This window comes from Vanessa cardui, chromosome 26, assembly GCF_905220365.1.
Source record: "Vanessa cardui chromosome 26, ilVanCard2.1, whole genome shotgun sequence".
Classification (NCBI taxonomy): Eukaryota; Metazoa; Arthropoda; class Insecta; order Lepidoptera; family Nymphalidae; genus Vanessa; species Vanessa cardui.
The window spans coordinates 2,251,192-2,539,549 of NC_061148.1; the positions used below are offsets into that span (position 1 = coordinate 2,251,192).

A 288,358-nucleotide genomic window follows, 5' to 3' on the forward strand; every position below is an offset into this window, starting at 1 on the left:
GGCATGTAACACTATTTCTTATTTTAAATATGATTGAGCTGTCATTATAAAACAATTGGACTATAGCGGGGCATTCTAGCAAAAGATAGAGAGATTGAAGCATCATTGTAAAACGATAATATTATTTTGGCCATCCCGAACTACTGAAATTACACAAGACAACATTACATACATGGTTCTGAGCCCGTGTAAGCAGCTAAACACTTGTGTTATAGAAAATCAGAAGTAACGACTGTGATGATTTTAAATTATGTTATTCTGATTTAGAGATGGTAACACTGTTGCATCGTGGTTGGCTGTTTAAAAAAGCCAACTTTGCTCGGCTGACCAATTGGATGACAATTGGTGTCCAAATGATGACAAATGTGTCCAACGTTGTGAGGTAAAATGTTAAAATAAATGTATTTATATCTAGTCGAACTAAGTTTGGATTTATAAAACGACGATACCACATACACCCAGACCCAAGACGACATAGAAATTAATGAACTTCACTACATCAACTCGGCCGGGAATCGAACCCGGGACCTCGGAGTGGCGTACCCATAAAAACGGCGTACAAATGATTTATCGGTGATTTTTTATACCTATCATCAAGTAGCACTTAACCGATTTTGTTACAACTTCAATATAGGAATAAATTTTTACGATTCTGATATATTACATATTTCCCACGGTAAATTCTTAAACGGTATAACGGACGATGTAAAATCAAAACAAAAACATTAAAAAAGGCATTTTTATTTAAAAGAACTGAAAATAAAATTACAAAAACACATTGCCAACATTTATAAATAATATTTAGTATCCACGTAATCTAATGCTTCAACAATCTTTACAAGAATACATTGTCATGTACATAATCACTTTTTTATAACAAAATGAGAATAAAACGCTACAAATATATCAAAAACTATTAATACGATCATCACCAGTTTTATTTTTAAAATATTTGTAGCAAAGTTTCAAAAATAACATATTCGAACACTCTTTTTAAACTTAAAACACATCGATAAATACAAGAAACAAACGAACAAAATATGGTGGTCACTGGTGTTGCCATGTAATTAAATAGCAATTTTTATATTAAAAAAGCACGAAGCGTGTTTTTATTAAATTTTATTGCACGATTTAACAACAAATATCATTTTGTGCGTAAGCACTTATAACTAAATCAACATTTATCTGTCACAGAATAGCTATTTTATATTTATATAATTTTGCTATATCGCACTTTTAAAGCAAAGTTGTGTTTATTTAAAAGACATAAGTACGGAGTTGTGATGTTTACTAACAGTAAAATAACATTTAAAAATACCAAGTATTTTTTTATATTAATTCATCTTAAATAAATATAATGTATATGGTAACCTTAAATTTCATGTGTATTGTCGTAACTTCGAAGAAATGAGGTAGAGATTTTAATAAATCCTCCATGCTTGTAACTTTGGCGTGTTTATGTTTTTTTTTAATGGTAACGTGAACGTTTGGAAATGGTTTTTAAGGTGGGCTCTAGCGATTCCTAAACTAGTCTAACTTTCGCGCCAATATGTGAGATAAAGCGGGAATAAATTTTTTTTTAGAAATTTTTATAAGGGAAACTACTTTTTATTCTTACAGCTAATATACAATTTCATATAACGTTTACATTTATAAATATATTTGTAAAAAAGCCTTTACAATGTATAAGTATAGTACATGGGTGTTGTACTTCGATATCTTAATAAATTAAATAATTTAAGTATATAGTTTTAATGTTTTGTGCTTAAGCCTGGCGAAGATCACAACATTCTTATGTTCTTGTCCGTGTAAGGTGATGAGATGTAAGCCCTAGAAATAAGAAAACAATAATTAATATTACTATCATTACGTCACTTAAGAAACATCGATTTATTACAACATAAAACACGGCTATAAATGTGCAATTTAAAAAAATTGTTATTCGAAAATAAAATGTGTTGAAATGCGTTTTAGCTACATGGGTAATTAAGGAGAGCATGCTTGCATAACGTTTAATTATAATTTTAATGTCCGATTGCTATATTTAAGAAATAATTTGTTTTGTTTACAGAATAGAAAAAAATCAAATAGGTGCAAAGCAAAACCGTCTTTATTAAAATCAAACATACATTTCAAAGTAGTATATATGTTATATATAGGAATGACTATGTATGATACGATTAGTTAATTATAGGAGCCGGACATTGACTTAACTGACAGTTATGTATGGATTATTGTGTAATTAATTATTTTATTATCTATTGTAAAATGAAGAAATGTCAATTGATTTTTCAATTTTTTTTTCTCTTATTGCATGATTGTGAAAAGGCAAAGACGGTAAATACACAGACAATTCCCATAGACAATTATATCACTTTGTTTTTTTATATAAAGATTATTAAGGCGTACTCTTAGTAGACTAGACATAGATATGCATTATATCAAGCGCTCTAGTAACTTAATTTTTTTCATAATGTCACTTCTTAAATTGTTAATGTCTGCCTAAGTATATTAAATTACATACACATACATTTTCAAGAGTTGTTAATCAATAAAAGAATGATTAACACATAGAGATGATAGGTCGAGCATTTATTTTTCAAGTCATGATAGAATGTCTATGATTAATTAATTACATAGAACGTTAAAATCAATCGCTGAAGAAATTGCTCTATCCATAAAGCAAAATAAAGTCATTAATAAAAGGACTCAATGATATGTCTATCTCATAGAGTCCACAGTTACAACATAAACATGCCACAAAAAAGGCAAACAGATTAAAAAGGCGACTACAGACTTGAGTATATTTAGACCTGAATAGCTTAGATTTTTTTGTATTTTTTTTGTGTTTTTTTTTTCTTGCAGTCTTCTTGCTTAGCTGGTTTATTCGCTTAACACTGGGAGCATGGATCTAGAAGAATAATTATAAATTATTATTAATAATGACATATATAAACAAACTATAATATAATATAGATATATTGCAGCTACAAATTTTAAATTACAAAAAACTATTTGAAGCATCTAAATGTCGAAAAAGCAAATTAAATAAGACAAGCACGTTTTTTGATGTATTGTTTCTAATGACATATCAGCCATCTTGTTTTTTTTTTTATATAGAATTACACATACAACTAAATTCATTTTAAATAAGCTGCTTTTATACTATTATTTGCATGTCAGCTTCAAAATATTAAGAGAATACAATTAAATTGTTTTTGCTATGATTATTATAGAATATTAATCTAGTTAGATTTGTAACACTAGTTTGAGCTGCTTATAAGATTTGGTATATAATTTCTATCGTATGTAAATATAGCGCTTTGTAAAGATATGAACACATACAAAAAAACGGTTCTGTAAATAATAATAACTCTTTTCTCTTATACTCTCACAAACAATATGAAGTTTTGATGAACGCGCTAAAAGTATCATGGTATCCCAGATAATATCCAAATTAGCACAAAGGCCTACCAACAATAATTCAAATATTGACAACAAGTAACTTTAGTTTTAAAATAAATTTACAATATTTCACACCTGACAATAAAACATTGATCTAGACGACACTAGCGCAAAATTAAAACACATACACGAATTTAAACAAACATTAAATTCAACAGTAAAACTAAGTCTTTCAATAATATTTAATGCAATTATTATTCTTTCATTTTCACATAAATTGTGTGATACTATAAATTATATTTTTTTTTTAAATAGTGCATGCGCTAGTCACGTCACTGTAACATATAATAGCATAGAGATGAACGATCATGACAAAACAATTATATCTTTTAATTATTCATATATGAAGTTTTATCTATAAAACATTTAGTTATGACACTGTCACTCTATGTGACATCTGTCAAAATAGATTTGTATTTGATGATTGAATTATATCGAATCTTTTTGAGAATCGAATGAATCATTCATATTATAATTAATTAGATATTTATTCATATTCGTTCACCTCGAGACAACTATAAAAGCGTTTTATTATTATATGAACTAAATGTACCTTCCATTTCCAAAACTATGGGAATGGGACCTTGGCAGCATTGAAAATTAAAATATTCGTAAGCAATATAGCGGAAATGAAGAGGAAATACTGTTTACGAGATACACTTTATGGGAGAGATACGTATTTATAATGACATGTTACTATATCAGAGAACTCTACTGAGATTAATTATAGTATAATATTTCTAAGCTATTATTTAATATGACAGTACTAAACAAACTAAGATAAAAATAGAGAGATGGCAATATGTTTTCTCTCGTTCTCTTCATATATGTCAAAAACATTAAGAAGACATTTAGGCCTGTCAAATTAGATCAAGAGATGCACGGAAGAAATTAAAAAAAAAGTAAGACTGAATCAGTATCAATAAATTTAGGGCATTCGATCCTTCAAACTGATCGTAGAATGTTTGAATGAAAACTAGGAAGTTTCAATGATATATTTTAATCTCTGTATGTCTGATACATTATTATAAAGTTTGAGTTTTTAGTTGTTATGAAAGAATAGGTTCTAGCTATCTATCTATGTATTATTATCTATTCAGTTGAGTTCTCTAATCATTATAGATTCGGATCTCGTAAACTTTAATGTATGTTTTAGCCGCTCATTACAAGCAACTTTTAAACAAAAAGTTGTTTATCATTCGTAAAATAATCAATTACTAGGAAGCATGATTACTACTTAGTTTTTTGTTTTTTTTTTTAATATGTTTACAATGAGAATATTGAACTAACCGTGCTAATTAAGAATTGATATATATAGAGCTATATTGAATTACAATTTTATTTCTAAATAATGTAGGCAAATAATTGTACAACACACATTTTTACAATTGTAGAATTTGAAATAAACAACATATATCTGAAACAATGCTGTTTATAAGATTCTCCATCAGCACGATATCAAACTATTTAAACTAGTTAATACCAGATTTCATTTAATTCATTTTATCAAACAACAGATGATAAAATATATTTTTAATATATTAAAAATCGATTGAGAAAATCGATATTAATCGATTCCAGTGAAATCTGGTTTGTCGCACACTTACCATACATTGGTTACATTCAATATATACAAAGCATGATATATATTATAATATATGTAATGTGTATGGATTCTAGCTAGCTATGTCTTTGGTTACCATTACATGTCGGACTCGTATTCATTGGCAGGCAACCAGATAAAATAAAATGTATACATAAATACATACATTAAATAAATTCAACGAATTTATTAATTTAATCTGTTGAATTGTTATTTTTCATTTTGACAGATCATTTGGCGCCAATATTAGATGTCACTTTTAATGGTTTATCAATCCCTATTTACAGTATATCAATTATATTTAATACTTTCAAAACAACCTATTTGCTTTATTTAAACCATATCTTAATAATAATTACCTGTAATAATAATATTCATAAGAGAACATTAAAACTTTTTAAGTACTACAGTATTAATAATTATTATTTTTGCCTATAATAATAATATCACGTATTAAACTCACAGGCGTGTGTTGTGTTCGACCAATACATCTCATTTACAGCAACCTGGAGCACCGAAATTGTTGCCATAATAAATAAACATACTTACAATTGTACACAGGTATATACATCGTAGGCTGGAGCACACATATTACTTACTATGGACATATCAGAACACTATCACGTGACCAGTAGAGCAGGCACCGACGAATCATAGTACAGCTTTCAGTGTGTTTATACTCACAGCTCTATGTATGTGTGTAGCAGATCACGTGGCTGCACCAATGGCGCCTGTGTGTCACAGGTCGGTGTGTGTGTCACCGACGAATCATAGTACAGCTTTCAGTGTGTTAATACTTACAGCTGTATGTATGTGTGTAGCAGATCACGTGGCGGCACCAATGGCGCCTGTGTATAAACAGGTCGGTGTGTGTGTCACCGACGAATCATAGTACAGCTTTCAGTGTATTTATACTTACAACTGTATGTATGTGTGTAGCAGATCACGTGGCGGCACCAATGACGCCTGTGTATCAGGTGTGTGTGTGTGTGTGTATGTGTGTGTACTCACAGCTCCATGTCGTGCACGGTGGAGCGCGCGCAGGGCTCGGGCACGCGCACGTGGCAGTGTTTGTGCACGCGCATGCGGCAGTCGCGGCACTCGTAGCCTTGCTTGCCGAGGCGCCGCGCCACCGTCTTGTGGCAGACCTCGCATACTGTGCCACTGGGGACAAGCATCGTCAGTAACTGTCAAGTTTGTTAAGCTTGCGTCAGATACGGTAGTTGCAAAGTTCTGGCGCAGGTTTTATTTTTATGATCATCAGGATCATACAGAGGTAACAAGAGTAGGTAATCAAACTGAGCGACTGCCTCCACTAAACCACTTGAGAGTAGAATCTAAATATTCAATACACGCTGCTTGATCCACTATAGTACAGTGCTTAGTAGTAATACTTACTATGTCTCTCGAAATATATCATCTAGAGAAAATTTAAGTTTTATTGTATGAAGCACATCTGTATGTTGCTTTTCACGGTCAAGAGTTTTTATTATTAATTTTAAACGACTAATTATATTGTTATTTTCTTCTCACATATGTCATTAAAATAAAACGACATTTAGTTCTGTTAGAGTTATCAAATATATCTCATCGTAAAAATAGTAATTTGTTTATTTTATTAAAAATAATTATGAAATTACTTAAAGTTTTTATTTTTTTTTAAAGTAAAGACTAAATTATTCCATAATAATAACTTACCCGCTAAGATGTTTAGCGATGAAAGTATGTTCATTATAAATGTGCAGTTTCACGCCCTTCCGCCGCCATCTTGATCTCTGTGCGACTGTCAGCGGTACCAAGTAGTGTTTCTTAATACCGGCCTCTATGGTCTCCAAAACCAGGGTGGAGGCCTCATGGATGAAGGTACGAGCTGATGCTGTACTGAATCCGGAGACTTCGCTAAGGGACGATCTACTGGGTTATTTTTTGTAATGGTCACATATGATATGAATGATTTGATTTGTGAAATAGTTTTGGAAAATATGTAATTGGTAAAAAGTTGGACATTTTGAGTTTGACAGGACAAAACATATGAATTGGCAATGATATATGTTGAAGAATGAAATGTAGAAAAAAGAAAGTTGATCGAAGCGTTAAAAGGGGAGAATAATTCAAGAAAATTCATGCATTTTAAAGAAAATTAATTATAGAGAATGATTATGACAAACCAATGTTACCAGATTGCAGAGTGCGTTTATCCCCAGCGTGAGTGTTGCCAGATGAAAAAAGAGAAAAATTCACATTTAGTGCTTAGTTAAAAATATATATTCGCCGTCTATATATATTATGTATATAAATTATTGTTTTATTTTCTAAATTACGCAGTACAGCCTTTATTTTTGTTATTGAGCTTAGTAACTACATTTCAATCGTAAGTTAATATTGTTTTAATTAATATTCGCTTGTTAGTGCAAAATCATCACAAATTTTGAATTTAGAAATGTCTATGATATTTCATTTACAAATAATCATCAATAATAAGCTGTACATAGTAAAAGCCTTTTAAAAATAAACGATTAATCGAATCGAATATAATTTTTTTTTATTAAATTTTAGAGTAAAATGTTTTTATAGCGATGGCAACATTGATTAAGTAACGTCAAACAGAACTACGTTAGTGCATACCTCCTAGATGTCCTCGACTCGTCTCCGGACTGCGCGGGCGATGCTCCCGCGGAATATACATTCCTATTTGGCAGTGTTAAGGCTTTTTCTGTAAAATTAATTGAACAAATATTTTACAAGACCGATTTCGCAGTAAGAACAAGAATTTTATAAAAGAATGGTCTTCGTAGAGTTTTAGGTAAACTGATGACAACTAATTTGTAAGTTGACCAATTAAAACTCTTACATATTGTTATTCTGTTAATGAAATTGCATGAAATTTACAAGTTTGGAGTTTCGAACTGACAATTTAAGAGAGTTGAAAGCCCGGTTAGCTGTTATATCTTTCCAATCTGGGGGAATGCAGTCCTGTTGGAATAGTATAATACCATATAATAATGCTCTGGCTATACTATTATATGTGCAGTACCAAGACTTATACATCATTATAATTTACCATGACTGTTTCTCTCAGCGCTGATGCTGCGTATCCGTTGACTTTCCGTCTCCGCGTCTTGTTCTAGGGACTGGCCACGAGTTCGCGACCGACCCAATCTGGAATTATATTTTCATTAACTACGTTACAACAACAATCTGTAAAGTTCCCACCGCTGGGCTAAGGGCTCCTCTCCCTTTGAGAAGAGGGTCTGGAACATATTACACCATGCGGTTCCAATGCGGGTTGGTGGTATACAAATGTGGCATAATTATTATGAAATTAGACAGACGCAGGTTTCCTCACGACATTGTCCTTCATTGATCACCACCCCCTCTCTAATGCTTTCTCTTTCTCACTCACACATATAAATATCCTCCATTTAATAATAAAAATTCCATCTTCCATTATTAAAAATTAAATTGACCTATTTTTAAAAGAATAACAGTTCTTACCTCCTTTTAATGGTTCCAAAGAAGTCGCGTTTCCTCTTTTGCCTCGGCACGGGTTCTGGGGTTGCTTCCTGGTTCACGAAATCTCCTTGCTGCTAGCAAATAAGCACAATAATTATAAATGCTGTAATATTAAACAAAAGAGTTCGTATGTCATCGACAACACAAAATTTATAAGTCTAAGTAACTCATTATTAAAAAAAATTACCATTGACTTATATAAATATACTTATATAAATATACAATGTCACAGATTAAAAATATACGTACGCTAATAATAACAGAATAATACGAGTATAGTTATTCTAACTAAAAGAGGACAAAAGGTAAATAAACAACATGGAGTTTAATTGACACGATATCTTAAATAATCTATTATAATCATTATTGTTTTGCGTATGGATTGCATTTTAAATGTCGAAGAAACTGTTATAGAAATTAACTAAAGTAAAATTAAAGTGGAGACAAGAAGTTAAGTAGAATAGTGTTGTAATATTAATAAAGATATATTAATAAAGAACCGTTAATAGTACAATATAGTTTAGCAATTTGGAAATTGAATTAAAAACGCAAATCGAAGTTTTGTTTATCTTGATTCTTTGCATGTGTATAAGGTTGGTATATGATATGTCTTATATAACAAGACTTGGACGCTGTTTATCCAATTACCAGCATTTGTGATATTTCTTAAATTTTCTGGAGAAGTTTTTCATGAAATTCACCTTATTATAACTCGCTACTAGATGGCGCTATATTGACTTCTATAATATGTAAATTATCGCTGTTATATCTTATATATAACATCTATACTAATATTATAGATGCGGAAGTAACTGTGTCTATCTGGCTGTCTGTTCTTTTATGGCAAAAACGAGAGCAAAGCTGCGGGCGACAAAAGGTATGTCTGATACGATATCACCTTTTAGAATGGAACGCCTTATCACGACATCTGACGTCTGTCAGTACCGTCAACAAGAGTGCCGTTTTTATGTAACTTTTCCATATATTAATTTAATATAAATTTTGATTGAAATTACTACTAGGAATAATGTTAATGTGATGATCAGAAAATTGTATGAAAGAGAAAGAGATATGTGCTATACGTATTTTTATTTATATTTTTCAACCTATGTCATGTTTTCTGAGTTGAAAATCATATATATTATAATTGTTTGTTATCGAATGCAATGAATCCAAATTATGTATTTAATGCAACTAATATTTTATTATTAATTTTTGAAATAAAGCTCAAGGCTTAATAGGTAAGGCTGAAAAAAACAAGGTTTCATGCAACATTTAAAAAAGAAAAAAAATCACACTTTTACCATCTCTGTGTCTCCATTAGCTTTGGCGCCATTTTCCTTTATCCTCACACTTTTGGCGGGAGATTGATTAGGAGTGGGGTTTTTCTCTTTAGGTTTATCTATGGTCTCAAGGTTGTTATCCATAGCTTCTCTTTCAACCTCGATGAATTTGCCGGAGTCCGTTAATTCCACCTTTTTAGGGAGTTTTTTTTTGTTAGTATGACAACACTTCACACGGGGATGACAGGAATTTGAGATTTTTAAACAAAAAAAAAAATAAAAAGATTTTCAGAACTATTAATTTTGTTATTTGATTATAATTATTAAATTAATTAATTTAATTGCGAAATATAAACCTAATTTAATATACTTAATTTCTATATTAAAAATCTCAAATTTCTATAAAAAAAAATTAATAAAGAGAAACAAACATCATGCTCAAAGAGGTTATTAGTTATTATTTCGTTCAAGACTTTAAGGGCAATAATTACATGAAGATATTCAGGCAAATGTCGTATCAATTATTGTTTAAATGCAAGGGAATCTCACCTTTATCGACTTCATCGGCTCCTGCGATGTTTCAATTCCACACAGGCATGCGAAAACAAAATCAATCATATGTTAATTAATATCTAAATAAATCACAAACAAATTTATTGCACACTAGCTTAAATAATCATTCAATTGACTAAACTTCCTAGGAGAGCCTAAAGCAGTGTATAATATGAACTGTAAATGTTTTTGTGAATGATATTCAGGAATTTCTTTGAATTATTCCGTTTAGTGAAACGACTATTATACGACACAACTTAGATGTAGCATCGGCAAATTCAATAAAACCGTTTTGTGCCGATTTATACAACCAATAGATATAGCTCCCTATCGCGCCATTCGACGCTATTCGTCGCTATAGATTCTCGCGTCAATTCAACCCGAGACAGCAAATCGACGTGTCACATTGACGAATATATTAGGTTATATGATATGATATTACAAGTTATTACGTTTGTGTAAAGATCATATTCACACAAGAAAGTAATATTGATAATTTGGGAAAGCGTACTTAATTCGGATGTGATCGGTCTTACGAATTTTGCCGATGGTACATATAAATTGTGTCGTACTATAGACTGTTGTTAGCTAATTAAACTAGTTGATTGTGACAAATACATTATTATTACTTAAAATATGAAATAGAGCAAATAAATTATTTTTTATTAAATGATTCAGCAGATCATCATCGTGTCTGAAATGAAATGTTTGATATGATATAAAGGTTCTTATAATCGTAAAAGCTTACTAGCGACCCAGAGCTGTGATGGCCCAGTGGTTAGAAACCGTACATCTTAACCGATGATTGCGGGTTCAAACCCGTGCAAGGAAATCATCGTAAGGAAACCTGCATGTGTCTAATTTCATCGAACTTCTGCTACATGTGCATTCCACCAAACCGCATTGGAACAGCGTGGTGGAATATGTTCCAAACCCTCTCCTTAATGGAAGAGGAGGCCTTTTTTCAGCAGTGGAAAATGTACAGGCTGTTAATTTACTTTACTACTAGTGACCCACCTGCTTCGCACGGGTGTAATGCTGTTACTAAATATACTACAGAATGTCTTATAACGTTCACTGATTAGACGATACAAAACGCTACGTAGTATCTCTCAAAAACATGTATGTATTTATTTATAACATCAGTTTAGAAACCTCTTAAATAATCAGCATTTCTAAGAATTATACATAAAAAAACTCCCTGAATCAATCTATCTATTAAAAAACCGCATATCTATAAATCTAAGATCTAAGCATACACAGGGACAGTGGTAAGCGACTTTGTTTTTATCCTTAATGATAATGATACAAATTGTTCGAAATGTTAGAGATACATAATACTTGGAATGACAATGTTGATGATTGACAGCTAGTCTGCTAGTAAATTCCTGATATTTTCCCGAAAGGAAACCCTTATGAATACTCAGATGGAAATCCTACAGGTGTCTCAAGTGAGAACTAGATAATAATTTATCTGAGATGTTTAATTTCCCTAATATATTGCAATTGGTAATACTTATACTGGATTATCTCTGCTAAAAGAAGAAATAAATGGAATTCTCTGGTATGAAACCCTGAGGGGCAGTAAGGATGTTCACAAATTAAAATGTTTTAATTTCACTAAATTCGTTGGTTACAATTTATTTTTGCGGAATAAATAAAGCTATATTATTATTATAATATTGATAAATCATGAAAGATAAATAAATAAGTATTTAATTTAAAAAATATCTTAGGTTTTCAAGTGAGCTGTATCGCATTTGAGAGTTTAGAAATAATTCTTTGTTGAGCTGTTTGAGTAAGGATTTAAATGTTACATACTTCTGATAAATTAACATCAGCTAATAATATAGCTAATTATATCAGCTTCTCGTCTTATTAAAGCTTTTGATTGTAATATATATTTTATGATTTTGCATAATATTGCTATATATTTTGACTATTTTTGGACGAATAGCGGAAAGAAAAACCTATTCTAATATATTTATTAGCTACCGATATATCGATTTTAATGCTAGTCTCATAGTTTTTGTTGTCCTTGCAACTTTAACAATGTCTAAGGTTCTTGTTTGAGAGCTCCCATACAATACATACCCGTTGAACGGAGTGTATGATGAGAGTGGATTTGTTGGCTGCACTGGTCGGACTCAGCTCCAGTTCCCGGAGAGCTGACTCCGTGAGCTGGCTGGCATCGTGTCCTGGACAGATAACGAGCATTTCCACATTGTCCAAATTAGTCGAGATGGCCCAGTGGTTAGAACGCGTGCATCTTAACCGATGATTGCATCAAACCCAGGCAAGCGCCGCTGATTCATGTGCTTAATTTGTCTTTATAATTCATCTCGTGCTCAGCGGTGAAGGAAAACATCGTGATCAAACCTGCATGTGACAAATTTCATAGAAATTCTGCCACATGTGTATTCCACCAACCCGCATTGGAACAGCGTGGTGGAATATGTTCCAAACCTTCTCCTCAAAGGGAGAGGAGGCCTTTAGCCCAGCAGTGGGAATTTACAGGCTGTTGTTGTTGTTGTTGTATTTCAAATTAAGACATGATAACCCAGTCTTCAGTTGGCTTATTGAAATAACTCCCCTCCATATTGTAGCAGCAAATGTTATACCCAAACAGTAAGAAGTCACCTTGGTCCATATAAATAAAAAATTAAGACATACTTAATTCAGGTAGGCTTTTACAAGGACTTTTGAATCATCATTTAACCACCGGTTCGGAAAGTAGGTTTTACGGAGAAGAACCGTCAAGAAACTCAGTAGTTTCTCTTTTTCAACATATAAAATACAGTCATGTTAGTTAATTACAATTATATATGTATGTAATTTATCCTGTCTGGAAGTCAACAAGTTCATACTTGTTAATTAATATTCCACGCTTTTTATCGTCTGCATAATCTTGTACTGAATAATTTGCCGTCTATACCAATGTATTTTTTACAAATGATTTAAATTTATGGAACGCCAAAGTTAAAAATGTCAGTCTACTGAGACTTGACATAGTATTTAAGACGCTATGTTAATAACATAGTGTCATAATGTTCGCTTTGATCGCGATACATGTAGCATTTAAAATGACATCTATTGTAATTATTCCAAAAATAATAATAATCTATCGGTTTCCTCAACAGTCTCTCACCGTTCTGCTGGAAGGTGGTCTTGGTGGTCGTGGTCAGCCTGCCCTGCGGAGTGACGGTGCGTAGACTCTCCTTGATCTTGAAGGGTTTCGACCCTATGTCTGGGATGTCTGCGCCCTCGATGAACAGGAACTGAGAAGGAATTGTCACGTTATTTCATTTTCTAGAAACTGTACCACCCTTTTAGGCTGAAACCTTTGCATTTATTTATGTATTTAAATGATTTTATCGACCACCATTAAGTAAAGGAAACAAAAGAAGGTCTCAATGCCTGTAGACATTCTCTGCTAGTCAACCTTTAGGTCAAACAGAAAGCCCAGAAAGTCATTAATAATAATTGATGTAAATAATTGACGTAATATACGTAACAATATACATACTTATATATTATAAAACAATAAAAAGAAAACATTTATATACACACATAAAGAAAATATGTATTTCTTGATGTGACTATTGGTTTTTAGCTATATAGGAATATATGCTGACGAACTCACCTCCACAGTGAGGCTCCCGCTGACGTCGTGCTCCTCCATGGGCCTGGTCTGCAGCCCGATCTGTTGCCTCTGAGAGGGCGCGGCCAGCAGCTCGTCTATTCCCACCAGACCCAGACCGAGGAACCTGGGGAAAAGTATATTGTTTCATGAATATCATATCTACGAAATTTACCATAAAATTTTATGATTTTCTTGAAATGTCGATTTCAGAATATTGAATAAAAACTAAGAGACTAAAGAAAAATTGGTTGCCTGTAAAGTCGGTATACGGGCGAAAGTTTTACGTGATAACGACTTTGAGTGGTAAAATAATTTTAATGTGAATATTCATTCGTATAGTAGGAAGGAGGATGAAATAATAGTAACAATTTAAAACATTTATTTATATAGAATCTCGCACTGAATTTCATATTAACAAAATTTTATTTTTACCTTTACACATACATACGTATTTATATACAAATATACATACAATAACTTGCAATACATTTGCGTACAATGAAACATTTACTACAATGTCTGTCTCTCTCGCTCTTAGGCGGGCTAACCATGCGCGAGTGGAAGGCACGCGTGCCTCTCACTCGCTCTCATTGTGAACGCATAACGTAACGGAAGTGTCACCCGGCAAACTAATTTATAAGACGTTGTCACGTCAAAATTCCGTACTTTTGAAGACCGAGATCAGTTCTTATAGGATTTGACGTCTCAAGGGAAGTTGAGTTTAAAGACATACAGTATCTTTAACTGAACTCGTCTCTCTGGAGAGAGATTACTGTAGTCCTGATCGTTCAAGAGGACAATTTTATGAACTTTTTTATTTATTATTTATTTATAAGGACAACTTACAAAACATACACCATTTGTAGGTTTTAAAACAAAGGTAATTACATTTTTAGCTAAGTGTAGTTTCAATTAAAAGTCTCACGGCATGGAAAAGGACAGTTTTTTTTATTAACCTAACAATAAATAACTGCCGATATCGCGTTTGCATATTTATTTATTTTCTTACGTTATAGTGACACCATTGTATATATGGGGGTAAACGCAAAGCAGAAGATTCCCGATGGAAACTGATTACAACCGCCCATGGACATCTGGCTTTTACCTAACTACTCACTAACATAACATAGTTAATTATATGTTATATGTATACCTGTGTTGTGAAGTCGTGTTTCCGGGAGAGGGAGGACTACTGCGGTCGTATACTTCGAAGAGCAATTCCGCTGTTTGAGGAGAGAGATCACTGGAAACCAAATATAAGTGTTTATATAACAAAATATTTCAGTTAATAAAGAATTCGCCTAAATATGACGACTGTGTTACATATTCTAGTGTAAAAGAACCGTGAACCAATTTGAGTTGGACAAAGTAAGTTGGCCAAAGCGTTTCGAGATTGGCCAAACATTGGTTACTTGTGAAACAATATTGGCTATTGGAAAAACTAATACACACATCAAATGTAATTGTTATTTCAATAAAAAATCTTATTATTATTTATTTGATGCCTATAATAAATCAGTATTGCTTGATAGGTGAGTTAACATTCTCATTTCATAAGAGTTTTTTTTTATGGTATAGGTTGGCGGACGAGCATATGGGCCACCTGTTGGAAAGTGGTCACCATAACCCATAGACAATGACGCTGTAAGAAATATTAACTATTCCTTACATCGTCAATGTGCCACCAACCTTGGGAACTAAGATGTTAAGTCCCTTGCGCCTGTAGTTACACTGGCTCACTCACCCTTCAAACCGGAACACAACAATACTGAGTACTGTTATTTGGCGGTAGAATAACTGATGAGTGGGTGGTACCTACCCAGACGGGCTTGCACAAAGCCCTACCACCAAGTGAAGAAGTTGGACCATCTAAGCTCAATTATAGAAGAAAAAGCGTGGATACCACTTATAAGTACTCGGGAATAGGATTTAAAAGGTTTCACTGCTATACAAAATTCGGTTCTTAAAGAGTTAATTTGGATCTTCTTCTACAACGCTGCTCAAATGTGGCTTTTCACGATGTTTGCTCTCACAATCCAAGACTTAAAGCAGATTGGTGCTTGGTCGTATATGAAGTATCTTTTGGTTTATATTCACGTGTTCTCTGAGTACTCACAATAGGAAATGTTCCTCCCACTGCGGACTAGTGGTGTCCTTCTTGAACGCGGTCTGATTCCTTTGCGGAGGCTCGTCCATCTCGACCACGCAGTAGGGGGCAATACACCCAGTCTTACCTTTAAGATAAATAATTTACTGTTACACAAGCTATCTGTCAAAGTCACACGAGTATAATAAGGGTCTATGTATAAAATTTCGATTCAATGGCAAACCAAAATAAAAAATCTTGATTTTTACCAGATGGGAAATTTCTCCTTTACTTTAGTGTGCATGATTGTACATTAAAATACGTTTCGTGGTTTAAAAGATCTAAGCTATTACTAGAATAACTATACAATTGTTAGGATAAATTTCTTATAGAATCGCACTTTTAATGGCCAAATTTAATCCTGGCGATTGAAAGGTTAGAGAAAAGGCTTATAAGGTCGAAGAAACGTTACTAAGTGCACTATACTTTGATCTTTAAGGTTATGTTATACTCACCACCAATATCCTTGGCCCCCACCACTTTCACTAGCAGCCGCTTGTCTCCGAGCAGTTGGATACATCCAGCTGTGGAGTTCGGTGTTGAAGTGTACATCTGACGGTCTTGATGGAGCTGGAAATCAATGCATAGGCTTTTGAGTTTAACATTACTTTTTAATATGCTTTATTTAAAAGAAATAATGAGAAAGAATGTTGCTATATGTAACAATTTTAACCTCTTTGACACTAACAGATTTTGAAGTATTGGTAAAAACTTTTAATTTTATATTCATATTTACGGAATAATTTCTATACCAAATTATGAATGATGAAAGAGTTGAATATATTTATTGTAAGTATTGGCCTGCCTAATGGCAACACAGGGAAATTTACATCAGTGGGCAAATTCTTGGGCACCATATTTTCTTATGTCAAACGCCAAAATTAATAGTAAAAATTGTAATCGATATAACGGCAAAAACTTTAAAATTAATAGTACACATTTTAATCGATATTTACATTACGATCAGTCTTCTCTGCTTCCATACAGATGGAAAGACAGATATATTACTACAAAATGCCTTAAGGTAATTTGAATTTCAGGAACGAAAAGATCGCCTCCTGTCTATTTCTTATTCATATAAAATATTTAATTAATTTGACAAAAAAAGACCCACTGATTTTCTTTCGCCGTTTCAGGTCAGGGTGTTTATTTTTCCGAACCGGTGGTAGTGTTTAATGTGACCATCAATAAGTAAGTGTAATGCTTCTATATTGAATAAAGGATTTTGAGTTTGAGTTTGAAGTTTGAAGTCCCATTTGGGCCGTACCATGGAGTCGTAGTGTAGCGGCAGGCGCGGCGCGGCGTCGGGCAGGTGTCGGCGCAGGCGTGGGCAAGTGGGGTAACCCGAGAAGTTGAAGAATAGGTGCGTGTTACGCAGCGCACTGACGACAATGTCGCTGCAACACAATAAGCCCTCATTGGAAACTACACAGCGGATATAGTAAAACTTGTAAATATCACAGCTGATTAAAATGTTGAACAACATTTGACGACCTCCGTGGTCGAGTGGTGTGTACACCGGTTTTCATGGGTACGCCACTCTGAGGTCCCGGGTTCGATACCCAGCCGAGTCGATGTAGATTACCATTAGTTTTGTATGTTGTCTTGGGTCTGGGTGTTTGTGGTATCGTCGTTACTTCTGATTTCCATAACACAAGTGCTTCAGCTTCTTACATTGGGATCAGAGTAATGTATGTGATGTTGTCTCATATTTATTATTTATTATTATTATCAATGCGACTAACGCAACAGTCGCAGACTTGCGCTCGGCAGCCAATGGGCGAGTGTGACGTCATGTCTGCAGTGATGGGGGCCCGGGTATATAACCCGACAGGCCCCACTTGCTCTCTTCTCCTACATTTTCAACGCATAAAATTGTAAATGGTAATACGTGGTCTTGCTCATAAATTAAAATATATTAACCAGTCTATGGACTTTTATTACGTCCCAACAATCACAGCTGATTAAAATGTTGAACAACATCACACCCAAGTCAAGACTCAAGATAACATAGAAAACTAATGAACGTTTTCTACATCGACCGGGAATCGAACCTCGGAGTGGCGTACCCATGATGACACTACTCGGCCACGCAGCTGAGTTCGTATAGCACACAAGGTTACGTTCAGAGATTATGGAACAATTTATTTATTACACCAACAAAGTATTCACTAAATTCAAGTATAAAAACATACAGACTAAATGCAAATAATGCCTTAATTATCGGTAATACTTATATTTACACCTAACAAAATATTAAAAAATATAATATTACGTGCGAACGACAGCTAAACTATAAAATAACCGCAAACTGGAAAAAGCATCGATTCACATACTCGTGTTTCAAATATGACTTAATTATTTTTTTTAAAACTTCCAAATGTTGCCATTATAAACATCAATATCTAATTTTTTTACAATACGTATAGTATATATTTATATTTTATTAGTATATATTTTTTTGACTCTGACAACATTAAGTCTTAAACACATATAGTACGACACAACTTAGATGTAGCATCGACAAAATTCGTAGTATCACATCCGAATTAAGTGCGCTCTCCCAAATTGACAACATTTATTTGTTATATGAATATGATCTTTACACAAACGTAATAACTTGTAATATCATATGACCTAATATATTCGACAATTTGACACGTCACTGACGCGAGAATCTATAGCGACGAATAGCTTCGAATGGCGCGATAGGGAGCTATTTCTATTGGTTGTGTAAATCGGCAGTAATCGATTTTATTGAATTTGCCAATGCTACATCTAAGTTGTGTCGTACTATATGTGTTTAAGACTTAATGCTGTCAGAGTCAAAAAAATAATAGTCCATAAACAATTACAGATGATTCCATATCGACTGGTCAGTCTTATTTAATTTACGATAAGAAGAATATCAAAAAACATTATGTATACAGAAAACACATAAGTTTAATGTACTATTGTATTCTTAGTAAAATTTTTTTTGTAAGCGATGTGTATTTCTAGTAGCTTTTGATTAGCATATAAATGTGCAAACTTTTATATATAATATATACAAATATATAGAGATAGTTACAGATAATTAATTTATCTGTTATGATTCTGTTTTACGAAGAGCATTTAAGTCGACAAACCAAGTTCTCTTTATACCCCAGGTGCATAAAATGCAATTCAGTGATTCATCATTTTATTTAAAAAATATATATATATTTCAAATCTGGAGGGAATTGGCAATCTATGTTTGATACAGGAACATTTTTAACTCACCAACATGTATAAATAGTTAAAGAACATATCAATACTCAGACCCCTATTTCCCAAGTGCCTAGGGCCCCGCGATAGATAGGGGCCTCATATAAAATAAATAAATGTAATATAAATATGTGGTTGTTAATAAAAGTAAATCTATAACCTTATTTAACTTCTTTATTTATCTATTCTAACAAAATAGTGCTCTGTCAGTCATAGGGGCCCCATTATCCTAATATGCACAGGGCCCGAGATAGATTAAAGAAGGACCTGTCAACAACAATATCATGTATATTCACAGTAACATTGATCACTTTGATAAAATCAGTGATAATCATTGTATATGCACTAGAAGTAAGGATAAGCTTATAACGCCAAGTTTCCGACTCCGCAAAGTCAATAAATCTTTCTTGGGGCAAGGTATCCATTTCTATAATAAAATTCCACAGACATTTTTAACTTTGCCGTCTCGTAAATTCAAATCGTTTATAAAAAATACATTGATGAAAAAGGCGTATTATTCGATACAAGATTTTGTAGATGATAAAAAAGCGTGGAATTAATACCTGTTGACTTTTGATTGAAAAAATGGAGTATTAGTAGCGTTGGGTATTTACCTAATTAGCTGTTGTAAGTCGCTCTCAGCGGCGTTCGGCCTCAGAGGGCCCACCGGCGCGAGGGCTACTTTGACGTCTGGCCATCCGTCACATTTCAATTCACCAGTCAGCTTGTCCGTGATACATATGACGTGGAGACGAGCTCGGAATCTGAAAATCAATTCAAAAAGCATAACTTATTGAATAGGCTATTTGACTGGTTTTTAAAATCCATTTTTTATTATTTAGTAGAGGTTAAGGAACCCAGTATAAGTTGTTTTTTTAAATTCTAGTACATATTTGCCGAAAAATATCATATTTAGATAACGCGCGAAAACGCTACTTGGTAAAATATGACGCTGCAATGGGGTCGGTGACGTCAATTTGCTGTATTTTAATCTGTGGTACATATAGTGGAAAAGCAAGTTTTACAATGAAGTCATTCATCATAAGCCCGGCCAATCGGGAGCGTTTTGTGTCACGTGACAAACGTTTGAAAAAATGCATTTTTATTTATTGATTTTTGAATAAATTAAGAATTACTTTCAAGTTTCGTTAGGAAATAACCATTTTTAAACTCATAATATACACTGATTACAATAATTCACAATTTATTTTTCGCATTGTCAAATAGCCTATTATTGCAATTTCTATACCCAGAAATGCACATAACAGAGCCCCAAGGGACCATTCATTCGAGTGGTGGGTTGATTGAGATGAGTATACAATTTTTCATTATAAATAAATTAAAAATAATCTTGATCGCATCGTTAACAAGATCAATTACTATCTGTCCTCAGCTAATAAACCTAAGGTTAATTTTATGTCACCTTATCATTTTAAAGGCTTATGTAATGCTTTAGTTTACAAGGTCAGAGAGTCACTTAAATCACAGGCCTCATCGATATCACAAGAAAGATTTGATAGTGATACGACCAGTCTAAAAGACTCTATTTACTCAAAATCTACGAACAATAAGCTATCAAGTATAACTTTATAAATTATTTGTAAGTATTTGCAACAGGTACCATCCACTTGTCAGACTTTCTACTCCCAATATTTAGTATTGTTGTGGTCCGGTTTGAGCCAATATATCTATAGGCTTATAAGACGTAACATCTTGGTTCCCAATGTTGGTGCCAATCTGGCCAGTGGTTTGACCGCATTTATAAATAGGTAATGTTTAAATAAAAAGCTATTAAATTAACATACTTATTAACATTAACCCTGTAGTGTGAAACTTCAACTTTTTCGCCTCGCTGACTGAAAGCCTTCAGTTGGAAGGCGGGCATCGCTTCGCAGTCCGATGTTATAGTCTGGAATGGAAATATAAATAATTTTTATACTTTGCGTAAATTTCATCATTATAAAGATAAGTCATTATTGAATGAACGGAAAGTTTTTTATGCATCTTATTGAACCGCTCAGAAAAATGGCTAGGCTATTGATTGAATGGCTAATTACGTGCTTTAAAATATAACAAATGCTATAGAGAAAATAAACATCATAATCTTTTCGTTTAGACTAATACGGAATAAAAACAAATGAGCCCTTGGTGGTAGGGCTTTGTGCAAGCCCGCCTGGGTAGGTACCACCCACTCATCAGATATTCTACCGCTAAACAACAATACGCACTATTGTTGTGTTCCGGTTTGAAGGGTAAATGAGCCAGTGTAACTACAGGCACAAGGGACATAGCATCTTAGTTCCCAAGGTTGGTGGCGCATTGACGATGTAAGGAATAGTTAATATTTCTTACAGCGTCTTTGTCTATGGGTTATGATGACCTCTTACCATCAAATGGATTATATGCTCGTCCGCCAACCTATTCCATAAAATAAAAATAAAATAAATGAATAAATGAGTATGATTTTCTTCCAAGAAAAGTCTTAAACTGATACTTATATTAGAAATAGACCATTTAACTTTGTTGTTTTCCTACAAATAAATCACCGAAACTTGTGTTTCAATTTTTTTTCACTGAAAGACAACTATATTAATTCTGATTTCTATAATATATTTAAATAATATATAATCTCGAGGGAAACCGGGACAAGTCTCTAGTATTATAAATATCTCCACTCGTAAAGCATTTGATAACACACAATTGATTTAATTCAATGACATTAGTTGATATAATTCAATTCGGTAAGTCGTATAATTTATTAAAATGCTGGCAACATTGAATTATAATGTCAGTCCATTCAATCTGTCACAATTGGACCTTCCGCTCTCGACGCAACTCGTAATTTATGAGTAGACACGGAACTATGTATGTCTCAAGCGTATTAAAATGTTTAAACAAATATACAATACAGGAGCTAAGATGGCCCAGTGGTTAGAACGCGTGCATCTTAACCGATGATTGCGATTTCAAACCCAGGCTAGCACCACTTTATATATGTGCTTAATTTGTGTTTTCAATCTCAAGCCCGGCGGTGAAAGAAAACATCGTGAGGAAACCTGCATGTGTCTTATTTCATAGAAATTCTTCCACATGTGCATTCCATCAGCCAGCATTGGAACAGCGTGGTGGAATATATTACAAATATTCACCTCAAAGGGAGAGAAGGCCTTAGCCTTAGCAGTGGGAAATTTACAGGCTGGTACTGTTACTGTACAGGAGATGATGACTCCTGGGTTATTTCCTGCCAAGCTCTTCTGAATATTTGTTGATATTTAATCGAACATATCTCCTAGATCACTCTACTGCGAGCCATGTACAAGATCAAAATTAAAATAATATAATAACTAGCTAGGGAAGATGTACATTGTACAGTCGGGGTAAGAAAAGGTTCGTCACCTTAAGATCTATTTTCGTGTGCTCAGTATGAGCGATAATCTGCTTTACCGATCGAGAATGACATATTGCGTCGCAATTATTCGATATTTAGTTTCAAAAAGTACTAAGAGTTTAAGACTTGATAAAGGAATTAATTTGAAAACTGACGCAGGTTTTCTTACTGTACAAGGGCTGATTTAACGCTGAATAGCGATTCCAGGAAACCGTAGGACTCGATGTAACACACTTTCACAGGTTGGAAGAATACACTTCTGTAGATAAAATTAAATTGGAGTGTGTTGTTTGCTATTTACTAAATGCATATGTATATATACACGGTACATATACCAATATTGTAGTTTATACACAAATTTGTACACCGGTATTCCCGGGATGTTGTCTAGGGTCTGGGTGTTTGTGGTACCGTCGTTACTTCTGATTTTCCATAATACAAGTGTTACTACTTACATTGAGATTGAATAATGTACGTGATGTCTTCCAATATATATTTCCAACATATGGAAATATATATATATATACACACATGTAAATAATGATCACACTCACCACGTCATCTTTGGTGTCGCACTCACAGAATATGTTTGATAAGCTCGGTGGATGGCTCTCCAGCGCTCGCACGATTTCAACCCCGACGCCTTGCTGAAAATAAAATGTATGTTATATTAATAATTATATTCAATTGTTACAATAATTACAAATATTTATTTGTTTCTTTTTTAATGTTAGCAAAACAAACTGTTGACATACTGTTAAGTTATCTTAATCTAGGGTTCTCAGGTAGTAATCTTAGGTAGGCATATATACTCCACACCACCATAAGTGGAAGTGTAGTCCTAACGCGAAGAAAACCAGTACGGTCAGTAAGAATGTATTTGAATAATAATACTTTTAAAATTGTACAGGTTGTATCAATTCACAACCGTTTCATCTGCGATTTCTTTTTATGATACTAAGAATTACATATACTATAATAGGTTACCTAGAGCTAAAAAATGAAGGCTAGGAAGCCTTAAGTGGATTCTAATTCGTATTATGAAGCCCAATTTGGAGCTAATCCTCTAGTAACTTCAAAAACCAGATGATTCTTACAAAGCTTTTTATGGTGTGGGTGTGTTTTTACTGTTTGTATTAAATTATTAATTTAATTTTTTTTATAGGTGGCAACATTTCTCTTTACGAATATTACTTTAATAAATAAAGTTAACAATAATTCCTACTCAATCAACTCGTATTTTTATTTGCCCTAAAAAAATGCTGCTACCATTCTTGCCACCATTCCACGCGGTATAGATTTATACAGTTACTAGTTTTAATTGATATTTGTATATATTTAAACATTTAATGTTATTTATTCTTATATATAAAAAATAATGTGCAAAGTTACCTACCTAATTTCACTAAACTCAATAAATTAAGGGAATGCATTAAGAATCATATATATATGTATGTTTACTGTGTTAAAAGTTAAATTTCCAAACAACATATAAGTAGGGAAAGCTTCGCACGGGTGCAAAGCTGATACTAAATATACTACAGACTTTTTCTTTTTTCTTTACTATATTGTCCATGTATTATTAAAAAAAAAACTTCTTTTCGAATCATTATATTTATTAAAAAAAACCGCATCAAAATCCGTAGCTTAATTTTAAAGATCTAAACATATATAAGGACCTAGGGAAAAGGTTTGGAACTTATTCCACCACGCTGTTATAATGCTGGTTGGTGGAATACACATGTGGCAGGATTTCTATGAAATTAGACACATGCCGGTTCACGATGTTTGCCTTCACCACCGAGCACGAAATTAAGCACATGAATATTCAGTGGTGCTTGCCAGGATTTGAAACCGCAATCATCGATTAAGATGCACGCGTTCTAGCCACTGGGCCATCTCAGTTCATATTTATAATAGACTTAAAATAAAAGAAAATACTTTTTTTTCTTGTTTTGTCTGAGGTCATAGGGGTGAAGCCAATACTTTATCTTCGCCGACCGACTCTATTAAATTACGAAAGCAATATTCACTTTGAATCATAACACACATCAATTGTGATTGCTTTTATCTGAATTAATATTTAAACATATTTTTCTTTGTACGTACTAACTATAATATGATAAAAATAAAATTTGAAATAAAAAAATGCATATTGTTAGTTATACATCAAATTGTCTCTAAAGGTCGAAATAAAAAAAACAGCTGTGATTGCAAGTGAAGTAACGCTTCGGGCAGCGGGATAGTTCGAAGCACGGCTTCTGTTAACAGTCCTCAGAGGACTTTAAGCCACAAGTGTCACACGGACTCATGTTACTATCTGGCGTCTCAAAACTGAACATGTTTAAATTAATAAGGCAGCTTGTTTTTAGCTTAAAGAAGAAGTTACTGTACGCATTATTATTATTATGGCGTTTCCATTTTATCTTTATTAATATTATAAATGCGAAAGTAACTCTGTCTGTATGTCTGTCTGAAACGCTTTTACAGGCAATCCATTGAACCGAAATTGATGTAATTAAGTAAAAAAAGTTATACCATTAGAAAGGATACTTTATACATAATGCCTTAAATTAGTACTATAGAATTAATATTTTTTGTCTTTAATTAAAATATAATAATTGTGTACTAACTCAGAAAAAGATAAAAATGTAATTCAGAGATCGAATTACGTTTAATAATCTGTGTATTATAGATAATATTTACAGTATCTGTGGTCAATAATAATCTGTCAAGCAAAGCCAGACAGTGTTGGCGCCAAATGAGACACGAGCAGAGACGGCAATAGACAAAAGACGATAGTCTTTGTATGTGTTCGAATATATTATGTATGTGTGTGTGTATTGTCTGGTCTTGAATTCATATGTAATTAAAGGGGCGTGTTCTCATAATTCTTAATTGAATAAAATACTTAATATTCATTAAATTTGTACTAAAAGATTATATTTTCTTTGCCTTATATAATGTAAGCGTGAATTATTTGTCATTTTTTATCGTAAACGCGAATGTATGTTTGTGTACGTACTTATATCATATCTGTATATTTGTGTTTGACATAGCAGTCTGTAATCTACGTTTTATTTATTTATTTCTCATGATAATATAAAACTTCGAATAAAATTGTCAATTTCTGTTAGAAACAAAACCTAACTTAAGACAATTTAATTTTTTATACATTTAATAATTGTTTAAAAATACATAAAACATAGTATACTGAACCAATACAACCAAAACATAGAGAATCAAATAATATCTATGTTCATAAGTGCCTACTCCAATATTGATTGATTTTATTATGATAACGAAATAGTAAATCACTAGATTTAAGAGAAAAAATGTAAACAGCAAAGAATTATGGCCGATTTCAATTTCAGGAGGCGTAAAGATAAATAAACAACTTTGACCTTGAATTGACGCGATACCATTGGTCGAGAGCCGTTATAATTTATTTTATGGTATTCACTATGGATTCATAAAAAATGATGCTTTGAATATCAACGATATTGATATCGGAACTTTGGAATTTAAATTAAATCGGTTATAAGTAATAAAGCGGAATATTTTATATAAGCTTACCGACTGTTTGTCTCTATGTATGCTTAGATCGGTAAAATAACGAAACTGATTTTGATGCGGTTTTTTTTATAGATACTGATTCGAGAGGAAGCTTTGTACACGACAGTATAGTATAGAAAATTTTGATTGACGTAATCACATTAGATAATATGTGATTACGTCAATCAAAAATATCTGTAGTACATACATTTCATCAATTATGCGACCGCGCGAAGCCGGGGCTAGTCGCTAGTATATAAACTAAAACAAAAACTATTCATAGTGTATTTATTTTTTTATTAACTATATGTTAAACTAAGGTTTGTATATTGGTTTAATTCATACATCCATTCTCTTTATATCTATCACGATTTTACCAGACTCGATCGATATATCACACAGTCATAAAATATAATACCCCATCGATTCCGAAGAGATTTAATGTTACTACAGTTTAAGTTTGACAGTTATAGTAAATTACTGTGCACTCGATTATCAGAAACGACTTCGTCTGTGTAATCAACAATAGTAAAGTAAGTAAAGTAACAGCCTGTAAATTTCCCTCTGCTGTTTTAAGGCCTCCTCTCCTATTAAAGAGAGGGTTTGGAACATACTCCACCTCGCTGTTCCAATGTCGGTTGCAACAATTTCGATGAAATTAGACACATGCAGGTTTCCTCACAATGTTTTACTTCACCGCCCTGCACGAGATTAATTATAAACACAAATTAAGCACATATATATAGTGGTGCTTGCCTGGGTTTGAACCCGAAATCATCGGTTAAGATGCACGTTTTATAACTGGACTAAGGCAATTCCTCGTCTACTTATGATATGAACGCAATAAATAAAATGCACGTATTCTGCCCATTGTTACCAGCAATTTTAAATCTGAAACAAATTCAAGCTTCGCACGGGTGCAATACTGATACTAAATCATCATCATCATCATTTCAACCGTGAGACGTCCACTGCTGGACATAGGCCTCCCCCAAAGATCGCCACAACGACTGATCTTGTGCTAAATATTATAATATTGTCTGATACTAAATATTATACATAATTTGTTATTTGACGTCATCACATTAGACACTTATAAAATTATCAGTGTTTCTTTACTATAATGTCTCAATTTACTCTATTTAAATAAAAAACGCATCATAAGATATTAGCCCAGCAGTGGGATACAGACAGGACACTTTACTATAACAGTAAAAAGTGATCTTCAAAGTGAAGTGAAGCCAAGCGCAACAGCTAGTGAATAATAACAAAAAGTATTATCACATTTGTAAAATGTATATATTCGTCTTGCCAATAACCCCTAAGAGTTGGCAGTGGCTTAAAAACTACAACTTTGGCAGGATGCCATGGTGTCCCATTGTCAGGGGAATGTTGGATCAATAATGCTCCGAGAATTGGAAATGTCTGACACTTCTCAAGGTTTTTACGGACAAATAATAAAAACAAATATATACGTATGTGATTTTGAATGTTGTAAAAAAACTACTGAGTTACTTGTCTTACTTAGGTAAAGTAAAGTAACAGCCTGTACATTTCCCACTGCTGAGATAAGGCCTCCTCTTCCATTTATTTTTTTATTTATTTATTTATTAAACCAAAAGAACAATACATTAATAATACACAAAACGGTACAACAAAAACCACAGTCGGTTTTCCTGCGCACCGCGCATTAAGGAGAGGTTTTACATTTTCACCACGCTGTTCCAATGCGGGTTGGTGGAATGCACATGTGGCATAATTTCGATGAAATTAGACACATGCAGGTTTCCTCACGATGTTTTCTTTCACCGCCGAGGATGAGATGAATTGTAAACACACATTAAGCACATATATAAAATGGTGCTAGCCTACTTGAATAAAGTATATTTTGATTCCTGCAGGCAGGAGTTGCGAGTAGCCGGAGAAAGACCACAGAAGCGTGCATTTTGAGAGGATTTGGAAACACGGGATGATAATGATGAATGAATGGTGATGACATTTTGATTTTGACTATTCCAATTGAGGGAATATAGATGAACAAAACTTAGATTGAGGTATTTAATGCGATGTGTTATTTACTTAACAATCTAATCATCAATTTTTTATATTTGCATTTTTTAAATGTTTAAAAAGAGTAACTACTGAGTTTCTTGCAGGTTCTTCTCGGTAGAATCTACTTTTCGAAACGGTGGTAGCTTCACTTAATTGTTAAATGACGATTCAAAAGAACTTGTAAAAGCCTACTTGAAGTTTATTTTGATTTTGATCATTACATAGTATAAAACAAAGTCGCTTATTGCTGGTTGCCCTATGTATGCTTAGATCTTTCAAATTACACAACGGAATTTAATGCGTTTTTTTAAATAGTTTTGAGTAAATTGAGAGGAAGGTTTTTGTATATAATACTTGGACATAATAGTATAGAAACACTGATAATTTTAAATGTCTCTAGTGTGATGTCGTAAAAAAATATGTGTAGTATATTTAGTACCAGTATTGCACCCGTGCAAAGCCAGGGCGGGTTGCTAGTACTTTATAATAAGCTCCATGTACCTGATTTGAATAGCAACTATTCCAAAAAAATATAATTCATATGCTTAAGAGTGTGCGCATGCGCGATTTGTATCATCATAATTCTAGTCAATAGGAACAAAACATCTTGATCGTTTCATCTTTTTTTCAGATCACCTTTATCTATATTAATATTATAAATGTGAAAGTAACTGTCTGTCTGTCTGACGCTCTTTCACGACCAAATAAATGAACCGAATTTGATGAATCTTCGTGTGAAGCGTGAATAGACGAGATGGCCCAGTGGTTAGAACGCGTGCGGCTTAACCGATGTTTGCGGCTTCAAATCCAGGCAAGCACCACTGATTCATGTGCTTAATTTGTCTTTATAATTCATCTCGTGCTCAGCGGTGAAAGAAAACATCGTGAGGAAACCTGCATGAGCAAATTTCGTAGAAATTCTGCCACATGTGTATTCCACCAACCCGCATTGGAACAGCGTGGTGGAATATGTTCCAAACCTTCTCCTCAAAGGGAGAGGAGGCCTATAGCTCAGCAGTGGGAATTTACAGGCTGTTGTTTTGTTTCGTGTGAAGCAAAATTAAACTTCAAGGAAGAACATATACACATAAAACGACAACCGACCCCTACAACGCGAACGAATCCACAGGCGACAGCTAGTTATATTTTGACGTAAAAGTAAAGTTGCAACAGGATAGCCTCCTTGCATAACGGTATCCGCCATAAGTCGTAACCCACATATGTGTATTGCAATATCTCAGCTCTATCTTGTGTTACCGACGCGCGTGTCTCGTGACTTAGAATTTCTTTCCGGGTTAAGCAATATATTAATGACCATTTAATAATATTGTGCTTGTATTACTAATGAAGTGAAATAAACTTTATTGTATTAACTAACATGACTTTGTATTTTTTAAATGTTGAAAAATAGTAACTATTGAGTTTCTTGCCGGTTCTTCTCGGTAGAATCTACTTTCCGAATAGGTGGTAGCTTCACTTAATTGTAAAATGACGATTCAAAAGTGCTTGTAAAAGCCTACTTGAATAAACTTTATTTTGATTTTGTACGCGACTAATAAAAATAGATAAAGCATAGAATTATGCGCTGAAAAATAAATAAATAAAAACAAAATTAGAAAAAGAGAATCCAAAAAAAAACAAATTTTCATTTCGAGTGTTGTACAATGGGGGAACTTATGGCTAATTAGCCATCTCTTCCAGATAACCCAATATTATACATGCAAAGCAATTGATAATGGTTGAAATATTGACAGTTTCCGAACGCTGCTTCGTTCGCATGTGAAGCAAGGAGGTTACATGTTTGGTAGAAAATAGAAAATTAGCTAGCCCAAATTATAACCTCTATTCAAAGTGTCATCCAAATCCGTTTCATACTTTGCGAGAAAGGGTAACAGATATCATCCATCCTCCTCACATTTGAAGGATTTAAACTCTTATAATTGTTCATACACAAGCAAACTTCTCTTGATAACCAAGGCACTGATGACCAAACTTAAACTCAAATTTCTTTATTCAAATGTAAACCTATGTGAACCTGGCACCCAACTTTAGAAAATCAAATTTTTGTTAATGCATTCTTGAAGTGTTTGGTATGTAGTTGATTGTAGTGAGAAAATGTTTGTTTGTAGTTTGAGCAAAAAACCAATTTGGGTCACCCAAGAATGGCCATCCCCCGGATTTCGAAAAAATCAATTTTAACGGTTGATTTGTATAGGAAATCGTTAGTAGTTGATTGTAGTGAACGAATTTTCGTTTGTAGTTATTTGTTGAATTTTTTATTTTTTATTTATAATTTTTTTTTTTTTATTTATAATTTTTTTTTTCTTTATAGTTAATCGTTATTGAACCTTTTGCCTAAATTGTGCTTTGTTCGAAGTAAAAGAATTTTCGATTGTGGTAAAACAGCAGTTGATAAGGAGCAATCAACTTGAGTCAAACTCGCTTCGAAGTGATGAAGATTGAATTACTCCGGTTGTGAATACTAGACGACTACTACAAACGTCGAAAATGACTCAAAGATGCTTGTTGTAGTTTGTAGTAAAGGAATTGTTGATTGTAGTAGAACGGAAGTTCATAAATAGCGACCAATTTGAGTCTAACTCGCTTTGGAGTGATTCTGAGTGAATTACTCCAATTGTGAAGATTAGACGACTACTACAAACGTCAAAAACGACTCAAAGATACTCGTTGAGGTTTGTATTAAAGGAATTGTTGATTGTAGTAGAACGGAAGTTCATAAATAGCGACCAATTTGAGTCTAACTCGCTTTGGAGTGATTCCGAGTGAATTTCTCCGATTGTGAAGATTAGACGACTACTACAAACGTCAAAAATGACTCAAAGATACTCGTTGAGGTTTGTAGTAAAGGAATTGTTGACTGTAGTAGAACGGAAGTTCATAAAAAGCGACCAATTTGAGTCTAACTCGCTTTGGAGTGATTCCGAGTGAATTACTCCGATTGTGAAGATTAGACGACTACTACAAACGTCAAAAAAGACTCAAAGAGACTCGTTGAGGTTTGTAGTAAAGGAATTATTGATTGTAATAGAACGGAAGTTCATAAAAACCGACCAATTTGAGTCTATCTCGCTTTGGAGTGATTCCGAGTGAATTACTCCGATTATGAAGATTAGACGACTACTACAAACGTCAAAAACGACTCAAAGATACTCGTTGAGGTTTGTAGTAAAGGAATTGTTGATTGTAGTAGAACGGAAGTTCATAAATAGCGACCAATCTGAGTCTAACTCGCTTTGGAGTGATTCTGAGTGAATTACTCCAATTGTGAAGATTAGACGACTACTACAAACGTCAAAAACGACTCAAAGATACTCGTTGAGGTTTGTATTAAAGGAATTGTTGATTGTAGTAGAACGGAAGTTCATAAATAGCGACCAATTTGAGTCTAACTCGCTTTGGAGTGATTCTGAGAGAATTACTCAAAGATGCTTGTTCAGGTTTGTAGTGGAGAAATTTTCGATTGTAGTGGAACGGAAGTTGATGAGAAGCGATCAACTTGAGTCAAACTCGCTTTGGAGTGATTCCGAGTGAATTTCTCCGATTGTGAAGATGAGACGACTACTACAAACGTTGAAATAGATTCGAAAAGGCTCGTAGACATTTGTAGTGCAGGAATTTTTAATTGTAGTAGAACAAAAGTTAATTTAGAAGCTATCAAGATGACAGGGAACTGATTTTGGAGTGATTTCGACCGAATTGCTCCGGTTGTGAAAATTGGACGACTACTATAAATGTCAAAAATGACTCGAATATGCTCGTAGAGGTTGGTAGTGGAAGAATTTTTGGTTGTAGTAGAACGGAAGTTGATGAGAAGCGATCACCTTGAGTCACACTCGCTTTGGAGTGATTGTGACTGAATTACTCCGGTTGTAAAGATTAGACGACTACTGCAAACGTCAAAAATCACTTAGCGATGCTTGTAGAGGTTTGTAGTGGACGTATTTTCAATTGTAGTAGAACAGAAATTAACTAAGGAGCTATCAAGATGACAGAAAACTGCTTTTGGAGTGATTTCGACTGAATTACTTCAGTTGTGAAGTTTAGACGAGTTCGACTTGAGTTGATCGCTTCTCATCAACTTCCCTTCTACTACAATTGACAATTCGTCCACTACCAATCGCTACGAGCATCTTCAAGTCATTTTTGACGTTTGTAGTAATCGTCCACTTTTCACAACCGGAGCAATCCGGTCGAAATCACTCCAAAATCAGTTTCCTATCATCTTGATAGCTTCTAAGTTAACTTTTGTTCCACTACAATTGAAAATTCCTCCACTACAAATGTTTACAAGCCTTTTCAAGTCCATTTTAACGTTTGTAGTAGTCGTCTAATTTTTAGAACCAGAGTAATTCAGTCCCAAACGCTTCAAACCGAGTTTGCATCAAGTTGATCGCTTCTCGTCAACTTCCCTTCTCCTGCAATTAAAAATTCCTCCACTACAAACCTCAACGAGCATATTCGAGTCTATTTTGACGTTTGTAGTAGTCGTCTAATCTTTATAACCGGAATAATTCAGTGGCAATTACTCCAAACGGAGTTTTCTCTGAACTTGATGCCTTCTACTCAGGTTTTCCTCCACTACAATCGAAAAATCCTCCACTACAAACCTCTGCCAGTATCGTCGCGTGATTTTAGACGTTCGTAGTAGTCATCTAGTCTTCACAACCGGAGTACTTCACTTGGAATCACTCCAGAGCGAGTGTGTCTCAAAGTGATCACTTCTCATCAACTTCCATTCAACTACAATTGAAAATGTCTCCACTACAAACCTCAACGAGCATATTCGAGTCATTTTTGACATTTATAGTAATCGTCCAATTTTCACAACCGGAGCAATTCGGTCGAAATCACTCCAAAATCAGTTCCCTGTCATCTTGATAGCTTCTAAATTAACTTTTGTTCTACTACAATTAAAAATTCCTGCACTACAAATTTCTACGAGCCTTTTCGAATCTATTTCAACGTTTGTAGTAGTCGTCTAATCTTCACAATCGGAGTAATTCACTCGGAATCACTCCAAAGCGAGTTAGACTCAAATTGGTCGGTTTTTATGAATTTCCGTTCTACTACAATCAACAATTCCTTTACTACAAACCTCAACGAGTATCTTTGAGTCGTTTTTGACGTTTGTAGTAGTCGTCTAATCTTCACAATCGGAGTAATTCACTCGGAATCACTCCAAAGCGAGATAGACTCAAATTGGTCGGTTTTTATGAACTTCCGTTCTACTACAATCAACAATTCCTTTACTACAAACCTCAACGAGTATCTTTGAGTCGTTTTTGACGTTTGTAGTAGTCGTCTAATCTTCACAATCGGAGTAATTCACTCGGAATCACTCCAAAGCGAGTTAGACTCAAATTGGTCGCTTTTTATGAACTTCCTTTCTACTACAATCAACAATTCCTTCACTACAAACCTCAACGAGTATCTTTGAGTCGTTTTTGACGTTTGTAGTAGTCGTCTAATCTTCACAATCGGAGTAATTCACTCGGAATCACTCCAAAGCGAGATAGACTCAAATTGGTCGGTTTATATGAACTTCCGTTCTACTACAATCAACAATTCCTTTACTACAAACCTCAACGAGTATCTTTGAGTCGTTTTTGACGTTTGTAGTAGTCGTCTAATCTTCACAATCGGAGTAATTCACTCGGAATCACTCCAAAGCGAGTTAGACTCAAATTGGTCGCTTTTTATGAACTTCCGTTCTACTACAATCAACAATTCCTTTACTACAAACTACAACAAGCATCTTTGAGTCATTTTCGACGTTTGTAGTAGTCGTCTAGTATTCACAACCGGAGTAATTCAATCTTCATCACTTCGAAGCGAGTTCGACTCAAGTTGATTGCTCCTTATCAACTGCTGTTTTACCACAATCGAAAATTCTTTTACTTCGAACAAAGCACAATTTAGGCAAAAGGTTCAATAACGATTAACTTTAAAGAAAAAAAAATTATAAATAAAAAAAAAAATTATAAATAAAAAATTCAACAAATAACTACAAATGAAAATTCGTTCACTACAATCAACTACTAACGATTTCCTATACAAATCAACCGTTAAAATTGATTTTTTCGAAATCCGGGGGATGGCCATTCTTGGGTGACCCAAATTGGTTTTTTGCTCAAACTACAAACAAACATTTTCTCACTACAATCAACTACATAGCAAACACTTCAAGAATGCATTAACAAAAATTTGATTTTCTAAAGTTGGGTGCCAGGTTCACATAGGTCAAATGTAAAAGCATTACATACTTAACTATGGTAACATTAAACGCTACCGGTTCGGAAAAAGAAACACCCTGACCTGAGAAGAACCGGCGAAAGAAACAGCGTTTTTTTTTTGTCAAATTAATTAAATACATATTGAATATGAATGAATGAACGTGACTCTTAACCAAATAATTAAGTATTTAGCTAGCAACTAATTCCGCTATTATGGTCTAATTGAAGTTTGAGGCAACATACAGATTACCATCTAAAACGTGCAGGTTTCCTAACGATGATGAACATAATCTTCGGTTAAGACATTATACTTTCTACAGCAATACTTATATTGTTGTTTTCCTTATTGACATTGTTATCTATATTATTATTATAAATATGAAAGTAAGTCTGTCTGTCTGACGTTCTTTTACGACCAAACCAATGAATCGAATTTGATGATATTTGGTATGAATCTTTTTTTTGCTACTTTTTTTGCCTAACACGTGACAAGCAACACCCTAAAACGCGTGCGAACGCGGGCGACAACTAGCACAAAATTAAAAAAAAAAAGATAGTACATAACAAATATATAATATTACAATTATAATTTGAATTTGGAATACTTTTTTACAGAAAGGATTATGTCCACAACTTGCAGCTGGTTATGCTTAAAGTGGGGATGAATACTTTAATTCAAGTAGGCTACCACCGGTTCGGAAAGTAGATTCTACCGAGAAGAAGCGGCAAGAAACTCAGTAGTTACTCTTTTTCAACATTTTTACGACCTCCATGGTCGAGTGGTGTGTACACCGGCTTTCATGGGTACGCCACTCTGAGGTCCCGGGTTCGATTCCCGGGCGATCCAATGTAGATTATCATTAGTTTTCTATGTTGTCTTGGGTCTGGGTGTTTGTGGTATCGTCGTTACTTCTGATTTTCCATAACACAAGTGCTTTAGCTACTTACATTGGGATCAGAGTAATTAATGTATGTAATAAATAAATAAATATGTATATATAATATATAATATAATATAATATAATAAATAAATAAATATAATAAATATGAGACAACATCACATATGATGTGATGTTGTCTCATATTTATTATATTTATATTTATTTATTTATCATTTAAAAAATACAAAGTCATGTTAGTTAAATACAATTATATAAATTAATATATATTGCTTTGTATAATATATATTGCTTTGTATAAACACCATTGCCTAGAGGCAATGGTGTTCAAGGACTCTCGAGTAGGGGAGAAGTGTCATGAAAGAGCCAGGTTTGGCAACCACATGCATTATTTTGATGGTTTATTAACGTAAGAATATCTAATCCAGTAAAATCCATCAGCCCATTTCCGTCCACTGCCGGACATAGACCTCTCCAATTCTAACCACTGAGATCATTCTTGGGCTATACGCATCCAGCTTCTGCCAGCCGTCTTGCGTAAGTCGTCACTCCACTGCGCCCGAGTGTTTCCGTAGTTTAGCCAGGGCCGTATTTAGGGGAGGGCAACAGGGACAACTGCCCTGGGGCCTCCGCATTAGTGGGGGCCACATTTTTCAGCAAGTTAACAAATACCGAGATATAGTCAAATTATAATAATGTTATTATTTAATATTTTAAAAGTTACCGATATAAGTTAATAAATCAAAGCTTACTGATTGAAATAAAAAAAGTAATCAATTCATGATAATATAATTATTAGGTTGTTCACGCTTCTTCGTCTAGGGCCCCACAGCTTTGTGGCCCGGGGGCCTCCAGACCTTTAAATCCGGCTCTGAGTGTAGCGGTTATCACGTGTGCTTCACTGAAGAATATAAGTACGTAATATACCTACGTAGTCGATCCAGGTAAAGTCGAGAACATTCTCTGACGTCACATTTATTTTTAGACTCTAATATTCTGACTGATTTATTTTTAAAACTCTATCGTTAATGAGTTTTCGTATAATACAGTCTTAATAACTGTAGACTACAGTTTGTGTAGTCGCTTGTTTATTTTTGTATTTTTGGTGTTTTTTGGGTTCAATACTTCTAAAGAATAAAATAAAATAAACCCTCATAATATAACTTTGTTATCCGTCTGTCTGTCTGTCCATCTGTCTTTTTCTCAGGATCGCGTAGAGGTATGAAGATGAAATTAATATCAACGCTAAGGTCTACAGATCCTTGGCGATGTCAAAATATTCAAACGACGTAATCTAAGATATGGCCGTTAATGCCGCATTTTCCATAAATTCTCAAAGGGAGCAAATCTTGGGGTACTTCGCGTTGACTTAAGATCACGAGCTGAGATGGCCCAGGGGTCAGAACGCGTGCATCTTAATTGATGATTTCGGGTGCAAACCCAGACTAGCACCACTATATATATGTGCTTAATTTGTGTTTATAATTCATCTCCTGCTCGGAGGTGAAGGAAAACAAACTCAAACTCAAACTCAAATATCTTTATTCAATATAGAAGCATTACACTTTCTTATTGATGGTCAATTGAAACACTACCACCGGTTCGGAAAGAAAATACCCTGACCTGAGAAGAACCGGCGAAAGAAACTCAGCGGGTTTTTTTTTTTGTTTGTCTTATGTATTATATAAATAAACAATTTAATATGAGATGAAATAGCCAGGAGGCGATCGTATCATTCCCAAGGTGTGCTATCGATCATAAACTCATTAATTGTATAATAACCTTTTGCACACAAGCGTTCCTTAATAATTTTTTAAATTTGGCAACAGAGGCATTTTGAACGCTTTCTGGGATCCTGTTGTAAAACCGTATACATTGCCCCACAAAGGAGTTACTGACTCTATGTAGTCGAGTAACAGGAGTAACAAGTTTGTGTTTGTTCCTTGTACCAATGTTATGAGTATCACATTTTCTCATGAAATCATTAATATTTTTTCGTACATACATAACATTAGAGAATATATATTGAGAAGCAACAGTCAATATCTTGAATTCTTTAAATTTATTCCTTAACGATTCTTTAGCTCCTAGGTTGTAGATTGCGCGAATAGCCCTCTTCTGTAGCACAAATATGGTATGGATAGCGGCTGCATTGCCCCACAGCACAATACCGTATGACATTATACTATGAAAGTAGCTGAAATATACTAAGCGAGCCGTATCAACATCGGTACATAATCTAATTTTTTTGACCGCGAATGCCGCAGAACTCAGTCTACTCGCCAATCCGTCAATATGGGGGCCCCATTGCAACTTGGCATCAACAGTAAGGCCAAGAAACTCAGCAGAATCAATTGGATCCATCGTGAGGAAACCTGCATGTGTCTAATTTCATTTGAAATTCTGCCACATGTGCATTCCACCGACCCGCATTGGAACAGCGTGATGGAATATGTTGCAAACCCTCTCCTTAATGGAAGAGGAGGCCTTAGCCCAGCAGTGGGTAATTTACGGGCTGTCATTTTTTTTAGGATAATTAAATTTGACTATAAACAGTATCCTGTAACACAAGTATAGGAAGTAATCCAAAAACCGTATATTTGTTATCACATCAGTATCTGTTTCTGTCTATCTGTCTGGTGATACGGAACCCTCAGTCAGATACAGACAGACTCGCCCGCGCTCGACTTTTTTGAATGACGTGTTTTTTTTTAATTTAATTTTTTTATGTTGTCATTAGTCATTTTTTATATTCAAGAAAGTACTAATGTTGTTTTTTATTTATTCATTTAATCCTAGCAATTTATTTACAAATCGAATATGATACACATACAGATTTAATTTGATTCTGTTCGAAATATAATAAAAATACTAACAATAAAACCTACTTTGTTGACAATGGCTGTTTTAAATATTATTATTGCGTGTTTTTTAAGTTTGACAATTAATAAGTGTAATATTTTAAGGATTTTATATTCGAAATTTGAATTTAAATCATATATATTTTGAATATGAATGAACGCAATTGCAGCACCGATCTTAGTATAGTACGACACAACTTAGATGTAGCATCGGCAAAGTCAATAAAACCGATTACTGCCGATTTACATAACCAATAGAAATAGCTCCCTATCGCGCCATTCGACGATATTCGTCGCTATAGATTCTCGCGTCAGTGTCGTGTCAAATTGACGAATATATTAGGTCATATGATATTTCAAGTTGAGTATGATATTACGTTTGTGTAAAGATCATATTCACACCTATAATAAAATTGGAATGTCTGTTTGTAATATTAAAATAGCCCATTTTTACTCCATCCGTATGTATTTAGACACGGTAGATACACCAAAATATCATTTTTTTACAATTTTTATCTGTCTGTCTGTTTGTTCCGGCTAATCTCTGGAACTGCTGAACCGATTTTGACGGGTCTTTCACAGGCAGATAACTGATATAATAGGGAGTAACTTAGGCTACAATAATATTTTTTTTTATATACAAAGGCGTACAGGGTCGCGGACACAGCTAGTAAGAAATAAATATTGATAATTTGGGATAGCGTTCTTAATTCGGGTGTGATCGATTACGAATTTTCTTTCTACATCTAAGTTGTGTAGTACTGTATCGGCGACGAAGGAATTCTTGCGCATTGCGACTCATTGCACATACAAAACAGCCTGCCGCAATAACCGAAGTGTTAACTTAACCAACAGTATTCAGGTTAAGTAAATTCGTAAAGTTATAAAACTATAAATCGAATTTCAAAGTTTCTATTTGTTTAGTGCATTTTATCTGTATCACTATAATAGGCTATTTGACTGGTTTTTAAAATCTGTTTTATATTATTTAGTAGAGGTTAAGGAACCCAGCAAAAGTTTATTTTTTTATTTCCAGTACATACTTGCCGAAAAATATCACATTAAAAATTCCATATTTAAATAACGCGCGAAAACGCTACTTGGACAATAATGCGCTGCAAGGGGATCGGTGACGTCACTTTGCTGTATTTTAATCTGTGGTACATCTATATGTACCACATATAGAAAAGGAAGGTTTAAAAGAAAGTGACTTCATTATAAAAGCCCGGTCAATCAGGAGCGTTTTGTGTCACGTGACAAACGTTTGAAAAAATGCATTTTTATTTATTGATTTTTGAATAAATTACGTATTATTTTCAACTTTCGTTAGTAAATAACCATTTTTAAACTACATATACATCATATACAGTGATTACAATAATTCACAATTTATTTTTCGAATTGTCAATTAGCCTATTATAACATAAAGTAAACTATTGATACAATTACTAAATGTTGATTTACAACGACAATATAATTTGAATAGGACTTGGCTTCTATGAGATCTTAAAACTTTTTACGATGGAAAGACTGCATCGAGAGGCTTGGCATTTTTTACCATTTAATGTTTTTGATGGGATAAGTAGATTTACGATTACTTTTATACAACTTCAACCCAAGCCTAAGCCTAGTTTTACCTCTATACAGACAATAATTGACAAACTTTAAGCCACATTTAATACCCTTAATTAAATAAAATAAATAATAAAAGCTAACCTATGCTCTTTTCCAGGACTCAAACTATTTTCATGCATTACATAAATTTCATCTAAATGAGTTTAGTGTGATGTTAGTAAGGATTGAATACACAAACATGCTTTAACAGGCTTTAACTCAATGGGAGCCTAAATACCGATACATTTAAAATGAAGAATTTCTATTCAAACTTTCTTTCATCCCATTCAAAACTGTCTTGGCAGATTTGTTTAAAAAAAACCCCTTATGTGGAACCTAGGTTCCATTAGGAATTCCTATAATGTTATATAAGACCTATATGTTTAAACTGTACGTTGTATTATCAGCTTAGATTATTTATACATTAAAAAAGAACTAAAACAAACGTGCCAGCATTATTATCTAGGTTTGCGTGCCTGCTTGACTCTCGACATACTTCGTACTAATTTACTAGTCGCATTCTCAATTTAAAGCAAGCAATAATTTATCTAGACATATATATATATATTTTATGGTATAGGCCTGATGGTAAGTGGTCACCATCACCCATAGACAATGACGCTGTAAGAAATATTAACTATTCCTTACATCGTCAATGTGCCACCAACCTTGGGAACTAAGATGTTATGTCCCTTGTGCCTGTAGTTACACTCGCTCACTCACCAAGCCGGGGAGGGTCACTAGTTATGAATATAACAGGAACTATTGACTTTTCTTTATTATATATAGGTATATGAATTTAAGAAAAACATGTGTCCAGAAATGATTATTTTAATAATTTAAAACTGTTTGATTATTAAATTAATAATTTATTTTGAAATGTTAAATTAGTCTGAAATATTCTAGCGTTGGTAAACAGCTGTTATGTTGAGTGAATAAGTCTACCCACTTATTTTTGTTATAAAAGAAGAAAAACTCGTAATATGTCCGGATTATTATTAGGACACACACAAAAACTAACAAAAGGGATATATTGTCAAAATTTTTACGATACATAAATTGGTTCAAGGGTAAAAGTTAACCCTAGGTAGCTATTTTCCCAGAGACTTAAGAAAAAAATAAGTGCTATATGAGACATGCCTCCCCTTTCAAACAACAAACAATCCTGTCCCTTAAATCTTACACGGTTGAAATAATCTTACAAAAATTACAGTATATAAGTATCTTTATTTATAGCAGGAGAGGTAACTGTATCTAAGTATCTTTACCAGTAGCAGACGATTTCTGATATCTATCAAGACGGACGTATTCTATGAATGCGTCGTGAAATTGAGGGTTACTTAAACTGACAGTAATGTGTTTATCTATCTTTGCTAATAAATATCCGAGAAACAATGTTAAGAGCCGGTGCCGCTGCGGAAAAAGTTGAAACAAAAAAAAGAACTAAATATTCGTGTATTATATCAAATTACATTTTTGTTCCATTTTCTGTCGAAACGCTTGGCCCTTGGAGTAGTGGTGCAAAAAGCTTCATCAAAAGTATAACACCTCGCCTCATTGCCTTCGCTGGTGACAGGAGGGCTGGTTCGTTTTTTGCCCAGAGGATCGGAATTGCGATTCAACGGGGAAATGCTGCTAGCATTCTTGCCACCATTCCACGCGGTCAAGATTTATACAATTACTAGTTTTAGTTCATATTTGTATATATTTAAGCATTTAATGTTTTTAATAATGCGATTTTGACTCGAAGACAAAATTAATCGTTAAGGATAAAGACGTACCTAATTATAAACAGAATTTGTACGCCCTTGCAACAGCGATTACTCGAGCAGTTTTCTTTCAAACGAACGCACGATGAATTTTAAGTGCACATGTTTAGTCAACTCTTCACTGGCCGGAATCATTATTAATTGTCAGACGAATTGTCATTTTTGTAATATTAATAATAAAACTATCTTCCCCTTAGCTTATGGAGAAATATACACGCTTGTCACGTTTCGATAAGCAACTGATATTTCAGTCGAAACAAGAGTTTTCTCGCAAACTTCTAGAGTATTTTCAATAAACTTAAAGAGAAGGGTAGATGCTAAACTTAGTTCGACTTGGTTTTATACTGTGTAAAGAAGCTACTTCACTTGGTGGTAGGGCTTTGTGCGAGCCCGTCTGGGTAGGTACCACCCACGCATCAGTTATTCTACCGCCAAATAACAGTAGTCAGTATTGTTGTGTTCCGGTTTGAAGGGTGAGTGAGCCAGTGTAACTACAGGCACAATGGACATAACATCTTAGTTCCCAAGGTTAGTGGCGCAGTGACGATGTAAGGAATAGTTAATATTTCTCACAGCGTCATTGTCTATGGGTGATGGTGACCACTTACCATCAGGTGGCCTATATGCTCGTCCGCCAACCTATACCATAAAAAAAAAAAACATGGAGAACATCAAGGACTAGGTTATAGGAACCTATTAATTCATGAAATCAATACTTGCGAGTGTGTAATTGAAAAAAATCCCACTGAGTTTCGCCGGTTCCTTTTCAGGTTCGAAGTGTTCATTTCCGAACTGGAGGTAGATTTTTGACTAACAATAAGCAAGTGTAATAATTCCATATTGAATAAAGATTTTTTTTTTCACTTTGACTATGAGTTAGATACCGTATTGAAGACCCGGCTTCAGATAAACAGGAACATCAAATAATTAACACTATTGAATATGGTTTACAATATTTATTTTTACAGTTTTCTTTGCAATCATCCATTATCTTCCGTATTTATACCCCGATTAACAATTCCCATGTCAAATTCAATAATATTCTATTTCTACTTTTATTTATAAAAATGTCAAACCAAAAAGTATTCATTACATTTATATAATTAATATAAGTTCAACAGCTAGAAGTTATACAGCCTTTAATGATTATTTATAAATATACCTGTTGACAGGATATATTAATTTAAATAATTGTATTTAACTAATATGACTTTGTGTTTTTAAATGTTAAAAAAGAGTAACTACTGATTTTCTTGCCGGTTCTTCTCGGTAGAATCTACTTTCCGAACCGGTGGTAGCTTCACTTAATTGTAAAATGACGATTCAAACGTGCTTGTAAAAGCCTACTTGAATAAAGTTTATTTTGATTTGATTTGATTTGATTATATTTAAAATACTTTATAGGCTTACAGTAAGCAAATTCAAATGAATTTCAATCAATACTTTAAATCCACGTGTGTGAAACCAGGCGTACAATATTTACTCGTTAACATATTCAGTTAAGACGTTTTTACTTCAATGATCAATTATCTCGGATTCTGGGCCACACGTCACGATGACGTCACTCATGACGCAACGAACTAAAATAATCGAGTTTATTAGAGCCGGTGCATAAATACCGAGGCCTATCAGACGTGCGAGGCCGATTTTGACATTAAGGCGGACCACATACGATGCGATTGTTTTTTTAAAAAAACTAGTTATATCCAGTTATATCTGGTACATTATTTTTTTACATTATTTTTTATGATATGGGTTGGCGAACGAGCATATAGACAACCTGATGGTAAGTGGTCACCATTACCCGTAGACAATGAAGCTGTAAGAAATATTAACTATTCCTTACATCGCCAATGTGCCATCAACCTTAGGAACTAAGATGTTATGTCCCTTGTGCCTGTAGTTACACTGGCTCACTCACCCTTCAAATCGGACATAATAATACTAAGTACTGTTATTTGGCGGTAGAATAACTGATGAGTGAGTGGTACCTACCCAGACGGGCTTGCACAAAGCCCTACCACCGAGGATATAATAGGATATTGGCGTATTTTATAAAAGGGTGAGTGAACTAAAGTAATACAGAGGCAAGTCTAAGGACAACCAATGTTATAAAAATATATCTACATATATTTACTGTTATTGTAATGATATATTCCGCGCTCTTCAAATATTTCTCAGAGTATAATAGTACTTTATATTTATTTTATATAATATAGGAATTTGCTGCAAAATGAGTAGACATTATCCATACGATCTGTTTAACGACTTCATTGATATGATAATCGCCGTTTTTTCACAAATCCATAATGAGATTATTTTGGCTGGATTTTTAAAACCCACCCAGACTGAGTTGTTTAAGATATCGCTGTTTTCACAACCCAAATATTAATTATTCGTAAACAATTTTTAGTTATAGAAAAACATACCTAAAATATACAATAAAGTTTACGAATAATAATAAAAGTTTAGAAATAATTTATATGAAATGGCTGTATAAAAAACGTTACCGTAACGAAAGCTATAAATACAGATGATGATAAAAAAAATGATAATTTATATTGTTTATTATCGTAATAATTAATAACATTAAACGCTTAAATATATATAAATATGAATTAAGAATGGTAACTGTATAAATCTTGACCGTGTGGAATGGTGGCAAGAATGCTAGCAGCATTTCCCCGTTGAATCGCAATTCCGATCCTCTGTGCAAAAAATGAACCAGCCTTCATGTCACCAGCGGAGGCAATGAGGCGAGGTGTCATACTTTTGATGAAGATTTGTGCCCCACTACTCCAAGGGCCAAGTGTTTCGTGAGCAAAATTTGTGAAATTTATGATGTAGTTTTACAAAAGACTACACTTTGAACGTTACCTCTGTTAATATTCAAACGTTAATTAAAATCTGTTTGTATAACGTAAAATGGCGTGAATGTTTAAATTAGCATAATTGTTATTGTGCTCAGTAGACTGTATGTGAAGGGACCTCTCAATCTTGACTCCTTCGTTAGAATACAGTAAAGTAAAGTAAAGTAACGGCCTGTAAATTTCCCACTACTGGGATACGGCCTCCTCTTCTATTAAGGAGAAGATTTGGAACATATTCTACAACGCTGTTCCAATGCGGGTTGGTGGAATGCACATGTGGCAGAGTTTCGATGAAATTAGACACATCTTTTCCTCACGATGTTTTCCTTCGTCGCTGAGCACGAGATGAATTATAAACACAAATTGAAGGTTAAGATGCACGCGTTCTAACCACTGGGCCATCTCAGCTTTTTTAGTAGTTTTCTTCTGTCTGTCTGTCTTAGAAATCTGTCTTTTATTATTAATATTTCTTGGAATCTAGATAAATTAACAATCTGATAAATGGTAGTCTTAACGAACCGTGTTTGCTTAATATTTGCTGCAAAGTATAGTCTGCTACATTATTTGTAATTGGCAGTATTCTTCTCCTTGTCGACACCTAGATGCGATCCCATAAGACTGCTAAGGTTGGACTACATACGAGACCAATATGCATTTTAGCAATTTGCAATTTAGAACTTTAATTTGCCTAGAGAAAGAGTTTAATACTAATCCCTTCATGATGTTGAAAGGCCAGTAAAGCGTAGTCATCCCATCAAAACATTGTAAAACCCAGTAGAGCTAACATAAGTTTAATAATCGTGAAAAATATTCATGTTGACTTAATATAATAAAGTTATACACCTGTGGAAAGAACTAACTTTGATTCACGATGTATGTAACCGCCATTTCTTTGCAACGCAAGAGCTTCTTGCGTTATAAATTCTTAATATTGGAATAAATAATATCTATTTTTTTTCTCGTTATCTATTATTTTCTTTCTATTTAGGTATTTTCCAACGAAACTTATACAAAACAATGTGATTATAAATAAATAAAATAATAAAACAAATAAAGAATAATTCTCACCTCTATCTGTCAAATTATGTTTTTTTAAATTTAGCATTACACTAAAGCTCATCAAAAAACAGCTTAGCTGTAATGAATTGAAAAATCTCAAATTTCGAATTCGGTTAGTTCGTACAAAACTAGAGTAAATTATTAAGAAAAATTTCACGCAAATTGCATTTAACGTCATACATGAGATCATCCTTAACAACAACAGACGGAAATACTCGAGTATATTAGTACCGGTACATAAATATCGCAGTCTATCACCGTAGACAAGCGAGGTCGATGCTGTTAAGGCTACCTGCATAATTAGCGTTTATTGAACGCAACAAAATTTAAAAAAAAATGTCAAAGGTTGCCTTATAATGCCTAGCTTACCTGCACGCCTTTATTTTTGGTCATCCAATCAGTTTTGTATTAGGTTTCGTTTATGTACTAGATTAGATATGAGGCTTTTGATCCACCTAATATGAATATTGAAACAAGTATACATATTTGAATTAGGAGATCTTTCAGTCAAAGATCTATAGATCTGTGACTGAATATACATATATAATAAAATTGGAGTATCTATTTTTAATATTAAAATATGTATAACAAAATATTAAAATTAAAATTTTTGTTCCGGCTAATCTCTAGAACGGCTAGACCTATTTTGACGGGATTTTTCTGGCAGATAACCGATATAATAAGAAGTAACTTAGGCTACTCTACACATATACATATTTTTTGTTTTGTTGAATTCAAACGCGTGCAAAGTTGCGGGCACAGCTCGTATATAAATACAAAAGAACGTATTTCACTTGCATGCCCGACATCCAATGTTACATAAAGAAAAACTTTGGATATCAACTAATAAATCCTTAAGTAAACTGCGCTGAAGATATACGAACTTTCTAGAAATTATCTAAGTCAATACCTGTTCAAGGTAATTAGTTCTTAATTCAATTAAATAGTTTTCTTACTGTTGACCTGTTAAGGCTTCTGCTATGACATTATAATAGCTGCGTTGGATAATGGATAGATTCGAAGAAGCCGAGGTTTTAATTTAAAACCTTAGTCTAACTTCTAAACACACCAGGAGCAATTTAAATTTTTTTTTAAGGTGTGTCTCTAATATTTTTACATCACAGCCTAAGTGTTCTTTTTTAAGGAAAACTGTAGGGAATGAATACAAATTTACTGCTATTGCAAAATAGGGAGAAGTGATGGAAGCTTAGAATAAATACATCAATATTGACTTGTTCTACATAAAAGTTAGTACAGATATGGTACGACGATATAGATTTGATTATAAGATTGACTTGACGGTTGGGTAAGATTGATCAAATTGACGGTCACTCTTATGATCAACGTAGTATATTTTTAAATAATATTAAATGTTCAAACTTACTGAGAAATTTGGCTCCGACCCATCTTTTAGTTTGAAACCAGAGCCTCGAGATCTACAGCTTTAAAGCCTCGCTCAGCCTGAGTCTATGACCTAAGTGATAACTATGTATACTAAAATTACTGTCGAAGGGAGTTTAGTTTTCTTATATGTTCGTCATTCTCTCGATGTTTTTGTTTCTGTGTACCTGAATAAAGTATAATTTGATTTTTTTTTGTTTTATTTAAAGACAAACTTTATATATACATACTAGAGCATTCGGCCTTAAAATAAAGTACTCTACATAGGTATAGTAGTTTACTTATAATTCTATGTATAGTAAACTAGCTACTTGTCCTGGCTTCGCACGAATATAATAAGGGTCTTTAAATTGTTAATATCGTAGTATGTATTGGTTTAACTCTATTGGTTTGCGGTGCGCACGCAAATCTATATAGATGTCAAAGTAATTCTGTCTGTCTGTCTGCCCCTCTTTCACTACCAAACCATTAAACCGAATTTGATGAAATTTGCATTGAACCAAACTTAAACTCCAAGAAAGGACCTAGACTACTTTTTGTCAAAAACATGACAACCAACACCTAAAACGCAAGCGAAGCCGCGGGCTACAACTAGCCAATTATGAATCGGGATGGCAAAAATCATGATTATTTTTACGACATCTCTAACAATCAGCGTTATGTTTCAGACAATTTACACAAAATCATATTGAATAATACTCCTTATCCTTTCTCATGAATCAAATAAAAATATACTTTATTCAAGTAGGCTTTTACAAGCACTTTTGAATCGTCATTTAATAACTATATTAAGTGAAGCTACCACCGATTGGGAAAGTAAATTCTATCGAGAAGAAGAATATCTTTTTTTTAGTAATAAGTTGGCGGACGAGCATTTGGGCCACCTGATGGTAAGTGGTCACCATCACCCATAGACAATGACGCTGTAAGAAATATTAACTATCGGGATAAAAGATGTTATGTCCCTTGTGCCTGTAGTTACACTGGCTCACTCACCCTTCAAACTGGAACAATACTGTGTACTGTTGTTTTGCGGTAGAATATCTGATGAGAGGGTGGTATCTACCCAGGCGGGCTTGCACAAAGTTCTACCACCAAGAAAAATCTCCGTCTATTAGTGAAGACAGTATTAAAATCACTTTGATAACTTTTGAGTAAACCACGTCCAGACAAACGTAGACTTTGTTTTACGAAGCGATTTTTCAAACGCTCCGTATGAGGTAGCCCTAAATACCTGCGGTGGTCCAACCATTAAGATTTTAATTTCACGCCCAGCCTTTTTCGTTTTATAAACGTGACTTCGACGATGTGTTGCTCAATCAATTAAATGAATGTCAACACAATATATGTACTTGCGAAATATATATAACTAAAGAGTTTTATTACGAGCTCAGATGGTCCAGTGGTTAGAACGCGTGCATTTTAACCATAGATTTCGGGTTCAAACCCAGGCAAGCACCACTATATATATGTGAATGCGGTGAAAGAAAACATCGTGAGGAAACCTCTATGTGTCTAATTTCATCGAAATTCTGCCAAATGTGCATTCCACATGCCAAATACCACACATACCACATGTGCATTTCAGGTGAAATATGTTCCAAAGCCTCTCCTAGGAAGCCTTAGCTCAGCAGTGGGAAATTTACAGTCTGTTACTTTACTTATAGAAAGCCATAGCCCGGTAATAGGAAATTTACAGGCTGTTACTTTACTTATAGAAAGCCATAGCCCGGTAATAGGAAATTTACAGGCTGTTACTTTACTTATAGAAAGCCATAGCCCGGTGATAGGAAATTTACAGGCTGTTACTTTACTTATAGAAAGCCATAGCCCGGTAATAGGAAATTTACAGGCTGTTACTTTACTTATAGAAAGCCATAGCCCGGTAATAGGAAATTTACAGGCTGTTACTTATTTTAAAGAGTTTATTAACAGTGCTATTATGTATAAATCGTTTTATAGTGTTAATGTATGTTAACTTGGTGTTAGGGCATTGTGTAAGCCCGTCAGGTCAGGTGCTACACAATCAATATTCTAGCTGCAGCACTTAGTATTGCTGTGTGCTTGTGTTCCAATTTAAAGTGTGATTGAGCTAGGGAAGCTTTTAGAGGGAGGTGACTTAGTTATATAGATGGCGATTTGTTTTCTCACGAGTCCCTTCAAATTATCGGTCCGAAGACTCTTGTACTTCAGTTTTAATTTTATAAAAAACTCTAGGATATCCGATCACATTTAAATCTAATAACGTTGATTTAATACCTGAACGAGCTGAGATGGCCCAGTGGTTAGAACGCGTGCATCTTAACCGATGACTGCGGGTTTAAATCCAGGCAAGCACTTATCTAACACTAAAATTCATCTCGTGCTCGGCGGTGAAGGAAAACATCGTGAGGAAACCTGCATGTGTCTAATTTCATCGAAATTCTGCCACATGTGCATTCCAACAACCCGCAATGGAACAGCTTGGTGGAATATGTTCCAAGCCCTCCTAATGGAAGAGGAGGCCTTATCCCAGCAGTGGGAAATTTACTGGCTGTTACTTTACTTTTTTTAACTTTAATACCTAAACGTATTCAAATCCCATCATAAGGTTATTGGTTATTGATGATGGATCTCTAAAATTAAGCTGGAGGTTGGAAGTGTGTAAACAGTGTCTCGGATAGCACGATCTGATGTACTGGTGCATGAGCGCCTATCCAGTCGTGTCAGATTTGTCTTACTATTGCTACTGTTACTAATAAGTACATTAAAAATGCCCCGCCTACGTCTGATGCGATGATGGAAATCGTTTAAGATTACGTCATTATTTTTACATTTCAATGACACTGAGCTTAAGTTATTAGTATTTTACTCCTAGTATATAATATCCCAGGACATATATATGCTATAAATTAACAAATTATTAACATCACACAAAATTTGTCTTAATGCTAGACCAAGACGTAAGTACATAAGTGTCACAAACTTACAAATGTTGATACATTTTGAAAATACGCTGTGCAAATAAGACGACGTTATTTAAGATAAATAATTAATAAATATTAAATTTTCCTTTTTTATAAACACAGACCACAAGTTAAATTAATATGGCACCATTGAGGACCCTATTAATTAATAAACAATTTCCAACCGACAACATCACGTAATCAAAAAGGGTAACAATTTATGACGTCATAGATTATACCATAGCTAATAGTCAAAGGTCGTAAGTATCCATTACCCAATTAATAAAAATCATAGCAATTAATTGGTTGATTCAATTGAATTACATCAGTCACCCGCGAAGAGGTCATAATGAAATCATTGTATAATTTCGAAGATTCAATACTTGACTGAGAGCTAGAGATCTGATTGCAGGATAAGCCACACGATAAACTGTGTAATCAGACCACACATTTTACAAGAATAATACATACATGTCTGTTTTATACACACGATTGTGTTATCTAATTGCCCAAAATTGTATTATAAAATAGCAGTTTAGTTTAGGGAAATGTCAGCATTATCCTCTTTAAAGAATCGGATTGACTTTCTGAACAAAGATGTTCTAAATAGAGAGAAAATATATCTTCTAAGTAGCTGTATCATTCAAAACTGTCAAAACAGACTAGTTGGAAAAGATATACATTGATAAAAAACAGTCGGGATAAGAAAAGATTCATCACTTTAAGATCTATTTTCGTGTGCTCAGCATGAGCGATAATCTGCTTTACCGATCGTGAATGACATTTTTCGTCGCAATGATTCGATGTTTAGATTCAAAAGGTACTAAGTAAGACATCGAGTCTTAAATTCAAATTCTTAAAGGAATGAATTTGAAAACTGAAGGTTTTCTTACTCTAACTGTACCTACTACTTGATAGTGACGTAGATACAGTCAACACAAAAAATATAAATATTCGTATTTTATTTACAAAAAAAAAACAAATTAACTGTCTCTATATCATTCGATTTTTAAAAAGAAATATGAGTAATATTTTATTAAGAGCAGAGAACATCTGACATAATAACTCTGTTAATAATATTTCATTTTTGAAATTCAAGTGTTTAAGATCTAAATGATTATGCCATTCGTTTCTTGGCTGCTCAGACTGTAGATGTTTTTCTTTATAGACCGACATTGAACGACGGGGAAAATAATAAAACACAGATAGCTGCCAATTTATCGTGTGTCTATCTATCAATCCGTGGACGAAGTGAGCGCGAAAATCAGTAGACCAATCACTTAGAACAAATAAAACTGACCGATCGGAACTCGATCATAAAACGTCACAAAGTGATATACGACATTGACTCTTATAATTATTATTTTTAAAGGTCATTATAAAAAGCGTAAACATTTCATAATTCCAGAAGAATTGTTCGAAATGTTTTGTCTTTTTCTTTCAAATGTTAAACCAATTGCATCGAAAAGAGAGAAGTTACTGTTTAACTAAAAATTCGCTACATAACTTTTTCTACATTCAAACTAAGTAAGGCTATATTATATGTATATGTTTGGCAAAGACTGCTTTTTAAACGTACCTTCTAATCTTACTTCATAATGATTGGTTAAGTTTGAGCTTTAAGCTGTGGTTACTTAACGTAATATTATGATTGGTTATATTCTAAAAAGTTCCAATATTTTAAAAGTCTATTAATGTCGTGGAATAGAACGTAACACGTTTGACATATTTTTTAATTAAAAAAAAAATATTTTTTTTTAATTTCGCGTAAATGGTCAGGCAAACGTACCTTGAAAATAAACCTAAAAATATATCTTGATAGTAATTGTTTTTCCCCTTTTAGCTTAGTGATAACATTTTGTGTGACTCATTTAATTCTAATTACACTCGAAATATTTAAATACTATTAATATACATTATGACTCTGAGCATCATCTACATTGAAATTAATCTCTATGTCTAAGTTCACAAGGTTGAAAATTGACTGCGGATCGATATGATTTGAAGAGGGTTACGTGATTGGCATTTTGTAATGTTGCCAGCATTGATTATTGTCGCGATTGCTATACTAAATCGATTTGTTTATTTACTGTGTGAGATAAATTGTTTTTTAATTTCCTTAATACAATAGACTACATGAAATAAAAAAAATCCAGTTATTTTAAAATTATATTGAGTCTTATAAACACGTCGTAACATTGTATGCAATTTCAATTTCCAATCATTAAATTACAAATCTATGATTGACTTATTAAATATCTGTCCATTTAACTTTTCTGTTACTTACATGATTTTTTTTTTTGTATACCCAACTGTCAAATATTAACCGCAAATAAAAGTATAGCATACAGGTTACAGAAGAATAGAAATATAACCGTTTATTTTGTTACGTTTACTATTATTTGTAAGTTTTTTGTTTAATATCATATCAAAAGTGTATTGTTTAAAGTTAGGATCAAATTAAAAAAAAAATAGTGCATACAAATAGCAAAATAAAAAAACATTCTAATTAATATTATAGATGGGAAAGTAAGTATATTTAATACTTTCACGTCCTAAAGATCTTGAAGTTTTGCTATGTACAGGCTACGTTATTTTATATTCAACAATCCTCCCTAAACCTACACTACTAATAAAACTTTTAGTTCATTTTGCTGTCAAGAGATGGCGTTAATAGTTCCTTAAATCGCGATATATTTTTTTAAGTATTTTCATTCGTAATAAAAGCGATATATGATATCAATAATAATTATAAAAAATCAAAATATTATAAATGCAAATAAAAAGTTGGAGATTATACTTTGATTATTTTTACCAATTAGCGGCTTCTTGTAAGTTAATGTACCGTACCACTGAATTGACCGGACTATAGACAGATTACTAATTCCTTAATGATTACTTTTTTAATTTTAATATTACAACTTATATGGCAAACGTTGATAAACATACAGCCGTGATGACCCGTGTCGATTTATTAATAAAAATCTATTATATTCAAATACTATGACAGAACCTTGGACGTTACACTGGGCGTGTAACATATATATAACAATGCGTGTTTACTACAATCTGAAGGTTTTTAATCATGGCAAGACCTTTTGAACCAGTAATTATAGTAAGTAATATTCATTTAGTTACTCGTTATCTACGTCTAATATTGTAAATGTGAAAGTAACTCTGTTGCACTTTTACGGTAAAATCAGTGAATTGAATTTGATGGATTTTGGTATGTATGCTTTAACCCTAAGGAAGAAAATAAGGCTTTTTACACCTGAAACCTATGAACGCCCCAACACATTGACGAAGCTGATAAACTAATTGATTAATATTATACCTATATTTAATTGAAACTTTAATTTATATACTTATATGTATAATTATATATAACCTCCTAGTCATCGCATCGCACGTTTTGGGGATTGGTTGTCATGTGTCAGGCAAAAAAGTAGCCTTTGTCCTGTCTTGGAGTTCAAGTTTGCTTCATAGCAAATTTCATCTAATTCTTTTCATTTGTTTGGTCGTGAAAGTGCGACAGATTCTCAACTTCACATTCCGTCGCTGCTCCTGCAAAAGTCACTGTGTTTTTTTCATATTTTTCGATTGCCGTATATATTATGGTATGGGTTGGCGGACGAGCATATAGGCCACCTGATGGTAAGTGGTCACTACACCCATAGACAATGACGCTGTAAAAAATATATACTATTCCTTACATCGTCAATGCGCCACTAACCTTGGCAACTAAGATGCTATGTCCCTTATGCCTGTAGTTACACTGGCTCACTCACCCTTCAAACCGGAACATAGCAATACTGAGTACTGTTGTTTGGCGGTAGAATAACTGATGAGTGAGTGGTACCTACCCAGACGGGCTTGCACAAAGCCCTACCACCAAGTAGGTATATGGAAATTTCGATGTATGAATATCGCATAGCTCAATTTGTAAACTTTTAACCTATAGAAGGAATGACAAAACTGTTTTCACAGTCCGAGAGTATTGAAATAACGATTAAAACGGTGTAGCAGTCGAAAAATGTTAAGGAAACACTTAGTGACTTTAGCAGGAGCAACGACGATTTATAATATTAGCATAGAAGTAAATATTCTAATGGTAATCAAACACGCACATGACACGTAGCCATAAGATGGTTCGACCGCTTGAAACATAATTATATTTCGATAATTTTAAAAACCAATCTTGGATTAGTATACATCTCTCCACCAATATTGCGTGGCAATCGGTGCAGAAACGGCGGAGAACGAGCCAGGACAGACAGACGGACATACATGACGAAACTATAAGGGTTCCTAGTAGACTACGGAACGCTAAAAAGAATTAACAAATCTTATATTTACGTAGTTCATACGACTTTCTAATTAATTGTGCACTACTTACAGTTTTTGATTAATATGTATTTACTTATAATACAACACTATTACACTTAACAATTTATTGACGACGACGATTTATTTCCATGTTAATTTTACTTTTAAAATTCCGATAACAGTTCCGACGTTCAAATATAATTTCCATAGTGTTGTCGCTACGGATTTTGAAGTGGGCAACATTATAAAAAAAAGAAAACATTGGCGGGAAAACTTGCGCTCGGCAGAATATGCTGGAACCGAGAACAATGTGATAACTTTTTGATAATTTTCATTACTGTATCTCTTTATATATTCTTTGCATAATTTGAATAAAGAAGAACATTATTAATTAATATCAAGAGTTATCTTTCAAACAATTAATTAACAAAAATAACTTTAGCAAATAATAGTGAATGTCATAGATTAACCAAGCTCTCGACCAATGGTAACGCGTCAATTTGCTGTCAAATTGTTTATTTGGCTTTTCTCCTGTTATGGTCGGAATAGAGTGTATAATTAGTTCGCGTGTAACCGTTCAATTAGCTTAGACTTTTTACAAGGCGGCGCCGATCAATCATAATCGTGAATGCCATTCATCAAATGCATCTTCCATTCAAAGAATCACTCTCTACAGATAATAAAAATATTTGTATGAGAATATAATTATTTGATTACAATTTATAAATTAAAATATCAGTGTTGCCTAATTAAGTCGAGATGGTCCAGTGGTTAGAACGCCTACATCTTATTGATGATTGCTCCACTGAATTTTCATGTGCTTAATTTGTGTGTGTTATTCATCTCGAGCTCGTCAGTGAAGGAAAACATCGTGAGGAAACCTGCATGTATCTAATTTCAAAGAAATTCTGTCACATGTGTATTCCACCAAACCGCATTGGAACAGCGCGGTGGAGTATGTTCTAAACCTCCTCAAATAGAGAGGAAGCTTTAACCATATACTACATAGATTGATAGAAGATAAGTAAGGTATATAGTAGATACAAGGTAAGTAAGGCTTTCCTTTATATTATAAAGGCACGTGCCAGATTATCATCCACCACGTGCAGGTTTCCTCACGATGTTTTCCTTCATCGCCATGCACGTGATGAATTATAAATATAAATTAAACACTTGGATTCAGAGCACCGGGTTTGTTATCAGAAATGTCACTTAAGATTAAGATTCGCGTCTTATAAGTATTGGGCGGATACGTCGTGACAACAAATTTCATGGAATAACTACATATAATGTTTTATCTTAGGTATATATAATGTTATTTTCACTTGGTGGTAGGTTGGGCTTTGTGCAAACCCGCCTGGGTAGGTACCACCCACTCATCAGATAATCTACCGCTGAACAACAGTACTCATTATTGTTGTGTTCCGGTTTGAAGGGTGAGTGAGCCAGTGTAACTACAGGCACAAGGGACGTAGCATCTTAGTTCCCAAGGTTGGTGGCACATTGACGATGTAAGGAATAGTTAATATTTCTTACAGCGTCATTGTCTACGGGTGATGGTGACCACTTACCATCAGGTGGCCCATATACTCGTCCGCCCAACTATTCCATAAAAAAAAACCTTCGAATGGAATAGGCTGCAGATCTATGCCTCATTTTATGGCATCAATAAAAAAAACAGGCAATACATGAATTTCATATACGTGTATATACAACAACAACAGCCTATAAATTCCCACTTCTGGGCTAAGGCCTCCTGTCCCTTCGGAGGAGAAGGTTTGGAGCTTTGGAGAAGGCTTGGAACATACTCCACCACGCTGCTCCAATGCGGCTTGCTGCATTCACATAAGACTGAATTTCGTTGAAACTAGACACATGCAGGTTTCCTCACGATGTTTTCCTTCACCGCACGCACGAGATGAATTATAAACACAAATAAAGCACATGAATATGTGGTGTTTGCCTGGGTTTGAACCCGCAATCATCCGTTAAGGTGCATGCGTTCTAACCACTGTGCCATCTCGGCTAACGTGTATATACACAATAACAAAATAAATAGTCTCGCTAGAGTATACGAGGTTACCTTACGTCGTATTCATAGAAAAGATTTTATCTTCAAAGACTGCAACGGAGCGTGACTGATAAGGTTTACGATCGTTTACAGCAAGCTACATTTGTATTGTAGGACACAACTTAGTTGAAGCATCGGCAAATTCAATAATTTTTACAACCAATAGAAATAGCTCTACCTATCGCGCCATTCGTCGCTACTCGTCGCTATAGATTCTCGTGTCAGTCCGACCCGAGAACGCAAGTGCATGTAAATCGACGTGTCAAATTGACGAATATATTACGACCATATGATATTATAAGCTATTACGTTTGTGTAAAGATCATATTCACATAAGAAATAAATATTGGTAATTTGGGAGAGCGTACTTACTTCGGATGTGATCGCTTTTACGAATTTTGCCGACGCTACATCTAAGTTGTGTCGTACTATAATAGTCGTGGCTTTACTTCTGTTAAACACATTGAACTCAGTTCTCATTGGATAGGGAATAATAAAACATATGATTATGTTTCCCTGGTACTTTGGGCAGTGATTCATGGAATTACTTTACATGGGTGACTATCAGTTATTTGTTATTTCTACGTTTTATGAGTGCCTGGTACTTTGATATCCTATATGGATGTGTAACTCCAAAAAAATATTGGTTATATGAATTAGTTGAGCTTAATTGGGTAAGTAGACTGGCATATAATGAATGGATTACCTAAAGGTAAGTGGTAACCACAGACGCTGTCAGAATTACAACCATCCCTTACATTGTTTATTCACCACCAAGTTAAGGTATAAGGTACAATATCCATTTTCTGTAATTACAGTAGCTCAAAGGGAAAGATTGCAACAACGACAGCCTGTAAATTCCCACTGCTGGGCTAAAGGCCTCCTCTCCCTTTGAGGAGAAGGTTTGGAACATATTCCACCACGCTGTTCCAATGCGGGTTGGTGGAATACACACGTGGCAGAAATTCTATGAAATTTGTCACATGCAGGTTTCCTCACGATGTTTTTCTTCGCCGCTGAGCACGAGATGAATTATAAAGACAAATTAAGCACATGAATCAGCGGTGCTTGCCTGGGTTTGAACCCGCAATCATCGGTTAAGATGCACGCGTTCTAACCACTGGGCCATTTCGACTCTTAAGATTTAGAGGAAAGATTAAATCATACTTAAATCAAATAGATTTATTTTTTGTTATAGGCAGACCGGCACGTGAGCCACCAGATAAATAAGAGACGCTGTAAGAAATACTAATCACTGTAACATCACAACAATGCGCCACCAACCTTGGTAGCTTAGATGCTATGTATTGTTGTTACGCGGTAAAATACATATATGAGATGGTTGGTACCTACACAGATGGGTTTGTACAAAGATCTACCAGCACTCAGGCACTTCTGAATTACGATTTTACAAGATTAATTAAATTTATCAGTTCGGATCTGCCGAGAAAGAATCTCACAAAATCAAAGAATACAACTCCAATCTGTTACACTATTATTTGGCAGGGCTTTGTGCAAGCCTGGGTACATATCTTTCGTCAGTTTTTCACACACAGACTTGTATTCTGTTATGCTAGTCGTTTTAGTCCCTGGCAGGTTTGAGCCCTGGGTAACATAGGCTAGGGGTATTTTTAATTAATCCCTAAAAGGAGTTTTTGTGTTGTGTGGTTATGTGGGTTGGAAATTTATGATATAGCTCAGGTAAAGCCAAATATACTTGCAAATTGTAAGCTGAAATATGATCTTGAAGGCGGAATTATTGAGATAAATATCTATCAATTCGTTTAATCTTTCTGTCAAAGATAAGTTCTAGAAATATCTAATATTTTCAATACCATATCGATTGCGTAATGAATTCTATATTTATAAATATTAAACTGCCGAAAGATTAGGTTAGGACCATGATTTTAGGGTCAAAACTGGGAACCTAAAAATCCTGTTGTTTCCCAGACAATAACAGGATTTGCCTTTATTGTATGTTTATAATTCATCTCGTGGAAAACATCTTAAGGGAAACGACATGAGATTCCAATAAACTTCTGCCATGTATCTTTCCACCAGCCCGTAGTGGAACATCGAAGTGAACTAATCTAAGAGGTGAACATTCTCGTCAAAAGATGAGGATTAAGCCCAGCAGTATGACATTAACAGGATGTTACTCAATGAGAAGTTATTTTAAGTGTTCTAAATGAAAGAAACTGGTTCTTGGCTTAAAAATTTAATTTAATTTATAATCTCAACCGTACCGATCTACCTCATTCGTGTCTTCTCCATCCTAAGTGACATCGGCGAAATAATCTGTGCCCTATCAGCACAACTAGTAACAGCCTGGTAAATTTCCCACTGCTGAGATAAGGCCTCCTCTCCCATGAAGGAGAGGTTTTGTAACATATTCCACCACGCTGATCCAATGCGGGTTGGTGGAATGCACAAGTGGCTGAATTTCGAAGAAATTAGACACATGCAGGTTTCCTCAAGATGTTTTTCTTTACCGCCGAGCATGAGATGAATTATAAACACAAATTAAGCACATATACACAGTGGTGCTTGCCTGGGTTTGAACCCGCAATCATCGATTAAATTCCACGCGTTCTAACCACTGGGCCATCTCAGCTCAGCACAATTAACAACCATCAAACTAATAAATGAATTGAATTGAAGAAACAGCTAACCCAATATACATTAAACTTATTCCAGAAGATCGGCGTTTCGGAGAAAGTTTTGTTATATAAATAAGTGAGTGTATTTAATGTACTTGTTTGTATAATATCTATATACGTGCAGTGAAATCGTTTTAGTCCTTTTTTTCAATTGAGTTGAAGTTAATACGCCGAAGAATGCCAGAATGGCATGTTTTTATATATAGTGACAGAAATAACTTAAATTAAAATGGTTACAATTTGACAAATGCACACGTTTATATTTAATATGAAACATTAATAGATTACGTACATTTTTTGTGGCATTTATTTGTGCCAAAAAGGCACAGATTATTTAGCCATACGTTCATACTACCAATGACAACACACTTCACGTCAAAGTGAAATATCGGTGACACTTCATTTGACGTTTGTTTTTTTTAACGTAACAATGACAAGGTATTATCTTACTGAGCCTCATCTTTCCTATTTTTCGAATCGATGTATTTTATATTATAGTGATTAATAGAGGCTGAATTTTAACCAATGAGCGACGACCTTATTATATTAATACATTACACGTGTATACAACATAGGGTTTAAGTATGTTTACCTTTAAACGTATTTGTCGTATGCATATTTAAGTATGTGTTATTTCCTTTTAACTTAACAGCTTTTAAAGTGTTTAAGTAATTAGTTGAAGTTATTTCAATAGCACAATGAACATTAAGGTACCTCCACACGTGTATTTATTAGACATACAGCAACTTTCCTAATTTTTTTTTTATAGTTCATATTAACTATAAAAAGCAAAGAAGCAAAGTGATAAGACTGGATGAGACCTCTCTTCATTTTTGTTTATAATTCATCGCGAGCTCGATAGTGAAGGAAGACCTCGTGAACCTGTAGGTATTGTAGGATAATCAAGTACATATGTATTCACGAATCCGCACGGGGAGAAGGAGCTTCAACCCACCAATGGGACACACACGTGATAACTTAGTGATATGAGCAATGTTTTAGTAAACAGATATGTTATTAACGCGCAAAAAGTGAAGACTAGAAAACGTCCTAATTGGGACGTTTGCCTTTAGTCGTTTTACGTAGTAATACGTTATAATACATCATAATTACGTAGTAATTTTAATTATTGTTTTTATAAGGCTATCCTTTTTACTTTTAACGAAATGTAAAAATAAACTAAAATAAACGGTCGCCGGCACGGCACACTTTTTTCTGTTGTTTAGTATGGATATAACATATCTGTTTATTAGAATATCAGTGGATATGAGTAAACTGAAACGTATTTACTGACTTTTGTTTACAAACACTCACGTTCTTATGTTCGATATTTAAAACGATTAGACTTCAATAAAAAATATCGCAATAGCGTAGATAATAAATACTATTGTAGTTTTTTTTAATATCTAAACAGAATGTAAATAGTCATATATCATAGGTCCATATACATTGATGCCTTAAGAAATATTAACCTATCCTTAAATTGCCAAAGTGCCACAAACCTTGGCAACTAAGATATAAGACCATTGTGCCCGCACCACTCAAAAATGGGTCTGGCTCAAAAATGGTTTGACGATTGATTGAAAACAGTTGGTGTTTTTATTTTGTAACTTAATTATTTTTTGATTAAACTTAATAACTTATTTCAAAATCGATCTCTAAAAAAATGTTAAATTATTAAAGTATATAATTTTTGTATTATTAATAAATTGAAAGTCCTGAAGGAGCAACATAAATTTAATTAACAAGCTTGCCAAAAAGTTCAGCAACCCTGCCCTAAATGATAATACTGAAAACAGCTGATGAGAAAGATGCCAAAATAGATCAAATGCTGTCCAAGCTTTTAAAATTCGAATGTCAAACACGTTGATCGGCGTGATTGGCTGATAGAACTAAATCATTATGCCGACATAAAAAAAAAATTGGACCAAGGAGGTTTTTATGTCCTAAATCTTAACACAATAAAGATTGGACCATGTGTTTATATCCGCTGTGTATTATTACGTCCTCTATGTACCAATCGTTCTTGAACTAGTTTTTTTACTCCATTAATTCAGATGTCTTACCGATCATCTCATAAAACTAAACTAGAGCTTTATTGCAATTAATTAAAGTTAAAAATCGTTTGACAGATCAAAGTGAACCAAAGTAATAAACCAACGGGAAACTATAAACTTGCTTATTTCAAAGCCAAAACAACGCTTGAATATATATGTATTTTTAAAAAGTATATAGGTCAAAGAGACTCACCTCCTCGACGGACTTTTTGGAGAAATCGTTCATGGACACAATCCATTGCTGCACAAGTTCATTCACAATAACAAGATCATTATATAACCACGTCAATAATTCGTTAACCCACTGAACGCTCGCAGCATCCGGACCGGTGCAGGTGGGCACGATTACGCTTTGGTGCTTCTTCAACGTCAGCTGTTCGGGTCCGGGTGACATGCGCCCCGGCCTCCTCTTGTTGGTTGGCGGCGTCGCGGGCACGAAACCCGTCGGTTTCGAGGGTTTGAAGGCGCCGCTTTTGAACTTGGCGCTGGTCGCCAGCACGCTGTCCGCGCTTGTGATTATTTCGTTCGCTGTCTTCTTCGTATCTTCGCTCGCCTTCGGTTTCTCCGTCTTTTCCTCTACGCTCTTCGCGCTGAACCTGCCGTAGGCCCATTTCGCGATCCCGAGGATGACGATGGAGAACAGGATCCATATGAATATAAGCATCACTAGGTTGTCCATCGCTGTGTCCATATAGTCGAAACTACATATGAGGTCATCAACCGCTTCGGCTAGGTCAGCCATAGTTTTCCATGGTGTTGTCCACCATGCGGCGTGAGCTCCCGCCGCCTCACCCTTCTCTACTGACGATGAGCCCGACATTTTTTCACTATTTCTGAACGTACTATTTTTGGACGCAGCTCTCTCTCTTTTTCCCGCGCTATCCCTTTCTTACGAGCGCGTTCAAAATTGCATATCGTATCACTAGTACGCTAATCACAATATTTACAATAATTCAATTATAGGCAGCGGATTTAGTTTTAATGAACACATCTCTAAGGTACGGATTTAATTTTATTGTATTGTTATCGATCGTTCGTATAATCTTGGTTCCAAGTCTTTGTCGTGTTTTGGTCTTGATTTCTCAGAGCATCTGGTTATCGAATCTCTGAAACAAAACAAAAAATAATTAGACTATTTAAATATTGCATTTCTATAATACATTTTTTTTATTATTATCTATGAAATGCTGCTACCATTCTTGAAATTTCTCGCGGTCAAGATTTATACAGTAACTATTTTTAGTTCATTTTTGTATATTAAGGTCTTCGTGTTAATGTAATAATTATCTAACAAATATTTACATAAATTATTGCATCTATATTTATTCAATAGATATTTTTTTTGTAAATATGCGACATTTATCCCTTTATTGAATCAAAATCAAAATAAACTTTATTCAAGTAGGCTTTACAAGCACTTTTGAATCGTCATTTTACAATTAAGTGAAGCTACCACCGGTTCGGAAAGTAGATTCTACCGAGAAGAAACGGCAAGAAACTCAGTAGTTACTCTATTATATATACGGCTATTATATATACGTTAAAATCTATATAAATTATTTAATAATTATATGAGTTACAGCACGTTAATATACCACCGCTGGGTAAACCTTATCCCTTTTCAAGAACGCACACTATATATCATAGGTATATATGAATATAATAGGTAGTATATATCATATTACAAAACCGATGTCGCTTCCCGCCGTCTGATTAATTGATTGTGATTTGATTATTGATCTTTTAAATTAAACTCATTATATAATACAGATATACTTTACAATAATTCCGAAAACGATTATTTAAAATAACGGAGAAAAATGGCGCGAAAATTTGACATATCTCCGATGTTTGACAGACTGTTGTAAAATAATTTTAGAGGTTATGGCGGTGAAATTTAAATTAATAAAACATTCGAAATACGATATTAGTCGTTAATTTAATAAACATTAACACCAAGACAACATCGGCGAGAGGATGTCACGTAGTCACGATTGTCATCATAAATATTTAATACCGCCTACTTCGTGTGCCTTAGAAATTAAAAAAAAATTGTTCAGTTCGAAGATTTTACTTTAGGTAACTTATGATTTTTTTGTTAGGAGGTACAAGATCGATCCAGCCGTTTAAGATATTATCCAGAACAGACAGACAAAATAAAAAAAAAAGGTTTTTTACAAATACATATAGCAAATTTAGCTATTACAAACAGACACCTCTTGTATTATATTAATAAATTTAATATTCATCAGTTATAAAGAAATGTATACAAATACACCAACCCGCATTGGAACAGCGTGGTGGAATATGTTCCAAACCTTCTCCTCAAATGGAGAGGAGGCCTTTAGCCCAGCTGTGGGAATCTACAGGCTGTTGTTGTTGTATACTAATAATACTCTACGGAAACCTATTTATAACGATATTGGAATTGGAGACTTCCTCTAACATAAAACAATTGTATATTAAGGTTCTATGAAAAATAATGCCACAGAGTATATACTAGCGGTTTATGTATTTTTAATTTCTCGGTAACGTGATAATCGATTTAGATTATTTAGAGAGCGTCACTATACTAATATTATAAGATAAAATTTATTTGTTTTTTTTTTAGGAAAGCACCACTGAATGCTCACCACTTAATTTGTGTATGTGTGTAAGGTGAAGGAAAACATCGTGAGGAAACCTGCATGTGCCTAATTTCATAGAAATTCTGACACATGTGTATTCCAACCGGCATTGGTAACAGCGTGGTGGTTCCAAACCTCCTCAAAGGGAGAGGAGTCCTCAGCCCAGCAGTGGGTTTACAGACTGTGTTGTTGTTGTTGTTTGTTATTTGTTCGTGAATATTCTCCGAAACTAACGATCTAAATATATTAAAATATTCACTGGTAGATGCTGCATTATTCTTAAATGCTATAGGATACAAATTACCAATTAATTATACGAGTATACTAGCGATGTACTACCCGGGTATGCAAGGGTCCAATGCTAATACTAAATAAACTACAGAATTTGTTTATTTACGACATCACATTAGAAACTTCAAAAATTTTCAGTGTCTCTTTCCTATATTGTCCATGTATTATATACAAAAATCTTCATGTCGAATCACTCTATGTATTAAAAACCGCATCAAAATCCGTTGCATAATTTTCAAGATCAAAGCATGCATATGTTCTGACAGCGGTAAGCGTCTTTGTTTTATACTATGTAATGATAATGATGACAGCTACATGAAGTCAGATAGGGTCGTTTGAAATATGTTCAGTTGGTTATTCCATAACAAGAAATCGAATCTCACCGCAGAACACGAGTGTAAAATATCATAATCTAAAATTTGTCATAGACTATAAAATTTATAATATACATATATATATTAGATGCAGACTCACATTTTTAAATTTGGGCCGATGATTATTATTTAAACATTGACAAATATCCAGTGTTGAATCGTTTTTATAAAACAAAAGAAAATAATCTATTTTAATTGATACTTTTTTTTGTAATAAATTTATTGAAGTTGCATTTTTGACAAATTTTGAAAAAAGCTAAAAACGTGATAACTCGAAAATGCTTAATCCCCATGCATATGGGGGTTAAAATGATTTCAAATAGTCACCCCTATCACCTCCTAATGGAATACGTCGAATTATCAATAACCCTGTTTAAACAAGAACGTCAAAGTTTGTTTTATTTTGGTTTAGTTTTTTATCATATTAGAATTTAAATTAACTTCTCAGAATTCGAATATGGAACTATAAAAAATATGTTACATACCTCCCACTAAAGAAGATTGTTATATACAGCGAAAACTATTAAAAATATATAACGAAAAACATCAAACTTTCTTTTATTTTAGTTCTATTCAAATTGAAATTTAAATGAATATCTTAGAATTCGAATATGGAACGACGAAAACAAAAGACGGCAATTAAAACTGAAAGGAACGCGATTTTTATTTGATGGCAATAACAGAGCACGTTGCCGCTTCGCGTTCGAGGTGTGTGAAATAACGACTTAGCGCTAAAAGTAACGAGCGATACATACTATTAACGATAAAAAAATAACGCTATATAACGTCTACTAATTATTCTGTACTTATAAAAAGTAACTCCCGATTTTATATACAACTACCCTACGGTTTTTTAGACGGTTTTCCTCAATAAACAGAACGATTCAAGAGAAAAGTTTATATGTATGCAGAGAAAAGCAAAAGATATCAATTCTTCTATAATATAATTCTTCTATTTCTATAAATAATATTTTTCAATTTATAAAATTTATATCTTAAGACTTGTATTGTAGCCATCGTAGGGCCAGGTGGTGCAGTGCACAAGGCCCCGGAGTTCAGGGGGCCCTCTAAACTAAACCTTAGCTTCTGTAGCTAGAAAATCAAGACTCTGCGCAGAAGATTTCTTATTTGGTATCTATAATTTTAAAGGGTAATAATTAGTTAAAATGGATGGAAAAGAGGGGGTGAGGGCCGATTAGTTTTCTATACACGGGGGCCCTTCTTCACCTAGCTACGCCACTGACTCTAACGATGACAAATTGATAGTTATACTATTCGTTGTTTTAACAGAAGGATAACACTTTCTTTAAGTTGAATTTTTGTTTCAATTAATTTCAATATTCAATTGAAAACATTTTAAATTTGGAAAAGAAAGAATTGGTAAAATATTTGTTTTCATCTCCTTCAAAGATGCCTCAGGGCCTCCAAGCTTTTAAGGCCTGTACAATGTACAGTCAGAGTAAGAAAACCTTCGTCAGTTTTGAAATTCATTCCTTTATCAAGTCTTAAGCTCTTAGTACCTTTTGAATCTAAACATCAAATCATTGCGACGCAATATATCATTCTCGATCGGTAAAGCAGATTATCGCTCGTACTGAGCACACGAAAATAAATCTTAAGGTGACGAACCTTTTCTTATCCCGACTGTACATCTATAGCTCGAAGTACACTACTATTCGCGGTTTCGTGAACACGTTCACGAAACTGCGAACAGAGTGCGACAGTGATATGTAGTATCTCTTTCACGGCAACTGAGCCACTGATAGATGTGTTTTGTGCGTGGAGTACTTTATAATCTGTTAACATTTTTTATATAAAAAAAGAAAAAAACTTTTTCGAGAATAATCTAACAATACAAAAAAAAGACTTTAATATTGTAATAATATATGTTGGCATATAAGAACGCAAGCTACGTTATATAGTAGTTGACAAATATGTATTCTTAGTTTAAATATAATTTGAACTGACATGACTGTAAGCTTGTACAAATTTTATTCTTACAATATACGTCGTTGCATTTATTATATAATCGTTTTTTTATTTATTTCCACCGAAAAATCAACAATATATTGAGCCAAATTAGCCAAACTTACTATGTTTTTTTTTTTTAATTTGTATGTGATATAAGATGTAGGTTAATACTGACTTAATTGAAATTGGTCTGTGGTCGATATTTATAATCTGTCGTAATGGAATTAATTGACCTTTAAGTGACGTCACTCGGTACAGTGAACTGTCTAGCTTTTGATTTAGATTGTAGTTTGGCTTTTGTGACCTAATTTTTTATATACTTATATTTATTATAGTACTATGTTACCTCACTCCCTTTCTAAGGTTTAAGTAGACGCCTGTATATTGCTAAAATAAAGACTTTTTAGTGAAGATTTTTTACCCCAAAGAACTGATTATACTCATATATACATATATTAACGAAGGATTGCATTAAACAAGTAACAAGCAACAAACAACAACAAATAACAGTACTCAGTATTGTTGTGTACCGGTTTGAAGGGTGAGTGAGCCAGTGTAATTACAGACACAAGGGACATAACATCTTAGTTCCCAAGGTTGGTGGCACATTGACGATGTAAGGAATAGTTAATATTTCTTACAGCGTCATTGTCTATTGGTGATGGTGACCACTTACCATCAGGTGGCCCATATGCTCGTCCGCCAACCTATTCCATAAAAACAAAAAAAAAAAACAAAAACAAGCATTATTTTTTTATGTATGAAGAAATACGTCGTAAGGAAAACTACAAGTGTGGAATTAAATCAACGATTCAAACTAAAATATTAATTAAACAGCAGTTATTATAATGATATCTTGTCTGTTTTGTCAATGACGCTATGAAGTCATTAGTTCAAGGTCGTCAAATGAGGTCATTCGACAAACAGCCGTTACCAGACTTTGAATGTGTAAAGAGGTTCTATTATGACTCAATAGTTACGATTACGAATTGCTAATTAATAGCAATGATATAATATCATTACATATTATCATCATAATTACATTTTTTTTATTCTGTCTGTTGCTATTCATGGTCAAACCACTGAACCGAATTTGATGGGATTTGATTTGAAGTAAGCTTGAACTAAGGAAGTTTTTTCCTCATACCTCACGTTCAACGACTAACACGCCACGAAGATGCGAGACAACTATGTCTCAGTAAATATTTTTTATTTACTGAGATATAGTTATATTAGTATATAAGAGTAAATATAGTTATATACTATATAAAAGTCTAGATGGCCCAGTGGTTAGAACGCGTGCATCTTAACCGATGATTGCGGGTTCAAACCCAGGCAAGCACCGCTGATTCATGTGCTTAATTTGTCTTTATAATTCATCTCGTGCTCAGCGGTGAAGGAAAACATCGTAAGGAAACCTGCATGTGACAAATTTCATAGAAATTCTGCCACATGTGAATTCCACCAACCCGCATTGGAACAGCGTGGTGGAATATGTTCCAAACCTTCTCCTCAAAGGGAGAGGAGGTCTTTGGCCCAGCAGTGGGAATTTACAGGCTGTTGTTGAGATATAGTTGTATGTTTTCTCTCTATGTTATTAAACCATTCCGATTATAGTAAATCTTCAGTGGTTTGTTAGGCTTACGCCTGCAAAGATTCCTGTCCCAAATAAATATAATAATTCATCTTGTTTGTCTAAGAGGTTTATTTATAACCTAATTCAATCTAGAAAGGAAGAAAAACAAAGCCTTAGATTTATGTACTCCATACATATTGTTATTGACATCTGTACTGTCAGTTCTTTAAAACTACGCAAAGGATTTTGATGCGGTTTTTTTTTAATAAATAGATTCGAGAGGAAGCTTGTTGTATATAATACATGGACAATATAGTAAAGAAACACTGATAACTTAAGAAGTTTCTAATGTGATGTCGTAAATAAACAAATTATGTAGTATGTATATTTAGTAGTATTGTACTCGTGTGACGCCAAGCGGGTCGCTAGTAATTAATATATGTTTACTTAAAATACTATTCCACTTAACTACTTATAGAAAAATAAAATATAAAATTCCAGTTACGTATTACTACGCACAATATTTGTCTAAAGGCGATAGTTAAAACATATCAGGTGAGCCTTTTACGATTCTATCATACATTAAAAACAATAAGGGTTTGTTGACATTGACGACGTCTAAGAACGATTTATTTAACATATTTTAAGGCAGAATAGTAAGGGTCGGAGCTAGGGAAAATTAAAAAAAATATTTATCGATTAATCATTCTTTGTTCTATCTCATAAGCGAATACTTGCTGGCCTATGTATTATTCAAAAGATATAAAATACTGTAGAATGTATTTAAACCGATTTGAGGTTTCGTAAAAAAGAAACCGTTTAAGATTTTGGCGGACGAGCATATAGGCCACCTGATGGTAAGTGGTCACCATCACCCATAGACAATGACGATGTAAGGAATATTAACTATTCCTTACATCGTCAATGCGCCACCAACCTTGGGAACTAAGATGCTATGTCCCTTTGTCTATAATGATAACTTTGTCCATGTCTGTCTTTCAAGAACCTTATTCTCAAGAACACGTAGAAATATAAGTTGAAACTAATACAAAATATTGCGGTGTACAGTTCTTTGGCGCTGTGAATGCATCAAACCTATCTATATAATCAAGCCTTTGGCCGATTATCAAACAAACATTCGTGAAGCGAATTAATACCTGTAAAGACGCTGACGAAAATCATGAAATTTGGTAAAAATCTTGTAGCCCAAAAAATCCGATAGATGGAAATTTGTTGTTACATCAGTATATCTATCAATATTGTATGGTGGTAAGGTTATGGTACCCTTATTGCGTGAGGCCGGTTCGCACATGCCAGATTGTATAACAACGAATGTCCCAGATAACAGGACATTTTCAAATGGAAATGTTAAAAAAGCAAGAAAGTACAAAAAAAATTACGTCCTTTTCGCAATAAAATTTAAGGTCATGTACCTTAAATGCCTTTTAGGTTTCTTAAACTGGATTTGTAATGTGTCAAATTCTTGTAGCTCTGGTGATTTAAAAAAAAGTCCGTTACTAAAACAATTCTTGGAAGAATAAATTTGGTAATTTGTCTTTAAATACTTAAAATATTAGTCTTTATAAGTTAAATTATGTTCCCAGTCAAATCAAATCCAATTAAAATATACTTTATGGTAAGTCAGCAATGCCCATAGACACAGGCGCTCTAAGAAATATTAACCATTCCTTACATCACCCATGCGACATTTTGGAACTAGGATGTCATGTCCCTTGTGACCGAAGTTACACTAATGAAGTGGAAAAGTGGTTTTCTTCTATAAATCTTAAATCTTAACATTCGCACAGTTCTGCACAACGCAGTCCAATATACCAATAATAACAAACGAATCAAAAATATTCGCTCATCGATTAAAAGACAATGTCATTGTCTATGCCGGAACCATTAATAACAATAATAATTACGTAATCTATGAATGATAAATCATTTACATTCACTGCATTTTTCTGTTAGTAACAACTTTTTTTTGACATTTTGCATAGATCAAAATAATAATTATTGTTACTTGTCAGTTAGGTTTTCAAATATTATGACAGGTTATGTTCTGATTTAATTTCGTTGTAAACTGACGAACCTTTTTATATTTTTTTATATATTATATATTGTTACAATTTAATAAATTACTATCAAGTTTTCTTCCTATTTTTCTGCACATCTACGATTGGAGCTCTTCAAATTAAGACTTCAACTATTAACATTTGATTGTAAAAAATGAAACCTTTTTAAATTCCTAGATTAAATTGTAACGATTTAATAAACTACTATCAAGAATCCTTCTTATTTTTCTGCACATCTACGGATAGATTTCTTCAAAATAAGACTACAAAGTATCGTCCTAAAATCATTGGGACAAAAATCGGCTTACTACGGCTCTTAACATTAATTGATTGTAATAAATATTTTTTAAGCTTTTCTTTCCACTCATATATTAGTTTTTTCATGTTTGTCCTTAAATCTTGAATAATGAAATTTGTATATATAACTTTATTATGTGCAGCAAAGACGGATATATAGTGTGTAAAAATCATTGTAAAATAAGATAATGTGCGAAGTTGTCTATTTCGAACGACTAGACAGTTTCGCGAGCGTGTCAGCCTGTGCGCGCGCATCAAAATAAGCAAATTCTCTCATCATTTTTTTATAACCTAACCTAACCTCAAAAATATATTGTACTCACCAACATTTTGTGTAATAGTAGTAATAAATGTTATGTAATGATTATTTATTGATTAAATAAAGTTAGGACAGGCAAATAGGCTACTTGATTAATTGGGTAAATAAGGTAGGTCAACACCGTCAATCCTTACAACAATGCGCACAACGCACAACCTTCGGGCTTAAGATGTAGTTACACTGACCCAAGCAGTCTTCAAACTAGAATACAACATAATTATTACTGCTTGTCTATGGAATATGATGAGTGAGGTATCCACAGCCAGACACAAAACCCAACCACCAAGAAATCTTCAATTTTAAATTAAGTTAGTTTGAATTCTCGCTTAAAATACACATTCTCGTGTTGAAGAAACAATGGAAGATGTCACGGCCACACTCAGGTTTCTTTTGTTTACATTTCTGATGAAGTAACATCACATCTTGTGAATACAATCCGCACGTATTTACGACCTTTAGTACAAAGTACATGTTGTAGAAAAGGAGGCTGACTTATAAAGAACCTCCTTGCAAAACTAACTTGTACTGGCAAGACATAAATTTAATCTATGTTAAATTTTAAAAATAGAATTTGTAACTTATGATTTGCAAATTAAATCAGAAATGAAATTATATCAAACGATGCAGCGCGGTTCGGAGAAAGTTTTTAAATTTAGAAAAGGTTTGAAATGAAATAAGTATTTAATATTGTAATATTTAACTAAGTTGTATTTCGCAGTTTCACTCAATTTAAATTCAGACTATATTTAGAATAGTAAAAATAAATGTATATTTAATGATAGAAGTATACTTTGTACTAGCAAAATAGGTGCTAACAATTCGTGACTTTAATGCATTTATGTGATTTTTATTCCAATCAAAAAGAAGTCCAGTAATAACGTATCTTAAAAAAAGGTTGTACCAAGGTTACATTTAGAACTAATACCTCCTTGGTATATTAGCCTAATTAATAGGCTTATACAGGAGATAGAGAGGTGACATTACACATCCCTTCTCTCGGAAATCTCTTAGCAGCAAGCGTGATCTGTCTCCAGTCGTGTAGGTTATCTTCCTATAAGAATATGAGACTGCAAAACGAGAGTATGTATGTGTGTGTAAAAGATTTTTCCAAGTTGGGTAAATTTCGTATTCTTTGAATTTAGCCGTCGTCAAAATTCGGTCAAGATTAAAAAAACACAAAGAGCGACCATGATATTTATTTCATAAGTTAATTAATATGTTAAGATATGAATAATAATTATTTAAATATTTTAAGATGGAAGTCATTGATTAATTTGGCCCAAAATGCCAAAAAAATAAAGTCTGTATTGTAAATAATACGATATGATCAGCAGTCTAATATTTACAGATTTCACCTCGAATCTCACTCATCAAGTTTTGCAAGCTGACTTACGGTGATATGCATCATTTTTATAAGTGTATCCAATGATATTCTAATAAACAGATATGTTATATCCATACTAAACAACAGAAAAAAGTGTGCCGCGCCGGGGACCGTTTATTTTAGTTTATTTTAACATTTCGTTAAAAGTAAAAAGGATAGCTTAATAAAATCAATAAGTAAAAGGGATAACTAGATGTTTTAATTACGCAAAACGTATTACTACGTAATTATGGTGTATTATAACGTATTACTACATAAAAAAACTTAAGGCAAACGTCCCAATTAGGACGTTTTCTAGTCTTCACTTTTAGCGCGTTAATAACATATCTGTTTACTACAACATCATTGAGTGTATCCTTTATATCTTCTACATTAATTTCGTGTATGTCTACGATAGACCTGATCGGAACTAATCCACAATTGTATATCGTTAAAGAAAAATGGTTTTTTTTTTATATATCCGCAAATTTCGAATAATCGAGATTTTTCTAAATTAAATGCATAAAATTTAAAGACGTGACACATCAACGGTTGGCCATGTTTGACGTTTACGGATGCGTTCAGAAAGTATGTTACAAATAATAATTTTGTGCAAGGCACTCGAGGGATAGATTGGATGGAAACTTATCCACAATAAATTATAGATCAAAGTTTATGAAAAAATTATATGTCATATAAAAAGTAAAGGTTATTTTAATGTAGTTTTTTGAGTTTGAATTAATTTATTCGAGCAAAGCCACGTTTTATCGAGTATTATAAATAATTGAAGTCAATATCATTTTAACATATCGCGCTAGTTTTCTTCAGTGATTTTCGAAGTATTTCTAACAGAATAGTCTCACAGGTCCTAAAAATACCATATATCTGAAAAATTTTTATGTATATTTTATTTTAAAATAGCATCTAAAAAGTTCTTAAGCCACTTAAAAATACAATTTGCCTACACAATTTTATTTTTATTGAACCATTACAACATTAATCCCTTTTAACAACCATTATCTTTAATATAAAAATAAACTACAGGGATTTGTACGCTATTTATATAATCATAGTTTCCCAAACGTGACCAAAATATAAACAATTTATGCCACATAAGAAATTGCTTGATACGACTTCAGAATGACGCTGTAAGGTCAATTCTGACACCATTCAGCTATTCAAGAAAGATGATTTTGCGTGCATAATTTATACACGTATCTTTCATGCCTGTATTTGTTAGTGAGCTATACATTCAGAGCCACTATTTAGCCTTCAACTACTTCAAGATGAGCAGAGATGGCCCAGTGGTCAGAAAGCGTGCATCTTAACCGATGATCGCGGTTTCAAACCCAGGCAGGCACCTCTGTTCATGTGCTCAATTTGTGTTTATAATTCATCACGTGTTTGGTGAAGGAAAACATCGTGAGGAAACCTGCATGTGTCTAATTTCAATTTTTTCTCCGAAACTTCTCCTTAAAAGGGGAAGAGGCCTTAACCTAGCAGTGGGAAATTTACAGACAGATGTTGTACTGCAAAATAAGGTCAACGCCGTCTGTCTGACATGTGCTGAATTTTGGACACATGTAAATTTTTTTGGGCAATTTTCCTCTCCTAGCATGTTATGAATTAAAAACATATTAAGCACATGAATCTTATATGGCATAGCATGTAATACTGGCACGTAACACTATTTCTTATTTTAAATATGATTGAGCTGTCATTATAAAACAATTGGTCGATAGCGGGGCATTCTAACAAAAGATAAGAGACATTGAAGCATCATTGTAAAACAATAATATTATTTTGGCCACCCCAAACTACTGAAATTACACAATAAAAAAATATTGGACAACATCACATACATTACTTTGATCCCATAGTAAGTAACTAAAGCATATCACATACACCCAGACCCAAGACAACATAGAAACTAATGTATTTTATACATCGACTTGGCCGGGAATCGAACCCGGATCCGAAATGAAAACCGGTGGACGCACTACTCGAACATGGAGGTCGTCATAACATATCATCGTCATAATCTAATATGTATATTTTTTTAATGTAACAAATTAAATTTACATACGAATTGTGATAGCAGCATCAAGGTTGTATACGATGGGAGCGCTCTTATCACAAGGATGTGGTCTGCAAAATCCAATAGCACATACTTGCAATTTAGTTTATTATTAAATAATATCATCTGTACAGTTCGCATATTCATATATACAAACAATTAACACATATGAATTATAATGTATTGTTTTTAAAAGTTGTATCTCCTCGCTCTTTTCGAGGGTTCCCATCGCAAAAGCAATTGAGGTATTCCAAGGCAAAACTTGAAGTACACTTGATTATTGAAACAATCTTCCTATAGTCCATTCCAATCCCAAGAGGCCAGAGCTTAAATAAACATTTGACATTTGCAACGATATCATTGGTCGACAGCTTGAATAATAAATAATCTATGATAATCATTATGGTTTTGGTTTTTAAGGATGACTGTACTTTTATTGGCACTTTGAACGGAACAGTGATTAAAAGTATTGTGATGATTTTTTTCTTTTGCTTATAAATATTATTTCCTGCACTTCCTAATGTTGGATTAGATAGTTCATTTAACAATAAGCACGACAGCTACAATGTTTACGTATGAAAGGAGACGGGCGAACGTCCATACAAAATTGGGCCTGACGTTACAGCAACAATTACTACACTATTTCATTTTGATATTACTGCCATTTAAAATAAAAGAAACTTTTTACAACTGCTACACGGGAGGAAAAAGATATACCTAGGTGTTATTATTTGCTTCATAATAAGTTATTCTTACAAACTCTCAGTGCTCTCACGTTGTATTTAACCCTCAAACCCTACACTGCCTGGCGTATACAGTATTCCTACACAGGGGTGACAAGGCACCCCAAAATAAAATAGTTAGTAAAGTATAGAAATAAAAACAGTTATAGAAAATTATACTTTTATTTATATTAATTGGCATTATGAGATCACGAATCAGCCTTACAATTTTACATTACACATCAATTTGAGCACTTTTGGCATACTTTAACTTGGTGTTCCAAGCAAATTGGAATTTTGCACTTGGTGCACCTGGTCTTGCTCTTCCGATCCCTGTTTCTCGGACAGAAACCACAACGCCCCTGTGTGTGACGTTCAGAGCCAGAAGAATCGACAGACATGGGTTGCTTGAGAATCGCCGCGATACTCTCCTTTATATCCCTCTTCAAAGTTGGTGTTTGTAGGCGCATTTTCAAATGTTCATCTATAAGATTCATTCCCAATTCTTTTAGAAAACTCCGACGAAGCTTTATGTCAGGCTTATTATTTGCTTTTGAGCATTTGTAGAGAACTCAAGAGTTAATACCAGCTCCATTCAATAACCCATAGAAAATGCACATTGGCCAACGTTTGGTTCTTCTTTGGACAGAGTATTTTTTAGCCATTGCATCAAACACATCCACCCCTCCCTTTGTTTTATTATAAAAATGAATAATTTCTGGAAGCTCAACTTCATTGTTGTTATTTGGAGAATCGTGGAGAGTTGACAACATGATGATGACTTTTTTCTTTGTCGATTTCGGTGGGCAATAGGACAACAGAGTTAGAGGTCCATCATACGCAAACATAGCAGTATTTCTATCTCTGTTTGTTAACTCCAAAAAGGACTCTGGTATTTCTCCTTTATTTTTTCGCGTCGTTCCGACAATGGTCAATTCCAACCAGATTTTTTGCTAAGGGTATGCTGGTGAACCAGTTGTCCATGGTTATGTTGCGACGGGATCCATACAATGGCTTGGAGAGTTCCATGAAGTAGTACTCAGGCACTGACATATTTTGAGGGGAGGGTGTTTGACCCACGTAAACAATGGCATTCAACATATAAGCTGTCTTGGAATCGCAAATCATCATAATTTTTATCCCGTACTTATCGGGCTTTGAGGGTATATACATTTTAAAGACACAGCGCCCTCTAAAAGCCAATAATTGTTCGTCGATAGTACAACAATCAGTTGGTGTGTAGTATTTGTCACACATTTTTACAATATGATCAAACACCTCACGAATCGGAGCTAAGCGATCGGTAGCTCGACGTTCTTCGCGTGTATCTCTGTCATCAAATCTTAGGCAATTTGTCAAGAATTCGAATCGACAACGGGACATTGTGGCTCCAAAAAGCATCACGCCAGTAAATTTGTCAAACAACTCTTTGGTATTTATGTCATTCATTTTAAATACTCCTGCGAGATAGTAAAGCCCAATTAATGCCTTTAACTCTACCAATGATACTGGTTTTACAAATGATGGTAAACTGGACGAGGCGATATTCTCTTCACCATCTTCTTCCTCTTGAAAGCCTTTATATTTCTTACGTTGTTTTTCAATTTCTTTTTTTGTATGATATGCAATTTTATTTAGTATTTCGTCATTTAGAAAGCCCAACCTTCTATTGGCTTTGTAATACTTTTCGCTTCACCTTTGTTTCCAGATAAATGCATAATAATGTTGCGCTGCTGAGTTCTACGCCTCACTGGCTTTTCTCCACTCCACTTGTGTCTATTATTTTTTCCCTTCCCGTAAAGAACTCTTGGAACATTCAATACCTTTAGTTTTCCTTGTCTTCTTAAATCCTGTGATAGCTCTTGCAAAGTCATATCATCATCGCTACTAAAGGCATCCTCTTCATTATTAGTTTGATCAATTACATTCATATGACGAAAATCTTCTAAAACACCATCAGGTTCATCATCAGAATCTTCGGTAACTGAACTCACTTGATTCCTGATTTATTATGAGACGTATTTCTTCATCATTCAGTCCACCTTCCACAGCCATGTGCAAACCATAACGTATAAATACTAAAAACATTAAAAAATATACTGTTGTGCAATATATATTTTTGAATTTTAAAAGAAAAATTGAATTGTATAGGTTATGTTTTATTTTACAACATAACCTCTATAATCAAATGTTTGAACCGCAATCTATAAGTTTATAATAAAATAGTTCAACTATAGAAGTAAGCTTAAAAAAATAGTTTTATAAAATTTTAAAAAACTTACGTTGTTCCTACACTGGGGTGCTACAGCACCCAACGACCAATCCGTGGCGCATAACCTCAAAGTAAAATACGCGGAAAGTCAAACACGTGCATTATCAATCACCGAAATAAATAAGAAAAATAAACCTTGTGGGGTGCTCCAGCACCCCGAGTAGGGTTTGAGGGTTAAAGACTACTACTGACTAGATTTTATGAGATTGTATTTTAGGACATTAATACATTGCGGTTTCTAAGATTATTGTAGAAGACTAGCTGTTTCCCGCGGTTTCACCCGCTTAAGTAAGTCGAGTAGGCAAAATAAATTTTTATAAATAAAAAAAAACCGCCTTCAAAAATGAACTAAAAAGAAAAAAATAATCAGTTACATCCATATCCAATTTACGATTTTTTAATCACCTCTCAAAGTCAGTGCCAACATTGCTATATATGCATATAGGTACATAATACATACATACAAAAACTAAATCTAAATCTATTTATTGTATAGATGACACCATTAGACAAACCTTACTATCGATACAAATTAAATGATTTCAATATAGGAATTTATTTACTTTGTTGGCACCGCCTTCAAAAGGTGATTAAAAAATCGTAAATTGGATATGGATGTAACTGATTATTTTTTTCTTTTTAGTTCATTTTTGAAGGCGGTTTTTTTTTTATTTATAAAAATTTATTTACTGCTTTTCAGTGTTGTTTTGTTATTTATAATTACAATTGGTAGTGTTTGTCATTCACTTTAATGCCGTTAATCATTGAGGAGTTCTCCTGGTAGTCCACCATCAGCTAGACTTCATCATAGGCATGTTTAATAACATCAATTGCTTGACGACTATCTTAAAGAAATAGAACTAAGCCCGTAAAATAGTTACTTACTAATAGGTTCTGATTACTAGTTGTGGTCTTCATCATCAGTTCCACTTCATCAAATGTCACTTTTCGTGAGCATATGACCAAGGCACTTTGAATAAAACCGAAATCACTATAGGTGTGCCTATAAAATTTGAGGAGTTCCCTCGATTTCTCTAGGATCCCATCATCAGATCCTGATCTCCTGACAATGGGACCACCTGTAAAACATGCCCTTTCAAACAAAAAAAGAATTGTCAAAATCGGCCCAGCCATCTTCGAGTAATTCGGTAACATACATAAAAAATAAAAAAATAAAAAAAAAAAAAGGCCCCGACGAATTGAGAACCTCCTCCTTTTTTTGAAGTCGGTTAAAAACTAAGTCCGTTAAGAAAAGCGTGGGTTGTTCGTTAAAGTAATAACCGTCAGAATCCTGTATACGTAGCCAAAGTCGCAAAATAATACTAATTGAATAATAAAGCACACGAAGACACAACAAAACGAAATATCCACTATCGTAAGTTCAAGCCAAACGAAGCTAATGATTTTTTAGTTTGACGTTTGCTGTGACATGAGTTCTACTTTGTTGCCAGTACAAGAAAAAAAATCAACCTGTTGATTAATTTATTTTTACAACGTTTTTATAAACTTTATCTATTATATGATTCATTATTTAAAACGTTTTTTTTAAAACACAATCTAAAGAAAAAAACACTGATTAACTTTCATTGCTTAGATTTTCTATTTGATATCATTTTTTTATTTATATCATTATTTTATTTGGCAACATTGTTAAAAATGAAAGTAAAGCTAGGAAGTAACGAAAGTCAATAATATTATGATTATATATTTTATTTAATATCCCATGGTAAAATGGCTTAATATTTCATGATTAAAAATTAAAAATCTTGAAAAAATTATTGATAAATATTTTATTTGTGTAACGATAGGCCCAGATTCGCCTGTCTCCTTTATAATAAATAAAAATTTTAACAAAAAGAAAAACCGACTTCAAACAAAACACTATTTTAAAAGAAAAATGTCCAATCAAAATCGGTACACCCAGTTAAAAGTAATGGAGGTAACAAACATAAAAAAAAAAACAGACAAATTGATAACCTCCTCTTTTTTGAAGTCGCTTGATAAAAGTATCCAAAAATTCGATTCGATGTTTGACACATACGGGTGCGTTCAGAAAGTTGAAAATAACCTATAAAAAATAGATGCGTTTTAAAACGTTTATAAAAATACATGAAAATATTCCTTGTATGTTTAGTATTATTTAATTTTAGTGCTTAATAATATTTAACAGTACCTACTATTAAAATTATTCACCCATACGGAGTTGGAAAGCTATATTAAATTACTATAAAAATATTTAAATAAGTATAACAGTTCATATATATTTTTAATTATAAAAAAATTATAAAATTAATCGCTATGATTCACATCACACAAAATACCAATGACCTTGTTTCGGCAGTTATCGTTTGAAATATAAACAGCTCTTATTTACAAAGCCATAAAGACTAAATTGCAGTAACATATGAACTTTAAACTTGTTGATTTATAATTTCATAATTAATGTTTATGAACCTTGATTTTTGTACTAAACAATATGTATCTCAGACATACACGTGTTAATGATTACTTAACAGTACCTTAATAGTAAGGATAGGGTTTATTTCAAGGCCACAACAAACAAACAACAAAAAGCATTGTTGTTTGGCGGTATTGTTGTGTTGCAATTTGAAGTTTAAAGGATCTAGTGAAACTACAAGCTTAAAGTACATATCTTAGTGCCCAAGGATGGTGACGCATTGGCGATGTAAAGAATGGTTTATATAATTACGACACTATTTTTGGTGGTTAGAACGCGAGCATCTTAACCGATGATTGCGGGTTCAAGACCAGGCAAGCACCACTATATATATATGTGCTTAATTGTGTTTATAATTCATCTCATGCTCAACGGTGAAGGAAAATATTGTGAGAAAACCTGCATGTGTCTAATTTCATCGAAATCCTGCCACATGTGCATTCCACGAACCCGCATTGGAACACCGTGGTAGAATATATTCCAAACCTTTTCTTTAGTGGGAGAGGAGGCCTTAGCCCAACAGTGGGAAATTTACAGGCTGTTACTGTTTTAAGTAGTAATCACTTGTCATTAGACAGCTCATTTGCCAAATGCTTTATATAAACAAATTCGTCGATAACGCGAAAGCAATAGCAATATCGAGCGCTCTCGTCGCCGTCCTAAGCCGATGACCGATACAGAAGGCTCGTAAGATGTTTGTAATCTGAGTCCTTAAGTGGAGTCCCGACATCTGGCTTGATTCTCAAAGTTCCCCCCTTTGAACTGATGACGCTGTCAAGGCCTATAGTCCGAGAATTATTATCATCATATATGTATTCTAATGAAAGTAAGTAAACCAATTCTTTTGCCTTATTTACAGCTAATTTTCACCCGCAGAGTTGATGGCGTTTTATGGGTTGTTCGTCAGGTATTAGGTTGGATTAGGTTAGAAAAAAAGTATCATAACCTCCCTTGAAATTTAAGCTTGCTACGTATTGAATTATATCAAATTCGGTTTAGTGTTTTGGCCTTGAACTACAGACATACGAAGTTACTTTAGGATGTATAACATTAATAAATATTTTTATTTATTAATTGTCGTTTACGGTATATTCGCTTTCTAGTTTCACTATATTTTTTAAGTGCTTCATCTGCCTTTTGTTTTGTAATCTGAATGTGTATGTACGATTATATAGGAAATAGTATTATACGTTAACAATATTTTATTTTAGTTAGAGTGCAATCCAGTCAATTATCATTACATAGTATAAAACAAAGTCGCTGGCCCTATGTAATGCTTATGCTCTAAATCTTTAAAATTACTCAACGAATTTTGAAGATTTTTTTAACGGATATATTGATTCAAGAGGAAAGTTTATATGTATAATACATGAACAATATAGTAGGGAATGATTGAAAACTGTAAACATTGTAATTCTTCAGTATTTTTAGTATCAGCATTTCAACTGTGGAAAGCCGGGACGAGTCACTAGTAAAGGATAATAAATAGAAGAAATTCGAGCACAGATCACACAGCACAGCACGCACTCAGCACAGTTCGAGCCAGTGTATTACATATATATTTATATTATAAATACTAAAAATTAAATTTATGGATGGTTTTTTTTTTAATTTTTTTGAATATATGTAAAAGATACTTGGAACAGATAGATTATCGTCTAGATTCTAGACTCTTCTAGATTCTAGAACAACATAGGTTACTTATATCCCTAACCCTTATCCCTAAAAACCCGTTTCATGCGGTCGAAGCGACGGACGGTAAGTACTAAACATTCAAATACCACTAATGAAAAACGATTAAGCATTTTTCGTCATTACGACTGATTATGAGTAAGGGAAATTTAATTAGCGATACTCCTGACTCCGACGTTTAATTACTGTTAATTTATACGGAATTTTGTGAATTTAATTTCAAAATTCTATATTATAAATAAGTGAAGTTTGTTTGTTGAATACATTTTTTTAATGGTATATATTGACGGACGAGCATATAGGCCACCTTATGGTAAGTGGTCACCATCACCCATAGACAATGAAGCAATAAGAAATAATAACTATTCCTTACATCGTCAATGCGCCACCAACCTTGGGAACTAAGATGCTATGTCCCTTGTGCCTGTAGTTACACTGGCTCACTCAGCCTTCAAACCGGAACACAACAATACTGAGTACTGTTATTTGGCGGTAGAATAACTGACGATGATTGCGGGTTCAAACCCAGGCAAGCACCGCTGATTCATGTGCTTAATTTGTCTTTATAATTCATCTCGTGAGGAAACCTGCATGTGACAAATTTCATAGAAATTCTGCCATTCCACCAACCCGCATTGGAAAAGCGTGGTGGAATATGTTCCAAACCTTCTCCTCAAAGTGAGAGGAGGTCTTCAGCCCAGCAGTTGGAATTTACAGGCTGTTGTTGTTGTATTATATAGGCAAGTGAGCCTTTGAGGTTTTGTTAGTCTTTATGTAGCATATCTGTATTTAAAAAAGTCACTAAGCGCCGTTTAAACTACGTAAGGGATTTTAAAGCAAATTTCAGAAGTAAGCTGATTGATTCTAGAAAAAAAGTTTGTCTATACATACATGTTATAGTAAAAATATGAAAAGAATTTTAACTTCAACTGATAATCCTGGCATTGATTCTGTTACTCACAATTTGAAAATTACATAACATAATCAAAGACAGTTTATACCTTTAAGCGAACACTAGTATAAAAAAATATACAGACTGTAATAACTTACCGGTTTAAAGAAACTTTTTTTAAAAAGCAACCGATGTGAAATAATTTTAAAACGAAATAAAAATCACATCCTCAAACACTCAACAACCAATCGAGACAAAACATTCGGAAAGACTGAACAAAATTCTTTCATATAACCTTTATGAATGATTAGTAGAATTCTGACTCAACACATCCAATGAGTAGGCTGGAGTAGATAAACATATCTGAGATACTCATATATAGTACGACACAACTTAGATGTAGCATCGGCAAATTCAATAAAACCGATTACTGAGGCCATGGCCATTCTATATATACTATTCGTCGCTATAGATTCTGGGGTCAGTTCAACCTGAGAAAGCAAGTGCATATAAATCAACGTGTCAAATTGACGAATATATTAAGTCATATGATATTACAAGTTATTACGTTTGTGTAAATATCATATACTTGAATTGAATATTGATATTAGGTTGGGGAAAAAGTCTTTTCGCATATAGTATGTATGAACTTGTAATAAAATCTCTTTGACTATACCATTTGTATCTAGCTGGTTTTGGTATCATTGAAAAGTTTTAATTTTAAAGAAGGCACTTCCAAATTCAAATTAGGAATTTTTGTGATTTTCATTTGTTTTTGTTGTTGTTAAAATGAGTGAACCTAAAGAAGATATTCGATACATTTTAAAATTTTACTATAAAAAAGGTAAAAATGCAACTCAAGCCGCGAAAAAAATTTGTGATGTTTATGGACCTAATGCAGTATCTGTGAGAGTAGCGCAAGTTTGGTTTAAGCGTTTTCAAGCCGGAAATTTTGATATCAAAGAAGCATCTCGCTCTGGTCGCCCTGTTACGGACAAAATTGACGCCATTTTTGAAAAAGGGGAGCAAGATCGGCATATTAGTAGTTACGATGTAGCTGAAGAACTGGCAATTGACCACAAAACGGTTTTGACTCATTTGAATAAAGCTGGGTACACAAAAAAGCTCGATATATGGGTGCCTCATGAACTCACTGAAAGAAACCTAATGAACCGTGTACTCATTTGTGATTCTTTATTACGACGTAATGAAACCGAACCATTTTTGATGAAGCTGATAACTGGTGATGAAAAGTGGATCACATACGACAAGAACGTGCGAAAAAGATCGTGGTCAAAGGCCGGTCAAGCTTCACAGACTGTGGCAAAACCCGTATTAACTCGCAACAAGGTAATGCTGTGTGTATGGTGGGATTGGAAGGGCATCATTCATTATGAGCTGTTACCGCCCGGCAGGACCATCGATTCAGAACTGTATTGCGAACAATTGATGAGATTGAAGCAAGAAATTGAGAGAAAGCGGCCAGAATTGATCAACAGAAGGGGTGTGGTTTTTCGCCATGACAACGCTAGACCTCACACATCTTTAGCCACTCAACAAAAATTACGAGAGTTTGGCTGGGAGGTATTAATGCATCCGCCGTATAGTCCTGACCTTGCACCTTCAGATTTTCATCTGTTTCGGTCTCTGCAGAATTCCTTAGGCAGTGTCAGGTTAACATCACGAGAGGACTGCCAAAACAACTTGTCGCAGTTTTTCGATCAGAAGCCCCAAAATTTTTACAGCAATGGGATCATGTCACTACCAACAAGATGGCAAAAAGTTATGGAACAAATTGGCACCTACATACTTTAGTTAAATGTAAATAAACTATAAAAAAAAACTTTTTGAATTTTCATATAAAATACGAAGAAACTTTTTCCCCAACCTATTAATTTGGAATAGCGTACTTAATTCGGGTGTGATCGGTTTTACAAATTTTACCGATGCTACATCTAAGTTGTGTCGTACTATACATGCGATATTATACACTACGAATAATTCTTGATTAATCCTACTAATATCATTAAGAAAGTTTGTGAAGTTGGATGTATGTATGTTTGTTACTCTTTCACGAAAACACTACTGAACGGGTTTGTATGAAATTTTACAGTAACTTAGTATATACATCAGAATAACATATAGAGTACAATTTATAATGATTGTATTTAATTTGTTCATAATATAACGATACATATAAAGTATCCGAATCCGGGGCTGGTCGCTAGTATATAATAAGTTAAAACAGTAACCGTCTAACAACTTGTATCTGCTTTTATTTCACTTCTAAAGTTCCAATAACAACTTTGCCGACAAAGCGCCATTTTCATGAATCCGTAATGAAGACCATATGTTGATCTCGACCAATTGTGTCACGTTAATTCAAGGTCAAATATGTTTATTTATTTTTGCTACTTCTGCCGTTGGAATGAACTTTATGTATTGGATTTGATTTTTTGAATGTTTGCTGTTAGGTTTCGCCCTATTAAGCCTAAACCAGATATCCTTGAGTCTTGACTAGACTGAAAATACAAAGTTAAATTCAGTTAATTTGGTCAACATTACAACATACAACATCAATAGCCTGTAATTTTTCCGGTACTGCACTAAGGCCTCCTCTCCCCTTGGGGAAAAGGTTTGAAGCATATTACCACCACGCTGTGACACATGCAAATTTCCTTACGATGTTTTCCTTCACCGCCGATTACGATATAAATTATAAACACAAATAGAGCACATGATAATTCAGTGGTGCTTGTCTGGGTTTGAACTCACAATCACTGTGTAGTTACACTGTGTTACTCATCCTTCAAAAGGGAACACAACAATAGTATAATAAATATAAGACATAAATATATGAGACAACATCACATACATTACACTGATCCCAATGCAAGTAGCTAAAGCTTGTGTTATGGAAAATCAGAAGTAACGACGGTACCACTAACACCCAGACCCAAGACAACATAGAAAATTAATGATAATCTACATCGACTCAGCCGGAAATCGAACCCAGGACGTCGGAGTGGCATACCCATGAAAACCGGTGTATTCACCACTCGACCACGGAAATTGCTTGGCGGTGTATGGTCAAGGCAGACTTGCACAAAATCCCAACTCCGATGGCATTTCTTAAAAATGCTTCAACATAGAACCATATCTAAATAAACCACTAATAAGTACATCGTATATCTCGTTATATCTACAAATACTTTACAAACACGTGAATCACTAGCAATAATTTTATATACATCGCTAATTTGTCCGTCCTTGCGTATCATGAATGAGATACAATGTAACCTACATTATTAAGTTTGTTTTATCAATTTAATCGAATGTTTCTCACGCTATTATCGATAGTTTCGTCGATGTTTACATACGTCACTAGTGATTTATAATCTGTTGAGATACAATATATAAGGAAACAAAACGCGGCTTTAATCATTTCCTCTTCCTGTCGATTGATTATCAACATTTAGCCTAAAGAGTCAGGAAATATTAAATTTGGAACATAGATACGTATAGTTTATTTTATAAGGTAAGCATCCCTAAGAAGTTTTAATAAAATGGGGAATGTTGCCTTTTAAAGCTCGTTTTAATATAATAGTACACTTAGTATTTTTTTTAATAGGCCATTTGACTGGTTTTTAAAATCCATTTTATATTATTTAATAGAAGTTAAGGAACCCAGTAAAAGTTGATATTTTTTTTCTAGGAGGTACATATAAACCGAAAAATATCATATTAAAAATTCCAAATTTAAATAGCGCGCAAAAACGCTACTTGTACAACATGGCGCTGCAATGGGGTTGATGACGTCACTTTCTTGTATTTTAATCTGTGATACATATAGTAGAAAAGCAAGGTTAATAAGAAAGTGACTTCATCATAAGTCCGGCCAATCAGGAGCGTTTTGTGTCACGTGACAAACGTTTGAAAAAAATGCATTTTTATTTATGAATTTTTGAATAAATTAAGTATTATTTTCAACTTTCGTTTTAATGGAGTAGTGGTGCAAAAAGCTTAATCAAAAGTATAACGCCTCGCCTCATTGCCTCCACTGGTGACAGGAGGGCTGGTTCGTTTTTTGCCCAGAGGATCGGAATTGCGATTCAACGGGGAAATGCTGCTAGCATTCTTGCCACCATTCCACGCGGTCAAGATTTCATATTTGTATATATATTTAAGCATTTAATACTTTCGTTAGTAAATAACCATTTTTAAACTCATAATATACACTGATTACAATAATTCACAATTTATTTTTCGCATTGTTAAATAGCCTATTATGTATAAAGCACGTTGGCTAGACCACAAGCCCACCAGTCCAAACGTGTTTGAAGTAGGAACTACAAATTTACCTGCCCCGCAGCTATTTTTATTTATAGAGGTTGAGCGTGTGTCAAAAATGCTACTTAAGTATTATGTAACTTAAAAATAATGTTCTATCAAATTAAAAAAAAAGTATGACAGAGACACTTTTAAACACAAGTGCTTCAGCTATTCAACATTGGGATCAGAGTAATGTATGTCATGTTGTACAATATTCATTTATTTAAAGATTTCGTCTCATAATTCACAGATCATAAAAAAATATATAAACTGTTATTAAAACTTTTTTTAAAATAACATTGAAGTACTAAACTTATTTTACATAAATAATCGATTATAATCAGAAAATATACCTGTTTTTGTTAATGATAATTGATGGTGGTTATCATGTGTAACCGTAGCTTAACATTATGAAATTATAATTTAATCTATATAATAATAACTAAAACTGACTGACATTCTCCTGCCAGCACATATATGCCAATTAAACAAACGATATATAGATAATAATGCCAGTTACAACAAAGCAAATACTATCAAAATCAAAATAAACTTTATACAAGTAGGCTATTACAAGCACTTTTGAATCAACAATCAACAATTAAGTGAAGCTACCACCGGTTCGGAAAGTAGATTCTACCGCGAAGAACCGACAAGAAACTCAGTAGTTACTCTTTTTCAACATTTTAAAAATACAAAGTCATGTTAGTTAATACACTTATTTAAATTAATATATCCAGCTTGGAAGTCAATAGGTATAAAACTTCGCGTTTGTTGTATGAACATGTAATATTTATTCAAAAACGATGTGGTATTTTTTGTATTGTGATTCATACGAAATATTATAGGTTACGGATCAAAAGAATGATAAGAGCTCTCAAGATAACACCATTGAAATGCATCGAAAATGTGTAGGCACGTAATACGTACATAATCTATACGCTTCGTGGTAAATAAAATTATTTTTTAGCATGGCAACATTCATTTTTTGTATTCAAAATTTATGTAAGGTCATGTTACGTCATCAATTCGATTTTTGGTTACATATACATATCGTTTTTTTTTATTCTGGTAATATTATTTTAATAGCCTCGTTTATTGGTAAACTGTTCTGATAGTAAGTAATTTGTGAATATAAATATTATATTATTATTTTTTTTATAAATTGAATGATTTCAATAATGTTACTTTAACAATATGTATAAGTCGCTATGTGTATTTTTCATATATTTTGTTTGCTGTGCCGTTTTAATCATTACTTAAATATATGAAAATTTCGATGTATGAATATCGCATAGTTAAATTTGTGAACTTTTAAACTATAGAAGTAATAACAAAACTGTTTTTACAGTTCGTGCGTATTGAAATAACGATTAAAACGGTGTAACAATCAAAAAATATTAAAAAAAAACACATTTAACACACACACAACCGACTTTTGTAGGAGGAACGACGATATGTAGTATTCATGATTCTTATAATTATTTTTATGGTCAGAATGTTAAAGCTATATAAAGATGATTTTTTTAATCTGTAGATTAAGCAAGTGCATGCTAACAGACATTTATACATACATACATATTCAGGTAAATACGCAAGGCATAATAAATACGATTGTTTTCTATGCTGTCACCAACGAAAATAGCACAAGCATTAAAAAAAAAAAGGAAATCTATGGAGTTATAAAATGGCGGGACGTACATAAAAGTAACGACCACTATTCTAGAACATAAATCATAATGGCCAGTAGTAAAATGTATGCGTAAATTATGATGTCGAGGAATATTATGCATTCGAAGTCGTTTTTATTCCTTTTTCAAAATTTCGTATAACTAAAGAGGTTTCATATTATTCTACCAAATAAAATATTATTTACTTTGTCTTGGTGTGCGTGATAGCTACGTCTGACACTAAACGTCATTCTACTTTACTAGTGTGCCAACTTAGGCGCCTATTGTATTCACTGCACACACACATAATTATTCAAAGATTCTCTATTCAAAAAGCCTCTTATTAATCTCAGTAATCGGCGTATTGCAAATAATAAAAGATTCAAATAAATATTCCGCTGATAAGTCAATATAAAGTAAGGTTCTTGTTTCCACTAAATTAACATAGATATGTTTATGATTTAAATAAAACAAACATTTATATTATGATCGTCATGAGCTCAGTATTAAGTTCAACAAGCGGGTACAAGCAGTGATCTGACGACCTCCCCTATTTTTTTTTTAATTGGGGCGCCTCACCGATGGCCCATGACTTAACCATCGTCGACGCGCGACGCTCGTCAATTTGTTTTGATATCGATCTTAGCCACAGTACCTTAGCATACATAATTAAGTTGAGTTATATTAAGTGGAAAAAAGTAATTGTACAGCATCTATTTCTTTATAACATTTTTTTTTTAATCTTCTTTGGCGAGGATCATAAAAACTGACGAAATAATAAATTTGTTATTTATAACCTTGATGATAACAATTCTCTAGTGATTAATTACTCTTTTTTACATAATGTTTGTGGCCCTATATGCATGGTGGCCTCGCACTTCGCTCGTCAGATTTGATTTACCAACCGATTTAATGCTACAATCAGTAAAAACTATATAATTATTTTTTTTTTTTTTCGATACACTCATAGTAACCAAAAGCATACTTACTACACTATTACTAACTACACATAGGAACCAATAATTTAAAATAGAACTTTTATAAATTTCTAAGCAACAAATTATGCTAATTTTATACATATAATTAATAAGCGTGTACTTAAATTAATTAGTAGTCGGTATAATTATATTATTCGGAACCCTGGCGATATAATACTGTACTGAGCCAAACCCGCGCTTACGTAATTCTGACATCATACTTTGGACAAAATGGCGTCACCACAAAAAAACACAAATGCCGCGAAAGGTTGATAGCCTAACTTTAAATTCGTGAGATACATAAAAAAACATTTTTTCTCCATGCTAACTTTTTTTTCTTATAAAGCTTATTAAACCTTAAAGATTAACATTAAAGATTTTACAAAAGTTTTTTTTTTTTATGTAATGTAAATTGTTTTCTCAGTAGCAAATTAACTTAAAAAATATAACATGTATGTGTCACTAGCATTGACATAAATTTTTAAGATTTTTTTTTTAATTTTAACATAATCATGTCGAAAAAGACACTCGATTTTCAAGCAAATTTTGATATGACATATTTAATGTTTTAACATAAAATAACATTCTATCCTGTTCCGCCAAAGTTCAAGGATGACGTCAACATTTCGTTAATTAATATATCTCTTTCTTTGTTTCACTTTTGGCCGACGAATTTTGTCCTTGACTTTGCATACATCAATTTTATAATTCTATTAACTGTCAATGTCATTAAAACAACTTGAATATTCTTTATGATATAAATAAATAAGCAAATTAATCATTACGCGATTATATTAATTATAAAAAGCATCGTGTGATTATTTATTCATTTACAGACAGTATTTATGTAATAAATTTTATTTTAAATAACTGACATAAACTCTTTAATTAAAATGGCGGAAAAAATGACTACGTACTGAGTTTTTTTGTTAGTTTTATTCAATACTTTGTAACTATGTAGAAGATCTTTACCCAACCCATTTGAAAAATGACTACTTTTATTTTATCAACGATTAAATACTACACGAATGTAGTTGATTAAAAAAACAAATACGTAGTTAATATTCGTTTGTTTTCATGCAGAAAGACAATGATTAATTTAATTGCACTTCATTATCATATGTCTGCAACGTAATTAGCAAAAAACATTAAGTACCAAGTTTCCTGTCGGTTCTCTTCGATGGAATCTACGAAACGAGCCGATGGTCTTTGAATAAAACATCTTTACTATCAATTAAATAATGTAAATAGTTGTGTTCATTGTTAATTTTTAGATGTGTTCATTTTACATATTAATGTATTTCTTTTTAATGATATTCACGATGAATTAATTTTGTCTTGTACGGTTTTCATAATAAAATAATAATAGATCCTTCTTGATTTTTAAACTTTTATTAAGCGAGTAATAAACCTTTTTTTCATCTCGCTGCAATAACGCATTACGCGCTTCCCCCCCACATCATGGAAGGTGGGGGGAGACTCTCCGGTTCCCTGGATGGTTCCCGAGTGCGCCCAGGTCCACCGGGATTATCTACTAAAAAACCAGCGGTACCCTCTCCGTCTTTCGGTGGGCGCCACAGGATCGCTTACGCATGCTACCGTAACCCCCTGACGGTCGGCCCGCCTATGCCTAAAACACTTAGGGGGGACTCTCGGGGTACTAAGACGCCCCCTTGTCCCTGCGGCGCCTATTGAGGTGGGGGGATAAGGTGTGCGTATCGAAAGCGAGCAATAGACCTGAATCAAAGTAGTACTAAAAATAATAATATAATAACTAGCTTTCGTCTAATTGGTCGTAGGTTTGAGGTAGTAATCTATGCCCTACCTTTGGGATAGCTTTAGTAGATTAGCTGAAAGCATAACAGACAGAGTTACTTTCGCATTATAATATTACTAGAGAAATATAAATATTGAACGTGAGAAGGTCACAAAGTGCTAAAAAAAGCAATTATTACAAGGATAATGTATATATGTAAATCTGTTTTAATCTAGCGAGTCTTCATCACTGACCTAGACAATTTGAATATTGTTTGAATGTACAAAAGAACTTTATGAGTTTCAGAGAAAAACTACTGACTCAGCCAATATAGGTATGTTTTATTATTTTAGGTTAGGTTAGTATGAATCTATAATCTTCCAATAACAATGGAGATATCCCCTACTTGAGTGGGAAGCACGAAGTCGGCACACTCACATTCAGGCTGATGCAGGAGTTTACCGAATATTATTGCGTCGGTTGGTAGCTGCAACGAGGTATAGGAAGGAACGTCCTTTTGCTACGAGTATGGAGCGCCATACCCAGATGAATTGTGCCACATGATGATACTTGACGCTTTTCCAGGAGGCAATAATCGACAGGAATCCCTCAGATACAATGATGCTGAAGCTGATTGTAGATGGTATCTTTATGCGAAAGTGACATCGCAGAAGGAAGGAGGTCTCCGCTGACTCTAACCATAGGCATATAACTGCTGGAACAGGAGGATTCTTTATACAACGAAAATCCCAGTAACTTGGAGGTCTGCATATGTTGGGCGACTATTGTAGCATCATAGCGTTCCCATGATGCTCACGAAAAAACGGATTGAATAAAGTAAAGTAAATTAACAGCCTGTAAATTTCCCACTGCTGGGATAAGTCCTCCTCTTCCATTAAGGAGAGGGTTTGGAACCTATTCCACCACGCTGTTCCAATGCACATGTGGCAGAATTTCGATGAAATAATTCGACACATGCAGGTTTCCTCACGATGTTTTTCATCACCGAGCACGAGATGAATTATAACAATAAAAAATATAAGCACATATATATATAGTGGTGCTTGCCTGAATTTGAACCCGCAATCATTGGTTAAGATGCAGGCGTTCTAACCACTAGGCCATCTCAGCTCTTGAATACCGCTAGTTTTATTACTGGGTATTCCGGCGAGTGCGACATACCTTCTTCATTACATATGAGGAGTCGGTTTTGTAAGACATGGAGATTTTTTTTTTAGTTTTCGTTCTCAATTTGTCTCTTACAATAAGAGTAATGAATGTTATTACATTATACAAAAAAGGACAATGCATTATTTAAAATTATACAAAAATAAACAATAATTAAAAATCAGTACGAAGGTTCGACAGTATTCATGAAAATGTTGCCAGAACTAAATACTAAAGTAATACGAGCTGAATAACTCAATTCAACAGGATACTTATTTAATAATTCACCTTAATTTTAAATTAAACCCGCTTTGTTTGGTATCAATAAAAAAAATCTTAATCAACATGGTTTGTTTCCTCACGCGGGCTTTTCGCAAGCTCGTCTGGCTAAGTGGCACCCACTCGTTAGCTATTTTTAGCCATCGCTGAAACCGCCAAACGATGAAATACATACTATTGATATGTTTCAGTTTCGAAGGTTAAGTGATTCTTAATAATTATATACACAAGGGTCTTTTTATATTATTTTATATTATAACCCCTTATGACCTTATTCAACTTAAGTGTTTTTATTCAACGTCAGATATGATTTTGTATCAACTTTTCTTCAGTGGCTTTCTTGGTTTGTTTTTATATATATGATTTGATGACTTACCATCGTGACCTCATACGTACAGACAGTGGTGGATTTACCAATAGGCTAAGTAGGCTGGATCTAGGGCGACAGATTTAGAGGGGCGGCAAATTTAGCCCAAATATGTTATTATCTTACAGAAATTAAAAAATGATATGTATATACATCCGTTCGTAATCCGTATACTCGTCACCACATAGCGGGTTGGAAAAATAATTTAGTAACCGACAGAAATATCACCTAGTTAAATATGAATAAAATTACAATATAATAACTTGAAAAAATCGATGTAATGAGGACGATAGAAAACAAATCACAAATGTTGCAAAAAAAAGTAGGGGCAGCAAAAATTTAATAGCCTACTAGCCTACTAGCGGCAGATTTGTAAATCCGCTACTACGTACAGAATGAGGATAATAAAGTTTTTTTGGTTTATGCCAAACATATGCAGAAACAAGAATCTTGGACAATGTAGTTTCATCTCATCAAGTTTTTGTCTCAATCACTTGCATAGTGGGCAATTTATATATGATTCAAACATATATTTTCTTGGAACGAAGTTTTTTTACGCGTCTTACGAGAGGGAAAGATGCTCTTCCTCTTTCTAGCACTATCGGTTAATACATAATATAAAGCGACTTAAAATAAAGCAACTTCACTCCTAACAGAAGTGTTGGACTTCTGTTAGGAGTGAAGTTAAGTTAGTTGAACCTTTAGTTTTTTATTTTTTATTTATCAAGTATATGTACTAGTATTTATTATATAGAATAATTTAGTTAATTAACTTACGAGGAATGCAAATATAACTCATTCTCAACATGTATTACTAGCAAGTTTTTTTTAAATATATCTGATAAATGTCATTTTAAATACCGTGCACGATCCAAGGAAGAAATACTTAGGCCTAATTTGCAAAATAAAAAGTATAAATAAATGTATATGGCAACAATGCGTCGTGAGAAACGCGAAGACATGTTAATACGATGTTGCCAATCCCACCGATCTTACAAAAGACGTCCATTACTTCCGCTATAATTTAGCTGTGACATAGTTGACAGCCGCTGTCACCGCACCCAGTTCTAACGATGACGTAACGATGAGATATTAAATAATTAAATCCATAATGGAATCAGTCTTTGAATATAATCCAATAAAACGAATAAATCTTGAAGCTAATTTCCAAAACGTTTCTGAAAACATATAACAATCATATTCCCTGATAATAAAGTTCTTTGATTTTCGCCCAGAGTCGGGTTTAACGAAAAATACTGTTTACATTCTCGCATTGTCTTATAATTATTCTATGTATTTATTTATATTCCCAATGTTATAGTAATTCTATTGAATTGCATAAAATACCACTGTTGTACCACACGAAATTAACAGTTATGCGTTTAATAATTGGGTTTTATTTTGATTATAGAATCATTGCAAATAGATCCTTTTGAAAATCAGACAGAACAAAATTAGAGAGAGAACGCTTGGACTGTCTCTGTCTAATTTGATTTTTTTTTTAAATATATTATATTGAGTACAAGCGCTTTCTTTCTTTCACTCTTTGACTCTTTTGCCATCTAAATGTCATATATTTTGAGGGACACTTTTTATACACTAAGTTCTCATTACCAACTCCATAGTTATCAATGGAAATAAATTCTCACAGAAAATTTTAATTTCATTGTTTGTTAGTTAATAGCGATGATATCATGACCTCAATGATTCAATGGTTATCGTATACGGTCTCCTAATTAGCATGTTCGATTATCGTATGTAACACATAAATAAAATTAGAAAACAATGATTTATTATAACAAAAATTAACCGGCTTCAAAATTAGAAACAATTAGAACTAAACATAGATAAATAAATCTCTATCAATCTATAAATCTACTAGAAGGATTTTAATGAATCATCAATACGACTTAGTTTTGGCGAAATTCGAGAACAAATATGAAAACACACATACACTTATGGAATTAAGCACACATGCTTGGATAACTAAATGGATGATCATACTCAAATATAATTAAATTCTAACAATATTACATACATACTTGTCGCACTGATACCAGTGGCGTTGCTAGGTGAGGAAGGACCCCGGTGCATTGAAAAAGAATCGGGCCCTCGCCCCCTCTTTCCCATCCCTCTTTAACTTATAATTACCCTTTAAAATTATAGATAAAAAATCTTAGAAATTCAAATCCTTGTGCGCAGGATCGTGTTTTCTAGCTTCAGTAGCTTAAGGTTTAGTTTAGAGGGCCCCCTGAACTCCGGGGCCCTGAAGCACTGCACCACCTACCCTACGATAGCTACGCCACTAAATGTTACATACATACATGATGCACTGATAACGTCCCTTTTTTAAAAAATCGATTATTAGTCGAGTATTTTTGCACTGTGGCACAAAAGCTAACTGACATTTTTACTCTGTTAAAATCCGATTTAGCAGACTAATTGGAACTCCCTTAATTGTTATAGGTAGTTTTACTTCACACAATTTGAGGCAATCGAGTTTTATCTTTAATTATTCGTATACAATCCATTGTAGTATTGATTCGTTTTGTTATTGTAATTTTGTTACGATTAAATCAAGAACGAAAATATCTGAGTAAGCTATTGTGATGAACTTAAACTATTGTAAACAGTAGTATACATAACTAATATATAGGTATATAATACTAATATATAGGTATAGTTAAGCTAAAGTTTTTACAGCATTCTATTTTCGAATAATATATTTCGCCGAGATTTTTAACTTTGCCGTTACATAAATTCAAATCATTTGTAAAATGTACTTAGGTAAAGGAGGCATATTATTCAATACAAGATTATATAGATGATAAAAAAGCGTGAAGCTATTTCTAGGTGACTCTCAAGCAGAATTTATTACATACATATATACTCGTACAATTGTATTTAAATAACATGACAATATTTTTCAATGTTGAAAAAGAGTAACTACTGAGTTTCTTGCCGGTTCTTTTCGGTAGAATCTACTTTCCGAACCGGTGATAGCTTCACTAAATATAGTTAGTAAAATGACGATTCAAAAGTGCTTGTAAAAACCTACTTGAATAAAGTATATTTTGATTTAAATTTGAAGGTTATAAGGCTACAGTTCTCAAGGCCGTTGGTTAACGCTATCAGTCCCAACTAATCATGAGTGAGAGGTTATAGAGTGCACATAAATGTGGGCCCACACTTGTGCACTCAGTAACTCGGACGCAATTAGCAAAACTTCGCTGAGACTGGCCGTTGTAAGCGAAATCGGTCAGAAGGTTATCAATTTTTTTTTATAAACATAACTGTCATATTGAATTTGATGACTTAATCAACTTAATCAGCCAGCCAGTATTGTTATTTTAACTACAATCTATGTAAAACGTTCTCTTAACTTTTTTTTTTATATTTGAACTCTATAATTTAGAGCCACTGCTAAAATATTAAATTTCACAAAAAAAAATTATACGCATAGATTTTTAAATTAGATATTTTAAAAATCGAACGCATTCTAATTTGGACGTTCCAAATTAGTTTATAATAAACAAAACAATCGACGGTTACTTTTTGAATCGGATCCAGTCAAAACAGCAAACCAATCAATGACTCACCATTTACAAGATGACTCAACTGTTTATATATTTACATTACTTACATTCCTAAAAATGTCATAAGTATTGCCATTATTAAATAATCTTTCCTTTTTTAAAAATGGAAGCTACGTTTCATTGTTAGTTATCTTCGTGGGAAAGCGTTTAATGTGTAAGTAGGTCAAGTTGTCATATCTTACACTTACACTTGCCCGGGACCTTTGTATTGGATCGATTAGAAATGTTCTTAAGCGTTCAATTCTATATTTAAAAATTTAAAATTCAAGAGAAGGCCTTTTTAGATATTTTTAAAAATCGAATAAGAATACATGATAGCGTTCTAAATAAATTAAATATAAAATCATTCGAATCTTTTTATTATTTATTTTTTTTACGAAAAAAAATATATAATATGGCTTATTATTAAAATAAAACAATAGTTTCATACTTTATCAGTTTCATAATAATGTTAGAGGTTTTCCGTGAATAAAATGCGGTTTACATTTTACGATATGATAAATTTGAAACAGATTAAAAATGTGTATGTGCATATATTTATAAGTCTTCGGTACCATCAATACACACCATATTTTTCGGCCAAATAGCAACACTGAGTATAAAACGAAAGGTCAGTGAACCAGTGTAATTAAAGGTACAAGACATAACATCTTAATTTCCAAGGTTAGTAATACTTTGACTATATAAAGGATACTTACGTTTTTTTACAATGTCAATATCTATTGATAATAGTGACCATTTATCATTAGAACCATTTACAAGTCTGAATACCTAAAATAAATAAAAAAAGCTCGAAGACGTTCTACTCAAACTGGTATTATAATCATAATAAATAAAAGAAGTCACTTGTATAGTATAACATGTTCACACGCAAAGTACTCTTTAAAAGTGAAGGGTTGTTTTTAAAGGCATACCCATTGACCTCATACATATGTATACACGAGGTCGAATTTCATCAGAAGCAATTACATTTTTTGTTTAATGATTTTTAATCGTTGTGTCAATGTTGTGTGTGAATAGGGCTATCACTTGAATATGTTATTAAATAATTTGTTAATTGTACTTTAATAATAATTAGCGTATAACCATGAAATGAAAAAATATATATGGATAAGCTTCAGAGTAATATTTCGGTATGTTAATAAAGATATGATTTTTTTTATGTTATAGGTTGGCGGACGAGCATATGTGCCACCTGATGGTAAGTGGTCACCATTATCCATAGATAATGATGCTATAAGAAATATTAAGTGTTCCTTAAATCATCAATACGCCACCAACCTTGGGAACTATGATGTTATGTCCCTTGGGCCTGTAGTTACACTGGCTCACTCACCCTTCAAACCGGAACACAACAATACTGAGTACTGTTATTTGGCGGTAGAATAACTGATGAGTGGGTGGTACCTACCCAGAGGGGCTTGCATAAGCCCTACCACCAATCATGAACATGAATCCATAAGAAACAAATAAAGATCTTGACTAAGACTAGACAACTACTTCCTTAAGCCCGTAAAACGGATGTCTGGATCCCGCACAAAAGCATAGCAGATAAGTTACTGAATAAATCAAAAACAATATTTAATCAAAAGTATTTCGTCCATTGTATCAAATGAACTAATATAATTTGTTATTACTAATTATTCGATATAGATGTATATTAAAGCTTCAATGTAGGAATGACAATTTATAACATTAATAAATTTTGCAATAATAGTATTGAGGCCTTCCAAATATCTGAAAATTTATTTTACTTTACTGATTTCGTAAAACTTTATCAATCTCTTTAATCAATATTCTTGCACAAACACATACATCTTCGTCTTAAATAATATCACCTCATACTTCGGACCACTTGAGATACATTTAAAATTAATTTAATATTATTAATTAATAAAAATTAACTGACAGCCCTATAAATACTCAGTAAGAATCCTGTTTTACCCGTTTCGGTGACATACGAGCTCTCTTGTAACTGGAATATGGAAACAAAATGTTTTCATACTATTATATATAGGTTACATATATTTTACATTTATTGGATTTTTTCAATCTCGTTTTTTCGTGACTTTTATTCATACTCACAAAAAAAACATCTGTGCCCTCCGTTAAAAAAAAACTCCACATGTCATGTTTTACCGCTACAATTTAAACAAGTATGCAATCTTTTTTATCAGCTTTAAATTCTTATAAATTTGGCATGTAACATCGATACAAATTTATTTTTAGATTATCGACCTTTTGTTTAAGAGAATATTTTTATTCTTTTTATGGCATTTGATACTGCGGTTTAAGCCCACAAAACTAACGCGAGAAGAGAAACTTCCTCGAAAGGCGTTAGTTTCATTAATCGTATCGAAATCGAACTTGATAACAGACATTTTTAACTTTGCCGTTTCGTAAATTCAAATCGTTTATAAATAAATACACTGGTAAATAAGGCGTATTACTCGATACGAGATTTTGTAGATGATAAAAAAGCGTGGAATTAATACCTGTTGACTTCCACGCTGGATATTTTCATTTAAATAATTGTATTAACTAAAATGACTTTGTATGTTTTAAATGTTGAAAAAGAGTAACTACTGAGTTTCTTGCTGGTTCTTCTCGGTAGAATCTACTTTCCGAACCGGTGGTAGCTTCACTTAATTGTAAATTGATGATTCAAAAGTGCTTGTAAAAGCCCGCTTGAATAAAGTTTATTTTTAATTTGGTTTTTGTTAACTTCAACATAATGTTTAAAGAGGAAAGGTATCTAATTAGAAGATATTTTACGACTCATACGCGTTTATTAGTATTAGTATTTAATGTTTGTATAATAAATAATATACCCTTTACCGCAATCGATATAATGGTCGTTTGTCATCCGCCATATTGGATATCTAATGACCCCCGTTACCATTTTAGCTATCAATGTATTTTCTCTGAAGAAATATTAATATAATTTCTAATATTTATTAAATATTAAACGTACTAACTATTCATTTAAATTTTATTTAATTGCCTGTTTTATCTTTGTTTGCACCTCTGCATACACACACGTTTGTATATTTCATACATATGTCATTTTCAGTTGATTCTAATAATCGTTATAATATTTTTTTTATTCGTTCCCTTTTTCTAAAAAAATATTATACAGTAAAAATATAAAAAGTAAGCGGTAAAAATAATGGCCGTTTCACTTAGCCTAATTCCTTATCGGTATAGGTAGCAGTTATTAACAAAAATAGATAAACTCCCTTTAGTGCTCTCTTTAGAAAATAATAACTCATATTATCATTTTTATGAACCTCTAGGTGAGATCACAAATCTGCGTTATTTCGGAGTTCCTAGATGAGACAAAAATTAGACATGTCAAGCCGTCGCTAATTAATTTGAAAATAATAATTTAAAAAGTACAATAAACAAATACATAAAGTATGTATTTGTATATTTCAATAGAGTGGAAATCAGTACTACTTCTATTATCTATTTTGTTAATTATAAAACTTATCTTTTAGTGTCCCCCTAAATTGCGCCTTGACGCTTTAGAGAGGAAAAACCGAAATACAAAAAAAAAAATGTTGCGACCATAGGTAATTAGAAATACTTGTCTCATTTATTAATTATGTAAAGAAAGTCAAATCTTAAAAAATTACACATTTAATTTATTATTATTATTTACTATTATTATATCATTATTATTTATTTATATCAAATCATATATTATATTAGGAATAAAAAAAGTATTTTGTTTTTCTATACACGTAATAACGTGCTTGGAAAATAGCTGTATCATTCACAATTACAAATTGAAATACATTAAAATGTAAATAAAGCGTTTTAACATCACAATTCACAATCATGCGTAAAGGAATCTTGGTAGAATTCACTTGAATTTAATTTTCACGTCCGATTATCGACATAAATTTTACGAGTAACATGATAATGCATTTACATATATTGATTGAAAAAACACATCGTAAAATTTATCAGGGAAATTGGAAAAACATTTGTGTTATGAATATTAATTTACATATTTGTTTACGGGGACGTTACTATGGGTTACTTTTTATAACATTCAATGTGTATTGTATACAAATTTAAAGGTTTGTACTCATTTATAAACTTCATTAATACGTATACATTTATTTATAAAATCTTACCTCACTTAACGTCCAAAACACGAATCACTAACAATTAATCGTAACACCAATGTCAATAAACGAAAACCTTTTCGTTAAATCAAAACAAATTTAAACCATAGATATTATACTAGATCGCGTATTTTATGTTAAGACTTTGTACTATTAGTCATGTTTTCGAAAAAAAAAAAACACCACAATAACACAACGTCAAATTTATGACAGGATCGATAAAAGCCGCGCGAAAACGTCCTCTCCCTACGCCACTTGTGCCGCACTGACATAAGTACATAACTTAAGTTCAAAATGGCGCGGTTGTTGAGTTTGCGCAATGTAAAGACTGCTTCACAGCTGTGAATATTAAAAACTTAATTTATTTGATTATGTGAATATTTAAAAGATGCGATATGCTCCGAGCAGTATGATGTTTTACTAATTTCACGGTCTCGTTAAATTAAACCGTTATTGCGTTTCATAAGCACGTTCAAAATTATTATTTTTGATTTTCAGGTCAGTGACCTATTTGAACTCAGAGTATGTTTTATTTATTAATATTATATTTAAAAAAAACAATACAAAATAAATATTGGATTACAATAAATCTATAAATTTCAAATTAATTACTAATATAGTTATACTAGACAAAATTTTTTTTTTCTTGTACAAAAATTATTCAAGATCAAAAGATTATCTACAATTATTATCTCTATTATCTTTAAACCACATTTATTATCTGATTAGACCAATGTTGTAACTTTCGCAGTAGATATTATCACTTCAAATAAAAGTAACAGCTTGTAAATTTCCCACAGCTGGGCTGAGGAGACCTCTTAGAGGTCTCTAAGGAGAAGGCTCCTTAAAGAGCATCTAGCTAAGTTCTAGTAACACAAGATGAATTATAAATACACATTAAGCGCATAGAAATTCAGTAGTGCTTGCCTGGGTTTTAATTCACAATAATCAAATGCACGCATTCTAGCTACTGGGTCATCTTGGCTATTTTGAATACATTAAATGTTTATTATATATAAATAAAAATTGATATTTTAGTAAATAAATAAAAATAAATCTAAACTCTAATGTGAGGAAAATGGTGTAGTTGAAAGACTGACAGTAGTTAATATGTAGAGTTTGTGCCTAATTATTTAAGGGTATATAATTTCATGGTAACGACCACTGCTAAAAAAGAAATACTTGCCGTTAATGTTTCGAAAGTCGTTCCGTTCAGGCGTATAATAAGCTTAATGTGTTCAGCAAGGCAATTCGGTACTTCACGTTGGCCCATCGCCTAAAAACTGTATAAGACGTAACTTTGGCGCCAAATGGAGTACTGCTCACGTCAGGGCGGAAGCTGCCCAGTAGTGAGAGCAGACCTTCCAATTAAACGTATTCGATTATCGACGAGTTATTGCGGCTCATTTTATCAACGATCAAGCAGTTCCAACCTGTTTGATCCTTTGCCTTTGCATAGATATGATGGATCACTCTGCATCTTCTACCGCTTTGTTCATGAGGTAGAAGATGTTATTTTCAAGCGAATTGTTTGGATTAATCCCGGCTGAACTTCACTTCAGGAAATCGCGTGATAATTCAAAGATTTATCTGTACCTATAACCGACAATCCACAATAGCAAATTGACTAAGAAATTTTATGGCATTTTCTGCCTCGCAAACCCATTGTCTAGAATAAGCTTTTGCCAGTGGTTATCACGAACTGATGCGACTTGAGAACCTTCAAGAAAAGAGCGTACACATTTCTTAAAAGCCTGCAATGCACCTGCAAGCCCCAGGGTATTACCCCTGGGGCTTGCAGGTAGATATCTACACTTCATCAATAGTTGTTAATCAAATATATTACGTGATATGCTGTAATTTTAGCAATAATGAATACACTTCTGGATAGTTAATTTTAACCCCTTTAATAAGTTCCTAAAATATCCTAATATGATCGAGTTAACTGATTACAGTGGGTTAAAAGCCAAGACTAGCACTACTGAATTTCAATTAGCTTAATTTATGCCTTCAATTACGCTTAGCGATTAAAAAATTCCAAAAATCTCGACGATACTAAACTAATTTCTGAGGAATTCCGAAAGAGACGTGGCAACACCCGTATTGTAAATAAGACCACTGTGCCTACTTGATTACTTAATTGACTATCAAAAGTGTAATTAAAAGTTTTATAATTTAACATCGCGTCAAATTATAAACTTTGTACATTATACCTAATCCAGTGAAAACATAACGAGGAAACTAGTAAGAGGTCGCAAACGGGCTTCCAATGACATCAGTGGTAACAACCCGAAACATGTTATATTACATGTTGATCCTTAATCTGTTTATAGTACCATCTAGAGATGCCCCGCCCAAAAATACCGAATATTAGTAACCTTTAAATATTATATACAATAATAAAACTAACAAATCATTACTTCACAAATAATTCTCGTTGGTATTAACAGTCAATTTCTCACATAATAGTCTATTAGAATGTATTTTTTTATGAATTTTCTAAAGCTTTTTTTTTATTTCATTTCCATACCACAGGAGCCTGTTTGTACTTTTGCCTTTATTTATATAGTGAATAAAAAAAAATACAAATGTCAACGTCATTGGCAGATGGTAACGGATGACATTGACAGTTACAATAACAAAAGTGCTTTTGGCGGTTATTTATTGTAGCATGTTGTAAATAGTTTGTGTATTTTACTAATAAATAATCATTTACAATGGCCGAAAAGTTAGAAGACCTCAATTTACCACTAACAGTTGTTACCAGAATCGTAAAAGAGGCCTTACCGGATGGAGTTTCTATATCCAAAGAAGCTCGTACTGGTCTCGCGAAGGCGGCATCAGTTTTTGTCTTATATGTAACCTCAGCAGCTACGAATATCGTTAAAAACAATAAACGCAAGGCATTAACTGGTCAAGATGTTTTAGAAGCCATGTCAGATATAGAATTCGATAGGTTTGTGGATTCTCTACGGGAAGCTTTAGAACTATACAAACAGGCAGTGTCCGCAAAGAAATTGGCTTCCGGAAAGAAGAAAGATGAAGGTGAAGACGTGGAAATGGTTGAAGATGAATAATGTGATACAAACATTGTATTTAAGTTCTTATTTTAATTGATTTATGGTGATAATGAGTTTTGTATTTAAGTTAATAAATAATGTTTTTTGAAGATTTGTTTCCTTTTAAATAATAAATGTTCTTATTTTAATAATTTATTATATTATATGTTTGTGAATAGTGGCAGACAAGGGTAAATGATATTCACTGATTTTCAAAGTAACAAACATTTATGTGATTTAAACAGATCTCACACAGTCTTATCAATCAATAATCTTTTTTTAAATCATTCAAAATGATCGATTTTTATTATCACTTTTGTTTTATACTTTATTGTACTTGTGTTTTAGAGTAGTATTGTATATCTTGCATATTAATCATTTAACTTGCTAGATATAAGGCTGCAGATCCAGGAGGTGAGTAGAATTTCTTCTAATTGCATTTTCACATTGGCAATTTATATATCGACAAAGGTAAAACTTCTCACACTGTTCATCATAGTCCAAATGTCCAATTGTACGCAATCAGAGAGAAATCATATATGGTCACAGGAAAAGATTTATGACCACATTTTATTATAGGAATGATTCCATTTATCTTCACAAGGATTAAGGAAGATTTTGATATATTATAACAAAAAGATGTTATGGGCTCTTACGAGATTTGAATCCAAGCCCACCGGTTATTAACAAGTAATAACATGTGAAAGTTTTTACATTTGTAACTTAATCACTTAAGAGGACTAGAATTTAATAAGAAGCTACATAACAACTCTGACTAATTAATAAATATTTTATTAACATCTGATAAAACATACATATTAACACCACCGCAGCCAGAGGAAGCTATACATTTATTATTGTTTTGTTAAACTAACCAAAACTATATAGCCTCCCCACCCCAATTTTTTGGCTTTTCCTCGATATCCTACTAACAGTGAAAGATGCGTGGAAAATGCAAAGACCATGATTGTAGATCATGTAAAATGCATACAAAAAAGTATTCCACAAAATTTACACATCTCAAAAATATGGTAATTTAACCCTTTACTCAAGATGGGTATTCCATGAGGCTTTTTGGTCGACAATTTAAATTAAAGCTTTTCTAGATTTTCACGTAATATCCAAAATTGGTCTTTCTCAGTTAATTTACATTTCGAAACAGTTTTTTCCGGCGTAATGACTGGATTAATGGGGTACATAACTTACCAATTCAAATTTATCTCTTGTGTTATTAACCCCGCTTCCATAATAACTGCTGAATAGCATTATAATAGACATAATTAAATTAAAAACAGTAATTTTCATAATTTACTTTATTCAGGAATAAAATTTGTTCAGAAACAATCTTGAATGTTAACATTGAAACTCGACATTCCTCTCGTTGTCTATGTCTAGCTACATATTTACAATCCAAGGATCTGAAACTACCCTCATTAACGAAAATATATACTTACGATTCTAATAATTTCGCAAAATCTTATAATCTAATTTATATTTTTTTGATTACGAACAATTTTTAAACTTTCTTTTATTACTCGATTATAGAAGAATTATTGAGAAAATTGGATACTAATATCTATAGATTGTCTCACAATTTAACATTCTAGTTTATAAAAATTCTACAAATAATTAATGAAAACTAACCTCAGCACACTAGCGTGAAGCCTTCGCAAGAAAAAAAGTAATATCAGAAGCATTATATGCTCACGATTGAAACATTAAATGACGTTTACCAGACTTTGTTTTAATATAAACCTTATTTTCCGCTTAATATCGAATATATTATTTTCCACAAATAGAATTAATTTTAAAATTTAGATTTTTTTCAATTGGTAATACATAACTAACCTACAAGTATTAAACTTCCCCGCACTTTTATATTTTGGTGTTGCATTGATTTTTCTTATGTCTAATATTCGAAAAACGTACTTATAATATATATCTATATATATTTATAATCTATATAAACTCAAGAATTATAGTCTTACTTGGTAAAATTCTAAAAATATTTTATCACTGAATTCAAAACAGCCTTTCTCAGTCCGTTTGCCTGTTTTCATTTTGGCAATTTAAGAGTGACTTGTGAAAAGCGATTCTAGAAAATAATATGCTGCTAGATAAATTGTGTCTAACGGATCTAAATAATTAATCTATTGGTTCTGTTTACAAATAAGTTAATAAGCAGGTGAAGCGTACGCTAACTGAATTAATTTAATGAAACTAAAATACAATTCTATTCATAGATGGTCAAAACTATATTCAGAGTTTTTCACAGATATATAATCATACGATAATATTCTATGTAAGGCAAAAGCTCATTTTTTATGTGAACATTTTTTTCTCTATGTACTAATCACAATAAATACACAACACACTGAAAACGTGTAAGAGATCCATCCAATGAGAAACCTATTTTTTTCATGTTTTGTTTTTCTTTATTTTGTATGAGACAACTCTAAACAAAATTAAGAACTCAACAATTAACGACTATCGTTTATACTTTTCTAGTTATTGTACATAAAATGATAAAAGCATTTTTTGGCCCTTATCATCAATAATAAGTGTCACACTACACACATTTCTTCATGTTAAAAACAAAAAACAATTATTTTTTATTTTTATATCTTGTGTCTATGCTATTTGAGCGTAAAATATTCAGCCAATGAACCGCAGATAGTAGAGAAGACACGGTGTACATGTGGCTTATATTTTAAAAGCGTAGTTTACATACGTTAAAATTTACATAAAACACACCAAACGAAAGAAACCAAGGAAACGAAAATAAAAAAATAAAAAAACAAAAGTTTAAAATAAAAGTTTATTTCGGAGTATAAATAAACTGGATTATTCAAGTGTTACAGTCAATAAATAAACGGCGGTGCAAAAAAAATCCATTATTACCATTGTTAGTTGGATATATAGATCCTTGAACATTTAAAGAAATTAGACGGTGGTTTTCTCTTACAGGGATTTCATAAAATAATGCATAAAAATAACTGGATTTGAAATTATGAGAGAACAGACCACCTCTACATATAATGCCATCGTTGTTTATTTAAATCTGTATAATAATATACACAAAAAAATATAGTCATGGGCTGTATAATTGTATCTTTTAACATCTCGATATTACATCAAAAGATACCTCATAAAGCATAAGGTAAATTAATAATCTCATTAATTAAAATACATTGATAAATAAATTTGTTTGTATTTCAAAACCTTACCATGAATAATACGAAACTAGAATAAAAATAAACAATGACAGACAATAAATAAACAGTCCATTTTCACTCAGAAATGAGGTTACCTTTAAAAAAAAATTAAATACATTAAAATTACAATAACTACACTATTGATATTATACAATTGACTAAAAACTAATTGGAATATTTGTAAATATTTACAAAAAAAAAAATACATACGTGATTTATTTAAAAAAAATCTATGTTATAATCTACATTTTATATATAAAGAAAATTGTCTTTTTTATATTTTGTAAAAGGTAACACCGAACCTCAAATCACTTAATTTGGTTTCTTACACAAAGCAAGCATATTCATAACGTTCTAAAATATATTATTGCTATAGAAATCAAACTGTTCATCCTATTATTTATATATGTTCAAAGAGTCGGTCTAACTTTCTATTAGTAATGTATTCACGCTAATTAATGTGTATTGTAATTGAAATAAAAAACCGTTACATTTAAAATCGTTAGAGTTTCTTTTAATTTTATATTAAGTTTGTTTTGTGCAAATGTAAAAGAAACTGCAGCGGCTATGAAGATTTTAATATAACATTTTTAAATAAATGTAATTTACATACTATATTAAAAAATAATTTATTTTTTTTAATTTTTTCTGTTATAGGTACAACCTATTCAGCCTTTCTTAAATAGTATAAAAAATATATTGCCAGTAAATTAGAGATGTTATAATATATTTGTAGATTTTTTAAATCTAACGGTTTAATCTTCCAATACGTATAGCGTTAGTTACTCTACATTGTCTATGGAACTCTACTCTATAAAATCATTCGCTGTATAATTATTGCTTTGACATCAATTGATTTAATTATTGGCAGTGCTAAGGGTCTTTATAATACTAGGTTGCCTCGCGGAATTTCTTTGATTATAAATAATCTAAGATTAAATGAGGTCACTATATTTTGTATTTTAAATTAGTCAGCTAATAAAATTAAGATCATCGCTAAGATAATAATGCGTAAACATTGTAATTAGTGTTTAGTTATTTTCATTTCTTTATTAAATCATATTAGGTACTATATTCGATAAAATCTTTCATTATATTACGAATGGTAGAGCTACGAGGTTTAATTCAAAGCGTCCCATTAAAATCAATTCGTAATTTTTGAAGTAAAAACTTTTTGGTTAGCGAGAACCTATAGTATAATTTAATATACTCTATACCAACTGAACTCAATAGCGGACGCGTTATACTATTATTTCATAAGCATAAGAAACATATAATATATGTATATCAACGGCTGTGTACGCTTATATATGACGCTGAGTCGTTGATATTTCATTGTATATTATGCTGTTATACAATAAAGTACTTCTTTAATGGAGACCTGTTAGGTGTTATCCATTTTCAAAAAAAAATCCACAACCGATTTTCATACATCACTTTCTCAACGAAATCATATTAATAGCAAACGAAATACAACCTAATTGTATAGGAATTACAGTTGCAAATCTATTGTCAAATCACTGTTGTTATGATCCATTCCTAACCACTATGAACCGTGATTGCGACTATGTGGTTCATGAGACATTAGCGATTCTAATATGAGGTACTACAAACCACAAAATATATTTATAATTATCAGCAAATACTAGCGTGTTACAAATAATTTTCACTTTGTATAAAAAAATACGTTCGACATATACAATGAACTGGATCATGGTGTAATAAGACAAAATCGATGAACCAATTACAAATGAAATTATCGTAAAATGTTTAATATTTTATTACTTTCGTTAGTGTTGTATATAAGCTATTAATGCGTGTTAATACGACGCTTCGTGTCCGGCCAGTATGTACAAATCGTTGCCGTCTTCGCCCGATAGTGTGTTGTTTTGAAGCAAATGCGATTCCAGTACCACCACTCTGAAAAACATAGTGTATTTTTGTCATGTTTTTATCGACCAGTTATAAAAATCGATGTCTTAGTGTCTCACTCTGTGTTGTTATACAATAGGCTATTTGACTGGTTTTTAAAATCAATTTTATATTATTTAGTAGAGGTTAAGGAATCCAGTAAAAGTTGATTTTTTTATTTCTAGTACATATTTGCCGAAAAATATCATATTAAAAATTCCATATTAAAATAACGCGCGAAAACGCTACTTGGACAATATGGCGCTGCAATGGGGTCGGTGACGTCACTTTGCTGTATTTTAATCTGTGGTACATATAGTAGAAAAGCAAGGTTTACAAGAAAGTGAATTCATCATATGCCCGGCCAATCGGGAGCGTTTTGTGTCACGTGACAAACGTTTGGAAAAATGCATTTTTATTTATTGATTTATGAATAAATTAAGTATTATTTTCAAGTTTCGTTGCACTGATTACAATAATTCACAATTTATTTTTCGTATTGTCAAATAGCCTATTATATTCAAAAATACATGAATTGATATTTTATGAATGCAATAAAATATCAAATTATGAAATGCAAACAATATTTACTGATCTGTTATTATTTTGTTTTTGATGTGTATGGTAAACATTGAAACAAAAAAATAAAACTCTTGATTAACCATATCAGATCAGATCGGAGAGTTAACTTAACAGTTGATATTTTTATTAATTTATTTAAGCAATGTATTCCTTGACTATAAGTAAACCAAATATGGGCAAAAACTGAAAAAAAAAATGGTCGTTTGATATAACACTGTCAATGCACCGTGAACTTTTAAGATTCCATATCTAATCATCCTGTTATATGTTATATAATACATCATCATTTTATGTAACACAAAAGTAGTAATTATTGTTTGATGGTGGAATTCCTAATTAAAACACTGGTACATATTTTCTTAAAACAATAATTGCTAACGTTAAACATTTAAAAAATAAAACCTTAAGAAAAACAAATATGCTAAAACTTTACTGTTTTAATATCGGATCATAGTGTAACAATGAGTGTAATTTCAAAATGAATAATTTTCACTTACTTATCATTTCCAAGCAGCCTGTATGCGCGTGAATGATCGGTGATTTCTTGCGTTATATCCGCATTCCTCAACGACCGGCCCTGGACGCCGTGACGATGAAATGCTAATACTGAATCGGCTAAACACACTAAACAACAAAACAAAACCATTTTAAAACTTGATTTATAATAAATGCATTCAAAACAAAACCTGAATTTTACTTATGGGCAATGATGTTTTAGTGAACAGATATGTTATTAACGCGCAAAAAGTGAAGACTAGAAAACGTCCTAATTGGGACGTTTGCCTTTAGTTGTTTTACGTAGTAATACGTTACAATACATCATAATTACGAAGTAATACGTTTTGCGAAATTAAATCATCTAGTTATAACTTTCACTTATTGTTTGTATCAAGCTATCCTTTTTACTTTTAACGAAATGTAAATATAAACTAAAATAAACGGTCCCCGGCGCGGCACACTTTTTTCTGTTGTTTAGTATGGATATAACATATCTGTTTATTAGAATATCATTGCTTATGGGTCTATCCTAATTAATATTATAAATTCTAGTATATTCAATGGCAGGCGAAGTAAGGATAAACAAAGCATAGAATTAACATATGTTCCTTGTATAGCTCTATCATATAACGTACTAAACTACTAAATAGTTTTTGATAATTGTATCCTTAATTTAAAACATAAATCTCTTCCATTAAATTACTTATATTATCTTTAAATTTACTTCAAAAATACCGACCACAGCAAATTGAGAACGTCATTATTACGAATCTACGCTGAGCTGATGTGAACCAAAGATCATTTAGATCATGATATTTTTTTTATCGAATCTGAAAATGGGCCAGCTGATTTTAATTGGTCATCACCGCCCATATACGTAGGCTCTGTTAGAACTATTAACCATCCTATACATCGCCAATGCACCACCAACCTTGGGAACTAAGATGTTATATCTTTTGTGCCAGTAGTTACACTGGCTCATCTTTCAAACCGAAAAACAAAAATACCAAGAAGAATATCTGATGAGTGAGACCTATACAGATGGATTTGCACAAAGCCTAAACACCAAATGATGCTGTACTAAATTTTCGCGATTACACATTGAAATAAAACTAGTTATAACGGATTTGAATCGCGTATATTAATTATTTTTAACATCCCGACGTTTCGAGCACTTTACAGCGTTCGTGGTCACGGGTAGACGTTTACAATTCAAATCCGTTATAGCTAGGTTTTATTTTGATGCTGTACTGTTCATTGATACATGAATAGAAGTCGCTTTAAGGAATCCACTATTATTTTAAGTTATAGAACGATGATTTAAATGGCGTTATAAGCTATGACACTCACATATACTATCAATATGGAAGTCGAACTGTATCCGCGACGGGAGTTTATTGCGGCGTCTCTCGTCGTGCCGCCTTTCGAACGTTGGAAGCACTGGGATGATATCTACTACGTTTTCATGACACACTAGCACCTGCGATACATATTATTAATAACTTTATTTAATATAGGCGAGGGAAACAAACTTATATGGACTAAACGATGTAATAAAATTATAATAACTAATAGAATTAAGAATATTTTTAAAACATTGGTATTGTATAGTTACATTGAAAAAAAAAAAAGATTTGTTAGAATTCTCATTTATACTTAATAAAACAGATAATTATACTTTATAAAACAGACAATTTTTTTTATTGTATATTTCCTTAATATTTTCGTTGTATTTACGGTTTATCTGTATTCGATTACGTTCTTTATTGAATTAATAATATTTAAAGCAAACAAAATCATCAGTTTTTGTTTAGTAAACTGGCTCTTTCATGCCACTTCGCCCCTATATGTTTCAACTGTTGTATAATAAATAAATAAATAAATATGAGACAACATCACATACATTACTCTGATCCCAATGTAAGTAGCTGAAGCACTTGTGTTATGGACAATCAGAAGTAACGACGGTACCACAAACACCCAGAATCAAGACAACATAGAAAACTAATGGTAATCTACATCGACTCGGCCAGGAATCGAACCCGGGACCTCAGAGTGGCGTACCCATGAAAACCAGTGTACACACCACTCGACTATGGAGGTCGTCAAGAATAGAACGTCACTAATAGAATTAAAAATATTTTTAAAACATTATTTACATTGGTAGTTTTAAAAAAAGATTTGTCAGAATTCTCATTTATCTTCTTTTTTTAACAGTTTAATTATTATTCCTTTGCATTATTCCTATAATTATACTTTATAAAACAGTCAATTTTTATTGTATATTTCCTTAATATTTTCGTAGTATTTACGGTTTATCCGTTTTATTATTTGTATATGTAAATCATAATGTTTTATTTAGTAAACTGGCTCTTTCATGCCACTTCTCCCCTATATGTTTTAACTGTTGTATACACCCACACGCACACACACACAAACATATACACACAGAAACACACACACGCATGCACAAACACACATACAAATACCCATACACTTGTGAATATTCTCTTGTCCCAAACGTCAACAACTTTCTTTAGACCTATTTTCTTTTTGTTATCCACTTTGTTAAATATATTATATTAAACACTTTATATTGTAATATTTGTGGCCATAGTCTTCATGTAATTTAAAAAAAACTGTACAAATATAATCTGTATACGCTGTTGATTACAATAAATAAATAAAAATAAAATGAATATAATTTTTTTACTTATAATTTATGATGAATACATTACTCACAGCGTCTTTATTCAACTGATGAACCGCCCGCAATGTGTGAAGTCTTTCCGGTCGCGGGATCACAGTGTTCGATCCACCCGGACAGAGTTCCAATTCATCCGAATGGAACCACGTCGCTCCTGAAAATATATTTGTGGCTCATACTGTGGATCATGGTGTAAAATAAAAAGTTTTATAGTACTTTTTATTTTACACTATGATTTTTTTATAATATTGTATTGATGTATAATACATACAAAAGTGAGTTTAATTTTTTGTCCGGCTTTTACTCCTTAATTACTCAAACATCGCGTATTATTGTATATAGTGTATAATTAACATATGCCCCATTAAACAAAAGCAAGTCTGTGGCACAGTAAGTATCATATGTATGTATATACATAATTGAAAGCGTCTCAAAATAATGCTATTTATTAATCACTATAATTTATAGTGGTCTTAAATAAAGTCTCTAGACAACACTGAATATGTATGACTTTCTAAATACGACAAATACCCAGTGGCGGATTTACCAATAGACTAAGTAGGCCGGAGCCTAGGGCGGCAAATTTAGTCCAAATTTGTCTTACAGAAATGAAAAAAAATTATAATTATATGTATACACATTGCGTATGCAATCCTTATACTCGTCACTACATAGCGGGTTGGAAAAATAATCTAATAATGACAGAAATATCACCCAGTTTATATACACTAATAACGGGAAAATGCCGATGTAATGAGGACGATAGAACACAAATCATAAATGTTGCAAAAAAAAAGTAGGGGCGTCAAAAATTTAATAGCGGCAAATTTGTAAATCCGCCACAGCAAATACCTCATTATTATTTAAAACGTTTAACCTATAAGCAGTAATGTGGAAAAACTTCTAAGGCTATATTTTTTAATCTTTTAATATTTGTCCCAATACCCAATATGTTACGGAGTCTTACCTGAATTAATATTGATTAGATTAAGTCGGAGCGGTTTCCGGGTGACGCCGACGCAGAGAAGTGGATACTCCAGCTCAGGCGTGATGATGAGCTCGAAGGCCAAGAGCGGTGATGGTACCACACATTCGATGTTCTGTTGGACATGTTGTATGTATGTTATAGGAATATATGAAATATATTTAATTATAACTAATTTATATAACAGTACGAATGATTTGATGTTCAATCAATTATAGTATTATTTTGGTGTGGTAACATTTTATAAAAAAAAAATCTAATTATCTATAACTTTTCATTTTATTGTTTATACCTAGTAGTTCTTACTGATTTTGGCTTTTTTATGTTATAGGTTGGCGGACGAGCGTATGGGCCACCTGATGGTAAGTGGTCACCATCACCCCTAGACAATGACGCTGTAAGAAATATTAAGGAATAGCCTTACATCGTCAATGCGCCACCTACCTTGGGATCTAAGATGTCATGTCCCTTGTGCCTGTAGTTACACTGGCTCACTCACCCTTCAAACCGGAACACAACAATACTGCGTACTGTTGTTTGTCGATAGAATAACTTATGAGTTGGTGGTACCTACCCAGACAGACTTGCACAAAGCCCTATCACCAACTACTTTGGCTTGATACCAAAGTCGACTTGAAATTATTCTTTATAATAACTATAAGGATTGAAGCTATACACTGACCTTGAGCAACATAAACTTTCTGAGTGGATCGTACCACTGCATGAGGAAGAGTCCGGCGGGAGTCGCGCCGCAGAGGTACTTGTAGCCGTTGTAGGGATTGCGGGCGACCGCACATCTCATACAACCTGACATTACCAACCTTGTTAGATTATAATATATAATATATTTATCATATATATTCTATTCAACCTTGGATTGGAGTATATGATAGAGGTTTTCTTAAATAGGCCGAGAGGTGTTGTAAAGTAAAGTAACAGCCTGTAAATTTCCCATTGCTGAGATAAGGCCTCCTCTTCCGTTAAGGAGAGGGCTTGGAACATATTCCACCACGCTGTTCCAATGCGGATTGTTGGAATGCACATGTGGCAGAATTTCGATGAAATTAGACACATGCAGGTTTCCTCACGATGTTTTCCTTCACCGTCGAGCACGAGATGAATTATATACACAAATTAAGCACATATATATAGTGGTGCTGGTCTGGGTTTGAACCCGGAATCATCGGTTAAGATACACGCGTTCTAACCCATCTCAGCTTTGTGTTGTGGCAGTAGATCTACAAGGTAAAGCAAGTAACAGACTAAATATTTCAATGCAGCGACGAAGCCACGTCTCCTTTTTAAGTTTCTCCTCAAAAATAATTTCGTAGCATACATTCAATGAATCCAGAATCACAAAATTCCATATTTAAAAACAATAGGTAAATAAAATATACAATAAACCACATACCTCTAGTGTCAGGTACCCGTGTGGTAGGCGCGAACCGTCGCGGCAGTAATCTCGGCGGTAGGACACGCAGCGACCGCGCTCCACCACCCCTCCCCCCTCTACCGCTACCCGACAGTACGAGTAACTCATGGCGGTAGAGTGATGGAGTTTTACCTGTTCGAGAAGTTATTTCTCTTTTATACAAGTATGATGATGATTAAAGAATCTTTAATTTTTACAACCTTTACATTTCTTTTCTCATAGAATTAGAAAACATTGTATAATAATAATATTTTTTTAATTAATTTATAATCGTTAAAAAAGGGAAGATAGTAAGGGTATAATGTTCCTAGAGGTTTATAGATTTGTATTCAGTCATTTGTCATATTAAATAGACATCATCAATAAATAAAAAAGTACTAAGTGAAAGTATTTTTTATGTCCCAGATAAAGATTCCGGCTAAATAAAGAAAATTTAAACAAGTAATTATATAAAAAGTTTTAAATTAATTAATACCATATAAGATTCAGAACATTTACGAAATGATATAGTGTGTATTTATTGTGAAAAAAATTGGCTCATAGTGGTTTGATGATCCACTCCGGCTCATGTCGAATTCAGTCCATAATGAGAAAAACTGCTTACCTTCGTTTCTCTCTGGTAATTAAATGGCGTAAAATATCTATTTAAAAATTTTAAATCTAATATTCTTAGAAACAACAACCGTTGGGCTAAAGGCCTCCTCTCCCTTTTGAGGAGAAGGTTTAGAACATATTCCACCACGCTGTTCCAATGCGGATTGGTGGAATACACATGTGGCAGAATTTCTATGAAATTTGTCACATGCCGGTTTCCTCACGATGTTTTCCTTCACCGCTGAGCACGAGATGATTTATAAAGACAAATTAAGCACATGAAACAGCGGTGCTTGCCTGGGATTGAACCCGCAATCATCGGTTAAGATGCACGCGTTCCAACCACATAGAAAAGGCTATATTAAATATGTTCGTTACTTACCAGAGAGCGACATTAAGACATCCTTTATGACATGCATCCATATAGTCCGTCTCGGACACAGCTGGTCCATGGCCGTTTCGTGAAGCTCGTTCAAGTTTAAAGTGTAGATACCCTCTTCTGCCCCTGAATGTCACAGAATATTTGAGAATGGCTTCAAACCTCACCAAATTAATGTGTAATTTTGGTTTAGGTTCTATTGTTGTTACTTAACCATATTACGAACAAATTTTTAACTAATAGTCAAAATTATCAAATTTAATAATTTTTACTAACAATTACTTAATGTCTGACAAGTCTGAATCTAACTATCAAAATTTTCTAGCGTTTACTATATATAAAAACATCTATTTAAAATAAGTAAAATCTTCTGCTACGCCTGACATATGATGTGACAATGGTTACAGCACATTTATAATTTGCTGTACAAGAATAATTAAACATACCTATGAGAATATGCTGATCTCTGGTGTCTGGATGTATCCAGGACGCCGTGCAGTTTATCCTCAAAGGACACCCGTTGAACACCTAAATATAAAGTACTTATAAAACTACACACAACATGTATATTAAATTAAACAAATGAATATCGACAAGGTTGAAGATAAGTATAACCATCATATATACTTTTCAACATTAGTATAGCCCCTAGGGGCCATCATAGGCTAGGGTTTCACGCCTACCTTGGAGAAGCAGGCGCCCATATGCACCTTAGGCGTGGGCGGCAGGCCGTTGGGCGCTGGGCGGGGCGGCGTGCGCGTGCGTCGCCCACGAGCGCGCCGCGGGGGCACCGGCGGGGTGCGCGCTGCACACACACACACGTTACTCACGAGCGCGCTTTGTATGAGCCAATCGGCCTTACAAGGGCCATAGGGTCGTCATTGAGAGATGAATGAAAAATCGATAATTCTAGCAATACTATCTAACGATGACGACCACTTATAATTAGATGCTCAATTTTCTCATTCAAATAATTATTTTGTAAATTAAATACTTTTTAAATTATTATTCAGTGCTCATTTTCCATTATCAGTTATAGTTATTCTATTTCACGAATTCCGTTTGACTATGAATGTTGTAAGGTCTGTACGTGCACACTGTTTTAGTGTGCGTAACCTCGGGAGCGCTCAGTTACGATCGCGACGCGGTCAGAGTCACTAGTGTTTTGTGTCCGCGCTAAAAAAAAATCAAAGAGTAACGTCAGCATGGCAAGTAAACGCAGAAAAGTTGTCCACAGTGAGGTAACATTTTTTTTAACTATTGTTACTATTTTTTGTGTGCTATTAAGAGTTTATCTATCTAATATTATAAAATTTGTATTACTAAAATAGGTATTTCGATTTGGTTTTGTTCTAGGGTCGAAGCATGATAGCTAGCGTTTATCATTTCCTGCGAGAAGAGTATGAATTCACAAAATCAGTTGCGGAACCTAACTGTGATTTGTCTCATTTAGGAGATATTACAAGGCGTACAGCTGAGGCTACAGGTGTTTCTATGAAAACTGTTCAACGGATATTAAAAGAAGAGAAGGAATTGCCATCCTGCTCATCAAATTTCACTTCTCCTATGAAGAAAAGAAGAAAGCGGGATAGTAAGATAGAAATAGATAATTTTACAGCCGATGTTGTTCGCAGTACTATACAAAATTTCCATGTCATCCATAATGAAATTCCAACGTTGGCTAAGTTAAAAACTGTATTAAATGAAAAAATTGGTTTTGATGGTTGTATCGAAACTGTTCGTCAATTGTTATTGAAGTTAGGTTACAAGTGGCGTAAAACAGAGAATAACCGTAAAATTTTGACGGAGCGTCACGATAAACAAATGTGGCGTTTAAAATTTTTGAAGAAGATCTCAGAATATCGCAGTCAAGGTCGCGCAATTGTGTACACCGATGAAAGTTATGTCCTTTCGACACACGTGCGAAACAACACCTGGGCACAAAAGAAAGAGAGTACAGCATTCTTAAAAAAAATTAGCACAGGCACTCGCTTTATATTAGTGCATGCGGATTTATAAAGCCAACTCAACAACTGGCGATTACCATTCTAATATGAGCTACGATAATTATGTTAAATGGCTAAACGAAAAACTTTTACCCAATTTATCCCCACGCTCTGTCATTGTCTTAGACAATGCTTCATATGACAACACACGGACGGAAAAACTACCGACGTCGGCTACAAAGAAAGCAAACATGCAGCAATGGCTTAGGGATAAGGGTATAGCATTAGAGCAATCTCTCCTTAAATTGAAATTGTACGATATTATAAAAAAACACAAAGATGAACACATAACGTATAAAATTGATGATTTTATTAAGAGCAAGGGTTTTGATGTCATACGTCTTCCCCCCTATCACCCAGAATTAAATGCTATTGAAAATATTTGGGGTATTGTAAAAAATTATATCGCATCAAAGAATATCGAACACAACATGACGAACATGGAAAGACTGATCTTTGAAAGCTTGAATAGAGTAACCAGTGAAACATGGCAAAAAACCTGTGCTCATGTTGAAAAAATTGAAAAAGAATACTTAAAATACGTCGACCTGGATTTTGAGTTCATAATTAACTTAGGGAACGATTCTGACGAAAGCGAATCGGAAATTGAATTTGATAGTGATTAAGTGCTGATTTTTTTTTGTTTCTTCTCTGTAATAAATAAAAATATTATTTACTTTCAACTGTTGTTCTTTTTCTCTGCAACTTATCATTCTAATAGCTAAATATTATTTACTTAAATTGTCTATATAATTTATTAAATAAATACATAATGCGTGTCAGATTTCTTTCCTAACGCTACCTACGTTTACACACACTAGCGCGCCTATCACTACACGTCACTACTACAACCAGAGCCAAACGGACTTCGTGAAATAGAATATCTATAACATAATCACTGCATAATTTTTCACTGGTAAATCAGATCACTTACCATCGCCCTCAACCTTCGCTTTATCCCTCTGACTGTCGGACAGGCTCCTCTGCCTCTGGTTGGTCTTCAGTTCTTCGTCCAAGAGCTCCTTCTGGCCGTAACTGCCGTTCTCCTCTACCATTTTGAATATCTCGTCGACAGACGACGTCTTCCTCTTACTGGTGCTTTCCACTTCGCACTGGCAGAACTGACTCAGATCGATACCAGCCGTGACCGAATCGGAGTTATGTCTGTTGTGTCTCTTCCTGTGCTCGTAGCTCTTATCCTCCATGTTCATACTCATATCTATCTTCCGACACAGGTCGTCATCAGACGTCCCGCCGTTCTCGACGCGATCTGTATCCGCTATCCGTAATCGATTCGCAATTTGCAAAGCGCGAAAATTCGACAGAGATATCTTTTGCTTCTTACACGTATCACAGTAAACTATACCCGAGTCCGGATTCTGGTTCGAACAGTGGCGATAGTAGCTCAGTATGTCGCCGTTCGAATTGCAAGCGTCGCACGAGCATTTCGACGCGACCGATATCTGCAAATCGCTCAGCGTGTTGTTACCTTTCGCTTCTGGTTTGGGACACAAACCGCATTCGCAGTTTGCGTTTCTTATTTGAGACGAGTCATTAGTGACGTCATTTTCCTGCTGATCTACATAGAGAATATCGGTTTCGATCTTTCTAGAGAGAGGATCGTCTATTGAAATCGAAGACGCTCCGATGGGAGATTGGAAATTCGAGGCGATACTTTGGTAAACGTTCGTCGTGGAATTGTTTAAGAAGTTCTGCTTTAGCTGTATGCATTGGGAGAGGTGTTGGTCGTGGATTGAGAGACCAGAGCTGGTGGCTTGGGACATGGCCGCCGTGTCTGCCGTCAGGGGCAGTGTTGCCCTGCGAAATAAAACTATTTATTTAACATTCCCTTGGTTATTCTTCAGTCGAAAGCGGGGTGTGATGCAGTTACGTGGAAGCTTGGGTTGGGTGCTGTTAGACACAAATCGGTATATTTAACGAGCATCGTTTTATCTGTTAGTTTTATTAGTTTAAATAACAAGTGGTGCTTGTGGGACAATTTGATAAAGAACGTGGAATCTGAAATGTGACCAACATTTATTTATTTCATCGTTTTATATTAATGGAATTTTAAATCTACATGTTTTTTTTTTTTTGCTAACCGTACTACAAAATGTGTAATTCAACTAAAGTATTACCAAAACGTCTAATGCAAACACATGCGACGCTGTTGATGTTAATTAAAAGAAGCTGAAAACGCTAAAATAGGAACTTGTACTTTCTAGTTGATTCAAAATCAGTTTAGAAGCTTCTAGTAAAATAAATTCCAGAATAATAAACTCATCATCATCATCAATAAAATAAATAATATACAATATCAACCAATCATCACGTCTGGATAAATAGTATCACACACTTCAATTTGGACAAAATTTATATATACAATCTTAGAACCAATAATAGATTACCAAAAAAAGTCTTATTCGCAGATTTCCTATCTGTAACTAAATTTTGACAAATTGCATATAACAACCATTGTTCAACAAACCAAGTTTAATTGACGCATATTTACAAATGCCCATCATAGGAGCATTCCTTAATAAGAAATGAAATCTCCCTAACCAAATTTCAGGAACGTCAGTCAATCTTAAGGACAGGCCCTCTGTGCAGAATATATTGGAGTGCACATGTGCAGATGCGCCCCCATAATTCGGCGAAATGGCAAACCGAAATCGAGGATAGATCAGACGTCAGATAAACGTTTTAACCCAGTGTAGTATTTGCGTTTAAAATTAATGTTTCTGAATGACCGTAAAGAAGCCTACTCCGTTAGGATAACCTAACGGAGTTGGCTTTAACCTTTCCAACCGATCTTAAAGCCTCGTTCATTCGCGGTCGAGCACATGATAAATTGTAACTTAAGCACATCTGTGTTCTAACAAGTTTCGATTACTATTTCTATCCACTGTTAACTTGTCCTTGAGATCAGTTACTATTTCCAAAGTTTGGTTACAAAGGAAGACTTCATTTATCACTCAGATACGTCTTAAGTGTCGTTGTTAATTAAACACAAACGAAAAATTATTTATCAGTCACTGATTAGTGATTAAAAATTATTTCGTTTAATAAAACACATCAATCGAAAACCCAAGAAAAACCAATAAGTCATATATACCACAACTAGCGACATCTAACGAAATCGTTAGGAAACTTTCAATAATCTTATTTACATAGTTGTAAGTTTATTATTCTGTACGTAACTACGATAAAAGTGAACACATAGAACGGAGATCATGCAAGTGTCGTTTACCTGAGCATTAACTCTTCATCAATATATTGCAAGAGGCTCCTAAAACAAGAGAAATGACGTATAGACATAGGCGACCCCTTGAACCTTAATATTTATAACATAAGGTCTTTATTTGAATAAACAATTTCATTCAATATATCGTAATCATAACGGTTATTTGAAGCTTAATAAATTCTCCAAGCGCGTTTTTTTTAAGTTATTTTGTTACTAAAACAGTACGAAAAGTTATGTTACAATTTGGTTAAAAAGAAATTTGAAGTAAGAATTAATATCAGACAGAAACATTCTAGAAGATCTTTAGAATGAGCGCTTTACTTTACAGAAATTAAAAAATTAAAATTTTTAATCAAATAATTTTTAAAATAGAAATATTTCTGACACATTTAAGTGTTGATATTTCTGTTAAAAATATTTAATCTGTCATTTTTTAATTTATCATAAATGTACTACCATAAACAAATATAATTTATTTAGTGTATATTTTATTAATAGATTTTATTTAGCATTAAAGTAGAAACTATAAACATTCCTAATATCTAAAAGGGAATAGACCGGACACTATAAAATAAAAACATATAAATATACTACACAAAATCCAGTATTTATATTACTGATAAGAAAGTCATATAATAATCTTTGGTGTGCTTTCTAAAACGTTCATACGCAACGCGATTTGTATGTATTGGTCGCTGACGGCTCAGATACTGTGTATTTGTTCGAGTGTGATATTAAAGCCAATAGAAAACAGTTAATTTCACATAAAAAATATACATGCAAAAAACGACAAACGACAATTCCAAAACGTGGTATATCTTTCTACACATCTGTGCATTTTTGAACATCCCTATAACAACGCATCGCCATTCAGCCTATAGCAAAGCACTTGAAATAACTGTAAATGACATATATATAATACACAAAACAAACATAGATATAAGAAGAAATAGAGAGAACAATTAAAAAAAAATAACAATAAATATATTTTTGTTAGTTATCAAATAGAGTCATTTGCAGCTATTTAAACAAATTGCTATGAAATTTTCAAATTAAAAAAAAAAGACACTAACCGCGAATCGCCACACGCATTCAATTGTTTCCAACAAACCTTTCCATTTAAAATAAAAAAACCTGTTAGATTCAACCGCAGACCCGAAGAGTTAACGCAAGAGAAAATAATTAGAATAAAAAAAAAAAAGAATTTTGAAAATCGAACCTATACCTCAAACTCATTCTCATAATATCATCACCAGTGACGACCCGACACCACTTGCTATAACATAAACAATAATACATAAACGTATGGAAAAAAGAGATTTCGTCTCAAAGCAGCGAGAGGTATATATTGTCTATGGTCACTCACTTCTCGCTGGAGGGCATGCTGTCTGTGGAGGGGTCTTGGGTCAGAGGGTTGTGCTTTGGACAGCTCATGAGAGACGCGACACTCCAGTCCTCGCTCGTTTGTCTGTGGTATACTGAAATATGGAAATAAAAACACTATAATAATAGGCTATTTGACTGGTTTTTAAAATCCATTTTATAGTGTTGTCTTAAATTTTATATTATTTAGTAGAAGTTAAGGAACCCAGTAAAAGGTGTGTTTTTCATTTCTAGTACACATTTGCCGAAAAATATCATATTAAAAATTCGATATTTAAATAGCACGCAAAAACGCTACTTGGACAATATGGCGCTGCAATGGGGTCTGTGATGTCACTTTCCTGTATTTTAACCTGTGTTACATAGTATAAAAGCAAAGTTTACAAGAAAGTGACTTCATCATAAGCCCGGCCAATCAGGAGCGTTTTGTGTCACGTGTCAAACGTTTGAAAAAATGCATTTTTATTTATGGATTTTTGAATAAATTAAGTATTATTTTCAACTTTCGTTAGTAAATAACCATTTTTAAAGTCCTAATATTCACTGATTACAATAATTCACAATTTATTTTTCGCATTGTCAAATAGCCTATTACATAGTATTCGCTGGGTGCGCGATGACAGCGCCAACTAGCGGTTGCAAATACGGTGGCCTCCGTAATGTCAAATGCCCGGCTGTCATTACGACGAGTTATTTACAAACAATTTTAATTAAATATTGTAATATACATTTATTCCAATAAATATTCTTAATCTATATAAGGTAAGTCTGTTTTATTTTTCGTCTAAAATGGCACAATCAATAGATTTCGCTAGCTAAAAAGTGACAGTGTCCGCCACAGAAAGTTCCTTTTTTGGCCATGACGCGCGCTGCTATCGTTTCGCAGTATAAGGTGGGGGAACCATTCCCCACCTTATACTTCGCACCAAGCGAATAAACAAAGTAGCTTACCGCTGTCTGTCCCTATGTACGCTTAGATCTTTAAAATTACACAACAGATTTTAATGCGATTTTTTTAAATAAATAGATTGATTCAAGAGGAACATTTATATGTAAAATACATAGTGGCACATTGACGATTTAAGGAATAGTTAATATTTCTTACAGCATCATTGTCTATGGGCGATGGTGACCACTTACCATCAGGTGGCCCATATGCTCGTCCGCTAAACTATACCATAAAAAAAATCTAAACTTCGTGGTCTGAAGCCAGATTATTTAGGCATTTAAACAAAGTGAGAATAAATACATGATATTTAAGGATATATAAAATTCAAAACCATAGACAATAAAACTCACAGTTCCGTTTAACAGTGTCTCCATCACACCTATTGACTTCAGCGCTAAAATTGATCACTTTGGGCATAGACAAACTCAAATCGTCATCAGCGTCTAGGTCTATGATCGGGGAATCGTCGTACACGCCCGAACGCCTGTTTGCCTCTCTCTCCTCTTCTGATGATAGTCTGTAATTAGACGAATGCGTTGTATATTTGAGGCTATTAGTTTACAATCAGACCAAAGTATTATGATAATATAGTATTATTATCAATTTTGAAAAAATCTAAAAACCTAATAACTCAAAAATGGTTGATTTTTGGATCATACATATGGGGGTTTAAACTTTTGCAAATAGTCACGCCTATCACCTCCTAACGGATATACGTCGAGTTACCAATAACCCTGTATATAGATATAGAGAGTATTATTATAATATGTATTACACAGTTTATATATTTTATGGTATGAAGTATTAGTAACGAGATATAAGAACATGGTCTATATAATATTATAAATGTGAAAGTCTGTCTGTCTGTCGCTCATTCACGATCAAACTGCTGAACCGATTTTGATGAAATTTGGTAGGAAGCAAACTTGAACTCCAATGAAGAACATAGGCTACTTTTTTGCCTAACACATGACAACCAAACCCTCAAAACGCGATCGAAACCGCTGACCACAACTAGTATAAAATATATGAAATCTTCTCATTGTACTGAAATCTAAATTTATAAATAGACTATAAAAGATAACCAACTATCAAAACTATTCATAAATCCTACTTTGATAATGTATATTATGGTTTTATATGAAAATGTTATAGATGTAGCTGTGAGTATATATGTATATGTATATGTTGATTGTCACCTCACCTGAGCGGATGATCGAGGGGCGAAGGCCGAGCCTCCATCAGCGACCGTGGACGACCTCGAGTCTGACGCGATGCGATTCGTTGAGGTACGTTTGATAGAGCCTGGAATATATAAATGTTTATTAGTTATCAGAAAATTAGTTACCAGTGGTTAGAACGCGTGCATCTTAACCGATGATTGCGGGTTCAAACCCAGGCAAGCACCGCTATATATATGTGCTTAATTTGTGTTTATAATTCATCTCGTGCTCGGCGGTGAAGGAAAACATCGTGAGGAAACCTGCATGTGTCTAATGTCATAGAAATTCTGCAACATGTGCATTCCACCAACCCGCATTGGAACAGCGTGGTGGAATATGTTCCAAAACCCTCTCCTTAATGGAAGAGGAGGCCTTATCTCAACAGTGGGAAATTTACAGGCTGTTACTTTACTTTATCAGAAAACCAGAACTAGTCAGATTTGTTATATATGAAAACTCACGGAGTCGGTCATTCAGAATACAGATTTTAAAATAACATTTTTACTACAAGTATTTAATACGGGATATTTACTATAATTTTTATTTAGTGGAGCTCGATATTTCGACTTTATCTATATATGTTATACATCACGATCAGTATAAAAGTAAATGATTTTGACATATTTCATGATAGTCAGTCTCTATTCAATCAAAAAGTAAAGAATTTCGTTGGTGCTCAATTTTAATTTTAATGTTTGTTTTGGTTTCCTATTATATAATTTTATAATATTTAATTTATATTTTCAATAATATGCTATATCTAAATACTTATAGTAAATCAGTATATCAGTAGTTTTAATATGTGTTTTTATACATACATGTATAAAAATACATATTAAAACTATTATCAGTAAGATTAAGACTGTTGTATATGCGTAAATTTTAATGTATGATATTTTGCATGTTCCATAATGTATATTTAGAAACTCAATTGATAATATGATAGTATATAATACTTACTCCATCATCATCCAACTCTTGGCTGTTACAGTGACTGGGTGGGTTCGAATATTTCTGCAGTAGATCTATCGCTAGGCGTTTGCTCATGTCTTGTTGGAAAAATGCGTGCTGTCGACAAAAGTTACTTTTACAATTTTCATATATGTATAATAAAATTTATACTATTTTAGCACATGAAAAATAAAAAAGGTCTTAATACAACTCCTTGTGGCACTCCATAATCATATTACATAAAAATAAAGATTCACTAATTATTTCACCAACTTGATAAATTACCAATACAATCAAATATACACAATATTTGCGACATCTCTACATATAACAAAATTGTGTTTGTAATATTAAAAAAAGCGTTTTTTACTAAATCCATATGTATGTATACATATAAACATAATATTTAGTTATGTACCATACATATAACTAAATATTATATTCTAAATTTTTGTCTGTCTGTCTGTTTGTTCCTTGCTTATCTTCGGAACGGCTGGACTGATTTTGACGGAACTTTCAGAGGCAGGTAGGTGAATTAATAAGGAGTAACTTATGCTACAAAAATAACCTTTTTGTTAAATTCCAACGAATAAGACGATGCGAGTACAGCTATTGACTAAAATCAATTATTAAAGAATCTGATAAGTATTATCCGAAGCTTTAGAGAAATCTAAATATATATTTTAAATAGAGTACCTGTAATAACTTCTCAGCGGTTGGTCGTTTCTTGGGATTCTTTGTTAACGCTAGTTTCAGGAATGCGTGAAAGAGTTGGGACCATCGTTCCCTCTCTTTCAGCTGCGGCGGTTTGAATCCCGACTTTGACATTAGGAATAGTACTCGCATCGGATGTAGCTCAAACATTGGTGGCTGTAGCTCCGCTAGTTCTGAAAACGTGATTTTAGAGTACAGATATACTATTACAGATTAGTTCTTTTTTGACGTGACAACGTCTCATAAATTGGTTTGCCGGGTGACACCTCAAGAAACTGCGTTACGCTCCGCTCACGTTATGCGCTCACAACGAGAGCGAGTGAGAGGCACGCGTGCCTTCCACTCGCGCATGGTTAGCCCGCCTAAGAGCGAGAGAGACAGACATAAAAAGTCGTTGTTTTTGAATTTAATTAAATAAATGGTTTAAATTGTTACTATTATTTCATCCTCCTTCCTACTATACGAATGAATATTCACATTAAAATTATTTTACCACTCAAAGTCGTTGTCACGTAAAACTTTCGCCCGTATACCGACTTTACAGGCAACAGGTAATTTTTTAAGTACAAGTGGGATCATTGGTGAGTCAACATCGAATATGTATAGGGAAATCTCTGGACTGACTACAAAGTATCTTGACGATTCTTCTCGGTAGAATCTACTCTCCAAACCGGTGGTAATTTCACTTAATAAAGTTGTTAAAAGAAATCAAAAGTGCTTGTTAAAGCCTACTTTAATATTTTGTTTATGTTTTTTTTAAACAATACAAATATTTTTGTTATTATTGTTTGTGAAAGCTACACCATTCCTAAGTTCTTTACTAATCCGTGTATAAAGTTTCTAGTTTTATATATAAAATTGAAAATCGTTATATCTATTTGATATATAAAAGCATTTCGATGCTATTACCATGAATTATGGTAAAATATACGTATTTGACATGAAGACTATTTATAGAATTTCCAATTTGACTCGACATTACATGACTCTGTGCCACATCAACTTCCATACCATGACAATTGGTATACATATAAAATAATTGCATCTCAATTGTCATGTACATGTAAATCTCTTCTAGGGATAAGTATACCTTTTAAACTTATTTTTTCTGTGTACACATTTTCACCTTCTATGTATCTGGCAAGTTTAATAAATGGTTAAATAAATACCAGATTTAGCTAGGATTATAATATAAGTTGAAATTTTATTTACCGATCGCAGTGATGCCACACGCCCAAATATCACAAAGTTGATTGTAACCGCCCTTCCTTTCTACAGCCGCTACCTGAAAATATAAACAATTTATTGACCTGACTTTGCCTGTTATAGTTTAACTTATTATGAACATAATTTATTTATTTATTTGTAACATAATCGAAAGTAACCAAAGTTAGATGTTTAATTACAGCTTTGTCAATGGTGACCATTTAACATCAAGAGACCGATCGGTGAGTTTACCGATTAAATATATGTAATTACTTATAAAACACTGTCTTCATCATCATAAACTCAGTCGAAAGACCATTTAAACCAGTAGTCCCCAAACTTATTTTTCTCGTGGACCACTTTCAAAATTTTATTAGTTTCGGTGGACACTCTGCTCGGACACAGTTCTATCCCTATATTCCGATAGGTAAAATAAAAACGGAAAATGGTTCCTTTTTTTAAGACTTTACTTATTAAAAGAATAGAATTACAAGAAAAATATAATAAGGTAATATAACTATGCTTACATTTTTGCTCTTTACTATCAAAGGCAAATAAATTTTCGTGGACCCCCATTAACATCTTATGGACCCCCATTTTTTATTCACACCCAAGTAGACCCCCATCATGTCTCCCGTCGACCCCTGGGGGTCCAACTGGACCACTTTGGTAATCACTGATTAAAACAAACCGTTGCAACGCAACTTGTGCTGTTGAATTTTCGACGTCTAACTGATTATGATGGATTTAATTATGACCCTTTGTGAGGCTTTATAATAGAAGATACACAACTTTACTATGCAAATTGGTTAAATTCTTCCAAAGAATATTTTAGAAATGATTTTTAGTATTGAGTTGAGAAATGAACTGTATACTACTGGTTGATAGATCTTGTACAATATACACAAGACCGATTGGCTTGTAAATTACCATAGATCCTTACACATAGACGCAATTAACAATGATTCTTAAGAAAAGTTCAACTTCAAAGGGAGGTACAGTACGACACAAATTAGATGTAGCATCGGAAAATGCAATGGAATGAAAATAAAACCGATTACTGCCGATTTACACAACCAATAGAAATAGCTCCCTATCGCGCCATTCGACGCTATTCGTCGCTATAGATTCACACGTCAGACAAAGCAAGAGCATGTACATCGACGCGTCAAATTGACGAATATATTAAGTCATATGATATTACAAGTTATTACGTTTGTGCAAAGATCATATTCGCGTGAGAAATAAATATTGATAATTTGGGATAGCGTACTTAATTCGGATGTAATCGGTTTTACGAATTTTGCCGATGCGACATCTAAGTTGTGTCGTACTATAACTGTCTATCGAATTTGACAGGTCCTCCTCGGACATATATAAAGTCTGAAATAAGTTTATCAGAGACAAAAACACCTATAGATATTTACCTCTGGTGCCATCCAATAGGGTGTACCAATAAAACTTTTCCTTTTATTAATAGTAGCCGTAATCTGTGCTGACACCCCGAAATCCGCCAATTTAACGTCCCCGCATTCCGTTAATAGGATGTTTGCGCCTTTTATATCTCTGAAATAAATCACACGTACATTTCAAAAAGACACCCTTACAACAATAACAACAACAACATCAGCCTGTAATTTTCCCACAGCTGGTGGCCTCTTCTCTCTCTTTTTAGGAGAAGGTTTGGAACATATTCCTCCACACTGTTGTGGGACACCCTTATATTTACATATAATCACATTAAGTACTCAAGTGGTCGAAGGGCTTTGTACAAATCATATATATCTGGGAACAAGTCTCGATGTAACATCCTTCTTTCGAGCAGACTGTTTGATGACATAACATTGACAAGATACCGTTTATGGGATACAAGAATAGGCTATTTGACTGGTTTTTAAAATCCATTTTATCTTATTTAGTAGAAGTTAAGGAACCCAGTAAAAGTTGTGTTTTTTATTTCTAGTACATATTTGCCGAAAAATATCATATTAAAAATTCCATATTTAAATAGCGCGCAAAAACGATACTTGGACAATATGGTGCTGCAATGGGGTCGGTGATGTCGCTTTCCTGTATTTTAATCTGTGGTACATATAGTAGAAAAGCAAAGTTTACAAGAAAGTGACCTCATCATAACCCCGGCCAATCAGGTGCGTTTTGTGTCACGTGACAAACGTTTGAAAATTTGCATTTTTATTTATGGATTTTTGAATAAATTAAGTATTATTTTCAAGTTTCGTTAGTAAATAACCATTTTTAAACTCATAATATACACTGATTACAATAATTCACAATTTATTTTTCGCATTGTCAAATAGTCTATTGTTAGTAAGGAACCCAATAAAAGTATGTTGCAGCAACAACAAAACTCTTCCACTCATCTATTCTGTCAATACTCTGTATTTCCCTTCATTACTTTGAATAGTGAGACACTGTTCCATTTTCAAATTTATATACAAAAAGTTAAATTAGTTGTAGAGATTAGTGTCATATGATTTTCTACCGCCAAAATGTTACATAAAACGTTAAACCTATACTATGAAAAAAAAGAAACAAAACAGATTATAAATTCTAATGATTGGTTGAACATTATAAATAAATATAAATATGAGACAACATCACATACACTACTCCGATCCCAATGTAAGTAGCTAAAGCACTTATGGAAAATCAAAGGTAACAACGGTACCACAAACACCCAGAGCCAAAACAACATAGAAAACAAATGATAATCTACATTGACTCGGCCGGGAATCGAACCCGGGACCTCGGATAGGCGTACCCATGAAAACCGGTGTACACACCTCTCGACCACGGAGGTCGTCATTGACAGAATATAGAAGAGATTGGTAGTTATTTCTGACAAGATCATTGTCCAAAGCTCATTGGACAATTATTAAGAACCATAATAAATTGCTGCTGTCAACAACCGTCAGCTCTTATTGCCTGCATTCGACAAATTACTTGTAAACAATTGACCGTAACTTAGTAACACACAGTATACATATAAGTCAATGTATCTATACCAAGAAATTACCTGTGCATCTTCCCCATACTGTGCAGATATGACAGGCCCATCAGAGTCTCTTTACACATGTACGCTATCTGTAACTCGGTAAGTGGACCCGTCACGTGGTAAATGTCCTTAAAAGAAAGGAAAAAATCATTAAAAATTAAGGGGATATAGTAAATGTCCTGCCTGAGGTAGAGGTCTCTTGATAAGAAGAATTGGTATATAAAACTTTAATTCAACTGAACTTAAGCACAGCAAATCAATTCCCTACAATCTCGATATTCGTTTACATGATAAGACTTCCAAACTTCCTTTAAAATGGCAATTTAGATAAAAAAAAACTCACGTCGAATGATAAAAAAGCTGTATATGTATTTGTAGATTTCTGGGCAGGTAGATATTAATTTAATTATAGTTTACTCTGTAATTAGTCGAAAAGAATAACTATTAGGATTCTCATCGGTTATTTTTGGAAGAATCTACTTTCCGAATCGGTGATGGCTTTACATATAATTTTACACTGAATCATGATGATTTAAAAGTTTTTAAGAGTCTACTTGAGTAAAGAAGAGTTTTAATATTGATATTTGACATATCCACCATACTTGAAGTTTGGGATGATAACAAAACACCATGTACGAGATTAATTATCACGTGACGCGATGCTTATCAAAATCAAAATATACTTCATTCAAATTAGCTCTTACAAGCATTTTTGAAGTTTTGAATCGTCATTTAACAACTATATTAAGTTTCGGAACCGGTTCGGAAAGTAGATTCTACCGAGAAGAATCTTCATGAAACTCAGTAGTTACTCTTTTCTAACATTTCAAAATAGAGTCATGTTTAGAAATAGAAATCCTCAGTTAGGATTCTAGCTTTCTACCACTACTGACTGTTATACGTTTGACAAATATTGCCACGGTGTTACCTGCAAGCTTCCTCCCCCACAGTACTCCATGGATATCCATAATTTATCCCTCCTAAGGTAAGAGCCATAATACGCGACGATGTTCGGGTGACGACAGTCCTTCATCATCAGGATCTCCTGCTGGATGATGGCGAAGTCGTCACCCGGTTCCAGTTTGATCACCTTGATGGCAGCCAGCTCACCATTGCCGTTAAGACGTTTCGCCTGAAAAATAAAAATTAATATATTAATTGCCGACACAGATTATTAGCAACGCGTTGTTTTTTAACATATATAGAACTATATATACTAAAAATCGCACTTAAAGTTCGTCACTCAACTATATCTTCAAAAGACTACAAAATTTTACTCAAACGTCGGGACTATAGGCTCCCTTTGCCCCAAATTAAAACATCTTTTGCTAGACGCTTCAGTCCTTTCATTGAGTCGTGTACAGTGTGGGTACCACCGGACATTTCATTGTATAATGTTGTTTTTTGTTCATAAACATTTTTTCATTTTTTATTTTCATTAACGGATAAGCCCTCTTCTAGAGATCCCTATCTGAAACCGCGTTCTGTAAGACACTGGGGAAGTTTTGCTAAGGCTCCTATTAATACGAGTACTAAGCCCCTTCAATGTATACGATGGTAAAAACCAAACCTTATGTATAAATTTTTGGCTTTTATGCGGTTAAAACTTAATCCTGGACTCAGAGACCCAGAGTTCCAAACAAATGAAGCAGCTTTGCAAGTGATAATTTTTTGCTCATTCTAAACACCCTATTAATACATAATACTAGCGACTCGCCTCAGCTTCGCACGGGTGCAATTCTGATTAAATATACGACTACAGATTTTTTCTTGTTTCCTTACTATATTGTGCATGTATTATATACAAAAACCTTCCTTTCGAACCACTCTATCTATTTTAAAAAATGAATCAAAATCCGTTGCGTAATTTTAAAGATTTAAGCATACATAAGTACAGACAGAGGTAACCGAATTTGTTTTATAATATGTAATTAGTAAAAGCATTAGAACTAGCACGCACTGGTAACTTTTGTCACGGTGACTGTTTCGTCACTCTTTTCGAGTCCATGAATATGTGTGGAGGTGCGCGCACTTTACGACGTGGCATTTGTGTCTGCATCAATACATATTCACGGATTTGACAAGAGTGACGAAAAAGTCACCGTGACAAAAGTTACCAGTGCGCGCTAGTGCTTAGTGTTTTGACCGTAAACCGACGATGCTGTCACTAAACTATCCGTCAAAACAACAAATAACAAGTCGTTATCTACATCATCAGATAATCTAACGCGATCCACTAATCTGCCCTTGAAGATGACAGAGGTCAGAAAGCAATCGTTTCAACGAGGAAAACGAGAAGATCGACGCAATTACAAACGCATTAACTGGATTAGCGAGACGAGATCATAACATCGGATCGGGAAATTGTACATTTACAACGAAACACGGAGAAAACCACGACAGATGAAATACAATCTTTTAGTGTATTCCGCCCGCATGAGAGCAGCGGGGTCGGGGGACGGGGGAGGGGTGTGTTAGGTCCTTTACCGCCCTGTATTACCTACGGCTACTTCAATAGTGTATACTTTTATGTAATGTGACATTATATTTGACGACCTCCGTGGTCGAGTGGTGTGTACACCGGTTTTCATGGGTACGCCACTCAGAGGTTCCGGGTTCAATTCCCGGCCGAGACAATGTAGATTATCATTAGTTTTCAATATTGTCTTGGATCTGGGTGTTTGTGGTACCGTCTTTACTTTTGATTTTCCATAACACAAGTGCTTTAGCTACTTACATTGGGATCAGAGTAATGTATGTGATGTTGTCTCATATTTATTTATTTATAACATTTATTATTATTATATTAAAATCTATAATTAAGTCTATACTAATAATATACACAAATGCAAAAGTAACTCTGATTAATTATCTATCTAAGTGTTGTTCTTTCTCGGTAAAACCACTGAACCATTGGTACATTGTGGTATAAAGGGAACTTGAATTCCATAGAACATAGAACTTTCTTATAGTTAACACATAAACCGACTTTTAAAACGAAAGCGAAGTCACATCTAGTAAAATATGAAATATGGAAGATGATTTAAGGCTTTATGTTAAACAATATGAGCGATCATATGCGTACCAGAATCGTAAGTACTGGTGGTTTTTTGGACCCAAAACCATAAGTCCTATCTCTCTGGGGTAACTAAACATTCTAGAGAATAACTTATACCTTGTCGAGCCGGATTTACAGTAGAATCAGTTATCAATAAAAATAAATTGGTGGCTTTAGCGGTTTGTAACAAATAAAAAATAACATAAAATAACGGTTTATAATATCAAATATATTTTAACTATCAAATTAATTAGCGACATAGGTCTTTGACCTTATATCTAAGAGACCAGTATTACGAATAAATTAATTATTGATTGAGATTATTATATATAGAACCATATTTTAATGAGCTAAAATAGCTTCCATATTTAAATAAATATTTAAAGGATACTTTCGTTTTATAGATATTCTATTATTTTTTTACCTTGTACTGTGAACAAATCAAATCATGTTCAAGTGGGCATAGATTAGAATTGTTTTAAACTTACAGTTACCAACCACTAGCCAGTAACCATTCGACCAAGGGGAACCAGTAAGAAAACCAGTAACAACTCTTTTAGTTCGAGCAGCAATATTTTAGATACAAATTATGCTAATTATTATAAAGACAAACAGTTATCATTAATAAATTATTGAAACTACTACTTGGTGGTAGGGCTTTGTGCAAGCCCGCCTGGGTAGGTACGACACATCAGTTATTCTACCGTCAAATAACAGTACTCAGTATTGTTGTGTTCCGGTTTGAAGGGTGAGTGAGCCAGTGTAGCTACAGGCACAAGCGACATACATCTTAGTTCCCAAGGTTGGTGGCACATTGACGATGTAAGGAATAGTTAATATTTCTTATAAAAAAAAGAAACGTTTGCTACTCCACGTGGTATCACAAAAGCACAAACAGAATCCGTCGACGCAACGTAGACTAAATTATAAATTAACTAATAGTATAATAAGTAATTAACCACGTATTCGCCGGCTTAGAATTACATTGTGACGAAAATTCTAGAACCACTACCATATACCATAGACATAGACAGACCATGACATTATGTTGTTACTACGAGTAATTATCGAAGCACGGATACACACTTGCAACTTCTATACTCCAGTCTGTTACTGAGAATCTTCAATCAGCCGAGAATTCGAACCCACAGCTTTTCATCTTATGTTTAATCACTAGGCCATCAAAACAATTATACCCCATGGATATTGCACAATGCAAGAACCATTAAGTGTCGAAGATCAGGAATACTCTTATAAGTACTTGAGTTCGTATCTCATTTATGTAAAATTTAAAAAGGACTAAGAAACCCCATATTAATACATACATATTTTATTATTATAATCAATGTAGCTTACTTCTTTATATTACAGTATCAAAAGTAACATCTATATCGAGTTATAATAGATAAAATCAATCAGAAAACAATTGTCATAGCGAGCGTGTTCAACGACCATTAAAATCTTACCACCAGTAACAGTTGCCACAAAATTAACTTCCTCAATATATTACGTCATACGGAAATCAAATATATAAAACAAAAGTGTACACGTACTCGAATTTAAATGAAAAACGATCGCATGCAGGCGACCTAACCTTTTTATTTTATATAAAAAAAAAAATTACAGGTCCACGCGACGTTATGCAACTGCATTCAAATATAAATCTTATGTAAATAGACGGAGAGGTGAAATCAGCTTGCATGTACATAGCGTGGTCGAACACGTTAAGATCAAATTAAAACTTTAATTGGTTACTCAGCGTGTTAGTTTAAAAGGTTGTGAAGTAGAGAAATTAAACAAAGGAACAGAAGTCATGCCTAATGCGACCAGACGTTCCGTTTCCATTGGGACAGTCCCGTAAATATGACGAAACACGGCTCCTCCCTAACGCAGTTTTAATTGTTTTACAGTCATTTTCGATGACAAAAAATACCAATGGAATGCAATGCCAATTTATAGTGGGGATGACTTCTAACGCCTTAAAAACTTAAAACAACGAAGTTAATAAAAGTAAAGTAACAGCCTGTAAATATCCCACTGCTGGGATAAGGCCTTCTCTTCCATAAAGGACCTCTCCTTTATGGAAGAGAAGCTCTAGACCCTCGTCTAGAACATTCCACCAACCACGCTGTTCAAATGCGGGTTGGTGGAATGCACATGTGGCAGAATTTCGAATTTCGTTGAAATTATACACATGCAGGTTTCTTGACGATGTTTTCCTTCACAGCCGAGCACGAGATGAATTATAAATACAAATTAAGCACATATATATATATATATATATATATATATATTGGTGCTTGCCTGGGTTTGGTTTTTTTGATCCTCGGTTAAGATGCACGCGTTCTAACCACTGGACCCGCACACAAATCTATCACCAGGCTTAGGTTAATTTTGATATGACATATCATGATAAAACATCTTGAAATGACAAGAATGTCTAGCAAAAAAACGACAAACTAACCTGACCTACTATTTTCTAGAAATTGAGACACATAAAGAAAATGACTGTTGAATGGTTAACCCATCATTCGATCCAGTTCGGGGTAAAACAACTTGTAAACAACAAGCTAATTAATTCAATCAATTTATTAATTAAAACATTTTAAAAAATATCTTTATTAAACATCATGCAAATTCAAAAAACAATCATGGATATATTTTTCAAAACCATTAATTAGTTACATCTATAAATATCCGGTTCTGATGATAAAAAAATAATGGTCAAGTTAGTCATACTAAGTAATTACTAAGAGAATTAATTATGATAATTACTTTTCTGAGCTGACATTAAGTAAGAAAAGAAATCCTTGTACATACATAGTTGAGAAAACGAGAGTATTTTGTTTTTTTTAATGCAACATGCAACTAACCACAACATTGTATATATGTCAAAAAAGTCAATTACAATTATTTAAAGGAAGGCATTTACCATTAAGTCGATTTCAAATAATGTTTATCATATACATACAGTATGTCAATGATCGTGAAATAAAAGAAAACACTACTTATATTACACGATATTTTGAAGTTCGTGTATAATATAATAGTTGCCGCTCTCGGTTTAGTGTGTTGTTGTGGTCAAGTATTAAGTTTAAAAAGTAGCCTACGTCTTTCCTTGTAATTCAAGCTTATTGCAATTTCGATTACACACAGACTTACTTGCGCATCTATAATATTACTATTTATAAATATACATATCATAAATTATTCTGGTTCGGATATTATCTTGTAATTACTGATCATTACACAGGGTTTCTTAATTTAGAGTTTAGTTATTAAGAGATTTAAATGAAAACGAGATTTACGTGGACTTCTATACTTATATTGGATTCGTAGATTGAAAATCGATTTTAAATAATTGGGTACAATAAAAACATAAAGTAATGAAAATTATGAATAGTTTTCCTATCTTTGAATTCTATGTAATTTTCCCGTTATTATTTAACAAAACATCGAGCTATAAATTAAGCAACGACTTTTAATTTTAACGACAAAACGTTTCGTAAAATCTTAAACGCGTACCATTTCTTACAACGATTCACCGAGTCTCATACGTAATAACAAAATATATTTATATAAATAGCTCAATTACATCTGTCCGTACATGTGCAGGGCTTATTGTCTCAAACCCTCGTCGAGGCCGGAAGAATTCAAGTGGTGAATCAGCTATTGAAACTTAGGGTTACCCGTTTCGATAATATTTACACATTGTATAAACACGATAGCTTTTCTAATGGCAATGAATGTTTCATTGAATAACATTAAAAACATTTTGAATAATATTTTAAGTAACATCATAGTTATGACGTCATTATGAGATCAAAATGACGGTGCATTTCGATGTATGTTCTATTCAGATCTAAAAGTTAATTAATCATATCGAGATTATCATTGTTATCCTTCATCATACTTATAGAGTAATACATAGATTTACACATGCATATGTCAATAATCGCCCTCACTTCAAACGAAAATTAAAGAATTTTATTTGCGCTCAATTCTAATTATAGTTTATCTTATTGATTTTATTATCATTCATTTATGTAAAGTTAAAAAATGCATGACACTTTTCATTTTTTTAATTATTATATATTTCCAATAATTACTTTGTGTAATATTGTGCATGGTGAAACTACCAGTAGTAGAACTTTCGCCTTGATAATAATGAAATGCAATTTTTTTACTGTTGTTTGTCTTAATGAAAATAAAATAAAAAGGAGAACGAAAACAAACCAAAGATTAGATTGACAAAGTAAATTTTCAAATAGGAGAACTTTCAACAAACAGTTCGACACTATTCAACTTCTATACTACAACTACTACTATATACTATATGCTTTAATTTTTCTACTAAGGTTTCGATAACATTATCACCGGCATACAAAATACCATTTTTTCACAAATGTCACAGACTATTCAAGATATTCATCACATTTTCTTAACTGCTCCCGAGATTGGGACAGCTTACACATTTATTCAAAGCAACCAATTCTAAATATTATTTTAGTCTGTGGTAAACAAAGAGTTATTACGCATTCCATCGCTATGACATTTAAAAAAAACTTATTTTATAGCAAATCATGGCATCCCTACCCGAGGTCAATGAACTTTTGATTTTATTGGCGGTTTTAACACATGGAACGTTGTTTAAATATTTTAATCCGTTGTTCGACACCTTGTTCGAATTTTAAATATATTTAGTGTTTTTTTTTATAGAGGTCAGCCTGTTTGTAATTCACCTCGTGTACCGCGGTGATGTTTATCATCGCGAGGAAACCAAGTGTCAATCTTGTATGGTAAGTTATATTCTGTGAGAACCTCACTGCAGAAATCGAGCGTGATATCTAGATAGTTAAATTTATAGGATACACGTACCAAAATGGCATGACAAGAAACAACGTCAAGTAATACTGCAATAAGTAATCAATGACTATACTCTTTTTTTATGGTATAGGTTGGCGGAGGAGCATATGGGCCACCTGATGGTAAGTGGTCACCATCACCCATAGTTAATGACGCTGTAAGAATTATTAACTATTCTTTACATCGTCAATGTGCTATCAACCTTGGGAAATAAGATGTTATGTCCCTTGTGCCTGTAGTTACACTGGCTCGCTCACCCTTCAAACCGGAACACAATAATACTGGGTACTGTTATTTGGCGGTAGAATAACTGATGAGCCCTACCACCAAGTAACATTATTTCTAAGCCCAGCCCCTTTTGCTAACACCAAAGTAAAGAGCGACTCATATTTGCGATTGTTCACGAGAACCCGCCAATATTTGCCTATGCGTTACGTGGGCGACGTTACCGGTTAAGGCATTGTCAATGGCACGCAGGTTCGATGTCCAGGCAAGGTCAACTTACAAAACGTGAAAGTGAACGTTGCTCTTGTGATGGGTGTGTTCAGACTCTTTCGGATCGTGTCGCGATTAATCGGACTCATACATCTTTAGATACTATATTTTATGATATCATACCAGTGAAATATTAGGGGTGCTATATTTGTCTTAATATGTCTTGATCTTATCAAGTATATTATATACTACTCATTGAGTTATACATAAAGGTATATTTTTAAGGTTAGTATTTAATATTACCATTTCGATACTATAATTAATAGATGTTAAATAAAAACTATAATTGCTGTCTAAGGTACTTCAAATTGAATATCCATAATAATTTCCGAAATTAATCATTTATTTCAAATATGTGTAATGGATTTAATAGTTAATTTCATTCGTCATTTAATAGAATTCTTTTTAAAATAACAATTATTTTAAATTACACAAAAAACACATTAGTCTTACAAAACGAAACGTAAAAGTTTTCAAGTTATACACAAAATTAAAACGTCATACAATAACGGCAGAGGAAATACGACACAATCCGAATAAGTGTGGTTCGTACCTTTGATGTTCGTTGTTTGAACACGACAATAGCCGTCCGCCCAACGCCGCCCACTGTATTCTAGTAAACTGTTTGGCAAAACTTAATCAAATCCTTCAAACATTATCATATATTAGCATAGAGTACTTAAGACGTTTAGACATAAGTATATCATATACGTATAAACGTATCTCACACGGGTGACACGGGACTATTATATTATTTATTTATTTATTTATTTTGGAAACATACAGTAACTATTGAATACATAAAAATTTTAACACAAAAACTATTACTTAAACCTAAATTGTTTCCTATGTTAAATAATTCATACAATTTTTACAGTTACAGTATAGATGCAAATAATTATTATTAAAATTTAATTAAAATTTTAAATTTAACAATCTTCAAAGCTAATTTAAATTAAATTAAATCGAACTTTAAAAATAGATAGACATATTATATTGACATTGACTAATTAAAAATTAAGTAAGGCAGTAAATAATATAGTAAATTAAAAATAATAAATTCACACAATAATTCACATTAATAGATAATATTTAAAACAATACACTAAGAGATATAAGATTATGCTGATAGGTATCCTTTTTTTTTCGATGGAAAAACGCTTTACGCTCTTCCCCCACGTGATGGAGTGGGGGAGTGTGTGGGACTCCCCGGTTCCCTGGACGCCGAGTGCGCCTAAGTCCACCGGGTTTACCCACTAAAAAACCAGCGGTACCCTCTCCGTCTTTCGGCGGACGCCACGGGATCGCTTCCGCATGCTACCGTAACGCCCTGATGCTGATCAAATCAAATCAAATCAAAATAAACTTTATTCAAGTGGGCTTTTACAAGCACTTTTGAATCGTCATTTAACAATTAAGTGAAGCTACCACCGTTTCGGAAAGTAGATTCAACCGAGAAGAACCGGCAAGAACTGTCCTACATCAAATATAATAATTGTAATCCTAAAAGAGTTATTCGTATCGAATAGTCGATGTCGCTTATCACTTCCCGATATTTCAATATCGTTTTCTAAGGTGAGTTTCGAGTATATTATTGATTTGACGACCTCCATGGTCGAGTGGTGTGTACACCGGTTTTCATGGGTACGCCACTCTGAGGTCCCGGGTTCGATTCCCGGCCGAGTCGATGTAAATTACATTAGTTTTCTTCGTTGTCTTGGGTCTGGGTGTTTGTGGTACCGTCGTTACTTCTGATTTCCATAACACAAGTGCTTTAGCTACTTCAGTCAATTCAGAGTAATGTATGTGATGTTGTCTCATATTTATTATTATTGAATACCTCTATTATATTTCTTTACACGATTAAAGAAATAACCATACTATCTATATTTATTAAAAACTAGCTGTCGCCCGAGGCTTCGCTTGCGTTTCAGTGGGTTGTCATGTGTTAGGCAAAAAACGTAGCCAAGGCTAAAGGCCGGCAAAGCACCTGCAAGCCCGCTGGTGTTGCAGATGTCCATGGGCGGTGGTAGTCGCTTTCCATCAGGTGAGCCTCTTGCTCGTTTGCCACCCATGTCATAAAAAAGGCCAATGTTCTTCGTTGAAGTTCAAGTTTGCTTCACACCAAATTTCATCAAATTCGATTCATTAGTTTCTTTCACATTTATAATATTAATATAGATTAATATAGATAACATAGTTAACAAATTTAAAGATATTTGGCACAGAACGGGTGTTTTTTTTATAGCATAACTTTTAGTTAGGCAAACGGACCAGCATATGGAACGTATAAAATTTAACAATTTTTTACATCACCAATGCGCCACCAACCTTCAGAACCGATACGTCCCTTTTGCTTGTACTTACACTGGCTTATTCACCTGTCAAACTATACTAAGCAATACCAAGCAGCTTAGTGATAGTATGAAGAAGCTATGAGTGGAAGGAACGTAACCAGACAGTCTTGCACAAAGTCCTACCACGTAAAAATCACCACCTAATAGTAAGTAAGACACACTTTATACATATACTAGTAGTCGCTCGTGGTTTCCCTCGTGTTTCCCTGGTGTCAGGCAAAAAAGTATCCTATCTCCTTTCTTGGAGTTCAAGTTTGCTTCACACCAAATTTCATCAAATTCGGTTCAGCAGTTTGTGAAAGAGCGACAAACAGACAGACAGTTACAATATACACATCACACCGCCCTATCACCATGTAGAACCACTAAATTAAATTCCTACTATTCATTTCACGAGGGAACCCTAATGTATATGCTGTTTTGTTTCTTTACCACACATGCATAACAGACGCATGACTTTTTCATCTCGTTTTTGTTATCTTACAGTTATTATATCATGTTTAATTTATAACAAGTGTTTTGAGTAAGCCGTAACCGCCACTTTTTGGTTTGGATATTTAGGATCTAGCAAGGATACATAAACACAAACAGAATAATGTATTCGTACATTTTAAGTATTATTTTCAATATTCAATAAAACAATTTTCATAAATTTCGCAAAGAAACAACAAAAAATGTTACAAAATTATATTATTATAACCGAAACTATATCATATCGGTAACAAAAAAAGAACATTCGGAATCTTTACCCAAAAACAGCAGAGTACTTAGAATTACTTTTTTAAGGATAATTATTTTTTTCTATGATTATACCTAATAACAAATAATAGACTACAAAGGAAGTCAAACCTTGTCATTTTCTGTTTAACCATTTCTAAACAATATATCAATCATAACTGAAAAAATCAAACAATCGGATACCTACACTTAAATAATCTCGTATCAATAACCGTATCTGAAAACGACAAAACATTATTCACATATCCGAACATGCAGTCCAGATCCAAAACGACACATGTACAACATCCCTGACAACAATACCCTATTCTCTGATATCCTGTTATAAAGCTAGCGAATAATTTCGAAATTACGACACCGTATACGCGGATATAGGTAAGTCGCACGTCACAATACCGCCAGCGAGCTGTGAGCCTATTTCGTTCTAGACTCTTGTGTTCTCATTATGTCTAGCACTCATTACTTTAAAACTGATGCTGGATACAGAAAGCCATGTCTAGTTGTATATGTAGGTTTAAAAAAAACACGTATATTTTTTTTATACTGCGCAAAAATCATGCTTATATTTAACTATATAATATATATTAAATTCATCAACGAAATCAGACAGGGTGTCAATTCTACTAATATAAAACTGTTCTGATACGTTTCTTCCTTGGTAGTAGGGTTGTGTGCAAGCCCGCCTGGGTAGGTACCACCCACTCATCAGATATTCTACCGCTAAACAACAGTACGCAGTATTGTTGTGTTCCGGTTTGAAGGGTGAGTGAGCCAGTGTAACTAGAGGCACCAGGGACATAGCATCGTAGTTTCCAATGTTGGTGGCGCATTGAGGATGTAAGGAATAGTTAATATTTCTTACAGCGTTATTGTCTATGGGTGATGGTGACCACTTACCATCAGGTGGGCCATATGCTCGTACGCCAACCTATTCCATGAAAAAAAATCCATTAAACTTTTATTGTTTATAAAAATTATCAACAATTTAATCTTAACAGAAAACTAATTAAAAGGGTTAAGCATGACAAAGTCTTCCGGCCGCGTCTGACTGTCTGTTTGTACGCTATAAACTCCAAAACTACTAAACGGAATTTTAGGCTGTATAGACGCAGAGATTCATGAGAAAAGTTTTGGTATATAATTTATTTGGTTTTTATGTAAATAAGTTGAATCGAACGCACTGCTTATAGTAACGTGAAGTGAGATAAGATTTTAAAAACTGCAGGATTTGACGCTTGACTTAAAGGATGGCATGGATGATTTCCTACTTGCCGAGGTTTTCAACTCATTTAATTCTATAATTATATAAGTCTTAAAATCGCTGATCGATAATTTCAAGTGACGATGCCAAGTGTTTTTGTACTCGATTGTATAACTTGTAAAACCTGCTCTCTGAGAACGGCGAACACCCAGATGGACGACAAATATATCCATATATATATACGATATCAGGAATAATCCGATTCGATTTAACCGGTTTTGATGACGTCGATGAACAAAATACTCTTTCATTTATATATGTATACAGACTTTTTAAATATATATTTATATACATTTCATACTCAAAAACAATCAAAAAAGCGTCTATTTTTTTCATAAATAACTAACACTGCATATATATATATTTCGTCGATTACGAATAATTATTAACTCAGATGATTTTGTTGTATCTGTGAGGTGTGAACGCCGTGACATAAAGGGTCACGTGATCGGAATCGTTTGAAGGGACAACTGTCACATTCTATTAATTGTTTTCGAGAGCGACGAGTCGGAAGCTAAATTTTATTAAAGAGAGAGATACAGTTCGGGCCTTACAAACGGGACCGTTGGTTCACGCAACTGTGATAATTACTGCTAAAGTAATTTTGTTTTTTAAGGTATAGGTTGGCGGACGAGCATATGGGCCATCTGATGGTAAGTGGTCACCATCACCCATAGACAATGACGCTGTAGGAAATATTAACTATTCTTTACATCGTCAATGTGCCACCAACCTTGGGAACTAAGATGTTATGTCCCTTGTGTTTGTAGTTATACTGGCTCACTCACCCTTCAAACCGGAACACAACAATACTGAGTACTGCTATTTGGCGATATACCAACTTTATAATTTGATACTGCATATAACACAGGACATGTCATAATAGTCATACTGCATCGTTGTACTTATTTCCTAAGACCTACGCCCCGAAGCCTGTAACAGAATATCCTACTGATGACGAGCCTGCCACTGATATATCGCAGCCGCCGTTATTTATATGTTTTTAATTACCCAACAATTACCTAATAGCTGACCCAACAGTTATTTAGACACATACACGACTTACTTACGAGTCGTGACTGATAAAATTTATTTAAATTTTAAATTTGTTTTTTTTTTCGAACGCAGGTAAGTATTGGGCAAAGAAAACGTATTATCACGACAAATGGTTACTGAATACAATTATAATTTTATTAAAAAAAGAAGTAATCACTACATATTATATAATAAAGACCACGGCCGCGTCTTTCTGCCTGTGTGTTTGCCATAAACTCCAAAACCACTAAACAGATTTTCATGCGGTTTTCATTAATAAATAGAAGGATTCATAAAGGTTTAGTTATATAATTTATGGTTTTTTCGTAAATAAGTTGAAATAGAACGAAAAATTTTTAACATGTCGGAAGTATGTAAAAACAGTCTATTGTTTGTCTTGAAAAGTCTTCATATTTTGGTTTTCCATGGTTACTGGCCTCATCTAATAAAGATATATAAATATAAGGAACATGATATATAAATGACTTCATTTGACTGGTAAGCATCGGCATATCATCATCATATCATATGCATAAATAAGTCAGTCAGTTTACCCCAGTCACTGCTATGATTAATGGATCACCCACCATCCAATGCGAATACTGATGATTAAATGTGATTGATTGATACGAAACTGAATAATTCAAAGTACCCATGAGAACTTTATGCAAACCCGAGTTGGTAATATTCAATAAGACCAAACAGCAAATATAAGTGTCGTTGTGTTGCGTTTTAGAAGCACTCCTTGCTCCTAAAACCAAAGGGACATAAGAACTAAGTTCCCAAAATAGGCTATTTGACTGGTTTTTAAAATCCATTTTATATTATTTAGTAGAGGTTAAGGAACCCAGTAAAAGTTGATTTTTTTATTTCTAGTACATATTTGCCGAAAAATATCATATTAAATATTCCATATTTAAATAAGGCGCGAAAACGCTACTTGGACAATATGGCGCTGGAATGGGGTCGGTGACGTCACTTTGCTGTATTTTAATCTGTGGCATATATAGTAGAAAAGCTAGGTTTACAAGAAAGTGACTTCATCATAAGCCCAGCCAATCAGGAGCGTTTTGTGTCACGTGACAAACGTTTGAAAAAATGCATTTTTATTTATTGATATTTAAATAAATTGAGTATTATTTTCAAGTTTCGTTAGTGAATAACCATTTTTAAACTCATAATATACACTGATTACAATAATTCACAATTTATTTTTCGCATTGTCAAATAGCCTATTGGTGTGACATCACTACATAGTATAAAACAAAGTCTCTTTCTCTGTCCCTAAATCCCTATGTATGCTTAAATCTTTAAAACTACGCAACGGATTTTGACGCGGTTTTTTTTAATAGATAGACTGATTCTAGAGGAAGGTTTTTGTATATATAATACGTCAACAATTTAGAAAAGAAACACTGCTAATTTTAGAAGTTTGTAATGTGACGTCGTACAAAAACAAATTCTGTAGTATATTAAGAATCACTATTGCACCCGTGCAAAGCTGGGGCGGGTCGCTAGTTGATTTATGTGGCATTATTTACCTACGTGCAGTGGTGAATACAATTAGGTGGCCACTTCTAACGTAACATGTGTTTTTTCAACCGACTTCAAAATATCATCATCAGGGTTATCAATTCGTCTATATATTTTTTTATGTTTGTAACCTCAAAACTTTTCACCGGGTGAAACGATTTTGAACCAAGCTAGCCAAGAGCTGACAACGGCTCCAGATATAATAATAACAATAACTACGTTATTTAATCGTAAATCGACTTTTAAGTAGTCTAATGTTTTTCATTTCATATTTCTTAGGAGGACTATAAAAAATATTTTGACTACGCAATTATTTATGCAATTGGGTACTTTCGGTGTTTTTTTTTTATAGTATAGGTTGGCGGACGAGCATATGGGCTACCTGATGGTAAGTGGTCACCATCACCCATAGACAATGACGCTGTAAGAAATATTAACTATTTCTTACATCGTCAATGTGCCGCCAACCTTGGGAACTAAGATGTTATGTCCCTTGTGCCTGTAGTTACACTGGCTCACTCACCCTTCAGACCGGAACACAACAATAGTGATTACTGTTATTTGGCGGTAGAATAACTGATGAGTGGGTGGTACCTACTCAGACTTACAGGACAGACAGGGCTTGCACAAAGCCCTACCACCAAGTAAAACATAAACTTAAAGATTTATCAACTTTCATAATTTATGTTTGAAATTATATATAAATATAATTAAAAATTCCGATTTTGAGTCATAAAAACACACTATTACTTTATTATACTACATTAAAAAGTCGTAATTTTTAATCTACATGTCACGTGATCTACAACACGAGCCGCCATAGTGTGACGTCAGAGCGGCAAATACGGTCAGTTCAGTGTTAAAGTATTAACAGCTAAACTATATCTATCAACTTTAAGGATTTACTTTAACATTAAATTAAAAAAAAAATCAAAGTAAATTTTATTTGTACGTGTTTATTTATTAAAATGGAAACCAGATTTGTAAAAGCAGAATGCCGGTCGTATTTATGAATATCGACTGTTATTTATACAGGTGTGACGTCACCAAAATAACTGACAGCGTTTTTTGCGGGAATAAAAAGGTTTCAATTTTAATTTCATATTCGGGCAAGAAAAGGTGTTTATTTTGCTAAAATATATTTTATATTTTTTTGTGGCCTTTTATGAAAATATACAACATTTTGAAGTACTATTTTAAACACCGTAGAATACTCCCTTAGTATTTAGTGCATATTAATTTTAAAATATTGTTTTGTTTGAAGTCGGTTTTTCTTTTTGTTCAATTTTTTTTATAATTCAGGATCTTTTAACAGTTCTCCAAAAGTTAGATATTTGGGAGTACTTTAAATTCAACATTACTTTTATTGTTTCAGCCAAGCCTTATGACTTAACGAGTGCGAATGTATGTGTGAATGTATCGTTTAATAATTACTCTTGCTTTACGGTTGTCAATAAGATTAATATACAATGATCAAAAAATCAACTTCATCATGTAGTTTCCATGCCAACAACAACAATAACAACAGCCTGTAAATTTCCCACAGCTGGGCAAAGGAATCTTCTCCCATTTTGGGGAGAAGGTTTGGAACGTATTCCACCACGCTGTTCCAATGCGGGTTGGTGGAATACAAATGTGGCAGAATTTCTATGAAATTAAACACATGCAGGTTTCCCCACGATGTTTTCCTTCACCGCCGAGCAAGAGATGAATTATAAACAATTAAGAATATTCAGTGGTGTTTGCCTGGGTTTGAACCTACAGTCATCGATTAAGATGCACGTGATCTAACCACTGGGCCATCTCGGCTCGTTTTCGATGTCAAGAAGCGTGTATTTAAAAAAAAATACCTTTTTTTTAAAACGCGCCTTGAAACGAATAACTTCAAAAGCCATAAAATCTTATATATTTATAAGGAAAACTCAAAAAAACCGACGCTTAAATCCAAATATTGTTTCTGAACTCAAATTTCAGGAACATAATTTCCAGAGTGTTCTGTAAATTTAGCTTTAACGGCTTAACTAACGAACTCCTTATACCGTTCAAAATACAGTTAGCCTGTCGAATAGGCTTTTTGTCAACATTTTTAAAATCTGCTTCATTTCTTCAATTATTAAACCCACAGAAAATAAACTTTAGAAATGCTTTAGATATATTATTTAAAAAATACTGTTTGTCACCTGCGATTTGGCTCGAATTTAGGAGTTAGGGGGAAAAACCAACAGACAGACAGAGTTACTTTTACATACGTAATATTAGTATAGATACCAATTACCAAATCAAAGATGCCAATAAGTTCACCCAAAAATATATGCATTTTATTGATAGCAGAAAAGTATAGAAGTCACAAATGCCGTTTAATTCTGTCTGAATAGATAGTCTTTTCAAATTGTCGGTGTTATACGAGGCGATAATGGGATTCCAAGACCTTCGTTATAGAAAAACCTCCTTGAAATGTACAGGAATGTTATAAAGCTGACAGGTTTTCCATTAAATTAGCAATCAAAATCAAAATAAACTTTATTCAAGTTGGCTTTTACAAACACTTTTGAATCGTCATTTTACAATTAAGTGAAGCTACCATCGGTTCGGAAAGTACCGAGTAATATAGTAATACCGAGAAGAACCGGCAAGAAATTCAGTAATTACTCTTTTTTAACATTTAAAAAATACAAAATCATGTTAGTTAAATACAATTACTTAAATTACTATATCCTGCTTGGAAGTATTAACTCCACGCTTTTTATCATCTATAAAATCTTGTATCGAATAATATGCTTTTTCTACCAATGTATTTTTTACAAACGATTTGAATTTACTAAACGGCATACTTAAAAATGTCTGCGGAATTTTATTATAGAAACGGATACCTTGCCCCAAGAAGGATTTATTGACTTTGCGGGGTCGGAAACTTGGCGATTTTATAATAACTCCCAAGACGGGCTACGACCAAGCCCACCAAGAAAATACAATAGTTTTTAATAATATATAAGATGTATCAATAACCAAGAAATACAAAATATTGTGTGTATAATTTATATATAATAAATTATAAAATTAAAAAATAGTTACGATGAACAAACACTTTCACTTTTCAACACAAAATTGGACAGGGAAAACACTAAAACATGTTTGATTTTCTGTTTTGTAATCTATATTCTAAACCAATATTATATTATAACATCGAAAGTAACTCGGTCAGTCTGTCCGTGTGTCGATCTGTGTGTTGATCTTTACCGTCAAACTACTAAACCGAATTTGATGGAATTTGTTTTTGTTTTTATGGAATAGGTTGGCGGACGAGCATATGGGCCACCTGATGGTAAGTGGTCACCATCACCCATAGACAATGACGCTGTAAAAAAAATATTAACTATTCCTTACATCGTCAATGTGCCGCCAACCTTAGGAACTAAGATATTGTGTCCCTTGTGCCTGTAGTTACACTGGCTCACTCACCCTTCAAACCGGAACACAACAATACTGAGTACTGTTATTTGCCGGCAGAATAACTGGTGAGTGGGTGGTACCTACCCAGACGGACTTGCACAGAGCCCTACCACCAAGAAACCAATTTTTTGTCAAGCGATCTAGAACTCCAATGTGGACCAAACCTTAAAACGCAAGAAAACCGTGGGCTATAACTAGATTGTTTATACACAAGTCGTAAATTATAATCTAGGCCTATCATATTAACAGATTTGGAGAAAATAATTTAATTGTATAATGCTCGCGTGTCAGGCGTTATCAAAACGAAAAAAATACATACACACACACATAAGTACATACTTCATAAACAAGATTAGGTTAACATAAAAAATGTAAATAGAAAACATTTTTATGTATTTACCTCCAATGTCTGAAACGTTAATCAAAGTCGAATGAACGATTTTTTTTTTTCTTCCACCTGAATGGTCATTGGCCGGCGGCAGACGATGACGCTATAGAGGACCAATGAGCGTACAGTATTCAGACAGACTGGGATAAATTTCAAATTCAGAAAGCGGTTTATGTAAATCCCGCTTCGCTAGACGTTAATTAGAATATAACCATTTTTTTTTTAACTTAAATGAACGTAAATTAATAATCATTCGTATGATATCATTATTTTATTTAAATCTAAGAAAAGGCCTTTAAAAAATCTTAAAAACTATTAGACCAATGTCCAATATACCTAATTTAGCAGTAAGTACTAGATTTATACTAGAATCAGTAACTGTTTGACTGTGTCATATTTTCACGCTGTATCGATTAAAATGAAATAAGCTACAGTGATAGTATGTTTGCGACATAAGATGAGCGAAGAATACAGGTGACTTTTTTAATACTTAAACCGCTTAAATCAGCGAGAAGCTTAAATCGCCCTACACATATTGTCCCGTGGAACAATATACTTAGGTAACCTAGGTTACTTTTATTTTTAATTCAAACCTCGAGGTGGTAAAATGGGGGTGACAATGTGCTATAGGTAAAAATTTATAAATTTCGCGCGGAAAAAGCCGCAGTTTCATCTACTTATACAAAAACCTGCTCTTCGCAGTTTCACTCGCTATAAATTTAGACCATTGAATGTTACACGCGTGAATATTAATGTTTTTTTGTTTTAAAAAATAATGTGTTCGGTATACAGACGGCCAAATTATGTATTACGGCATAATTATCACCCGATGATAAGTTGTCATTTCTGTCTTTAGACATTGGCGAAATAAACATTAACAATTTCTTACGTAATCAATGTCTAACGTAGGGAGCTGAGATGTGTATGTGTTTCTATAGCAATAATACTATTCGACGATAGAATATATGAGAGGTGGTAGTACCCACTCATATGGGTTTGAACAAAGCCCTACCACCAAGTAAAACATAGCAAAGTTGTGTCATAAATATATGCCATAAAGACCAATATATCTTCATAACTTGGACCAGTACTTGTTGTATTAAAAGATGTTTGATGCATAAAAGATGAGGATGCGGCGTGCGCGAAGCCATTATATTATGTGCGTTGGGCTGACTGGGGCTGGCGGGAGATACTTATATTACTATGCAATAAACTGCCCATTAATCGCCGATCATTCATCTATATTTATTGAATAGAGTATAGTTAAAAAATGGTTATTGGAGGCTAACGTAACTATTAATGCTGTATATACCTATTAAGTGTTTGAAGTTGTATCTGTCATTTTTCTGTATTCTTGTTTTAAGTGTTATACTTCAAATACTGTGGTGTATCGATTAAATAAATAAATAAATATTTAAATTATAAATGTGAAAGCAATTCTATCTGTCTGTCGCTCTTTCACTACCTAAACCAATGAACCGAATTTGACGAAATTTGCTATGAAGCAAACTTGAATTTCAAGGAAGGACAATGGCTACTTTTTTTGCCTAAACATGACAACAAGCCCTTAAAACGCGAGCAGAGCCGCGGACCACAACTAGTTCATAAAAAAGTACCTTGAAAAAAAAAAAAACTTATTGCTGATGTGTTGTCTACAAAGACTGTTGTAGATATTTCTGACCAACAAATGTAGGTTTCCTCACGATGAACTCATCGATGCGTGCGCGTATGAACTTACAACCTTCGACTAAGATTAATTACCGACGCTATCAACGGAAACTAGTCAATATGGACTAGATATCAGTACTCGAGTATGTGCGAAATCACAGGCGTACTTTATATTACAACATTCTCCTAATCACATTGGATACTAACACCGCCAGAGAGACCGTGCTATCTCTAAGGCACTCGTATCAACATTGCCAGCTTCCAGGTCTACAGAATTATAATTCAGCCACTAGAATCATAGAATCGGCAGGATCGCCTGTGAAGGGTGGATGAGGGAAACAGAGGGCCGAGAAGCGTGGCGCTCTTTGGAGGAGGCCTAAGTTCAGCAGTGGACTGCAAAAGGCTGATGATACACTAGACCAACTCAAACTGGTATAGTTCTATATCTATACATGTAATAAAATTGAAGTCTGTTTGTAAGATTAAAATAAAATACTTTTTAGCAAAAAAAAATTTTTTTTACAATCTTTGTCTGCCTGTTTGTTTCGCCTAATCTTTGTAACGGCTGCACCGATTTTGACGGGAATTTCACTGATAGATAGCTTATGAAATAAGGAAAAACTTACGCTACAACAATAACTTTATTGTTAAATTCAAACGCGTACAGTTACGGGCACAGCTAGAGTGATATCATAAAAGTGAACGTGTGCGAAGTTATGATAATGACTTAAAATCAGACGAGTAATTACAACGCTTCGAGAATCCAGCACGCTACCTCAGACGGTCGTCGAACCTGCACTTGTCTCGACGTGTTACATACTCGTTTCGACGTTGACTGATCCTCAGATGAAAGTTAATTGTTAATCGTATTTATTAATTAATGTAATTGATTTTGTTTGAGTTTTCTAAGATGTTATTTATGCTCTTGTGTTTGATTTAGTATTAAACACATACTTTTTTAATTATATAAATGACTAGTTGCGTCCCGCGGCTTCGCTCGTATTAGTGAGTTGATTATCATGTGTTTAGCAAAAAAGTAGCCTATCTCCTTCTTTGAAGTTCAAGGTTTCTTCATACCAAATTTCGTCAAATTCGGTTCATTGGTTTGCATTGAAAGATAGATAGACAGACAGAGTTACTTTCACATTTATAATATTGCTATTAATTAACTTTTTTAAATAAAATTATAATTGTATTCATCAACCGTTTGTCGTAATAATACGTTTCCTTTACCTAATTCTTAACTACGTTCTAAAAAAAAACAATATTAAATTTAAATAAATAAACATTTTATCAGTCACGACTCGTAAGTTAGTCATGTATGTGTCTAAATAACTGTTGGGTCAGCCATTAGGTAATTGTTGGGTGATTAAAACAAATACATATAAATAAATAAGAAAAAAATGCTTTGCCATACTTATCGAGTCTTACTTTTGCTGAAATTGGCTCTATCATTTCATTTAGAACTTAATTTAATGAATGATAGCATCTCAAATGTTTTTTTTTTTTAATTTTTTGCTTTTTAAACTGCGTACGACCATTCGTCAGGGTTTGTCAAACCATCAAACATTCATATCTTGCTAATCAGATACGCCACGATTAAAATAATTTGTAATTGTGTTTATGACACATAGAGGTCAAATATGACTAAAATTAGAGATATGAAAATCTTTTTTCTTCTGCTTCTCTTGCAATGTACCATTTGTAACGAAATAAACATTGAAAAAGAAGACTAGAAGAGAAATCAGACTATTTTCAGCGACTTGATACTTATTGAAGGTTTAAACCCAACTTCATCATGTAGTTTTTATATCACCCTGCTCGCTCTTATCATAAAAATTCACTCTCACTTGCCATAACGCGCCCGATTCCTACTTTACCAATTAAATCTTTACAAGGAGACACATTTTATTAAATATAAAACATTTATTATGATCATATAAATAATATTGCATCAATTGACCTAATGAACAGGGTCTAAGTTTTTAGGCACCACTCCCTGCCAATAAATAATACTTAGCTTAAGACTTACTTTTGTACTCTATGGTACACTAACCAGGCAAGTCTTTGAGGTAGATTCGCTCGCATTTTGGTGGTTAGTACCCAATTTTCAAGCTTGGAATTCAAGCTTAATTCATACAATAAATAATCATGAAACTCAGTTCAGTAATTTGAATGTGGAATAAGAGTGACGAATATTTTTTTTTCCAGTTCTTCTCGGTAGAATTTACATTCTGAACCGGTGGTAGCTTCTTTTAGAATAGAGAAATGATTCAAAAGCGCTTATAAAAGCCTAGTTGAAAAAGTATATTTTTATTTGATTTGCTTTGACCATAACAGTGCAACAGGCATAAACGCAGAGCTATTATCGCATTTATAATATTAGTATGTATATTTAATAACTTATTTTAGTACAAAACTCATGTAAAACAAACACAATTCCATCGCAGTTAAAAATAACGACAAAGAATAGTCGATAGTTAATTATTTGCTTACAAAAGGAAATAATCCACTTATTAACACTCTAGTGGATATAATCCAATGTCAATAGCCGTCTGAGTGCAGCGGTTGCATTGTCGAGCCTCGGCGAAGGTCAAGGTTCGCGGCCGTGACGGGATTCCGAAACGCTAGTAATGCTGACTGCCTTTATATGTATTTTTTATTATTCAGTTGACTAAACAATGTTTCATACATTAAATATAAATATGAGACAACATCACATACATTACTCTGGTCCCAATATAAGTAGCTGAAACACTTGTGTTATGTAAAATCAGAAGCAACGATACCACAAACACCCAGACCCAAGACAACTTAGAAAACTAATGGTAATCTACATCGACTCGGCCGGGAATCGAACCCGGAACCTCAGAGTGGCGTACCCATGAAAACCGGTGTACACACCACTCGACCATGGAGGTCGTCGTCGTCGTACATTGGTTAGTTGGACATTTCAACTTCAAGGGAGAAAAGTTGTAAGGATACCTTTTATATGAATTTTATGCTTAAGATGTTAGTTAGTCACTGTTAGTAGTAGAATATACATCGGGAACCATTCAAAATGAGTTACTCGTACTTGTTAGATTACTAGAGTAAGTATATTTTGATTTTACTTGATTTGTAGTAACAGACTGTAAATATCCCACTGCTGGGCTAAGGCCTAATCTCCTTTTGAGGAGAAGGTTAGGAGCATATTCCACCGCGCTGCTCCAGTGCAGATTGGTAGATTCACACGTGGCCGATTTTCTTTAAAATAAGGCACATACAGATTTCCCCACGATATTTTCCTTCACTGCTGAGCTTGAAACGAATTAGAAATACAAATTAGGCACATGAAAATTCAATGGTACTTGTCTGGGTGCCCTGCGCTCTAACCACTGGGCTATATCGGCTTATTTGATTTGATTTAGGAGTATTTCAATTTATTTACCAGTTCTGTTACCTGAACTTGGCTGACATGCTACCGTGTCTAGATGATATTGTACCAATACTGTTAATTTTTTAAATAGGTCAGACACAATCATACAAACAATTCACTAGTCAGTTGCTCTTTCTGCAACCGCGATATTATCAAAACAAAACTGCGCAGGAGTTTTTACCATACATGTGTGTGCACACAGGTGTATGGTACCCTTACTCTCATTAACGTATCGTAATCTGACACGAACGGATAGAGTTCGGGTGCACAATTACGTGTTACGCAAGGCAATGGAGTCTAAATACTGTCAATTTCTAAACTACTAACTGCGACTCAAAATGAAATGAAAATAAACACAATTTAGATTAAAATATGGGCTTATGGGCCATTTCGGTTACCTTATTAATATAAGGATCATTGTGGATTCGAAAAAATATCGCCTTGTAAAACAGCTGTTAACCAAAATTCACAACGAAAATTATGTGGATATAAGTAGTTAGATTTATATACTGAGCCGAGATGGCCCAGAGGTTAGAACGCGTGCATCGATGATTGCGAGAAATTTACCAGGCCGTCACTTTACTTACTTTACTTTTACGTTAGGATTATGTTATAATCGTAAATCGAATTTTAAGTAGTCTAACATTTTTCATTTCACTTTACTGGGACTCTAAAAAATATGTTGAATATGCAATTTTTTTACTACTTTTTAGTGCAAATTTATTTGTTGTGAAATAGTGTTTTGTTTGAAGTCGGTTTTTCTTTTTGTTAAAATTAATACAATTTGCTAAAAGTTCAAGTATTTTGTGCGTTACTAACAGTTGATGACTGTATTTTTTTAAATGTTGAAAAAGAGTAACTACTGAGTTTCTTCCCGGTTCTTCTCGGTAGAATCTACATTCCGAACCGATGGTAGCTTCACTTAATTGTTATATGACGATTCAAAAGTGCTTGAAAAAGCCCACTTGAATAAAGTATATTTTGATTTTGATTAATATATCTTTATTTATAATATATTATATATTATAAATAAAGATATATTAACTATTCTACTTTACAATGTGTGAATTCCATAATAGCTTTTTGTTTTTGTTTCTCGTTCGGAAAAACGCATTACGCGCTTCCCCCACGTGATGGAAAGTGAGGGGGGGGGGGGGTGTACTTCCCGGAACCCTGGATGCCGAGTGCGCCCAAGGTTTACCCACTAAAAAAACGGTACCATCTCCGTCTTTCGGAGGAAGCCACGGGATCGCTTAAGTATGCTACCGTGACGTATTCCATAATAGCTGCACCGACGTTCGAAACGCCAAGTTTTCGCAAATCATAATGAATATCACAGATTATTCAAGCTATCGACCAATCATATCACGTCAATTTGCTTTCAAATGTTATTTATTAGACTTTTCTTCGCTTATGATTGGCTATTGATGTTTATAACTTAAAGCGCATAAGCAATCCATCCGAACATGAGCACTAAAACAAAAATTACGTCTGAAACAAAACGGCACGGTTGACCTGGTTACGCTGAATCTAGATCATAGTATTTCGAAGCCAAAAAACGAACGTAAATGCTAAAATCTTATATAAGTACTGAATGTATTGTATCTAATTATCAAACAGAACGAGGAATACTTCGAATGGAAATGATAACGACCTCCCAAGTAATTCATACATATAATAAAATTTGAGGGTCTGTTTGTAACATTAAAATACTTAATACATGTGAATACACGGTACATATACCAGAACTGCATTTTTTACAATTTTTGGCTGTCTGTTTGTTCCGGCTAATCTCTGGAACGGTTGGACCGATTTTAACGAGACATTCACTGGAAGATAGCTGATGTAATAAGGAGTAACATAGGCTTTTATTTTATAATTGTATATGCGAGTCACGCTGCAATTTCCAAATACTATCCAGTAACGCGCGCGGCCCTCGCGCATGTCATCACTCCATTTATGTCAGATGCCTTCCACCAACGACTTTATATCACAAAAACTGCTTAATACAAAATTAATAAGTTATTATCGCTCGTAGTAACGGACCACAGCTAGTATAATATTATAAATATCAATCTACAAAAAACACAATATGTTTTAACGATTCTGTATTTTTCAAACTAATTGACATATCAGTATTGATAGGATTTAGATGGTGTTATGACTTCTCGAAACTCGTCATATATTCTACCGCCAAACAGAAATACTAAGTATTATAATTATGCTCTGGTCTGATGGGTGACACATCTAAGTTCGAAGAAAGATGCTGATGTTAATATGTTTAAAGATAACATTTTTATTGGGGCGGTTGTGACCGCAAATCATCAGTGGACGCTTTCGTCTACCTATTTAGAGTATATCTGCAGAATTTATACATTAAAATATCCATTATTCGTAGCTTTCTGATCGGTTGACAATTCTTCTAGACGTTTGCAAGACGAAATGTTTCTCTTATGTGCGCAGTTAACTCTTCTCGGTAGAATCTACTTTCCATAGCGGTGGTAGCTTCTAAATATTTTTTTAAATAAAACTATTTATAACGGATGAATCGCGTATATTAATTATTTTTAAACATCCCGACGTTTCGAGCACTTTGCAGTGTTCGTGGTCACGGGCAGACTAAGATGACATTTGTCTATTTGAAGAACAAAGGAAATATTATTAACAACTACCGCCAACGATTTCTCAATTGATATCTTGAGTAACGTTCCGGTTGCACGCCGTAAAGCCGTAAAGCCGTATCAAGCCACCCACAGTTGAGCGACAACCTGCATTTCTACCATATGTGAAGGGAGTTACAGACAGGATTGGCAACATCTTGAAGCGAGCTTCAATTAAAACCGTTTACAAGCCTCATAAGAAAGTGAGCCAGTTCTTGAGACCTATCAAGAGTAATATTCCTTTACAAACTGCAGGAGTATATAAACTCGAATGTGAGTGTGGTTTATCTTACATAGGCCAAACAAAGAGAAGTATCGGTACCAGGGTCAAGGAACATATAGGAGATGTCAAAAATAGGCGTTCTTCTAAGTCTGCAGTCTGTGAACATGCTCTGGATAAACCTAACCATTTTATCCGATTTGATAAACCACAGATCCTCGCTAGAGAACACAAATTCATTCCTAGAATGATACGCGAGGCTATTGAAATTCAAAAACATCCGAACTTCAATAGAGAAGATGGTTGGAGACTTTCTAACACCTGGGATCCACTTATTAAAAATTTAAAATCCCAAATCCAACAGACTGCAAGACCTAAAGATACAGTTAGTGCCTTCTGCGTGCAACCGGAACGTTACTCAAGATATCAATTGAGAAATCGTTGGCGGTAGTTGTTAATAATATTTCCTTTGTTCTTCAAATAGACAAATGTCATCTTAGTCTGCCCGTGACCACGAACACTGCAAAGTGCTCGAAACGTCGGGATGTTTAAAAATAATTAATATACGCGATTCATCCGTTATAAATAGTTTTATTTAAATGTGTAATCATCGCGAAAATTTAAGACAACATTAGGTGGTAGCTTCACTTAATTGTTAAATAAAATTCAAAAGTGCTTGTAAAAGTCCACTTGAATAAAGTTTATTTTGATTTTGAACATAACATCCGTTCGTAAGTATATCAAATCAAATTGCTTTATTCAACATTTTTATATTCAAGAAAATACTGGCGAGCTGGCGAAAGAAACTCAGCGGGTATTTTGTGTAAATTTTTAACAGTACATATATTTGATATCCAAGCGGTTTTTAAGTTCCCAAGGTACACTAACATGAACTAACTAATTATACAATTACCTCTTGCACACAAGCGAATAAATATCATGCCATTTCTAACAAACTCGCTGGTCTATGGTATTTACATTGAGATGAACGCAACGATGATTCAAACGTGACGCATTGGTCCGTTGTCTCGGTTCTGACCACAAACAATGATGAAAATCATACCATTTTAAAGTTAAACCCACACCATACACTCGTGACCATGACACGTGGGTCCGTTCATTATTTTTATTACGATACTTAAAATGTTAATCAAACGAGTTATTGCTGACACTATACAAATGAAGTTAGACTGGACTAATACCGGTGAGGTTGAAAATTTCACATTTCACCTTTACCATCGTAATTGATGGCCAAACATCATATTCCCGAACAAGGTATCCCATAATGGTATCAAGTTTTAAGCTGGTATGCATTCTTATCACAAGTGCCTCGAACAAGTGTCTGAGGTCTGAGGTCATTAAAGAAATTAACAAGGCATGATACAAGTGATAGGTCACTCATGGAAAATCATGAAAAACTGTCGGAAACAATTGAGACAGATTATCACCCTGCAATGCAAAATGCAATACCAGAATAAAAACATTATTATTAATCTTTCATGAAATGGAGATGGAGAGCTGAGAAGGCCCAGTGGTTAAAAGGCGTGAATCTTAACCTATGATTACGGGTTCAATCCCAGGCAAGCACCGCTGAATATTCATGTGCTTAATTTGTGTCTATTATTCATCTTGTGCTCGGCGATGAAACAAAACATCGTGAGGAAACCTGCATGTGTCTAATTTCATCGAAATTCTGCCACATGTGCATTCTACCAACCCGCATTAGAATAGAAGAGGAGGCCTTAGCCTAGCAGTGGCTAATTTCCAGGCTGTCACTTTACCTTACCTAATCTTTCACGGTTAAAACGAATAATGCTCATCATTTACGACTTTCGTCCATCTTGAAAACAAATGATAAGATTCTCCTTAAGCCACTTATCTGCCTTGTAATCCTATAGGCGAGTGATTATGTTCTCATCTATACTAATATGATATAGTGGGAACATTGTTTGTTTGTATGTAGGATATAATGTCCAGAACTATCGAAAATTTATAAAAAAAAAACTCTGGCTGAAGGCTACATTATTCTAGAGGGTGGGTTTTTTTTTATCCTCCTACCTTTATCACAATATTATTTGGGGTCGGCGCAGCATGTCTTCTTTCCTACTTCTCTGACAGACGTCATCTCACAAGTAACATTCTTTCTAACCATATCCTCTATAAACATAATTATGTATAATAAACAGCACTCGAAAAATTATACGAAAGTGCTACAAAGTAAAAACTATCACTTGTTTGAAAAAGAACGAGATCCAGCGGAAAAGCCACCGTTTCTTTTCAATTGAGAGTATTTTCTTATTAGTATCAATAAGATCGTATAATGCTTGTTCATTGAAAAAAGTGTCAATGATTTTCTTACTTAAATTTATAATTATTATATCTTTACTAATATTATAAAGGCTTAAGTAACTCTGTATATTTGTTAAACGCGATTAAAGCCAATACATTGAACAGAATTCGTTGAAATTTTGACAACTACACAACTAACAACCGTCCCCTTAATCACGATAGATAGTACACTCGATAACTAGTGTTTAATAAAGATATTTAAAATTTGGGTTTGGAACATATTCCACCACGCTGTTCCAAAGCGGTTTGATGGAATACACATGTGGCAGAATTTCTATGAAATTTAACTCATGTAGGTTTCCTCGTCGTGATTAACACGATAGATAGCATACTCGATAACTAGTCTTTAATACACAAATTTACAATTTGACATATATTATAAATAGCGTTTTTTTTTTAATTTTATCACAGCTGACAGCTTTTTTTTTTATTATTATTCTTTATTGCACAGATCAATCTTGTACAAAGGGCGGACTTAACGCTATTACAGCATTTTCTGCCAGCTTTCTAAATAACAAGACTGTAGGCGATCAGATTTGCGAGGTATTTGTGACGTCGTTAACGTGTATAAACTAAAATTATGTAACGTTTTGCATATATAGTATCTGTATAATATACCAATCGAAGGAGGAATAAAGATGAACAAAACTTAAACTCAGGTCTTCCATGCAATTTGATAATTGCGAAGCTATATTGAGAACTACTAATACTTAGTTGTTGAAAACTACATCTTTATTAATAAACAACAGACTATCCTAATAAGATATTTCCTTATATGAAAGTAAAGTAACAGCCTGTAAATTTCCGACTACTGGGATAAGGCCTCCTCCTCCATCAAGGAGAGGGTTTGGAACACCACACTGTTCCATTGCGGTTTGATGGAATACACATGTGACATAATTTCTATGAAATTTAACACATGTAGGTTTCCTCAGGAGGTTTTCCTTCGCCGCCGAGCACGAGATGAATTATGAACACAAATTAAGCACATATATATAGTGGTTCTTGCCTGGGTTTGAACTCGCAATCATCGATTGAGATGCACGCGTTCTAATCACCGGGCCATCTCAGCTCGTTTTTCACTTACATACAATTTAATTTAATTTCCAAAGTTCCGATGCCAATTTTATCGACGTTCAAAACACTTTTCTTTCGCAAATCCATAGTGAATATCATACGCATGTATTCGATGTCAAAACTTTTATCCTCTTATGGTTGGGATAGAAAATAATTATTTATATCTTTTTATATATTGTTTTCATTTTCTTAAGTATAATAATTTTGTTTCTTAATAATTTTGTAAGATCATGTACAATGCTCTTCAAAACAGATACTTGGTCTATTTCAACCGAGGCGCACAAAGGGCGTAATAACTAAGTAACATTTGTTAGATATACTTATTTATATAGTTTAATTAATTATAATTATATATTTAATAAACTCATATATACTTTTTTATTGTATCCGATTTAATATAAGTGTAATCGATTTCAGAAAGTTTTGTCATTGTATGGCTTTAAAAATAATACAAGATGCTTTCCCGCGCAAAATGGCGAAAAAAAAAAAACAGTCGCTCATCTTATGTGAATAAGAGATTTTTTTCGATTTAGTTTTAATTTAACTTCAGGACTATATAATATTTATAAAATAAATAATAAAAAAACAATAGCATAAAGTTTACCTATATAACGTTCTCCTCTGAATTGCCGAATAAACATCTTTTTGCGACATTGAGATTGTTAGTTCATTTTTTTAAACAGTTCTGATTACTGGTCTACGAGACACGCCTTTCATCATTTAAGAAATTAAAATTTTTACATAACAACGCGCACACAAGTTATATTATTTGAAACAATTACATAAGATTGCAATATCGTGATTTAGTCGTATAAATAAAAATCCTTGACTTTGTAATTAAATCGCATGTTATAATGAACATAGGTGTTGGTGACGCTTTTCAATATAATCTATGGGAAGTCAGTTGAGCGAACGGTAATTATCTGATGGTAAATTGTCATCATTGACCATAGACAATAGTAGAGTAAGAAACTAATATATTCCGAAGGTTGGAGATACATTGGCGATGTCGGGATTGGTTGAATTTCTGACAGTACCAATATCTATGGCCAGAGGTGACTTACTATCAGGTCACTCAATTACCAGTGAGCCCAACTATGCCATAGACATAATAGAGAAGAATAAAATATCCAATGGCTTTATGCGTTGCTCGTAAAGTCGTTGGTATTGCGGCGGGTGTCTCTCTGGTGATATGCCGTCTACTATCGTATCGAATCTTCGTCCCGTCAGAATACGCGTCTTAAATACTAACGCATTCACTGTAATATCTACGAAACACAATTGGTCCATGAGATACAGGAGCCTGGTCTGAGCGGTCAGGAGAAAATTATACATTAAAAAAATACTTTGAAGTTTTTAAATCGATATTGTGTCATATGCAGAAATAGGTTATGTATCTTTCTGTTATGATTATTACCAGAAATTATTATAACGTAAAGTTTTTTCTCAACCGACAATCATGAAATTTGACATACACACATTCATCGAGCTGGAAGCTCAATTGATGGAAAGTGACTACGACCGCTCTAGGGCATCTGCAACACCGGGGGGCTTGCAGGTGCTTTGCCGGCCTTTGAGGAATATGTACGCTCGTTTCTCGAAGATTTCCAAATCATATCGATTCGAAAAAACCGCTGACGAAATCTTGTACTAGACAGAAAAAATCGCGCTTTTGTCGATTTTCGAACATAAAGGTGGTACGAATGAAACTTTGAATTCTGACGCGATATCCTAAGACGAAGTTAAGCAACCGCTGAATATTAACTTGGTGGTAGGGCTTTCTGTGAGCCCACCTGGGTAGGTACCACCCACTCATCAGATAGTCTACCGCTAAACTACAATACGCTGTATCCAATTCCGGTTTGAAGTGTGAGTGAGCCAGTGTAACTACAGGCACATGGGATTTGACGCATTGACGATGCAAGGAATAGTTAATATTTCTATGGACGATGGTGAGCACTTACCATCAGGTGGCCCATGTGCTCATCCGCCAACCTACTCCATTAAAAAACTGTGAAAAACACAGTAGAAGATGCAGAGTGATCCAAGATCGTTACACAAAGCCAAGCAAGTCGGAAATGATCGATATTACGAGCTGCTGTGCTTTGAATACGGTCAAACGGAATAAGCTGGTACTTTGCAGCTCCGCCCCATAGATAAGCAGTACTACATGTGAAGCCAAACTTGCGTGTAATATTGTAGTTTTAGATGATGGGCTTTCTTCTTTCTTTCCCGAGCAAGACCTTAAGATGCTTATTTGACTTTATCTTCCAAATGACCGCGGAACTGAACGAGATTTGATAAATCGACGCCGAGTTTCGACACTAGCTGTGTCAGATTGCTGCCGCATACGACAAATGGTGACTTTCTAGCGTTTAGCGAGCAAAGTTGTGTCTTTGTGATGGTCAAATTTGTTTAACAAAAAATTGGTTTCTGACACAAGTTTATTCCGGTTTTCATTAAATGCTTCCGATAAAAATTAGCGCGGCTGCTGTTTATGGTTTCTACGGTACTGTCATGTAAATAAGAATAATGCTGATTTACAACCAGTCGTGGGTGTGCAAAAGAAACAGTGCAAGTGATAGTATGCAGCCTTGTAGAACACCAGAATTGACGAATTTAAAGAGTGCACTCTCTATAACAACCTTGTTTCTCCTATCTGTCAAAAAGCCGGTGATCCAGTTGCATAATTTCCCGGTAAGCCCATAGGATGGAAGCTTCACAAGAAGCACATTTTACATTACACAAAATATATTATATATATGGTATATCAGTAATTTCAACACAATATATTACAAAGAGTCCAATAAATTACAGTTGGTTATTATTAATTGAATGTAAGAAATATGTATGAATTTATTGTTACATTCACGAAACAATATAGAAACAGCTGTTATATTAAACACAGCTGAGTCATCGACTTATGTATATTTAAAACTTTAAATAGAATGTGGTTATATTAAACAAAATTACATTTAATAGTGACTATTCCGTTAGTAATATAATTGCATAATTAAGTAACTTACATATATTGCATTAAAATAGTTACTGAATGCAATAATTTTCATAAGCATTCTTATTAGCATTTTAAAACAATGGCCTAGTTTTGTTAGACTGTAAATACTATAGAGTATAGTTATATACTTAGGTACTGTAGAAAATATTATAGAGTATACATTTAATTATGTAATTTTTCATATCATTTGTAGAACTGTGGCTTAGATGTTATTTATGTTTTTTTGTGTATACTGTATATCATGATATCAACATTGTAGTTACTATTTTAGCAAAATACAACAATTAAATAATTAGATAAATTGATCAGTTTTGTTTTATCCAGTGTTTAAGGTACAAGTGAGTATCCTCTGCTACTTATTAGAGGCACAAGGGACCGATCATCTAAGTTGCCCAGGTTCGTGAAGCATTGGTGATATAATTAATTTATGTTATAGTTTCTTATCATATGGTATAGAAAAAAAACTTACTAAGACATACATGGGGTTAAATTCTGTCCTATATGTTTAAAACTTATAACTAATATTTATTGAAATAGTGTACATTGGAAGGATACATATCATTTAAAGAGCAAGTACTTACTCGAACCCATCAATGTATGGGTTGTAACATGAGTTTCTATTACGGATATGACAGAAAATGGTACCGTAAATTTAAATATGATGTATTTTTAAACAAATTTTGAATTATTGATGCTATCATAGAATCAGTAGGTGTTATGGTAGAAGTCATTGTGTATCTATTTGAGATCATTCATATAGATCAATACATCTGAGACACCACAGCATATGGCTAGGAAAATATAATAACTGTATATTACACCTTTTTCTAACTCTGTAACTACTACCAATGTAATGTAACAAAAAGAAAGATAAAAGTCATTTAACAGACATTTTAAATCAACAAACTTCATTTAGAAATAGTTAACTTTTAAATAATCCCACCCCAGTAAAATAGTGTAAATAAAGTATATTGTTACTGTAAAATTTACTTCACAGATTAATTGATCTAAATTAAACAATAAATAACACTAATTGTATTTATTTAATTAATTAATTGTAACACTAGCAGACAGTTTGGCAATCACCCTTGATAATACAATGCTTGGATTATTCATAAATATTATTGAAATATATACATCAAGAAAAATCCCAGAAAAAACCAATTAGTATGCAATAAAACTGCATTTTGTAATGATGATAGGTGTTGTATATACATTTCACTGTTTAAGATTGTATTTTTAATCTGTGTTATGTGGAGTACATGAGTATAACTAACATGTATACATATTTTTTCCAATTCAAATTTAGAATTGATGCAAATGATCAAAAATTAAAACCTAATTGAATCAATTGTTTAAACCAAAAAAAAAACATTTATTCAGAGTTACTTATATAGTGATATGTTTAGCTTGCATTTCAATTGCTTATTATGTAATTCCTGTCCTAATTTCATATCAGTGTGTTGTATGAAATATGATATCTTTGCACAATTTCCTATTCAATCTACACTTGCTATTAGTACAAATGTATATTTAAATTATTTTACATTTCAAATTTTTTGACTTAGTTTTTTTAATGTATAATAATTATAAGTAGTAGTACAATAAAAATAATCGCATTTTTTTAATAGTTGGGCGTGTTTACTTGATTATAATTGATGTATAAAAAATTAATGAGATACAGAGATAGTAAAAGAAAGATGTTTTCCTGTCAAAGAATAAATTTTGTATCTTATCATCAGCACTCCTTCAAGGACAATAACGGGTAATTAACGATGCAATACGTATTCGAGAAAAAAAAAACAAAATCGAGACAAAGCAATATCGAATTATTAATGTTAAATGGGTGTGTACTTATTCATTTTAATTAACTCATTTTACATTCAAGGCCGCGGCAATCGCGTGCTGTTTATTAAAAATATGCCCACTATAAAATACTTCATGCCAATTTCATACAAAATTCAATGCAGCGACAAATGACATCGAGCACCAAATATCGTATGCGAATAACGATCCACAAACCGTTACGAATCGCTCATAAGCACGGTGAATCATTCGCGAACCGAAATAATTGGTTACAAACAACCTGATGATGAGAAAAAATAGAGTTTAGAAAGGTCCCCTACCTTGTACACATCTCCGTAAGTGCCCGAACCGATCCTCTGTATGAGCTCGTACTCATCTTGAGGATTCCTACGCGATATATCCGAGCTTAAAACACCACCACTATGCGCCATAATCACTAGCGTACACTAATCTAACATTTATTTACACTTTCATCTCATTATTCACATAATTGTAACACAAAAACGTCGACAAATTAATTATTTTTTACACACAAACTAGACATCTCCGTCTGACGTCTGACACCACAGAATAAATAATGTCAAATCTCCTCACATTTACGATCTATGATAAAGTTGCCAGTACCAATATTCTGAAAAAGTAAGTTATTTTTTTTACATTCGATATTGAATAAATTAGTTAGTATACTTGATTTTTTAGTGAAGATTACGATTTAATCTAAAATGGAATTAAATATTAACACTTTAACGTTTGTAGCTTATATTTAGTTTTATATACTGCGAACATACAAAATGATTACTAAGGTAAAAAAAAATAGGGTTATTAAAAGATTATTTTCATATCATATAAGTGATCCTTTAATATTTAAATAACGTTGTAATTTCATTGATCAAAAAGAAACAATATATGCATAAGTATTCTTTCTTTACTGTCACATGGACGTTTCAATGCCAATGAATTATTATTAATATTATATATTAGAGTTGTACAAGTATCGATAGTATCTATCGAACATTTTTTTATAAGATACAATACTTTATTTGACTGCAATCGCAGTCGATAGTTTGTACTACGGATATTTATCCAAAATCCATCGATTTGAATTTTTTTTATCGAAGTTAAATTTATTTTTTAATATGAGTTTCGTCATAAAACTTTGGGTGGACGCAATTCCATTGAGTTCCTAACATCTACATATTACATAGGCAACTATTCGACCTATTAAACTATTATCTTCCCATGACGACCTCGCATTGGATAAAATTTTTTACTCATTATTTCAACATCCAATTGCAATCTGTCGCTGTACAGCCTTTCTCAAAGTAAAAATGCTCGGTTTAGTCGCTTTTCACATCTAATCAGACCCGCCTGTCTTCAGTTCTTCGGTGGACCTAGCTGAAGGGTACTGTTGTTTCAATTATTTCATTCTACAATGTATATCATCCAAGCCTAGCTTATTTGAATATTTCGTTATATTGCTTAATTTACAGGTTTCATTTGCGAAGTGTAAAATATATTAAGTACATATTGGACTAAAGTTTAATGTTTTTTTCATTCATTCATTCATTTTGATAGGGATTAATATATTGTTACAATTAATTTAAATTCTCAAAAAAAACGTCGATTAAGCAGCTTTAACATACATATGTAAGTAGATATTTTACTGAAATACGAGTATAATTATCGAGCAACAGATTATTGTAACAATCGATTATAAAAAAGTCTTAGAGACACATACGTAGAATATGGATGCGGCAAACGAATTAAGTTTAAGTTGAAGTACGAAGTGCAATACTAAAGTAACTCTGAATCTGTATATACGTCAGGCTTGTCTTAAGCAGAGGGTGTAAAGAAACCCGGGTGCCTCCCCGATATTCATCATGTCTGAGTCATCGGTAAGACGAAAAAAACCTTTCTTGGAACACTTGTTGTCCTTAAGATGGGGCTGATTGACATTAGAAAGATTAGCAATAGTAGTAATTTATTTGAAAATTTGTAAGTTACCTGCTCAGGTTGCATTTAATTTATACGCATTTTATCTGTAGGATGATACTTGTATGACCTCCCAACTACGGCCACCTTTTATTTAGGTAATTAACATAATTTTAGAGTTTTATTTACGATTTGATCAAGGAATCATGTAGGCGTTTGAAAGCCAGGATCAGACAAGCGGACTGCGCCTTCCGTGCGTCCTTCTTTATGTGACTCTTCTGGCACAGAGGACATAACATCTCAGTTTCCAGACCAATTATATATTTTGTTTAAATCTGATGACTGTTAAACCAACATTGAATTAATTAGAGAGTCGAGATAGCCCAGTGGTTAGAACACGCGCATCTTAACCGATGATTGCGGGTTCAAACCCAGGCAAGCGCCGCTGTGTCATGTGCTTAATTTGTCTTTATAATTCATCTCGTGCTCAGCGGTGAAGGAAAACATCGTGAGGAAACCTGCATGTGACAAATTTAATAGAAATTCTGCCACATGTGTATACAACCATGCGGGTTGCATTGGAACAGCGTGGTGGAATATGTTCCAAACCTTCTCCTCAAAGGGAGAGGAGGCCTTTAGCCCAGCAGTGGGAATTTACAGGCTGTTGTTGAATTAATTGAAACACCACATTCGTCCAATCAATTTTTATACTTGTAGAAAATCAATCACATAACGGGTATTTTAATAAAACAATAAACAAATGTTAAAATGGTATATTTATTACAATCCAATATCTCGGCCGGCATTTGTGTAACATGTTACAAAATTTGTTTAACGCCGACACTACAATAATAACTTCTATCACTTTATTATAAAATTATATAATCTTTTGGTTCAATCCATTTAAGTGCACTTTTACATACATTACGACGTACTGACGTAATACTTATCTCAAGCGAATGGAAATTTTTAATTTCCCACCAAATATTCACTTCGCGTCTATAATGACTTGCCTTATTATGCTGTTTATATAAACAAGCTGTGATAATTAAGATGACACCCTTTTCGATACAAACGATTCGACCTGATGATCTATTTCATTTGGACAGTTAATAACAATCTAATATTTTTGTAATCGTTGTGTTTTTCTATTGAACATTTCGGAACAATATTAAGTACTGACTTTTCTTTAATGATTTTATGAAAATGGTGATATAATGAAGTGTATTTTATATTATAATAAAAATAAACATTTTACTCATTTAAAAGAAAACTGTTAAAGAAAGCAAAGTAAAAGTGTCCATATAAACGTTTATGTAAAAGAAAATAGTAACGAAAATAAAAATACTGTGCGCAAAGATTTACTTTGCGAACATTAAGTTTTAGCAAACTTTCAAATATATTTCATTGCTATTATGAACTGTCAAACGTTATGTAATCAAACTTGAACAGTCTTGTTACTTAGAGATAGTGCGACCGTGTGACTTGTCGAATACAATGTTTGAGTATCGAATAACGTATCGTATTTATGTGTTTTTAATTTAAAGAAAATGTCTTACCTATGTGTCTGAATCAACACATGATTAGACGAAATTACAATTTGATATAAGTTCACTCATAACAAATTTATTTTAAGTTTTTGATACAATCAAAGTGAAAGAATTACCACAGCTTGCTTTTTAAATCTATATACGAGTATAATTCACATTTTTTGATAATATTTTGTTTAAACTCGTATGTGTTTAATTATACAAATGTTCCAACAATACAGGGCAATACAACAGAATTATTGCATGATAAATTTTACATATATTTATGCAGTTGTAACAATTTATAAAGCATTTTTCTCATATAAATGAATCAATTTATCAATATTATTGTTATTGCTTTATAGTCTTTGTAACGGTATATAAATATTGTGACATATCATCCGCTGTGTTGCCATTATAAAATTTTAAATATATATAATATATACGACATATTTTTTTATATATGAACACACTTTTATCCCATACAAGTCGAAGACACGAAATTACATTGAAAAAGAAATTTAGCAAATGATTTTTTTAAACACCAATGATATGCCTTCAGCTATCGACAGTGGCGTATTTTTTTTTTGAGATTTTCCATAAATAATAATAATTCTTCCACCGTTTTTTTTTTGTACTAAACACTAAATTTATATACATCGAAACAATCAAAATCAATTGTTATTTGGTAAAAGCGCTTAAAACAATGGAGGAAAACTAAATTGAGAAAGTACAGTCGAAGAAATAATTGTGTTACAAGATACATAAAGGCGTGCGTTTTTATACAAATTTACTCAACATTTTTAAGCATGCTTTGGCACTTTCACCATACACAAAATTATATAATTTGGATAATTAAATGGAAGTATAATATGTAAAAATGTCATCGTTTATGATAATTTACAAATTTAACCTATTAAACTACGTTCAAACAAATATACACACACAAAACTATTTTTTTTTTTAAATGATAGAGATCTATAAAAAACCATCTTGATGCCTTCTGATCAAAAATATAGGATTATAAGATTAAATTACGACAAATCTTAAATTCTAATTGTTCATTAGACTCAAACTAACGAATTAGAATTTAATAAATCATAAAAACCCAACTGATTCAGAAAGTCGTTGCCGGATTGAAATATAAATTAATTTCAGCTAAGGGAGTAAGTGCTCAACCACACATCAAAATTACCTATTAATTAATTATTAATTACCTATTCAAAATACATAATAACCAACATCAAAGAATTACTCTAATGGTAATAATAGGGAAAAAAGAGTGACTTAAAAATTAGTAGTAACATTAAATAAAAGAATTAAAAATTAAAAAAAAAAAAAACAGATTACCATTAATTCATTTCGAACTAGATTGGAGCAGCTAACTAGGGAAATATAACTTACTCTTTTGAATAAATAATCTTTTTTTTTACTAAACTATGCGTGAGCAAGCGTCGATAACTTTTATTATTTTTAATTAATTTCTGCTTCACTATCTGTCTCGTTATTTGGAATTTTTCGAGGTTGAATAGTTGAACGCCATATTGGAATTTTCGAAACTAGATAATATATTTAGTTGCCAGACGGCGTAACAGACTATAAAGGATAATGAAATTGTCTATAGTTGATAACGGATGGCGTTACATTTAATGTTTTTTTTTTTTTTTGGAAAATTAAATCGGACTTACTTGTGTAGGAACGACTTTATTTCACCTACGATTAGCGCGGGTTCTCGTGGTGCGAACGGGGGGCTTTTTCGCTTTACTCGTATTCTTCTTCCCTTTAAGGTTATTATTTCCTTTGGCATTAGAAGTTTTGGATCGATTGCTCTCGATCGAGTTGACCCTTCGGTCGGATTCGAATGAAAAAGCCGGTATGACGCTCTTCACTTCGGAGGGAGAGAGGCTTATTTCCAGGCGTCTCCTCCTCGAACGAGTCATTCTCACGTTCTGCGTGTCTTGTAGTTCTAATTGCAATGGCGCTACGGTTCTCTTTGCCTTGGCAACTTTGCGCGTCTCTGTCTTCGTTTCCGCACTTGCCTTCCTCGACTGCCGGCCGTTTTGTCCCTTTTCCCTGAGGACCGGTTTCTCGATTTCCTCGTACTTACGCTTACGAGTCGCTCTAGTTACGATAGTTTTATCGTTTTCGATCGACTCTTTGGTTGTCCTAGATTTCTTCTCGTCTGCTTCTGGAATCTTCTTTGGCCGCCCTCGTCCTCGTTTCTCGGGCGTTTTATTTTTCAAATCCCTTGTATCTCCGTTGACGTTTCGTTTATTGGCGGAGCGAGTGTCTACTTTTCTGCGTTTGCGCGGCACCGGCGATTGTGACTCTTTCTTCTTGCGACTCGTCTTCGGGAAGGCGACCTCTGTGTCCTCTAAGCCTTGACTGCTCTCTATGTAAATATATTCGTCTAGCTTAGACCTAGATTTCCCGTATGTCTTTTCTACCGGTTTGACGGGCGGTATGTCTTCGTTGATGTCGAAGGTCGGTTCGTCGGTCTCATTGACGGGCGTGTCTTGTGTGTTCGCCTTTATGAGTTCCACGTCGTTCTCTATGGAGTTCTTGTTCATTCTGTTCTTGAGGTTGTTTATGGTCTCCAAGAGCGACGTCTCCTTGGACTCCTCGCTGTCTATAGTTGCTTCCGTCTGCCTGGAAGTGCCGGGCTCAGACGTGCTGGATTTCCTTAGCTTATTTTTACTGCGACGCTTGTAGAGATCAGCTTTGGTCATATCCTGTAACATTTTATAAATTAATTAGTTTTATTTTGTACTTCAGATGGAAAAGCAGAATCACTCTTGTCATCATCTGACTATTCATCTGTTACAGCGAATTATTTCAAATCCATTAAAAGTATTTTGGACATTGTATTAAATTTGTCGAGATTTTTATGCTATTTTTGTTTAATATACTTTATTCAAGTAGGCTTTTGCAAGCATTTTAGAATCGTCATTTAACAAACTATATTAAGTGAAGCTACTACTGATGAACCAACAATAAACTCAATAATTACTCTTTATCAACATTAAAACTTACTTAACATGCTTAACATTAAACAAAATGAAACAATTGTAACTTATCGTACCTGTAGTTTGAAGTTGTTTCCATCTTGGACATTAACTCCCAACTCTTGTAGAAGCTCGTTGACGGTCAGCCTGTCGGAGGGCTCCACTGCGAGCAAACCCGACACGAGACGCTTGCTGTCTTCCGATATGTTATCCCACGCTGGACCTGTGACGTATATAAATATATATAATTATAAATAAATATAATGAACTATTATGTACAGTCGGGGTGAGAATTTACCGATCGAGAATGACATATTGCGTCGCAATGATTTGATGTTTAGGTTCAAAAGGCACTAAGAGTTTAAGAAATGACAAATAAATGAATTTGAAAGCTGACGAAAGTTTTCTTACTCTGTACTTTAAAGACCAACTAACCAAAAATAAGTTAAAGACTTAATAGTCAAAAAGTTTATAACATATTTTTTGTTTAAATGTAATAATTATGTAATAATAATATGGTTTGGTCCTTCGAGCCGGATTTAGCCAGAATAAAAACAATTGATTAAGTAAATGTTGTAGAGTATATGTCTCACCTTCCATGGTAAAGCTACCGCTTCTGATCCTATCCATGAAAGCCGTGACCGGTTCCTTCTTCGAGATAGGTTGGAACGGAGCCTTGCCGCACAGCAGGCAGTACTGAAAGGAATATGACATTTATGAAACTCTCCGCTGCCTTAACAAGTCAGTCTTAAATTGGTGGTCGTGCTCATTCCAGCACATTAGGGGTTGTCCATTAATCACGTGATCTTTTTTTAGCATTTTTTAACCCCCCCTCCCCCATTGGTGATACGTAGTGAGGTTTAAGACGACCCACCCTCCCCCTTCTCAACATCACGTGTATTTTTAGTACCTGCAACGAATCTTAAAATTTTCTGAATATTATCTTAATTTAAATACAGGTATAAACTATAATCTTATTTTATTCTGAAATTAAGGACCGTATTTGTTTAAAAATCGCGCATTAGACGAAAAAATAAATACACGAGATATTTTACTACACCCCCCCCTCCCCCTTGTGTTATTTTCGTTATTTTTATCAACCCCCCCCCCCCTTTCAAGCCTCACGTGATTAATGGACAACCCCTTACAAGCGAATTACTTAAGTATCATACAGCGCAAATATGGTACCTTTAAGAGTAATCTTTTCACCTATTTAGTAAGGACTTTTTTAAAAGTATTTTTATGAAAGTTACATATGGACATCAGGCAATGATGGGTACTCACGAATATGACTCCGAGACTCCAGAGGTCGCAGCCGGCGCCGTAACCCGCCGCGCCACCACGCGCGCACGAAACCACCTCGGGCGCTGCGTAGGGCAGGCTGCGGGACACAAACATCAACACCATGAGATTCCATAAGCCAGTCCCGGTGGATTGGATTCTAAGCCCAGATCGAGCCAATCGCCTAAACTATCAGTGATCCCATCGGATTAGCTGTCTTATTGATTGATATGAGTAAAGGAAGTTGTGCTTGTGTTGTTTACACACCCTCACAACTGTGTCGCCTAAGTCTTCCGCGAGACTGGCAACGATGATTGCACACAGTGAGGAGAGCATTGTCCTATGTCATTGTCGCTATGAATTTGACTTCAAGCCCTTTTCGTATATTAATTTAAATAATTGTATTTAACTAACATGACTTTGTATTTTTAAATGTTAAAAAAAAGTAACTACTGAATTTCTTGTCGGTTCTTCTCGGTAGAATCTACTTTCCGAACCGGCGGTAGCTTCAGTTAATTGTAAAATGACGATTCAAAATTGCTCGTAAAAGCCTACTTGAATAAAGTTTATTTTGATTTGATTTGATTTCTATAAGACTAAACTACATAATAAGTAGTTTAAAATATATGACAACATTACTTAATATTTTTAAATACAATAAAACTAATATTTAATCTAATACATGTATAAATAACTCTAAAAACAACAGTATCTTTGCATATCTTTGTATAGAATAGGAAGGCGATGGGTAAGAATGCCGCCGCTGACTCGCTCTGCAGAAGACGACCGGGGAGAAGGAAAAGGCGCTACGCGCACCTTCTCCCTCCGCCTCAATAGGCGCCGTATTCGGCGTTCAGGGCTCCGGGGAGTCCCACACCCCCCCCCCCACTTTCCATCACGTGGGGGAAGCGCGTAATGCGTTTTTCCAGCGAGAAAAAAAAAGGAACGCGATGGGAATGTTGGCATGTAATAGTAATGTTACCTGAAGCATGGCGTCATCATGCGCTGTCGCTCGTCGCAGTCGGGCAGGCGACGGGCAAAGCCAAAGTCGACCACTTTCACTTTCGCCTCGCTTAAGCGCGTACTGCTCAGGAGAATATTCTGGAAAAAATAATAACAATCTTTAACGCAAATGTTTTTATTTTTTTTTTATAGTATATGTTGGCGGACGAGCATATGAGCCACCTGATGGTAAGTCACCATCGCCCATAGACAATGACGCTGTAAGAAATATTAACTATCCCTTACATCGTCAATGTGCCACCAACCTTGGGAACTAAGATGTTATGTCCCTTGTGCCTGTAGTTACACTGGCTCACTCACCCTTCAAACCGGAACACAACAATACTGAGTACTGCTATTTGGCGGTAGAATAACTGATGAGTGGTACCTACCCAGACGGGCTTGCACAAAGCCCTGCCACCAAGTTTATGTCATTCAATTGTTTTTTTTTGTTGTCGATACAGTTGAGTTGAGATTATTTATTATTGAGGTAGACTTCAATAATAAATAGTTCAGGAAACAATCTATACTAATATTAAAAATTTGAACGTCTGTCTGTCTGTTCGCTAGTCAAATTCCTGATCCGAATTTAATAAAATATGGTATGAAGCAATGTTAAATACAAGGAATATGTACATTTTTTTACGTCTAACATTTGACAACCACTAAAAAACGAGCGAAGTCACAGGCGAAAAGTAGCTCGTTATAATCTTTGTCATTCAAATCCGATTTAGAATCAAAACACCTCTGATTTACAAAAAAAAATATCCAAAATTTTTCTCGTTCAATTTTTTTAAAATATCGGTGGAGGTGAACCACCAAATAGGCCTGTTAATGGTAAGTGGTTACCACCGTCCATAGACAATAGCACTGTAAGAGATTAACCACTGCTTACATCACCACTGCGACAGCAACTTTGGGAACTAAGACGTTACATCTCAGTGCCTGTAGCTTACATACAGGTGTATAGTACGACACAAGTTAGATGTCGCATCGGCAAAATTCGTAAAACCGATCACATCCGAATTGAGTACGCTATCCCAAATTATCAATATTTATTTCTCACGCGAATGATCTTTGCATAAACGTAATAACTTGTAATATCATATGACCTAATACATATATTCGTCAATTTGACGCGTCGATTTACATGCACTTGCTTTCTCTGACGCGAGAATCTATAGCGACGAATAGCGTCGAATGGCGCGATAGGGAGCTATTTCTATTGGTTGTGTAAATCGGCAGTAATCGGTTTTATTTTCATTCCATTGCATTTTCCGATGCTACATCTAATTTGTGTCATACTATACTGTTCTTTGGCGGTGGAGTATCTGATGAGTGCTATAAGTAAGTGGGGCACACCCCCGTGCCTGTAGCTCCAGGAATATCTGTCAGTGAGTATTGTGTGTGTGTGTGTCTGTCTGTGTGTGTCTGTGTGTGTGTGTGTGTGTCTGTCTGTGTGTGTCTGTCTGTGTGTGTGTGTGTGTGTGTCTGTCTGTGTGTGTCTGTGTGTGTGTGTGTGTGTGTCTGTCTGTGTGTGTGTCTGTGTATGTCTGTGTGTGTCTGTGTATGTCTGTGTGTGTCTGTCTGTCTGTGTGTGTCTGTGTGTCTTTGTGTGTCTGTCTGTGTGTCTGTCTGTCTGTGTCTGTGTGTGTCTGTCTGTGTGTGCGAGTGTGGTGGTCACCTCACCTCGGGCTTGAGGTCGCGGTGCGCCACGTGTCGCGCGTGCATGTGTCGCACTGCCAGCGCGAGCTGTACGAGCACGCGCCTCGCCGCTCGCTCGCCGGCGCCCAGCTGCGACGACAGCTCGCCGCCCGCCGCCAGCTCGGTCACTATGTACGTGAACGCCTAAACACACACACACACATAACGATTAGCTCAACATTGCCTGTTATATAGCGTATAGGTTATATAGGGTGGAATCGAAATATATTCGAATGTCAAAATTGAGCTGCGATGTGACATGATCACAAATGTGTCATGTTAATTGGAAACATTAAATGGGAATGAAAGTAAATAATAACGGACAATCGATCAAAATCAATATATAGTTTATCATTCAATAACTCATTCAACAACTGTATTAAGAAAAGCGGTTCGAAATGTAGATTCCACTGTCCAAAACCAGCAAGAAAATTAACTCTTTTTCAATTTAAACAATGTCATATAAGTTAATAAAAAATGTATCTAAAACTGATACTAAGTCTGTTCAATGGAAAACAATTTAAGAATTTCAGACGATACCTAATGATAATTATCGATCTGATTCTAACAAAACTATTCTTACCGAATCGTGAAAAACTTCATGTAAGGTTATAATGTACGGGCATCCTTGGCACGCTTTGAGCAATTCGATTTCTTGTTTGACGTCTTTTCGCTGCGATGATATTATCTGTGGAATAAACTCATTCATCATCAATTGGAACTCGATATTCGATAAAAATGGCCTTCTGAACAACGACAATAGAACGGCACGAATGTAAAGTGAAAACCCAATTATTTTTATTTATCTATTACAAGTCAGACAAACTTCAGTATTTACCTTCACAGCGTATTCTTTGCCCGTTTGCCTGTGTATACACTTTCTACACACGGCGTACGATCCATCCCCAAGGAGGGGCGTACTTAGGTCCACAGCGTACTTTTGGAAAAAGGGCGAATCCTGTAAAAATTAAAAGGTATTGTAATTCATGTTCTGTAATGTTTATTTAATTGGATTAAATTTTAAGTTATTTTATTTTAATAACGAACTGATTCTTTCAAGAATCGAGCTGGCCCAGTGGTAAGAACGCGTGCATCTTAACCGATGATTGCGGGTTCAAACCCAGGCAAGTACCGCTGATTCATGTGCTTAATTTGTCTTTACAATTCATCTCTTGCTCAGCGGTGAAGGAAAACATCGTGAGGAAACTTGCATGTGACAAATTTCATAAAAATACTGTCACATGTGTATTCACCCAACCCGCATTGGAACGGCGTGGTGGAATATGTTTGTCTTCTCCTCAAAGGGAGAGGAGACCTTTAGCCCAGCAGTGGGATACAGGCTGTTGTTGTTGTTGAACTGATTCTTAGAATGCTTCCTTAAGTCGGTCTAACCACATTTTTAAATAAAACACATAAAACTCATCTAAGAATTGGGCCACTCCCAAAATATTGTCGCTTTAAAGTTTTAAACCTATTAGTTAATACTTGCTATACTTAAACATGAGTTTTGACTGTTTTCAAAAATAATGTCAATAAAAGACACATGGCCATCGGAGACCATAAGGCTTACACCAATTTAACTACCATTTAACTGTACGAGGAGTACCTCAGGGTGTAATTATTTTCTAAAACTTATCCTAAGTCATATCATACAATACATTATGCACACAATGATACAAACCTTTGCTACCCATCCTTTCAGTTTGTCGTGTTTCTGTCCGGTAGCTTGCATCCATATCTGGTCGGATATTACATTCTCAGAGAAGAGTATACTTGGAGCTACGTACGAATAACCTGGAAGGAAGGAATTATTTTTAGATTTATTTATAATATTAGAGAAAATTTATATTGTGTATTTATTTATGTGTGTGTGTGTGTGTGTGTGTGTGTGTGTATGTTTAGATGTATTCCCAAGTATTTTAACCCAAAAAAACAGCGGTAGAGTTTGATGATTTGTTGTGTCAAAAATTAGGACAGTATTGAGTAGTTTAATTTTCTATGAATTCAAGAAATCATCAATCTGATAAATCTTCAACTATATAATTTCTAAGTGTGGGATATACTTCATATTCAAAAGGAAAGCCTGATTCCATTATTGAAAACATAAAACTCTGCGATTTGATCAGCAGTGTAAACATTTTACGGAAAAATGACAGCGATATTATTTAATCATATCCAAGAAATATAATTCACAAGACTGAGGTTATAGGCAGACCGTATAAGTTTAGAGCTTGTGTACCATACAATGGGTACTAATAATAAAGCTTAAAATTGCTAAAGTGAGTTGTTATACATATTTTGCATGATAGTTTTTTAATTTTTTTATTAAATTAATGGTATTTTAGACGCTTACCAAGGAAGAGCTTGTCATGATGTTTGGGCGCTTGAGCGGGTGAGTCAGTGGGGGGCATTCGGGTAAACTCGTCGGCGAAGTTGCAAGTATCCGCGGCGTGTGACAGCTGAGGTACGAAGGGCGCTGGGATTTCGCGACGGGCCACTGCCTCCCAGTCTAAATTCTGAAGTTTAACACATTCAATATTAACGAACATGTTTTGCTTTTCTAATGGGCCGAGATGGTTAGGTGTGCATCTTAACCGATTATTGCGGCTTCAAACCCAGGTGATCGCCACTGAATTTTCATGTGCTTAATTTGTGTTTATAATTATACTTCCATCTCTGAGGAAACCTGCATGTGTCCAATTTCAATGAAATTCCACAAATCCAATATCACATGTGTATCCAACACGCATTGGAGCAGCGTGGTGAAATATGCTCGAAATCTCCTCAAAGGGAGAAGAGGCCTTAGCCCAGAAGTGGGAAATTTACAGGCTGTTAATGTGTTACACAAACATGTTTTGTTTTTCTAATAAAAAAAACGTAAGCTGAATCTTTAAAGTTAATAAGTGACATTGTTCTTTTCCTTAAGTCAAGTAAATAAGACGTTAACAGTTTTGTATATATTTTTGTAGGACATTAGGAATACGTAAAACGTATAGAATGTATAATTACGTGCGTCATTATTGGATATGTGTTAATTATGCACGAGTCGTCAAAATAACTGACCTCGGAACACAAATCTAACCTGGAAAAACGAGTGTCTTTTCAACTCTTCCGCGTCACCCTCTCCGCCGCCGAGACGACGCCGAGGATCTTTCACTAGAAGTCTGAAATATTTATAAACGTTCATATCATTATTGATAAAACTAAAAACTTATAATTAAACTAGCAATGCCTGTTTTGAAGGATTTGCAGGCAATTTGCCGATTTTATTCTTGATTTCTATGTTAAGTATTGCTAAAAGATGTGTTTTTTTTTGTAACTTCAAGTTTTTTTTAATAGATGGAGAGGTTCGAGAAGAATGTTTGTATATATTGAATACATGGACAAATTAGTAAAGAACTGATAATTTTAAAAGTTTCTACTGTGATGTTATATCATTGCACCCATGGGTGCATTATTTACCTACTTATTAATAAAATAATCATTTAAATACTCAAAAACCATTTTAAAGAGCTAATTTGTCATGAAGTAACGATCGCAATGGTCATACTATATAAAAACCATGAAATAGTTAAAATTAGTATAGTGTACAAAATTTCAGGACTTACTTCTTAATAAAATCCTGCACTTCCGGACTGACGTCGTTCGGTACGGGATAGCTGCATCTAACGATGCGCTTGGTTATCTCCTGCTGGGTATTCTTCTCACCCTCGACGGTGAACGGTGACGCGCCGGTCAGGAGTTCGTAGGTGAGGACGCCAACCGACCACCAGTCTACCGCCTGTGGATAAGATGAAAGGATAATTAAGACAAATGTCTTTTAAAAAAATATTTAATTATATTTCAATGATATTCTAAATGGTTTTATACAGTACTAGCCACCAGCCTGAGGATTATCGGGTGTTAGTCATGTCCTTTTTTTTCCATATCCTTAACTACATGTATGCAAAATTTTCATCATAATCGGTTGAGTGAATTACTCAACCGATTATGTAGAAGTGAAAGATGATAAAAATGACATACTTGGAATATTAGATTATAACACGATTGTTTATCTAAAGTCAACTCTTTCTTTATTAAATATATTAATTTCATTATATTGCACCATATTTATTTATAGTGGTATCGTGTATTACTATTCTAAATATATATATCTCTAAGAAGGAGTAATATACTTAAAGTCTTTATAGTATAAATGTGGAGACGGGTATATTGGTGGCTTGATGTTATATGGTCACCCCTGACATTGGAGTAGTAGGAAAACGAACTACTTCTTCCAATGTGCCACCTCTAAACCTAAATAAGTCCTCACTCTTCAAACCAGAATGCATGTACTTGCAAGTTACCCAGACGAGCTTTGCCATATTTAATTTCTTAATTCCCTTCACTATTTGGTTCTATTTATAAAAAACTAATTAGGCGTATGATGTATCCATATGTAAATAAGTGAGAGACTTCCTTATCCGAAAATACCCGATGATCGCCGAGCGCTTGTCATCTGAACATATTTACGGTTTCCGTGTTGCATAAACCTTGAAGACTATTATCATTACATTGGAATTAAAAACTTTAAAATTACCTTCATTAATTTGTAAGTACAGTATATTAATTTTACTAAAAGCGAGGCTTGTGTAAGCTGAGATGGCCCAGTGGTTAGAACCCGTGCATCTTAACCGATGATTGCGGGTTCAAACCCAGGCAAGCACCGCTGATTCATGTGCTTATTTTGTTTTTATAATTCATCTCGTGCTCAGCGGTGAAGGAAAACATCGTGAGGAAACCTGCATGTGACAAATTTCATAGAAATTCTGCCACATGTGCATTCCACCAACCCGCATTGGAACAGCGTGGTGGAATATGTTCCAAACCTTCTCCTCAAAGGGAGAAGAGGCCTTTAGCCCAGCAGTGGGAATTTACAGGCTGTTGTTGTTGTTGTTGAGGCTTGTGTAAATTTTAGTTATACCATCAAATAATTCCCAGTGACTGTCTTTCAATGACAAACTCTCGGTAGTCGTTCCATGAATATGAACACGTGACAAAATATTTGTTTTGTTTTTTTTTTGCGTCAGAACTGTTTCACTCGAATTTAACTCGAAGTCGAGATGGAGTCATGTCGTAATTTCACTCGAAAAACTTTTACGTGGAAAGTGGTTCGATACATTTTGTTAGCGGAAAAGTATCAAGATCGATGTATAATCCATTCGAATGGCACGAGGAGTAAGGATAAATAAACAAGATTGACCGTGAATTGACATGCAATCATTGGTATAAATAATCACGATAATAAATTAAGATTTGGGTTCTTTAATTACAATTAATAAGTAGTTTAGTGACAGCTGTTCGTGATGCATATCAAAAAGAGAGAGATAGAGATAAATATCTAGTGTTCTGTCATCAGCCAGACATATTCCTGTCCCTTTCAAATGATTCATTAGATAAAAATATATTTTAAAACCGATGAAGAACAAATCCCCCATACCGGTCGACCTTTAATATAATATATTCTCAATACTTATGAAACAATAATGTGACTAATACAAAAATCACGAGTTCATGAGCTTACCTGTAATTTTACGTATTTTACGACCGACTCGTCTGGCTGACTGAATCGATTTTACGTACCACAATGGTCTAAGGGTAAGGTTAAATAGAGGCTATAGCCTCTATAGTCAAACTGAATGTACTTAAGTATCGTTTTAAAATAATACATGTTTTATGACGGAGTTTAGGAACTCATGCCGTTGTTCCTGTGCCCTTTCTCCCGTCGTATGTTAGAGAGAGACAAAATATTATATTTGTTTGGGCACACACTGTATATCTCCTGCGCAGTTGACTAGGCGTTGCGATCGAAACTAGGTCAGGAGGACATCATTACTATTATATTTAGATTTTCATACTTGATTATGTTTGTAATATAATTAATTATACCAAACTTCCATCCGATTTCGAATGAGTAAATATCATTTTAAGTTACCTACCGTTCAAAAAAAAATTAACCTGCGTTCCAAATTTAAACTTTCAAACGATTTTATAAGCATAAATTAATTTACTACACAAGTATTTTTTTAAGAAAGCAACAATCATTTGTTAAGAATTTACATTTACTCAATAGAAAAATTTGAAAACCTATCGAAGCTGAAAACTTTTATGAAACATTTTTGCAATGAGGTAAAAACGTGTTGAATCTTTAACATATAATATTAAACGTATGTACATACTGTGTATACAGTTGTACATATAATAATTGTATTATACATTATTCATCAATCAACACCGACATTTGATAAAAAATAATAAAAGAAAACACAATCTTAAACTAAAGACAATAAGATTTATATTCCTTTATGATAACAGTCAGGAATCGAACCTTGAACGTGTGATAGGCACGAGGTCGCGGCCGCTGTAGCGGAAGGTTGGACTTGCGTGAAAAAAAAACAATACACTTAATTTTCAACTCTATATCCGAAACGGTAAAGTTTATAATCATTTGATTTCATATTCTTTGCAATTGCCAAGCGATAATGCTCTTTAATGTAAGGGAAGAATGTGCGAATACGGTACGAATTATCAAGTGGGTCAAACGAATAGTAAAATTTTGGCATCTTTTTTGCATAGTAACAAGCTAGCATTGCAGATACTCCAAATACGATTAGGTAGCGGTCAGACGTGACACTAATATTTCTCAACTATGTATTTAAACATTAAATATTTGTCAATGCAGCTAAATATATTATATACAGAATTTAATATTAGTCCAAATAAATGAGGTTAATATTTAAGTACGAACTACTTTAAGACCCTTTGTATTTTCATGTTAAAAATATTAGAAATAAAACCCTAGATTTGCTAAGTTTATCTTTACAAAAACTTGTGTTTTACAATAAGCTCAAACGGTTTAGTGTAGTATTCTGCGATGTAACAGTTATAAATACGCATTGCTGCATTATACGTTGGATGGTGTTGTTAAATTGTAAGATTGCATTTATCTACATTACAAAGTTGATAAGTCAGATATAGGTAAGCACAGGAACTACACTAGAGAATAGGATTTTTATTGGCATGTTGCAAATGATATGACATCACGTTGCGATCTTATGGAGAATGAGCATGTAGCAGAGAATGTAGCATACTGGTTGTCGCCTAGGACTTCACTCGGGTTTTAGAGATAATAGTTGTAGCCTATAAATTTCCCACACCTGGGCTAAGGCCTTCTCTGCTTTTGAGGAAAAGTTAGGAGCATATTCCGCTAGGATGCTCCAGTTCGTATTGTTGAACTCACAATTTCGTTGAAATTAGATTTCTCATTTATATCATCAAATCAATACAAAATAAACTTTATTCAAGTAGGCTTTTACAATCACTTTTGAATCGTCATTTTACAATGAAATCGAAACATCGATTAATTCATTATTTTTTTTTTGCATAAACAAATAAAGATTGATGGTTCTGAAGGCGCAATTAATTCGGATGTGATCGGTTTTACGAATTTTGCCGATGCTGCATCTATGTTGAGTCGTACTATATCTTTCTATTTTATTAATATCGCTTATCTAACGCTTCGCTTTCCTACCGTATCCTGTAAACGTGCCGTATATATTTTTAGCACTCGCCATGAATAAGCGAAATATAGTCTACATACTAATGTTAAATTATCTTCTTATTGTATCGCCGTCATACAATTACTATTTACCACAATCATACATACATATTCTGGGAAAATTTCAGTGTATTCTTTCGAGTAAACATTTCTCTTTACATAATTTCAGATGCATGTATAAATATTTCTAGTGGGAAAATTAATTATTCATTCAATCAGACTAACACTACTTAAGTTATCATTATTATATACATTTAATTTTATAATATAAAATAATTATTTGATATAATGATTAATTAATGATGTTATCAATAAATAAATTTAGATACATAATAATATGTCGAGACATTCAAATCCATATAAGTATGTATAGTATTTAAACACTAGCTAAAACTGTGGCTTATATTTGTAAAACTTATTTAAGCACACAAATCGTCATCACCATTTAACCCCAGACAGAGCTACCTTCGCAATACCTTATAAAATTAAGAATATCGAAGGATATATAAAAATATATAAAAGCATATTTGTAAATTTCCATGTACAAATTTACAATCACGATTATGTTCCATTTAATTTCCATGTCATAGCTAAAACTAGCTAGAGCAAAAAAAAAACACTTTTACTTCATATTTTACAGCAAACTTCGAGGTTGTATCTGATAGTTTAGCGTCAATTTTAGCTTAATAGATAGATAGCAGTTTCAAATTTTCAAGGGAAGGTTACTCGGTATAGATAAAATAATGTTTATAGTCAAGATAATGCATCAAATAATGTGAATACATCATTGCGATGATTCTGCTGTAATAACCTTGAAAAACTGTTTCTAATTGCATCTCATAGTCAAAATTAAAAAAAATTAAAAATAGTACTCAAGTGGGCTTTTATAAGCACTTTTGAATCGTCATTTAACAATTAAGTGAAGCTACCACCGACTCGAAAAGTAGATACTATCGAGAAGAACCGTCAAGAAACTCAGTAGTTACTCTTTGGAAATGTAAGAGTAAGGGGCTTTTGAAGGCTTTAAAATCAATCAAATTCCACCAATTCTCGAGCCTAGACCAAATGTTTAAAAAAAAAAAAAAATCTGCCTTCTGTATGAATATTGATAACCCGCACTATTAATGGTCTCGCAAATATTTTTCAGGCGCAGCACAATTAATTTTAGTTGGGAGTTGAAAAAATAGAGGAAATAACTATCAAAAGAAATTAAAATACCTATCCTGTTGATTTGTAATACGATATAGGTTACAAGTAATGTTGTTACAAGCAAACTCGTCAGGTGTTAGTGTTTGCCATTTATTACAAATAAGAACCTTATTTTGAACACATACATAAATTATATTTGAATGCATCGTTTTGTATAACTTATATATATATAAATACTAGTAGTCGCCCGCGACTACTCTCGCGTTTAAGGGCGTTGGTTGTCATATGTTATGCAAAAAAAGCCTTATTAGCTTAAGTCCTTTCTTGCAGTTCAAGTTTGCTTCATACCAAATATCATCTAATTCGGTTCAGTGGTTTTGGTCTTAAAAGATCGGACAGACAGACGAAGTTACTTTGAAATTTATAATATTAACATAGATTTATAAATAAGGTTTTATTTAAGGTGTCATTTAGAAAAAACTTAATTAATTACATAAAAAATCACATCAGTAGATGCAATGCGTTTCAGAGAAACTTTCAGTAAATAAAATTGATGAGTAGTATCGCGTCGCAGTTTCACCGGCAATATATTAAGACTATTCACGTGAACAATTTGAATTTCATGTTATTATATTACACATGTATATTATGTACTTAGGAATGTCTATGTGTGCGTGTGCTTGTTGCCATGCCGTGCTGAAATGTTAAGAAACGTGACCTCGACGTGAAATCACCAATGTCAAATATATTCCTTACGTAAGCCGTATTTCTGTTTACATTTTTCCCTTTTTCGCCTACCTCAAATGACTAATTAGGTACAATTTATGAATACTTAGCATAATATACGTTTAAATCTATACTAATATTATAATTACGAAAGCAACTTTATCTTTTTTAAATTAATCTTCCATTGCACATATTGAATTTGTAGTTCGAATCATTAATCGTCTCATAAGTCTCTCGAACTTAAGACTATATTTCTGTCCGTCTAAATCTAGTTTTAACTTTTATTTCAACTAATTGTGAAACAGATCACAACCGAAGCAATCTAAGCATTAAAAAAAAAAAACAAATTCGATTTACAAATTCGCGCCAGACCTTGGTCATTGTTAGGGTTGGCAACACTTTCGGTAAAGTTGAAAGGTTCTTGATTCTATGGTTTTCTTACGAACGGTTTTACGTGTAATTTATATATAAATTATTTTTATGTTGAGAGATCAAAGCATCAAACAGTTCATATAAGGGAAGGAAATGTGCCAAATAGAAAGACCTCCTTGGTACTCCTTTTTTTCCTGAATGTTGGTTACGTTCGAAGTTTCAGTTGTCACTATCCTATTAAAGACATTCAATCAAAAACCTATGATAATATTCAGATATGTATGTCACGTAGCTTATAAGATCCAGGTCATTCAAACTATTTGTCCTACTTTGATAATAATACTTTTGGCAACCCTAAAGTGAGTAAACATAAAATTTGTCGCACATCATTTTTAGTTAAAGTAGGTCAAGGAACGGTAAAGAGAGCATTAAGCGTAAAAGCCTACATCGTTACAGCGAGAACGTTACTCAGATAGAACCATGTCGATCTCGCTTTTCGATAATTTGGCAATAAGCTACTGACCAAATGGTTTAATGCGGCAGAGTTGTAACCTCATTGACGAAATTGGTCACAAATGTCATGATGTCTAATTGTACAGTAAATACAACCGCTTATCAACCCACAAATTTTACTATGATAAAATACGTGTTTGGTCCAACTCCAAATGCTACCGACTTTACATATTTATTATTTACATTTAAATACATTACGGTAAAATACTATACTTGAATAACGCACAAACTATATCCTAAAATACTGTAGTATTTCAATTGATTCTTTCCGATTAGATTTAAATATTTATTTTGATTAACATGGTATTTATTTTGACTAGAAATTGAGCTTATAATTAAAATCTGACAGCCAGACATTCGTTTGACTAGACACGAACGAGAAAGGAGTGTTGATTAATAAATATCTATATTACAATATAAAAAAAGTGTTTTTTTTTTTACTATAACTAAAATCTTAATCACTACATAGTATAAAACAAAGTCGCTTTCTCTGTTCTTATATCCATATGTATGCATAAATCTTTAAAACTACGCAACGGATTTGATGTTGTTTTTTTTTTTTAATAGATAGAGTGATTCGAGAAGGTTTTTATAATACATGGACAATTTAGTAAAGAAGAATTGATAATTTTAGAAGTTTCTACTGTGATGTTATATCATTGCTTCGGGTCGCTTGTTATTATAAAAAAAAGTAAATGTTTTTTATATTATAACTAAAATTCTAATATCAAATAATAAACTGTATTAGTGTAAAATAAATTATTTTGAAGTTTGAGTCATTTAAATAATAAGGGCGTAACACAAATAACTGCTCCTATCCCCAAGCCCGCTGTCTCTTCATCTTTATAGAGCTGAAACGTGGACGCGTCACGTGTACGGGCCGTCTCTGGGAGCGGTCACGTGACGCGTGACAAACATCGGGACTCGTTCGCAATGCTTTACAGGCTTTTCGTCACGGTCAGTTGAGTTGAGCGATTGAAATATATATTTAGAAAAACACTCGATAGCTCAATAAATCGGTTGAAGATGATGATGTCCTTCTGACTGATTTCACTCTTTACGTTATAAAGTGCGCAATTGTATGCGAAAACAGAAGTGCACTCTTTAATACCAATAGTTAACAACAACAACAGGCTGTATATTTCCCAATGCTGGGTTAAAGCCTGCTCTCATTTTTAGAAGGTTTCGAACATATTCCACGACGCTGATCCACTGCGGATGGAATACATATGTGGCAGAATTTCTACGAAATTAGGCATATGCAGGTTTCATCACGATGTTTTCCTTCACCGCCGAGCATGAGATGAATTATAAACATAAATTAAGCACATGAGTACCTATTCAGTAGTGATTGGGTTTGAACCCGCAATCATCGGTTAGGGTGCACACGTTCTAACCACAGGGCCATATCGGCTCACAATAGTTTACGCACTTGACCAATGGCTGTACTTACTTTTCGATACATGGAAACGAAAACTCTTTCTTTCGGACTTTCCTAAAAACTCAATAAGCTAGCCAGTAGACTGAAGTAAGTTTCCTCGTTAATTTTCATTTAGATAATAAAAAAAAACAATATCAAAACAATTATATATAATTACAGACACGAGGTGCATATCATATTAGTTCCCATGGTTGATTTCGCAGTTAAGGTATAAGAAATAATATAACTTACAAAGACATTGTCGATGGGGGGTGTTACCTACCTTCCTTTCTAATTCACTCTTCTGATCTATACATTATATTATAAAGGTGAAAGTAAATCTGACTGTCTGTCTCTTTCAGTACGAAATCAATGAACCGAATTTGATAAAATTGTATTATAAATAAATTTATAACATTATTTATTATAAATTTGATTTTAAGATAATTTGAACTCAAAAGACATACCGCTCATCCAGAACGACATCGTCACAATTGCAAAAATCTCTAAAATGACTTTTTCATTCTAAACGATCTCATTTCGTACATTTTTTCAATAGTTTTTGATTGACATCTATATAACAATATTTCTGACAATATTACACTAGAAAGTATGTACGAAATGAGATCGTTTGGAATGAAAAAGTCATTTTAGAGATTTTTATAATTGTGACGATGTCGTTCTGGATGAGTGATACGACAACCAACCCCTAAAAAGCAAGCGTAGCCGTGGACGACAACTAGTTACTAACAAAACAAAGCGTTTGAGACGTTTTTCATCGGATTCTCTTATTAAGAAAGTAATGCTATATTAGATTTTTACGCAGAGACGAAAGGTAGTCCATAAAATTGGCGACATAGGTATCAAATCGTGACCTAGGCGTATATTGATTGGCATTCTATGAAATGACTTTTATTTATTACGCAATTAAAACATAATGTAAGCGATCGAATTACTTACACACGTGCTAGTTAATTACACAGCAATGAGCTAAATATATGATACTACTAGATGATGATACCGGCCGCAGGATATAAAGTCAGATTGCTACAGGCAGAAGTTTTATACAAACCGTAAGGATTACAGAGAATCTCTTGCTTTTTCTAGCATATATAATAATTTTAGTATAAAAGTAATTTATATGTATAAATGGGAATGTATTTTTCAGTCTCTTTACTACGATGGATAATTTTCTTTCGTACAAAATTGCAAACTGAAAGTTAATGAACTACTAGAATGGGCTATTTTTTACTCAAGCGATAATTATTATTATATATAAAAATGTAATTAAAATAGTAACCAACATTCTTAGTTAGTTAGCCCCTCCTCCCTATCAAATAACCATTAAACAAGGAAAATATCGTTTTAAATATATCAAAACATCTGCATATAGACATATAAACATTGCTAGTTTTATATGATAGGATATACAGACAAGAATCGATCGATTACACGTAACACGACGCCGATAGAAAACAAGAAGTCGATTCAGCTTGCGCCAGTTTAATTGCATTGTTTTCCGGCTTCTGTCCTTGGCTACGCATCTAGAAACTATGTGTATTAATAAGTCATATATTTGAGAACATTTTAAATTAGTTTGTATCTATCACCGTACCGTTAGGCTATAACGTAGCTAGATTGAGAACCGTTTCATACTGCTTACAATTAAAAGCATTATTTCTCGGTAAGGTTAAGTTTGGGCAAATGGGCTTACTGATGATAATATTTTGACTTCCTTACATCGCCAATGCGCCACTAACCTAGAGAACAAAGATTTAATCCTCCCTGAACATTCTAGTTATACTAGCACACTCGCCCTTCAAACCAGAACACTACAATACTAAATACATATTTCTGCTTAGCGGAACATCTTAAAAATGGGTAACTACAGATTGTTTTGCCGGTTCTTCCTCACTCAATATAGTTGTTAAAACGACGATTCAAAAGTGCTTGTAAAAGCCTTCGTGAATATAATATATTTTGATTTCATTTGAATGAGTGATACACTATAAAGATCATCAAAATTTTTATAAATAAAAAAAAACCGCCTTCAAAAATGAACTAAAAAGAAAAAAATAATCAGTTACATCCATATCCAATTTACGATTTATTAATCACCTCTCAAAGTCGGTGCCAACATTGCTAATATAGGTACATAATACATACATACAAAAACTAAATCTATTTATTGGCACCGACTTCAAAAGGTGATTAATAAATCGTAAATTGGATATGGATGTAACTGATTATTTTTTTCTTTTTAGTTCATTTTTGAAGGCGGTTTTTTTTTATTTATAAAAATTTATTTAATGCTTTTCAGTGTTGTTTTGTTATTTATAATTACAATTGGTAGTGTTTGTCATTCATTTATTATACTCAGTACATTTCGGCTTTCGACTCTGAACATAACTCAACGCCGTTTCAATACGATGTGGACTGCAACTCAAATTAAACGTTACCTAAGTTACAATAGCCTAATGTAAACTGCTCATCGCCAATTAGACAATACCATTTTTCCCGATGCAATGCCGTTAAACATTGAGGAATTCTCCTGGTAATCCACCATCAGCTAGACTTCATCATAGGCATGTTTACTAACATCAATTGCTTGACGACTATCTTAAAGAAATAGAACTAAACCCGTAAAATAGTTACTTAGGTACTAATAGGTTCTAATTACCAGTTGTGGTCTTCATCATCAGTTCCACTTCATCAAATGTCACTTTTCGTGAGCATATGACCAAGGCACTTTGAATAAAACCGAAATCACTATAGGTGTGCCTATAAAATTTGAGGAGTTCCCTCGATTTCTCCAGGATCCCATCATCAGATCCTGATCTCCTGACAATGGGACCACCTGTAAAACATGCCCTTTCAAACAAAAAAAGAATTGTCAAAATCGGCCCAGCCATCTTCGAGTAATTCGGTAACATACATAAAAAAAAAAAAAAAAAAAAAAAAAAAAAAGGCCCCGACGAATTGAGAACCTCCTCCTTTTTTTGAAGTCGGTTAATAAAACCTACAACAAAGTTACTTCTCCCTTAAATTGCAAACTGTTTAAATTATATTTCGAAGATAATTTGTAGATACCGAAATATTTGCTATCCCTTTTTATTTTCATACAATAGAAAGAGAGACCGACGTTTTTATTCATGCATAATTAGCTAAAATATTTTGTAGGACACACATAATTATTTCGTTAGCGAGCTGGTATTTAAGCCGGTTACATTGTGAAAGATTGTGAAAGTCACAGTATAGGTCCCGACCCTTGGAGCCATTAACGTATCCAATCACTCACAAGTACAAAGTTTAACATTTAGGAGACAATATGCTAATACACACAAGTACGGCTTCGTCGATTCGGATTAGCTCGCAGTGCCAATAAAAACCTCGCGGTTTTATGTCGAAATACTTATATTATACGAGTACGACACAACTTATATGTAGCATCGGCAAATTCAATAAAAACCGATTACTGCCGATTTATACAATAAACAGAAACAGCTCCATATCGCGCCATTCGACGCTATTCGTCGCTATAGATTCTCGCGTCAGTTCAACCAGAGAAAGCAAGTGCATGTAAATAGCTGTCGAATTGACGAATATATTAGGTCATATGATATTACAAGTTATTACGTTTGTGTAAAGATCATATTCGCATGAGAAATAAATTTTGCTAATTTGGGACAGCGTACTTAATGCGGATGTGATCGGTTTTATGAATTTTGCCGATGCTACATCTAAATAGTGTCGTACTATACAATTGTATACGTAGACACGATTTAAGTATTCCCGTGGTAAAGATCTTGGTAAGATAAGACTGATACAAATTTCACACGAAGCGTATTTGGACAGAGACCTTAGTCGCAATCATTTCAAAATATATTTGATGTATAGTCACGGCGTTGTACGAGAATCATATTGTATGATTATTAATAGCATCAAATTAGTAGAGATTAATTCCTTAATTAATCGTGATGTGACCTTGAATTAAAAACATACCGGCTCATCAAAAAAAAAACTTATTAACTTACTAACTATACCACACTCAAGTTCATTGAATCAAGTTTCGTTCTTTATATTTTCAATTACTTTTTTTAATTGTACTATAACTTACATATTTTAATGTATATAAGTGGACTAGATCTGAATTACTCAATAGATTAAAACATATGGTAAAATAACAGGTTAGTAATTAAAAAGCGATAAAAAATCTATTATCGAATAGTATATTATGTAAACAGAAAAAAAACTAACGATCTCCAAGAATAGATACAACGCTTATTTAACATTGCGGTGACGTCACACATTGAACCATTTTAATTTTTATTTAATTATTATAAATTGTTGATCAGATAGTATCAGGTAGGCGAGATGGCCCAGTTGTTAGAACGGGGGCATCTGAACCAATTATTGCGGATTCAAACCAAGGCAAACACCACTGAATATTCATGTGCCTAATCTGTGTTTATAATTCATCTTCTGCTCGTCGGTGAAGAAAAACATCGTGAGGAAACCTACATCTGACAAATTTCATAGAATTTCAGCCACATGTGCATTCCTCCAACCCGCATTGGAACAGCGTCGAATATGTTCCAAACCTACTCCTCAAAGGGAGAGGAGGCCTTAGCCCAGCAGTGAGAAATTTACAGACTGTTATTGTTGTTATTATTTTTGATCAGGTAGTAAATATATCTATATAAGTAAAAGTATTCTTTCCCATCTGATACAAGGCGCCTAATTTAAAAGTCCGCGCAGAAGTTATAACACATTAGTTATCACCTACGATTTCACTATTGTTTTAGGGTTTGGCCGTCGTAAAGCAGTCCATGTTCTTGGACATAGCTTGCTTCATAGCTAACAAATTCGCTTATTATGTACCGTTTAACAGCGACAGACAGACAGTTACATTCGCATTTATAACATATATATATATGACAACAACATCACATACATTACTCTGATCCCAATGTAAGTAGCTGATGCACTTGTGTTATGGAAATCAGAAATAACGACGGTACCACAAACACCCAGACCCAAGACAACATAGAAAACTATGGTAATCTACATCGACTCGGCCGGGAATCGAACCCAGGACCTCAGAGTGGCGTACCCATGAAAACCGGTGTACACACCACTCGACCATGGAGGTCGTCGTCTCTTATATATATATGCTATGTGTTATTACAATGGGACGGCAATCTGGCTTGACTGGGGAGAGATTATCTTCAAAAACAACAGCTTTACGACGCTTTCCGTGGCGCGCGAAGTGTAACGCCGCTTTCTAACTCCGAGCTTACCGTCAAATTATTCGACAAAAAACACCAATAATTTTGACTATTTCTACTGATTTTTAACAGCCTAGCTAAGCTTCCCATTCAAAAATCAATGCTTATATGCTTTACAGGAGCACTTTTCAATCGTCATTTTAAAAACTATATATTAAGTAAAACTACCACCCGTTCCAAATACAGATTCTACCGAGAAGAATCAGCAATAAACTCAGTTGACGCATCAGCGATGCAAATTAGACTTTCTTTTATATATATATATATATGTATTTTGTTATTCCCTTTTCGAATTTTAAAAACCGACTAAGATATTATTAATTATTTACAATTGCAAACACCCGACGAAGTTAAGTGGTCACTAATGACTATAGACATTGAAAGATTAATCATACCTCTTTTCATTCAACCAATGTCAAGGAGCACCCTAATCTTTACCTATATTGCCTTTAAAATACAGAATATTTTCTTGTTCGTAGGTCTTTTAAACCGACTCTCAGAGCCATGTATAAGATAAAAAGAAAATGAAATGATGATATAAAAAACCTTTCTCAAATCAGGCTCTTCTAGAAGTGCACTTTCTATTCTTCTATTATTATAATTATATAATTTAATAATTATATTAATAATTCTATTCTCAACAGCTAATCAGAAACAGACGAAACATTTCTAGATTATCAGCATCACAAACTGATTTAAACCCAAGACGAAAATATAGGTATCTTTATTATAGTCCTTTAACTATCAATGTCTGCTACTTAAAATGATACTCTTCCCAATAATTATGAATTCAATCAAACAAACTCGTGACTGTTTCGCATTAACCCCACAATCAAGTATCGATAACTCGTTTATCGACATCGCGAGTACGTTGTGCAACTATCGACAAGCACAATGGAGTGAATTCGACCGTTATGCAAGTCGATTGCAATACATCGAATGATTGAGTGTAAATTGTTATTTAGAGTGCAACTAAAGCGTTTTGATATTTGCATTTTATTTTAAATACGAAAAAAAATATGTATCTCTTTGTTAGGTCATGTCTAATGGTACACGAATAGCTGTCACGGGCTTGAAGAGATCCATTAAGATGTTGCATTATGTTATATTAAAATTCATATATATTTAATTATTCTTTAAAATGTTAATACTAAACGATAGCGAACAAGATTAATAAAAATAAAACATGTAATAATAATTTCGGTGGAATAGAAATTTAATTGCAATCAGATTTGATACAATCTATTTTCTTAATATGGCTTCTTTACTACAGCCGATATTTATTCGTTTAACAAAAAACCTATACATAGCATTATATAAAGCTAGTAGAGTTTGTCTTTATGGAAGAGGAGCAAATGCAGGTAAAGCCATGCAAAGCAGCTAGTTACATAAATGTTGCTGGGTAACATTTGCCTTAGCCCGTGTGTCACTCATAACTGGACCTTGGCAGTTAGCCTCGCGAATTCTTCGCGTTGGAAATGGCGGGTCATTATCTAACATTCCGCAATCCCAAAGTACTTAATGGTCCTCATCTTAATCTTTGTAGTGAAGTTGACCTCTGTCATATTTTAAATACAACCATGCCATTACAATATTGCAGTTTTATGTCGTCATGATTAACGAAAGCTGACCATTAAAATACAAAATAGTTTTACCCGCATAATGTATACCCACAAAATGTCATACAAATTTTAATGACATACACTAAGAAAAACGTGTACAAATATTGAAAAGCTAGTTAGCTTTGAAATTGAATCACTTGATTTAATATTCAATTCAAATTTTAAAATCGAATTGGGATAAAGTCCTGTAATGGTGTGTATACAGTTTTACATTATAAATAAATAAATAAATTACATTAAGTTCATTTATTTTAATTACGAAATGAGTTAAAATACCGACACCAAAATAATTTCATAACTTAGTAACACTCAGTAATACTCAAATTGCTGACAAAACTTTCCTCTTGACGATTCGGTACAACATTATCGTAACGGAATAAAAATTTGACAGCTCCTTCGATATGGCATTCCATTTTCAAATCGACCAATCGAATTCCCGAAATGAAGGCAACCGCTAAAATGACATAACACGCAAATCCCGAACCAAGTTCAGGGCTGACCGACCGGTTAGATGTTGCTACTTACTCGCCCTACTGACCCCGTTGCGCGGCCTCGCGTTGGCACGTTTTAGCGCTACGGATATTACAATTTAAATACGACCTTAAAATCCTTGTATTACGATTCAATTTACATTACTGTAAGATAATACGTTAACAGATATCATTATCGACTCTATTTGTTCGTGATAAGATTCAATTTAGACTGTACCGTAGCAACAATAGCTAACAGTTGGTGAAATTATTGCGGTGTAACGTTGTAATGAGTGTTACTTTTGCTTTTTAAGCGAACTGTAATCAAATTTCTAATAAATAATTTAGACAGTTAAATTAATTTTGAGATGAAAAAAAAAATAATTACATTTATCTCTTGTTAATTTTCATTATTAAGGAAAATTTTACTTGTTTTTTTTGTTTCTCAATAACCTTCCCTAAAGTATACAATAACGCGCGATCAACATAGTTACTGGTCAATGAAACCTTGAGTTACGAACCACAGCGTATTAAGGCATCTTTACACTTGTGTTTTGTATGTATACCTATTTATGTTACCATAAATACATACAGAAAACTCCTTAAAATTTAAATACACTTAAAATAAAATTTCACATTTAATAGCAAAATAAATAAGTTTAGACTTAAGACTATTTTTTTTATGTTAAAGGTTGGCGGACAAGCACATGGGCCATATGATGGCAGTTAGTCATCATCACCCATAGACAATACTTTCAAACCTGAACACACTAATAATTAATACTAGTAAACGTTTTGCGACTTTACATCACAAATCCAGACGTAACCGGTTTAATCTAGATTAGATCACTGCGTTGATATCGAAGAAATATTTAGAAGCAGAAATAATTAAACATCACGAATGAAACAATTGTCGATGGCGATTTTAATACCTTGTTATATAAACTATTCGAAGCTCAGTGATATTGTTAGTTTGAAAAATTAATAGACCGTATCGAATCGTAAATAAGGTTCATTTTTGCTTGATATTTAAAATGGATTATATGGTATCAGTAACGTGACCAAGCGTCACGTTTTTTGAGCGGGACTTGTCCCAATATTTGTGATAAAAGTTAAAAAAAAAACCTTTCATTTAAAGTAAAACACTTTTGCCTAAAAACACATTGCTGATAGCAGTGAGGTTGGTTCATTTATTTACCCAGAAGATCGGAATTGCGATTCAATGGGGATATGCTGTAGCATTCTTCCTACCATTCCACGCGGTCATGATTTGTACAGTAACTATATTTATATATAGTTAAGGCATTAATATGAATAAGTCTCCTTTAAATGAAGCTAAGTCGAATATTTAAAAAATGGGACTCTGAATTTTGAACAATACATGAGGTTTTTATTCAATAAAGAAAAGCACACATCAGGTAAAAGACATTTTACTAACAAAGCTATACTATACATTATTATTATTGATCATTTAGATATCTATATTATATTTCGTATTGAAACTCACCATTCATTGCCTTATCTCATTCAATTCGGGTCAGCGCTTTCACTATTGTAACTTGTAGTTAATTTTTGCTTTACATTAATTAATGGTATCGGCTATAATAAAACTTTCGATAGTAAAGGTGTAATACGGCTTCTACGCCTTAAAGATGACATCGGATAAAACCTCTCCGAGAAACGATAACTCGAGTGAATATTCATCTATACTGACTCGAATGATCTCTTGGTGGTAGGGCTTTGTGCAAGCCCGTCTGTGTAGGTACCACCCACTCATCAGTTATTCTACCACCAAATAACAGTACTCAGTATTGTTGTGTTCCGGTTTGAAGGGTGAGTGAGCCAGTATAACTAACAGGCACAAGGGACATGACATCTTAGTTCCCAAAATTGATAGCACATTGACGATGTAAGGAATTGTAATATTTCTTACAGCGTCTTTGCCTATGGGTGATGGTGACCACTTACCATCAGGTGGCCCATATGCTCGTCCGCCAAACTATATCATAAAAAAAAAATTATTGTATCGGTTCATCAGATTCAATTGTTACTTTTGATTAATTTCGTATAGTGTCGTGTCGCTTTAAGTGAAAGCAATATTAACGAAAGAGTATCCCGTCTGATTATATCTTTAGACTTCAAATATAATGACCATTTCTTCCATCACAAATAAATATATATTGTTACCCTAAGTGGCACTTATCGCTATCGCTTTCACTTCGCTTAATCGATCGTGTGTAGTCGATCCTTATCGGATATCGTAAAATCGAAATAGTAATTCTTAGTCCCCGTGGCAATCAAACCGTGTAAAGGTCTTGTCACGAATACAGCATTAACGTTATTATATTGCATTTACCATAAAAACTTCGACAAAGTCCATCGTCCTTGCTTTAACATAATGAACTCTTTATTTAATGACTGTTTAATAATACATAATTAAGTTACAAACTAATCATATGAACATAACAATATGAAAAAAACTGCTTAGTGTATTAGTCAAGACTCAAGATTGATTCAGAAATGTTATTCGGAAAGCAATATTTATAGAAATTGACAATTACCATCAAATAGATTGTTTAGAGAACTTCAGGAATTAGTGAATATGCTGGTTTAATAACACAGACAAGGGATATACTAAGAGATGACAGATTTTATTGACAATACAACCTGAAGCTATATAACTCACAGCTCTGATGGCATTGTATATAACCAAAAGAGACCCAATGAACGATCAGATGTTATAGAACTATGAAAATTTTAAAATTCGAACGTTTCCCGACGACAAATATAACCGTCGATATATAATACAAGTAAAAAGTACGTAGCTATAAGATATAATGAAAACAGGCGAGCTGAAAGAACGCGTATCTATTTATAAATGATGAAATTGTCAGAGCGGTCCACCGTCGCAGTGACATTGTTAACTTGTTATTTTAGATATTCCACAGATATCCGATGATTATTTTTAATATAGGGGGCCTCGAATGAGGGGGAGGGAATGTTACTTTCACGTTTTATATTATTAGATGAAATGAAAATTTACCATGAGATTCTTACACTGTTCCACTGTTGGGTAAAGGCCCTTGAGGAGGATTAGATTATATTAAAAAATAAATAAATATCAGACAACATCACATACATTACTCTGATCCCAATGTAAGTAGCTAAATCACTTGAGTTATGGAAAATCAAAAGTAACGACGGTACCACAATCACCCAGACACGAGATAACATAGAAAACTAATGGTAATCTACATCTACTCGTCCGGGAATCGAACCCGGGACCTCGGAGTGGCGTACCCATGAAAACCGGTGTACACACCACTCAACCACGGAGGTCGTCGATATTGATGGTAACCATTTCCCTGACGATGATTTCCTTCAGCGCTGAGCACGAAAAGAGTATAAAACCAAGTCACTTCCCGCCTAGACACTTTGATCATTCAAACTACGCGACGCATTTTAATGCGTTTTTCATCAAAAAACAGAGAGATTCAAGAGGAAGGTTAATGTGTATAATGCATACATATTATAGTTGTACTAGCGACTCGCCCCGGCTTCGCGCGCGTGCAACACTACCAGTATACTAAATATACTACAGAATTTGATTATTTTCGACATCACATTACAAACTTCTCAAAGTATCAGGGTTTCTTTACCATGTTGTCCATGTAGGTATTATATACTAAAACCTTCATCTCCAATCACTCTATCTATCAAAAAAAAAACGCATCAAAATCCGAATTTTAATTTAAAGATTTAAGCATACAGAGAAAGCTACATTGTTTTATACGATGTAGTGATAACTAGCCGTTTTATGCTGAGAGAGGATAGCTAACTAGTATTTTATAATCTGCGTGCAATTGTATTAGTTTTACATGCAAAGTACCAGGCACTCATGATTAATATGAAGATGTTATAATCTCAAAATATATAATCTATTTCTGTTGACATGCCGTCGTTTTCGCATACGAACTAATGTAGGCAATGTGACGCTGATCTCAATATTATTTTTCGTAGAGCGTAATAAACAACATACGCAGCGACGCAAAGTGTTGATTCTATTATGTATGTATTACTTATGTGTGTATGTATTGAACAGCTGATTCGTCGCCGTTGGCCTTAGTGTGTCTTAAGTAGTCTGTTTTTTTTTTTTCGATTATTAGATTAATCTATTTTTGTTAAATCGGTCATTTATATTTCGATCGTTGGTTAGGAGGTATAAAAAAAATTATATATTGTATAATATGTGTTAGATCCTGAGATAAGTTCAAACATACATACATACTTTTAACATTTATCAGTAAGGTATCTGTTACATAAAATCTTTTTAGAAATACATTATATAAACCTCACTGTACTTCACCATAACTAAAGCTACCCAGGAATCAATTTCCATCCGAATCTGTGAATTGGTTTTGGTATTATTGTGTAACAAACATTCGAAGACATTTATCATTTATAATATTAGTAAGAAATAACATTAAAATCCTATTCCAACTTGCTTTATGAACTCTTAACAAAACACTTAAAAACAAAACAAATTAAAATGTAATTCAAATAATTATCACTTTCCAAAACTTTTGAATCACAATTTAACAAGATAAATTTAAAGTACACGTAGAAAATACATATATACATAAATAATGTATATATACACAGATATTTATCTAAGGACTTTTTTTAAATTAATTGTTGTAACATCAAAATTAATTTCAAACGAAACGAAAAATAAACCGTGCCTTCCTTTCACTTTTACTTTTATTTTTAAATCTTTAGACTTTCGCGTTTTTTTTAATTAAACCTGTACTAAACATGGCAAGCGAAACGGATAGAAAATCATATTATATGAAACACTTTACATGAATTATATATAATGTATTGTAGAACGGTACAATTCCCAGAAGTCATAAGCGCCACTCGTTCAATCGTTAAAGTAAAAAGTAAATATATTTTACCTATAATTGATATATATTTGTTTATTGATTGTCAAACGATTTTTTAATATACAATACTTTAGACATGAATACCGGGACATAAATTTCAGCTGAATTATACTTAAAAATATATATTAATGTAAACAACGATACTTGCTGGCAAAATTGATTGTAAATGCATACAATATGAATAAAGTATGATTTGTATTAATTGTTAATTAGACTCATTTATAACAAATTACGGTTTATGAGTATAGTATTCGATTTCGTATAAAAATAAAACGAATAAAATTAACAAAAAAAGAAAAAAGAACTAAATAAAAATCGCAACCGACAAAAATGTGAAAATTCAACCTCTCACATTTCCTCGATCGTGATTTTTTACAATCTCGGGCTAGTTGCGCCGGCGCAGCACGTTTCACTTTTGCGGGCACTTTCACTACTAACGGTTCAAGCGAATAAAGCCTTTGCTCAATGCGGATTGGCTTCGAATTCGCTACAAACGTGCTCGTTAGTAACAAACGAATTTTAATAAAATTTATACGTGTATTGTATGGCATTCTATTATTTGATGAAAACGAATTACTATTTAATCAAATATATAATTAGCAATTTATTTTAATATGTATTCTTTTCTATTGAGAGAAAAAAAAAACAATAATATTGAAATATACATCTGCATATATCAATCAAGATATTTACGAAAATGTTGTAATGAGAAAAATGTTAAATTTTAATATGGTTGCATAAACCAGGAAAACTAAATTGTGCATGCATAAGAGAGGACATGAGCAAGAGGGATAGCTGAGGATATGAAGAGAGACGGAGATACTTCACCGATCAAAATAATAATATTCAAAAACAGCCAGATAATAAAACAAACATTAAAAATTCTTCTGATCAGCGATCGTAACTAGTTTCATTTCTATAGATGATAACGAAATTGTTAATGATAATTTCGAAGCAAAACAAACAAGCAACAAATGTTTATTATTGTGTACGTTGCTAAGTACGGAAAACTTGCTCTGACCTTACATCGAGCTATATGTAACGTTACTGTATCTTCTATTACAACATTTCAAAGCCACACCATTCAAAATACGACCTTATAAACAACACATAAGGTGTTAAATCGAATGTGACGACATAAATTCCGAAGTTTGCCGAAGTCCGTCGACGTCAGCCGATCCGGTGCGAGCTGCGCGTGAGTTTGAAAGGTGGTACCGTAATCTTGTGTCATCCGTTACGCCGGTGAAACTTATTACGTTGAGAACCGCTACGTTACGAATCGGATGGGGGCTGGGAATTTCGAACCGATTTAAAACGAATCCGTTTCATTTTGTAACATGCGATGTTTTTGTATAATATTATCTTAGTTATTCATCATGGCCCGTAACCTATTTATTTTTAATTGTATTAGGTATGTGTAGTATTTTATTCTATAATTATGTACTACTCTTGACGACCTCCATAGTCGAGTGGTGTGTACACCGGTTTTCATGGGTATGCCACTCCGAGGTCCTGGGTTCGATTGCCGGCTGAGTCGATGTAGATTATCATTAGTTTCTATGTTGTCTTGGGTCTGGGTGTTTGTGGTACCGTCGTTACTTCTGATTGTCGATTACACAAGTGCTTCAGCTACTTACATTGGGATCAGAGTAATGTATGTGATGTTGTCTTATATTTATTATTTATTTATTAACTCTGTCTGTTTGTCGCTCTTTAACGACCAAACCGTTGAACCTAACTTGATGAAAATTGGTATGAAGCAAGCTTGAACTCCAAGAAATGACATCTTGCCTGACACATGACAACCAACACCCTAAACCTCGATCAATGTCGCGGGCGGCTACTATATGTATATATTAGGTTGGGGAAAAAGTCTTTTCGCATATAGTATGTATGAACTTGTAATAAAATCTCTTTGGCTATACCATTTGTATCTGGCTGGTTTTGGTATCATTAAAAAGTTTTAATTTTAAAGAAGGCACTTCCAAATTCAGATTAGGAATTTGTGTGATTTTCATTTGTTTTTGTTGTTGTTAAAATGAGTGAATCTAAAGAAGAAATTCGATACATTTTAAAATTTTACTATAAAAAAGTTAAAAATGCAACTCAAGCCGCGAAAAAAAATTGTGATGTTTATGGACCTAATGCAGTATCTGTGAGAGTAGCGCAAGTTTGGTTTAAGCGTTTTCAAGCCGGAAATTTTGATATCAAAGATGCATTTCGCTCTGGTCGCCCTGTTACGGACAAAATTGATGCCATTTTTGAAAAAGTGGAGCAAGATCGGCATATTAGTAGTTACGATGTAGCTGAAGAACTGGCAATTGACCACAAAACGGTTTTGACTCATTTGAATAAAGCTGGGTACACAAAAAAGCTCGATATATGGGTGCCTCATGAACTCACTGAAAGAAACCTAATGAACCGTGTACTCATTTGTGATTCTTTATTACGACGTAATGAAACCGAACCATTTTTGAAGAAGCTGATAACTGGTGATGAAAAGTGGATCACATACGACAAGAACGTGCGAAAAAGATCGTGGTCAAAGGCCGGTCAAGCTTCACAGACTGTGGCAAAACCCGGATTAACTCGCAACAAGGTAATGCGGTGTGTGTGGTGGGATTGGAAGGGCATCATTCATTATGAGCTGTTACCGCCCGACAGGACCATCGATACAGAACTGTATTGCGAACAATTGATGAGATTGAAGCAAGAAATTGAGAGAAAGCGGCCAGAATTGATCAACAGAATGGGTGTGGTTTTTCACCATGACAACGCTACACACACATCTTTAGCCACTCAACAAAAATTACGAGAGTTTGGCTGGGAGGTATTAATGCATCCGCCGTATAGTCCTGACCTTGCACCTTCAGATTTTCATCTGTTACTGTCTCTGCAGAATTCCTTAGGCAGTGTCAGGTTAACATCACGAGAGGACTGCCAAAACCACTTGTCGCAGTTTTTCGATCAGAAGCCCCAAAATTTTTACAGCAATGGGATCATGTCACAACCAACAAGATGGCAAAAAGTTATGGAACAAAATGGCACCTACATACTTTAGTCAAATGTAAATAAATTATAAAAAAAACTTTTTGAATTTTCATATAAAATACGAAGAAACTTTTTCCCCAACCTATTATCATATTTTAAAGACACTGATGCACTTTAAATCCGAGATATACTATTATAATAATCTAAAATATATCCCACAACAGCTCTGAATAGAATGCAGGAACAGAGCCGTAAATTCAAATGTTGTTTTTTTTTTTTTGATAAAATATACAAAACACGATTTTTCTTCTGACGTTTTGGCATTGAGCCAATATTATTCCATTGCTTTTAAAATCATCGCAGATTCAAGTATATTATAACATAATCCCCTTTATAATAACAATTTCTTTTTTCAAATTTGACGTTTTTATACATGAAGGTTCCACTTGCAAATTTAATTACTGGTCATTATAAAAAAAAAAAACATCGAACATTTAATAGCTAAATGTTCGATCTTGAATGGAGATTGTATTTAATACCGAGTAAAAGCAACACGCGATTCGTTTCGACTTGACATTCACCATTTCGAAGTTACGATAACGACACAACCTATGACTAAAGAAAGTCGTAGTTGAAAACTACAAAAACATCAATAGCAATCTTTACATGCCACCTTTTTTTCTCGCTGGAAAAACGCATTACGCGCTTCCCTCACGTGATGGAAAGTGGGGGGGTGTGTGAGTTTACCCACTAAAAAACCAGCGGTACCCTCTCCGTCTTTCGGAGGACGCCACGGGATCGCTTACGCACGCTAACGTGATTATACATGCCACCTAGTGATGTTAGGAATTAGCATTACATAGTATAAATCAAAGTCGCTTACCGATGTCTTTTTTTTATGACAAAGGTGGCAAACGAGCAGGAGGCTCACCTGATGGAAAGTGACTACCACCGCCCATGGACATCTGCAACATCAGGGGGCTTGCTGGTGCGTTGCTATTTAAGAAAGGAGTACGCTCTTTTCTTGAAGGTACCCATGTCATATCGGTAAGGTCTGTCCCTATGCTTAGATATTTAAAATTACACAACGGATACTGATGTGTTTTAATATATGAATAGTATAGTAAATAAACAAGAAAAATCTGTAGTATACATAGTATCAGTAATGCACTCGTGAGAAGCCGGGGCGGGTTGCTAATCAGCATTGAATGGAACAGCGTGGTGGAATATGTACCCTCTCCTTAATGGGAGAGGAGGCCTTAGCTCAACAGTGGGAAATTTACAGGCTGTTACTTTACTTACTTTACTACCTTCGTTCAACCTACATGTCTTCAGACCTCGGTATTGAAAATATTATTTATATTACAATTGACTAAGTCAAGTCACGAAGTTCTTTCTGACATTTCAAAGAGGTTGTGTGTAAAAAGTTTGTTCTAAAGTATTTAAATTTCACCTGAAAATATTCACAAATGTTTATCCATATGGTGTTTTGTTTTCAAAGTTTGTTATCTCGTATGTTTAATATAGCGATGAAATTAAAATCAACTTGAAACTGCTTAAAGTTTAGCGTTCATAGTGAAAGTTGCGATCAGGCTGGCAATTGTTTTAAAAATAAAACCTGTAACACTTCTATGTTAAGGATACATTATTTCTACTAATACTATAACTAATGTTATATATGTGAAAGTAACTCTGTCGGTCTGTCGCTCTTTCACTACCAAACCGCTGAACCGAATTTGATGAAATTTGTTATGAAGCAAACTCTTCTCGAACTTCACTTGGTGGTAGGGCTTTGTGCAAGCCCGTCTGGGTAGATACCACCCACTCATCAGTTATTCTACCGCCAAATAACAGTACTCAGTATTGTTGTGTTCCGGTTTGAAGGGTGAGTGATCCAGTATAACTACATGCACAAGGGACATAACATACTAAGATGTGTGTCTTAAGGTTGGTGGCACATTGAAGAGATGTAAAGAATAGTTAATATTTCTTACAGCGTCATTGTCTATGGGTGATGGTGACCATTTACCATCAGGTGGCCCATATGCTCGTTCGCCAAGCTATACCATAAAATAAAATAAATAACTTGAACTCCAAAATAGAACAAAGGCTATTTTTTCTGCCTGGCACATGACAATCCTAAAAGTGAGCGAAGCCGCAGGCGACTACAAGTTCCCTATAAATAGTTTTAATTCTATTAGTTGTTTGTATATAATTGTCCTCAACTTCAAGAGTAAATGTTGACACACAGTTATCAGTTTAAGGTCGAGTGTTCACTGTGAGATTTTAATTTCCGAATAGATAATATACAATGTATTTAGCTATTAACTAATTTTCATCCTCTTGTGTGAGTAGGTACCAATTCATCATTATCTATTCTACCGTTAAACAGCAAAACTTGTGCGTTGTGTGTTGTATATTCATTTGAAGAAAGATTGAGCCAGTGTGACTACATATATTTCTTGTGCCTGATAAGAAATATAATTGAATTCCCAACTTTGGTGGTGTATTGGTTCACGGAACGGTTAAGGTACTAATTTATTTGTGCAGTGGTGACCATCAGGTGGTTCATTTACTCGTTCGCCTAACTTATAAATAAAAGTAAAATAGTGACTAATAAAATATAACAACGAAATTTCGAACTGTAAGTGTATTATATCGATAATTCCGAGGAAATCGGTCCTTACCGGGAAACGGATCTCGGCAAGTTACTCTGTCTCGCTCTAATCAATGTGTATTCAGACGATACCGAGAGAGATGGTAAATGTGCCGTGTAACGGTTATCGGTCTATTTATAATTGGACAGATGTGAAACAAGTTATCATCTGGATTGCGAATGTCTAGTTTGATTGAACTGAAGCAACGATTGAAAAATAAATCATGAGATTGTTGACCTGTGAACTGATAACACCTTCTTGATAGAAGGGATCGTGTACTATAATAATTCATATATAACAAATAAGTTATTAAAAAAGTTTCACTTTTTTTAAAATATTTTATTAATTTAAATTTGGAACGGAAGGAATCATAAATGTTAATGAACATGAAATTTTTGTTTTGTTGTTATATTTATAGGAATGTTTATTACCTAATAAACAAAATCTTGTTTTTGGCGGAAATCTAAAACGCTAAGATGAAATCAATGCGAAACATAATTAAATAGAGTTATGTAAAGAGAAAACAAATCAGGTTTAAGATACATAGTCAATCTTAACAAGGAATCAATGAAAGTAACATTACAACAACTAATCAGCGAAATGAAACGATTTACTGTATCCGGCTGTATAAAAATTATCTTCGGTACAATAGCTTGGCAACCATAAAAAAATAAAATGTCAGTGAAAGTACCTATCAAACTGAAATTCAAAATTGGAACACGCCGACCTCATTCCTCGCGCGACTTCGCAAGACAGCGCACGGATGATATGAAAATAAACGTTTAAAAATAGAACGTAATATTTGTTAATAATATCCATTCACAGATAACTAGGCGATGTTTTAAGCAATTGTCAAAGGAGGTTTTCATATAAGCGCGTTACGCTCTGTTAAATAAATTATTTTGTTGGCTTTCACTTGTTGAATGGAATTCGTCGAACGTTGAGAGAATATAGTATTCGATCCGTTTCAAAACTTCGATACAATTAGAACAATCACGCGTATTATTTATACATTAAAGACCTAATTTTACGGAGAGACCGATAGTCAATGGTCTATATTATGAACGATCAAAGCTCCTCTAAATGTCCTTTATTACATATATTAATATGTAATAATCAAATCACTACATATGTATATTTAAGAGGCAAAATTCCGACGCCTTTCTACCTGGTCGAGATAATACAATCATGAACGAATATAACAATAAAAAGCATTGTTTCATCTACAAAACGTTTAAAATTTTGAATGAATGATTTCAAAGACAACGGATGTTCACTCGAATGAGGACCAACGTAATAAAACTATTATATAGAAAAGATGCTCCGACACTTAGAAACAAACTATGACTTACTTTATGTAATTTATATTCACATCGATAATTTCTACAAGGAACGCTATTTTTTTCTGGATCAAAGAGTTCTATATAATTCTTAAGTTAAATAATTATCATAACTTATTTTTTTTTAAATATTATCAGGCAAGATTACTTTGCAAAACATCACCGTAGGTCAAGACCAGTGAACAGAACACGACAATCAGATCCTTCATTCGAGTGGTGTGTTGAGAATTTGCTCAACAGTGGGACAAATACACGTTGCTTTTTAAAATACGTATAATAAATATTTCAAATGTTTTAAGCACTTGATCTTCATCATTTTGACAGAGTTCCTTGTTATAACAACGGAACCATAATAAAAAACCGTATCGCATCCAAGTAAAAGTATTGGCAAATAGGTACTTTCACTTTTAGGAATTCGATGCTAATCTTGTTTTACTGGCTGCATACTATATCACTGTACAGGGCCGGTTTAGGGTACGGTAAAAGGGATTGGAGCTCCCGAGTCCTTTATGAAACCTATTTTCTTGGATTTGTACTGTTATCATCTAGCTAAAGACATACATGCATTACAGTGTATGTGATCTGAAAATTTTAAATCTAAATCTTACTAAACATGAATTCAAGTCTAAGCTAATCCAATTACTTACATATTACTCGCAAATCTAGACTCGATCTAAGCCGACTGGACATTGTCGATCACAACACAGTAGACTCTTAATTTATGTTTCATCCCTCAATCCAATCTTACGACATTTATTTTTGAGTAACTCGTTTTAAATACGAATTGAAAATGTCACATAATTAAATATCCCTTAGGGAACTCACGAAAATGCACCGCCATACATAGTATCTAAGATGGTATCCCTTAGCCCGTATAGCTACAGTCGTACATTACAGTTAATACCTCATACTCAGCACATAAGCGAACTAATAAAATACATTAATAAACTTGCGACCTTATTTACAAATACACAAGTGTTTTGTTTAGCATTATCTCTTTCTCTCATAATAAATTTTACATTTGAAAGAAGATGACAACATCATTAACAATTGTAACTTTTTGAGAGACGATATAAAAATATCCGTATTTATTATTGCATAACTTTACTTTATATGATGAAAGCAATTATTCATGTATGTACGAGTATACGGCTATGTTTCATACATATATTGTATCGATATAATACGTATAAGTGGTTTAGATGTTTGCACAATATTTTCATATTACAATAACATGAATAATTATATATTATTTTATCTGTGCAGTAGAATGAAATGGCAAATCGTCACGAAAGGAAAAAAGTCTTATATCCAGGCGCACTTTCCTTTTCTTCCTCTAGCTCTCTCTCTTTCTATACGGTTTTATTTATCATTCGTTATTGTATTGTTTTGTATCGTATTGTTTTACTGACATTAAATTTTTACAACAATTGAATTTCTTGTCATTTCTCAAACGTCTTTTATGTATTCATATAGCGAATACATCTTCGTTCCAATCAGACATACGACACATTTTTTTAAAGAAAATTTAACTAATTACATAATATTTTAAATGAGAAAGTGAGTCCGTTTGTAACGCTTTCACATACCAATCATCATGAAACACAGAAAATTAGAAACGAACATATGGTACAGTACCATAGTATCACAATATGAAATTAGGCGACTACAAAATACCTGACCATACTCGATGACGAAACAATATATATGGAGTTACTAAATAAATCTCTTTAGGTATAAAAACACCCTTAACGTAGTTACAGACTTAGACTTAGTTTTATGACCAAGCAAGCGCGATTAATACTCTGATTGTATTTTACTCGGGTATCAAAAACTTTGAATTTTGTTATATACCTTTAATAAAAATGGCGCTACAGGTCTCCTTTATGGTATTTCGTCGAAAGCAATGACTCACACCATAATCAACTTTGGTACGGTTTATATTCTAAACGAGGTCATGATATCAATGCTTACAAACATGTATAAGGTATTCATAAGTACCTACATCCTGTTTAACCATAGACAAATTATTTGTTTACATATATATCGCTTCTGTTGAGAGTATTGTCTATTATATTTTTAAGGTATAACACTTATTAGATACTTACATTAAATTTAAATCTTTGTTAAGACATTTCATAGTATTATGAAAGTAATAAAATCGCATATTATCGGATAATATTGACACAGAATGTAATTTCGGTTGGAAATTCGTAAGTAGGCAGAGTCGAGATCGCCGTGACCCACATTCTAGCCGCCATTTTGAATATTGAGTGCGCTCGCGCACCGGCGGGCCATTTCACATGATACCGCTTATCTTGAGTTTTTATATTCGTGGGTATGTGATTGTTATTTAAATTTAATAATCACTGTATACAACATGGCAAGATTTAAACATTCGTGGGTTAATTAAGAACAAACGAAATCAAATGTACGTAATATTTCAATATTTTTGTCTTTGATAGTGAATATTTACATTTGGACAATAATTTCAGTTTAAACTGCCAGCACATATAAGCGTGAAGTTTATTCTCTCGACTACAAGTAAATTGTTTAAGTTGTGCGATAAATTAGTGTTTATGTCACAGATTTACACTACCTACTGAGTTTCTTAGTGGTTACTATTGATAAATCAGAATAAAGATTACAGAATCTGCATTCCTGACTATCGCTTATGTAATGTTGTTTAGGAGACGTCTTAAGATTTTTAGTCGATATACAAAGTTGCCTTTAAAAGCTAATTGGTTAAACAAACAAAACTAGATAAAAATACTATTTTATTTGTCTGTCTATATGTTTGTCTAATCAGTTCTAGGGTTGAAATAAATAAGATTCAATCAACCTCCTCCTACTAGATCACTTATATGTAAAAAAATGAACAATTATAAACTATGAATAAGAAAAATTATTCTAAAAAGAAAATATAATAAATTGAAAAAAAAATACTATAGAATATTCATGATATTTAATTAGCGTTCAAATTAATAACAATTTCACTGACAGTTAAATGGAACTGTTTATAACAATAACGACATTCTTTATCCTGAGAACTAATTAAATATTTGTATTTAATCATTCTTATGTATGAATATTTTTTTATAGCCGTCCCGTTCGCACACGAGCGTTCTAATTATAGCGTCTCTCTCTATTTTCAGCTCAGAAGGTGACATTAATGATACACGTGATAAGACTGAACGTTTTCTATATAATCATATATATAATATATATAATTGACATTCTTTACGGCTTGTTTACTAATGTTATATACACTCAACGCGGCTGTTAAGTGTGAGTTAAAGAGGAATTCTGTTTCTCCATTACAAGTGACCCGCCCCGACATTGCACGGGTACAATACTGATACTAATTATACTACAGAGTTTGTTTATTTACGACATCACATTAAAAAATTCTAAAATTATCAGTGTTTCTTTATTTATTTATTTATTTATTTAAAATACTTTATTGCACAACACATTACACGACAATGGGTAATAGAGAGACAAAAAAACAACAAATGGTGCGCAAAGGCGGTCTTATCGCTTATAGCGATCTCTCACAGACAACCTTTGGTGACAGGAACTTAAGACGAGAGAACAGGTAAGTGCAAATAGAATTAATAGTTAAGAGATAATAACTATAATTTAAGTAGACTAATATTGCAGTATAATAATAAACTACACACAACTACATCCAAATAATACACATATAATAATATAATATACATATAATATATATCAATATATATACATAATTATAAACTACATATTATTTCATACTTACATACATTCTTGGGATATGGACAGATAATAGTTTTTCAAGCGATGTTTAAAGATGGACAAGGATTTCGATTGCCGAATATCGTTGGGTAGTGCATTCCAAAGTTTGACGGTTTTCACAGTAAAAGAGCTACTGTAAGTTTGTGTCCGGCTGCAGGGCGTTACAAGCTTATTATCGTTACTAGAACGAAGGTTGAGTATACTGTCAATTCTTTACTATATTGTCCATATATTATATACAAAAACCTTCCTCTCGAATCACTCTATCTATTAAAAAAAGAGCATCAAAATCCGTTGCGTAATTTTAAAGATCCAAGCATACATAGGGACATACAGCGCTGAGCGACTTTGTTTTATACCATGTAATGATAATGACGTTTGTGTGTTATTTTCACACAGACTCATTGATCGATTTTAATAATTCTCTTTCTGTTGAAGAGTCGAGATGGCCCAGTGGTTAGAACGCGTGCATCTATCATAACCGATGATTGCGGGTTCAAGCCCAGGTAAGCACCGCTGATTCATGTGCTTAATTTGTCTTTATAGTTCATCTCGTGCTCAGCGGTGAAGGAAAACATCGTGAGGAAACCTGCATGTGACAAATTTCATAGAAATTCTGCCACATGTGAATTCCACCAACCCGCATTGGAACAGCGTGGTGGAATTTGTAGCAATCCTTCTCCTCGAAGGGAGAGGAGGCCTTTAGCCCAGCAGTGGGAATTTACAGGCTGTTGTTGTTGTAAAGGTTTACGATATATTCAGTGTACCTCGAGGAAACATCAGAGTGAATATTCTATTTGTTCATCGTATGCCAAATATCTAGCATTATCACTCACTAATGAATTCACTTCTCACTTTTCATTTTATATTTAGACATGTCACTTTGAGTGAAAGTAAAATGAACAATGAAGAAACCAACTGAGTCTAGATTAATATAGATACTAATTTAAAGAAAGAGAATAATTTCATTTTAAGTCAGGAGAAGACGCGAATCTTAATAGAAAATTATATATTTAAACACAAACTGCTGAATTTTCATGCAAAGTAAAACGTCGTGAGGATACTTGAGTGTAGAGGATGGGCCAATTCCCAAACATCCCTCTAAAGGTAAAACATTTACGCACTACCGTTACTGATTTCTCTATAAGTCGCACATTAATATCTTATTAAGCCAACACTTGACACTTAAATAGTTGTCAATTTCTACACTTGCAACTGTTTGCAATTCTTCTGAAAGTCTCTACCAATTATACAAAACTGCATGAACTTATATCGACAGCTTGATTATAGTTAATTATGGCCTTATAGCATATTGCGTGAACGCAGCTTTAGTTAGCTCGGAGCATATTGATAAATAGATTCATATTTTACTTAAAACTCTATATTATATAACAAAGCCCCCCGGCCGCGTTTGTCTGTCTGAATATTTCGCGATAAACTCCAAAACTATTGAACGGATTCATAAGGAAGGTTTAGCTATAGAATTTATTATACATTGTGTAAATAAGTTGAAATAGAACGAAAATTAGTTAGACGTGTCGGAAAAAAGCAACACAAAAAAAAATAATTAAAACAACACCCGTGGAAAGCCAGTTCGGGCCGCTAGTTATTTTATATTTAATTTTTATTTCTAGTTGAGCTATTTTTATCATGATTTTATAAAATTATTATAATAGGACATGATTGATTTATAAAACATTATAATTAAACAATTAATAATTACGAGTTATTAGTTGAACAGTGTTATCTTTTTATTTTCAATGTCACATCAATGATGACAAAAAGAAATATATAATTGCTTAATTAAACATTCGCTAAACTAAGTTTATACTTTATTTTAATAAATGGTACTACTGCTACTACAAAAATATAGGGAGGCCGTATTAGGTATGTGTTGTACTAATGTGTTCTGATGTTTAAACTATTTTTCTTTAATATAATTGTTATAATGAGTTTGATCTTGCGCGTGAACCCCTCTCGAATAATTACCCCCACGGGCTACAACGAAGCACTTAAACTGTATGCTTTATATCTTATATGAGCAGTTGACTAGTGTTGACTAGTGTCTGAAAACAGCACCTGACCGTACCTGTAATTACTGGCTAACTAATTCACCCATCGACTGTAACAGAAGAGCTTGTACGAAACCTGCCTCCGCCTAAAGTAAGCCTGCATTATTAATACAATTAAATTCTTAATACTCAACCTGTAATTCTTTTCACTTAAAATATTCTAACAATGATTAATACAAGTCTTCGTAATTCATTGAAATTTGAACCTTATTCCATTGAAATAAAGAGATAACGTTTTTTAACAAAATGCAACGAGAAAATAATTGATATTAAACTTTACTCACTTAAATACAGAGTCTAAAATCAATTGTATTTTTATCTCGTATACCGATTTAGTCAAGCGATATTGAACTCTTTGTAATTATCTTAAAGTATAAACGTTTGTGTTTTTTAATACCATAGGTTATAGGAGACGGACGGTCATCGACGTTTTGTTTATGACATTCCTTCTGCATTTGTCATGTAAATAACTTTGTAAATACGAATTCATGATCATGTATGATCTATATTTGTCTTTGATTCAGTGTAACTCTTGTTCTTCACTATATATGTCGAAGTATAATTGGGAATTATTAATTTTTATCGTACATACTGGCGACGTGAGTATGACGTAGAACACATGACAGCGAAAAAATATATATTTGAATGAATATTGAAGGAAGGATATTATGAATGTGAACGACTGGACTTTTATTTTGAATATCATGTCTGATAACGAGCTTATGCCTAACTCCTCGTTATATATATTTAGTAACATAACCTGTCAATATATACTCTCAGGAATCAAGCCTTAAACTTATGGACTAAGGCTTTCTCCTGGGATGACGTTAAGCTTCCACTGTTTCAAAGGATTGGTGAATATATTTGTAACATAATTTGATTCGAAACGTACTTCCTTACCGTTTATTAAAATGTAATGTTATACGACATCTCATATATCTTAATGTTAATGTTACTCCTAAAATAAATTAATTCAATGAAATGTTTTAATCTAGAGAAATATAAATATTAATGTTAATTTTTGTTGAGATGGTTAATGCTTTAATATTTATTTTCTAATTATTAATTAATAATATTTCTTGATTATTTAATAGTTTAGTCGAATTGTTATATGTATTTGTTTTCACTTAAAAATATTTTATAAAATATGTGTATTGTAATGTTATAAAGTGCATGCCAAGACTACCTGTAATTAGTAGAGCATTTTCCTTGATTTAAGTTGTTATATTGTATGTATTCAATGTGTTATTGTATCTACTGTTGGTTGTCCTAAGTAAATAAATAAATATCTTAACAGGAGATAGGGGAATAGAAATAAACATAAATTAAGCATCTGAAAACGTATAAGTGCTTGCTAGAATCTGGCGATATTTAAATAAAACCTTTTTATGATATTCAGCCTCTTTGATCATTGCATTAAGATCAAGGCATTGCTTCTAAATCATTTAAGCATTTCTCATACTTTCTCAAATCAAGAAGAAAATAATTCAAGAACAAAAGTAGAACTATTATCACTGCAAATTATAGTTGTATAACTCGACTAAATACGAGAGCAATGAACAACCCGTTAAAGTTGAGATGACCTATTAGACAACACGTGTATATGACACGGTATCGTTCGTACAAATTCCCCGTATTGCATCGTGCTTACTTTCATTCACGGGCTCTCGGTGCAGGTATATGATCGCTTCGTTTTATTTTAATAATAATATAATAATTAAGAACACAAAACATATAATTTCACCTATCGTTATAATCAGAGCATTAAATCTATTTTTTATGCTTGGACCTAGAACAGAAATACTTGATACGTTTTTCAATACAAACATACTAATTACAATTTACTTTATTCATGTCTCACGAAGTCAAAGCTACGACCAGTTCTGAATGTAGAATCTACTAGTAGTATTTATAAAAATTATAATAATAAATAAGATTAAAAATATCCCGATTACACTTATTTATTCATTAACATACATTATACAGCAAATAGACCAACACGAGGTCAAAGGTCGCGTGTATGTATGTTGCTGTGTCACGCTATATATAGAGAACCGTTTAAACGAATTTCTAAAAGTCGAAACAAAAATACACAAAACAATAACTTAATAGTTGTGAACTATACAGTGACGTAATTCTTAACCCGCCGCTACCAGCCTACCATCATATGATGGTACCACATGCACACAATCTATCCTACCATCAAACAACGATATGACACACAAGTGAACACAATCTGTATAATAGCCGTCACAAACATTATCTAATCTACATATATTTTAATAATAATATAATAAACAGATTTGTTTATTTGTATACGTTGTTGATCGATAGACTCTGAAATTACTGATCCGATTTTGATAATGCTTTCGCCATTGGAAATCTGATATTTTCATCCTCTAGTGTTACAATAACTGAAATAAAATTGTAGAAAAACACATCTGTTATCAAGAAAGTTATATTATAAACCAATATCCGATGGCTAATTCCAGGTCTGAATATGTGGTGAGTGGTACTCGCAGGCATTACTGAGTTACAGTAGGTTGGAGTGGTCGAATGTAATTATGAACCATAACAACTGAAATCCAATAGAAAGCACTGCAGAAATTAATTCCTGTTTTCCTATGTCTTGCCTATTTCAGTTACCTTTAGCGGTGACCACTAACCATTGGATGGTCAATCGAAGAAATACATTCTTGAATTATTTTACAAGATTAATTGCATTTAACGCTACCAACAGTTCGAAATGTAAATAAGTCTTCTGAGAAGATAGTTGAAGACAATGATTCTATTAAGAAGAATCGGCAAAAGACTAAATAGTTTATCTTGTAAATACTCCTTTGACGACCTAGTACGTCTATTGGCTACAAAGCCGAAACTCCGAGAGAGGTAGTGGATTCAAACCCGCTGAGTCAAAAACTGGAAGTGTGCGATTATTTAATTCTTATATACCCTTTTCAACCGACTTCAAAAAGGAGGAGGTTGTAAACTCGTCTGTATTTTTTTTATATATATACTGTAGGGTTTTCTTGGCTGACACTGGCTCCAAATATAACAATAACTATAACTAAGTTATATAATCGAAAATCAACATTTAAGTATTCTAATATTTTTCATTTCATTTTACTTAGGAGTACTCTAAAAAACATGTTAAATACGCAATTATTATTACTTTTTAGTGCATACTATTTTTGTTAAATTTATTATTTATCGATATTCAATTAAATTTGTAGAATCGTGAAATCAGCTGTATATCTCTTATTTATTCCTGTATTTGATTCAGATAGAAAACAAAAGTAACTCTGTCGAGGCAACTTTTTTAAACCCCACATCTTAACATCATATAAAGCACAAAGCCTGAGCAAAATAGACACTAACTAGTAATAAATAAATTAGCCATTAATAATGTTTCTAATGAATAGTCCTTATAAACACGTCACAACCTAACATAAACATGTACATATCATTAAAATGTGATAGAGGCATATCTTATACACACGATTACTGGTTTTATAAAGGATTACAGAGGTCAGATGGGCAACTTGTAATCTGTCAAATCTCATTAAAGTGATTCGATAAGATAGCGTGTAATATTAATCTAATTTGGTCTTTGAGTACATAGTAATACAATTTATTTTTCAATAAATAAATATATGGAAGCCACGTACCGTGATTTGCAAAGAATCCAGTTAAAATTTCGTACTCGTTCTAGTTTCTTATTCAAAGATATATCCGTCTCTTTCTTATTTACAATACATCATATCTGATATCTCTCTCGCGGACCGTGACCTACATGCCCGGCGTTCGCTAATTTGGGTATAATACTACTAAAGTAAAATGTCGCGTTATGCGTTAAATATATTGTGATGATGGCGTATTTCGTATTGTCGGGTTATCATTTAAGTGTGTCGGGTAGTTGAGATAAATTACAGATTAAATGAATGTATTACGAAAACGTATAATTCTAAATATTTATATTTAAAGTCAAATTAGTCATTGTTTAAAGTATATTAGAGGAGATGTAGCCCATGGGTTAGAACGCGTGCATCTTAATCGATGATTGCAGGTTCAAAACTCAGAACAACTAGCTGAAATATCACACTATGCGTATAGCACACAAACCTTCACCAAAGACTCTATAAAATGTTATTAAAAAAAATAACTTAATGAACCTGATTGGTCAAAAATACGCAAAGTTGATGTAATGATTAATACTTTAATATTTCTCTCTTATACAGGCTGATAAAAACCTAACGTATGCCCGTGCCCGGGATTGGAACTATCTCCATACGAAGTTTCATCAAAATCGGTTCAGTGGGTATCTTCACCCACGTAGAAGGTAACACTTTTCGAATTTATAATATTACTAATGTTTCCTTACAATGTCCAAATACTAACAAACCATGAAGTTATTTCTCTCACACACATACACGTACACACACACACACAACCTCAAATTCAGAAATAGGAAGTATTTATGATGAGGTTGTAACATCTATTAAATTAAATTAAATATCCTTCATTCCAGACAATTTCAAACCCAGAAGATACACAAACGTACATTGAAATTTAAAAATGTGGGTAAACTTATATACCAATCACCAAACAAACTTACCAAATTAACTTGACACTTCAGGTTCCAAGTTAAAATTCAGTTAGTTTAGTTACATTATAAACAAAGTGGAACATTTAAAAATACCTGCCCGTGTTTACGTGAACCAGTTCACGGTAATTAATGACGATAATAGTCGCATGTGGCGCCTTATCGACAATGTTTGTACAAATAATATTGTTATAATAAAATTAACTATTTCACATCAACAAATAAATATGAGACAACATCACATACATTACTGTGATCGCAATGTAAGTAGCTGAAGCACTTGTGAAGAGAAGTAACGACGGTACCACAAACACCCAGACCCAAGACAACATAGAAAACTAATGGTAATCTACATCGACTCGGCCGGCAATCGAACCCGGAACATCAGAGTGGCGTACCCATAAAAACCGGTGTACAAACCACTCGACCATGGAGGTCGTCAAATAAGTACTACGCTAAGGAAATACCTCCAATAATATATCTACGAAAGCAATAGCAAGTAGAAATCCACAACCAACGAACATCTTCCTCTAAATGAGGGAGTTTTGCGAACACACTACTCCTTGAAATACAGGCAAGTCGCCTCACGATGTTCTCCTACACGAGCACGAGACGAATCAGTACAGTATGTTGGCACGGGTTTGACCTTTATTTAAGAACCCACGCAACCTGACACCGGTGCCGTATTTGCTCTTTCACGTATAAATAACTAGTATTTGCCTGCGACTTCGCTGACATTTTAAGGGTTCGTCGTAAGGTATACAAACAACAACAGCCTGTAGAATCCCACTGCTGGGCTAAAGGCCTCCTCTCCCTTTGAGGAGAAGGTTAGGAACATATTCCACCACGCTGTTCCAATGCGGGTTGGTGGAATGCACATGTGGCAGAATTTCTATGAAATTTGTTACATGCAGGTTTCCTCACGATGTTTTCCTTCACCGCTGAGCACGAGATGAATAATTAAAGACAAATTAAGCACATGAATCAGCGGTGCTTGCCTGGGTTTAAACCCGCAATCATCGGTTAAGATGCACGCGTTCTAACCACTGGGCCATCTCGACTCGTAAAAAAAAAAAACAGTATTTGTCCTCTCTTGGAGTTCATTCATTATCTTGCTTGCATCAAATCCGCTTCAATGGCTTAGCCGTGAAACAGAAACAAACCAACAGACAAGAGTTACTTTCCCATTCATAATATCAGTATAGACGGTTTACCAATCAAAATCGAAATAAACTTTATTTAAGTAGGCTTATACGAGCACAAGTTACCACCAGTTCGGAAAGTAGATTCTACCGAGAAGAACCAGAAACTCAGAAGGTAGAAATAAATATGAAAATCAGTTCAATCATTAGAATAAAATCACACAACATGGCCTTGAAAATGAACTGTGCGTTCATTCGTGCGTATTTCCTCATCTAAACATAACTACCCTCAAAATACGAGATCGAACAATCTTCTGTATTGTTACAATCACAGCGACACGTAACCATTGCTGTGCAATCGAGTGATAAGTTTACAACTTTCTCGTTACATTCATTGCGTTCTACAGCTGAGCGTGAAAAACTGTTTGTTCAACCGACTCCGGGGATAAGTGATCTGTGTACAGCGGCGCGCATGCGCATCTCATATAAACATAACTGTTTTAAATGTGCTAATAATTATGCTTATAGATTATGTTCTAATCGTATCATTCTCAGTTCAAATTATCATTTGAAAATCTTATGACCAAAGTATAGCATATTTCTTCTACCTTGCAAAAGGAGTAGTCCTTCTTTACTAGAACATAATTTTCAAATAATTATTTTCTCGAGTTAATGTACAAAAGCAATTGATATTATCAAGTTAAGTTTAGAAATCAATTAAGACCAGACAAATGAGAAGTATATAACTTATGAAAAGCGATAGTGTCAGTACTCGAACTTGTGAATTTCAACCGATGATTACGATTGCACATCCTGACAGCAGAATGTTCCACTAAATTGTCATATTAGAATTTTTATTTATAATTCATGCAATTTTTTGCAATGAAGAAAAACATCTTGTCAAAACGAGCATGTATCGATTCCAATAAAATCTGCCTCACCATAATACTCGCATATAACTAACTAATTCGCATTGGAACAGCGTTTTTTTATTATGGTATAGGTTGGCGGACGAACATATAGGCCACCTGATGGTAAGTGGTCACCATCACCCATAGACAATGACGCTGTAAGAAATATTAACTATTCCTTACATCGTCAATGTGCCACCAACCTTGGGAACTAAGATGTTATGTCCCTTGTGCCTGTAGTTACATTTAGTTAGTTACATATACACACTATTAATCCACTAAATTTCTTCAATTTAAGTATATCTTTTATCTACACTGTCAAAACCACGGTTATACTTAATGGCAATTTGTCAGATTATGTAGGTCAAGTGCTTATCAAAACACTTCCAATAATTATCTAATATTTGTAACTAAACAGGGCAAGCTAATATTTTTATTATCATCGGCACACTTCTATTATGCAGACGAAAAAAGATCGATCGACTAATGATGACACGTGCGAGGGAACTGATCGGGAATATATGTATACATATATCAGCAAATTCGTATTTATTAAAACGACAACTTCTGTGTTGGTATGGTGCGTACAACGGTTTTCATGTTTACGCCACCTCGTGTTTGATTCCCGGCCGAATCGATGTAGAAAAAGTTCAATATATACAAAAAAAACAAAAACATGGACAAATTCGTCCTCTTCTTATCTTAAAAAGTATAAAGTAATACACGTATCCTGCACTGTTCGCTTAACGACCGACTGACTACCGGAATTTTTGTTAAGCTCATTTATCGATTGAGCACGTATGCTCCTTAAGTTTAAGCTGGAAATCGGAAAGGCTGGATCTAAAGCATTCCCAAAATGGGTTAACTCTTCCACATAGTTTACATAAATAGGATAACAGGTATGTTTTTTAATTATGTATTTTATATTATGAAAAATTTGTTCCTGCTTATTATAAATATAGACGAAGGGCAAACTAACGAACGAAATAAATATCACATAATTACAAAGCCTAAAAACTTTCTCGTCTAATTTGGGCAATTACAGTCTTTTCACTTAACAAACTCTTCCAAACTCAATATAGATAAAAAATAAGTGGATATGATTGTACAAGTATCTTAAACATAAATTTACCAATAATAAAACGTTACTCACGATATCATGACCCTGGCTACCGCTGCGGACGACTTCGGGCGCCATGTACTCGATGGTACCACAGAAGCTGTAAGCTCTGCTTTCACCGCCGCAGAACTCCTTCGAGAGGCCGAAATCCGTCAGCACTATGTGCCCTTCAGCATCCAGCAATATGTTCTCGAGCTTGATGTCACGATAAATTATGCCGAGCTGGGGAAAGGGAAATTTATCGATGTCGATATATTCTTTTAACAATATATACATCTAAATGCTCTCATAATCTCTCATCACAGATTCTATCGCCACACAGCAACACTAAGTTCAGTTGCGGTTTGAAGGGTGAGCCAGTGTGTAAGTGCACAAGGGACATAACATCTTAGCACCCAAGTTTGACGATGCATAGGCGATATAAGGAATGGTTAATATTTCTTACAGCTCTAATGTCTACTCAATTTGCCTGTTCGCCTACTTATCGTAAAAATAAGCTAGGTTTTTATGTAAACCTTAATATATTAGATACAATTTATTATAACACATTCAAAATACAAAATGTGAAACAACTTTGCCATATATTATTATTCGAATGCACTATTTGGATTGAATTCTTCTCTTACACCTTTTGTATTAACAGTTTTATCGTAATACCAAAACGAATAACAATATCTAAGATGTATTATTCCTGCAGTAACACTTACATTATTTGTTACAATTATATATATAACAATCAACATGACACGTTTTGATATTAATAAACATACACCTAAAAATAGAAGAATGAGGTCCATATTTCAGTCATCGGATTGAAGCTCAAAGGCTACGACGAGAGACGGATGAACTGTCATAGATGAAATGAAAGGATAAATGTATGTTTCTGTAAATCACCTTGTGTAACTGCTCGAGAGCCAGTATGATCTCTGCGATGTATATACGAACTTCGTTTTCGTGGAAATGCTCCCGTTGGTAGAGATGCGTGAACAATTCCCCTCCGGCGACGTAATCTGTTGACAAATGTTTCGATTAATACATTTATAGAAAAACTATGTAAACTATTATTATTATTATTGTAATTAATTATTTTAACTTATGTTAAAAGTGAAATGAGTGTAAATAAATATGTTACTGCTCCTTAGCGAATGACAAAACTTTGCTTCACTTTTGTTTGAAAGTAAATTTAAGATCGACAATATTCTTAGGTGAACAGATCTTCTTCAATCATAGAAATTCTTTTCAACTGTTTGTCGATCATCAACTATAAAACTTCTACTTAGAAATAAATGAGAAGAGTATTTAAACCTATTTATCAGAATCACTGTTTGAATCACCGATGACTTTCAGAGGCGGAAGTCTTTAATATCAGACCTACCGTAATAATTATTTATTTTTTATATGCATTGTTTATTGGAATCACCGATACGATGACGTCACACCATAAAATATTCGTGAGTCTTTCGTCACAAATTTTCGGCTGGATTTATTTTAATATTTCTGTACTAATACGTAATATATATAATCTTATACCAGAAGATGCACAGCGTTTCGGAGGTTTTAATACATCATATTATTACATAAGCTATCCTTCGCAGATTTACACTTGATAATTTATACTTTTGACGTGGCAAGCGTGAATTGCATATCATTGTTAAATATATAAATAAATACGAGTATACAAACATCCACGAAAGTCACTCACCATCACCAAGAAAATTTAAAATTTCGACAACTTAAAATACATATCTTAAATAAATATTATGAATGTGAAAGTTACTCTGTCTGTTTGTCGCTCTTACGACCAAACCGCTGAACCAAATTTGATGAAACTTGAACTCCAAGAAAGGACATAGCTTAACACATGACAACCAACGCCTTAAAACGCGAGCGAAGCCGTGGGCGACTACTAGTTTCAGATATTTATAGATAGCAACTTAGAATAATAGTTATTTGTATGTATTGTTCTAAGCCTCTCGTCTGCATTCTTTATCGAAAATATCAAGTAATTATTTTGAAAGGGTAAATCCCTTCTAAAATGAAAGCCCCAAGTACGAACGTACGTAAATCACGATCAACATTTTTTTTTAATTGCTTACACGCTGTTTTAAAAGAAAGGGATGGGAATGTGAACGGTTAGCAAAAACATATCCTGTCATTTGTATAGAAACTTTTTTATTAAAATGAAACGATTCTATTTGTATGATAGATCAGTGATAGTAAGTGATATATTACTTGCATATCATTTATAATGCTTCTTAAATTCGTATATTCATTGATGATACTAATCGATACATGCTGGTTCAAATGCGAGCAAGCACCTTTGAAGTTCCACATGCTTAATTTGTTTATAATTTATCATCGAACGCGAAAACATCGCGAGAATACCTGTAGTATAATTTCCATCAAAAATCTACCACATGTCCATATATCCACCGATACGCTTTTAGCAACGCGGTGGAATTAACTCTAAAATCTTTTCCACAAAATGAGGCGAGACTTTAGCCTTGCAGTGGGACTTTTACGAAATAAACGAACTCCTTGTTACGTTTATAACTTTAGACGAAATATAACCAAAAACTATATTTATAAGATTATTATACAAAAAATATAACTTAATAAATTGTGTGGAAAAAGCTTTTTTAATTAATAGTTATTGTATTGCTGACGGTACATCACTTGATCGATTTCAAAGTACTCACAGTTGAGCATACTTGAACCATTCTCATGAGACGTTTATAATACTGTATCAAACTTTGGTGTTATTATATCTAAACTAGTTCCGAAACTGTGAAGGTGCCAGATAACGTGTAAGAAATTTAAATACTAAAAGTACTGTTGAAAAAAAAAATATATTTTGTAGCAAAATTTAGCAAATGTTATGTTTTGAGGAATTTGTTACAAGAAGAAAGAAGGGGAAATTCGTATAAACGATCCGGAGTCTGGAAGATGGTTATACTAACGAAGTGCGTCGGAAAACTCGTAAAATTCCTGCTCTTACGCCTAAACTATTTATGATTGTGCCGAATTTGCTGTCCCAATATGTTATGGGACTAAAGGTATAGAAAGAGTTCCTCTGTTTGCATACACACTGCTGTGATAATATATCCTGCGTAGTTGGCCGAAATCAGTCAGGATGACATCATCAGCTGTATTTACGAAACCTTTAGCAAGGAACCAGTTAAGATCCATTCAGTCTTATGTAATTAATGAACAAATAACAAGTCTGGTTTTCTAAATAGACCCAAGCAAACCTCCCACTTCGTGCTCACTGAAGGTAATTGAGATTTTAATCAGATCATGAATTAGCTAGGAGATGCTGAACTAGTGTTGACCTAGATACAGCGACATCATAAAGAGTATAAAAAATGCTATGTATACGTTGTACGTTTTAAAGAGACTTTATATTCAGAGTGTCTCCGCCATAATATTCAACATTTCCGTCGTCCTCAAAACTCTTATATTTACGCTTTGACGTACATTGAATGATAGAAGATCGTTTCTTTAAGCGTACTCTATTTATTTACACGATGTATATTACTTGGGAGATAAAACTTAGAGCAAGATCGTTCTACTGCCAAACTTAGGATTGTTGACTCCGTGAAGGGTAAATGAACCAGTGTACTAACCAACTATAAGCTCAAGACAGTACATTTTAGGTTGCAAGGTTAGTGGTACAATTCTTACTGTATATATCAATGGCCGGAGTTGGAAAAATACATGAATACCTTTGGTGATCTTATGACGTATTCTTTATAGACAAAAACAAATCTCATGATTTAAATTAAAGCTTATTATTATGATCTTACAAATATTCAATGCCTATGTTTTCGTTAGTCAATCGAGAATGTTCTGACGGACTTAAATGAACTTTGGTATAGAAGCAAATTTAGTCTTGGACCGGGTGGTACGTCGTACGGTTATTATAAATTTACATAATTTATAATTAAAAATATTATGTAATGTTATATTTAAATTAACGCCTAGCATAGCGGGTCACAAAGATAATTGGTAATAAAATGCAAATTAATAATTGCATTAAACAGTTACCTTGTCACTTTAGTTAGGAAATAAGTTTTAAATTAATTCGTAAAGATAAAAAGCTTATGTAGATATATTGAATATACAAGTCCATGCTATTTGAAAATTAATAGGACACGCCGAATACGACTACGTAGAAAATTATTTTCTCATTATTTATTAATGAAGATAACTCTGAATTACTACGTATGTTGTGAATTATAAAGATTGTATAAAAAAAAATTGTATGTAGTTTGCATACTGCATACAAGCTGCTTATAAAGTTATGACTTACTAGTAATTTAGTCCAGACAACCATTCGGCTGGGATATAATTCTCTACTTTTAATTAGATTATCAATCAATCATATACAGAGATAAAGCTCTTTTACGAATTTAAATATGTCGTAGAAATTCTGATATAATATTTAAATGTGATGATGATAATGTCCTATCGGCTTCAGCGGTTTTTCTCAGGGGAGACCAGCCAAGACGGCAATATTTCAAGAGTACGAGAAAGAGAAAGAGTTCAGGCTCAGGTCCAACGACTTTACGTAAGTTTTGAGATAGCGGAGTGTGCAAACTTCAATACTCCGAGCTTTTTACTATTTTTTCATCAATCCGACCTGGGGGTTTGTAACCTTAAGATTTGAATCGACCTTACAGTAAATAGCCACTAGACCATCCACACCATCGAGGCGGTCTTTACTTAAATATATAGATATACAGGACATATGAGATTAAACAACGTATTAATAAATTACACTGAAAAGAGTTAGTGAAAGCTGAGCGTTACTTTCGAGTAAGCAACACACAGACGTGGGAGGGATGTGTCCCTGACCTACAAGCAAATTAATAATTTATAGAGCATTCATCCAGACCAGCGGTTCCGAAAATCGTACACAAAATATACTATAACACGTATAAATAACACTGAAATTTAATATATAAATAAAAACATACATATAATAAAATTGGAGTGCCTGTTTGTAATTTTAAAATAGCCCTTTTTTACTCAATGCATATGTATTTATACACGGTACATATACCAGACAATTTTTTTTACAATTTTTGTCTGTTTGTTCCGGCTAATCTCTGGAACGGCTGGACCGATTTTAACAGTGCTTTCACTGGCAGATAACTTAGGGAGATAACAATAGGGAGTAACTTAGGCTACAATATTCTTTTTTTGTTAAATTCAAACGCGTACAAGGTGGCGGGCCAAGCTAGTAAGAAATAACGTAAATCTATTATGTTGGAACAAATTGAAGAAGACAAAAAATCAAATTCATTCTGCCAAGTCTGAAACAAATGTTCATTATTTTTGGTATATTTGAAAAAGTCATTCGAGGCACTAGCGGCGTGGCGTGCATCATACAAGTGCTACTTTAAAATTTAACTCTCCTTTTTCGAAGTTATAATGGGCTACATTTTGAATCACCAAGTTTTGAGGACTCCGGATTTAGATTCTGTATTTTTAGAAGGATTATCTGTTTATTTGTATTTATAAAATTATGTCTGGGCGAAGGAACGAAAGCCAGTATCATTTTTTATTATTACCTGAGTAACGACCACAATCAATATAGTCTCATATCATGATAAAATTTATATCATCAGGTTCCTGCGCTAGTCAAATGAATTGGAGTGAATGAATTTCAACGAGACTATCTTTCGTTTAAGTACGGATCTTTCGGTAAATCGGTAGGCAAACTATCAATGGGCTATCTGATGTGAAGGAGTCACATCGCCAATAACCACTGGAACTGCAAAAAATATTAACCATCCCAGACATAACCTTTAACATTAAGAACTAAGATTTTATGTTCCATGTGCCCATGTGATGAATGGGAGGTGCCTACCCAGACTGGCACAAACCCTACCACCGTGTAAACGCTTATTTATATATACATATTTATGTCCATAAAATAACAAAGAATAACTTAATGCATTTCATGTATCGATATGTCTAAACAAACCCAAAAAAATCTGGAGCAACATCTACGGAACCGTCCACTACACTGTATTAATCCTTGAGCGCAAGCGGGAGCGCTAGCATTGTTTTATATAGATGTAATATCTAATAGAGTGCAGCATAATACCGCTAATATATCCGCACCATTATGATATTGTTCTATCGTTGGCTAACCGCTCCTGAAGTAGCGTGGACGTGGGATGAGAAACGAGCGATTACCTATAGCTAATTCGTACAAAACGTGACACATATTAAAATACAAATTAAATAAAAGATTCAGTAAAGGCGGGAACAATACGACTATAGAGATACGTTTGTTAGTAAAGAAACTAGCAGACAAGGGAAACGAATCTTCATTACATAGTATAAAACATAATCGCCGCTGTCTGTCCCTATGTATATGCTTAGATCTTTAAAAATACGCCACGAATGCGATTTTTTTAAATAGATTATTCAAGAGAAAGTTTTACATATATAATATATGCAGAGAAAAGAAAATTTAAAGAATAAAATATGATGTCGTGTAAAAAAAGGCTGTAAACGTTGTATTGAAAACGTTCTGTAGTATATTAAGTATTGACAGCATTGCACCCGTACAAAACCGGGGCGGTTCACTAGTAATTCAAAAACAATAACGCAGTAAGACGTATTTACCAACTAATTATACCATGTTGGTGACAATGCGCCAACAATCTTGGAAATTATGGATATCATTCAAGATTATCAATTTTATATCCTTTGAAAACGAAACACGACATAATTAAGTAGTACTGTTTAGCAGAAGAATACTTCATCGTTTTTTAACATTGTTTTGTGATATTAATTTTAACAACATTATCAATGATTTCATCAAAATCTTTCTTTTAGCAAGGCTCTTGCAGCCGATAGCGCTGTAAGCTCATCCGATCTGAGTTCATATTCGTTTCATAACCCGCTATAACCCTATGAATTGTTACATATATTCTCACAATGAACGCACGTGCAACATCTAACAATAGGTTCGCAACTGGCTGCAGAAATAAGCTGGTGGCGAGAGGTTTTTTTTACTTTTCGTTTAGACCAACTAGATTTAGCCTTTGTCTTGATGATTGAATGTTCTTATGCTTGAACATAATGTTATATTGATTTATACATATTTACATATGTTATCTGAAATGGATATCTGATGTATAAACAGCTGGTGGTATGAATTGTTTAAACAAATGAATATATTTTAGAGACAACTCAACTCTACGTGATACTTTTGGAGATATCAGATTGAAAGTATGACTGACTTTTGACTTGCAATTATTTAGGTTAACCTCATGCTTAGTAACTGAGGGAAAACATTATGAAGAATACCATCAACACACTAAAGCTTCTCATAGGAAAATTCAAATCAAATCTAATCAAAATAAACTTTATTCAAGTACGCTTTTACAAGCACTTTTAAATCGTCATTTTACAATTAAGTGAAGCTACCACCGGTTCGGAAAGTAGATTCTACCGAGAAGAACCGGCAAGAAACTTAGTAGTTACTCTTTTTAACATTTAAAAAATACAAAGTCATATTAATTAAATAAAATTCTTTAAATTAATATATCTTGCTTGGAAATCAACAGGTATTAACTCCACGCTTTTTTATCATCTATAAAACTCAGTACCCAAACTCCCCGAAAGACAGCCTAACAGTAAAATATTTACAGTGCGTTGCTGAATATACTTTTTAATTATTATATACTTATGCAGTGTCGACCCAATTTATTCAACACGTGGATTTTATACATATAATACATATAACAGGATGTAATCGGAGCATCGACGAGTTTCACACGCGCAAAACGTTATCAAAGTAAGGCTTTAATTATAAACAATAGATATTAAATTCACTTTATACATGAAACGGAACATTCCTTTGAAATATCCTTAAAAGCATGTTTTATTTTTTTACAATATTTTATTCAGGCTTTAGACAATCTTTTTAATGGGTAAATTTTGTTATTGATTTTTAATTAACTTCTCGATAAGAGATTTTATATATTGATGTTTCAGGATATATGACGAAAAAACCAGACAGACAAGAACATATTCTACTTGGCTATATATTAATTTGTTTGACACTTATATACATCCTTTAATTATTACCAAAAACCCCTAAAAATTCAATCCAAATCAAAGCCAAATTTAAGTTCACAACTACAAGACGTATAAAAGATTGATAATTCAAAAACTCCACACACAAACATTACAATGAAACATTAAAAGCGCAAATCTTTCATTGCAATAGTCTTCTTAATGGTCCATAAATCATTAAAGTCTAACGAACATAAGTTCACTAGCAAACAATAGCAGAGCCGCGTGAAAGAAAAAGTGGCCGGCGTCCGGTAGGTCAAGGCGTCTGGTTTCGGTTACGTAACATCTGAATCGCGATGAAACACTGGATATAGATGTCTTAAATAGGTTTACATTAATACTATGATTTTCTTATTATATATAAACTATTTCCCCATAAAAAATATATTTCAAGAATTTGAAATTCAAGCTATGTTAGTTTAAATTTACAGATACTAGTAACATTTCAAATGACTGAACAGATTTTGATTGGCTTGCATATATATGAAAAATGCAACTAATATATACTATAACTCATGCAAATAACAATTGTCATTGAAAACTGTCGAGTCAACAAATATCTTAAGTAGAAGTACTGAATGTTTTTTTTTTCTCAGAAATCTTAAAAACATCTTTAATTATGACAAAGAACATTTATTTCATATCGCGTCTAACTTTGCAATGACCAAATACTTCTAGACTAATAAATATTTCAAAGAATAACCAACGGTAATAGATCAAAATAAATTTCGCAGATTATATAAAGTGGATTTACTGAGGACATCAAATGATAAATGAAATCTACAATCTATGACAGAAATAACAACGAAAAGTATATATCATACAATATTACTCATTGAACTAAATTATACTTTATTCCTTTGTAATTACAATTAAAACTATTGTCTATTACAGATCTTAAAGTTTTAATGAGTTTGTATAAAATATTGTAAACATAATGAATGAAAAAACTGTCATCACAAATTTTCCCTAGACGATTAGATGATTTGAATTAAAAATGTAAGTACTTTTGAATAATACAGTTTATACAGTTACCCTAATAAGAGTATATACCGTTATATATAAGGGATTATTGTGAGTGAAACGTTTTAAAAAGAGTCATATTTCTTTAATTACCTCGGAAATAAAAATCAACACGTCTTACATCAGGTAACGTTCTATGTCTAGTATCAACTAGTAAGGATGTGTAAAAAAAAGTAAAAAAGTAGCACCCTGTAAATTTTCCCACTGCTGGGCTAATGGCCTCCTTTCCCGTTGAGGAAAGGACTTGGAACATATTCCACCACGCTGTTTCAATGCGGGTTGGTAGAACGCACATGTGGCAGAATTTCAATGAAATTCGACACATGCAGGTTTCCTCACGATGTTTTCCTTCACCGCCGAGCACAAGATGAATTATAAACACAAATTAAGCACATATATATATATATATATATATATATATATATATATATATATATATATATATATATAGAGTGCTTGTCTGGGTTTGAACCCGGAATCATCGGTTAAGATGCAAGCGTTCTAAACTCTGGGCCATCTCTGCTCAATGTGTACATGCAAATATTAAACAAAAATATAACCTAACTATCTTAGTATACCACATATATGTATAGGGAAAGGTGTAATAGTTCAGTGTAATTTTCTCCTCTGTCTGTCAACGGATTAATCATATCTTTATATCTTAAAGAATGGATGGATTTGTATATAATATTGTAAATTAAAATAAATAATAATGAAAAAAAAAAACAACACAAACTTTCCCAAGATGATAATTAAAATAAAAAATGAACTTTGGAATGATACATTTCAAGAGAAGTTTTCACAGAAACACCCTTATAATAGTATATTATATCGTTTTATATATTTAAAACCGACAACCTCCGTGGTCGAGTAATGTGTACACCGGTTTTCATGGGTACTACTCCGAGGTCCCGGATTCGATTCCCGGCCGAGTCGATGTAGAAAATTCAATAATTTTCTATGTTATCTTGGGTCTGAGTGTTTGTGGTAGCGTCGTTACTTCTGATTTTCCTTAACACAAGTGCTTTAGCTACTTACATTGGGATCAAAGTAATGTATGTGATGTTGTCAAATAAAAAAATAAAATAGTACAGCATCATTTTCTCCTCTATCTGTCAACGGTTTATTTATATCTTGTTTGGAAGTTATTGAAGTGCTCTCCGCTTGTTGTAATTAACGTGACGTAAAAATTTCAAAATTTAATTTTTATTCAAGGGCGCGTGTATCGTGATTCGTGTATAATTATTAATGTTTAAATATATTTTTAATAGACGCGTACTATTTCGAAGATCTTGACCCACACTGTATTATTTGATTTATATTGAAATAAACAGAAGAATATTACAATAATATAAATCATTTAAGATTTAGCGTTTATTGCTACAATAGTAATAAATAATGGATATTACTATCCCTAGCTCATCTAGAAGCTACGAATCTCATGTTATTTTGAACAAATTAAGATCTCATTTATTTAAAGAATATTCTTGATATTTACTTAAAGTTTTAAAGCATGAGTATGAAATAATTCGTAAAAAAAATTAAATGTACATATGTGTGTGTAGGTTTATGTTTAGTATATGACTTAACGGTTTAAGAGAACAAATTTTAACAAGAACTCAGTAAACAGTCTGTTGCCAATATAAAACAAATATAAATGAAAATTTCTTTGTAAGAAGTTATTACATAATTAATGTCAATAGCGCAATGGTTACTAGCCGCATATAAAATGAGTATATAAGTCGAACGCTCGATTCGACCGACAGCCTTTTAATTGAGAGGGGAGAATATTAATATACATTCCTTAAAACGGGGAAACCGATATATATATTTTATTTTATGTGACTTTTATTACAGGATTAGTGAGTTCATAGACAATAGCGAGGATGCTTTTGGATATACGATCGCCTCTTTAACATACTGTTAATTCTAATAAATTACAAAATCAGATAAAGCTCATCATTACGGTTTCTTTTTAACTTTAATCACAACTAAGATGTAGCATCGGCAAATTCAATAATACAGACTACTGCCGATTTACACAACCAATAGAAGTAGCTCCCAAGCGAACCATTCGAGGCTATTCGTTGCTATAGATTCTCGCGTCAGTTCATCTTGAGAAAGCTAGTGCATGTAAATCGACGTGTCAACATTTGTTTAGATCATATTCACATAAGAAATAAATATTGATAATTTGGGATAGCGTACTTAATTCGGATGAGATCGGTTTTACAAATTTTGCCGATGCTACATCTAACTTGTGTCGTACTATAGTAGCTTATCTACCATCGATAATTACGTGTTATGATTTTATCTTGATAATTCTGTGTGTCTTGCTTTTACATATCGGGAAAGCAAAGCGGATGCAACCCTAAACGTATAATTAATGAGGCTTTAGTCAAGCTGTTGGACATTTAGGGATCTTACTATAAACATTGCCAATGCTAGTGATTCATACTTTGCCTGTCCCTTAGTATTTGATAATCGAGGCCCTTATTTGTGAACAATACTCTAACGATCACGATCACATCCGGGTCGAAAGGTCAACTGTCGAAAATCGCAAATAACACGTGTCATGTGGCATTAAATTCGGTTTTTAACTAATCTTCCTTATATATTTCTGATATCTAGTGAAGTCTAAATCTTGCCTGGAACCATGACCGACGCGGAATAGATATGACTCAACACGCAGAGGTCAAATTAATTATTTTAATATTGTCTAGCCGGTTATGTCTTAGGATCAGCAAAAAAAATCATACGTTCACAAATTAACTCAAAATAGCTTATATGGTTCCTTTTTTAAAGAAGATTTGATGAATTGGGCGTTAAAGACAAGTTAACTTTTAAAAGATGTTAAATTTTCCATTCATGTAAACATATATTACAATCTCGAGAGATAGATTATAATCTAAAGATATTTGCAATTACGGAGACATATTTATATATATCTAGAACCGATACCTACCTAATTAAGGGTCTAATTTTAAATTCTGAAAGATATTCGTTCAAATGAATTTCTAATGAAACAGAATGTAACGCAATGCAATGCGTTTGATATTAAAGAGTTGAAACGTAAGACGACGAAATCCTTTGTCCTCGTGGGACCGAAGTATCTTTCCCGTCTGTAATTACACAGACTAGGCAACAATGCAAGGATACGTTGTTATATACCAACATATATATCTATATAAATGTAGAGCTGTTTCGTATCTTTTCTGAATATAACACTTTAAATATATATATACGTTTTTTTTTTAAATATTTCTACACATACACATACCTAGGTACACATATAGATGCTTTAATAGATTAACGGTAGGTATATTAGTCACTGAACTATATAAATAGAGTTGCGGGCTTGATCACGACCTTAGACAAAAAGCGATCCTATTTGCAATCAAAAGTTGTAGGTAAATAGGAGTTTTTACTTGGAGGTAGGACTTTGTGCAAACCCGCCTGGATAGGTACCACCCACTCATCAGATATTCTACCGCCAAACAACAGTACTTAGTATTGTTATGTTCCGGTTTGAAGGGTGAGTGAGCCTGTGTAACTACAGGCACAAGGGACATAGCATCTTAGTTGTCAAGGTTGGTGGCGCATTGACGATTGGAATAGTTAATATTTCTTACAGCGTCATTGTCTATGGGTGATGGTGACCACTTACCATCAGGTCGCCCATATGCTAGTCCGCCAAACTATTCCATTAAAAAAAATTGTGCAGAATATATTTTCTACCACCAAAAAGCAGTACTCAGTATTGTTGTGTAACTACATACACAAGGGACATAACATCTTAGTGGTACACCAACCTTGGCAATTAAGATGTTGGCGATGTTGACCAAGTGTCAACATGACGCCAACCTATATTATAATAAAAAATAAATGTACATTCGGAATCAAAATCGAGATAAGTCATGACAATTCGTTTAGATTCAGCAGAACGCAGTGTGCCAAGGTCGATCAAAGTGGGCCAGTGTTTTGCCACAGATTGGTCAATCGCAAACGCTACGTTTTATACTAAAACACCGGTTTGCAACATTTCGGAGTTCCGTTCTTGAATCGAGGAAACTCGAATTTTATTTTTAATACAATTAACACAAAAAAAAAACAATTCACGTACATATTACTATTAAAAGATTTCAATTCTTATATTTTACAGTCGACGAAAGCAAAATATAACTCATATAAGCAGATTTTTACAATAGGTACACGAATGTTACGAACGTCATTTACAAGGAAACTTTTTTTTATTGTTGTAAACCTATCTCCACACATATGTATGTCCGTACTTTGGTGCATCTTTAAATTGTATTTTTTGTGTGCTTATATATTTATATCCCACGAACAGCATCACAATGTAAGATAAATTAATATTAAAATAACAAGCTCAATTCGGAGATTTATCTGAGAAGATCCGGCAGTAATCTCAGGGGTTACTATTTTCACTAATGTAAGCACAACAAATAAATTAATTAAGTCTATTTAGACCAATGGTTACCGAGACAAATATTCTATCGAGAAATAATTTCACAAAAAAATACTAAACAATTAGAAGCAATTAAATTTCAGTCTTGAATGGAAACCGACGAATCTAAACTCGAGGCTTTTATATTTACCAAATAATTTTTATTAAATGAGTATTCATATCAATACGTCAAGTTATAAATTACTCAACTATTAGAATTAAACAAATGAGATATAAAGACAATTACGAAATGATAACAAAAGTAATCCATATTATGACGGAAAACGTTGAAAATGTCATTATTCTAAGTCCGCTATCATCAAAGATCGATAAAGAGCTGAAGACTGTTACGAAGATAACGAAAGTAGCTTTACGACACTCGTTGTGTCACACGGCAAGACTGATGCACTGATATTTTGGTTCGCACAATACTTGGCGAGCAAAACTTCTATATAATTTGCTCATGTTACAAATATCCTAGGTATATCTAGTACTAGTTCCCTTTTTTTTGCACAACACATCGACGCGGTAACAAATTTATTAAATCAAATGAATATTAATTTCAGTCAATCCATGGCAATGTTTATATTTAATAATTTGCTATTCAACTAAATATCAATAAGATACCTACCTAACCTACCTACGATACCCAAAAACTCGGAGAGATGAGTTAAAATTGACGGTGACGATAAGTTATTGTTTTACATCCGAACTATATAATATATTAGGAACTTCATCATCAATCATCATCAACAGCCTATTTTTGTCCACTGTTGGACATAGGCCTCTCCCAGTGCACGCCACTGTGGTCTTTCTCCGGCTACTCGCATCCAGCTCCTGCCTGCCGCCTTGCGTATATCGTCACTCCACCGTGCCTGAGGACGTCCTACACTACGTTTGCCGAGACGCGGTCTCCACTCTAGAACACGTTTTCCCCAACGGTTGTCGGTTCTACGACAAATATGACCAGCCCACTGCCACTTCAGCTTACTAATCCGGTGGGCTATGTCGATGACTTTGGTTCTTTGACGGATAACCTCATTTCTGATGCGATCCCTCAAAGAAACGCCGAGCATAGCCCTTTCCATAGCACGCTGAGCGACTTTAAGTTGGTGGACCAGCCTTGTCGTGAGTGTCCACGTTTCGGCTCCGTATGTCATGACGGGTAGGACGCACTGATTGAAGACTTTCGTCTTAAGGCACTGTGGGATCGACGATGTTAGGATTCGACGTAACTTCCCAAACGCTGCCCAACCCAGCTGAATTCTTCTATTCACCTCGTCCTCAAGGTTGTTTCTACCTAATCGCAGAGTCTGCCCGAGGTAGACATATTTTTGAACAACTTCGAGAACGGTACCGTGTATCGTAGTCGGTTCCGGTAGAACATGTTCATTGAACATGACCTTGGTTTTATCCAAGTTCATCCGTAGGCCGATACGCATAGAAGAATCAGCCAGCTCGTTCAGCATTTGTTGTAGGTCCTGCAGCGTTTCTGCCACGATGACGATGTCGTCTGCGAATCTCAAGTGAGAGATGTATTCGCCATTGATGTTAATGCCACGTCCTTTCCAGTTCAGCGTCTTGAACATATCCTCCATTGCATTAGTGAACAATTTGGGGGAAATAACGTCCCCTTGTCTCACTCCTCGATGCAATGGTATGGGATTTGTTTGCTGATTCTGTACTCGGACGGACATGGTGGCAGCTTCGTAGAGACATCTCATCACTTGGATGTATCGCCAATCAACTTGGCAACGCTGCAGGGACTCCAGAACAGCCCAGATTTCAACCGAGTCAAAGGCCTTCTCATAGTCCACGAATGCAAGACACAGGGGCCGATTATACTCATGGGACTTCTCTATAATCTGCCGCACTGTATGGATGTGGTCTATGGTGCCGTATCCGGTCCGAAACCCGGCCTGCTCCGGGGGTTGGAATTCGTCGAATCTTCTTGCAAGACGGTTCGTGATCACTCTTGAAAACAGCTTATAGACATGGCTCAGTAGGGATATGGGACGATAGTTCTTCAGCAGGGTTTTGTCTCCCTTTTTGAAGAACAGGACGACCACACTCCTACTCCACGCCTCCGGAGTTCTCCCTTCGAAGAGGACAGAGTTAAAAAGCGTCTGAAGTTCCCTAAGTACCGGTTTACCTCCCGCTTTTAATAGCTCTGTGGTAACGCCGTCCTCTCCAGGGGCTTTTCCATTTTTAAGCTGTCCAAGAGCAGTCTCGATTTCGCCAATACTGACTTCAGGCAGGTCTTCGGAGAAATGGCGTGTTAATGTAGCTCTAGGATCCTCATTTTCGGGATCAGGTCGAGATGCATGCGATGCGTATAACCGGCCGTAGAAGTCCTCTACTTCCGAAAGTACTGCCGGCTTAGAAGAAACGACTTCTCCATTTGCTGTGGTCAACTTCGTCAGGTGGCTCCTTCCAAGAGATTGTACGAACACCTTAGACCCCCGATTCTGCTCAATAGCTCTTTTTATTGCAAGAGTATTGGAGCACCGGAGGTCGTGTCGTACGCGCCTGCTGATCTCTTGGTTTAATTGCCGTTTCTCTGACGAAGTGACAGGTGGGTTTTCACGTCGTTTCTTCATGAGCCCCAAAGTCTCTTCCGAAAGGTTCGACTTCCTGCCCTTACGCTGCATGCCACAATATCTCGTGCCTTCTTCCCTGAGAATTCGAACTACATTTTCGAGGTTCTGGTTTACGTCCGTTGTGGTTTCCACGGCAGCGAATCGGTTCTCCAGGATTGACTGGAATGTTTCAGATCCCGCAATGGTTTGGAGCAGCTTTGGTCGGAGCGTGGACTTCATCAGACGGGCGCGCTCGGCCTTAAAATTGATATTCAGAGAGCCTCGGAGGAGTCGGTGATCACTACCGGTATTGAACCTGTTAATCACTGAGACGTCTCTGAATATATGCCTCTTGTCCGTCATTATGAAGTCGATCTCGTTTTTCGTCATAGTGTCGGGGCTTTGCCACGTCCACTTCCTTTGCGGCTGCTTCTTGAAGAAGGAGTTCATCAAGAAGAGCCCCTCCCGTTCGAGGAAGTTGACAAGCATTTGCCCCCTATGATTCCTGCTTCCAAGTCCATGGGGTCCTACTACCGATTCGCTGCAGTTCTGTACTCCCACTTTAGCGTTGAAGTCCCCCATGACAACGTTGTAGTGGGTTTTCGTGGTGAAGTGGAGGGCCCTCGATATGTCATCGAATAATTCTTCCACTTCATCGTCCGAGTGTGTCGAGGTCGGTGCGTACGCTTGCACCACCTTGAGGCTGTACCTCTCGGTGAGCTTTATAATGAGGTACGCTACCCTGTTCGACACACTGGAGATTTCCACCACGTTGTCAACTAGGGACTTATTTACCAGAAACCCAACGCCACCTTGGGATTGTTGGTCACCCTCTCGGAAGTACATTAGGTGGCCTGATTCGAGGGTTACGGTGTCCTCTCCCTCTCTACGGACTTCACATAGCCCTAATATGTGCCACCTAATTTTCCCAAGTTCTACCTCAAGTTGCGCTAGATGCGAGTCAAGCCGTAGCGTGCGTCCGTTGTACGTCGCAAGGGTCAGTCGGTTGTGGTGGCCTCCCGTAGCCCGGTGATTCTTAGCACCCCCCGTCCCGCCGTTACCATCGTCGCCACCATGACGAGGAATAGCGGGGCTGCCGGGAACTGGGGGCCGTGGCTTGCGTGTGTGCTGTATGTGGAGGTTGTGCCCATAATCGCCACGCTGGGCAGGCGGGTTGGCGATCGCAGGGCGTAGCTTCTCGCACCGGTGACGCTGCTGCCCGTCACCGGCCTGTGGTATTTAGCTACGCCTATTATGTTGATGGTTATACCGCCATCAGTCGGTCGCCAGAGCCTCGTTTGCTGGTCGGCAGGATGCACCACGGGCAGGTGAGGTTGGCTTGGGGCACTAAGGTGTAGTTTGCGCCCCCTTACATCCATTAGGAACTTAGTTATAGTATAATAAAAATTCTTATAATAAGTTAGATATTTAATTCCATGGGCATCAGATGGATTTGACGTTTTAGATCTTCAATTTACTGAAAAATGTATGCGTTTAAACAACGAGCTAGAACTATCGAACAAAGCTATAATACATTTAAACAACAAAGCCAATCGACAAATTGATCAACAAAAATTAATGTAAAACAATGATTACTCACCCAGAATGAGATGTAACTTGGCATCGGTTTGAAAGGCGTAGTGAAGTGTCACGAGGAACGGACACACCCTCACAGCTTCTAGGACCTGGCGATGAAAATAACCGATTTGTACTTTAGAGGTTGAAAAACAATGCGACACAATAAAACAAGAGAAAATAAAGGAATGATAAGTATTCTTCATTTAATTATTTTAATGATTTTGTGGTTCAATTTTGATAAAAAATGTGTCATTAAATTCGGAATTGGAGTTGTAGATTGAAGAGATATTAGATGTCCCATAGTTCCTGTCTTAAGATATTGTAAGATCCATCATTTTGTCTTAATTTGATAGGGTGCTGGCTGTAGATGATCATTTTAAATTTAACAACACAAGGCCTAATAAGATTGTTAAATTGAATGTAAATCTATCTACATTAGTACAAGTGTCATTCATTTTCATGTCAAACAAAATAAATACTTTATATACAGAAAAAAAAACATGGCATATTATATAATTTTATAAAAAAAATGAAGAAAAAATCTGATGCAAAAATATGACCCAAATATTCGTGTCTTATTTCAAATCACTTTTTTGTCCCATCTGCTGTCTAAGCATTTTGTACTTGGGAGTAGTAATGCAAAAAGCTTCATTAAAAGTATAACACCTCGCCTTATTGCTTTCACTGGTGACAGGGGGCTGGATCGTTTTTTGTCCAGAGGAACGGAATTGCGATTCAACGGGGAAACGCTGCTAGCATTCTTGTCACCATTCCACGCGGTCGAGATTCATAAGGTAATTTTTAATTCATATTTGTACATATTTAAGAACTTCATGTTAATTACTTTATGTAAATTAGAATTAAGACATGCCATTACTAATTAAAAAAAAAAACGAAGGGTATATTGGTACATATGTAGTATTGAAAGAATAGTCAGCAAGACCAAATAGAGAATGAATGGTTAAATAAATGACGTATACAAGAAGGTCGTAACAGGATATTTCTAGACATAGAGATAAATAGGAGAGAAAAATGTACTTCGACCATTTTTCCGGATAATGAGGAATAATGATGAATTTAAATAACCCACCTGTCTCTCTGTCCGTGTGTGTTCCGCAGTCTTTAGTTTCTGTACAATCGAAGCCTTCTTGAGCACCTTCATAGCGTACAGCTTCCCTTCGTCGACGCCACATCTTTTTCTAACTAGAAACACTTTGCCGTAAGCTGGAACAAAGGAAAACATAAATTAGAAGATTAGCAAATTTCGCTAGTAATTTTGGACAAATGGGAAATTACCACTGACGTAGGCTTGCCTGAGGCATATCCTTTGTTGCAAATATAAATCAGATATATGTACATATATATTTAGTTTATCATCTTTTGTGATTTGTAATGTTTGCCAAACCTACTAGCTCTTTGTTTAGGACATATATTTTTGGATACAATTTTCGTCATTCAAGGAAATTAAGTCCACCTTTCTGATTTCTGAACGTAAACTTATAAATAAGTAGACATTGGCATTGTCTACATGGCCGACAGCGTCAGATTAAAGCAACCCTGAGATTTAACTGTTTACTGTTGCTCGGTTACCCTTTATGATGCAACGTATACACAACAGTTTATAAATGTACGACACGCTTTCAATATGGCTTCAGCAGTCGACCATAGAAGATTAGCTTACAAATCTAATGAAGAACATCTGGACATTTAGTTTTATATTCTATACTACTAACGACTTCATCGATTTCATTTATCTATACTTTCGGCTTTCTAATATAAATTTACTTTATAGTATAGAAGGTTCCAATGGAGAGGAAAATTATGAAAAATGTGCTGCTATTTGGATGTTTTTATAAATATCACTTGAAACTATGGGTTGGATCGACTTGAAATTTAGCATAGTTACTCTCTTTGTGATGTGTACTCCTGTTTTTCTAAATACATGTAATTTTAATATATAGGCAAGATGGACAGTAATGAGCATTAATAATGTCGAATTAGCAAATTAGTAAACAACCAAATTATCACAGGGACACTTAAAACGAACGAGTTTTGAGAAAACGAGACGCTAACTAGTAATTAGTGAATCATTGAGCAGCTGTTACAACAAGTAACCGGATACGTCCGGTTGGAACCGGCACCGGTTAGGTGACAATTGTTTTTTTTTGAGATGGACAGACTGTCTACCTGGAGTTAAAACTTTCGAATACCTCATTATTTAGTAAAGCATTTGGTGTTACTTGCTAATTTTAAACTTTTGTTCATTGGATACTAACTCATTATATTTTATGTTACTAGTTAAGAGGGGAGTTATTAGGTAGAAAATGTCTTTCCCTTGAAGCTTGCTCTGCTCCAAATTTAATCAAAATCTGCTTAATTGTATAGAGCCGGTAAAGATTTTTTAATTAGCCGGTAATTAATTACCATCGTCCATAGACTAGAGTGCAGTAAAAAATATAAAGCAACTCCAACTCCTTACATCGCCCATGCGCTACCAACCTTGGGAACTCAAATGTTATGCCCCATTTTTACAACATTGAGTATCAAACATATGAAAAATACTACTGTCATAATAGCTTACAACAGTACGTACGAATGTATCAGTATTAAACGGTGGAAACCACGTGGTACCTTTTAAATGTTTACGACAATGGACACCACGTGGTACCTTTCACCATTACATTCAAATGATAAAAATATGAAACTTGACAATCATTATGCATTTTTAAAAATATTCACAAATTAAGAAATGTTTTTGTGTACATATTTGAAGCTCGTGTATGCGAAAGCGATGAGTGTTTTGCGTAACATTATACAACTAGTCAACACTTGTGATTTTACGTAGCCATCACATTTTTAAATACATCTTTGTCAAATGTTGTAAGGTGATTTGTAATAATTTACGTATGTAATAATTTTTATTTTTATGCATAAGACTTAAATCGAAAACAAAAAAAAAACGAGACCGTGATAAATATTTCAGGTACATTGATCTTGAACGTCAATAACAGAACACGAACGGTTCGCCGTTCGACCTAGCTGGTGAATGCATCCTAGGCCGGTCGTTGAACTACATCCAGAAAATAAAAATGCCAAAAATATTTTCACCTCGTATGTAGGCGAGCTTACTTCAAACGATTCGTATTGGACTCGATAGTTATTAAGCGGATTTTTTTTTTTAAATTACTCGGTAGCTGGACTTGGAAATGGGACACCTGATCGTAATTGGTCACCAATGTGCTATTGACATTGGCACCGTGAGATATTTTAACAATTCATTACATCGCCAACACGCCACCAATCTTGGGAACAGATATATTATGATTTATGCTCTGAAGTCACACTGGCTCACTCACCCTGAAACTGGAACACAACAATACTAAGTATTGCTGATGAATGAATGATGAGTAGGATAACTACCCAATTGAATGAGAGTCATAACATATTACTTGATGTAATCAAGGTGAATGGTTTATATTTTTGAAAGAAGGACTTCATTGCTAACTTAAAAATATAGTACAAATGACATACACAATCCAAATCAAATTCCGAATTGACAAAAATAAAATCCCCTTTAAACATACTATGATATAAAGGGTACCTACATATTTTTATACAAATAACATAGTTCTAAATAATGTAAAAAAATACATATATATTTAATATAAGGCCCAGAGTGTTCTGCGATTATAACGTGAATAATTATTATAATATAAGTGAAGCATTTGTTTTTTAAATTGTATTTGCTAACGAGTAATTAGGATACTTCGTATGTTCGTTATCTGTGTTCTTTTCCTTTGGAATATAAAGTATTTCATTTCCGCGATACTAATAAAATAACAATAAGTCTACTAGCAGCTTAGAGACTACACTTGCTTATTTACCCGTGAAGGGCATTTAACACGATAACGCGAAGTAGCTAGGCGGTAGATTTCATACAAGCTGTTTGTATATACGAACACAGTACTACAATAATTTATTTGTAGATCATAATATAATATATTACAGATTAACACGCGATTTATATCAGAACTTAGTATATTTCAAACTCTAGGGTATTACTAGTAGACTTATATTATCGTTATAGGTCTGGATTGTCCAATGGTACAAACACGTGTATGTAAAGTTATTATTGCGGGTTCAAGTACAACTGTAAATCGTGCTTGACAAAAATGGAAAGCATTGTGAGGAAACCTGCATATAAGGGATGAGAGTCAACCTTAAATGAGTATCCAACATCCATGGAAACAGCGTGGTGAAGAAACCTTGAAACCATCTCAAGGGTTGATAATTCACCATATAACTAATAATACCAAATAAATATCATTAAAATTACATTTATATCCAATATATATTAAATTACAAATACAACAATATTGTTGTATAGGAAGGTTAAAATGGATTTGCTAGATTTGTTTACATACATACTTACTTAATTAAGGCGTGTGAAACCAAAGTCAAAATAAACATTACTACAGTAGGCTTCACAAGCACTCTCTTATATGTACAAATGACATATTATCTATACTAATTTAATAGATGTAAAAGTAAGTACATCTTCAAGAGTTACAGCTAAACCGATTTTGATTAAATTCGGTATAGAGAGAGGTTATTTTAGTTTTTAAAATGACGATTAATTTCGATGTTTAAATAAAAACATGAATAAAATAATAATAGTATTTTAATTAAATATACTCTAATTAATTGTGTCAGGTTATTAAGCGCACAGCTGGGCAAAGACCTTCAGTCGCGTTGAGGAGATATATTGGAACATATTCCGTCTGCTATTGTACGACTTCATGGATATCTAAATTTGGCGGAATCTCAAACGATACGTAAGTATCTTCGCGATGTTTTTGTTGCATCGTCGAGTACGATGTGAATCCTACTACTATTATAAAGGCGAAAGTTTGTATGTATGGATGTTTGTTACTCTTTCACGTAAAAACTACTGAATGGATTTGAATGAAACTTTACCACAATATAGCTTATACATCAGAATAAAACATAGGCTACAATTTTTGAGGTTGCTAATGTGAGGTCGTAAAAAAAAAAAAACATTTTTTGCGCTTACATTGCAAACGCTGACTGAATCCTACAAGATAGATCAAAACAATGTACTACAGTATTGTACAACTTAAAAAGGTCTACAAAAAAGTCCGTGATGGTATATGTTTATCTCTTAGGAATAACCCAGAATAACCATTTTTTATCCTTTACTTTGTACGAGAAATAATGACTTATTTACGAAGCGATTTTAAGCGATTACTAGACTAGACGGGACGAACCTGAAGTCCACGCGAACGAAGTCGCGGGCAAAAGCTAGTTATAAACTAAAATTAAGCCCTCTGTTTAAATCGCAATCCTTAGTAGAGAACCACGTGCGAGACAGACATCGTACTGCGCCATATCGGCTTATATGAGTAATCAACCAGCTACTTTGTCTGCGCGAAGTTTTTAAATTTTATAACACGCAAACCTTAATACCCCCATTTTACCTCCCCATACAATCCACTCCTACTTTCACGTACTTTAGGGACGATTTCCTCGATAAAAAATAGCATATCTCCTATCCCAGGACAGAAACTATCCCTATAACAAACTTCATGTAAATCAGATCAGCGGTTTAATCGCAGAGAGGTATCAGATAGAGTATAGATCTATTATATTTGCATTTATAGTATTAGTAACGATATAGAACAATTAAATAAACAAAAGTTAAGCAGCCGATATAGCATTACTAGTTATCGCCCGTAGCTTCGTTTGCGTTTTAATGGTTTGGTTTTTTAATGTGTTAGGCAAAAGAGTAGCCTGTCTCTCCTTGGAGTTAAAATTTGCTTCACAACAAATGTCATCAAATTCGCTTCATTGGTCTGGTCGTGAAAAAGCAACAGACAGACAGAGTTACTTTTACATTTATAATATTAAGTATAAATTAGACGTCGCATCACAATTGCCATTTGCAAATTACCTCATTACCACCAGTTCAGAGAAAGACGGACGAAGGTCACAGTGCGATCCAGAATAACTCATCTTTCGAGAATTGCGCGGATATTTTGTTTTTCACACATTTTCTTCGTCCGAGACAATATGAAAGATATATTTTAACAAAGATATTCTTTAATTACGCATTCTCTTTAATGTTTAAAATAAATGTTACGCTAAAGATACATAGAGTACATTCGACATTTAGCAGTATGTTATACGAATAAAGTAATCTTATTGAGATGAGCTAATGTAGACTCAAATGAGTTAATGAAGCACTCTAATATTTTAAAACATTTTATATGACATATTACTATCCTATACGTTATGTCTCCTGTGCCTGTAGTTACAGTGGCTCACACTTTACACCGAAACAAAACAATACTAAGAACTACTGCTTGGCGATTTATTTTACATGTTGGTAGTACCTATCCAAACGGGCTTGAGATACAATTAAATTAAACACATTAAACCACTGTGTTACCGGAAATCAGTTTCAGATATTTGACGCATGTGACACTACAAGTTTTACAGATAATTACTGCTAATGTTTTAATTGTAATAAATAACTCTAAAAAGTGTAAATAAATAAATATTCGACAACATCACAAACCCAAGACAACATAGAAATGTAATGAACTTATTCTACATCGACTCGCCCAGGAATCAAACCTGCGACGACGGAGTGGCGTACCCATGAAAACCGGTGTACACACTACTCGATCACAGAGGTCTAATACAAATGCAGACGAGAGAAAAATATTTAAAAAAAAACATTAATGCGTGGGTTAGAGCCCAGCCTGTTATTATTATTTAAGAATTAATACTTCCTCATTCTCTTTTCTATGACCACGAAATCTAAATCATAAAAAACAACGCCGTGTAATTCATTACTTAGTACTTACGATTATTTACTAGAATTAAAGTACAAAGTCGCATTAGTAATCATTTCGTTTCACGTATTATGTTGATTACAAGACGAGTTTATTGAACTCGGGGTAAAGTCATCTATACCTATCGTATTTACGATCCACAACGACCGTAAAAACAAATACAACTGTTATATATATACGAACATTTTTGCGAATTAACTGAAAACATCACATATATATATACATACATCTAGTATAATCATTATATAGTACAAAACAAAGTCGCTTACGCCTGTCTATCCCTATGTATGATTAGATCTTAAAAATTACGCAACGGATTTTGATGCGGGTTTTTTAATAGATATATTGATTCGAGAACAAGGTTGTATATAATACGTGGACAATATAGTAAACACTGATAATACAGTAATTCTCTACTATATTTAGTATTAGCATTACACACGTGCGAAGCCGGTCGGGTCGCTAGTTAAATGTATATAGGTATATTATTGGAAGCTTCGCCAATTCGCTTTAATATATTATTTATCAAACATCAATTGTATACCCACGTCTGAATGAGTTGTGTGTGTGTGTGTCGGTCTCAACAATGAAATGCAAAAATCCGCTTTTGCATTTATAATTTACTAGTTGTCATCCTTCGACAGCGTTTAAGGAATTAGTCATCAAGCACAGGTTACATTAATTTCGATTCAGAAATATATTTGTGAAAGAGTATCTATATAATTAGGTATAGATTCGTACAACTGCGTTGGTCGTTGGTCTCATTTAAAGTCGCAGATACCAAAGCACTGAGTTTAACTTTGCCGTTTTATAAATTCAAATCAATTGTAAAAATGCTTTCGTAAAGAAGACATATTATTCAATACAAGATTATATAGACGATAAAAAAGCGTGGAGGACATATAACATACATGTATAATATTTGGATACGTGTTTAACAAACATTACTTTGTAGTTTGTATTTTTTAAATGTCAAAAAGGGTAACTACTGCATTTCTTGTCGGTTCTACTCGGTAGCATCTGCATTAAGAACCAGTGGTAGCTTCACTTTATATATTTTGTTAAATGAAGATTCAAAATTGCGTGTAAAAGCCTACTTAAATAAAGTGTATTTTAGATTCTGAACAAACTCCGGATCGGGTCAGTAAAAATGAGTACTAACTAACTCAGTAACTATAAGTCAACATACGGATTTAAGATTTACTATGAGAATTGCGTACAATGTCTACACGCCTTACATATTACATGAAAAAGTTGTATCTAATTCAAAGAATTTGTATACAATTGATCAAAATCATTCGATTTACAAACTTTACAGATAAAAAACACATTGCAATATTTATTTCATCAATGACTTATTTCAATACAATCATGACACGTGACGTGACATATACGTATACATATATACAGAACATATATATATATATATATATATATATATATATATAGAAAAAACTGATAAAATGTTAATAGATCGTTTTCGGGTCGTTGACACATCGAAACAATAGGTAGTGGTTTCATTGTTGAAAACCGAGCTTATTATATAGAGAATATTTCTTAAAAAAATGTCAATATATACACAAATTCTAGTTTTAATAAGTACACACACGCTAATGTGTACATATGTATATATTAAAATATTTGTTAAACTGTCAGTCAGTTTGCTTCGAAATATTTACTAAAACCGTTTTTCATAAAATGTAACTGACAAATGATTTAAAAATCGAAGAAAATTAATTGAAGAATAATCTTTATTTTTTTTACGTTTGGAAGAGTCCAATGACCCAGTATAAAAATACATGTATTATTACATTGACAGTGTAAAAAGGTATTATGTATAATTACTAAACAATTTATTACAAAATGATTTTTAGTATAAAGTATTAAAGAAAATAATTTTAAATATAGCAACATTATTTTGTCACAGGGAAAATAAAATATGCGAGTAGGTAACAATGCACCTCTCAAGGCCACTTTAAATACATTAACATATCAAAGCTACGTAGTCACTGCTTCAGTAAATGTATACAAAGATGTTTAACTCCTGTGTTACCGTTGGACATACCACACACAAATATACATATATATCAATACTTACATTCTTTTCTTCATCTTTAAACTAATATAAAAATATTCTCAACTATTTTAACATCCTTAATACTAAATAGGTATACAATAGTTGTGTTTCAGTTTAAAGGTGTAACTAACTACAGGTTACAGGGACATAACATCTTAGTTCCTAAAGTTGGTGGCGCATTGGCGATGTAAGGAATGGTTAGTGTTTCTTCAGGGCCTTATCTATAGACGGTAATAATATAGCTCATACTTGAGCCCTCCTACTTATATCATTAAACCCAAAAATAATGAGTAACTTACGTAAACTCAATATTCATAAGGTCATATTCACGAACGACCGTGAACTCGTGTCCTCTCTCGAATGTCACACTTTCGACAAGGCTTATTCAATTATATTTAAAAAAAATATATCCTGTCTCTTCCTCGGGTCAGCAAAACGTTTTCCTCGAGCAAATATTTACTGAGTATATTTCAAATGGAAAATTATATACTAATTGACCCTCTAACCGTTCTATAATAATAAAAATCCGCAGACATTTTTATCTTTGCCGTCTCGTAAATTCAAATCATTTATAAAAAATACATTGGTAAAAAAGGCGTATTATTCGATACAAGATTTTGTAGATGATAAAAAAGCGTGGAATTAATACCTGTTGACTACCAGGCAGGATATATTAATTCAAAATCAAAAATCAAAATATACTTTATTCAAGCGGGCTTTTTCAAGCACTTTTGAATCGTCATATAACAATTAAGTGAAGCTACCACCAGTTCGGAAAGTAGATTCTACCGAGAAGAACCGGCAAGAAACTCAGTAGTTACTCTTTTTCAACATTAAAAAAAAGTACAGTAAGTAAAAGTAAAGTACAGTAAGTAATACAATAATTAAAATTAATTAATTAATTTAAATAATATTTTGATTTTTGATTTTCTTTCACGATTTCAAATAACGCATTCAACCAATTACAAATCCGAAATATAATAAAGTAACCAATCAGAAAAAAGTAAAAACTCTTTAAGAATTAAATGTCCAACAAAAAGATCGTCTCGTAACAAGTCAGACGACTAGAGTGTTTGAACGAAACGTAGCTCAAACATTGATTAACACAGCCGAGTTTTGCAATGGAAGCGAGTATTGAACCGGGCCTTTGTATATTCGTTCAACTTGAGATGAAAACGAGAGTGTGATGACTTCTATGCTCAGACTTTAAAAATAAAATCATTGCTTTTAATTTCTTAGAAATACTTATTTTGAATACTCATTACAATAATTTTGGTTTAAATTAGAGTAATCATCTGTTCTGAATGTTAGGGGTTGAATTAATTTTTGTCTCATGACTAACGACCCACCCGTCCTATGCCCGATTTCCCGATTTGTTTAACAATTGTCCTTCTATTTCAAGTTATATACACAAACACCATAATACATATACCTTAATCTTGCTTATGAATCCCAATAATAATAATCCTTATTAGTGATGAGTTTATTTCGAACATACAGACAGACAAACGCGGTCGGAGACTTTGTTTTATAACATGCAGTGATATGAAATATCAAAGCAACCATCTATATCCATCTATATCTATATTCTATAACCTTAGTGCATAGATAGAAATCGGTCCGTTCAAAACGTGAGTGAAAACTGTCTGTCTGAATATTAATAAGGTCGGTATGGCTATTTATAACTCTTCAAAATTACATAACAATCAATAATACATATATAATACTGTGTCAAATGTATGCGTCGATTCGTTGATAAAACTCTCACATTTGTCAACAACATTCGCTAAGCTTATTCCATTTAATTGGACTCCTAGTTTTCCTATTCTGTTCATCTTACCAGATCAGTTATTTTGTCGACCTAAGTCAAGGTCGCTACTGCCACGTGGACCGATGATCTAAAGAAGGGTGGATTTGTAAGGCAAAGAATAGGGAACTGTTAATTTTTCTTATGATATGATCTAAAAGACTTCAAATATTATATAATAATTTACACTATATAAACAATTTTATATGGAAGTTTTAATGTCCATCATCATCAGCTGATCACCATTGGACATAGACCTCTCACGAGGCATAATACTTAACAAGACTTCGTTATTCTTCTCTCATCTATTTTATTCGTAAATTCCCCTCGAATTGTTTTTTTTTTTTCTTAATCTTCTGAGATTCATAAACTTATAAGTTCATACGCTTACCCGGTTACGTAACAAGTTACTCTTACTCGGCCCTAAGAGTGTTGAACTAAAGAGTTCAACATTCGTATTTCAGAGTTACGACCCTTCGAACCCTAGCGTTTAGCCTTGACGTCCTTGACCTTTGGGTCATAGGCTCGAGCTGAGATAATGAAAATATTCTAAAGCTGTCTCGTGAAATTTTTTTTCCCGACCTTGCCACATTTAATAGTCACACTTAAACGTGACCTTTCGCAATTGATAACTCTAACCCATGTAAGGTTAGAGTCATCAATTATATGGGAACGCACAAAATCTTTTTAACAAATCAAGGGGATTACCCTTAATTTGTTAAGATGTGATTTAAAAAAAAACATACTTACATAACGTTCTTTACCGTCGATGTAAACTATTAACTTTCTTATTTACATTCATATTATAAATCTTAAGTATATCTATAAATCTTCTATATGTGGGTATGTAAATTAACAACTAATAAATGCGGTCATTTCGATGTTTTTTTGTGTTGAATAGTTTGAATTATGGCCAATAGATGGCGCTGCAATGAAGTCGGAACAAGTTACTTGTTTTATATAAAAATGCAAATAGCACAAACAAATACTGTTACTTCTATAAGTCATATAAACAAGAACTATTATGGGTTGTGCGTGTATATAAATCATTTGTTATAGTTTTATTAAGAATCCTGTATTACTGTATTAGCATAATAAAACACCCCGTGTTTGCAATGTTGCACAATGCACATTGCATATTATTTACAGTATCAAAACATATTAATCCAACTAAACGAAATGAGAGATTAGTATTAATTTCGTATCAAAAATTCAATCAAAAAGTCTCGACCCCTCACGTGACACTTCTAAACACAATTACAGTTGGCAATATACATAAGCCACTTAATTTTAATAGTCCCCACTGACTACATCGCTAATGTATATAATTCTTGGAAGGATAATATATTCGGAATCGACTGTACTGTTCGGTGAGCGTGGCATAAAACTTGTTAGAAACAAATACATGATAACACTATTTTTAAACTATATGTTATATATATGCAAATTATGCATTGGAACTCCCTCGTTTGTCTAGCTTGTATGTCAGACTATGACATCCTGAGTTGTAATCGAAGGTCAATAACAGTTATTAGCTATTTTCGTCAAAAAAATAATGTTAGTACCTCGATGTTAATAAGGCAGTCTTGCCTCTGATCTCACTCAGATTGTAGACCAATGGAATTTTAAAATAGAATAGAAGTTCAACTATGTGTACATACTTGCACACTTATTTCGTCATTCGGCATTCAATTTAGTATAATTTGTAACAATAGAAAGGATAAACATGGTATATTATTAAACATGGTATATTATTGGTATATTATTACATTCAACCTTATTAATTATAATAAGTTTACATAAGTTTATATTTACAAGTAACCAAAGTAACCTAACTATTGTCATTAGTACAGTAAGTCACATTAATAATTTTCAATATTATACAATTGCATTCAAGAATCCTATTCCTTTACGCCGATTTGCATTCTAGACTGCTAGTAGTTATTTATGATTCGTAATATCCCGTAGTAACCATACAATATTCAAAGCACAAACGAACACTGTATATCACAAAACTGCCGGCTATGGGCCAGGTGGCGCGCTTTTTTCCACAAAGGGCAGATGTTCTCCTTAGGGTTGTTTACCTCACTTGTGTTAGGTAGAGGGCATGTTTTTTTTTTTATCTTCAATGAAACCCAAGTTATTCATTACATTACATTGAAATGCTAAAATAAGTATTCATTCATGCATACGTAAAAATCTAAGAAGATCTTATACTTGATATATTTTTAGTTTTTAATAATAAAAACGTGCCATAAGTCGCAATTCTGGGGCAGACGAATCCTCGATACTTAAAGAGTTTAAAACTTATCTCACAACTTGACTTCACTGAGGATTGTGTTATATTTATTACGATGTTATCAGTAGATAATCTATTCAAAATCTATACTAGTATATGTATAGTAAAGCTTTGTCAGTCCACACTTAGTTCTTTAGAACGCAATATTAGTTTAATAGACGTAATTTTTCAATGATAATATTTCTATAACTTATGTAGAACCGTTAACACTACATTAATATGAGTAAATGTATAGAACAGTTTCAAATTAAGCAATTTTCAACCCTACATCGATACGTTAGAATTATTTTTACTTTATAAAGACTTAGATAACTTGTACATAAGATTTGTAGGGAAATTAAGTTATTTTAAAAGATAACAATCTCATTGCATAATGAAACTAATAAACAATTAGGATACAGGTTTAACTATTAATCCTATGTACTCATAAATATACATAAAAGATGTCAGAAGCAGATGCGTTTCGAAGAAGGTTTTACAATATTTAATTTTATTGATAGAAAAAAATATATATTGTATAATTCCTTTTGGATTTCGAAATGTTACACTACATAAATCTGTTTTCAGCATATCAATATTTACCATTTATTTATTTTAGGTCAATAATTTCAATTTCAATCACAATATCAAGTACCATTTACTGTGTATACTTACATTATATTTGCAATAACTTTTTGCCGGTTCGACATGGGATGTGAACTTAGAACTTGAGGACCTTAAGTTTAGCCATTAGACCAACGAGTTCAGTCAGTAAATTGTAATCTTAATAATATAACGATTACCTCAAAAAAAAAATTACACAACTTCCACAGAATCTGAACAATCGGGTTCATTATGTTTTGAGACCTTATCATGCGGGTGGTCCATTAATGTCATCGCTAAACGCCCCCTAGGATATGAAAGAATAAATCCGTCAATAGTGAAAGTACATCAATCTGCAAGTTCTGTGGTTAAAAATAGAGATAAAAATGTATCTGCCTAATTTGGCTATTTATTTATCAATTGTAATATTATAAATGTGAAATTTAATCTTTGTGTACTTTGCTCTTTCGCGGCTAAACAATTTGATAACATTTGGTATAAAGCATGGCTGAATTCCAAAAAGGACATATGCTACTTCTTTATGCTAACACCTTATTAGCAACCCTAAAAACAAGCCTAACCGCATTTGTAAAATCAACAATCATAACAGAAAATTTTACTGTATTAGGAGTAGTTTTATAATACACTGTAAGTTTTAATACTATTATTGAATTTTAATTGTCATCAACAGCAACAAGGCAAGCACTAAAATCTTTCACAACAAAAATATATGTAATACCGGGTATCATAGAGAAAATATAGTCTATGTTTGCCACAGACTATAAAATCAACGTGCTAGCTGTTGGTTTGCTGAAGCGAACTTTATAACACGTATTTCGAAATGCATTGCTATGCGATTTTACAAGCTTTTATTTGACTTCACGTGAACATGAGTGGGTCAAAAGTTTTAACTACATTTGAAAGTGGCCGCCCATTGCACGAAGCTGAAACTAACCTTACCTTTGAAGATTGAGACAACTTTACAATTTTATAGTAATAATATACATGACATTTGTTTTAATAATAATTGCTTGAAATAATATATGAAGCGTTTATTAAATTGAGGCGATTTAATGTATGTAAACTTAGCAAACTATTCGTAAAAGTACACAACAAATAATTAGCATATATAATTGTAAATATCTTTATCCAAATGTAAATAGAAACGTGTATACAATAAATAAAAGAGGCTTTGTTATACAATTTGACATTAATAATTAAAATAAGGTATTTGGAATTGAATATTTTATAAGTTTGAAACGAGTTATCATGCTAATGTTAAGCCAAGGAGAAATTGATCATAAATATTTTTTATTAGACAACACAACGTTTCTGACGTATACATATAATTATTATGTTACAAAACTGAACGTCAATTATACCTATAGCCATTTTACATTAAGATAATACACTGTATACATATATAGGTACATTATATATATACTGAATACGGGGATAGTAGAACGACGCTATCCTCATTTAAATAAATTAGGATCGTTGTACGTATATATGTATTAAAAACACATATTTAACTATATGTATCTCGAATAAATAAATAAAAATGTACAAGCTTAAAGGTTTTTTTTAATTAGCTCCAACACGCAAGCAACTTTATTCTTAAGTATTCATTCGCGTATAATATTATTTTGATATTTCATAACACGTATTTACGTAACTTTTATCAGCAGGATATATAGATTGCGTGATAAATTCGCAATTAATATTCAGGAAGAGTTTATAACAGGACCCTATAAATGCTAATGTTTAGTTATAATTTATGTCAATTTTGACAGTTTAATGACAGGTAACCTTTTTCACGGACCGAGTAGTATTACAGTCGTTATTATCAAGTCATGATTACAATAAGAATTTGATCATTTCGCAATTTCATGGAATTGTCTATGGACGATGGGAGCAATGAACGAGTTGTATCAATATCACCGTGCTAACATCCGATTTGAATGGTCCACTTCTACGGTTATACTTCAAGTATTCGTTGATTTTTATCATCAACTAGAGAAATAACTGTACATTTTTTTTTCATAAAAATATTTATAAGATAAAACTATAACGGTGCTAGTGGAATGATTAATAGTATAAGATTAAATTGAATCATTGATACAAGTTACTGATTAATTAATGAATTAAAACAATACGATTTGTATCTTTTGTTACCCGTTAAATCATAAAGTATTTTCACACCCATTGAAATTATCTACAAGTGAGTGTTAATTATAAAATAATTAGTGTCTTAGTAAGTTAATCAAAGCAATTTCGGCACTAATAATATGTCGAAGTACCAGGTGGACATAAGGTCACGAGCGGCGTAAGGACGGGCGGGTAACGACCGGGCACCGCTACGCGCCAGTTTCGGGGGTCGACGACCCGGCGCGACGAACGCCGTCCTGGGATTGACTCTTACATACCCATAATACCCTGGTACCCAGATCGAATACCCATACTGTCCTCGTTTTCTTTTTTTTTTTTTTTATCAACCAAAAATAATAAAAAAGTCAAAACAGTTGGGATAAAGCTTGTTTAATCAGCTGACCGGACATCCTTGTTTTTGTACTTTTAAAGTTGAATAACATTATAATCTCGATTTCGGAAATAATCTTGTGAGAAAGACTGAGGCAAGTGCGTCGTGGGAAATTGAATTTGGTTTTAAAAAGTTTTGTTCTCATTCCCCTAGCAATCTATTAGATTATAATAAAAAAGGGTGTAACTGTAAATTATGCAGAATCAGATTTCCAGTAACTATCTTGTAATTATTCACATTATAATTAGTTTTATATATGTATATAGTTACGCGATCAGCAATTATTAAATTGTTTAAAAAATAATTTAAAAAAAAAACGCGAGTCAAATATACACGAGTATTTTTTTTTTATTAAACCGAGGTCATGAACATGATCTAAAGGTTAAGTCAGTTATAAAATTATACAAAAAAAAAAAATACAATTCAAGCGAGCGTAAAAATATCAAATCTCTATAAGGATATGAGTTGGTAAGGATATTGACCCAATACAAAGCGGAACAGAACACAAAATTGTTGTCAACTGTCGTGACGTCACAACCGGTAATCAAGTAACGGTAATTTAGTGAAGGTGGTCATCGAGTAGGAGAATATTTTAAAAAAAAAGAACAGAGGCGTGTAGCCATTAAAAATATTTAGGACCGGTACTTCCAACGCTCTTTGAATATAACTATTGCTTGGCTCGAAACGAAGAGAATGATATCACTTCTATAAGGTTAAAATTCAAGAAACTTTTTCATTAACGATTTTTCGTGTTATTCATAGATTTTATTAGAACGAATAATTTTATAACTATATAAATAATTGACGATATTTTCGAACAATATATCAAAAGGCAACGATGAAACTAAATTTATCATATGAACGCTATGATTTTTTTTCCATCTACCCTCAACGTGGTTTAATCCTCGTATAAGCGTACGGCTTCATTCGTGCATGTATTTTAGTCTGCGATTTTACTCATTTAAATCAGACGAAGAACATCTAACGATATGTTTATCATAGTAACAATAATTCATAAATAACAGATATTTATGCTTTAATAAAATTTAAAAATGGAACTCTAAACTTTAACCGTTGTATTTTTTTTTAATTAATAGTATGTCAAAAGTATTGCCATGATTAGCTGGTGACTGTGTTGACGTAGCAACTTCGTAACAGATTTGACGCGTATGCACACACACGCCTGTACACGTTATCACACGAATGGCGGTAGTGCCTGGAGCATGCCTCATATTATTCATTAACAGTTTAACTAGTTCTTATCGTAATCAATATCATGTACAAGTGCATCTAGGAAGTGCAGAAATAAAACTCAATTTGTCTACGTCATACATGTGTATATTACGGGCATTATTATTTTTTTTAAATAAAACGAAACCTTATGAAATAACGTAATCTAAGTGACGAATAGACCTTTAAGTAATATAATATGTGAGTAACTATTCGGATCAAATGAAAATAAACTTTCTTATTTGTTCGGTAGCTATTGGCACAAAAGTGTTACCCATAAAAAAATAAAAAGAACAGTAGAATAAGCAAGACGATACAAAATACTATTCAATATTTTTAATAATGATAATGGTCGAATTCCGACCACTGAACACACATTACTGAAACCTGCGGCGACTACATTAAAATAATAAGTATCTGTCATTAAGTTGTGTGCGTGTGTGTGTCTTTACATAATAATGTGACTCATAAGCATCCAACGACAAAACCCAAGGCGTTCTATCGACCATAGATTTTCACGAGTTGGATCGGACTCACGAAACACAATTGAACATAATTAATATGTAAAACGAATAAATTATGAATATATAATACGCAAAACTTTTTAAAAATATTGTATAATGTTAGATAAGGTGGTCGTGACGACAATAATTACTATGAGTTATTACGAATGCCGTGAATTAAAGAAGCGTGTGACTTACGTATGGTGACGTAAATGAACATACGTAGTACCTTAAGAAACTATGTACATGATTTATTTCAAATAACTTTGACGTAAACCATCATTAATATTACTTACTTACTACCTTTTATAAACAATGTTAAACATTATTTTTAATAAAAAAATAGAATTAAATTATATGGTGTACGTGTAAAGTGGACGGGCATATGGTCACCTAGTCACAACAACTCATAGATATGCAATGTAAGAAATATTAGGTAACCATTCCTTACAACGCCATCGTCATCTCTCTTTCTCTTACATCCATTGTCTACGTTTTAAAGATTTATTTAACTAAATTTATTAGAATATTTTTTATCGTTCACTTTTTTTATTCGTTAACTTTTATTATTATGTCTCTTATTTATCTTTCCATTTATCCTTTAATATTTATTTTAATTAATGACGGAAACTATTAATGATTACATTTTATTAATGTTCCTCGTATCATTGAATTATACAAATAAATAAAATAAAGTTGAGTTGGATGAATTATGTATGAATAAAAATTATATATATTTCGTCAATGTACAAATAAATCAAACACACTAGACCAAAACCGGTGTAATATCGACTTTTTTTTTATGATTAACATAATATCATACATCATACATATATAACAATATATATTCATACGACAAAAGTTAACATTTTCACATTTCTACGTATACTCTATCTTATCAGTGGAACTGTGACTTAGGGGATTCCCCTAACATTAACGATATCGTATTCAATAAAAAAAACTTTTTGAGAATCATATACAATGTTAAATGGCCTTTTTATATTTTACGACATCCTAATAAATAGAGAATAACAAATTTTTAAATCGCATGGGTCTTCTTTAAAAACATTATATAAATGTTATAATATACTTCAAATTACCACTTGTAAAAAAAATCGATTTTTGAAATATTTTAATTTCTTATTTAACGTATTGTATGTAACGTAACAATGTATTTAGTATTTACATTATCTCACAATGTTAGATAAGTGAGTGTCAAAAACACAATAACGCGAAGAAAACTATATGTTGGCAACACTGGTTCTTAAACACACACTATAAGATACGCACGGACATCTTAGTAAAAAACTTTTACTGAACAAAACCAAATTAAAATTGTACAAAAATATTGTGCAAGAAATCTATAACATTAAATAATTTGCCCTGACGAACTATGACACAACAAAATTAATGGCTCTAGATATCTATGGGACATAATTTTCATAACATAAGCATACGATATGAAAGTATTTTTGAATATTTTTTGGATAACTACGTGGATTATAAGCTAAGACGAGCAGCTAGTCATTATCATTAACAAGTATGAAACAAAATCGCTCAACACAGTCTGTCCCTATGTATGCTTAGATCTTTATATTACACAGCTGATTTTGAAGTGGATTTTTAATAGATTCAGGTATAATAAAGTAGAGAATTACTGAAAAAGCTGTGAACATTGTAAGACATTCAGTGTATTTAGTATCAGCATTGCAACGGTGCGAAGCCGGGGCGGGTTACTAGTCATCTATAGTCCATACGATTGACTTTCAAACAAGCCTCGTTATACTAACTGAACGTCGACGCATCCATACGATATAATGCGTGAATGCACGTGTCTCTGGTCACGTTTACCGAACTATCAGTTACGATGGCGGGAAGCGTTGAATATACAAAGTGAATGTCAGAATTTGGGATATTACTTAATAGGGGAAGATTTAGTTACAGGAATTGATTACAATGGACATATCTCTTACTCGTTTCGGTTGTATTAGGCTAAAAAAAGAAGCCTATATTCTCACTTGGAGTTTAAATTAGCTTTATACCAAATTTCATCAAATTCAGTTCAGTGGTAGTAATAGAACGAGACAGACATAGTTACTTTCACATTTATAATATTCGTATGGATAAGGTTTTATTTATTATATATGTGATCATAACTTATTTGATAAAACGACACCGATCATTATTTAACTAAAGTAAATATCCTTTAAATGGTCTACTAGTGGGTTTCTCTTTTAAAAATGGTTTTGAAACGTATTTCATATTTTTCTTCAAATTTTAACGGGACAAAGCAGAGGTATTATTAACGAAAAAATAATTTTCCAACTCGGTTTATTAATGACGGAGTTTCGAAGGGACAGAGATAAAAGCACAAGAGAATCGGAAAACACGTCTTTTTGAGTCGGTTAAAATGCCAAATATTTGCTTCTGTAAACTCTATGACAGTTTATAATGTAATTATCAATATTAAATAAATTCAAAAGATCAACTTCAAAGGAGAATATTACATATTCTACATACATATTCTATTTAATCAATTATCGAATAGATTCGACCTCATACCGGTCAATGTATATTTATGGGGTAATAAGATTATCCCCAAAAATATACATTGACCGGTATGAGTGATAAGTAGTCCCAAAAATAACAAAAGAACTTTGTCAAAAACAAAGAAATCGATCAATTAGGATTTATATAATTATTCCTTGTTTCAGAAGAATATAGACTAAGAATTAAAAAAATAAAACCTCATTAACAGCTCTTCAAACTTCCTTATCAAAAAAAAAAAACATTTCCTGGTAACAATTAAAAAAAATAAAACTCTGTAAAAAAAGAATCATTAAGAGCGATATAGTACGCTGTTAAACTTTAAATGGTACACTGAATTAACTTCTCTATAGCAAATTAATCAGCGCTGTAATCGCTTGAAATGTCGTGTAACTGCTTTGTTTAAAGGATTATGATCCTTAATGACAGCTTGTATTGCGGTTACAATCGTATGTATGGATGGTACCAACTATTACTATTACAGCAGTTGTAGAACAGGAAGCGTACTGGAAATGGCAGTGAGCGCCTAACCTAAAGCAGAAGACTAGCCTATTGTAGTATTCTAAACTTGACTAGATCATACCATTCTTTGATAAGTTTGAAAGTGAGCCTTATTGTTTGAATTGAATATATTTTGGCAATCTTTATTTTTTCTTTATTTGTTCCAAATGTAAAATAAACAACTGATCTAAAACTTCGTCTAGACATGAGTAGACAAGTTTAGAGTGTATTTCGCCAAGTTTCTCTACTCGGATTAGTATTTACAAATCATTTGTGTATCCTCATCCTATATTCTACTGCTAAAGACATACATGTATATAATGATGTAGTGATGTTGTTTCTGTATGAAAGACGAATTAAAACAAAATCAAAAGTAGGCTTTCAGAAGCACATTTGAATCGTACAATCGCACATTAAACAACTATAACAAGTGAAACTACCACCAGTTCTCAATTTAGATTCTTGCGAGAAGAACCGACAAGAATTTCAGTAGTTACTTTATATACAAATTATATACGTATATAAAATATCAAGGGACATAACACATCAGTTCCCAAACTTAGTCAGATTGCTTATTTATAAAATGTTTAGTCCTTGAAAGCATTTCTCACATACTTGTTCTATGCTATCAACCGTTACACAATTGACCGAATAAATGCCTCATACGTAACATTAATACTTTACACTGAGTGAACACCCTCGCAAATTATGTGCAGGCGATAACACCTCCATAACTGTTAAGTTTATTTCCTATATATATTTTTAATTAGAAACTAATGAGAATTCAGCTTTGTATAGTTCGTTATAAATAAAAACCGAAATGAAATATACATCATTTTCTTCTTTTCTTTCGTAACAATGGACGGAAAGATTATATCATACTTTGTTTGAAAAACAATATATTTCTCTAATCCAAATCACGTAATATTTTTAATAATTATTTGTATGGAAAACGAATTATAAAATGTTTATTTATTTATTTATTGTTTCATTTGGCAATCCAACAGTGTTACAATATCTTTTAAAATTTAACAATATAATGCAAAAATTATGACCAAAAAAGGATTACACTATTATAGTATGAATTCGAAAAGCAGTTACAATATGAAATTTTTTTACTAGTTATTTCTAGAAGTTAAACAATTTGTGATAGGTATAGGTTATATGTAGGTTATATGTTGCCTGGTTTAGTTAAAAATTTAGGAAACGCTATGCCACGCTAAAGACGAAATTTTGCAAAATCATTTACGGTACGACGATAAGGGAAGACAAATAGACTGATAAAAATTTAAGCTGTTCATTGGCTCATTGACAATCAGACAGTAACTTTAAAAGATTATTGTTTATATTGACATGTTTATATTTTGTTTAGTAATATTTTATAAACAGATTATCCCATATTTATGAGACATCTATTTTGTCATATCCCTTGGGCCCGTAAACAGACTGGCTCACTTCCTTAGCAAACCGCATCACACGAATACAAAGTTTATTTAGATGTCCTTTACTAACAATTTTGATATAATAATAGATTTTCTGTAAAAAGTAGAATTCTATTCAAATAAAATATTCAGAAGAATGTGCTATAAATAACATAGTATAAATAGAAATTATTTATTTATAATAAATAAACTTAAAATAGATGGTACTAAACTTTTACTAAATTTCGAAGAAATATTCCATTTGTTAGGACACGAGGGTGAAACGTGACTACAACGTGATTATTTATTTGGTTTCTTAAACGAATCGAAACTTTAAAAGTTTTCTAAGTAATCCCTTAAAAAAATTCCGAATGAAAAAATAATCAGTAGTAAGTGAATAAAATTAAATGAATTTTCATGTTGAGGTAATCTTTTGGAATAATAATCGTCAATTACAATCACAGTAGATATATAGAATAGATTTTATTAATAACTTTGAAATAAATCACACATAAATGATTACTAAAAAACTTTCTCCGACTTTATTCGTTAATTTACAGAAAAAAAATTAACTAGCCAGACCACGTGGTAATTAATCGGGAAGCTTAACGACGAACTTAGCTCTGTAAGTACTTCAAACGACCCTTTTTATTAACAGATAAAAAATAAACCTATCAACACCACAGATAAAAATAAAAACTCGAAAAAAAAGCCCCCATACCCCGGACATCCTCGGTAGACAACAATCACCACGTGGTGGGTCATTGACACGACATCTGCGCTCGCGCAATGCTTTACATTGTAACTTAACTAGCATATTAAATAAACAGGTGTCCGAGGCTCATATCGATATATTTGACTGTTAGATTTGCGATATACTCATAAATTACGAATACATATTGTTCCGATTCGAGGTTTATATTTTACTTTAAAATAAAATAAATTTAGGTACCCATTACGTTCCTTTATTCTACGAAAATATACAATTGAACCGAATTTATTCCTCGACAGTTATATTGTGAATGTGAATAACATTAACATGAAATATTTTAAAATTCAAAGAAATTATTTATTTTAAAATAGCTTTTTTTTTATTATATATACCGAATTTTTTCAAACCTTGGATTTGACCAAGTTGGATGGAATTAAATTTTTATTCACACATCAAAGATAGGTTTTTAAGTCATAATTATAATAATAATGGGCATACTTTAATACACTTTAATAATATATAAAATTTCCTCATACATTTTGTATGAAACTTTTTCTGACACTGTTTTAAGATGTACCAGGCATTCATAAGAATGAGAGAGCTTATTTTATTCCTTTAAATATTTTAATGCAATTTTGTTCCTTATAAAATAAATATAAATTTTAATAATACTTTTCTCTATTTTCCTCATGGATGGAGTTAATAGATTTATTTCTAACAATGCTTTCAGCCTAAGCTTTGTTTTATGCCAAGTAAAGCACTAGGCTATCATAAAAAGAAAGGGGTCTGCCAAATTTTGATGCAAGAGTTTAAAAACCATACACAGCTCAAATTATTAAATGTAAATATTTTTATAATCCTATTACCTTAGTATCGATGGCTTCTGTTAAATTATATATTTCCTTCGATATTTAACAATTATAGCATTTTAATACAACACGATATAGAAGTTAATTTGAGAATTTTATATTACCCAATAATATTAAAGTTAAGATAGTCGGATAAATTAATCTAAAATTAAATAATAATAATCACTCACCTCCAGTTCCAAGTACTTTGAGCAAGTCGAAATGTGATATGTCCACTTTAGATGCGCTGTTGAGATTAACTGAAACAAAAATTTATACAAATTAATCAACTCGAAAAAAATATTAAAGATTTCAAACTATCAACTTTTTTTTAAATAGTCGAACAGTACGGAATTAAATACAGCCAGTATTAAACCATATAAAAATATAATGTAATGTCAAATTATTACACTATGTAAAGTTTAAGATATTTCAAATATATAATTAATTCCATATCTTCAGTTTGAATCCATTCGTGTATATACATACGTCATACCATTATAAAGAAGTGTATAATTTATTATTTTATAATAATATTTTTTTAGGTATTACGTAAAGGTCGATGGATATGGCAACACCAAGTTGAATAACCTAGATTCGATTAGAGATTATAAAATTAATCACAACCGTCTGACCTACGTTTTTAATCTACAAGAGCAAACACGACATAAAAAAACATTAACCAATAAATAAGTTTAAAAGTCGTGTTATTTTTTTTATAAATTATATTTGAAATTGGAATTAGTAATTGTTGGGTTTTATATAGGATAGATTTAATTACACATATATGATCATAAAATACGTATTAAAATAGTAACCACTGATTATCTATATTATATATTCTCAAGAAATTTTAAAAGACGTCATATATAAATTAAAATTAACCTTGTCAAAGGACTAAAAAAGCTTGAAATGACAATAATATTAAGAAGTATCACAGCGGCTGCAGTTTCTGAGGAATATCGGTTTGAACCAATAAAAAGTCAGTATGTCTTTTTGAGGAGAAATTCGTAGTAACTATGTTAAGATTGAAAGTTAGCAGATACTCTTCTATGTCTTAACAAATACAGTAAGCCACTGGTTTTGCACTCTTTCCCGACGTGGGGAAATATGAGAGATGAAGGAATACAGCTCTTGTGATTGCGCATATGCAATTCAATATTTATTTGAATATGCGCTATAACCGAAATCGATCAGATGATAATATATTATAATAGGCTATTACCAAACTTAAATTAAAAAAAATACCTTAACATTACAAACATGACTACAAAATCTTCAAAAAGGAATGAAACTTTTATTTTACTTTATAAATGTCTCATTTCAAGCAAAACTACCAGTGACATATAACGTTTTCATATCTATAACGACTATATTCATTATTTCTAAATCGATCTATTTAACTTTCATATCAAAAACCGAGCCCACAATTTCACACAGACATACTAACTTTAAAACTCAGTCAATGACAACAGACAGCACAATAAAAGAAACACGTTCTTAACTTTTACAACTAAAAATAGCTCGAATTTTCTTCATACATATTTAAATACAAAATCACGATATGACACATAATACTAACACGACAATTTCACCTCTATATCTATCACAGTAAAGCACATATTCTGTTAAATAATAGTTTTCTTAATACTCAAACAAGATGTTGTTTGATAAAAATGTTTTGAATCATAAAATTTAAATCATACAAAAATATATATTGTCTCAAAGTCAATAGTTTATTGAACTCGCACTGCGCCTGTTCATCATCAACAACATAATATTCTAAATCAAGAATAAATAATTATATAAATAAATATTTAAACAGACTTAAGAAATGTTCCTTATGTATGTTTATATGTGAGCTATTTCATCAGAAACTACAAGACCAATTTTTTTAGGAATCATCAAATTGGTAGGGGTAATATAAAGTTAAAAACCTTTCGTTCAAAATATATGAGTATGAAATTACCTACAGTGTATGTTATTAGTTTCTACAAAACTGTTGGCAATATGCGTGTTTACAACTCATCAGTAATCTACCAAAAAATACGCAGTACAGTAAATGTTTTTGATGTAAATAACGCGTGTTTACAACCAACAAGTTGCGAAACATAGTACGCATAGCTTATTTCAAACACGGGAAGAGAAAAGACAAACAAACAACTTTGACCTTGAATTGACGCGATGTCATTGGTCGAAAGTTTGCATTATCTATGATATTCATTATGGATGGACGCGAAAAATGGCGTTCGAATGTCGACGATGTAGTGAACTTTGTAAGTAAAATTGAGGTGGATATAAGTAGTCAAGTGGAATAATATTGTATTATAATTAAACATATACTAATCAAGAACTATATGTATTGCATAATAAGGTAGCTATTAGCAAATCGCACAGATCGGTTTGTTTATTTATTTATATACGATTGAAATAGTCTATAAGTGATACCATCTCAGCTCTCAGGGCCTGCATACTTTACCACCAGGCAACATATTTTCCAATGTCATTGTTATAGAATGTCATATTATGTTATCGGTATATACAAAGAACATAATTAACAGCTTACTAAGAGCCCTTATTTGGCAAAGTACCGGTATTCGGTATGGTGAGGCAAATAAATAGTACAATGAAAATATTTGTAGGTAATTATTTGAGACGGTTCATTTGTCCGGACTTTCATATCATATAAAAATTATCATATGACATTTAAAACAATTATAAATTAAATAATAGGATAATAATATTTCTTATAGTTGGTTTACCATACACATTTTTATTACGACATATACATACTAATATTTAATTATTATTTACACTTTGTATTATTATTTTCAGCCGACATCAAAAATGATGGGAACAAATTGTCATAAATATAGGCTGTACTTTTATTATAATCTGACCAATATCGCATATATAAAAAGTCATAGGTTTTGTCATAGGTACTTCCTTCTTTTATGGTAATATAAGCAGGTTTTTTACCGCCAAAATTCCATTACATTTTTGTATGTTGTAAGCATAATGTAAGAAATAAGAGATAATTTATAGAAACAGATACAAATAGCTCATTGGGCTTCTTAAATAAAAGCTTAACATATAAAATGCACGATGAAATATTATTTGTATCGTACGAATCACCACTCAACGCGATGCGATATCATCTCATTCGCATCTGGACCTAAATTTCAACCGAGATTTGATTTTTATAAACGTTACATCAGTGTTTGAAATTATAATTAATACGTTGCAGATTTAGTATGAGCTGAGATGGCCCAGTGGTTAAAACGCGTGCATCTTAACCGATGATTGCGAGTTAAAACCCAGGCAAGCAGCACCAAATATATATGTGCTTACTTTGTGTTTATAATTCATCTTGTGCTCGGCGGTGAAGGAAAACATCGTGGGGAAACCTGCATGTGTCTAATTTCATCGAAATTCTGCCACATGTGCATTCCACCCTCTCCTTAATGGAAGAGGAGGCCTTAACCCAGCAGTGGGAACTTTACAGGCTGTTACTATACTTTACTTCACTACTATATTTAGTACATCAAAAGTTTCATCTTTACCCCTAATACGATCATTGATTTTTTTTTACGTACCTTCCATACACTGGTATCGTAACTAAAAATTTTGCAACGCTTACCAACCCCACATATAAGAAAGAGACAACGATCTTTTTAATTTATTTACATACTCCCACCCGAGGGTTGTTGTTTGAAATCTCTAACACATAAGCTTTTCTTTGTAACCTAACGTTTGTTGATAGAAATTTTTCTTAAGAGCATGAAAAATCGCTCATAGATTTATACTATTGTCTACTAAATTGAAAACTTCTATTGATATTTTGTAGATGATAAAAAAGCGTGGAATTAATACCTGTTGACTTCCAGGCAAATTACATACATATATAACTGTATTTAACTAATATGATTGTATTTTTTAAATTTTGAAAAAGAGTAACTACTGTCTTTCTTGCCGTTTCTTCTCGGTAGAATCTACTTTTCGAATCGGTGGTAGCTTCACTTAATTGTTAAATGACGATTCAAAGGTGCTGGTAAAGGCCCACTTGAATGAAGTTTATTTTGAATTTTGATAACAATTCTAAAAACGAAGAAAAACCTTCATACAATATCAATACCACATAGTATAGTCATAACCTCTAGTTCTCAAAAATATTATTATCGTTTGATAATAATTTAAAAGCTTCGTCAACTAATTGCTTTTGGTCAATTAAAGTAAAATTAAGCTATGTAGTAAAATTGCGTTTTATGTTAAACAATATTTCTTCTAGTCAATTAAAATTAAATTAACGTTGATAGCGACGTAAAAGGATCGGATAGTTGCTATGCAGAAAACGGCTTTAAAACAACGGATTTTAGCACAAATTAAGATTAAATATTACTCATATGTGTTTTTATCTATGTACGTTGAACAATCTATTAATAAAATAAAACCAAAATAAACTTTTGCGAGCACTTTTGCATTTTACAGGATTAAATTAAATTTATCTCTCATATATGTGAACTATATGTAAATATTTACTAATAATCAAGTTAAACAGATAATTAAATACACGGACATCAAGAGATCATTAATATTAATGAATATTAGCAGATCTAAACATCAATCTTTGATAATAAATCTTACTGTGTATTTTTTACAAACACTTTTCAATTATTTTACAAATTAAAAGTTCCAACAGGCTCGAAATGCAGACGAGAAGAACCGACAAGAAACTCAGTAGTTACTCATTTTTATGAAACCATAACATTGCCAACACAGGTGCTCACAACACAGTTTTTGATAATACTGCCTCTGCTTATTTCATTCACGGTATTTGACTTTATTTTTCTTATACGAGTAGGCAGACTAATAAACCATTTAATGGTATGAACTCACCAAATCTATACATTAGCAGTGTGTAAAATCGTGCCATACATCGCCACCGACCGACAATTACTTATTGGTAGGGCTTTGTGCAAGCCCTCTTGGGTAGGTACCACCCACTCATCAGATATTCTACCGCTAAACAACAACGCAGCATTGTTGCGTTCCGGTATGAGGGGTGAGTGAGCCAGTGTAACTAGAGACACAAGGGATATAACATCTTAGTTACCAAGGTTGGTGGCGCTTTGACGATGTAAGGAATAGTTAACATTTCTTACAGCGTTATTGTCTATGGGTGATGGTGACCACTTATCATCAGGTGGCCCATGCTCGTCCGCCAACCAATTCCATATAAAAAAACCGAACTAGGAAACTAAGATGTTATATCCCTTGCACCTGTAACACTGGCTTACTCATACTTCAAATCGGAACACATAAATGCTAACTATTGGTGGTACCTAAATGAGCTAACATGATGCCCTACCACCAAGTAAAACTTGTAGATTGTGTTTATAGTCTGGGAAATGAAAACGTTCCCAGGAAATGAATATACAATGAACTGTTTCCATGTCAAAGACTCATGTAAGAAAAATGGGAAAAGTCTAATAATCAATTAATCACAACGGTAAAATTATCATCTTGTAAAAAAACAAGATGGTACCCTATATCCCTAACAAAATCATAGATGTCGAAATTAAGTTGTCTGTTATAATTTCAGGTATTATAATACTCAAACGATCTACTTTCCGAACCGGTGTTAGCTTTACATTAAATTCAACACTAACGTAACGTGGAAGGTGTTTTTATAAAAAGAAAAAAGTAAAGTAACAGCCTGTAAATTTCCCACTGTTGAGATAAGGCCTCCTCTTCCATTAAGGAGAGGGTTTGGAACATATTCCACCATGCTGTTCCAATGCGGGATGGTGGAATGCATGCAGGTTTCCTCACGATGTTTTCCTTCACCGCCGAGCACGAGATGAATTATAAATAAAAATTAAGTATATATATATATATAGTGGTGCTTTCCTGGGTTTGAATCCGCAATCATCGGTTAAGGTGCACGCGTTTTAACCACTGGTACTTAAATAAATAATATTTTGATTCTGATTCCACCATTAACAAACTCATCAATAATAGTATAGTATATTTATTTACAATTAAATATCCGTATCGTATATAAAACTAACTCAAATTCCAAGCAACCGTATCAAATAATCGCGTACAATATAATGAGTTTTAAAGTTACTGTGAATCGGTCTACGTAATTTTAATACAGATTAAAATATCCAACTTCAAGGAGGATCAATGCGACTTCGCGAACGAAAACTTGGTGTTACCAGTCTAATTTAATTTATGAATCTGTTTCTTATGTTTCTTATTTCTTGTTAGATGTTAAAATATACATAATAATGGCTTAACTTTCAAATACTTTTCCGAAACCATAGACTATACATATGTTTTTTTATTTTTATATTTATATTATTACCTGTATGTATAAATTTAAATTGAATCTATATTATACGTTATATCATTATTTATTTGCAATGTAAGCTTTCATTGTTTACAGAGAGCTTTAAAATCACATCAAGCCTTTACTTATATAATAAAATGAAATTATTAATCTACGTTATTTAATTGAGAAAAACAATATAGCATTAAAAATATAAATACCGAGAGTATTATATAATGATATTTTTAATACTATACTAGGGACCCGCCCCGGCCTCGCAAGGGTGCAATGATATGATACCACAGTAGAAACTTCTAAAATTATCAGTGTTCCTATACTAAATTGTCTATTAATTATATATACAAATCTTCTCGAATCACTTTATGTATTTAAAAAAACCGCATCAAAATCCGTTGCGTACTTTTAAAGATTTAAGCATACATAGGGATATAGGGACAGAGAAAGCGACTTTGTTGTATGCTATATAGTGAAAACTAAGTATAGATTGCTTGGTTGGGTGTATCTATTAGTCGATTTTGAAAAAATACATTCGCTTTTTATGAGTTATATCTATTTTTATTGAAAGAATTATATATTACAGATTATATAACATCACGTGTCCACCTAAGGGAAGGAGAACTAACGTTTAAAGCCTTTGACACGCACTGTTAGTTAATATAAAATTATGAGAAAAAAAAGCATATTATATATTTTAAAACTAATGTTCAATAAAATTGATTATTTTCATACAAACAGTGACGTGCATTTTTAAACAATGAAATATAAATATAACTCGCAACACCGAGTTTCCTACACTTATTCAATTTATTGTCGAATTCCCGGAAAAAGTTATTTATTATTAAATAAACTATCAAAGACACTTTAGAGTTGCCAGTAAAAATAATTATTTATTTGGTATTACTGAAAATATATAGAAAAAAATTAAAATAGCTCATGTGCAAATGCTGGAAGAATTTCCCTGTTGAATCGCGATTCCTAGTCTCTGTGTGGAAAATGTACCCACCATGTCACCAGGGGCTCGGAAGCAATATGAAGGGGATAATTTAATTAAACAAACATATATTGTACAGTACTGAATAGATAAATAAGTTAAAGTATCAAATAAAATATTGTTAATAATTTATAAATGAAATGAAGAAGTTAATAAAGAAACTGTGTAATCAGTTTCTTGTCAGAGCTCGGTAGAATCCACATTCCGAACCAGTAGTACCCACTGTCTAACTGTACCGCTGTGTACTACTGTAACGACAATTTAAATGATAAGTGGGTAAAGTGGATATTGTATATTTTGAATTAGTATATTTTGTACCGAATAATGATTATGTATTAAGTATTTAATTGGTAGTGTAACATAATATGATATCGGACTAATATTTTTCTTCTTTTACTCATATTTAAAGAAAATTAATTATATGGCGGCTTAAGAGTTTAATTCAAATGTTGCCAGTCGGGATTTATCTGTATTGGTACTTATATCACGTCCAAATGCCCGACAAAATAATAGATCTACCGATAAACTAGATTCTCTAGTAATATGGCTGAATTTTATTTGCTCGAATTTTAATATTTTCTAATAATAACAACATACAAAATAAATTAGAGAATAGACGCAACTTTTACTATGCTCCGCTGGTGTTGCTATATGTATCTAAGATTGTGCCAGGGCAAATAACTTCTAAAAATCTTTCGATTTCGTATACTTTGTATTTATATCTATATCCAAAATTCAATTTTTAAAAAAGATGTCTCGATATTTTTGTGTCATCCTCGCATCGCTAAATTTTAATCGCATGACCATATAACATTGCCTTATAATTGATACTTAAATTGCATCGTAATGATTATTTGTGCTATTGTCAAATACAATTAATCAAACATAAAAAAAAAATGTTTATATGAAGCATTATAAATCAAAAATAATTTAAGAACACCATGCCTCTGATAACGGTTGTTCCTTATCGCGGTGTACGTCAAGGACTTTTGATAATAAGAAACCAGTGTGACCACAAACAAAAACACATATTAAATAATAATGAAAAATATATATTGTCAGATACTGACACTAAATTTATATTTTATGAGATAGCTTGATTAAAACTGCAACATTGTTGTTTATATATAGGTAAATAAGAATGCTTATTTCATATTATATATTTTATGCATTCACCTATAATTAATTCCACTGAAATGAAACATTGTAGCTGTTGCTGGCAGCTTCATGAAGTATTGCTATCATAATATCATCAACATACAATATGCAAAAGGTAAAGAAAATAACATTAAAGAAATATTGGGAATTCATAACATCCTTTAGTTAGTAGTAAATATACTTGAAGTAATACATGACTTTAAAAATTGTCATACACATCTACAGAATAAGGCTTTAGCCTTCTTTAATCAACATTAAAAGATAGTAAAATACAAAGATACAACAAGGTCAGAAACCTCTCGATAATTATATCTTTATGAAGTCAAGTAACACTATCACTATCTCATTGGTATTATCAGATTATATATATATACATATATATGTTTTGCATAATGTATTCACAAGGTAAACAGAACTGATACTAGAAAAACTGTTTAAGTCTATAATGTAATTGTTATTTTTATGTACACATACATTATTTGTGATTTTGTTGTTTTTTTTTATTATATTTATATACTTTCATATTTTTATGTTATTAGTAAGCAAATTGCAATAAGCAAAGGTACCAGGTGGTAAGTATTAATCACTGCCCATAAGACATAAGCATCTTAGAATTATTAACTATCCCTCACATGCCTCATGCACCATCGTCCCTGGGAACCAAGATGTAAAGTCCCTTATGCTTGAATTTACACTGACTTACTCTTTCTTCAAAGGCCTGCCACCAAATATCTCATATTGATTTGAAGTTTAAAAAAAACATCATGATATAACCTATGTACATGTGTCAAATAAAATCACATGTTTTATATTCAACCAACAATGGAGAAGCATGATGGTGATGATGCTCCAACCCATCTGAAAATATTTTAACCTAGTAATGGAAAATTAACAAGCTGTTAACTTTGTTGTTTCACATTTATTATTGTAAAAACCCAATAAATTACTAGCATAAGTATGCTTTTTCCCGCATATCATAAACAATACTAAAAATGCAGTAAAATTCCAGATATATTCTATAACATTTTTTCTAGATGAAAAATGTTGTGCAATAAACTAATAGACTGTTTTTATTTTTAAATTGTACTAATCGAAAAAAAACCAAGTGATTCTATTAAGTTTTTTGTTTCACTTAATTGTATTACTAATAAGGTAAAAAGTATTAATTAGGACATGATTTTTTTGAAAAATCTTTTAAACTGATTTACATAAAAATTTAACAGATGAAGCAGTGTATTTTGGAGAAGGTTATAATATAAATATATGTATATAATATTACTATAGTAGTAGCTTTAACTTCATGATCTTGTTTTCAATTTCTTCAAATCAATAATAACATTGGGTTTTGACTAAAGCAAAACGAACATTAAGATTGATACATATGTCCTGTATCAACCGATTTCTTGAATATTAACATAATATTTTTTACTAATGCTATATGGAATGTGTTGATGGAAATGTAAATATATTACCCATTATTTTAACAACAATGCAATCATATACATGCTTGTAGGTCAGATTATGAATGTGATAGCTTGTTCAGTGATAAAATCAAACATATATATACATATTGTAACGTAATTGTGGCGCACGTTACATGTTTCATCCATTTTTAAATAATTTCAACAAAAAATATTAAATTTCTAACATAGGTTATCGGATGTCATCTGTCATTTGACTTTGACAACCATTTCTAAGGCTATGTGTATGCGTTATTTAAAAATACCGCTAAATTTGACATTTAAAATAAAAATGCACTTTTTATGCATTATGCGTTCCTGACCTAATTGTGATTTATTATCTTTATATTATCTTTGAGATGATCTTTGACGTTTGTCTAAGACCTCACTTTCCTTCCGCCTTTTAAGTCGAAATGTGACGCTAAATTATTTTCAAAGTTTTTGTAACTTTTATTTGGTTTAAATTATTGAATATTGTTGAAAATTGAAGTTTTAAGGCACGATATGTCTTAATTTAAACGATTGGAAGTAAATCCATGTCGGATTACAAAAATTAATTTGGATATTTGTCGCCTCGTGGTAAGTCGAAAAACTTTCTTCGAAATTTGAATTTATTTCAATTGTTCGGTTTCGTAACAACGATTGTGGTTCTTTACAGGGAATTTTTAGAATATTTCCCATGATGCATTTTGTTATTTTTGGAAAATAACCGGGATTGACCGGGTAAGTTGTTTGTATTATTAAAGTGAAACTTTTTCGAAATTCGTGTTAGGTTCTAATTAGAATTGTTTCTCTTTTGCAGTTATTTTCAATGGTTATTTTCAACAGTTTATTTTCAATTGGTATTTTCCTACCATTATTTTCTACAGTTATTTTCTACAACTGTGTTATCGTGGATTATTCCTTGAATTATCTTCTTTGGCTGTATCTTCGAGTGGATTATTGTCGACGCTTTTCGAAGAACATTTGAACTTAATTTCTTTGGATATTTTGAAGATAAAATTTTAGAAACCGTAAAGGAAGTGAAAACTTTATAACATTTATTTAACTTCTGGATTTCGGTATGTAATTTTTACATATTTATTTTTACCGCAATTTTGGAACTTCGTGGGATTTAGTATACATTTTATAATCTTATGAAAATTTGGCATTCAAACTTTTTTTTAAAAAATAATTTTTATACATTGTTGTAACTTTATTTACACCTAATTCTAATAATTTATATTTGAATATTTTTTTTTGGAGAATCTTTTAATAACATAACTTAGTCTAACTTTAAAATATTTTTTGTTAACTTTGAAAAATTTACAATTTATAATATTTAATTAAATTTAATGTATTTTAAATGGATGTAAACATCCAGGCGCCCGATTTTGTTACTCTTTAAATTTAAGATTTTACAATTGTTAAAATTATTTTTTTTATATTCTATTCTTGTGAATAAATTAATTTATAACATAGATTTGCCTTTTTTGTAAATCTACTTGTAATGTTGAAGGGTTATTTAACTGACTTCCGGAGCACTTTCTTTCGAGGATTTGTTTAATTTAAAAACCTTGTCCAGCTCTACCGAATTTTTAGTTTGCCTCGAAGAAAATTAACATTTTTTAAATTTAAATTTATTTTTAGCCAATTATATATTACAATTGGCCCCCCCTTCAAAATTTTACATTACAATTGGCGCCCGAACAGGGACCTGAATTACAATTAAAGCTCTTGTAAAGCATTTAATATGTGCTATGTATTTTCATATGTATAATTTTTGTTAAAATCATTTTGTACTAAATACTAATGTTAAGTATTTATGTAATTTGAATGCCAAGTTTATAACTTTTTTATGTTTTGAAGTAAAGCTTTTCGTTCCATTGTCAATTCTATTTTAGGACATAACCATGACTGACAGAGATGAATTAACTCTTAAACCATCTATTGATGATAGCGGTGATAAAAATTTAACACCTAATATAAATAATGCAGAACATTCTCAGATGTTAGAGACGAATATTTCTCAGGCGAAGCCTTCTGCTTCTAATGATTTAGTAGACTTGTCGGCAGACATGCCACAGTTTTTTAGTAACACTTTATCTATGAATAATAAACAACCTCAATACTATAAACGAGTAGATTTGTCTAAGTTTAAATATAAATTTAATGGTAAAACATGCGTACGTGAATTTTTGTTAACGTTTGAAGAATACTGTGTGAGTCGAGATATTAGTGATGACCAAATATTGCCATGCTTTACTGATGTAGTAACTGACATTGCTCTCAAGTGGTTTAGATCTATTCGCAGTTCACTTAATTCTTGGAAACATCTTAAATTAGAATTACTAAAGCGTTTTGACAAACTAGATTTTGATTATCGACTTGAATACAATTTAAGAATTAGAAAACAGAAACAAACTGAACCTTTATCAGATTTTATTATTGAAATCGTAGATATGTCAAACAGACTAACTTATCCCTTATCTGAACATACTTTGTTAGAAATAATGAAACATAATATGCTGCCAAGCTACTCTATTCATTTAGTAGGTCGTTCATTAAATTCTATTGATGATTTAGTAAAACTTTCAAATCAGATTGATGAATTTCGCATATTAAATAATAAATCTAATTATAATAACTCAGATTCCAAGACTAAGCATATTAATTCAGTTCAAACATTAACTTGTTTAAAATGTAAAGAAATTGGACATACTTATAAAAACTGTAAAAAGATTCCAGGCACTATATGTTTTAAATGTGGTAAATTAAATGTTATCACTAAATTTTGCAATAATTGTACTCTTTTAAAAAACGAGTAAGATTTTGTCAGGCTCAGGTTCTTAATAAAGAATCAGTTGATCTGACAAATACTAAAAGGTCTCTAAAAAGACCCAATGCTTCTGAAATTCGTGAAGACTTCTCTAATTGGTGTAATTATTTAAAACTATTTTTCTCAATGAATAAATTTGCTCCCATTTTGTTTACTAAAAATAGTGACACACGTCCATTTTTAAAATTTCATGTTTGTGGTAAATCATTTACAGGTTTATTAGACAGTGGTGCTAATAAAAGTGTACTAGGTTGTAATAGTCACTTGCAATTCCTCAATTTAGGATTCAAACTTAAGACTAGTAGTTACAGAGCTTGTACTGCTGATGGTAGTTCACAAGACGTTTTAGGTACTATAGATATTCCAATTACTTGTGACAATGTAACTCGCATTGTAGAATTCATGGTAGTTCCTTCACTAAATCCAGAAATTATTCTAGGATTCGATTTTTGGCTCGCATTTAATTTAGCTCATGAATTATTTAAAAACATAACTTTTGAAAATAAGAATTCAATAATTATAAATTCTGTAACTTCTGTAGTTCAACTTTCTTCTTCTGAAAAAGAACAATTAAATAGTATTATAAAGCTTTTTGAAGAAATTTCTTATGAAAAGAAAGGTTTAGGTTTAACACATTTAACTAAGCATAAAATTATAACTGTTGGTGAACCTATTAAACAACGTTATTGGCCTATTAGTCCTGCTAAACAAAAAGAACTTTATGATGAAGTTCAAGTTTTGCTTAGGGATGGTATTATTCAACCTTCTAAATCTCCTTGGTGTTCTCCAGTTTTAGCTGTCACAAAAAAAGATGGTGGTATAAGATTATGTTTAGATTCTAGAAAATTAAATTCTGTCACTATTAAAGATGCATATCCTTTACCTTACACGTCGCGGATTTTGGATAATTTGCGTGGTGCTAAGTATATCACAGCAATTGATTTGTCTAAAGCTTTTTTGCAAATTCCTTTAGAAGAATCTTCCAGAGAGAAGACTGCTTTCGTAATTCCTGGAAAGGGATTATTCGAATTCGTTCGTATGCCCTTCGGTTTAACTAATGCTCCCGCTGAACTACAAAGATTAGTAGACAAACTTTTTGGTGTAGAATTCGATTCTAATGTATTTGTATATTTAGATGATTTAATAGCAATCTCTAGTGATTTTCAAACTCATTTAACTCTTTTAAGTAAAATTTATCAAAAATTAAAAGATGCTGGTTTAACTATTAATTTGAAAAAATGTGAATTTTGTAAAGAACGTCTATGTTATTTAGGCTACGTTGTCGATAGCAATGGTTTACATACAGATCCTTCTAAGTTGTCTGTAATAGAAAATTTTCCTCGTCCTACAACTGTAAAACAAGTACGTAGTTTTCTTGGTATGTGTTCTTATTATCGTAGATTCATAGAAAAATTTGCTGATATTGCTACTCCGTTAACTAATCTAACTCGCGGTAGTCGAAATAGTAAGCGTGCCGTAGAATGGAATTCAGATTGCGAAAACTCTTTTGTAAAACTTAAACAAGCATTATTAACTGCTCCTGTATTAATTTGTCCAAATTTTAACAAATCATTTTTCCTGCATTGTGATGCTAGCTCTTATGCAATTGGTAGTGTTTTATGTCAAAAAGATGATGAAGATAATCAACATCCTGTTGCATTTTATTCTAGAACATTTAATAAATGTGAAATTAATTATAGTACTACTGAAAAAGAACTTCTTGCTATATTAGACTCTATCGAACATTTTAGACCGTATATTGAAGGTATGGAATTTACTGTGATAACAGATCATGCTAGTTTAAAGTGGTTATTACGCTTAAATAATCCAAGCGGACGCTTAGCGCGTTGGGCTGCTCGTATATCTCAATTTACTTTTAATATAATTCATAAAAAAGGTAATTTACATGTTGTGCCTGATACTTTATCTCGTATTCAAATTAATGCTATTGATATTCCATCAGAGATAACCCATCCTGATGAAGAAATTGAAGATCCTTGGTACAAAAATATATTTATAGGTTGTCAAAAATTTCCCTTAAGATATAAAAATTATAGAGTTGAAAATAAAGTTCTTTATAGATTTTGTAAGCCCAAATTTCAATTGCAAAGTAATTTAGCATGGAAAATTGTTATTCCAAAGGAAAATGTATTAGATACTATTCGTAATAATCATGATTCATTAGATTCAAGTCACTTAGGTATTCATAAAACTTTAAATAAGTTAAAAATCCATTATTATTGGCCTAATATGTTTAAAGATGTAAAAGATTATATTTCAAATTGTGAAACTTGTAAAGCTTATAAGCACTCAAATGCTCCACCTTTTGGTATTATGACAAATCAAAAGATTGTTTCTCAACCTATGGTTATGCTATCCATTGATATAGTTGGTCCATTGCCAAAATCATATTCTAGACACAGATATATTTGCACAGTATTAGATGTATTTTCAAAGTATTGTTGGTTAAATCCATTAAATAATGCTACCACAAAATCCATATGTAGATTTTTAGAAAAGGATATTTTTCTCAAATTTGGTTGTCCAAAAATCATAATTTGTGACAATGGTACTCAATTTACTTCTAAGCATTTTGTACAATTTTTGAAAAGCTTTAATATTAATAAAATATTTTATAACACTTTATATACACCTCAAAATAATCCAGTTGAACGTTATCATAAAACGCTAGAAACTTGCATAGCATGTTTTGTTCATGATGATCATAGAACTTGGTCAAAATTTTTATGTCATGTTCAATTAGCTTTGAATAGCAGTATTAATTTAGCTACTGAATTTACTCCCAATTTTCTTATGTTTGGTCGTGAAGTCATAATTGATGCTTCATTACATCGTTTCAGTAATTCATTTACAAATTTGAATGAAATTGAGTTTGGTAATCGTCGAACTTATGCTCAAAGTTTGGATTCCTTAAGTTCAATTTTTGATTTAGTAACCAAATCTTTATTTAAAGCTTATAAAAAGAATGCTTTATATTATAATAAAGGAAGGAAAGTCATTTCCTATGAGTCAGGTGATATAGTTTGGAGAAGAAATTTCATCTTGTCTAGTGCTTCTCAATATTTTTCGGCTAAACTTGCTCCTAAGTTTATCAAATCTCAAATAATAGAGAAGATTTCTAATAATGTTTATATATTAAAAGATTTAGAGAAAGGTACTGTTGGTCGTTATCATATTAAAGATATTATTAAAATATAGTTTTGGATTCATTCTAAAATATTTTGTAGATTTATATTTGGATTTGGAATAACCATGGCTTTGTTAGAGAGGAATGAGCGAGAAGTATGATAGAGTTAGCCATGACTTGTGAGTAGATTGAGTGATAGGATTCCAATTTGAATATCTTTTTCTACAAGTGTATTTTTGCTAAATTTAACTTAGGACATTTTGGATTCCATATAAAAGTAATTCCGAATATTTCTTTTGACTCATAAGATCTTATGCATTTTTTTGTAATATTTTTTGAATATTGTTTTTACAATATTTTTGTGTTTATACTTTTGTATTATTTTGTTTGTGTGTTTTGTACATAACATTTTTGCTAGTTGTGTAGAACCTTATTGCATATTTTAGTAATAAGTTATTTTTGGTTGAAGTTTTGTAGAAGTAATCCTTTGGATTCGATTATTGACTATTACTTTAGTCCAGCTTGGTTTTGACTTTGTTTTGGATATTCCAATTTTGTGAATTTTCCAATAACACATTTTTGAAACAATTGTTGGTTATTTTGTTCTGTGCTCGGAAAGCTGGTGGAGTTGAGCCGGTCACAGACATATTTTTTGGAGACTTTGTTCTGTGCTCGGGAAACTGGTGGTGTTGAGCCGGTCACAGACACCCATTTTTTGGAAGTTTTGTTTAACTGTGTTCGAAAAGCTGATGGTGTAGAGTCGGTCACAGTTAGAACTATTTTTTGTATGCTCTCGTGTTCGGAAAGTCGTATTGAGTTGCGTCGGCCACGTTAGTCATATCTTTTGTTTTTATTTGAAACCATTTTGAGGTTGGTGTTCTTGGTATGCCAATTAGTGTATATTCTGTAGACCCAACATTTTATAAAAAAAATATATATAAATATTTTCCATCTTTCGAGTAAGGTAATACTTTATAATTTCCTACTCTAAATGAAACAAGTTTTATTAGACAGCTCATTGCTTTCGAGTGAGGCCATATTGAGTCCTCATCTCCAAGGTTAAGGTGTCTGATAATTACTTTTACTTATCACATTTTCTGAATAGAGTTAAGTTAGACAACTTTTTGCTTTCGAGTGAGACTATATTAGAGTTCTCATCTCTAGGGTACTGTCTAACGATTACTTTTGTTTAGAATTGTTTAGAAATAACTTTTGTTATAATTTGATATGGTATGTTGTTGTTTTCCATATTTTTCTAACTTTTGTAGAGTTACTATTTGTTATGTTTTCAAGTGGTAGTGCCACACTGCATACCTCTCGGTTGCAGTCGAATGGGCCGGCACGCCCGGGGAAGTACCACTCTCTCACTTAAAATCGGCGTGAAGTGGTAGCTATGCTACCGCGTTTCGTCCGGTAAGTGAGAGTTCCGGAGGCCCGATCCCTCTCCCCCCAAAACATGGTTGTGCAGAATTTGGTGACATTACCCCAGGAGGGTACCATCAGCGACTGCGATGGAGAATCCCTCTCTGGGCATCCATGCTCAGGACGTACACCGCCTGAGCAGGGATGCCTAGGCTGCCCTCCGAATTCTGGGGGGGGCAATTTTGCGCTCGCCACTGTTCGGGGCAAGCGGAGCAGGCATCATAAGGCCACCCCTACCACACTCGCTGTGGACTTCTGCAACATAAGGGGACTCAACTCCAACTTGAATGCCGTTCACTTTCACCTTGAGACGGCGAAGCCGGCCTTGCTCTTTCTTACCGAGACCCAGATATCTTCTCCTGCCGATACGTCTTTTCTCTCTTACCCCGGGTACAAATTGGAGCATACTTTTGTGCCACGAGCTGGGGTGTGCGTTTACGTCAGAGATGATATCTGCTCTCGACGCCTCGGCAGCCTTGAAGGGCAGGACCTATCAATTATCTGGCTGCGCGTAGACTGCGACGACCATCCGCGAATCTACGCGTGCCTTTATAGGTCCCATAGCGGTAATGCCGAAACCGACCGACTGGTTGAGCACGTCCAATTGGCTACAGATTCCGTGCTGCAGCAGACTCCATCCGCAGAGATCATTATTCTGGGCGATTTCAATGCTCATCATACAGAGTGGCTTGGATCACGCACCACTGATCATGCGGGTAGATCTGTTCTCGACTTCGCTTTGGCTTATGATTTGACACAACTGGTCACCTCGCCAACGCGAATACCGGACGTGGAGGATCATACACCTTCCCTGTTGGACCTTCTGCTGACTTCGCATCCGGACGGCTATAAGATTGTCGTCGATCCCCCTCTGGGCTCGTCGGACCACTGTCTCGTCCGGAGTACAGTGCCAGTTACACGATACTCACGACCTCGTTTCGCGGGCTGTCGTCGCGTGTGGCACTACAAGTCAGCAGATTGGGATGGGATGCGGTCCTTCTTTGCATCTTACCCATGGGGGCGAGTTTGTTTCTCGATGGATGATCCGAGCGATGTTGCTGACTCTGTCGCCGATGTGGTGCTTCAGGGTATGGAACTTTTCATTCCATATTCTGCGGTGCCCATTGGTGGCAAGTCCCAGCCCTGGTTTGGTCGCCTCTGTAAGACGGCTTCACGCCGAAAATGGGAACGCTACCAAGACTGGGCTAACGCATCGGCGTCTCGTGATACAAACACCAGCACATTCAGAAAGGAATATAACTCTGCCTCCAGGTCCTTCAAAAACGTGATAGCTGAGGCGAAGTCGAAGTACATTGGCAGAATTGGCGAGAGACTGGTGCGCTTCCCATCAGGAACACGTGCGTTCTGGTCTCTCGCTAAGGCTGTCCTAGGGAATTTCTGTCAGCCTTCTTTTCCGTCTTTGCACAGGGACGGTGAGTCATTGGCCCATACCGCGAAGGAGAAGGCCGATCTTTTAGGGTCTCTCTTCGCGTCGAACTCGACTCTGGATGACCAAGGAAAGTCACCTCCATCAATCCCGCGATGTGATACGACGATGCCGGAGGTTAAATTTCGGCAAAGTGCAGTTCGGAAAGCACTTCTTTCCTTGGACATTCACAAGTCGAGTGGACCCGATGGCATCCCTCCAATCGTGCTACGGACATGTGCTCCCGAGTTGGCACCGGTCTTAACGCGTCTTTTCCGGCAATCCTACGCATTAGGCGTCGTCCCGAACTCCTGGAAGACTGCTTTGGTGCATCCGATCCCTAAAAAAGGCAACCGCTCAGATCCGTCCAATTATAGGCCTATAGCCATCACCTCCTTGCTCTCCAAGATAATGGAGTCCCTTATTAACTGCCAGCTCCTGCGGTACCTAGAGGAGAATCAGCTGATTAGTGACCGCCAGTACGGTTTCCGTCGGGGTCGCTCAGCCGGTGATCTTCTAGTTTACCTTACTCACAGGTGGGCTGAAGCAGTTGAGAGCAAGGGGGAGGCATTAGCAGCCAGCTTGGACATAGCGAAGGCCTTCGATCGCGTATGGCACAAAGCGCTTCTTTCGAAGCTTCCTTCTTATGGGCTTCCCGGGAAATTATGCAATTGGATTACCAGCTTTTTGGCAGATCGGAGCATCAAGGTCGTTGTCGACGGTGCATGCTCTGACTTAAAATTCGTCAATGCTGGTGTTCCACAAGGCTGCGTCCTATCACCCACTCTGTTTCTTCTGCATATCAATGATTTGTTGCAAATCGGGAACATTCATTGCTATGCAGACGACAGTACCGTTGACACCTTATACACCGGCCGCGCTAATATTTCTCGGGAAAACGTCGAAGAAAACCGGAACAAACTTGTGTCTGAAATCGAGTCTTCGTTAAACGAAGTCTCGAACTGGGGCCGGCTAAATTTAGTCCATTTCAACCCCAAAAAGACGCAAGTTTGCGCGTTAACCGCTAAAAAAACACCATTTGTCGTATCTCCACGATTTGAGAACATCCCGATAGCCGCTACAGGTAGTATCGGAATACTTGGCGTTGATATTTCGAGCCTCGTTCAGTTCCGCGGTCAATTGGAAGGCAAAGCCAAATTGGCTTCAAAGAAGCTCGGTGTGCTCAGCAAGGCGAGACAGTACTTCACGTCGGCCCATCGCCTAAAACTTTACAAGGCGCAAATTCGGCCTCACATGGAGTACTGCTCTCACCTCTGGGCGGGTGCTCCCCAGTACCAGCTCCTTCCATTTGACCGCATCCAACGTAGAGCGGCTCGAATTATTGACGATCAAGCCCTTTCCGATCTCCTTGATCCTTTGGCTTTGCGTAGAGATGTTGGATCACTCTGCATCTTCTACCGAATTTTTCACGGGGAATGTTCCGAGGAATTGTTCGGATTAATCCCGGCTGCTGAATTTCACCTTCGGACATCTCGTCAAAATTCTAAGTTTCACCCGCACCATCTTGATGTCCGAAAATCCACAACAGCGCGATTTCTTAGACATTTTCTGCCTCGCACAACCACTCTGTGGAACCAGCTGTCGCCGGCGGTTTTTCCGAACCGATACGACATGGGAACCTTCAAGAAAAGAGCCTACTCCTTTCTCAAAGGCCGGCAACGCACCTGCAAGCCCCCTGGTGTTGCAGATGTCCATGGGCGGTGGTAGTCACTTTCCATCAGGTGAGCCTCCTGCTCGTTTGCCACCTATACCATAAAAAAAAAAAAAAAAAAAAAAAAAAAAAAAAAAAAAAAAAAAAAAAAAAAAAAAAAAAATGTCACTAATGTTTTGATTGATAGAGTCGGTCTCTACCTCTTTTGTAGAGTCGAATAAAAGAGTCTCTCAGGTTGAGCTCCTCTTTTATTTTTTGGTTGGGGGGTAATGTAACGTAATTGTGGCGCACGTTACATGTTTCATCCATTTTTAAATAATTTCAACAAAAAATATTAAATTTCTAACATAGGTTATCGGATGTCATCTGTCATTTGACTTTGACAACCATTTCTAAGGCTATGTGTATGCGTTATTTAAAAATACCGCTAAATTTGACATTTAAAATAAAAATGCACTTTTTATGCATTATGCGTTCCTGACCTAATTGTGATTTATTATCTTTATATTATCTTTGAGATGATCTTTGACGTTTGTCTAAGACCTCACTTTCCTTCCGCCTTTTAAGTCGAAATGTGACGCTAAATTATTTTCAAAGTTTTTGTAACTTTTATTTGGTTTAAATTATTGAATATTGTTGAAAATTGAAGTTTTAAGGCACGATATGTCTTAATTTAAACGATTGGAAGTAAATCCATGTCGGATTACAAAAATTAATTTGGATATTTGTCGCCTCGTGGTAAGTCGAAAAACTTTCTTCGAAATTTGAATTTATTTCAATTGTTCGGTTTCGTAACAACGATTGTGGTTCTTTACAGGGAATTTTTAGAATATTTCCCATGATGCATTTTGTTATTTTTGGAAAATAACCGGGATTGACCGGGTAAGTTGTTTGTATTATTAAAGTGAAACTTTTTCGAAATTCGTGTTAGGTTCTAATTAGAATTGTTTCTCTTTTGCAGTTATTTTCAATGGTTATTTTCAACAGTTTATTTTCAATTGGTATTTTCCTACCATTATTTTCTACAGTTATTTTCTACAACTGTGTTATCGTGGATTATTCCTTGAATTATCTTCTTTGGCTGTATCTTCGAGTGGATTATTGTCGACGCTTTTCGAAGAACATTTGAACTTAATTTCTTTGGATATTTTGAAGATAAAATTTTAGAAACCGTAAAGGAAGTGAAAACTTTATAACATTTATTTAACTTCTGGATTTCGGTATGTAATTTTTACATATTTATTTTTACCGCAATTTTGGAACTTCGTGGGATTTAGTATACATTTTATAATCTTATGAAAATTTGGCATTCAAACTTTTTTTTAAAAAATAATTTTTATACATTGTTGTAACTTTATTTACACCTAATTCTAATAATTTATATTTGAATATTTTTTTTTGGAGAAACTTTTAATAACATAACTTAGTCTAACTTTAAAATATTTTTTGTTAACTTTGAAAAATTTACAATTTATAATATTTAATTAAATTTAATGTATTTTAAATGGATGTAAACATCCAGGCGCCCGATTTTGTTACTCTTTAAATTTAAGATTTTACAATTGTTAAAATTATTTTTTTTATATTCTATTCTTGTGAATAAATTAATTTATAACATAGATTTGCCTTTTTTGTAAATCTACTTGTAATGTTGAAGGGTTATTTAACTGACTTCCGGAGCACTTTCTTTCGAGGATTTGTTTAATTTAAAAACCTTGTCCAGCTCTACCGAATTTTTAGTTTGCCTCGAAGAAAATTAACATTTTTTAAATTTAAATTTATTTTTAGCCAATTATATATTACAATTGGCCCCCCCTTCAAAATTTTACATTACAATATATAATATTTAAAATCAGTTATGACAATGAACTTGTATCAAAGTTAGTTTGCCATTTGTTTTCTTCAATACCTTTACAATTATATCAAAGTTTTATTATTTGTGAAGTATGTATAAGTATTTATATTCTTTTTTTTAACTTTCTTAATGTATTATGTTCTCATAATAAACATTGATATTGCTGTTAAAATCTATACCTATACTGAAATTGGAATGTCTTTATAACACTTAAATAACCATAATAACCATAAATGCATATGTATGTATACACAATACATTTTGTTCCGGATAATCTCTGGAATGGCTGGACCGACATTGACGGGACTTACACTGGTGGAAAGTAATATAAAGCATAACTTAGGCTACAATAATATTTTTTCTGTCAATTTTAAATGCACATGAAGTGTAGGTGGTAGCGTCACTTAATTGTAAAATGACGATTCAAAAGAGCTTGTAAAAGCCTACTTGAATAAAGTTTATTTTGATTTGATTTGTGGGCACATCTAGTCCTAAATATATTTCAACATATTTACAAGATGATGAAATTGCTGTGTTTATTATATTTTGTATTTATTAAGAATTATAATTAAATATATTCAATTCGATAGTTTTATTATTAAATTAATTTAAATGATCATTCAAAAGTTTACATTTTATTTTCGTAAAAGATAAAGATTAATTAATATTTTTATTACAGTTAGTCTGTCTTTGCTATTGTTTGACATTTCATTTAATTAATCATAGATACTGAAAGTTAAGATAACAAGGAAAATTGTTATAATAAAACCAATAGTTACCAAACATGAAGAATGTTTCTTTCGAATGTATTAAGACTTAAGTTTTTTTTTTTTAGTAATTTGTATTAGAGTGCCTATGAGCACAGATTTGTATGCCAATGTGATTTTAATTATTTATGTTTCTATTATATTTAAATATTTTTTTAAGTAGGGAATTATATTAAAATTCTATTATTATATTGTAAAAACTTCTTGGTATAAAGAATTATTACTTGATGCTTTTAGAATATTCTTGAGTTCTGCTTATGATCTAGAAGTTACAGAACATGCTTCCAGTGGAACCTTCACATACTTATTTTAAGTATTAAAACATAATATTTATGAACTTACCTATACATTAAATATGAACGAGCTCTTTTTTAACTAAAAGTTAATGAATTGGAATAATTATCTAGAATTATCAAAAATTTTAGGTCACATTTATCACTTCCAACTGTTTTATAATAAATTTAAAGTTTATAAGTATTTGTCTTTCAATTAATACATTAATCTTCAATTTTATTTTTCGGACTTAACACATTTTTGATTCTTGGTTTACTTGTAATAAAAGAATTAAAGGAATTTAGTTTATAAATTATATATAGTTTTTTATATAGTTGGTAATCGTGAAATAAATATGAATATATTTAAAAGAACGAACCTTTACTTCTTTTCCTAATTTTGCTGGCTTCAACCAAATTCCAATCCACGGAATCCCTAGCTGGGGCTGGCACTGTACCACCAATTAATTCCACTGAACTACTACGTTTACTCGGTCCAGGCACTGCCACAACCTCTTCAATTTTTTTGTCCTTCACCGACACTGTATATTCCACTATTTCTACACTTTTGTCCGTATGGATATTACTGTGACCATTTATGGGTTGTTCAGTTTTAAGCTTCTTGCTTGGCACCTTCTTATGTTTGTGGGCGCTGTGACGACGTTTCAGCTTCGTGGAGTGTGAGGAGTTCCTCGAGCTGACGGGCGACGGGCACCCACATTCCATGCTGCCCTCCTGGTCGCTGCCTTCGTAGTATCCCGACTCGTGCTCAGGCTTCTTGTCAGGCAGACTCATCTCTGCTGTCGCCATGGCTCAACCCTTTAAAACCATGTAGACCTGACCTAAATTCCCGACTACGCTCTCCCGGACAGCGTCCGGTCGCGACCGAACCGTTATTTTTCACTTTGAAACTATTTCGAATTTAGCGAAAGTAAACACGACACGTAATAAATTTCGCGAGCATAGTCAAACCTGCAATGAACTCGCGCGAAGTTCGAGCAAGACCGATCCGCAGAGGGCGCCGCTGCGACAATACCCGACCGATTTAAAAATCCATTATAACTGTACTGGGTACGAGAACCGTGTAGCCAACGTGATTGCTCTGCGTCAATGTCTCTCGTTGCTACTTTCGCACCAGTGAAATGTCAAAATGTTACACTTTTTCTCGGTTTGTATTTAATAAATCACAGCCTGTTCTTCGTTTTGTCGCACTATTTTGTTCACAAAAATCCAAATGCTTGTTTTGTATAAAAATAAACTACACTATTGGTACAGTCCATTTGACACTTAAGACAGTTCGATTCATAACCTTTTACTACCACTAAAATGTTTGGTTTGTCTAAAAACTATTCTAATCACTTGTATATAAATTAAAAAATGCTAGCGCGAATGACGCCTCACTCAGCGCGATAAAGAACTAAATTGAATTCGAGAAACGCAAAATAGAAACCGTGCGACGTGCGAGAGGCGCTGCCCCCACTACGATACAATTTACGAGGCCAGCCAGACCAAGGAAAACGTACAGATGAAACTAATTCGAAATATGTAAGTACCTATTAAAATACATTTATTACAATATAAAGTTAAATTGAAGTTAATAATTTGCTTGTTGACTTAAATTAAATTTTACACTAATTTTTTTTATTAATAAATACGACAAAAAATGCAGTCATTATTTATTTACATAAATAAATATTTACTTTAATATATTTATATAATTAATAAAGGCTTGGATTGAAAGTTATAAAACTAATATGTGGTTAATAAATATTTATTCAGTCTTAATAAACATCTATTGAACAAAACTGTTATCTATTAAAAATAATAATTTAAAGGATAACCAACGTCATATGAAGGAAACAAAGTAAGAAGTATATATTTCTATTGAATGGGTAGTAAATAATATATTTCTGCGATCGATTAAAATAGTAGTTGAAATAAATTAATAAAATAACTCTTAATCATAAGAACATTACAAATGGACATGTTGCCCATAATGTGGCATGGTATTATTGATTACTCCAAAATGGCGTCGCTATTGTCAAACCTCTAATAATTTGACAGATCTAGAAGTTTCGACTTCAAGTTAACTAACTGGTCCACATGTGTACAAGAAATATTTTATCTTGTTATTTGACTTGACCACATATGAATTATGTCAAATGATAACCCTTACTCATTTA

At 33.4% G+C, this 288,358-nt stretch overlaps 4 protein-coding genes across 9 annotated transcripts in view; 1 reads left to right on the forward strand and 3 right to left on the reverse strand.

Moving 5' to 3' along the window:
* Positions 1-724: 724 nt before the first annotated feature.
* LOC124540698 (phospholipid transfer protein C2CD2L) lies at positions 725-100,798 on the reverse strand. Of its 5 annotated transcripts, XM_047118374.1 has the most exons (20): positions 100,531-100,798; positions 61,426-62,338; positions 23,394-23,486; positions 21,257-21,360; positions 20,066-20,215; positions 17,473-17,602; positions 16,661-16,775; positions 16,176-16,293; positions 15,213-15,302; positions 14,060-14,183; positions 13,565-13,694; positions 12,511-12,614; positions 10,414-10,434; positions 9,886-10,056; positions 8,564-8,655; positions 8,130-8,227; positions 7,694-7,781; positions 6,767-6,979; positions 6,080-6,232; positions 725-1,830 (listed from the first exon to the last, which is right to left on the reverse strand). In XM_047118374.1, exons 2-20 carry the CDS (start codon positions 62,050-62,052, stop codon positions 1,782-1,784), a joined length of 2,670 nt encoding a protein of 889 aa, XP_046974330.1. In that variant the 5' UTR covers positions 62,053-62,338; positions 100,531-100,798; the 3' UTR covers positions 725-1,781. The 5 variants fall into 5 exon arrangements, with proteins under 5 accessions (XP_046974330.1, XP_046974328.1, XP_046974326.1 ...); XM_047118372.1 differs by lacking the exons at positions 725-1,830; positions 6,080-6,232; positions 6,767-6,979 and having other exon boundaries at positions 7,491-7,781; positions 8,564-8,652; positions 9,880-10,056; XM_047118370.1 differs by lacking the exons at positions 725-1,830; positions 6,080-6,232; positions 6,767-6,979 and having other exon boundaries at positions 7,491-7,781; positions 9,880-10,056.
* Positions 100,799-103,151: 2,353 nt separating this feature from the next.
* LOC124540738 (DNA polymerase epsilon subunit 3) lies at positions 103,152-103,690 on the forward strand. Its single transcript, XM_047118432.1, has one exon. The coding sequence runs from the start codon at positions 103,239-103,241 to the stop codon at positions 103,596-103,598; it is 360 nt and encodes a 119-aa protein (XP_046974388.1). The 5' UTR covers positions 103,152-103,238; the 3' UTR covers positions 103,599-103,690.
* A 2,694-nt stretch (positions 103,691-106,384) lies between these two features.
* LOC124540694 (mitogen-activated protein kinase kinase kinase kinase 5) lies at positions 106,385-166,536 on the reverse strand. The gene is made up of 24 exons (XM_047118366.1): positions 166,291-166,536; positions 131,504-131,707; positions 130,597-130,703; positions 128,987-129,125; positions 127,566-127,638; positions 126,336-126,526; positions 125,649-125,756; positions 124,670-124,770; positions 123,816-123,982; positions 122,500-122,611; positions 122,359-122,409; positions 121,140-121,178; positions 118,824-119,707; positions 118,704-118,706; positions 116,567-116,688; positions 116,330-116,411; positions 115,887-116,009; positions 114,890-115,042; positions 114,161-114,285; positions 113,461-113,593; positions 112,529-112,647; positions 111,137-111,266; positions 109,786-109,912; positions 106,385-108,715 (listed from the first exon to the last, which is right to left on the reverse strand). The coding sequence occupies exons 1-24, from the start codon at positions 166,399-166,401 to the stop codon at positions 108,616-108,618; spliced, it is 3,504 nt and encodes a 1,167-aa protein (XP_046974322.1). The 5' UTR covers positions 166,402-166,536; the 3' UTR covers positions 106,385-108,615.
* A 2,124-nt stretch (positions 166,537-168,660) lies between these two features.
* Positions 168,661-288,358, reverse strand: part of LOC124540716 (ribosomal protein S6 kinase alpha-5-like) — a 128,616-nt gene continuing 8,918 nt past the window's right edge. Inside the window, exons 1-18 of one of the 2 annotated variants that reach the window (XM_047118397.1) lie at positions 286,556-287,644; positions 263,023-263,091; positions 239,978-240,111; positions 238,910-238,994; positions 222,034-222,149; positions 221,173-221,361; positions 180,032-180,204; positions 179,506-179,587; positions 178,777-178,939; positions 178,105-178,217; positions 177,262-177,381; positions 177,007-177,111; positions 176,409-176,567; positions 174,700-174,818; positions 173,721-173,817; positions 173,030-173,132; positions 172,514-172,659; positions 168,661-172,163 (exon numbers count right to left, since the gene is read on the reverse strand). In XM_047118397.1, the coding sequence (XP_046974353.1) occupies positions 171,141-172,163; positions 172,514-172,659; positions 173,030-173,132; positions 173,721-173,817; positions 174,700-174,818; positions 176,409-176,567; positions 177,007-177,111; positions 177,262-177,381; positions 178,105-178,217; positions 178,777-178,939; positions 179,506-179,587; positions 180,032-180,204; positions 221,173-221,361; positions 222,034-222,149; positions 238,910-238,994; positions 239,978-240,111; positions 263,023-263,091; positions 286,556-286,985 (3,426 nt within the window). In that variant the 5' untranslated portion in view covers positions 286,986-287,644 and the 3' untranslated portion in view covers positions 168,661-171,140. Of the gene's footprint in view, positions 172,164-172,513; positions 172,660-173,029; positions 173,133-173,720; positions 173,818-174,699; positions 174,819-176,408; positions 176,568-177,006; positions 177,112-177,261; positions 177,382-178,104; positions 178,218-178,776; positions 178,940-179,505; positions 179,588-180,031; positions 180,205-221,172; positions 221,362-222,033; positions 222,150-238,909; positions 238,995-239,977; positions 240,112-263,022; positions 263,092-286,555; positions 287,645-288,358 lie in introns of those variants that run through there. The other variant, XM_047118396.1, reaches the window with a different exon arrangement.

Coding starts and splice junctions, on each gene's coding strand:
- LOC124540694 (XM_047118366.1), bottom strand. CDS start 166,401: ATGGCGCATAGTGGTGGTGTTTTAAGCTCGGATATATCGCGTAGGAAT. Junction 129,126..130,596: donor AGTATGGGGAAGATGCACAG/GTAATTTCTTGG, acceptor GATTTATTTCAG/AGATATAAAAGGCGCAAACA. Junction 124,771..125,648: donor AAGAGTTGGATGATGATGGA/GTAAGTATTATA, acceptor TATATATTCCAG/GCTCTATCAAACGTACCTCA.
- LOC124540738 (XM_047118432.1), top strand. CDS start 103,239: ATGGCCGAAAAGTTAGAAGACCTCAATTTACCACTAACAGTTGTTACC.
- LOC124540698 (XM_047118374.1), bottom strand. CDS start 62,052: ATGTCGGGCTCATCGTCAGTAGAGAAGGGTGAGGCGGCGGGAGCTCAC. Junction 12,615..13,564: donor GACCACCTTCCAGCAGAACG/GTGAGAGACTGT, acceptor TTATCTGTCCAG/GACACGATGCCAGCCAGCTC. Junction 7,782..8,129: donor CGCTGAGAGAAACAGTCATG/GTAAATTATAAT, acceptor TTAATTTTACAG/AAAAAGCCTTAACACTGCCA.